Source organism: Diprion similis, chromosome 7 (assembly GCF_021155765.1).
Source record: "Diprion similis isolate iyDipSimi1 chromosome 7, iyDipSimi1.1, whole genome shotgun sequence".
Classification (NCBI taxonomy): Eukaryota; Metazoa; Arthropoda; class Insecta; order Hymenoptera; family Diprionidae; genus Diprion; species Diprion similis.
The window spans coordinates 8,273,907-8,543,969 of NC_060111.1; the positions used below are offsets into that span (position 1 = coordinate 8,273,907).

The 270,063-nt window shown below is 37.6% G+C and overlaps 3 protein-coding genes and 1 long non-coding RNA gene across 4 annotated transcripts; 2 read left to right on the plus strand and 2 right to left on the minus strand.

Annotated features, from left to right (window-relative positions):
• The first annotated feature begins 53,321 nt into the window (after positions 1–53,321).
• LOC124408097 (protein artichoke) lies at positions 53,322–144,991 on the plus strand. The gene is made up of 6 exons (XM_046884781.1): positions 53,322–53,474; positions 88,568–88,656; positions 138,454–138,750; positions 139,228–142,329; positions 142,653–142,996; positions 143,065–144,991. The coding sequence occupies exons 3-6, from the start codon at positions 138,507–138,509 to the stop codon at positions 143,605–143,607; spliced, it is 4,233 nt and encodes a 1,410-aa protein (XP_046740737.1). The 5' UTR covers positions 53,322–53,474; positions 88,568–88,656; positions 138,454–138,506; the 3' UTR covers positions 143,608–144,991.
• A 28,081-nt stretch (positions 144,992–173,072) lies between these two features.
• Positions 173,073–192,067, minus strand: LOC124408029. The gene is made up of 4 exons (XR_006929387.1): positions 192,056–192,067; positions 189,522–189,530; positions 180,356–180,360; positions 173,073–173,228 (listed from the first exon to the last, which is right to left on the minus strand). It is a non-coding gene; the product is annotated as an uncharacterized LOC124408029 (long non-coding RNA).
• Positions 192,068–197,071: 5,004 nt separating this feature from the next.
• LOC124408028 lies at positions 197,072–197,853 on the plus strand. The gene is made up of 3 exons (XM_046884674.1): positions 197,072–197,221; positions 197,300–197,484; positions 197,563–197,853. Exons 1-3 carry the CDS (start codon positions 197,141–197,143, stop codon positions 197,744–197,746), a joined length of 450 nt encoding a protein of 149 aa, XP_046740630.1. The 5' UTR covers positions 197,072–197,140; the 3' UTR covers positions 197,747–197,853.
• A 60,192-nt stretch (positions 197,854–258,045) lies between these two features.
• Positions 258,046–261,300, minus strand: LOC124408192 (ras-related protein Rab-27A). Its single transcript, XM_046884941.1, has 5 exons — positions 260,742–261,300; positions 260,477–260,547; positions 260,067–260,181; positions 258,852–258,964; positions 258,046–258,632 (listed from the first exon to the last, which is right to left on the minus strand). The coding sequence occupies exons 1-5, from the start codon at positions 260,883–260,885 to the stop codon at positions 258,449–258,451; spliced, it is 627 nt and encodes a 208-aa protein (XP_046740897.1). The 5' UTR covers positions 260,886–261,300; the 3' UTR covers positions 258,046–258,448.
• Between the last annotated feature and the right edge of the window lie 8,763 nt (positions 261,301–270,063).

The window sequence follows — 270,063 nt, forward strand, 5'->3', positions numbered from 1 at the left end:
ACGCTTAATTTCGATTGAATTATACATTTTGATTATTTTCCGAGCGAATGGTGAGAGAAAACAAAAAAATTTAATCCCCCCTTTTGACCACTGAAATCATATTTTTGACGGTTACGATCTTATATGCCGTTTTAGACAAGCGACATGTTAAAAAAAAAAAAAAAAAAAAAAAAAAACAAGTAAACATTCAGCCGATGAAATGTAAATGTCATCCTTTGGAATGAAAAAAACGCGAGTAAAAAAAAAACAAAAAAAAAAGAAAAAGAAAAAAAACCCACCGCTACGAAAAGGAAATCACGTCACCGTGAAAATGGAAAAGCTTCATTGTTCTTCCGTCGGCTTGCACGAATTCGGCGACATGTGCATGATATGAAGTTGAATATTTCGGTATCGGACTGCGTAAACAGAGCAGCAACACGGTGAGAAGCGTGAATATTTGTAAAAAAAAAAACGAAAAAAAAAGAATAAATACAAAAAAAAAAAAATTTTTTAAATAAAAAACGTATCGCTCTTCCACGTCCCGATTCCAATACTGCAGTGCAACATGAGCTCAACATACGTGGACATTCTGTTCGTGTTAAATGCAAGCTGCCCGTGTAGGCCAGTTTTGCAATGCGCTAAAACTGCAGTGGCGAAAGCTCTAAATGCGGGAAGAAAAAAGTACCGAACGTTATTACAGTGGAACGACTATTGTTATACAGCTGCGGTATCTATTGCGAAATTTCAACCGGCTCGGCGTTCGTTGCAGGCTGAACAAATACGGGAAACTACAGGAACTGGGAGAGAGTAGAGTGATTATTTCGACAAACAATTCTAGCGTGCAATTTCACCCCAATTATGTTACCTCGGGGCGTTTCAGGTAACGCGACTCTGCAGACTGTACCTACGCAGTTTAATACGGATAAATATCGGGGTGAATTGAAACCGACATTAACTGCTACGGAAATTCTCTTTTCCGCGTTTCGTTGACGGCACAATAAGCCGAAACTCATTTTCTAGAAAATTTTATTCTAAGTGAAAATATTGCGAACTAACGTTCATTCGCAAAATTTGATTTCACGAGGTATTGTTTGGCGAAGTGATGAACAAACGGTCATATTTTGCCGATGGAAAAGAGCTGTTCATACTTCCCTTGAATTTGAGGTACTTGACTGGACGTTTTCTTTTGTGAATTTTGATTCATTATTTTTTGTTTTACCTTGTTTTGTAGCCGTAAGCCATAGAGACAACGGCATCTTTGATGGGATTTATAGATCTTAAATATATCGGAAAATGAGTAATCTCTTATTTTTAGTGAGACCATTTTTATTCGGAACTTTACATCTGCAAACCTTACATTAAATAAGCAAACTTGTTCAGAATGCCGTTCGGATGACTCATAACGTGTTGAAATTAGTTTTCTCATCCAATAGTGTCATAGAAAAGTCTAGTATGAATCGTTTCACATCGTACAGCTGCTGAAAATTAGCATGTAATGCTAATGTTTTTGCAAGCGTAACAATATTTGAAAAAATATATACCTGAAAGGATTTCGTGGGCATTGGTGCTACTATCGGTAAAAAAAATTTGCATCACGATACCAGCAAACCTAGACAAATTGCACTTTCTCTAAATGCAAAAAAGTCAGATTTCGAGGTTGTGCAATTCGTCAATAAAATTCAATCCATCTTATCAGCTCTAGACCAAGGTATATATTTTATACACTACAGTGTATTGGAGAATTGATTCTAGCTTTTTTTGAAATCGTTCAAATTTCACAATTTTTTTTACCAAAAACATTTCATCTCTGGATCTATTAATACAACTCTTTCTAAACTAGTCTAACATCAAGGATTCCAAAAGAGGTGTTCAAATCGTCGTAGAACCAACAGCTGACAAAATGCGAATTAAATATTAAAAAATTCAATTATTCATTCATTTCAATACAGGTTATATGGAATGATAACAATACAATATCATAAATGAAATAAAACCTAAACTGTATTTACTAACTACAACAATGACTATGTGATATAATACTTCTCATAGTCTGCTTAAGTTAATGTATATTGCAGTCCTTTGTCCTGTTATAATATTTGAACTTATTACGTAATGTTCATTCAAACTTTTGCATTCCTTTTTGTCGTTCAGTTTAAACTATTATATAACTTGTTGAACTGATACACACTGACACCCGAACAATTGTACCAGGATAAGGGCACACTGAATAAACAGCTGGAACTTGGTAGCTACATGAATTTGTGATTTTTTTCTCACACCTTTCTGAAAACCCTGTGCAAATTTCATGCATTTTGGCCAGAGCTCCTGATCCATTGATGAAAGGAAATTTTCGTATTAGGAATTGATTCAGATAATTATTGTGGAGATAATTATGACCTTGGAAATGTGAAAAAGACATTTCCTCCTTTTTCGGTTGCCACTCCTCATCCGATACTCACAACGTATTTGGAATGCTCTTGATCGGTTTATCTCGCAGAATGTAGTCGAAATAATGCATGAGTAGGTGGTTTCATACGCTTTCCAAAATAGTTGAATTTTTTCATGAAAATTTCGAAGAAGTTGTCTCTACTTTATTTTGGGTCAAAAATCTTTTGTTCCGGAATCAATTCGTATGACGCATTCCAGACTAATTACACTCCCGGATCGCGAAAGACGCACCAAAAATAGCGTGAAACTAACAGCAGAGAAATAACGGTTGAAATCTTGAGATTTTGAACTGTAACTTCTTTCGCGTTGCTCGCAGCATATTCAGACTGCGTTTATTCAGATTCTCTCGGAGAATTCAGTGGGGATTGTGCCCTCAAAAATTGATTGCTGCACTTTTCAAAGTCGTCGAAATTTTCAACAAAAATGCAAAGGGGTTAGCCTTGGATTTTTTTTGGCCGAAAAATCTTTTGTCCGGGAATCGATTGGTATGACGCTTTTTAGACTAATTCGAAGCCCAGGAACTCAGAAAACACATGAAAAATAGCCTAGGACCAGCAGCAGAGAAATGGCGATGAAAATCTGCAGTTTTTCGGCTGTAACTTTGCAGGTGTTGCTCGCAGCTTATCGGGACTGCGATTAATCGATTCCTTTCGCAAAATCACGTCGGAATTGTACCCTAAAGAATCAATTGCAGCACTTTTCAAAGTCGTCGAAATTTTCAACAAAAATGCAAAGGGGTTAGCCTTGGATTTTTTTTGGCCGAAAAATCTTTTGTCTGAAAATCGATCCGTATGACGCTTTTTAGACTAATTTGATGCCCAGGAACTCAGAAAACACATGAAAAATAGCCTAGAACCAGCAGCAGAGAAATGGCGATAAAAATCTGCAGTTTTTCGGCTGTAACTTTGCAGGTGTTGCTCGCAGCGTATCGGGACTGCGAATGATCGATTTCTCTCGCAAAATCACGTCGGAATAGTACCCTAAAGAATCAATTGCAGCACTTTTCAAAGTCGTCGAAATTTTCGTCAAAAATGCAAAGGGGTTGGCCTTGGATTTTTTTTCGGACGAAAAATCTTTTGTCTGGAAATCGATCCGTATGACGCTTTTTAGACCAATTTGATGCCCAGGAACTCAGAAAACACATGAAAAATAGCCTAGGACCAGCAGCAGAGAAATGGCGATGAAAATCTGCAGTTTTTCGGCTGTAACTTCGCAGGTGTTGCTCGCAGCTTATCGGGACTGCGATTAATCGATCCCTCCCGCAAAATCACGTCGGAATAGTACCCTAAAGAATTAATTGCAGCACTTTTCAAAGTCGTCGAAATTTTCGCCAAAAATGCAAAGGGGTTAGCCTTGGATTTTTATTGGCCGAAAAATCTTTTGTCTGGGAATCGATCCGTATGACGCTTTTTAGACTAATTTGATGCCCAGGAACTCAGAAAACACATGAAAAATAGCCTGGGACCAGCAGCAGAGAAAAGGCGATGAAAATCTGCAGTTTTTCGGCTGTAACTTCGCAGGTGTTGCTCGCAGCTTATCGGGACTGCGATTAATCGATTCCTCTCGCAAAATCACGTCGGAATAGTACCCTAAAGAATTAATTGCAGCACTTTTCAAATCCGTCGAAATTTTCGCCAAAAATGCAGAGGGGTTAGCCTTGGATTTTTTTTCGGACGAATAATCTTTTGTCTGGGAATCGATCCGTATGACTTTTTTTAGACTAATTTGATGCCCAGGAACTCAGAAAACACATGAAAAATAGCCTAGGACCAGCAGCAGAGAAATGGCGATGAAAATCTGCAGTTTTTCGGCTGTAACTTTGCAGGTGTTGCTCGCAGCGTATCGGGACTGCGAATAATCGATTTCTCTCGCAAAATCACGTCGGAATAGTACCCTAAAAAATCAATTGCAGCACTTTTCAAAGTCGTCGAAATTTTCAACAAAAATGCAAAGGGGTTAGCCTTGGATTTTTTTTGGCCGAAAAATCTTTTGTCTGGAAATCGATCCGTATGACGCTTTTTAGACTAATTTGATGCCCAGGAACTCAGAAAACACATGAAAAATAGCCTAGAACCAGCAGCAGAGAAATGGCGATAAAAATCTGCAGTTTTTCGGCTGTAACTTTGCAGGTGTTGCTCGCAGCGTATCGGGACTGCGAATGATCGATTTCTCTCGCAAAATCACGTCGGAATAGTACCCTAAAGAATCAATTGCAGCACTTTTCAAAGTCGTCGAAATTTTCGTCAAAAATGCAAAGGGGTTGGCCTTGGATTTTTTTTCGGACGAAAAATCTTTTGTCTGGAAATCGATCCGTATGACGCTTTTTAGACCAATTTGATGCCCAGGAACTCAGAAAACACATGAAAAATAGCCTAGGACCAGCAGCAGAGAAATGGCGATGAAAATCTGCAGTTTTTCGGCTGTAACTTCGCAGGTGTTGCTCGCAGCTTATCGGGACTGCGATTAATCGATCCCTCCCGCAAAATCACGTCGGAATAGTACCCTAAAGAATTAATTGCAGCACTTTTCAAAGTCGTCGAAATTTTCGCCAAAAATGCAAAGGGGTTAGCCTTGGATTTTTATTGGCCGAAAAATCTTTTGTCTGGGAATCGATCCGTATGACGCTTTTTAGACTAATTTGATGCCCAGGAACTCAGAAAACACATGAAAAATAGCCTGGGACCAGCAGCAGAGAAAAGGCGATGAAAATCTGCAGTTTTTCGGCTGTAACTTCGCAGGTGTTGCTCGCAGCTTATCGGGACGGCGATTAATCGATTCCTCTCGCAAAATCACGTCGGAATAGTACCCTAAAGAATTAATTGCAGCACTTTTCAAATCCGTCGAAATTTTCGCCAAAAATGCAGAGGGGTTAGCCTTGGATTTTTTTTCGGACGAATAATCTTTTGTCTGGGAATCGATCCGTATGACTTTTTTTAGACTAATTTGATGCCCAGGAACTCAGAAAACACATGAAAAATAGCCTAGGACCAGCAGCAGAGAAATGGCGATGAAAATCTGCAGTTTTTCGGCTGTAACTTTGCAGGTGTTGCTCGCAGCGTATCGGGACTGCGAATAATCGATTTCTCTCGCAAAATCACGTCGGAATAGTACCCTAAAAAATCAATTGCAGCACTTTTCAAAGTCGTCGAAATTTTCAACAAAAATGCAAAGGGGTTAGCCTTGGATTTTTTTTGGCCGAAAAATCTTTTGTCTGGAAATCGATCCGTATGACGCTTTTTAGACTAATTTGATGCCCAGGAACTCAGAAAACACATGAAAAATAGCCTAGAACCAGCAGCAGAGAAATGGCGATAAAAATCTGCAGTTTTTCGGCTGTAACTTTGCAGGTGTTGCTCGCAGCGTATCGGGACTGCGAATGATCGATTTCTCTCGCAAAATCACGTCGGAATAGTACCCTAAAGAATCAATTGCAGCACTTTTCAAAGTCGTCGAAATTTTCGTCAAAAATGCAAAGGGGTTGGCCTTGGATTTTTTTTCGGACGAAAAATCTTTTGTCTGGAAATCGATCCGTATGACGCTTTTTAGACCAATTTGATGCCCAGGAACTCAGAAAACACATGAAAAATAGCCTAGGACCAGCAGCAGAGAAATGGCGATGAAAATCTGCAGTTTTTCGGCTGTAACTTCGCAGGTGTTGCTCGCAGCTTATCGGGACTGCGATTAATCGATTCCTCTCGCAAAATCACGTCGGAATAGTACCCTCAAGAATTAATTGCAGCACTTTTCAAAGTCGTCAAAATTTTCGCCGAAAATGCAAAGGGGTTAGCCTTGGATTTTTTTTGGCCGAAAAATCTTTTGTCTGGGAATCGATCCGTATGACGCTTTTTAGACTAATTTGATGCCCAGAAACTCAGAAAACACATGAAAAATAGCCTAGGACCAGCAGCAGAGAAATGGCGATGAAAATCTGCAGTTTTTCGGCTGTAACTTCGCAGGTGTTGCTCGCAGCTTATCGGGACTGCGATTAATCGATTCCTCTCGCAAAATCACGTCGGAATAGTACCCCAAAGAATCAATTGCAGCACTTTTCAAAGTCGTCGAAATTTTCGCCAAAAATGCAAAGGGGTTAGCCTTGGATTTTTTTTCGGACGAAAAATCTTTTGTCTGGGAATCGATCCGTATGACGCTTTTTAGACTAATTTGATGCCCAGGAACTCAGAAAACACATGAAAAATAGCCTAGGACCAGCAGCAGAGAAATGGCGATGAAAATCTGCAGTTTTTCGGCTGTAACTTCGCAGGTGTTGCTCGCAGCTCATCGGGACTGCGATTAATCGATTCCTCTCGCAAAATCACGTCGGAATAGTACCCTAAAGAATTGATTGCAGCACTTTTCAAATCCGTCGAAATTTTCGCCAAAAATGCAAAGGGGTTAGCCTTGGATTTTTTTTCGGACGAAAAATCTTCTGTCTGGGAATCGATCCGTATGACGCTTTTTAGACTAATTTGATGCCCAGGAACTCAGAAAACACATGAAAAATAGCCTAGGACCAGCAGCAGAGAAATGGCGATGAAAATCTGCAGTTTTTCGGCTGTAACTTCGCAGGTGTTGCTCGCAGCTTATCGGGACTGCGATTAATCGATTCCTCTCGCAAAATCACGTCGAAATAGTACCCTCAAGAATTAATTGCAGCACTTTTCGAAGTCGTCGAAATTTTCGCCAAAAATGCAAAGGGGTTAGCCTTGGATTTTTTTTGGCCGAAAAATCTTTTGTCTGGGAATCGATCCGTATGACGCTTTTTAGACTAATTTGATGCCCAGGAACTCAGAAAACACATGAAAAATAGCCTAGGACCAGCAGCAGAGAAATGGCGATGAAAATCTGCAGTTTTTCGGCTGTAACTTTGCAGGTGTTGCTCGCAGCGTATCGGGACTGCGAATAATCGATTTCTCTCGCAAAATCACGTCGGAATAGTACCCTCAAGAATCAATTGCAGCACTTTTCAAAGTCGTCGAAATTTTCGTGAAAAATGCAAAGGGGTTGGCCTTGGATTTTTTTTCGGACGAAAAATCTTTTGTCTGGGAATCGATCCGTATGACGCTTTTTAGACTAATTTGATGCCCAGGAACTCAGAAAACACATGAAAAATAGCCTAGGACCAGCAGCAGAGAAATGGCGATGAAAATCTGCAGTTTTTCGGCTGTAACTTCGCAGGTGTTGCTCGCAGCTCATCGGGACTGCGATTAATCGATTCCTCTCGCAAAATCACGTCGGAATAGTACCCTAAAGAATTGATTGCAGCACTTTTCAAATCCGTCGAAATTTTCGCCAAAAATGCAAAGGGGTTAGCCTTGGATTTTTTTTCGGACGAAAAATCTTTTGTCTGGGAATCGATCCGTATGACGCTATTTAGACTAATTCGATGCCCAGGAACTCAGAAAACACATGAAAAATAGCCTAGGACCAGCAGCAGAGAAATGGCGATAAAAATCTGCAGTTTTTCGGCTGTAACTTCGCAGGTGTTGCTCGCAGCTTATCGGGACTGCGATTAATCGATTCCTCTCGCAAAATCACCTCGGAATAGTACCCTGAAGAATTAATTGCAGCACTTTTCAAATCCGTCGAAATTTTCGCCAAAAATGCAAAGGGGTTAGCCTTGGATTTTTTTTCGAACGAAAAATCTTTCGTCTGGGAATCGATCCGTATGACGCTTTTTAGACTAATTTGATGCCCAGGAACTCAGAAAACACATGAAAAATAGCCTAGGACCAGCAGCAGAGAAATGGCGATGAAAATCTGCAGTTTTTCGGCTGTAACTTCGCAGGTGTTGCTCGCAGCTTATCGGGACTGCGATTAATCGATTCCTCTCGCAAAATCACGTCGGAATAGTACCCTAAAGAATCAATTGCAGCACTTTTCAAAGTCGTCGAAATTTTCGCCAAAAATGCAAAGGGGTTAGCCTTGGATTTTTTTTCGGACGAAAAATCTTTTGTCTGGGAATCGATCCGTATGACGCTTTTTAGACTAATTTGATGCCCAGGAACTCAGAAAACACATGAAAAATAGCCTAGGACCAGCAGCAGAGAAATGGCGATGAAAATCTGCAGTTTTTCGGCTGTAACTTCGCAGGTGTTGCTCGCAGCTTATCGGGACTGCGATTAATCGATTCCTCTCGCAAAATCACGTCGAAATAGTATTCTAAAGAATGAATTGCAGCACTTTTCAAAGTCGTCGAAATTTTCGCCAAAAATGCAAAGGGGTTAGCCTTGGATTTTTTTTGGCCGAAAAATCTTTCGTCTGGGAATCGATTCGTATGACGCTTTTTAGACTCATTTGATGCCCAGGAACTCAGAAAACACATGAAAAATAGCCTAGGACCAGCAGCAGAGAAATGGCGATGAAAATCTGCAGTTTTTCGGCTGTAACTTCGCAGGTGTTGCTCGCAGCTTATCGGGACTGCGATTAATCGATCCCTCCCGCAAAATCACGTCGGAATAGTACCCTAAAGAATTAATTGCAGCACTTTTCAAAGTCGTCGAAATTTTCGCCAAAAATGCAAAGGGGTTAGCCTTGGATTTTTATTGGCCGAAAAATCTTTTGTCTGGGAATCGATCCGTATGACGCTTTTTAGACTAATTTGATGCCCAGGAACTCAGAAAACACATGAAAAATAGCCTGGGACCAGCAGCAGAGAAAAGGCGATGAAAATCTGCAGTTTTTCGGCTGTAACTTCGCAGGTGTTGCTCGCAGCTTATCGGGACTGCGATTAATCGATTCCTCTCGCAAAATCACGTCGGAATAGTACCCTAAAGAATTAATTGCAGCACTTTTCAAATCCGTCGAAATTTTCGCCAAAAATGCAGAGGGGTTAGCCTTGGATTTTTTTTCGGACGAATAATCTTTTGTCTGGGAATCGATCCGTATGACTTTTTTTAGACTAATTTGATGCCCAGGAACTCAGAAAACACATGAAAAATAGCCTAGGACCAGCAGCAGAGAAATGGCGATGAAAATCTGCAGTTTTTCGGCTGTAACTTCGCAGGTGTTGCTCGCAGCTTATCGGGACTGCGATTAATCGATTCCTCTCGCAAAATCACGTCGGAATAGTACCCTAAAGAATCAATTGCAGCACTTTTCAAAGTCGTCGAAATTTTCGCCAAAAATGCAAAGGGGTTAGCCTTGGATTTTTTTTCGGACGAAAAATCTTTTGTCTGGGAATCGATCCGTATGACGCTTTTTAGACTAATTTGATGCCCAGGAACTCAGAAAACACATGAAAAATAGCCTAGGACCAGCAGCAGAGAAATGGCGATGAAAATCTGCAGTTTTTCGGCTGTAACTTCGCAGGTGTTGCTCGCAGCTTATCGGGACTGCGATTAATCGATTCCTCTCGCAAAATCACGTCGGAATAGTACCCTAAAGAATCAATTGCTGCACTTTTCAATGTCGTCGAAATTTTCGCCAAAAATGCAAAGGGGTTAGCCTTGGATTTTTTTTCGGACGAAAAATCTTTTGTCTGGGAATCGATCCGTATGACGCTTTTTAGACTAATTTGATGCCCAGGAACTCAGAAAACACATGAAAAATAGCCTAGGACCAGCAGCAGAGAAATGGCGATGAAAATCTGCAGTTTTTCGGCTGTAACTTTGCAGGTGTTGCTCGCAGCGTATCGGGACTGCGAATAATCGATTTGTCTCGCAAAATCACGTCGGAATAGTACCCTAAAGAATCAATTGCAGCACTTTTCAAAGTCGTCGAAATTTTCGTCAAAAATGCAAAGGGGTTAGCCGTGGATTTTTTTTCGCCGAAAAATCTTTTGTCTGGGAATCGATCCGTATGACGCTTTTTAGACTGATTTGATGCCCAGGAACTCAGAAAACACATGAAAAATAGCCTAGGACCAGCAGCAGTGAAATGGCGATGAAAATCTGCAGTTTTTCGGCTGTAACTTCGCAGGTGTTGCTCGCAGCTTATCGGGACTGCGATTAATCGATTGCTCTCGCAAAATCACGTCGAAATAGTACCCTCAAGAATTAATTGCAGCACTTTTCAAAGTCGTCGAAATTTTCGCCAAAAATGCAAAGGGGTTAGCCTTGGATTTTTTTTGGCCGAAAAATCTTTTGTCTGGGAATCGATCCGTATGACGCTTTTTAGACTAATTTGATGCCCAGGAACTCAAAAAACACATGAAAAATAGCCTAGGACCAGCAGCAGAGAAATGGCGATGAAAATCTGCAGTTTTTCGGCTGTAACTTCGCAGGTGTTGCTCGCAGCTTATCGGGACTGCGATTAATCGATTCCTCTCGCAAAATCACGTCGGAATAGTACCCTAAAGAATCAATTGCAGCACTTTTCAAAGTCGTCGAAATTTTCGCCAAAAATGCAAAGGGGTTAGCCTTGGATTTTTTTTCGGACGAAAAATCTTTTGTCTGGGAATCGATCCGTATGACGCTTTTTAGACTAATTTGATGCCCAGGAACTCAGAAAACACATGAAAAATAGCCTAGGACCAGCAGCAGAGAAATGGCGATGAAAATCTGCAGTTTTTCGGCTGTAACTTCGCAGGTGTTGCTCGCAGCTTATCGGGACTGCGATTAATCGATTCCTCTCGCAAAATCACGTCGGAATAGTACCCTAAAGAATCAATTGCTGCACTTTTCAAAGTCGTCGAAATTTTCGCCAAAAATGCAAAGGGGTTAGCCTTGGATTTTTTTTCGGACGAAAAATCTTTTGTCTGGGAATCGATCCGTATGACGCTTTTTAGACTAATTTGATGCCCAGGAACTCAGAAAACACATGAAAAATAGCCTAGGACCAGCAGCAGAGAAATGGCGATGAAAATCTGCAGTTTTTCGGCTGTAACTTTGCAGGTGTTGCTCGCAGCGTATCGGGACTGCGAATAATCGATTTGTCTCGCAAAATCACGTCGGAATAGTACCCTAAAGAATCAATTGCAGCACTTTTCAAAGTCGTCGAAATTTTCGTCAAAAATGCAAAGGGGTTAGCCGTGGATTTTTTTTCGCCGAAAAATCTTTTGTCTGGGAATCGATCCGTATGACGCTTTTTAGACTGATTTGATGCCCAGGAACTCAGAAAACACATGAAAAATAGCCTAGGACCAGCAGCAGTGAAATGGCGATGAAAATCTGCAGTTTTTCGGCTGTAACTTCGCAGGTGTTGCTCGCAGCTTATCGGGACTGCGATTAATCGATTCCTCTCGCAAAATCACGTCGGAATAGTACCCTAAAGAATTAATTGCAGCACTTTTCAAAGTCGTCGAAATTTTCGCCAAAAATGCAAAGGGGTCAGCCTTGCATGTTTTTTGGCCGAAAAATCTGTTGTCCGGGAATCGATTGGTATGACGCTTTTTAGACTGATTCGACGCCCAGGAACTCAGAAAACACATGAAAAATAGCGTGGGACCAACAGCAGAAAAATGACGATGAAAATCTTCAGTGTTTCGGCTGTTACTTTACAGGTCTTGCTCGCAGCGCATTGGGACTGCGATCAATCGATTTCTCTCGCAAAATTACGTCGGAATAGTGTTCTCAAGAATGAATTGCAGTACTTTTCAAAGTCGTCGAAATTTTCACCAAAAATGCAAAGGGGTTAGCCTTCGATGTTTTTTGGCCGAAAAATCTGTTGTCCGGGAATCGATTGGTATGACGCTTTTTAGACTGATTCGACGCCCAGGAACTCAGAAGACACATAAAAAATAGCGTAGGACCAACAGCAGAGAAATGACGATGAAAATTTGCAGTTTTTCGGCTGTAACGTTACAGGTGTTGCTCGCAGCGCATCGGGACTGCGATCAATCGATTTCTCTCGCAAAATTACGTCGGAATAGTGTTCTAAAGAATGAATTGCAGTACTCTTCAAAGTCGTCGAAATTTTTACCAAAAATGCAAAGGGGTTAGCTGTAATTTTTTTGTCAGAAAAATATTTTGTCCGGGAATTAATTTGTACGACGCTTACTACACTAATTGGATGCCCAGAAACTCAGAAAACACATTCAAAATAGCGTAGGACCAGCAGCAGAGAAATGACGATGAAGGTATTGACTTTTTCGGCCGTAACTCTTTTTCTTTTCCAAGAGTAATCGAACCCTCCGGAACTCAGAAAATACATCAAAAATAATGTCGGTGTAACAGCAGCGAACCTATTACGGAGATAGGTAGATACTGCAAGGGTTTCAAACTACAGAAAAATCAATATGTCGACTATGGATCGTTTCCAAATAATCGACAGACCAAACTGCATTTTCTGCGGAAATCAGCCAAGTCAACCATGTTTTTCTCTACAATTTTGTCATTTGAAAGCATGTTACTACCTCTTCCGCGGTTCCCAATTCAACGAAATCTGCAATATAGCTACGTGTTCCAAATGTTTAATAGGAGCCACATCTTTCTGTTTTTTTTTTAGTCTTGATACTTTTCACGAATTTTGTGCGGCAAACGTGCCAGCAATTGTTCAACATTCATCATCAAACGTACACCACATCACGTGTAGCACATCAATGTTCCGATAATTTACGACATAGGTCTGTCGTGAAATATGCATGCAAACCTGCTGCACAGCTGATACTCCGATCACGTGTTCATTTCCACGGGGTTAACCGCTGCGAAATCGATCTTACATTCGAAGGGCCGTGACCCCAGGGGTCTGGACTACCCGGAGTGAGCCGAAAGAAACCGAGTTCATCTAAACCCGGTACCACTTCGAATTCGGCTAACTCGTTTGTCCCATTTTTCTACCCGAATAAAAGGACCAGAGAAACACGATTACATCGTATGATGGAAATATTGGCTAATGGGTTTATTGTGAGAGAGTTTGGACAAATCAGAGGTTTGTTTTTTCAACTCCAACCAACCGGACTCTTGGGTTTAATTACTGTTGTCGCAGGCTCCTACTACTACGTTCTTCGCGCTCAGTGGAGATTCTTGACATTCGATGCAAATTGTGAAAAGTCATTGGAGATGATTTTCATCACTAGTTTTATTATTCCTCAAATTAAACGTTCTTTGAATCTGTCAATGCCTGTTCAGAATTCAAAAACGCTGAAACAAAAAATCCGACGCTGTGTCCATGTAACCGAACGATTTTCACTACATCAAGACAATCACCTGTAGCAGTACAGAAAATGCAAACCAGATAATTCATGAACACTGACGAACGGACGAACTCTGTTTCAGAGGGCTTGAATCTATGGAAGCAATGTAAGCAACTAGCGTTTCAGTACTGCAAAAGCATGATTCAAAAATTGAATCGCGTTTTTCTAAATTAATGGTTTCTCTAACGGAAGCTTCCTTTTGATCCTCTTGAACTGGAATATTTTCTTGACACTGGTTAACTAAGTTTCATCTGGTAATAAGGAACAACATAAGGTTCTATGTAAACTGTTCACAACCTTAGTACTTGCACAACAACTCTAATGTTCATTCAAGTGAGACAGAAAACGATGGATTCTCTTGGTGTTCATAATCACTTAACTTTTCTGCACTAAACATACCTGACTCCTCAATTCTCAATATATCCAAATCATATTGAAATTCAAACTTTAATCAAATGACATTCAAGCCAGGCCTTACTCCTATCGATTGTATTCACGTCCAGATTTGTTAATAGTTACGAAATTAAAAGCGATCAATTTTCCATCAGGATCGTCAGCTAGGGGTGAATAGCAGATGAGACAGGCGCCTTTCGAGCCGGGCTGCACCTGCGCCAGACCGGTGAACACATCAATTCACACTGTCACCTGTCCGATTCAATGACCGTTCAATTATATCGAGTCCGGTCGCCCCTCCCGGGCATCGCGACCCCTACGCCCATCGCCCTTCACCCTTCCCGGCTGCACCCGTGTTTCGGATCACGTCAAGTTCCATCGGGATCGACGGGAGGGATTAATGATGGGGAAAGTCACTTCAGTGAACCACGTGATTTCTGACACACGCCGGTTTCACGGGTCGCTCCGTAATCCTGACGAGACCGACCCCAATAAATCGAACCCTACGATCCACCTCAGAGTCATGATCGCGATGCGGCGCTGATTAGTGTCGGGATGGAGAAAGATTTTGTAGAGACGTTTGTCGCAGGCTTCGGTACAGAATTCTGAGTAGGAATTTTCATCAGAGTCAGATAAGACCATTATCAGGCTTGCCTTACCCCCGATCAGATACACATCAGGCTACCTGACCAGAAATGTAACGTGCCGTTCTAGAATGGTCTGACCAGGTTGAGTTCAGGTACAGTGTTCAGCACCTGATCAGAACTAGATCAGTTTCTCATCAGGCATTTATCAGGGTAGGTTACGACCTTAAGTCTACCTGCACAAATTAAACGTAACAAATTATTTAGTTTTTTATAGGTGCGAAGGTAAACTTACGCAAAATGAGTAACTCATATCTGTAGATCGATGTTCACAAAAATGATAAACTGCGAAATGGTATTTCATACGACTTGAGGGTAGATGGCCACACTTTGTTACAAGTCATCTGATGCCTTTATAATGATAACGCCAAGGGCTTCAATGAGACCTGGTGGCTGCTCGCGGTACTTGCAATGTATCAGGTCTAGTCAGGGTCGAATCAGGTACACTGTAGTAGAGTTTGCCTGACCTGAACCTGCTCAGGGGCACATCAGGGATGCCCTGTTCAGACATGCCTGATATTAACCTGACCAAGGCCACATCAAGCACATCATACTAAGGAATGTCTGATGACAACCTGACGATGGACCTCAACAGACACGCCTCGGCAAGAAATGCTTACACCGACTTGACTAAGCTCACTTTAGGTGTCATCACCTTATGATAGCCTGCTAGGACATCGGGCTGATGAAATTTCTGCTCGGGATTCCCTCCTCCTTCTGAACAACCGATCCAAGTAACTAAAAGCGATAAGGAAATGCCACGGCCGTTAGTCTTCGGCATGCGGAACGGGTCGCCATACCAAGGTGCGATATCGCTTGGCGGAGAGATCGAATCGGCGATTCAATCGCAAAACAAAGGAGTGTCTTTTGTCGGCACTTGCAAACCGCGACGAAACCCGCAGCCACGTCGCCACGGCGAATTGGCATTCGATCTGTGTAACGGAGGTCCCTCTGCAGCCAACATGCATGCAGTTTTGTTTCTTCTCTCCGCACCGTCTCCTCGAGCTTTCCTGACTCCGCATTCTATCTACCCAGTGGCCACCGGGTTGTCCGGATTGCCCGAAATCGCACCACATAAAGTGCACTGCGTTCTCTCCTTTGCGGGATATACCAACGCCCTTCGGACTCAAGAGACCAACCGTGATATTAAACCAACCCCGCTCGTCTCAGAAGTGGTGCAGGTGTAGCCGTGACGGTACCGAGTCAATACCGAGTCTGGATTTTTCATTTGAATTTAGAAGCAATTCGAACAACTTTACCGAGTCGAGTGTTTGCTCGGAAAGATTTCCAATTCCTTGACTGATATAACATTCCGCTAGTAAATTGATCCCCCCGTTTCCTCACGGTCCAGCGGCTTTAACCCATCAGCAAGTCAAACACCAATTGAGCACTACAATTTTCCTTACATATACTTACGTGAATTTCGTTTTGGGGTATGTATAAGAAATTCAGGATGTCACCTGGCGTCGTAGGAAAGACTTCGTGCTTGTCTAACCACCACTTTTCTACAGCCGCATGTTATATTCACGTTCGATGGTTTGGGCGGTTCTCGGCATTTTCACCACCATACACCCCGGCATGTCTTGAAACTACGGCAAATATTCGATCTTTCCCGAGAGGGTGAACTCGATCTCGCTTCGGGAATTTTCGAACGAGATTAATCACTGTCATTCGCGCGAGGCAAATTGTTGCTAGTCTTCTTAGCCGAGCACCGTCGGATAGAGCTATGCTTGCAATTTGAACACCGCGTAGCTGCCAAAGAGTGCAGCTAGTCTTCGGATATACGAGAACACTGCATTCCCTTCACGAACGGCGCATAAAGCAGAGACGGCTATCTCTCATACTGTCGAATGGTCCCAGTGGCCGTCCATATCGACGGCCACGTCCACATCTCCACATTCACCTCCGACTTCGTTGCTTCTTTTCATTGACTTTCGTATGTGAACAGCATGTGTGTGTGTGTGTGTACACCTCATACGGGAGGAACTCTGGCGCCTCAAACTCCGCGGATCGTAGCCAAGGGATCGCATCTCCGATGCGGTAAAGGAAAAACGAAATTTATTCAAATGAGCAGCCACGCGAATGATCGATTTCCGAGTCGACTCCGTTGACCGTTACAAAGGTGGAGGACCGTTAAGACGATGCTTCCGCTTCCACAAGAGAATACAACGCCATGCTGCTTTCTCAAAATACCAAGAAAAAAAGCGAATGAAAAGGACCAAGTTCTTACAATCTTCAAAAGGAATGCTTGTTCTTTGTCCAACCGCCATTCGGCCATCCTTCAAAGCCATCCGGAGAAATTTTATCCTGTACCTGGATCAACAAATCCTCTTCTTACAATGTCATAGATGAAAGTATTATTTTATACACCAGGATCAACCTTACACCTTACCCTTTTGACAAATTCTCACTCGTGTTAAGGTATAAAATTGTCAATCAGGTAAAATTAAGGCTACATAAATAGGACCAAAGAAGTATCGAAGATATACTCTGAAGGATTCAACATTCATTTGTGATTTGTTCGTTTTTAAGCACAACCGTTCGTAAACAAAATGTTTTGTACGTTGATTGCCATCCCAAGACAATTTTCTGTCGCCGGATTCCGATTGGATTCTGAAAGAAGATTGTACACATTTATACTGTCTTCCGGTAAGTGCGTTAAACGTTTTAAATATCCGGTTTCGAAACGGTTGACGTTCAAACTTTCACAAAATATGTAACTTCCAAATTCTCCGAAATAGTTCGTTGAACATTATAATACAAATTTCTGCTGTTTAAATACTAGTTTAGTGTTTTTCATACAGATTTCAATCATACCATGAGTCACGCATTAGTTTTTTTAAACAGACTTCCGGTTGAGTCATTGAAACAAATTAATTGGATATAATACCAAGGCCATATACCTTGTCCTTCCAATAAGCTTTCCAACCCACTCCCACCTCTGATTATAGAACGATGAATGTTGAATCTAGTCTCATACAGTATCGGTATCTAATTTTTTCGTAGGTAGGATGGCAGACGAATCGCTGAACCGATTTTGTTAAAATTCGAGTGGAAAACTTACGTGTGATTGCAGGGCGCATTGATCTTGTAAAAAATTGTTTAATAGGTCTTCCAACGTTTCCGTAGTATACGTATAACTTCGGAGGTTTTCACACTGTGTAGCTCTCGTCACAGTGCACCGTTCACTCCGTGACTTCAGTAACTGGATATCGGGGAGTTCAGGAGCCAGTGCAAAGAGGTCCCATCCCAGCACGATCTGCCCTGCAAAACTATAGCGGGACATAAACCAACAAACTAGAAGCTACGTGTACCAAGCTTATCCCTTCTCACGCGGGTAGACGAACTATGTACCTACCCAAATATCTGTAACACACCGCAGAAACAAGGGTGAACCCATTATTCCAGTGACCCTACTCCACCAACCACAATCCTGCACAAGACTCCGGAAGTAAATCCGAACGTACTTCCTCAGCTTTGTTACATTGTTTTTAAATTGGACCTAGTGTACAACAACTCGTGTCTCTTCCCCTCGAAACTTCTCTTTCCAAGCGTTGCTCTCCAGTACATTCAATCAGATCAGATGTCTCGTGATTGTTCGATCATCCAGGACATTTCGTGACCTCGATATACACCTTGCCACGTTGAACAGTGACCATTCCAAGAGGATGAAAAAGGAGTCGAGTAGGTGCGCCTGAAATATTTTATCGCACGACTCCATTAGAATGTCTTTACTGTCGATTGCTTTTCGAATTCCCGAGTTCTGAGGAGGGTGGCAAAGAACTGAAGACGAGTTGGAGATAAAGAAAATAAGAAAGATGAAGAAGCGAGGAGTGAAACCAGATCTCAGGACTGGGGATCTATTCCGAAACTACCGCTCGAAAGACTCTCTTCTCGTCTTTATTTTCATCTAACCTCTCCGATTAGATGTTTCTTTATTTCCTTCTTTCCATTTCCCTGACTCACGGAACCCGCAAATGTTTCGTTTAACGTGAAATCGATACCCATATACCCCGTCACTCCTTTCGCTGTGCCCTTGTCACAGTTCGACAGCGCAACGCAACCTAGGTCAGTACTCGGTTTATTCGACTTCACAGCTAACGGCGGTCCTTGCGATGTTAAGGTGCTTGTAAAAACGCGTTGTACACCTCGAAATCGCGGGGATGCGAAACTCCTATACCGCTCAAGCGATCAGAGTGAAACTTGGGCAGTTAATGCCTTATTTTGGCAAAAAGTGGAGCGTCTTTTTACTTTTTCAAAATTTTGTAAAAAATTTTACAGATTGGTCACCACCCACAGAAATTGGCCAAATTTTCACAGTTACACTGAATAGATCGAAGTATCCGGTATGATGCCACTCGGCGGTGTTGAAACATACATTTTGAGTCCAGTCCCATGAGATTTCATGGTAAAATGACGAAATGGCAGCTGTTTTTGTTACCGACAATTGCGTGCATGCCGGTTATGTATGCGTGTAATGTCGGTAAAAAATTACCGACAAATGTCACAAAAATGAGATTTCGGTGTTCTTCGTAATCGAAAACCAGATCAGCTGCCATTTCGTCATTTCACCATCAAATCTCATGGGACTGGGCTCAAAATGTGTGTTTCATCACCACTAACAATAAGTGGCATCGTACCGGATAGTTCCATTCATTCAGTGCAACTGTGAAAATTTGGCCAATTTCTGTAGGTGGTAACCAATCATCAAAATTTTTTTCCAAATTTTGAAAAAGTAAAAAGACGCTCCACTTTTTGCCAAAGCAAGGCATTAATTGCCCAAGTTTCACTCTGATCGCTTGAGCGGTATAGGAGTTTTGCATCCCCGCGTTTTCGAGGTGTACTACGCGTCTTTATAAGCACCTTAAAGCTTCACTGTAACTACGTGATAACGATATGTTTAAATACGGGATGAACTAGGACTTGAAAGCGCCTCAGGATCTCTGCAATCAGAGAAAATATTGAAGCCTGTGACAAGAACTTGTAGTTCAAATAAGGCGGGTAAGTGAGACTAAGACTAATTTAACCAGTAAGTGTACTTAGCCAAAGGTAGATTATTCTCCATTAAACAGTTCAACTCAACAGAATTATGTTTAATCTCTCCTAAAACCTGTTATACATACCATTGAAAGACCATGTCAATTTACAATGGCATCGTTTTTTGTCGTCGTTTGATGTGGCATGTAATTCGTCTAGCTTAAAATAACAATGAAACGATTATTTTTTCAGTTCCAAAATTGAACAATTATTTTTCAATCTTCACAAAATGATTTCACTGTATAGATCTGATTTCGCAATTGCAACAGAATCTATGGAATTGTGGTGCCAAACCTTCTCTCAGACACTGCTAAAACATTTTGTCTCCTGCGCACTATAAACTCAGCTAAACTGTTCAATTGTGTGGAAATAATGTTTGGTTGGATGTACATTAGCCCTGGAATTTCATTGCCAGGGCCGAATTTCGGTTGTCACAGCCAAATTTGTTTGTGAGTGTAAGACGAAATATAATTCCCAATAAAAAGTAGAGGTAAGTGAAATATTTAAGCGACTCTTCCGCGGTCAGTCGAGTGTCAGTAACAGAGATTGCTTTCGCGGTTTTCCTTTATTTTCTCCCGGAGGCATTTTTTCCTCATTATTAGTTTCTCTGAATTGTGATGCTAATCAATTATCACTAACAAATTCCATCTTTTATCCACTTAACTAATAAAGATAACCGATTCAAACTTCTTCTTTATAACCAGTCCATGCTGTAATTACACTTTCTTATCTAGTCTGCGTATTTTTTATGATAATTTTATGAAATTTTATGTGACAATGAATCACACGATACGTTGATCACAGCCACATAAAATTTCCGTAGAAAGAAAGCTTGTTCCAGATTTTATTAAACAAAAAGTGGTCTGCCACTGTGAACCCATTAATGAACATTGAACAACAATATACTATAGAAACGTTTAGCAAATAACCTTGTATTTCAAAATCAGACAAGAGTTGTTGATTTGATTCTTTATCACAATCGATCAGAAAATTGGTTCCGTCAACGAATCCGAATGAAACGCAATCATGCATCCAACCCATCAGAAATTCCGGATAAAGTAGCGATTCACGGTAGAAATTCTTGAGCAAATAGAGACCCTTCGAAGGCAATACTGAGGTATAGGAATCAGTACCTACATTCTCATCACGATCACCACTCGCCATATTTCGGTCAATATTTTCGCAGGAGTGAGAAATCGGAGAACTTGGAACATCGACTGTGCATGAAGAACGTCAGTTCTTGAGATAGTTTCCAGTTACTTGATACCAGAGTTCGAAATGTAAGGAAGAGACGAGTTATGAAATGGATAGTAGATTGCCTCCGAAGTACGGATGCAGGAGGAATATGAGCGCAATGGAGGCCTTCTATCTTTGATCTCACCTTCCCGAGTCCTGAGGGTCCGTCCCTGGCGGTATAAAAGTTCTTAAAAGCTTGGAAAGAAGCCGGGGGTGTGGCTGAGCCCATCGCTGGTGATACGGGTTCCGGGTGATCCTGGCCAACGTGAGGAGGATGCGAGTCTGGCAATTCCAAAGCCGAAGCTCGACGTTTCGTCACGTCGCAGCTCAATCCGTCACCGAATTGTATATTGATATACGCGTGTGACAGGGGGATGAAACATGCCAACTTTTCAATATATGATAGGCGCCTGTGCATGGACACTTGAGCAACGCGATACGTCACCCAACCCCGGTTTTAGTTCACCTTTTTCATGTACCATCAACCCTCTCCTTCCACTTTATGCCCTTGTGCCGATGCCTCGGAGCTGTTTAATATTTCAATAATATTCAAAGCCTCGGATGAAAACTTTTGAAGAAATTTTTTCCACCGCCATTTTCATCCGAAACCACCCCTTCGAGACGAGGCATGGCTCTCTCGGATTCTAGCTGATGGTCTATGGCGTTATATCGGCAGGTTTCGTTGGGGAAATTAAAGCCAATGATTCTTGTGACTCGAGTTGATTCATTGTCAACGGAATGGTGCGTGTTGAAAGTTTTTTTCTACTCGAATGGTGAAGGTACTTGGATTGCATCGACAACTCTTTGAAAACGCACTTTATGATTCACTTATAATTAGCTGATTTAAGAATTCAATTTACTTATATCGTCGCATAAGTTCGTCTCAACGAATTTCACTCTCGATATTGAGAGGGTATTCTGGTCTAGAAGCCTAAATTTTGGGCATTTTTGAAACTAGGATAAAAAAAAATGATAAACATTTTCACCATCCATTTTTTTATATGATTTTTATTGATATTTGAAGAATATAAAAAAAATTGAAAAACAAAAAAAAATCAAAAAATCGTCGAATTACAGGCCGGTGAAGTGGGAGCTATAAAAAAACGGTGCTCCCTGGTTGACATGATTCCTAACCTTGTAGTGATCTAAAACAAACAAATTAAAAAAATTCTTCGTTAGTAAAGATGTCGCTGTCGGATTTACCTTTGCCAAAGAAAAGAAAAAAAATTCACGAAATGGCGTCGACATAAAAAAAAAAACATTTTTTTTACCCCCTTTTTTTTGATCTTCTCGAATTTTTTAAAAATACTTAAAATTAAAATTTTCCAAAATCCAAGGCAGGAGCGATAGAGAGATACATCAAAAAGATTTTCATAAGATTTCAATGGAATCGGTAAGGTAGAACTTGAGATATCATGACAACCACCTTGAAAAAAGTAGTTTTGAGAAAAACGCGTTCGAAGTTTGAGAAACAATTCTAATAGAATAACTCAGATAATAATATTTAATACTCACTTTGGATTAATCGGCAATCCCAGATCCATACATTGGGCCTTCTTCTTTTTCACAAGCAATGTCTTGCGAAGTTCTTTCTGCTAACCGAGCTGTTCTGCCTTCTTTTGAAGTAGCAGAAGCTCGCAGTTCAGAGCGATCAATTCTAACTTCGTTACGTCTGTAAATCCGCTTTATCTCCGAAAATAATTAGAATTTTGAAAAATCCGTTTAAGGGCATATTTTTGAGGGTCTAAACTTTGAAAATATGCACAAAAAAAAACGATTTTTTCAAATGTCTAGAACAGAATACCTCCTTAAGAAAGAAAAACAGTCTTCACAATATTATAACTCATTATTATTTTTCTCTCCGTTCGCAAAATATTGGCACACTTTGATGAAATTTAACGCAAATTAAAAGTATTGTAGACAGATCGGAAATGTGTTCTCAAAAAAACGAGGCATCGTAATTTTCAATGTTAGAAACTGACTGTTCCTCATGACCAGTCTAATCGTTTCTTTGTGTAACTTAGCTGGTAGCGAAGATGAAACTCTGACAATTATGGTAATTTTCTGCAGTAGAGATTCGATTCAAGTATTTACTTCTGTAATTTCTAAACCAGTAATTTATGCGTGAGAAAAATCGAAATTATCGTATGACGAGTAGTCGAACCTCGAATCGGTATATTCGTTCATTTCCATACCTTTTCACGTAGCCTGCACTTCCCTTTCCAATCGACTAAGATTTTTAGCAGATAATTTTCAATTTGATCATCTGACGGTATGAAATTGGCACTTTAGGTTTCAACAAGCCATTTTCTCAATATGAGAAAAATTTGCTACAGAGTACGAAATACTTGTTGCTCCTTGATGAAAAATTCATCACAAGTTAACGGCCAGTTACGTATTTATGAGGTCTTGCTACGGAGAATCTTCAACTGAAGTATTCAACATGTTTATTAGATACGTTACAACTGATTCAATATGTTTTCATTTCATTTTTACACTGTGAATTGGTTTTACATATTGCTTATTCTTAGTGAGACGAAGGTCGTATTAAAGCTGAGGAATTATCAGCAGACAGTTATTCACTTCGTTGTTGACCTAGAACACCAAGAACACTTCACTGCTTCATAAAGGTGAGAAAGATGACGGCCATAGAAATAGAAAATTGAGAATCGCCACCTTTAAATAATAATATTAAGGACTCATATTTTCACAGGGACTTTGTTTCGGGATGGTCTGACGATTTTTCAGTGTTCTTTGAAGAATTAAAAATAGTCGATTCCTGCAAAGACTCTAGTGTCGATCTCTTGGTAACGTTTCGTTCAACGTTTCCAGATAACGTGGTTAAAGGGTCATTATACTTGAACATGTCCTACACCGCCTCTGCAGGCCAGCCCAGTCTCGTAAGCTCCGGATCCTACACTCGACTGCTTTTCAGAGGCGCAAAAAGTACGTTACGTTGACGTAGCAAAAACTCTGAGTGTGACATAGAAACTCCCGGATATGGAACCATAACTCGCACAGCGTTCAGTACGCACCTCGACACACACGTGTGTGTTCACTTGACTGCGTGCGGTTCATTTGATCATGGAAAGAAGAACATGAAATAGATTTTTATATTTTCAATATCATTCACCGTTCTCGAGAAATACTGGAAAAATTGAAATGTATAAATAATTTTTTCCAAGTACAGTAACCACTTCTGTAGACCCTTCAAATTACTAAATTAAACGATTAACAGTTTAAATAATTTTTTTCTTGTTACAAGTTTCCAGAATTATGTTTTGCAATGTTACAATTTTCAACTCACGCATTTGCAGCATATCCAATATAATCGCTCAGTTTGTGGTCTAAACTTTCTTAAACTACCTTCAAATTGAATTTGACCCAACTTATCACGTGATCTAACTCTAATCTGGATCAATATCGATGATAAAAGATTATCTGCAGAAATACTTCAACTTGAGGAAACTCTTTGAGTCGTGAATTATAAAAATTTCGATTCCAAACCTACTTGCTCAGCAATTAAACAAACTCTCGGTATCACCTAAAATACTAATCAACATAGTTAATTTTTTTCTCCTCAGCAGGGAAACGGATACACTTGGGAAATTGAAACGAAGGTTCGAAAAATTGTTTGTTGACCTCCGATTGTCCATAGTATAAATACACGTTATGTCCTTCATAAAATAATTTTCCAACAAAAATGAGAAGCAATTAAATTTAAATTGACTAATAAATGTCGCGGCATTATAGATCGCGATCTGGAGGTGAGCAGAAAAATTTCATTACCTGATGGCCTGAGTGAATATAGGGTACGATGTACACGAGCTTACACCTTGACTGCTCGATATAACTACACGTGCTGCGTAGCGTTAATTATATGAGGGAGCAACAATGTACGGGATGGTATTATATTCAGCCTCGAATTTCAAACTGCGCCGCTTCCAGCCCCAGGCATTAAAAAATTCATCCGTTCGGCTGAAGGGTTAAAAACGCTGGGATCCCGGCCGATATAAACACGCCGGAATTTCCGGAAACGTGTAACCCAGGAGGCAGTTGCTAAAATATAACGGCGCTGAGTTGTACAGGTAACGCGATATTGCGGTACAGCTGGAAGAGGCCATTAGTTGAAGAATGAAACTATATCTGTCGAGAATACTCGCTCACCAAAATATACTTGGTTAATACCTGCCTGCACATTGCGTTTGAGAAATGGCACATTCCAATTTCTCTTGGAAAGGTCGGACTAATGGTTACACGGATGGAGAGGAATTCTTGAAACGACAAAATAGATTTTGTTGGAGTCCATTTGCTTCAATCTAGCATCACTTGTTTGTTCCAAATACGATGACTTTGAGTAAAAATTTTTTATTCAGTTATCAGTTTGTCAAAATGATTCAGTCAAGCGGATATCTCGATTCAACGGAATCATTTCTTGTCGCGATCGAGTGAAGTATTGATTCGAGTGAACCTTTTGATGTGTTTCCGAAATTGAGTCGACTGAGTATCATTTCATTTCAAGCTTCAGAGATAGTTATAAAACAGGGTAGTCGACTAGAAACCTAGATATGGATACCGCAATATAGAATCGTTGTTAGACTTATCGCGCACAAAGAGCCTATAATACCAAGTTTCAAGTCATCGAAATTGATCTTGACTATAAATAAATAAAAACTGTTTGCTGATGTTCAATTTATACTGTTATAACTGCGGTGGAAATTCTGTAGGAATCCAGTGAAAGCTTCGGATTACTTTTTGCAGTCTATCACATGACTTGTTTTATGATATTCCCACGTTTTGTAAATCTGAATCAGTTGTAAGCATATATGTCATGGTAATCATAACATAACTTTCACTAATTTAAATTCAAAGCGTGAGAAATCCACAAAGTTTGATAATTTCAATGAAAATCCAGCCGACTTTTAGTAATTTTTGAAGATTCAAAATTTTTTTATACCGGATATTTCTACGGTATATCCATGGGTTTTTCCAGTTAGTAATTTCAATGGCATTCCAAGAATACTATCTAGGTTTTCCTCCGAGTTTAGTTATTATTTCCATCGCGCATTGGATTGAAAAAAGTTTCCCGTAAATTTTCACGAGGTGCCATGAAATTTCTCCGGAATCTTTGGGGTTTTGGGTTTTCCCGAGGGTTGCTATGGCGACCCCTGAATTCTTTTACGCAGCGATGGTAACAGAGCCGATATATCTTTCTTATGCCAGTATTGTTCCATCATCCTGCTTCCACGTAATCCACGCAAGCGGAGCCGAATGTTGAAAACAAATCCGTGCAGAAAGGACAGGCCTTGAATCATTTGGATTGAAATGACCAGCTGGCAGGGGAGCAGAGGGTCACGGGAGCCCAGCGAAAAGATTGATGGATTCGAAAGGGGTGAGTCGGTGTAAATACGCTGTTTTTAGCGCACCCGTGCTTCTAGTAAATTATATTCTATTTACGGAGTGTTTGCACGCCGCTCCGCTCCCCGCCGCTCTGTCAATCCGTTTGTACTCCCCCAGTTCAGAGTCTCGTTCCAACCTACACCAGGACTTCCTGCATTAATTTGAATCGAAATTTTTTCCTTGTCCACCACGACCACCAGCGCAACCTGGGGCATAGATCACATTTCAAACAATCAGAGAGAAAGGATCGCGCTAAATCAAGATTTTTTATTAAAAAATTTTATAATGCTGTGAAATTCTATTATGCAAATTTTATTTTATTACCTTTTATTCGCCAAAGTGTGGAAAAAAGGTAGTTTTAAATAACGTCCGAAATATTCATTGGTTAGATCATTTTTCAATGACAATTTATTTTCAACTGTCGTGTATTGTTAGTTCTCGGACATGTTTGGAGAAATGATAAAAATTGTGTAGCCTTAATTTTCTTAGTTTTGTAGAATATTAGGTTGTTTTTTTTCTTCTTTTTGTATTAAATTACTCAAACATTCGTTCCTTGGAAACTGTTGAACCTTTTTTATAAGTTACGGTAAGATGAGAATGTGAATCTTTGATTGTTTTTGATTTCGTGGCAAATCAAGAATTGTGAGAATAAAATTTTCAATCAATTTAACTTTTAAACCATTCAAAAATCCTATTTCTTTTTCCGTACTCTCAAAATAAATTGTCAAGGTTGGGCTTTTTTTTTCGTGCTAACCCTTGACTGAAGTTCAAAGAAAAGTCTTTTACGAATTTTAGACTAGTTCAAAAAATGTACAAATGCTTCGTAATTACTGGAAACTTTACTAAAGCTGAAAGAGTTTTTCCGAGTTTCAAGTCGTTTCGTTTTTTTTCATGTTAACCCTTGACTGAAGTTCAAAGAAAAGTCTTTTACGAATTTTAGACTAGTTCAAAAAATGTACACATGCTTCGTAATTTCTGAAAACTTTACTAAAGTTGAAATAGTTTTTACGAGTTTTGGTCGTTTCGGAATATCTGAGGTTGCAATTAATAAAAAAAAAAAAAAAAATCCCGAAAGCCTCGATTGATACTCGATTTTAGTCTAGCTCGTAAAGCAAGTTTTTAAGTGCATCGATTCACAGAATTTCAGCGAACATATTCAGTAGACTTCGAGATTGATTCAATCCATCGAAATAAACCCTTCAGTCTCATTCAATCGCACCTACTTTCACTCTCTGGAGAAAGACAGAGAGAGAGAGATAGAGAGATAGAGAGAGAGTAAAAGAATATTGGATTGGGCCAAAACACTTGACTTTATTCACTAGAATTTTTTGCACGTCCGAAGCGGCTGTTGACTCCTGAGCAGTTAAACCCGGGCGCAATTCCATGGCCAGAAGAGGATCTTGGCACTTGCAAATATGCTTGACGTACGTCTGGCTTAAACCAAATTTCAACGGGCCAAACTTTTTGCTTATCGGTTCAACACATGGGCTGTAGACACCACTCAGCACCTTGCTTCACCATTCTTCAAAGTGGTTTCTTATCAACCCTCGTCGTCGCGTCTTCAAAATGGCACGCCGGATGTGTTGGTGAACATTTTCACACCTTGGCATGCAGCGTGAGTTATAAATCACCTTTCCAGACTTGAATTCGGTCGATTTATCGTTTTGCTTCTTCTCTAGATTCCCCTACGACTAGCAATGTATTGATTACAACTCAAAATTTTATCAGACTAATGGCTAATTTTTAAATTATCATTAGTTGGATCGACAGTTTGGTCAACAAGTGAAATCGATGACTGATATTGACAAAGTATGGCCTTAAAAGTGGAAAAATAAGTCGAAGTCGAAACGAATTATGATTAATAATGATTGTAAGATTGCTGAAATTTTTGATAATTCGGATTTCTGGATTGACTTTCGTGGGTAACACATCAAAGTGATTCGGTTTTGATTAGAGAAATTTAATTTCATTGAGCTTGGTCATAACTTCGAAACTTTGTTTGAAAAATGCATCCGATTTGACGTTATGTAAGAGTTCTGACGGAGACTCATCAACCGAGTGAAGAGTAATGATGACGAAATTACTTCCCCATAGAAAAGAGCCCTTTTTTATATTTCGCTCTCCTTCGAGATTCTTGCACTTTCCCACTAAAAAATAACTCACACAAAAGGGCTGAGCTGAAAAAAAATTTTCACTACTGCCTCAACGACGTTTAAATTTCGAGAAAAGGTTGTTTTCGAGTATTTCAAAATTGAGATATCCTTCAATCCTTCGGTGGTTATGTTTTTTGTGACGAAAAAAAAATTTTGCAACCAAAAGTTTAAAAGCTGATATGCGTGCGATTTTTTTTAGTACTTAAAAATCTATGTTGAAATTCGTAAAAACTAATTTTGTAACTTTCAAATTTTTCACTTTCATTAAAATATTTCACTGCTCTTTATTTTTCTCGTTGCTTTACAGCAAACAAAAGCTCGAGCAAAACTGAAAGAGTGTGAACCAATATGGCGGACTGTCTCATAGAATTATTAAATTTTTCTTTCAAGACTGTAGTTGAAAAAATGATTTATTCTGACTTTGAACACACATTTTTCGGTACTAGAAAATATTTCGGATGCATTATTTAAGAACGTCGCTTTGATATCAAAACGATGAAATGTAGAATATATTTTGCAAGATTCCAAAATTCGTAATTTTCAAAAACAAGACAAAAAGAAAAAGAAAAATTGGCAAGAGCCGTTTTCACATGGGTATTACGCGTCGTATTTTGTTTTAAAAAATTGCGTATTTCATTGACAAGCTATTCCGAAATATAAACGCATCGATTCCAATAAAGAATTTATAACTTACTTATTTTCTTCTACCTTCTTACTAATTTTCCTCGACTTCTTTGATTTTGATAATTATTCATCGTGTGGCCCAAAACGGATTCGTGATAACTGAACTTGTTTAACGTTCGTGAAAAAATCTTTATAAACAAAAATCCCGTGTCACGATGATTTTAATTAAAATTTTGTAAATGAGTATTACTTGGTCCAGCTTTAGAGATGAGACTGCTATTAGTTTATAAGAACGATCGACCCACATCCAAGACAATATCCTAATTTTGCAAAAGAACAAGAAAAAAGGGATCCAACTCGCTCTGTCTCGAATTGCATTAATCAGAGGAAGGAGATTCTTATGGGTCTGATATAAGCCACAGAAGATTTAAAGGTATGAGAAACCCCATTCCGAGACTTCCAACCATCCCTGCACCAGCCAGTAAAGTGAAGTCTCCTGTGGGCAGATTTACGGGAGGGGCAGCAGTAGCAGCAGCAGCAGCAGCAGCAGCAGCAGGAGCAGTGAGAGGGTAGCTAGTACTTATGAAATTTACGGCATATCTATATCAGCGGGTAAAGATCTGGCTGAAAGTTTTGTATAGACGAGTAAGGAAAGGAACGACTACTTTTCACTTAACCGTTACTCGTTTTGCAGGCGCTAACTTCGCCTCTATAGGTTCGAGCAAGTTGCACCCGTCGAGAAGAGATTTTCAAACATCGACAAAACACTTTATGTACATGTATAAAATATTCTCCAACTCGCCATCGGCGATAACTTTTCAATAAATTTATTACCCGTCGCAATATCGTACATCCAAGATGCAGAGGTTCAGCTAGGTAAAAGGAATATCGAGTCTGGATGTCTCAGGAACGCGAATTCGTTGATGACAATCAGAGAAGCCTCTTGGTTTCAGGATCATTTTATTTATGGTGTTTTCCCATGATGATCAAGGTCTCGATAATGTGGTACAACTTTGGTCCACCATCGATTAAAAGTTACAGAAATTCAACACCAGAGCTTGGCTGTTCAAGATCAAGTGCGAAATGACTTCCATGGGAAAAGCAGGAAGCTTGAAACAGGAAAGAAATTTTAACATCAAGATAGCAAAAAGCGGTTGCGCCTGTTACTTTACGAGGGTTGGATGTTAGGTCTGTAGACACACGGTATAATGCATGGAACCACGCGAATATAGCATCTCGCACCCGAGCGAGCGTAGATGGGTATAAGGTGCAGTAAATTTTTATGTAGATTTACTAAGGTTCTCTTCAACGCAGTTTGAAGTAACTCTTCAGAGCGCACTTAAACGCGGTCTGTATACCCCTGTGTAATGCTGTATAACATCGTGTGTGCGCGTGCATAATACAGGACTGTGAATGATTCCTTTAATGGTTACAAGAGGCTTTTTATCCCCCCTGCAGTCAGACTGTGAATTCGTTACGTTACAGAGGTTTTTTCCTACCATCTGAAGCCTCTCGAGACTTCCATCCACGACTAGACATCACTGGTCTTGATATAGCCCAAATATTATGTTCAATGCTTACGATACCGCAGACTCTTCACGTGAGAAGGTACAACCAATGAACGAGTCCCAAAATTGTTTGTAGAACTGACTATAATCTTCCTCGAGTTTGAAAGGCCGTGAGTTACTCTAAGGGGGTATTCTGGTCTAGAAGCCTAAATTTTAGGCATTTTTCAAACAAGGATAAAAAAAAATTAAAAACATTTTCACCATCCATTTTTTTATATGATTTTTATTGATATTTGAAGGATATAAAAAAAAATAAAAAAACAAAAAAAATAAAAAAATCGTCGAATTATAGGCCGGTGAAGTGGGGGCTAAAAAAAAAAACGGTGCTCCTTGGTTGATATGATTCCAACCCTTGTAGTCATCTGAAACAAACAAATTAAAAAAATTCCTCATGGGTAAAGATGTCGCTATTAGATTGACCTTTGCCAAAGGAAAAAAAAAAAATTCACAAAATGGCGTCGACATAAAAAAGACATTTTTGTTACCCCCTTTCTTTGACCTTTTCGAATTTTTTAAAAATACTTAAAATTAAAATATTCCAAAATCCAAGGCAGGAGCGATAGAGAGATATATAGAAAAGATTTTCATCAAATTTTAAAGGAATCGGTAAGGTAGAACTCGAGATATCATGACAACCACCTCGAAAAAAGTAGTTTTGAGAAAAACGCGTTTGAAGTTTGAGAAACAATTCAAGTAAAATGACTCAGATAATAATATTTAATACTCACTTTGGATTAATCGGCGATCCCGGATCCATACATTGGGCCTTCTTCTTCTTCTTCATAAGCAATGTCTCACGAAGTTCTTTCTGCTAACCGAGCTGTTCTGCCTTTTTTTGAAGCAGCAGAAGCTCGCAGTTCAGAGCGATCAATTCTAACTTCGTTACGTCTGTAAATCCGCTGTATCTCTGAAAATAATTCGAATTTTGAAAAATCTGTTTAAGGGAATATTTTTGAGGGTCTAAACTTTAAAAATATGCAAAAAAAAAGTCGATTTTTTCAAATTTCCAGACCAGAATACCCTTTTAAATCCATTACAAACAACAATGCTTGTTCCATTGGTCCTAATAATAGATAACGTAGCTCGTGGATTACGCTCTTCAATGCTCGACTATGCAGGAGTTTGAATTAACAACCTCAAGCAGATGGTATGATTATGGTCGGACATTCTTCAGGGTGTGGTATCTGCCCTGACGGAACTTAGTGTGTCTACATTGAGTCTAGTTCCGGTAGAACTACACGGTAATTTCTGTCTAGTATTTCCCAGGCATGAGGGCGAATTCCACGTTGTTCACTACTAATTGCTCGGATGTGGATAATTCTACTTGTTTGCGAGTCACAGAAAGTTGTACAAACAAAACGAATCATCGGTCTGTGAGATTGGAGAAAGAAGATAAGTAAAATTTTAACCGAAGTTTTAACCATTATAGTTACACGGCGAGTGATAAAAGTCACCAGCCGTGAACTCTTTAATATTTATACTTTTTTTTTTATCCTTATCTCAAAATTATTTCAATTTTCTTCACTTCGCCTAACTTCCAGACAAGAACAACAGTTGGAATGGCACAATTATCCCGGAGAGTCACGCGTTTCGTTGAATGAAAGTCTCAGAAAAACGACGGTACCTTAAAATTCACTCAACCATTACACCAAATTATTTTATTTTTTTTGTTTTTGTTTGCATTTTTGTTTTTGAAAACACCACCACAAATTAACAACACCCGGGAAACTGTAACTGGTATGAATTTATCTAATTGTGTCTAGTAGATTGATTTCATACATTATTTTTAAGAATTGCTTTCCGAGCTACAATCCGATTTATTTTTTATTCAAAATTCAATAATCGATTATCCTTTTGAGTCACGCAATTCAATTTTTTTCACACTGTTCTTGAATGAGATTTATATGAATATTTATTTTCTAGCGGTACGATTTTAGGCCGAGAATAGGTGCGACTTCCAATACCATCTATATGCACCCCTAAGGAGGGTGAGAACTACCCTTACGCATTTAATTTTGTGAATAAAATTGCTATTTTGAGATCTCAGTTTGTCAACTAATGAATTCTAAGCGTTCTCGGTATGCGTTTATTAATTATCAAATTTTCACTGATGGGCAAGGTGGACCCCTTAAGAAAATAATGTCTAAAATCGGAATAAAATGTTTAGTTTTCGTATGAACAATTATGTTAAATTATTATCCAGCTTTCTCGATAAAAAGTAATCATAAATACAAATTCAGAAAATTATTTTACTTTGACAAGTTGAGAATAAAGCACAATTTAAAACGTTTCGCGTTATGAGCTATACAATTACTCGATTAAATGATTTAAGAATAATTCATATTCAATAAAAAGTTCAGGTAGTTAATTTTATCCCTTGTAATTGAAAAATTTTAAGGTGTCCACTTTGCCCCACCCTCCCCTTCATTAACGAAAAGACGTTTTTTTTTTAGCATATGTTTATTTATAACAATTATGGAGTCACAAATAATTCCAAAGTTCGAGTGTTTATCTTACCTTAGAATACAAAAAAAAATTGATAATCTTGCATGGAAAATGAGAAAAAAAAATTGACAAAAAGAAAAAGGAAAAAAAATGATGCCATTATAGTGGCTTCTGTGAAAATTCAAAGTAAAAAAGAATCTTCCAAGATATGATTCTCTCAATCTACCCTTCGCCCATTCATTGTCAGACCCAGCGGCTGAGTGCCTTGATCTGAAAATTTATTCCTGCTAAAAGCGGTTAAGCAGTAAACACTCGTGATTACTGCGTAAGAATCATTCGGTATTTCAATCGTTGACAGTATCAGGGATTCACACCAATTAGGCAATTACGCCCAGCCAATACTCGCTGAACGGGCGTGTTTCGGCTCAGATTTGTTTAACAGTTTGCCAATTCCGCTAATTAGACACGGTGCCTGGCTCACGAGCAGCTACGTGATCAACGATCGTTCGATTCAGTGCTCAAGCAAATAAGTCGCGGCTGATCCTGTCGGTCGGATCATTGCGTTGCAAAATAATCACGCTTTGTTTAAAACGCTTTGTTTTGCGAGGAAATTCTTATTCATTTATTCATTTAAAATAAAATAGAAATATTTTTTCTCGGAGGAGTAATTGTTTTATTGTTTTTTTTTCTGATTAATTATTGCATTAATTACACCCACAGAATGATTCCAACAAATAAACCGAATCAATTTAATTTCTGGAATATGGAACTACTATCACTCAAAAAGTTACAGCTGAATCGGAAATAAAATATTGTCATTTTGCGGAAAAACCGTTTTTTTGAATTTACTGAATCGGTATGATTTGTTTATAAAAATTCATATGAAATTATTCTTATTATTATTATTAAATTATTAAACTCCAATAATTATAGATATAACCAGAATTTCGTCTCCAATTTTCCTTCATTTTGGAAATCTAATCAAAACTCAAGTGCAATATTTTTTTACATGAATTATCGTATGAAATAATTTTTTCTGATTCCATCATGCAAGCTACGATTGCTTAAACAGTTCTACCGTTGACTTTCAGTATTTTTGAAAGAAGGATATAGTTTGCGCCCAAAATTTGTGAATAACTTAGTTTCATTACGTCATCAAGGATTACCAAACTCGAAACGACAATGAGATTACAATAAAATCAGAGGAAATAGGTCTAACGTTATGAATCTTGGGCTTCAGGCATTAATGCGTTTTATTCCCGACTCAACGATAATGTTTACTTTTTTCTTTGGAATACTTTTCTTTCTACTTAATATTATAAACTTTCAATGATATTCTAGTTCTCAGACTAATAAAATGATCACATTTACGCTTTAACAAAAAAATTAGAATGATTTTCAAAATAAAAAATTCTTTGCATTGTATATTTGAAATATTTCATGACTTATAGGTACGTAACATTTGATATCTAATTTTTGTATCAAATAATTATAATTAGATTTATAATTTGTCTTTGTACTCAAATAATTAGGATTTAAACTGATACAATTTCAAGATTTTAAAATAGTCAGCAATTTCAGAAGACGTTGATAAATGAAGTTTAAAAACTACGTTTTTTATTTCAAATTTATTGAACTCTTACAAATTTTATTAAACGAGAACTCATGTATGAAAGGGAATAAAGAACTTACATGAATCTGCAATATTTAATGGCGAATTTTTTTCAACTCACTTGATCTTTAAAAGTATTATTTTTAAATTGCCCCCCCCCCCCCCCCCCCGCGGTTTAATTCCAACCGACTTACATCTATGCACTATTACTATGCGTTTCTTAGATTTTTTTCTTCTTTTTTTTCAAGTCAATAACGTGGATAGTGTAGAGTCGGAAAAAAGTCCTATACTTATGAAACACAGGAATAATCTTCGATTTTACTCCCTTATTGCATAATGTATTATTACTGGGTTATGTTCCGAAAAAAGTACTTCACGAAAGTTCCACGAACTCAGATAATCAAACTTTCCAAGCAAGAGGTGCTGTATAGTGTATTATGTTACTAGTGCACAAAGTAATCAATTCACAATAAGTGTAAAGTTTTCATCGTAAACCGAACACAAGTGTTGCCATCAGAAATACAAACTATTTAATTAGCAACTATGAAGGAAAATTTAATTTGAGAAGCAGACGAACGTGACAAGTTTACTGGAAGTCGAAGGTCTGATCACGTTAAGTAATGTCGCTGGCAATGTGGAGGGTTATGTTAAAACTTCCCTAGTGCGGAAAGTTGTTTGTCCGAAAAGCTTATGTTTCACACTGTCCGGAAATGGCGTACTTTACGCACCTTCCACAGGGTCCGAAGATGAAGATGCTGCAATCACAAACACAACATATTTTCTTCGCAACTGTAAAGGAAAGTTTGATTTGAGAAGCAGACGAACGTGACAAGATCGTTTACTGGAAGTCGAAGGTCTGGTTACGTTGAGTAATGTCACTGGCAATGTGAAGGGTTATGTGAAAACCTCCCTAGTGCGGAAAGTTGCCTGTCCGAAAGGCTTGCTTCACACTGTTCGGAAATGACGCGCTTTACGCACCTTCCACAAAGTTCGAAGATCAAACTTTTAAAGCAGGAGTTGTAAACTGTTTTTTCGAACACCTCGACCAGTCAAGCTCGCAATTCCTGTAATTCACGAGGGCACAAAAGCTTCCCTTCTTTACTCTGACCTTGCAGTACAGCACTCTGACCTTCCGAAAAGAATTTGTGACCTTGTATCTCTGAAATGCTCTGAATGAATTGTGTGCCGCACGTGTAGCTGGAGGTTCAAAGATGGAAATCCCAAAGAGTGCTGGAGCGTTTCTAACGTTATTCAGTCTCCTTTCAAGCTTCGGAATATTCCCTTTAACCCCTGCATTTTTCGTCTTACCTCTTTGCCTCCTCCTCTTTTCTTTCTCCATCCTCACCAACGAGACGCTCTCGATACGCGTCTGGAATTAGGAATCTCTTTATGCCAAAGTCTGAGCTGGTTCTTGACATTCAAAATCTAAATACCAAGGTAACGATATTCGTAAGCATCAAAGGAATTACTCCATTCGTTAGAAACTTTCTCTCGAAAATTGCCAAAGTAAGTATTTTCACTCCAATCCTACGGCTTCAACCAACCCAACAACTTTATTGACGTGGATATACTCGTTTCGCCTGTCATTGATAGTAAATTACACCGGCATGCGGCACATAAAAAAAAAGTTGACAGTACATTTGACTAGACCCACCTAGGGTCATGTATTTCGATGCGCTGAATCTGAATTTGTAGTCCATTTGGTCCATGCATCCCCAAAATTTTGAGTAAATTACAAAAAAAAAACGCTAAAAAGTCTAAAAATCGCGAAAAAATGCAGTTATGTAAACGAAAAAATTTTTTTTGGACTAGATCAAGTATGTTTTTCATGTATTTTGATGCCCTGAATCCAAATCATAAGTTAATTCAGCTCGTAGACTCTCCAAAGTTAGAGTAAATTGCTAATAACCGCTGAAAATCGCTAAAAAATCGTGAAAAGTTTCACGTATACAGACGAAAAAAAATTACATAAACTTGATCAAGTATTTTTCTTATGTACTTTGATGCGCTGAATCCAAATGCAACGTCGGCTTGGCTTGTACACCCTCCAACTTTAAATAAATTGCGGAAAAATGCTAAAAATAGCAAAAAGTCGTAAAAAATAGTCATGAAGTAGTAGATAATATCAAAAAATAGTATTGATCTTACTCATAGTAATAAACTAAACATGATTGCTTTCAAGTTTTACTATAACATCTATAAATTGAAATTAAAATTAAAAAAAAAATAAATAAAATTCCATTTTTTTTCGGTATTTCTCTTTTCAGCGTCCAGTAAAAATCTGCCCTCGTGTTGACATTCCAATTTTATTTTGAGACTACAGTGAAGAACAAGGAGAACAATGACCACTAACTTATACTAGAAGTAATTGTATAATCAAAATGAAATAAGAAGAATCAATTAAGGTTTAGTGGATCGCTTATTTAATTCAGCCCTTAATAATGTAACAAGGATCAAGAAACGCAAGATTAATATTTTCAACTAATTGTTGGAGAAGATATCGTGATTTTTATGAAAATTCGGTGAATTATTTCCGTTTGAAATAATGAAAACTAAGTAATCATCTGCCCTGTATCCTTTTATGAGGAACTACACCTTTCCCCTTTCAAATTAAGCCGTCGAAAAATAATCTGATCTTCTCAATCCCCTTCAATTTCGTCCATATTCTCATTACAGTAAGCGTGATATCGAGATTTTAATCAAACACTTGAAGCAGCATTATTGATGAAGACAAAGTTATCCAAACTCATGAGCTCAAGTATAAATACTCACCAAAAGACTGAAAAACGAAGGTTTGATATAATTTTATCGAAACACAAAAATTGAAAAAGTAACCATCGATCCTCGCTCCTCTTGAAGTAAGCATATCCCGCAGTCAGGTCAGATGTATAGATCGTTGGTGAAAATTAACGATCGCTTAGTTTCCGAGGAGTTTCCTGCTGCTCATAGAGAAGAGGAATCCCGGCCTTGACTTCTTCCTGGGTCTCTGCGACGGTGAGCACGTCCCGGCGATGAAAGCATCTGGTGGACATCAAGCTGGACCATTCTGATCGACAATGACCAGCACCATATGGTATGCAGCTGCAGGGCAGTACTTAACCCGGGACCTCCGCAGGTCGGAGAAATTCGGTGCTGATACCCGAGGCGAAGGGACGTAAAACTTTCCTCTAAAGTTTGAACGGTAATTGGAAAAGAAGTTGGTAAGGAAAAGTAATTCTTGAATATTGTAATGATGACCAGAGTAACTCAGCATAATTCAATTAAGAAATGATGATGCGATACGTGCTTAAGGAGGGGGGGGGGGGGGGGGGGGATGATTTCAAAAGCGAAAAAGAGGCATATTTTCGTGATTTTTTTGCGGAGATATGAGCAATATTATTTAATTAAATTTATCTACATATTGTGGTATAACTTCTGAAGTATGTTAGAAAAAATTTTCAGTAAAAAATGTTGATAAATACGCCTGTGACGACGAATCTCCGGAGGCGTCTTGTAAAAAGAGTTGTTTTACGGTGAACGTTATAACTCGTTACCGGATCATCTGAAATAAAAAAATCGATGTGCACTTCAAAGGTGATATGTTTCCCCAGGCAATCAGGAAGAGTTTTTTCCCCCATTTTTTCTATTTTTTAATAACGAATGAACCGAAATTTTTTTAGCTAAAATCGCGTTTTTCACTTCCAAATGCTGCAAAGAATAGAAAAAAAAACTCCTGATTACCTGGGGAAACATATCACCTTTAAAGTGCATATCGATTTTTTTGTTTCAGATGATCCGGTAACGAGTTGTAATGTTCACCGCAAAGCAACTCCATTTTAAGGTGCCTCCGGAGATTCGCTGTCACAGGCGTATTAATCAACATTTTTTATTGAACATTTTTTCTAACATACTTCAGAAGTTGTACCGCAATATGTAGATAAACTGAATTAAATAATATTGCTTATATCGCCGCAAAAAAATCACGAAAATATACCACTCTTTCGCTTGTAAAATCCAACCCCCCCCTCCCTTGAAGAACTTGATATGATAATGACAAAGAAAAGAGAAAAAAAGAGAAAAGAAAAAGTAGTGATGAAGTAGTACAAAGATCATAATCGTACTCAAAATCATTATTCATTCCTTGAGGACGACACAAATTTTTCAGGCATCTCAATGCGTCATCAATGGTTGGAAAAAAGCATTACAGAATGTCTTCCGAACAAGATGCGTAAATTTAGAGGCAGATAGAGGCACACAGCTTCGGGATGTTTGTAGAAAGGACACTACCTTTGACACGTTTAGAGCCAATTGTTGACCCTTTCATTTTCCAAAAGTACAAATTGTAAATATCTCGATGACTGATACCAATTGCTAGAGAGTTGGAGATTACAAATTAATTTTCTGTTGACTTAAGAACGAAGGATCAGTAATTGGGACAGCGTCAATGACTGGTACACTCACCTCAGGTACGTCTTAATTGCCGCAGAAGAGCGCTGCTCACGAAGCTGCAATTTTCGAGTCTGATTCCTGTAAATACCGTGCAGACAGTAGCTAGTAACAAGTGATGCTTTCAGAATAACGATGCATGATGGTGTGAGTCGGCGGGGTATGGAAGCCCGTAAAATCTTAACACGTTTTCTCGTAATTATTTCCGTGTTATTTCTTGGGTCTGGGCAGAGCATAAGTCAGCTAGCGCTTAAGAAGAGACCGGCACGTAGTTCCAACAGGCCGATGGCCGAGTGTAGGATATCCAAGCTGCATGTGTGAGTCGGCTGCTCTTTGCTCTCAGCTTCCGGCTTCTCTCTCGCTCCCGCTTCTCCAGCCTTCTCCATCCCTCCATCGGTCGTGGGTTCAGTTCGGTAGAAGTGCAGCACTTTATGAAGCATTCGCCGACGTGATCGGCGTACGGCATCCTTGACTCGCCCCTAATTGTTGCTTGCTGCGGAATCACGATGAGACGAAGGTAAGTCTGATCGGCTTACCCTCGCTTTGAGTTGGCCGGTCGTTTCTCTCTCCTTTCAAAACTTTCCTAACGCGATTCCAAACGAACCTAACGACGGCTGCCTGAGGTCGGATCCCACCAGCCACTTTCTCCGCAAATTAGTCATCAGCCCTTCAATTAGTTCAATCTCTGTTGTCCCTGGGTATTCAATATGCGTGGTGAGGAGCATGACCCTTTGAGTACGCGTCATAATCCCCTCGAGGGGATGGAGTTTCGGCCTTTCATTGATCGCCTGAAAAGGGACTCCGTTCTATGAAACCAGTCAGGACTTATGACCGTCCATTTCCTGCTACTTTAATTACAATCACTGTAGTCAGATCCTGGAAGAACTACGTTCAAGTCAACGTGAGGCTAAGTAAGCTAAGGTAAGTGTACCAGTTATTGATCCAGTCCCAATGGTTGATCTTTCTTGGTTGTATCGGTTCGATTCTCAAAAAAATTTTTGTGTCTAACTTGTTGGCAATTGATTTTAATCACCGAGAAATCCGTAGTTTTTTATGTCAATGTATAATTTTCGAAAATAAAAGGATCAGTGATTAGGTCTAAGCGTGTCAGTAACTGGTCCACTTACCTTACTACCCAAGTCACACGGAGAACTTGCGGCTTTGTCCAATCTACACGAACCAATTTCGGTCTGAGTATCAGGTGCACGTGCAGGCAACACAAGTGGTTAATCTTCTTCCTCCTGGTCTTCTCGCCTTTTGACGGTAATTGCGATTACACAACACCAGACCACCATGGTCCTCCTTGATTCTTGCTGCGTGACTGTCTGACTCCTCGAGGTAGTAGTAACCGGGGTTCGAGCTATTAGTGTCTGTGTAGTCTGAATAGGAATCGGTGTATATTCATTGTGAGTCTCGTCAAAGTCGGTCGGTGGGTCTTGAGTTCGCTGTTACTGCTGGCTAGTCCTTTGGGAGTTGTTTTACTCAGAAGCACGAATAGTCGATTGATCTGGTACTAGCGTAGTGATGCAGAAATTTCATTATCGATCCAATTATCCCGTGATGGTCGGTTGAATCAGAAATACTCAAAGTTGGCAACGGCTTATGGATCGCGCTGGAATCGTCTGACGTATGCTACATAACTACCGGTACTTAAGGTGCTTATAAAGACGCGTTGTACACCTCGAAAACGCGGGAATGCAAAACTCCTATACCGCTCAAGCGATCAGAGTGAAACTTGGGCAGTTAATGCCTTATTTTGGCAAAAAGTGGAGCGTCTTCTGATTTTTTCAAAATTTAAAACAAAATTTTACAGATTGGTTACCACCCACAGAAATTGGCCAAATTTTCACAGTTACACTGAATGGATCGAACTATTCGGTATGATGCCACTCGGCGGTGATGAAACACACATTTTGAGCCCAGTTCCATGAGATTTGATGGTGAAATGATGAAATGGCAGCTGATCTGGTTTTCGATTACGAAGAACACCGAAATCTCATTTTGGCGACATTTGTTACCGACATTACGCGCATGCCGGTAATGTATACGTGTAATGTCGGTAAAAAATTATCGGCAGGCGTGAAAGGTCGGTAACAAATGTCGCCAAAATGAGATTTCGGTGTACTTCGTAATCGAAAACCAGATCAGCTGCCATTTCGTCATTTCACCATCAAATCTCATGGGACTGAGCTCAAAATGTGTGTTTCATCACCGCCGAGTGGCATCATACCGGATAGTTCGATCCATTCCGTGCAACTGTGAAAATTTGGTCAATTTCTGTGGGTGGTAACCAATCTGTAAGATTTTTTTCCAAATTTTGAAAAAGTAAAAAGACGCTCCACTTTTTGCCAAAGTAAGACATTAATTTCCCAAGTTTCACTCTGATCGCTTGAGCGGTATAGGAGGTTTGCTTCCCCGCTTTTTCGAGGTGTACGAGGCTTGTTTATAAGCACCTTAAGTATATGTAAGAGTTGATCATTCAAGGTGCGGGACTTGGTAAAATGATTCTGTGTATCTATTACAAATTTCCGTTCCAAATATATCAGAAGCCTGGCACGGTTGTGGTATTTCAATTAACGCTGGGCAATGCGTTGAAAGTTGTTTCGCTTTGCTGAAGCCCGTAGAGAATGATTAATCCCTTGATATGATGCTGATACAGCAACGTGGAAATTTCGAGATCAATTTAGTACCGAAACATCACCTTGTAACTCGGATAATCGCGTTGCATAACACATCAGAACGAGCAACCGGTTTTGATTCCGACAATCCAGCGAGTGGAGTAAGCCCGGGTATTTCCTGCACCGCAACAATGCCGCCGATACCGTGGTGAATACTACGGTATAATGGAGATGGTACTGTGGGAGCGAGTGAATTCATTCCGAATATTGTTCTCATCGTGCATCCATCGTCGGGAAAATATTCGCAAGCCTCTCTCTGTAACAATAGAATTCTAGGATTGATGGAGAGTGAAAATTTGTCTATATATTCAATGAATTATTACTCGATTATCAATTCCGTCCGGCGCAGGACTTATCCATCAAGTCCAGTTTCCGTACGTACCTCCGCGAATCTCCGATTCGTCCGAATTCAGGCCTTCGCGATTTTTAGATACAGCACTGCTACCACCATGGTGGCTGGATAAATCACGATGTTTAAAGCCGTTGAAGATACGCTCACCGAGTCTTAACTCTGCCCAACGTGCCAACCTCCTTCTCCCTTTCCTCGGCGACAATGACGAATTTCCTTGATCCTGAAAACACTCGGTCCCCGCTATCTTAGTCACGGTTTAATTGATTTTTCCGACTGACTGAAACCCGCCTCGCTACAACGATTTAGTTCTATTGGAGGTCTGCGAAAATGTGGGAATTCAAAAACATCCATTAACAAACAACCGGCAGAGTTCTATCGATCATTTTGAATCCATGCATCTTGATGGTCACTCAGTGGAGAATATTGTTTCAACGTTTTTGATGACAGTGGCAGGTGACGGATTAAATCCTGAGTCAAAAGAGTCTCAGCTTGTTTCAGTCACACTTGTAGCTTTCCAAAAGTGCCTAATGAGGTTGAAGGAGTTTTGAACTCCTTCTATCTTGATATGTTCATTATTGGCGTCTGAATGACTTTCTAGCTGCAAGGAAAAAGATGGTCCTTTTTTGGAGCTGAGTGTACCATTTTTGTAAATAATAGAACCAGGTGATATCGGAGAAAAAACAGTGTTTGCTTAAATATACAGTTAAATGGGATCCATCTTGCTGTGCTTCTCTCTTGCTAATATAATATCGGACAAAGGGGATTCCAGTTGGCGGCAAAGAATGCTCAATGCGATTCGTGTCCGTGCATTTTTACATTCGTGAAATCCCCGTTGCAATTGTTAAGGTGTGCAGCTGTGCTCGGCTACCTGTTAAACTGGGGTCACCGACCTTCTGTCATCTATTTTTACGAAGTTAATTTAGGAGAGCAGCTCGCGAGAAGGTTGGCTCAAAATTCCGTACAAAGCATCAGCGCAAAAGCTGGTGCTGCAGACGGCCGACATCCACCGCCAACGCCAGCGCAGGAACGAAAGCGTCGACCCGACGAGCCGTGTAACCGAATTAACTCGGTGCCCACACCTGGTACCTGCCCTCTTACCCAGCATCCGCTTGGAATCGCTGGGGTTTTCTCTTGTTTTACGTATCACGTGTGGAAGCTTGGTTCTCTCGACATCCACCGCAGCCGCTTGGGTATTCCAGTATTGGAAATCAGAAAAGGTCAATACGGATCAAGGCATCCACTGGATAAACAATGTCTATTCACGTCTCCTGTGGACGTCCCAATCGCACTGTCTACAAGCCTGTGACATCATCTCACTGCCGATTGAACAGCGAGACAAAGTCAACTAACAAGACATAACCTGGGGCGTATGAGTATGGGTACAGTTCGAATCCAAAGCGAAGGAACTTGGTGGTGAGGTGAGGTGTATCCGCTGTTTGACGCTGTATTGCACTCTGTCGAATGTAACATCCCCGGCGGGAAGACGATATATTGCACTGAAACTTCTGATTATCCGAGTATTGCTTCATCGACTCAGATTCTCCCATCTTGGATTAAACTCTATCTGCATACTGAGGGGTTAGCCACTTCTGAAGTAGGTTGCACATCTGGCAGGAGTTGTCTTCAAAAGTCTCGATGACTTTACGAAATCGAATGACTTCAAGCCACTGTACATGATTTGAAAAATGATTTGGAGAAATTTCATGACTTCAAATCACTTCACAGGACATTTTTGAAGGTATACACCCAACGTCAGGAGTAGTTATCCTTTGGATGGAGCTAGGGAGGTGGGTTAAACCTTGGAAACTACAGAGTGGTACACATGAGTAGAAAATAAAGCGCAATTCCATTCCCGAATCAATCATTCTTTTTTTCAAACTCTGTTTGTAGACTTTGACCGTAACATTTAGCATAATGATACCTGCTAGTAAGAACAGCTCATTAACATCATAATACTTCATTGGTTATGTTAGAAGCATCTTATTTCCGCAGTTAAGTTGGAAACAGCTTAAGCAGCAATTTTCCAGATTTTGTTATAAGCAAGTTAATATATTTATCGCACTTCCACCACACTCTCTGAAATTCTCAACATCCGGAAATGGTTGTTGATTGAATGAAAGCTGAGAAACCAATTGCGGATCCCAGAAATGCGAGTTCGTTCTGTAATAAAAGAAACTCTATCTCAATGTTCCAGTAAAAGAAGTATCTTCAGTGCTTCGAAGCGTGTTCTGGGTAAACAACTTAATGTTACTTTTTGTGGCGATTTATATTCATGTTCAAGTCAGAGCTTTGTGTTATAATTTCCACATGAAGTAATCGATTTGTGGATCTTCGATAGTAAACGTTAAGTGTATTCTTTATGCATTTCCATTCTGAATAGTTTATTTTCAACGTTATAAATTCAGAGCAGAAAAGATAATAGCTATACGTCTCTAAATACGTAGAAAAAAAATTTCGTATTACTTTACTTTCGTTCATTTGAGACATTACTAATTTGTATACACCAAATTTATAATTTCTTGTGAAAAAGATGAATTATTCATTGTATAAAAGTGATGTAAAAATTAATAGGTACTTATAATCGTAAATATAAAAATTTCCCATCAATATATGCTTCATAACTCTCCAAAGAAAAAAGTTTTGCAGTTTTGCACTAAACACAAGCAAGCATCTCACACGTAGAAAATGCTTTCGCACAATCCGACGAACGTGGATTACATAGTCATTGATCAAATTTTATTTTGGACCCTGTGCAAAACTATTAAAAATTCTGACAAGATTGTGTTAATGTGACAAGATTATTCTAATGAAATCAGCGAGATAAGATGATTCTTCGCAACCGATGAGAAAAGCTGTTTCTATTAGCTGGTATGGATAGTCAGTTACATTTAAACTCGAGCTACTTTAGTTTCATTTGAACAATTTCCCCAAGCAGATAAAAGGTTTTTGACTCAAAAACATTTATTCATTATATCGGTTTAGTTATCGCAAGATAGAATGGCAACTTATGTCCTTGAAACTAAGATTATCTGACTCATTTTACTGCCAAGAATGAGCCTGTCGGTGTTCTTTCGTTTCCAATTTATATTTTCAAGCCTGTGTGAATTCTTGTAAACTACTTTTCACCGACGATTGTGCCTTAAATATTAGTCATCTAGTCTAGGAAGTGAAGTCAACGTGTTCAAATCTCGTTTTTTCTCTACAGACCGCTGAATTTTTCCATGTATTCATAATTTGGCCAAATGAGAATAACCGTTTTTAATTAAGTTACAAGACTGATGATATGCATGCATGGCGTCTAACAAATTACTCTAGCAATTTAATATATTAGCTGTTTCGATAACATATTACGTCGACAACATTTCAAGCGATAGTATGATTATCGAACGTATGCAACACGAAGTGGATCGTAATCACATGGCACAATGTACTGTGGTGGCAGGAAGAAGCCAATCATCAGTCGATTTCAAGCGTAATTCCATCGAGTCATAACCACCGCGGCTACTTCAAAACGTTTTAACAATCTTTCTTGGAACTCAATTGGACATGAGATTCAGCTACATGTCGTTCGCGATAGTTTTAAGCTTCGTATAAGAATAAATTATTTAAAAAAAAAAGAAAATGGGACTGCAACCACGTATTTTGATAAAAGTCTCGTACTTATTCCTCGAATTCTTGACAGTTTGTTTATATTTTGTGTTTTTCATTTTTTAATACCTTCCCTTCATTTTTTCAGACTTGGAGCTCATCCCCTTTACTCAAATTGATACGTTTTATCGAAGATTTTGAAATTGTGCGAGGATCTGAAGAACGAATTGAAATTCGGAATTGATTTTCTATTTGAAAGCGTTCAGAGCAATAAAGTAAATGTAGATCCAACCAAGCTTTTTGAGGAACAGTGAATATGATCACAACCGATAAAATGAAGCAGGCAGGATGCAGATAGTTTTTACATAAAACATCAGGTGATTGAATCCAATTTTAAAATTATTTGCACAAGTAATGTTAGGTTTCTCTTAAGAAAGTTTTTTCAATAATTGATACCTATCTGACTGTAAAAATGCTAAAAATAAGAATCGATGATGTTATTTAAGGGAGGACAAGGGTGTGAGATACCAAAATCAAGCATATTTTTGTGTTGTTTTTTTTTACAGATTACCTTATTTATTAATATTTTTGAACTTATTGTACATTATTAAGCATTATTCCAAGAATATTTTGCTACATTTTTATAAAAAAAATATTGAAAATTCAGCCAGTGGTAGTGGTGAGAACCGAGTCACCTCAAAAAAAGTTTCTGTCCGGTAATCAGGATAACTCATGATTGCTTCGTGTGAAATTAAAAAACCAAAGGGATATCTTTAGTACATAAGTTTATCTTGAATTTGAACGAAGGAATTAACAAAATATTCATTTTTGAATTTGTGATAAAGGTGCAATCAGAATACTCTGATTTAAACTTTGATTTTCTCTTTTCGTTTATTGAAAAATAAGTTGTAACTGGAAAAAAATCCTTCGTTCAGAAACTAGTATTTAGTATTTCAATGAAGTGTGCAAAGTTTAAGCGAAATCGGTCCGAAGTTTTTCGAGAAATTTTGACTACCGCATGGAAACTTTTTTTGAGGTGACTCCGTTCTCACCACTACCACTGGCTGAATTTTCAATATTTTTTTAATGAAAATGTAGCAGAATATTCTTAGAATAATGCTTAATAATGTACAATAAGTTTAAAAATATTAACAAATAAGGTACTTTGTAAAAAAAATCACAAAAATATGCGTTTTTTGGTATCTCAGACCCTTGTCCCCCCTTAAGGATTTATGCAGTAGTCAATGCCTTGAGGTGAATTTCGGTGACATTCATGAGCATAAGTCTACAAATGTCTAAAAATGACTATAAAAAAGTTCACGAGAAACTTGAAGCGACCTTGAAGGTCTTGGTGCGATCGTGAAAAATTTTAAGTGCTTTTGCGCGATTCTCAGACGGCTTTTTCAAGTCGCAGTAATCAACGTCAAAGGACATCTCGTTGAGGCGTATCCTTCACGTTAAGTATCTTAAATTCTCGACTGCAGGGGTTAAAAATTGTCCGATAACGTCCGGAGTGCGTTAGTGACAGTTTTCCGAAATTGGCAATTTACCTGATTACCCAGTTTGTCGAAAAGGGACTCTGCAGGATGCCCTCGTGTAATTTTAACGGGCGAACTTGAACCGAGCAATTAACATCCTCGGCGAATTTTGAGTGGTTGATGGATGGTAGGTAGAGCTGAGGGCGTAATTTTGTATCTCATTAAACCGTCGCGCATCGCCAGCCGGCTAAAAATGCGCTGCGTTATGTTGTGGTGGAAAACGAAATTTCACAATTTCGTCGAGAATTCGTTTCCTCAACCTCTGAAATTATACTATAAGTATATGGGGCGTTCCACGCCAAATCGGACCGTTAGAAAAATTTTGATTTTTGATTTCCTCAACTTTTTTATATTCTTTAGTACCCTTCAAAAGAGCTTTCCTACTAAATTTTGGGATTTTTTAAATTGTTTTTTGAAAAAATATTAAATTTTTAAAATGTAGCTCTTTTTTTGTTTTTTTCTTCATAATTTTCCTAATAATGGTTTAAATTAGAGTTTATTTTTTAAAAAATCTTTGTTTTGAGATGGCCTTTACAGATAAAAATACATCAAAAAACTTCTCACGGTGTTTTTGACTAAGATTTTTCCGTTTGAAACATTAAGTCGTGTTTTGGAAAATGAGTGTGCCTTTCAGTTCTTTTGAATTTCTTTTATTTCAAACGACTATTCTTTGAACAACCTTTAAGACCGGTCTGATCGTGAGCCGTCCATAATTACTATTTATTTTTGATCTTTGAAAATTTGAAAAAAACAATTTTTTCTATAAATCATTACAAGTACCGATTTCTGTCACTGGTGCTCTTTTTTTACTTATTTTGAGTGTTCATAGGTGTTTAAAATCAATAAGTAAACGTTAAGTCTATTTATAAGCAATTATTATAGTATTTATATTATTTGTATTAATTATAATAATTGTAATTGAATAGAAATTTATAAAGATACTGTTATTTGAATAAAAAAAGTACTATGCAACAAAAAATAGCATTTGTTTCATACTTGTCTAGAGTTCGGTTCCAAAGCTAATCGAGATGTGATGAGCGAGTGAGAGGGTGAATAAATAAAGTCCACAAATTCGCGAGAGATAAGAGAGCGCTTGCTTCGGTACAAAAACCCTCACGGTTTAGAGGGAAAAGCCTAAGCAAGTCCTGCATTTATTCAACAAATATCAGTTCTACAGGCTACAAAGTAATAAACTGGTCGGCGCGTTCCTCATCAGACAAATTAATCTAAATTAAATGATCATTTAATAATCTTAATCTACCTGCCAAGTATGTACAACTCATCAACACGCCGCACTTCCGACTGTTATGTGCAAGTGGGGTAACGGGAAACGACCAAAATGGCTCACGGTCGTGCAAACAGCGGTCCCGATTACTCGGGGATCCAACGCTGTTGTGCTCGGGCGACAAGTGCGTCGCCGCGTCGACGCTCACCCTAGGAACAGGCACCTCAGGTCACCAAAAGGTGGACCTCGTTCCCATAACCAACCCTAAAAACGCGATCCTCAAAACTACGTGAAATGGGAAGAACTCGACACCCGACCGAGCGCGGGAAGAACGCAGTAATCGCACGCACGGACAGAATAGGGAGATTTAGCAGTACGTCCTACCTACTCGAGCGCTCGATTCTAAGTGAATCGCGCGCGCGCGTGAAGCCGAGAGCTGCGCGCGCGCCCTCTAGACCCCGTTTTTGCACGGCGCGCCGCCATGCGGCTGGGTACCCTCAACGTCGCGAGGTACCAGTGGGTCCGCGAGGTTCGAGCGCGAACAGCATTGATGGTACAATTTTTAAACAATTTTGAAAAGAATACCAAAATAAATGAAAACGCTTGTTTTAATTGTTTATAAACAGACTTAACGTTCACTTGATGGTTTAAACACCTATTAACAATTAAAAAGTATTTAAATCAATTTAAAACAAGTAAAAAAGGAGTTTAGAGTGAAAAAAATTGCTGTTTATAATGATTTATAGTGAGAACATTTTTTTTCAGATTTTCAAAAACTGAAAATAAATAGTTTATATGGTGGGCCCACGAACGAACCGGTCCTAAGGTTTGTCAAAGGAATAGTAGTTTGGAATGAAAAATTTTCGAAAAAATCAACAGATATCCTCATTTTAAGAAACACCATTCAACACTTGTAATGCAAAAATCCTAATCAAAAACACTGTGAATATATTCGTTGTATTTTTTTCTGTAAAGGCCATCTCAAAACAGAGATTTTTTCAAAAATAAACTCTAATTTGAACTATCATCAAGAAAGTTAAGAGGAAAAAATCCCAAAAAGATCGATTTTTCAGAAAATTTGATATTTTTTTTTAACAAGCAATTTAAAAAATATCAAAATCTTCCAGTAATGCTCGTTTTAGGGGTACTAAATAAAGTCCAAAAATCGAAAAAATCAAAAATCAAAATTTTTAAAAACGTCGGATTTGGCGTAGAACGCCCCATATATTCTGCCGATAACATTGCGCAGCTTCTTCATCAATTATGTTGAGAGCAAGAGGATAAACCGAAGATCCGTCGACGTTAGAACAAATTTCGCACTCGCTTGCGATGATCTAATCGACTTCCAACTCTAGCGGTTGAAATTTGAAGGGGACTCGCTATTGTTGTGAGTCAAAGGTTGGAATATTGAAAGGAATTCCACGCGACTCCGCACCGCCGTCATTTCTTTGTACGATAATGGCTACCTCTTTTCACTGAAATAAGGCAATGATACACCATTGTCTCCGAGTGCTTCACTCCGAGACAAAGAATCCACTCAGATAGAAGAAACAAGTTGAAAAAGAAGCGGAAGTAAATACGAAAGTGAGATAATTACTTCACTCGAAAACTTTCAACTGAAAAATTCAATGTTAAAGTAAAACAAAAATCTAACGATGCTGCCATATTGCCATCCATCTTGGTAGAAGCGTTGACTAGGTATTGCGTTTACTGAAACTTTCCAAATTCGAGATGCGCTTCGCAAGTGCAGTTTGTATCGACTTGAAAGAACCAAATTTCATCAATTTTATTATAAAATTCGTATCAAGAATTGCAAAGAAATAAATTATTGGATTCTAATCGTATTTCACGAGTGAAAAAGTCACGCGTTGATCAAAGTTTTTTCACAACATAACCTCTAGCCGTTGTCAGAAGTTTGAAATAGTCAATAACTCGAAGTACCAACTGTGTATACTTTTTTTTAACTGTTGAAGAAAACTATTTTCAAAAATCTCATGAAATTGACAAACTATTATATCAAAATGACGGAGGATCCTTAGAGGTGAGCAAACCTGATCCATCTTCATCCCTGCATGGAGAACGAATTAATAAAGTAAAGAGAGATCGTCAAAAAGATTGAATAGCCTAGCAACTTTATAACTATGAGGGAGTAGATGCATGGTTACTTATATAAGTTATATAGACACATAAATAAACTGAGATATGATATGATACGAAACGTACTTTATGCCGAAGTGCACTTTGGGTGAAACTCAAATTGCCTGTACAAAAGTCTACAACATAACTACATAACCTAAAGTATATACGATCGTAAAAAATATGCAGCAGAAGCAACGATATGCAAGATAAGTAATAATGCTAATGAAAAAATAATCATTAAGATTAATAGTAATAACAAATCAGAATACTAAATCATCAAATTGCTATAACCTGATACTTGTAAAAATTGGAATAATTTTTGGATATAAGATTACTTAATTCGACATCAATATTAATTAACTTTCATATTGATCTTTAGCTGGCACCTTGTGATGATGGACCAAAGCAATTTGATATTTTGATTTGAATTTTTTTCTTTCTTTTCTTTTCTTTTTTTAGGGCTGCAGGGGGGGGGGCAGGGGGGAGGTATTCACTCAAGTGTCTTTTACAAGACAAAAAAGGTGGCAACAATAATTTTTAATTTCAAGTTAGTGGAGGTTTTTTTCTCAAAGGCAGAAGCTTAGGTCACGGACGATCTCAAGGTGCCAGTAAAAGGTTAGGCATTATAAAATGGATGACATTAAGTGAAAAATCCGATACACTAGTCAATAACACAGCCATTTCATAACGTTATTATCAAACGTTGTAGATAGAGGTAAGGAAGCACTTGATACCGAGCTGGATTTACTTGGCCAAAGATATTACCAAGAAAGAGAAAGAGAGAGAGAGAGAGAGAGAGAGAGAGAGAGAAGAGAAATTTATTAGGTTCTGGAGTGACCTTCCTGAGAACCACAGACAATATTACAAGAAAATACGGGAGAAAAAAAAACGAGAAAAATAAATTAATAAACATAAAACCAAAGTGCTTACGAACTAAATCTATACAAAAGACAGCAAAAAAAAAAAATAAAATAAAATAAAAGACAGCATTTTCTTATCAGAAAATACCACAAGACGTAAATAAAGATATTGAAAATAAGCGAGAAAAGAAAGAAAGAAAGAAAAAAGAAGATATTTGAGAAAGTAACACACAGAATTAAATTGAGTTACAAACTAAAAGAGAGATAGAGAGAGAGAGAGAGAGAGAGAGAGAGAGATGCGTTTTTATTTGATTGCGGAGCAAAGCCCCCTGGCAACCATATATATATATATATATATATATATACAACAAAAAGAAAAGATCATATAAAAATATTTTACAGACAAAGGTGGTCAGTGAACCGTAAACAATACCACATGATTATATGAGCGAGAGAGAGAGAGAGAGAGAGATAGAGAGAAAGAGGAATGAACATTTAAGATAAAATATATGTACAGTAAATTTGAACTAAACATAAATGCTTTCGAACACCAACGAACTTAACGCTATAAAATTCACGCTACTCTGTCAAAATCAAAATTAGAGAGTAAAGAAGAAGAAAAAAAAAAAAAAAAAATCAGAAAACAGATTTCAGAGAGAGAAAGACAGTGAGAGAGAGAGAGAGAGAGAGAGAGAGAGAGAGAGAGAGAGAGAGAGAGAGAGAGAGAGAGAGAGAGAGAGAGAGAGAGAGAGAGAGAGAGAGCGTACTATCAATCGAACCTGACGCCGCCGATGAAAACTCAGCTACGACAGTTTCGTCTAAACAGATCTAGCCTGGGCCCCGCGGGTGTTCGCCTATACAGAGGTAATAGAATATAAGCAGACGACACACAGTAGGTACGTACATTACATCGGCAAGGCAGAAGTTGTGCGCAGACCCAAATGTGTGAGGGGGATGCTGCGCCGAACCTCGCTCTGATCCACGCCGGCGAGCCACCGGTGCCTCTGCTCCCCCCCCCCCCCCCCCCCCCACCTCTGCCTACACCCCACACCCCCCACCCCCGCTCTCTCTCTCTCTCTCTCTGCTTCCGTTCCTCTCATCCTCGAACGGGATGCCGTCTCTCTCTTATTTTGCTCTCTCTGACGGCGCTCCCTCGGCTCTGCACAAGCTCTCGCAGTCTGCCGGCAACTCTTGCGTGGACGCCATCGCGAACTCTGCACCCTGGAGGAAGGCACCCGGTGCCGATTAATCCGGCGTGTTATCGCGCCTAGTTAACGTCGTCCGAGATGTTGTCGTTATCAATTAAAAGTGACGCGTAACGATTGTGAAGACGCCGAGACGGTTGGTCGAATGATACGCGGTAATTACGTCGCGATTTTTTTTTACCCTTAAGAGTGATTGGATGCTTGATGAGGGATTGGCGACTTGAAGGAATTCATATTTCGATCTTAAGTTTTTCAAGAATTTTATGTTGTATAGTGATGCGGGACTGACTGGATTGTTTTACAGTAATTTCTCTTCTGTCTGGTAAAATATTCGAAGTAAATCTATTGGATGAAAAGGAGAAACACTGTGCGAAAAATTCGCGAAATGGAATTTGAAATTATCTAATTTTATGATACTTCGCCTCGAATTTAAATCACTTTTTCAATTGGTTTGGCGAAGAGATACGATCATCTGTTGAAACTGACACGATTAACCAGTTTCGTTGACCTTTGGTATTCAGGCGCTTCAACACCCTTGGGAAAGTGAAAAACTGACAATTACACACCCACGTGGAGGATAATTGAGTTTGTTTTTAATCAATAGTGCTCGACGAATTAATTGATTAGATTACGGTAAATTGAGAGCGTTGATCACTTTGAACTCTCTGTACGTCACCACCTTATTCCTTTGGAGGCGGGAACGTTTAAATCTAGATGGAAACAGTGATGGTTAAACCGTGAACGCAACGCATTCGTGTGCAGTGACGACGTCCACCGGAATAAAGTGATCAGTTAGGATTAAGGTCACGAACATCAGAATGCTCGCCCTTTATCGTCGACTTTGAACGCCGAAGGTGAGTGGATTGAAAAACTACTATCGTTTGGTGGGCTCATGATCTGTGAGACTGCTGTCAAGTTTTTTAATGAAAAAAGAGAAGGGAAAGTTTGACGAGTAATTCGTGTGGAAGAAGCAGGTAAAGAGCTTCGAATCTTTAGGTACTTGAATACTTAGAGATCAAAAGAATTTCAAATTCTTGTCGATGAAAGGAAAAGGGAAGGTCAGATATTCGTGAACGGATTTTTTGGATTCATGAATATCAAAATCGAATTTTTATGTAGCGTTGTTGGGAAACTACTGGCGGGATAGACGCTGAAGTGTTTAAAAAATATCTACGCTCTTTTTTTCAAAGAATATTGAGAAATCGTCGGAGTATGTTTAAACAAAGGCTTTGTTGAAATTGGTGACCTTAATTTTACTATTTGAAGGTAGCGACTCTCAATTTTTTATTTCCATTTGAATAACATGGGAAATTTTTTTTCTCAATTTTCGAGTTTCATTACTCGTAAACGAATCAATGTACAATAATAAGCGGGATGGATTTTTGTTGGAAATTGAACGCTTCATAAAAAAGGTCTGAATGAAGATTTGCGTAAGACGAACCGTTTTGAAGTTATCAAGCCTCGATTATTAAACTGTTCAAAACAATGATGTAATATTATTTCGAAAAGGTCAATGGTTGAAATTTCATAACTTCGAAACGGTTCGCCTTACGCAAATCTTTATTCAAATCTTTTTTACAGAGCGTTTAATTTCCTACGAAAATCTATCCTGCTTATTATTTTACACTGATTCGTTCACGAGTAATAAAATTCCAAAATTCCAAAAAAATGTTTCCCATGTTATTTAAATGGAAATAGAAAATTGAGAATCGCTACGTTTAAATAATAATAATAAGGCCTCTTATTTTCACAGGTTCATTGTTTACGGATACTCTAACGATTTTTTCAATTTCCTATGAAAAAAAAGATATTTGATTTTTTTAAAACATTTTAATAGACACTCTGCAGTTTCTGTATGAAATTACTCTGCCATCGATAAAACAGAATTTACTTAATGGGGAATTAATGGTGCAAACTTCACTTGCGACTCATTTCCTATCTAATGAACGTTACTTTTCTAAGTTCAAGTTAGTGCAACGCAAAATTTTTTACTTTTTCAAAAGATTCGAAGTAGAATCTTTCATGCCGAAACAAATGAATCGTACGATTTGGACGGTCAATTAGTTTCAGCTTCGGAGATGAGCTTCCGATTTGAAACGGGGTCAAAATGAGGAAAATTATTGCAACAATACATGCTAAGCGAATCGGTTATTTTACAGCTCAAGGATAATCTGGAATTCATTAAACCGTGATAAAGCAAAGTTGGCTAATATTTTATGAGGATGAATTTAATGACGTCACAGTAACGACGCATGTTCAGGAATAATCGTTGCTTATCGCACATTCAGGATTATCTGAAATTTGGTAAACCATGATAAATAAAATACATTTATATATTTCGAAAAGCTAAATCCTTCAAAATCATTCAAAAATTGCACAATAATGATTTTTTTGCCCTCAAGTTTCGTTACGTTAACGTTGCTGAATTCAATTTCAACTTCGTGGTTTTTTATTAAAGAAGAATACCTTAGTCAACAAACGAACCCAAGTATGTAGTACATTCTGCTAATATAATAATAAAGAAACTAACAAATGCGAGTAATATATTCGGTCAGCTGATGGTAATTTCAAGCTTCTGTGATTCATGGACTGAAAAGGATGACAAAAAACTAGAAACAGAAAAATCCACTACCGACATTTTTCCTTCTGCTCTGGAGTTTCTTTTTTTTTCCTGTTTCTTTTTTTTTTATCTTTCTTTAGGGATGGGAATAATAATACGAACCCCGCATTAACGGGAGCCAGATAAGGAAGGGAAAGACAATTATTCAAATTCGCTTCGCGTTTTTTGCGCGGGCTTACGACAATATTTTTCAACCTTCCGAGATTTTCAAACCCTTCAGGACCAAACGAGAATTGATATCAAAACAGTCAGTACCAGAGGAGAATTAAGCGATTCTTTGATACATGGTGTCAAGATTGAAGCTACAATTTTTTTAATCCATCTCTAACGAAGTTACAAAACGAATAAATCAAAACAAATTTTTCTATTTTCTATATCATTTTTTTTTACGAAAGTAAAAAATTTGAAACTGTAAATTGATAAATTATTTTTAGATGTTACCTAAGATCACTTTTGTTATTTTATTTTGATAATTAATTTGATTATTTATTTACTAACAATCATCAGTAAATGCCTTTTGATTCGAATATTTTTCCGCGTAAAATAGATCTGGCAACAGCGCATGTGACAGCTGTTTGTTGTTGTTGCCAGTGTTTAGTTGAGTTTTATTTATAAATTTGAAACGACTCAATTTTGACACAAAGGACGAATTTGCAAAGAAAAGAATTATGAAATGGAAAAAAAAAGTTTTCTTTCCGATGTTGCCACACTTTCACGAGTCAGATATGTCATTCATTTTTCAGTTTGGCTGACTGATATTTTTCCGATTTCTCCATCATTTAGATTAGAATATTTACAAAACTACATATCTATTAAAAATACGTTTTTTAAACATTTTTACGTAATCTAAGTGAGTTTCAACCACGATTTTCGTGTATAAAAAGTGATTAGAATGACAAAAAAGAAATTTTTGTTATGTAATTCGAAAGTGGACCCTTTAATTACACAGAAACTACTCGTCAGATCTTTCTAAAGAAATTATTTCATACGTATTCTGAGATTTGCCAAAAGAAAAATATCAGCGAAGGTGTAAATTTGGTAACTGAAACGCTGGGCAGCATGTGATCTATTTGTTCGTTTGTCAGTCGTTTGTTTATTCCTCTTTCTTAAAAGAAAAAAAAAAACTGTTTCTCCCTCTGGTAATTGTACGTTACAGCTGCAACGTATAATTCTGAAGATTTGTAAACAGTCTCGATCTAATTTGTCCAATGTTGGCTCCAATAACATCGAGCTAACGAGATCGAAAGTGAAATGAAAAAAGGAGACCATCGAGGAAGAAATTTCTCACCCACAGCAGCGACTCAAAAGCACGCTGAAGAAGTAATGATTTACTCTGGCATGCCTTACTGATTGCCCCAGTTCTAAGTCTATATTATTGTTAGACACTCTTCTTTATTATTCTTCTCTTCGCAACTGCAGCGTCTTCTCACCTCTAACGAACGCAGTCTCAAAATTCCTGCATCCCTCGGTGGGAATTCATGTTTGCTTGGTCGACGCTCCTCCGATTACATTCTTAGCTGGAGTTAATTGCTTCTAATCCTTTCCGAAGACCAAATGTTAGTCGAAGCTCATCGCCGCTCGTTGAGTCCATGAAGATGCGAGTCACTTTATACGGTTAATTATTCCTCAGCACGAGTTCTTGAATGAAGGGCAAAGCGATAATTAGTGACCCCAAGGAAAACACCATTCCTACCCTCTTTCACTGTCACATTGTCCAATAAGAGGATTGGAAAGACAGGAAACTTCATGAAAAAAGTTATATTAACGATATCAAAAATTTTGGCAACAAATTGAAGATTTTTTCTTCATATTTAACTTAGATTTTCAATGTTTCAATGTGAGAAAGACTAAGATTTTCCGAAAAATCGTGACGATGCGATTTTGAAAAAATTCATAAGTTATTCGTACAACTGAGTTAAAAGATGACGACCATATCGAAAATTGCACATCCCAACGATTAATAACAATAGACAAGTGAAAAAGGGTTGATTTGAAAGGGCGTCAGAGTAGAGAGAGGTTATTTGGATGGGGGAAGAAGAGGATCAGCGACGGTCGTTGGTGGAAGTGCGTTAAGCCCTTGGAGGTAAAATCGTCAAGAAGGAAACAAAGTGGATGTACGTGAAGGTCCCCAGGCGTACATTCGCAGCTAGGAAGAAATTGATGTTCAATGGTGGCCCTTTTCGCTCCTGGTTTTACCCTGCAGCCAGAGAAAGGCAAGTGTGAAGTTAAGCGAAGGGATTGCCCATTGGTTCATTCGTTTCCCACCACCGTGCGAAACGAAGTATCGAAGCCCTATTACACACGTAGGAATGCTACGAGTATTACCTCCTCTTATAACGACACGGTTGAATTTGATCGCAGGACGTGTGGCTCCCTCAGGCAACCGTCGAAATTGAGTCCTGGCACGTGACATCGAATTTGGAGAGCATTTTTGACCCCCTTTATAACTTCGCTACAATGAATATCCGGACCTTTTAGATCCAAGTTTGTTCAGCTTCAGGAAATGCATACGGTTTCCAAATAGTTGGTAATCCGAATAGAACTATCCTATAAACAATTCCATATGTGAACGTGAAGCAAGCACCGTTAAATTGATTTGTAATTTCGTGAAGGGTCAACCATATTGGAAATCATGCTTTTGAATTCCACTGGAATTCTTTTTTACGATTAGAGGGCAGAGCTGAACAGAAATAAAGAATTCTTTTATATTGACCTGATTTTTTCCGTCAATTTTGGTTTTCGAGAATGTAAAATTTACGAATAAAATAACGATTGTATTGGATTAGTGCTGGTTTTTATGTTATCGTAGTATTTTAAGGGGTAGGGCGGGAGGCGGAGGGGGGGGGGCGTTGGTTTTTAATACAATCATAATTTTATTCCTAAATTCTACGTTCTCAAACACCAATATTCTTTCTTTTTTTCTTTTTGAGCTATGTATTTTTCTTTTTGCTCAACTTTACGTATTAAAGGGAAAAAAATTGAATTTTTTCATTTAAATACTGTTTTTTTGAGTCATATATAAAACTGTCGTTAATGTAAGTAATTTGAAGCTCTTAGCAACATTCTTAGAATTTCATCACTGATCTTATTTACAATATTTGAAGAACCTGGTCGAAAAAAAAACCCGGATTTCACCCTTTCACTATTGGTAAACTTTTCTTAAATTCGTCACGTTTCGTTAAGTTCGAAACTTCGTAAGGTCGCGTAGAAAAAGTGACAAGTGAACGAAAAATCTGAGAAATTTTAAATCTGAAGATTGAATTGATCGTCGGAAACCTTTCGGACTCTGTCGAAAAAGTGAATGTTATAAAAGAGGACTGTTTTGACCCGTTCCGACCGTTTCCGGACCCGCCCGAACCTTTCCGAATATCTCCGGACCCACCCGAACCTTTCCGAATTTTTCCCGACCGTTTCCGTATCCACTGGAACCCGTCCGATTTTTTCCTGATTTATTCTGACCGTTTCCGGAATCACCCGAACCTTTCCGAATTTTTCCGGACTCACCCGAACTCGTCCGATTTTTCTCCGAGCCTGTTGACTGCATTTTTAAAATCACACGTGAAGCTGTGCAAATTGGAACAAGAGCTTGATTTATCATAGATAATTTATTTTAACCATTCTCTGATTTCCCTGACAAAAATGTGAGTAATCAGATCGAATAGCTGCGAAAAATGGACGATGATTAAATATTGAAATTCTTCAATTCCGCCATGGTCGAGCTTTTATTTGCTAATCCTTTCAAGCTCACTTTTGCCGTTCGTTCAACTCTGTATAAAACGTTTTACCTATAAACCGCACCGTATGAAGAGAGTATTTGTGATGCATTCAACCGCAATTTAATTACATAAATTGACCACAACTCAGGCACGAATAGTCACATATGTACTATATATTGCAGAATCAACTAGGGAAACTGCCTACCCATTACTGTCCTACCATGATCGAAAAAAGTTTCCATCATAGAGGCGCGCCGCAAATACGTGGTGCAGGTGCATCGTCAGAGTAAACGAATATAAAAATTGAAATACGGATGACGTTTGGATTTCTGCAACATTTTAAGCTATTGTTATAAAAATCACTGAGCGCGTAGAAGCATTTTTCTCTTTTCGAGTCTCGGTCGATTTTAGTAAATACGAGGTATTCCAATTTTTAACTTCGTTTCTCTATCGTCAGAGAAAATGCAAAGTTGAGTTTTCACTAAATCTCGTCACTCTTTTCGATATCTCGAGAACAAATTACCGGATTTCAATGATTTTAGTCTTAATCAACGCAGCTTTTCTAAACTTGACACAGATTGGATTTTGGCTTGATCGGTTCAGTATTTTGGAATTATTTAAGTATCGAAATTCCAGATGATAAAATATAAACGGTGATATCTTGAGAATGGATGAAGGGATTTGAATGTAAATTGGTACCATAAAATTTTTTGGGTCACTGATCACGAATCTAAATCAAATTTGAAGAATTTAAATTAGAAATAGAATAAAGCCGCTTGTTTTCTCTGTTTTCTCTTCATTGTCATCTATAAGAACTTAACCGTTTCTCTCATCGTCGAGAGTTTAGTTTCCAGCGCATGCAAAGGATAAATCAGATCATACATTCAACCATCCGTTTGAGAAAAATTATTGCAAACGGCAGGTTGACGTTTGCAATAATTTTGGCTGACACGTGTGGTCAGATATTATTGTAATATTCATACGAAAAACAATCCCTAATGTGAGGTTATCGGAATAACTGGTGAGTTGAAAAAGAAGAAAAAAATGAATAATTGAAACAAGAATTCTGCTAATAACACATGAGCCAATATTAATGTTTGACTTTTTGTCGTTGAATGTTAAAAATGTTGAAAAAGAAAATAATTACATCGAAGCGTATAAATTTTCAGCTATATTTTTTGATTGTTCATCTAATTCAACGTCATCCACACAATAGAGGCTTTCAAGTTCGTTCAACCTCATTTCACATCTCCATAGTAAAATGAAATTATATTTTCAAACTAAATTGGTCACGGGATTGACGCGTCGTGCTTTAACAACCGGAAACTCCGTCATTACGACCCGTGTGTCATATTTACCGAAATTCAGAGCAGGAAGCGTTTATATCTTCGCACGATTTTCTTTATCCGGTGTCGTATTGTATGCGTATATATATATATATATTAGGGTGGCGCAAAAAAAACGACTATTTTTTTTTTTTCAGTCTCGTGTGACAACATGTTAGTTTTTGATGTTTTAAGAGCCCACTCCAAAGGACAGCTGAGAAAAAAAAATTTTAAGAGGTCGCTCCAAATTTTAAAAAATGTCAAAAATCGTCAAAAAATTAAACTAAAAAAATTACATTTTTAGTATTTTGTTTGATTTTTAATTCATGTCGTAGTGTATTGTTATCGATTCTTTCTTACTAAATTGGAGTAAAAAAATTTATGAAATTTTGATATGAATATTAAAATGTCGCTTAAAAAGATCTAAAGAAATGCACCAAAAACTTGAAAAAAAATTATGAGCTACCTTTCGAAATTCAAATTTTGAACTGAAACTTTCGGAAACTTATTTTTCTTTTGTGTATAAAATTATACCGTAACAAAAAAAAAAATTATATATATATATATATATATATATACGTGTATATACAATTCAGATGAAAGTTGACCCACGAGGTACGATTTTGGTGGAAAAAAACCCCAAAAAAAAACAGAAAAACAACAACAGAACAAGGAGAACTTGATACAGAGGAAATGAAATGGGTTGAAGGAAGGTAGGTAATTGCATTGACCTCCCGATTGGCACCGAGGGTCGAAGCTTAGTCGGAATGATATATTGCCATCCGTTCCCCACGGCGTACCTCAGCTGATTCGTCGAAGTGCTCTCTCAAATACTTGACTAATGAAGGGGGGAAATGGTGTAATTGACGGTATTTCCGAGGCCGCGTTGTTCCTCTTTTCGGTGAAATCGATGTAGATATGTACATACGTGCAACGACGCCTTCTGCTAGGTCGAAGCTGGACGCACTTCGTTGGATGTAATTTTTTACTTGGTTTTTTTTTCAACGAATTTCTTTGGTCCATTGATAAATTTTTAAAATTTTTTTTACTTTTTTCTTCCTCTTTTTATTATTTACTTAGGACTGGTTTGCTTCGGTCTCGTTACGCTGGAAAATATCAGCGAAAACTGCTTTTCCGATTCACTTCTACTTGTAATAATAATAGGACCAAGCATCAATTGTTTGCTATTTTCTATAGAAGTTGTAATGACATATTATTTTTTTTTTTGAAAAACCATAATGGCGTTCATTTTTCGAATCTCAATTATTATATCCGAGCATGCTTTTTTACTGGATAATTATACGCCATTCGATTCATCTCGCTTTTTAAGGGACGTAAATTATACTTATTTCTATAATTAAAGTCTACCTATAGTCTCAATATAAACTATACTTTATTATAGTGCATTAATTTTACAACGCATTTTGTTAAAACTTTATTTATTGTACACGGAGTCGCGGTTATTATAGATAAAAGACAGAAACTCGGCATATTTCTATAAAGTTTTAACTAGAGTTTTAATTTATTAATATTTAAGCGTGAGTTAGCAATCTCAAGGATTTTTTTTTTTTTTAACGTTTATAGAGTTGCGACAGTGATTATACTGTGACTTTGTATTGCGTAGTGTATTCCCCAAGGGATCGATTAAGATGGAAAGTTGAGATTTGTAATTTACCGTGGAATTATTTTGCATAAAAATACTAACCAAAAAATACAGGCCCATTTATTTTTGGAACTTTATCGACAATCTCCATCTCAGATATGATTAGATTTGCTACTTCCAGAGAAATCATTTGCTGAATTCTGATAACAAAAGAATCTAGTAAGATCTGAGAAAATTTTTAAAACCTCGTCGAAAATTGAATTCTCATTACAACAAAGAATATTTCATTTTGAATAATAGCTATAAGTATTCGTAAGAGATAAATACTTTACTATACGCGATTCTTTGATCGTATAGAAATTTCTTCGATTGACAAAAGGCCGAATTTCTAATTCTCTTCTTAGAAATCAGTCGGATTTAAGCAGACTTCAAAATCCGATAAAGAAGAGTCGAGCGCTTTTTTTCCCCTTTCATTCTGACTATGACGTAACACGTCTAGAGAAAACTCCGTTTTGCTTTTCTTTCGAGTACCAGGTACCTACAGTTTTATTGTTACAGCTCGAGTGTTCTTTCGATTCAGATCCACTCTAGCGAAAGCTAATGTCGTTTTCAATATGTTCACTACCTGATGTCGAAATAAAACAAACCAGAAACACTTTTTTTCTTCGACAATTTTCGACAAACTTCAGCGATGATCTCGAAAACTGCCAAGTGATAAAAATCTGAAACCGATAAAAGTTGCCAGTCGAATGAAAAATTTGTGAAAGATAATTGAGGAAAAAATGTATTCCAAAAAACTAGATATTTGATTGAAAAAAAAACAAAAAAAAAAAAACAATTTGATATATAAACATAGAAAAATATAATCTTTTTTTTGTTACAAGTAATAAGGAAGAAGAAGTGAAGGGTTGTCGGTTAAACATTGAGAATCGATTAATTTCCGGTAGAACCGGAAGTTCAAATCAAATATGGGACACGTTAATTTTTCATGCCGATCATTTAATTGTAAGATCCTGTAACAGAGTGTTCAGTTATTTGTGGAAACGTAATTCCCTGAGAATTCTAGGTTTTCCAAACAAGAATTATTATATTCATCCTGGTTAAATTTTTTATGAACCTAAGATAAAAATGAGTATATTCTAGATACGATATCAAATTCCCTGAGAATTCCATAATTTCCATAAATACTGAACACGCTGTATAAGTTTTGAATTTTCTTATCCAACCGTTTCCGAGATCATCGCGAGAGTTTATGGGACAGATCAAAAGAGCGAAATTTTTCTAAAAACTTGTTTTTCGATTTGTACAGGTTCGAAAACGTAAAGATACGTTGGAATTAAAGAAAAAAAAAAGTGATTTTCGACCGGAAACAATACTCTTTTTATATAATTTACTATAAGTGTAACACAGTAGATCATACACTTGAGAAAATTATCTCACGTCTGCACTAAATCAAGAGTCTTTTATTCGCGAGCAGGAAAAAGAAGATCCAGGAATTTGACCCGGTAGAAATGGCGAACTGATGGTACGACTGACTATTCAATTTGACTTGACTGTTCCATTTGCGTCAGCCTCCGAATGAAATACGCCCACGATGTTGGATAAACGAAACTTGTTCTAACACGGGACAATCTTATTTCACGCCGTTATTATATTTTGTATTTACTTTCGTTGCCAGCTTTGGGATAAAGTGCTTCGTTTCAACTTCCTGTGTTGAGTCGAGAATTTGGGGTAATTGAATTTTTATCTCCGTGTCAAGATTGTAAGAGCAAAACATTCTTCTGACAATGAAATTGACCGTTTCGTTTTTCTCTCTGTCTCACTCTTCGTCTGTTTTATCTTCTTTATTTTTTATTTTTTTTATCTTTTTCTCTGTTTGTTTTTTTTATTTTATTTTATTTTTTTTTTTTTTGCACAGAGTGATACGGACAAGGTAGAACTGACATTTAACACTGATACTTTAATCCCGAAGTCGCGGAGAGTTTCACAATCTGACAGACATAATTCACGTGCAAGTATTTAATTAAACACTCGATGTATGGTAAAAAGCGTGCACAGTTTCACGGGGTTGTTTTATTTCCGATTTTTCTTTTTCCTATCGACTAACGCGTACGGTTATCACGTCATAGAATCAGGTGCGAGGTACGTAAATATATTAACTCGGTAAACTTTCCACGGCGAGAGATGAAAAGCTCGAGGTTATTCAATATTCCTAATAATTAGCAGCCTCGTGTCGCTGCGGGTACTTCGTACCTCGTCGATGTTCAATTTGGTGGAAAATGCCTGGATTTTTTACAACACACTTTTTACCTCACTTTCGGAGTATCGACATCATGTACATTCACAGGAGTGAAGTAGATCCTGTTTGGCTATTCCTGCAAATTAGTCTCACTGAACAGACCGTTGTGTAATTTAAAATTATAATGACCCGTTGTACACCTCGAAAACGTGGGGATGCAAAATTCCTATACCGCTCAAGCGATCAGAGTGAGACTTAGGCAGTTAATGCCTTATTTTGGCAAGAAGTGGAGCGTCTTTTTACTTTTTCAAAATTTTGAAAAAAATTTTACAGATTGGTTACCACCTACAGAAATTGGCCAAATTTTCACAGTTGCACTGAATGGATCGAACTATCTGGTATGATGCCACTCGGCGGTGATGAAACACACATTTCGAGCCCAGTACCATGAGATTTGATGGTGAAATGACGAAATGGCAGCTGATCTGGTTTTCAATTACGAAGAACACCGAAATCTCATTTTGGCGAGATTTGTTACCGATATTACGCGCCTGCCAGTAATGTATGCGTGTAATATCGGTAAAAAATTACCGGCATGCATGAAAGGTCGGTAACAAATGTCGCCAAAATGAGATTTCGGTGTACTTCGTAATCGAAAACCAGATCTGCTGCCATTTCGTCATTTCACCATCAAATCTCATGGGACTGGGCTCAAAATGTGTGTTTCATCACCGCCGAGTGGCATCATACCGAATAGTTCGATCCATTCAGTGCAACTGTGAAAATTTGGCCAATTTCTGTAGGTGGTAACCAATCTGTAAATTTTTTTTCCAAATTTTGAAAAAGTAAAAAGACGCTCCACTTTTTGCCAAAATAAGGCATTAACTGCCCAAGTTTCACTCTGATCGCTTGAGCGGTATAGGAGTTTTGCTTTCCCGCGTTTTCGAGGTGTTCAACGCTTCTTTATAAGCACCTTAAGACATCCTGACAATTTTGTTCGGCATTTTTGACACCAAATATTTTTCATGGCTGCAGTATTTTTAGCAGAGTTTGAACTTTTCGCGGGTGAAAAGAAAGCAGCACGAATTGAACAGGATTTGAAGTTCGAAATTCTATAGGAGAAAATTTAGTGAAACTTTATACAATATCAGAAGTTCAACTGAATGCAACTGTAGAGAAGATAACAAGTTTTTCTCTGAAATACCAGTATCGTGTAAAAAGTGTGACGAGATTCATGGAATGAAACAGTTCTTGGCGTGACACTCATTTATCGTTCCGTGTCATGTTTTGGAGGACACGTTTTCTAATCGTAGTCAGCGATGTCGTTTGAATAAAAATTCCACGTCGGCCAAATAATTAATCGCATTCAGAGCGCTCGGAGTCTTTCGCCTCGTTTTATGATTCGTCATTCTTTATTCGGCTTGAGCTTCGGTGTGAATATTATGAGATTTTGTTTGGATTGAAGATGAAACCAGAAATTAAAGCAATTTAACGTGGATCAAGGGCTCGCGGAATTCCATCCACTCCTTTGGCTCTTTAATTATTGCATAATGTGTATAATTAAATAGGAATTAGTAATATCAAAGCACGAAGTCCATTATATTCCAAGTGCCTTGGTTCTGATTTATAGACGTTCAACTGCGTCTGGTATTTTTCTTAACTTTTGACGTTTCAAATTTAGATGTTTTGAAAAAATCAAATTCGTTACGAGGAAGCAAAACACGATAAATGCTGTCGATAACGGACCAACAAGTGTCGCTTGACCCAAAGTGAATGCCTAAAACGTCTGGGATTCTGGCAGGATTGAAAATTTCCTTTGTTCCATCGCTGAGGAAGTAAAGAGATTAAAGCGAAGTAATAGCTTTTTTGGTCCCATAAAGTTCCGACCCCCCTCTTAATCCTCTAGACTGACAAACCAGTCAACGGAGGTCATCTAACCGGGTGCGATATTATTGAAAATCTCGGATTAAGTTAGGTTATATTAGGTTAGGTTAGCGATCCGGATTGTCGGGTGCAATATTATTAAAAATTTCAAGATTAGGTTACGTTAGGTTAGGTCAGCGAAACGATTTGCCAGGTGCGATATTATCAAAAATCTCAAGATTAGGTCAGGTTAGATTAGGTTAGGTTAGCGATCCGGATTGCCGGTACAATATTACTAAAAGTTTCAAGATGAGGTTACGTTAGGTTAGGTCAGCGAACCGGTTTGCCGGGTGCGATATAATTGAAAATCTCAAGAACAAGTTAGGTTAGATTAGGTTAGGTTAGCGATCCGGATTGCCGGGTGCAATATTATTAAAAATTTCAAGATTAGGTTACGTTAGGTTAGGTCAGCGAACCGGTTTGCCAGGTGCGATATTATCAAAAATCTCAAGATTAGGTCAGGTTAGATTAGGTTAGGTTAGCGATCCGGATTGCCGGGTGCAATATTATTAAAAATTTCAAGATTAGGTTGTGTTAGGTTAGGTCAGCGAACCGGTTTGCCGGGTGCGATATAATTGAAAATCTCAAGAACAAGTTAGGTTAGATTAGGTTAGGTTAGCGATCCGGATTGCCGGGTGCAATATTATTAAAAATTTCAAGATTAGGTTACGTTAGGTTAGGTCAGCGAACCGGTTTGCCAGGTGCGATATTATCAAAAATCTCAAGATTAGGTCAGGTTAGATTAGGTTAGGTTAGCGATCCGGATTGCCGGGTGCAATATTATTAAAAATTTCAAGATTAGGTTGTGTTAGGTTAGGTCAGCGAACCGGTTTGCCGGGTGCGATATAATTGAAAATCTCAAGAACAAGTTAGGTTAGATTAGGTTAGGTTAGCGATCCGGATTGCCGGGTGCAATATTATTAAAAATTTCAAGATTAGGTTACGTTAGGTTAGGTCAGCGAACCGGTTTGCCAGGTGCGATATTATCAAAAATCTCAAGATTAGGTCAGGTTAGATTAGGTTAGGTTAGCGATCCGGATTGCCGGGTGCAATATTATTAAAAATTTCAAGATTAGGTTACGTTAGGTTAGGTCAGCGAACCGGTTTGCCAGGTGCGATATTATCAAAAATCTCAAGATTAGGTCAGGTTAGATTAGGTTAGGTTAGCGATCCGGATTGCCGGGTGCAATATTATTAAAAATTTCAAGATTAGGTTGTGTTAGGTTAGGTCAGCGAACCGGTTTGCCGGGTACGATATTATCGAAAATCTCAAGATTAAGTCAGGTTAGATTAGGTTAGGTTAGCGATGCGGATTGCCGGGTGCAATAGTATTAAAAATTCCAAGATTATGTTAGGTTAGCTTAGGTCACCGAACTGGTTTGCTGAGTGCAATATTATTGAAAATTTCAAGATCACGTTAGGTTAGGTTATGTCAGCGAACCGGTTTGCCGAGTGCGATATTATTAAAAATACCGAGATTGGGTTGGGTTAAGTTAGTTTAGTGAACGAAATTGCCGAGTGCGATATTATTGAGAATTACAACATTAGGTTGGGTTACGTTAGGTTAGCGAACCAGATTACATGGTGCGATATTATTGAAAATTTCAAAACTGCAGAGTGCTCTTCACGGCTCGATCGCTAATCGCGAGAGTGACGTGAATATGCAGGTATGTACCCAGGCTCGTGCGCATGTGATATCGAAACGCTGCGCCGCGCTGGGATGAGAATGGGGGTTGCATCAGGAATGCTGGAGGTTCGATCCCAGGAGCCGATGGTGTATGACAATGGTTTCAGACAGCTTCCTATACTCCTCGCCATGCATTACCATAGCTATATGCGTCTCGGCTTCACCATCATGCGTGTATCTGCGTTCGGTACGTGAGTTGGCAGGCAGACTTGGGGCACATACACCGTTTGATTAACAGGTTCAGTGCGGACGCGGTGCGCGTGACGGTATGAGCCTGTCATCAATTACCCTCCTCTCCACACTCCTGGCTTATTTCTCCCCCCGTCATTCCCTGCTATAATTTTGAATATAGACGAGACGTGTGGGCGTAGTCTCTATGCGTCTGTCTGCCTGCCCACTTTAGTATACGTAAACATCGACCGTTCACCACTCTGGAACATCGGGCACATTGATCCGCTCCTGCCTTTATCCGAATTCGTTGAGACCTTTATTCGGCCCAGCCCTCTAGCTTGGGCAACCCCTTTAACCTTCCGTTTTTTTCACTTTTTTTTACACGCATTCATGACGCTGGCTTTGCTCGATGATGAATATTTCCAAATTCCGGCCGCCGGTTATAAATCCTGATCAACTGGAATGCGTGATCGGTTGACTGGTACGAGTTTCTCCAGTTTTTTTGGTAATCACGTACAACCGACCAAATTACACCAAATTCGGTACCCGAGGTTTTTTGGGTCCCTGATTTCGTTTGAGAACTTATTTATTGAATTTCTCTCGCTATGAGGGTGAAAAAAGGGATAAATTGGGGCAACTTCTCAGTTTTATTATGAATTTTTTTGGTATATTCATATTTGGAATTTGGTGTATGTGCATAAGTGACCCCCAAAACGGTTGTGTCAATTTTTCCCCAAATCTATCGAGAAATATCATAGTTATTCATAAATTTTCATGTGCGATCTATTGCTAGTTTGGACACTTTTTTCTGTACATATATGATCCATCACCAGTCAAGCGGTTGATCAAAAAAGTAACCTGATCACAGGGGACCTTATACTTCATAGCCATCCGTTATATACGTACACAGCGGACTTAAATCAAGACGCAGGAATGAAGGATGAATAAAAAATTACACCTTGGACGTCAACATTTGTTCAAAAAGACTTGAAGAATGTTAGGGTCCTGATCCAGAACCATTCTGGCTTTCACAATCGGGCATCTTTGTTACCGCTCTATCAGATTCATGTCAGATTCACGCAGTAACATCTTCTTAAAAAGATCTTGTCACGATTGTTTAACGCAAATGTGGGAATAGAATTGGAAATCGAAAGAAACAAATATAATCTGAAAAACGAAGAACAAAAAGAAATGTGCAAAAAAGTAACATACACGAAAATGTCAATATGAAGGAACCTCTCGATAATGCTGTGATGTAACTTCCAACGTTAGGTACTCTTTACAGATTACATTTGAAGCTAGCACAGAGGGTAAAACCTTGATGATAAATTCTATGCCTTGATCCTTCTTTTCTAATGGCTTATGCAAGTGTTAAAATGTGTGCCAATTATACACATTGCCAATTTCGTCCTGAATTCGTTAGCACTACTATAGAATTCCGGAAACATTCTTGACATATAATTTCCCTGTAAGGGATGAGTGCAGCTATTGAATAAAGTCATCTTCCAATGTCCAAGTCTTATTGTTCCTCATCTGGTATCAAGGATCCTCAGATTTCTAATGACTTATTATTAGCAGAGAACTTCTTGACACTGAAATATTCGTAATATTTTGAAACGTCGTTTCAACATCGACGTCTAGTCGCTTGGATTAGCCAGTTAGGGATCCAAGAGGGACGTTAAGAGTTTCCTGGATTTGACTGCTCCAGGTCTTCCCAGCGGATAGTTCAGCCAGTGTTTCTTGAAACGACAACCTGTTAACCGGACATCTCTATGGGGAATGGGGTAAAAAATAGAGAGGGTAGTAATACACCAGCAGAGGGAGGAAAAATGTAGTATACACGCTATAGAGACCGCGGAGAGCACGTTATGAATATTCATCGGTGTCGATGGAAAACGGTACCGCGTCCTTTGTTCTCCTACTCTACTCCAGCTTATAATACCCGCCCTTTTCATCCTCTGTCCCTATTCTTCGGCCAGCTTCATTTACCACGTTTGCGAATTATCTCGTGTACCTACCTACCCATCTCATTCCTTGGGCATGATTGACGTAAAGTAAATTAAGCGCGTACAGTCTGTTGAAAAACCTGCGAAGATCACGAACTCGTAATTCAATCATGGATTCTAGGTAGCCACTGAAGTTTGGCTGTTGTTTCTCGATTAAATTATTACAACTTGAGAAAATTTCATTCTATTTTTATTAAACTCAGGTCATTTTGTTTTTAAACCAATTTTTACACTCATCTTTTCACGAAGCTAATATTATTCACAAACTTCATCTATTTTTCATCTGAAGAATAGAAGTTCGAAGATCACTTTTCAAAATCAGTTTTATATTTCCGGTAAAGGTTAGTCACATTGTCGTAGCGATTTACGTTTCGAAAGAATCCTTATTTTGCAATTTTATTCTGAAGCCTAGTGAATTGAAACGAGTAAAAATAAATCGATATTTTGAAAACTTAACCTCTTCAAAGTTCCTACAAAACTGCAAAACAATCATTTCTTCCCCAAATCTTTTGTTACGCTAACGTTACTACCTTCCACCTCAGTTTTTCTAGGACTTTCTAGGATTTCGTTAAATCTTTTTCACACGTATATAATTGCATCCTGACAAGGCGACAGCAGCTGGCGTATCTCGATGGTTCTTGCAGCTTTTGATTCGCGGAATCTAATATAGAGTATCCGGAAGGAAGGCACGATTAGGGGTTGAGCAAAGAGTGGTACCTCGATGTTCTTGGGGTAGGTAAAGGACACGGTGCAATTTACATACTACCAAGTAATTACCATGATTGCTCGACGATTCTGTCGTAATTGCGAGTCTAATTGCTGCGTTTTGCAGCCTTGTGTCTTTTTCCCGCAGTCCTATATTACCCAGGTCGGCAGTGACTGCAGGCACTTGTCTTCTGTAATAGACCAAATTTGCGGTTAACTTTGCCGCTTCACGCTTGAGGTACAAAAACTCAATTAACCTTACCATCCTCGTGCTCGAGTGAATTTTGCAACTGGGACATGCGTACACAGCATGGTGGTCCCAGTTTAGGGTGTCGAAGAATTTTTGCCTCCGCATCCCTCAAATCAACTTCAAATAATTAAAAAACAATTACCTAATTTTTTTACATTTTTACCTCAACTCTAAGATAGTCTTCGATTTGTGGTCGAAGTTTCTTATGAAAATTTTTTTCTTTTTCATAATTGATTTAAGAGAAGAAGAAATAACCTTTTAAAAAATTGACAATCAAATTAGATAACACAAAGAAGAGAACATAACTTGTTAAATTCAACAGACCGATAAAACGAAGACTCATCTCAATGATACTGTAACCGGTAATTTGTCCTTCGAATTCAAAGTCGTCTACCGCGGAGTTTACAAGGATAATTGAACAATCGAGTCAACTTGTTTGTATCTACATACCTCATACGTACCACAGCCCAAGTAGACACTCGTTTCAGTCAGTAACCACTGATCCGCACGGTCATGCTAGACGGAATTATGCTCAGATCTGTTTATGATGAAACAACAGTCGCCAAAAATACTTGAGAAGTTAAATTTACGTCCAGTTTGCCCCGCTTGGAAACATTAATTCGTGGGGGGGGGGGGGGGGGGGGGCGAAATGTTGGTACAGCAACGTCTCAGGAAACAAAAATGGCACAGAAAATTAAAGGGTAGTTTTGAAAACTACGAAAAATTTCGATTTAGACGTTACACAAACTATGAGATTTATTTTTTCATTTTTAATATACATTTTCATTTGTATTTATATATATATATATATATATTGTTATTGTAAAAAAAAATTTATTTCGTAATAAGTTTTTAAAATTGTAAATATGTTCATTGGGGTGGCGCAGAAAAACCGACTATTTTTTTTTGAGTCTCGTGTGACAAAATGTTAGTTTTTAATGTTTCAAGAGCCCACTCCAAAGGACAGCTCAAAAAACAAATTTTGAGGCTGCTCCAAATTTTTTTAAATCTCAAAATCCTCAAAAAATTATATTTTCAGTATTTTGTTTGATTTTTAATTCATGTCGTGGTGTATTGTTATTGATTCTTTCTTACTAAATTAAAGCAAAAAAATTTATGAAATCTTAATATGAATATTAAAAGATCGCTCGAAAAGATCTAAAGAAATGCACCAAAACCCTGAAAAAATTATGAGCGACCTTTCAAAATTGAAATCTTGAAATGAAACTTTCGGTACCTTATTTTTTTTATTGTCTATAAAATTATACCGTAACGAGAAAAAAAATTTAAAAAAAAAATCGATTTTTAACGATTTCTGACGTTTTAAAAAATCTGGAGGGACTTTTTAAAATTTTTTTTTGAACTGTCCTTCGGAGTGGGTTCTTAAAACATCAAAAACTAACATTTTGTGAGACGAAACTCAAAAAAAAAAAAAAATAGTCGGTTTTTTTTGAGCCACCCTAATGCTCATGTTTACACACTTTGAAGTTTATAAATGAAAACTATGGGTAAAATAAAAATAGGTAAAATTTGATGGAAAGGTGTATCAACTTTGCGTGATCTTAGCCTGAAGATTTTTAAGTACTTTGACATTTTTTACACCGAAACTGATTTACATTTAAATCGAAAGTAAACGAGAATGAGGTCATCACTTCGCTGGAGGATATCGGTTAGGGTCCTGAAATTTAGGAGCCGGGCTTAGACTGTGGGGGTGGGTATAAGGTACTTTGGTAGATATATATATATATATATATATAGTATATACGTATGCATATATATTCGTGTAACCGACACGCTTACGTAGCCGCTCATTCATCAACTCAAAATTACTCGTCAGCCAATCTGAATCAGAGATTTGCAAGCCCGAAACCACTCTGCTCATCTTACCCCTGTTATATTATACAATAATTTTACCATTCACTGGGTGAATTTGATCATGCGAATTACTCTGACCAATTACACTTTGTTCTATGTTGAGGAAAGTTTTTTTTTCATTTTAAGATAGTTTCTTACGTTGATTGATTACCGAATTTACGCATATTCAGATAAATCAATAAGCAAAAGCTTCCATGATTTATTAATAAACAAACTGAAAAATTCTATTATCTAAGAACAATATGAAAGAAAGTTAAGTACAGTTACAGGGTTGCCAGACACCTGGAAAATCTGGAAAACTTGGAAATATCAGGGAATTTTAAATTTCGTCATGGAAAAAACTGATAATGTCACTTTTTTATCGTGGGAATAAGAAATGATTTTTTTTTTTTTTTTTTGAGGTAACAAGTTTACTTTTTTTCGTTGAAAAAACAAGTTCGCTCAAACTCACTTTTTTTACGTTATAATTTTTCGTCAATTCGAATTGAATTTTAACCGAATATTGAGTTACTAAGCCGAACGATTTAGGTTTCAGTAACTTACTAGAGCTTGAAAAAAATGTCAGGAAAAACTAGGTTTTAGGTCCTGGAAAAAATGGAAATATCGTAAAAATTTTTTCACAAATATTTCTGGCCACCCTTAGTTAGGAGAACCTATAGATATTGTTAAACTTAATTTTCCTCCGTTATGAACGTCTGTATTCAAGTTCACAGGGAAAGTCAAAGAAGAAGAATAAGGAAAAGAACCAGGATATCGAAATACTTTTACACAATTTATATTTATCACGCCTAACGTTTGAGGATGATAAAAACCATTTGATATTCTTATTTTCAGATCATCAATATCTGACTGATTTCCTAGGAATTTTATCGAAAAAACTGGACCAGTTTTTTCCTGCGAACCTCTATTTCATTTTTGCAATCCAACCCAGCTTGAAAAAGGTGGTAAATTTTCCCCTCGACATCGTTAACTGCCGAATATATCGAAGGTCTGATATGCAAGCCATCCGCATATGCCAAGGGATGATAAAAAATAAACGCGGTAGGAAATATCGTAGAAAGTGAGAGGAGGGGGGGGGGAGGAGGAGTGGAGGGACAGGTGAAATCTTGAGATAGTCTGCGGGATTACACCATTACTTCAAAAACGGCTGTCACGTGGGTTTTATTAGGGAGTAAAAAACTACATCCCATGCTGCAGGACGGTCGCACGTATCCTCGTAAAAAGTATGTTTGGCTCTTGAGGTGGGTTCCTGATCTCCTTCACTCACCCTTTGACATCCGCCATTTTTAGGCCTCGAGGTGTTGCGTTTAGTTGATTTACACAAGATTCTAACAAATGTCGAGAGAACACAGGGGAGGGGATGGAGGGGGAGATTTTCTACTGGAACAAGAGAATCCTTTTGCTGCATTCGAATGGCTTTTGCAAGTTCAGCGAAACTGCTCCTCTTAGATTGTCTGAACTCTAGGAAACAAGACTGTTAAATTATGTCAGCAAAATCGTCAGCGAAAATTTCACGATTCTTTCTGGTATTCTACGAAGGAATATGTTTTATTGATAGATTCTGTACGACGGTAGTCCTTGAATCCTCAAAATCCTTTTATTTAGGAGTAGTGGACCACAAACAGTATTCTGAGTCAAAAGATAGGAAAAGAAATGACTTGCGTGAATATCTTCAGTGATTTTAAAATATTTGTTGCACTGTTTGTTACGGATTCTGTTCTTGAAAGCTAAAATTTTACTTCAAATATAGACGAGTGAGTTTATAAAATTCGTTAAATGATTTAGAAAACAAGATTTTTAGTCCTTTTGTTATTTTAGGTGAATGATCGAATGTTTTGAATCATTCGTTCAACGATGAAATTAAAATTTAAGGTGTACATTTTTATTAATAAAAACTAGCGTCTAAATATTCTTGGCTACAAATTTATCTAAATTTCAATTTAACAGTGACAACTTAGCTTGTATCAATGTATAATATAATTATTTCTGGTTCGGTTCGTTCACTGGTTACACAGCTTGATTAATATTCTTACTTTTCGTTGAATTTTATTTATTTTAAATATCTACAGGATTCGTAAATTTGTGTTTGATAATTTTATGTTCATCTCGGACTGTGTAGTTTAAATCTTTTAGTGAGACTATAGAAATTGAATTTATGAAAAGAACTGAGGATTCGAAAAACTTCGGCAAGTTTGGAATAAAAAATCTATCAATTTTAGTGTTCATCGATCCGCAGTTTTCTCACATCTTTGCTTCTCATTGGCACCTAGTGAATGAGCGTTACACAATTTTGAACTAATAGCGCCAAGTTCAAACTTCCTTGTCTCTAGCCTATCTTCTGTTACACTGTTCCTAGATCCACTTGATCCATTTAAAATCCATTTTTATCCACTCTGAAGCTAACGATTAGTGTAAGAAAAAAAAAATTCGAACAGTCTCTGAAAATCTCTATGGTATAAAAAAAAGTAAGCCTAAGAACGTTAAAATCGGATAAGAAACATCAGATTTCAATAATTCTGAATTACTTTCTAATTTTAAAACTGTTTCTGAAATTATTGCTGCCTTACGACTAGCTTCTGTCAATGAAATTTGCTCAGGTACAGTTTTATTATACAACAGAAGTTTCATTGGCGCGAATTACGTTGCTAAAGATTGAATCTAACAGTTTTACCATTTCCTTCCATCTTCGCATTAGATTTAGACTGTACGTCGTATTAATCTTCGTTAGAAATGCCGTTACCGACAGAGTAATCTTTCATCAAATACATAGTCAAAACAGTTAGACATAGATTTGCTGTTGTGATCCATGCCTTGTATCTGCATGTTACAAATGTATAGTCTATGGTTTTCTTCATAATAACGCGGAACAATAATCTACGTAAAAAAAATATGAAAAGTGAGTTTCCGTTCAGCTCCAAACCAAGATGGCGTAGAGGCCAAAATCATTTCTTCGAGGAAGACAAGAGCCACGATTAAGAGATAAATACACGAGCTACGATTCCTCGCGTGTCGACGATCGGGATTAGGGGGTTTAAATTTGAATTAGGGGAAACCGAGAGACAAAGATGGACGCTTGAATGGGACTCGGTGAGCACAGACGTGCTCTGGTTTAGCTTTGAACACTATAGTCAGCAGACACCCGAGTCGCTCTATAAATAAGGAAAACTTTTTGCGACTTCATGGGGTTAAAAATAAACATTGCTTCCTACCTTCACGTCCATGGCGCAGGAGTGCACACGCATGCATTCTGGGAGGTTAGAATCTCTCTCTTCCGCTCCGACATTCTCCCTCCTTTTCTGCTGCAGTCGACAGTCGGCGTTATGGGGAACCACGAATAGCTCGTACGTGTTGGTTCTCCGAAACCCTCAGTTTCTATGAATATCTTCTCCTTCTCCGGAGACTTCGGACCCTCTACCTTTGGAAACCAAGGCGAGAATTAAACCTGTCTCACAATCAGCCCAACGTTCTGCGCCTAATTGTCAGGCCTGATGCAGTCGCGTCGTTAGTTTTTTTCCCCCCCTCTTTTCATCTCGTCTCCTTTTTTCCGGAGAAATTACATCCAAGAAATGCGATCCAATGTCTGCAATCTATGGAATTCAGAGATTTTTTACTTGCCGTTACAGTCTTGCGTTTTGCTCTAATTTCGGGGCTGGGATTTTGTCTCGTTCGAAATTTGAAAATACTTATTTGGTGAGACAAGTACACGGAAAATGGCAGCTATCATAAAAACAAAAAATCAATTCTCAAATGAAAAATATAAATTTTGAAGCCTGTTAAAATATACCATCAAATGATTAATTACAAGATTGTGTAAAAAAAAGTGTTTCTTCATTGGTACTGATTTTCATAGTTATAATCCAGTTCTCACACTGTGTATTGCGATGATATTTATCTTCAGTTAGAGAGGAGGACGATATTTTGAGTAGATTATGGGGATGAAAAATTTAACGTAAGATACGTTGTAAATTCATGTAAATATAAATTTCTGTTTAATAAGAAACGATTTTTTTTTTTCTTTATTTTTAACACGTCAGGAGAAATTATTGAAGACTGGTTAAAAAATTTAAAAAGTTTCCTTAACTTTTTAAAGTCATGATGCTACAGGAGGGAAAAGATATGAAACAAGTTTTACTCAAGCTTGTCGGTTAAATGAGTTGTCGGATTTATCAAAAGTTTAAAATCTTCCAAACCTCTTCGAAAACCACTCGCTGGTTATTTTACCCCCCCCCCCCCCCCCCCCCCACCTCCGCCCCGCGACTACTTTCTTTTTACATTATTTTTCTCAAGACTTATCTTTGAACAATTCGAGTTTGTTGGTGTAACGACGAGGAGCGGAATTTCAATGAGAGTCAGAATTAAAAATGCCAGATAAAACTTGGCGAATGGCCAATTATCGCTGATTAGTTTCTCGATGACGAGTAACTAGATTTTATACTTTTTCCGCAGCTTTTGTGCCAAAACGTTTTCAGCTTCCGGTATGCTTAGGTATACACCGAATCCCAAGTGGTTAACAAATAACTGCGTATCCATCACGATGCTGACATCAAAGTGGGAACGCGATTTAATACAGCTCGTCGAATCAAAGGCGAGAAAGATAAATAAGCGAGAGAGAGAGAGAGAGAGAAAACGAGACGTTTCGTCTACACATCGGCCACCGCAGATCCAGAATTGCACACTTGAACAGAGTGAATTGCTTCACGGTTTGCGAAATTAATATAAACCCTTCATTTATTCTCGTTACTCGCTTTGTACGTCTGTTCGAAGTACGTCACACACACACATACACGCGCAGCGATATCGAAGGCGTTATTACTCAACTGTTTAATTAATTAATTAATTAATTAACTAATTAATTTCAAGAGAAACGTTCACCTCTTCTTTGCAGCTGCTATTTGCTCTGCAGCTGTTTTTTCTGCAAACAGTTAAGCGATCATTTTTCTGCAGAGAAAAAGTCGCGACAGAAGGATCGTCGGCACACGGAATGCAATGCGGAATGAAATTAATCTCTTCAACATAAACGTCCAGGCACTCCGCAAGCCGGGGCTGCAGCTGCTGCATAATTTTTTTTTTTGGGGGGGGATGGGGAGAAATGCAGGGAAAGCCATAAAAACTTTGTATTTTATGATATTAATTTATTAATATATATGGGTTATTACGTTTATTGTACACTTGAAGTATTTTAATTCAACGTCGTTGAGGCAAGTTGAGTTGTTTGCATAAAATTATAAACAAAAATATGTTTTTTTTTAATTAAAGTTAGAATTATTTTTTCTAGAGACATTCTCATCGGTATTTTCAACTCCTTGTAAATATATGTCTCACCATATTCTTTGAAAATCATTCTGAAAAATACTATTTTTCGAAATATTTTATAACTTGGCATTTTTATTCAAACTTTTGAAGAGGTTACATTATTTCGTTTAAGCACAGAGATGACAAAAATTTATTACTGATTTGTATGGTTGTGAATGCGTGAAAAATTATTAAAATTACGTCAATATTACGAACTCTGATAATTTATTTCGAATGTTGCTTACGAGAGTAAAATCATTACGTCAATCTTGATACCTATTCCTAGCAAATAAATAGCAAGACACGTGTCTACGAATTTAAACGTAATTTTTATTCATTCTGCTCATTTTACAGATTTAACTGAATAAATAAATGAATAAAGAAAACAAGACAAAGTGAATGAATAAAATTCGGATAAAAATCGTCGTTTCTTTCAACTAATATCAATCTAAAGAATGGGAGTTTTCAAAACTCTAATCAGAAATATTTTTCCAACATTCTAAGCTTAAAAAAAACTGTGAAGAAAAATAAAATCACGATTCTTCCAACACGCCTCGAGGCTCGAAACTTAAGCCAAGCTGTCGTCTTGACAAGAACAGAACTCGTTCAGCCGCAACCGTTTTATCCGAAAACAAAAATATCAAGTTGCGGGAAATTGCGAGAGGAAAAATACTGCCTACAAATCGTTGGTCAAAACCACCCTTTCATATATTTCTGAGAGTAAAAATGCAGATTAAATGAATTTGACGATTCACGTGACTCGTTGGATGGCGATTTACCGCACTCCAGCGATGATGAGGTCAGATTCAATTCTCAAGTGGGGAAAAGTACTCGAAAATAGCTATTTATGTGTCATGCCCGTAAACTGCCTATTTTTTTTTTTTTGGCAGGGATAAAGATTTCAGGACGAGCTGAAGGCGAGCCGGAAGCGAGTACTGAAATTATCCGAGCCAAAAAACGGTTTACGGGCATGGCACATACAATATTTTTTACGGTATGGGCATTGAAAAGCAAAACGAAGAGTGAGGTTATGTCGCGATCTGTTCGACGAAGCTTCTTTATTCGGCAGTTTGGAATGCGCACTTCGAACTGCGCATCAAAACTGCGGAATAAAGACTTTATTCCGCAACTTTGTTCGCTGCCGTATAAAGCGTCACATTACGGAACGAAAACTGCCACAAAAAGTGAACTTTTCAATGCCCATGCCGTAAAAAAATACTTTTCAAGTGCTTGCAGTGAAGACTAGGCTGCCGGAGAGATTAAGGAAACCCATTGCTGCAGTTGCGCACGAGGTTCTGAGAGATATTTTCCCACAAGGAATAATTGCGGGAGGCCTAAGCAGAGGTTCTAATCGCCCGAGAGGGAGGAGCGAACTGCGAGTGGTAGTTAGAGTTGAAGATTACGCAAAGTTGACGGCATCACGAGTGGCTGGGATACTTAAGCAGCGTAATGAACAAGTCGCACGCTTGCAATCACACCTTTATTGCCTCTCACTGACGCCAGCTTTACGCACCATCCCCAGACAAAGCTCAGCGCGAAATTCAGCCGTGGAAAAAACTAGAGGTTGTAGACTAGGTGTCACGTTTAAAGGGGGGGGGGGGGGGGGGGGGGGGGGTGTTAAAAGCGAAAAAGAGACATATTTTCGTGATTTTTTTGCGCCGATATAAGTAATATTATTTAATTCAATTTATCTACATATTGTGGTACAACTTATGAAGTATGTTAGAAAAAATTTTCAATAAAAAATGTTGATAAATACGCCTGTGACGACGAATCTCCGGAGGCGCCTTGTACAAAGAGTTGTTTTGCGGTGAACGTTATAACTCGTTAGCGGATCATCTGAAACAAAAAAATCGATATGCATTTTAAAGGTGATATGTTTCCCCAGGTAATCAGGAAGTGTTTCTTTTTCTCCCCATTTTTTCTATTTTTTAATAACAAATAAACGGAATTTTTTTTTAGCTAAAATCGCGTTTTTCACTTCCAAATGCTGCAAAAAATAGAAGAGAAAAAAAAAAAAAACTCTTCCTGATTACCTGGGGAAACATATCACCTTTTTAAAATGACCTCTCGAATTTTCTTACATTCAAAGACAATTTTCTACAATTTTTTAAAAGTATTTTATTAATCGACATAATTTAAAAATATGAAAAAATTCTGAAGAATCGGGTGTCAGATATCAAAATTTAAAGCCGAAGTGGGGAGATTTTTTCTTCTTACTGTTTTCAAACTTTTTCCGAAAAAAAAATGTTAACAAAATTAGAAGCGGGAGTCATTGTACCGTGAATGGTTTCTGAAACATTTTCACGTGCGACACCGAATTTTTGGAAATTTTTTTCACAATTTTTTCCGGAGTTTTTCCTTTTTTCTTTATTTTGCTGATAAAGGTTTTTTCAATAACGATCAATTGATAAAAAAAAAAAAACTTCAGTTCTAAACTGGAATTTCATTACATGTACTCAGCAAATTGATTGAAAATTATTTGCAGACAAACAATTCATCAGCAAATTGATTGAAAATTATTCGCAGTAAAACAATTTATCAATGCAGAAGAGTTTAGTGAGAATAAAACAATTTTGAATCATAGATTTAAACGTTACAATTATAAAGGTAAATTTGACGTAAAATCTTCTCTTCGATGGGAAAAATTTATTCAGATACAAGAATCACCTTGAATTAAAATTACCATACTTTTAAGGGTTGAAATATGATTCTGAGAGGATATTTTTGCAAAATTTTTATTGTTAAACATTAAATAAAATCAATATCTGCGTTCAATTCTCTCTCCGCTTTAAGGCGCTTTCATTTGAAAGTTTTTCCGTAATTCGCGTTGTTCAATATCATCGTCACAGATTGAAAAACAAAAAAAGTCTGATAACAATGAACACAATTCACACAAGCGTGCTCATTTTTTGAAAAATCCATGGGTAGATCAAATATATATATACTCTTAATTTTCTCAAAAAAGTAATCGCATATTTCTTTTACTTCAATGCATTTGCAACTTGTTTTTTTCTTTCTCTCTCTCTCTCTCTCTCTTTTTGTCGCAGGATTTTCAACTAACGGGTTTTTTAACCAGTAAAAAATATCCTGAACGAAACCTAGAATTAAAAAAGCTTTATTATCAAAACAGGAAAAATTACTGTTTGAGGTATGTTAAAATTTTTCTGTAAACAAAATTGCATAATAGCGTAGCCAGAATTAGAGAAAATTTAGATTACCAACGGGTTTTCATTTTACGATAATAACAAACGAGGCGAGGGTAATATCAGGATATACCCGGATGCATACTATCGGGATTACAGAGGGAGACGTGTAGAGCAAGACTGGTTATAATAACAATGAAAATAACAGTAAGAATATAAGATAGAGAAACACAAGGAGAAAAAAGAAAAAGAGAAAAAGGAACAGAAGAAACAACGCCGGGTAACGGGTCATAACTGAACAGCAACCCCCTCTGCACCCTCCCTCGTAGAGAGCATGAGCTTTCCAAAGGTAGTAGAGGAAAGAAAATGTAAGAAGAAAGAGAAGAAAAAAGAACTCGGAAAGAAAATGTCCAAAGCGAGTGAAAAAAAAAAGAGGAAAAGCGAGCTTCTTGTTTCTTCAATTTTATTACCATTTCCCCTATCTCTTTTCCTCTATACTGTATTCCGCATCGTTTCACCTTGCTTTTTTCCCTTTCTTTTTACTACCCCTCTCTCTTATTTCAACCCCTTACTTTCTTCCCCCAGTTGTGGGTGGGTGTAGATGCAGCATGCACGTTGGTATGTTCTTGTTAAACCTCAAAACGATCAATCGGTTCGTATCTCGGCCGTTTGTGCAGCGCCTCCATTCTCCTCCCCTGCAAAAGGGGTCAATAAATTGGACGATATTGTCGGGCCGGTATTTGCTCCGGTCTTTGTACGGACGCCTTATAGCCGAATAAAGTCGACGTTTAAACGCACGTGCTACTAAGATATTGCGGGAAGATAGTCAGCAGGATATGATACTCGCGATACTTGGCCCTTGTGGATCTTGGTTTCGGTGAACGGTGAACGAATGGATGGCCAACCGCTGGTTTCGCTTCAATTTACCACCCGTTTTAAACGCTCCCCCCCCCCCCCCCCCCCCGCCCCCCCACCCTTTAAAGCCACCTGCGGTAGTTGAAGATTAGCTATTTATACGACGCAGTTTAATTTTTTAATTTAATTTCACTTCTTTAATTTCACTCAAATTCTTTTCTTTTTAATATTCACCACCCTTTTTACCTCGGGACCTTTTATTTGTTTGGTGAATTTTTTCATGTTTCTATTATTACAACGGCCCGTGACGAGGAGGGGGAGGGGGTTGAACGCGATCCCTTGGCTTCAGGCGACGCGTTTTATTCCGCATTTATTTATCCATCCAACATTTTTGTTCCTTTTCATCCACATCCAATTTATCTTGGATCGATTTTCGCACTTGAATGTCTACGTTGTTTTTTCAAATATGAAGAAAGCTTGATTTTTCACTCTTATTAAAATGAGATTTTTTTTTAGAGCAATTATGATTATAGCTTGTTAACTTAATCGTATAATTATTGCGATCGTAAGCGACCGACCTTTGATTCTGTGTAACAGTTATATTCAACGAAGCGCCAAATAGTCTGGTAGCTCGATCGATGCTCGAAGCAATTCGACGGATAATTGAAATCTGATGTCGATTCACCGAACCCCGTCATTCCATCAATTAAACATCCATGGAATCGATCCGATTTGGTAAAAGTAATTCAACGTGCTGGGGAGGAAACTTTTGTTTTTTTTTCCTCAATTGGTTTACCTTGTGCCAGTTTTTTTGCGTAGTTTAGGTTTGGGAAGAGTGAACTCAAATAGAAATTAAACGTAGTTGTTATAAAAATTTTATTTCTCCCATTTTTTTTTTTTGTTAATGATGTTCCTCATTTTTATCTGCACAGAGATAAAATTGGTATTTTCAAAGTGATAAACTTCGATTATTAGGTATCAAATAAGCCAACGTAGTCCAAACAGCTTTTTATTCATTAGCCAGTAGTGCTGAGAAAAGTCACTCATATTAATGAACTGTCATTCCAACTTCACGTAGTTGGAATTTGAACGAATTTCTCATTTTGGATTGCAATTTATGTTGATAATTACACTTTATTTTGATTGAACCACGAAAATTTGACTCAACTGAAGAGCAATTTGTACAAGTCACAAAGTTACTGTAAACGAGCATGATACTTTAACTTGCAACACAAAACAAGTTTCTGGACACATTTTACAGATACATTTTCTGAGCGACTGTCATTCCTAATATAAATGCAGAGGTATTAGGCACGTTTCTTTAGTAATTTCTGGAATCCGTAACCAGACTTCAACTCTAGGATCAAATAGGCATATCCATTAGTATCTAAAACAACGTTTCAAAATGCGTACAAACAATAAGGTTGTCGTTAAATTCTTAGCCATGTGTGAACTTGTATTAAAGCCTGGCACAAAAATGTTTAGAACAAGTTTTTCCTTGCTTCAAACTCAATTCACTACATTTTATTGTTCAAGATTATTCAGGTCCTGTACTGAACGCTCCGTAATCAACTCGCTTAATCCTAGAATTTCTACTGTAAGAACTCTTTTCTCCGTGAAGCTCTTTGCATTCGACGTACGAAACCATAGGACCATTCACAATTGACGAAACAACGACGAACATGGAATGGAATAGAATAGAATAGATAGAATCATTATTATTATACCAGTGCGAACACCCCAAAGTGTGAAATGAGTAGGATACAAGGTGACAGACTTAGAAAATACCTTAAACTGACCTGAAACTAACGAACAAGAGATCTTTCTTGGTGAGGAGAAAAATTTAAGAGTGTGAGAGGTTGTAGAAATTGTCAAGAATATAAAGGCTAGAAAAACTAGAAATCAAGGTTATGAATATGGGTTATTCTCTATAAATAACCGGCTTAAGAGCTGATCAGTGTCCAAGCATTCAAATGGGATACACCTAACATCTAGCATCGGAATAAGATAAAATGAAAAACGAGATAGAAGATGAGTGAAGACCTAACATAACATAAGTCAAATTCCGCAATACTTTATACCCTAGAATTTCAAACCATACTTCAGTTTCTACTGCAGGATCTCCTTTCCACCGCGAAGCTCTTTGAATTTCACAAAGGACCATTCAACAAAATCGAACCTGATGAAAACAATCAGTTTTCTGACCATGCCTTTCCGTAGAGATAAGCGGATGCCAATAAGCCCTTTGCTTCGACTGTCCACGACCATGGTATCAGTGATACAAGCGCCAGTGCTTGGTCAGCCGAGGAGGGACGCGGCGAGATAATGGTACCAGCCTAATGGGGACACTGGGGACGCTTATGAAACAAAGTGGTAGCGCATTAGCCGCCCCTAATTCCGCGTCAACCTTCGACAGCCCTGCCAGTTGGGCGGCCATTCGACTCCATGATTTTCGTTGAGCCCAGCACAGACCAACAACCACGAACATCGTGTTGTAGTCGCACAAATGCGAGGGCTAACAAGAGTAATAAGTAACCTTACGGAGTGTTTCGCTACGGCCAAGATTTGATGGACTCTGGAGGGTGGCGCGTGGCTAACAAACTAACACGGGAGGCTGGTCACGTTGGGGTGCAGTAAATTTCCGGAAGGGACTCTCTTCCAGGGGTGCAGGTAGGGTGGAACCACGACTGCTTCACCATAACGGCTACTCCGCCCCTTTAATGAGATGTGCTTCGCCCACGAAATAGTAAATTGAGATGAATGTCGTCTCGTTAACGTTCAATTTAAGCTCAAGTTAGTTTGTTGATAATAATCTCTTCAGGTATGGTTATCCTGATTACCAAAGAGACAATTCACTTCGATGGTCTGGTCCCAAGTGAAAAGAATTGGAATATACCAGTGAATGTGAATGGCAGATGTATGTACACCTGCTGCCAAATCGAGTCCCAATCTTTTCAGCCTACATATGTGTACTCTGTTAATAAAAGAGAACCTCCGTCAAATTAATTGGTACTTTGTAGTCCGCGATGTCTCTTCCATCTCAAATCCAATGATCCGGCCTAGCTGTGAAATTTGGAGTGATAATTTTCTTGTTGCGGGGAAGGAACGCGTTGAAATCGAGGTAGACGAGTGCCTGAAGTGGTGAGAGACATCCATCCACGTCACTGTGCCATTGATCGTGGAGAAAGACGTCGTCGGTGGAAGCGTGACTCAAAGACAAGCTTCAGGTTGACGGCACTGGAATAGAGATGAGGAATTGTTTTATAAAATATCACTGTAGCGTCAAAGAGCATGGAAAGAAGTGTTGCCAACGTTTCAGAATACCGGACTGTTTAGGTGTTTTGATCGATATTCTTCAGTGTTTTTAGAATACAATGTGTTTGCAGGATATAATACTTCAGGATTTTAGGGGAGAAAGTCTACTCGATAAAATGGTTTTAGTTTTTAACTTCCTGATTGACGGCCGCGTGTGTATGAAGGTATCTCGGCTGGGCGAGAGGATTAGAAACTCGTTTCAACTTTTTTAATCTGAAGTAGAAAAAGTCAAAGACCCTTCACTGGATTCATCATATCTATATCTAACAACGGTCGATACTGTAGTCACACGCACACATTTGGTGGGTCTTATGCAACCTGATAAACCTACGTCAGTCAAAAAATGCTATCGATATCCTGGAAACATCAGGAATCTGTCGAACGATATAAGACAGAACTGACAATGACAGGGATCATGTTCCTGGATGATCTGGAAGAATTTGAAAACCTTTTCAACGGTTTCAAAATAGAAAAGGAAATGTTAAACATTCGTAGAGATAACCCGATAAAATCAAGAAATTCCAAACATAACCTGAGAAGTTCTAGGAAAAGATAGATAACTTGAGATCTGAAATGACCTGAAAAATGCACGTAATTCAACAAGAAGACCATAAAGATGATTTGGAAGCGAAATGATTTTATATCCCAAATAGCCCAGAAAAATCGCAAGAAGAATTCATTCAAAAATCACTTACAAAATCCGGTTTGCACAGATTTTGTAAATACACTTTACCTCAAAACGGTTATAATGTTCAAACCAATTGACACGTTGCAATGTTTTTTCAAAATTGTGGCATTTTCATCGACTTTTGAGGAAATTCCAAGCTTATGCAGGCTGCAAGTATCTTTTGTTTCGGAATTTTGTTTCATGAATATGTGTTTAAAAGCCCTAAGCTTGTGTGCAAGTTTCATTAGCGGCCAACCTCTTTCAAAGGAGTTACGGATTTTCTAATATCACGAATTTTCGATACCATTCAGCTGCACCTTTTTATACTTTCTACTATAAATTTTTCTCTCCGTGCAGCTACGTTCTCATATCTTGTGCAATAAGACTCTATATTGGTCTCAACAATTCAATACTCTAATAATAAACATGAAAGTATAAAATACATTCAAGAGCATATTGTTAGATATACGTTTTTCGCAAAAGCTTACAGTGTGGTTCTCAGTTTCAATCAAAGCTAACAACAAATTTCATTTAAGATGAAAGGAAATTAGTTTTATGGTTCAATCAACAATTGCGCCGAGTAAAGTTCACAAATCGAATCTTTTTCAACTCACGGGTGTTGGCTTGTTCTTGCATTGATGCTACGGTTCGTTGCTTCATGCGTTGCTCAATGAGCCGTGCCTTCACCGTGGGAACAAGTCAATACCCTTGGGTTAAAGAAGCATCAATTCAAACAGACTCCAATCCGTGCCTTGTTCAATAAACGTAAAAACTAATTTCTCACAACTTCTAATCAAATTTCATATGAACTCTGACAGAAGTTCTGATTAGCAATCAAATCTAGGGGAGACTGGGGCTAGAAATTACAGGGGTAGCTTGTTACAATGGTTATTATTTCTGAACTATGGGGGGTGTTGAGGTATTTAAACCCCTTAATCCGTGGCACCATCTTTCGTAGTTTAGAAATAATAACCGTTCTAAAAACCTACCCCTGTAACTTCTAGCCCCAGTCTCTCTGTAAAAAGTTTATACTTAAGTTCTTGTATGTATTTAGTACAGTCATATCCGTCATTATAACATCAAATTATTACGATCAATACAAAGTCTTATATTCCAATGAATTTTTACTACTTTCTATACTTAATTCGATGTATCATTTACGTCATGAAAGAACGTGACAAGACGAAAAGAGGAATTTGTTAGTTGGAAAAAGCTCTTGGACAATACGAGAATTTGTGATACGAGAAAATTGATAACTATCCTTCTAAAGAGCTTGGCCACTGATGAGCCTTGCGCAAAAGGAGGCGACTTTTTGAAGACTACTGAAAATGAAACTAGCCAGACGCTTTATAAAATGACAAAAATCTTTGTTTCCTGAATATGAATTCATTATTAGTTAACCTCAAAGGACGAAAGACTTTTTTTCATTTCATACTTACAACCGATAGAGTGATGCTGTTATTCAGGTCGTCCTTCACACCTATAATATACTTTTTACGGCATGGGCATTGAAAAGTTCACTTTTTGTGGCAGTTTTCGTTCCGTAAAGTGAATAAAGTCAAATAAAAAAAAATAAAGAATAAAGTCTTTGTTCCGCAGTTTTGACGCGCAGTTCGAACTGCGCATCCCAAACTGGCGAATAAAGTAGCTTCGTCGAACAGATCGCGACATAACCTCATTCTTCCTTTTGCTTTTCAATGCCCATACTGTAAAAAATATTGTATGTGGCATGCCCGTAAACCGTTTTTTGGCTCGGATAATTTCAGTACTCGCTTCCGGCTCGCTTCCGGCTCGCCTTCAGCTCGTCCTGAAATCTTTATCCTTGCCAAAAAACAGGCGGTTTACGGGTATGCCACATAAATAGCTATTTTCTTTACTTTTCAACTCGACCACATAGATTTCAAAGAAATTTGATGAGAATATTCTTTATCTCCTCGCCAAATCCCGTGTAGATTTTTGAATAATTTTGGATCAAGTGATTCAACAACGGGTCTGATAATCAGTTGTATCATGATTCTTGTTAAAAGAGACAACATTTGTGATTTACAGGAGAGAAACGATTATGTCCTGAGAAAAGTAATGCCAGGAATCCCACGATTCGAAGATAATAGAAATGATAACTATGCAAATATTTGATTCTTACATTCATGTAGTCTATTCGACCATTTTGGAATTTGTCAATCCGACTCCGCTTCCGACATTTGATGTAGAATTTTCCGTTCTACACGATGGTCACGTTATTTATTTCTCATCTATCGACAGCAGTTTCTAAGGAAAATGCAAAAAACGTCAATTTTGGTTGTTTTTTCGAAACTCAGATTATACAGCTCTGAAAAGACTTCAGATTTGAATTCCTGAGGGTCGATAATTAACCCCCGTAAACCAAAATGGAGCTAAACATTTTGAATTCAGACCTGTTTGGACTGAACTACACATAACCAGAGTGAAGATCGACGAATAGTTAATCCGACTATCTTTTACAGTTGTGAAAGAATTCAATCTAATCTTAGATGGTTAAAATAGAGTTATTTAAACCTGATATTTTTTTCCAGGGTGACTGTAGCATCGCCTGCACTAAATGGCACTGTGAAACAGCATCGGTAAAGCCTCCCGCACCCAACATCAGAGAGAATATATCGAGGTAAATAATAATGACGGGAAAATTGTTTTCAGCATCGATAGACCGAACGGCACATTAGTCAACGTCAAACTAACAGCCCGCCTCCGCATCTGCAGTACGTATAACCTACATACATCGATGGGCGCAGCCGGCACATAGGCACGATTATGATGAATGGATAAGCAGGATAAGCTCTGCGAAAAGGGTGTTTTATCGGGATCACGGCACGTAGCGATTTAATAACTGACCAAAGTCCGTCCGGGCTGATCATCCGTTTATTCACTGCCCCATGGTGTCCAGTTAAAAAACCGTAACGAATTCAAGGACATTTCCAGAACATATTCAGGTTATTGAACGATATTTAAAATAGAATATTTACAGAGCACAAAAAAAAAAATTCAAAGATAGATTCCGGGACATTTTAAGGACAAGCAAAATTCAATGATATATTCAGGTTATTCCAGGACATTGAAAATAAAATTAAGAAAAAAAAAAAACAGAATAGAAAAATAAATCAAGGATAGTTTCCGTCACATTTTAAGGACATGTAAAATTCAAGGACATTTCCAGAACACGTTCAGGTTATTCAAGGAAAATAAAAATAGAATATTTCCAGGACACAAAAAAATGAAAAGGTAGTTTCCGGGACATTTTAAGGACAAGCGAAATTCAATGATATATTCAGATTATTCCAGGACATTGAAAATAAAATCGAGAAAAAAAAAACAGAATAGAAAAATAAATCAAGGACAGTTTCCGTCACATTTTAAGGACACGTAAAATTCAAGGATATTTCCAAGACCACCGGTCTCATAGCCCGCTGCTCTTCGGTACATATAATCTGCACGTCATTTGTGCGAAGATCAGGTTGCACTTCGAAGAGAGTCTGCACGCACGTACCTCCATCCAGATCGTTTTTACGACGCGTTCCCGAGCGATTTACGAGCCGTTTGCGCTCGTTGACCTCGCTCATATCGCGTAGCTACTGCTGAGAAACGGATAAACCTACTCCATTCACCGTTCTCGTTCATACCGGACTCGCCTCGTCGAAGGCGGCGCTAAAAACGGATCGGCAATCGTAAAGGGCAAACCGGAAGCCCGGTGCGTTAACTTCTTATTGCCTTGCCAGATCCTCCTTCGGTAGAAATCTCAACAGCGGTTTTCTCTTTGCTATATTGCCTTCAGCTACTTGCGAATACTGAGGCTAGCTCTGTGCCTCGATTATCTGATGGGTGTCTCGTTTCGAGGCTCTTGAGTCGACGAGTTCAACCTTTTTTCACTCCGAAAGCCCTGATTGTGAGTGAGTGATTAGATACATTGAGTTTCTCATGCATTCGTGCCTTGGTTACTCTCAATAGAAGGTTCGAGGCCATTTTTTTTCGACATTTCCGTTTTACAGTTGCGAACAATTGTACAATTGATTCTTTTGTAATTGTAACCACATAACTTCGTTATTCTTCGGTAGGAAGTTATAGGGAGTCAACTTCCTGAAGGTTTGTCCTTATTTTCCCGGTTTTAAATTTGGAAACTTAAGAATCTATTGGTCAGTTAGTTTTTTAAATTCATCGTTAATGTGGAATTAATTGTAGCATCAAAGAAATGTTTGAACTTGAAACACGGCTTCATCTATTGAATCCTTGCACAACCTAGATAACAAAGGATGTCTGAGTGTGGTGCTAGATGCTTCATACGGATGTCAGTAGATCAACTCACACCGCCATCTGTTAAAAACTTATGGAACTCAATAGATTAACTCACAACGCCATCTATTAAAACCTTATGAAACTTATAAACGAAAACGAAAACGGACTTACGATGCCTTGTCTGTATGGGGTTTTGCACGTGTATAATTTTCTGTGACAACAGGACCAAAAACGATATCAAATATCGCTGTTGTATTAATTAAATTAGAATTTGATGATCGAATAAACGAGGACAAGGACATTTTGAACGCTATTTGACCTGGCTGGTCACTCGTCCGATTCGCTCATTATGCCATTAATTTTCAAATAGATAACCACGAGCATGATATGAGTCATATGTATATCAGAGCGTAATGATGCGGAATAATGAATGCAAATTGGTTGGACGTGTACAAATGACAGTGATCGCCAGTTGGTGATCAAAACCGTAACGATCTGCATACATATTTACTTACCGAACAGATTATACATCTCGTCAAGAGATCCGCAGCTCAAATTATTCCCAACTTGTCGTGTAAATTTTTTCTTCGTTGACTTTTTAAACTGGTGTACTGATTTTGATTGCAAAAAATATATGTTCGAACAAAGACTGCTGAAAAAAATGTTGTTTTTCAAAATGTTTTTCAAATAGTCAAACATGACTCGTATAAACATGATTGTGCATTATTTTAGATTTTCAAAAAGTTTGATGGTACATAAATACCGATTGAAAAATCAAGAATTTACTCGACACTCGAAGAAAACGTGAAACTGAAGGGTAAAGTGAAAAGAAACTTCGCTGTTTCGTCAGTAGAAAAACTACTGTGGAAACGATCGGCATCTGGAATGTAGGAGGTTTCAATTTTTAAACCGGAATCTATCGGAAGTATCTGAAACTCTTGGCCGATGCACATCTTCACTCGAACTACGATTTCTGAATGTTTTTTTTTTTTGTAATTGCACGCAATTCGCAATTTTTCAATTTCTTTCATACGCTAGAAAAATTATCTTACAGAAATCCATTTGAATTCATCGAAGTTCGAAATTTTTAATTCGCAAAAAGAAAAATCCTCTCTGGCTCTCACTTCTTTATTTTAATTATTTTTTCATTTTAATATCGATTATATATATTTTTTTTACGGTGAAGGACAGAAAGGACCTACGGAGATCTTAAAAACACGTCCTTTTTTGAACCTAATCGTAAAAGAAATAAAAAATGGGGTAATTTTAGGGCCTAGAATAGGATCTCTGCTTAACCCTTTGAAGTATAAATTTTTATATTTGAAATATTTTCATGAAACTTCGTATACAAGGATTTTCAATTTCCGCATCCAAGATCGTGGATTCAATATGGCGGCCTACAATCCGCCATCTTGGATGAGAAATTTCGAAAATGTAATGCCAGATTCGTTATCAACACCTCTAAAAACAATATGGTACTGATTATCAAGAAAAAATTGTAAAAAGTCTCATCAAAAATGAATTTCTCCGAAAAAATCACTTCATGTTTGTAATTGTTTGCTTATAAAACAATAACGATAAACACTTGTACTTGCTGGATATATTTTCTATAATTCATAATATCTCAGCCACCAAAAAAATGCAAAAGACTCGACGGAAGTCCGTTAGTCACAGAATAAATGGCCACGCAGTGATGAAATTTAGGCCGTACCTCTCAAGGACTTCCATGCCGTAAAGGATTAATACAAAATAGTCCTCCGTAGGTCCGATTTATCCTCTACCGAACATAGGAGTCTGCGAAATTATATTAGGGCCAAAATTACAACTCGGGACGCGTTACGGAATTGTTACTGAACAGTTACTGAACAGCTTTAAGCAATCGGTGCTGAAAAGCTTTTTGGACGCTGCTGGGGTGTGTCCTGCAAGCTAAGCCCATTTGATTACCGACCCACGCGCGTTTCTTCACGGCATGGCAGGCGTGAATGTTGGTCGACAAAACATGCGAGAGACTCGTTGAAATTGATTTAAAATCCCGTGTAGTCAGCGAGCAATTCCTCCTCCTCCTTACGGCACGATAACGGAAATGACTTGCTTTCCGTCGTTATAACTTCGTCAATCTAAAGTCGATGTCAAATCTCTTTTCATTATTCAACTGTGCACCAAATTTGCATAGAAGTGTAACTTTATACAGGGGGAAAGCCAGCTCGCGTCTACCGAGGACAAATTATTCCAAGAACGAGGTGCTTTCGTGACGCCAGACTGATTTGGAATGAAAAGAGAATTTTTCAAATCAACATTTTTACATCCAGATATTATTCTGGATGCGGAAGATTTTTTTTTCACGTCATATATCCGAGCCCCGTTAAACCTGAACTACAAAATAATGGACAAAATTCAAGGCACTTTGGAACCTAACAGTGAAAATTCACAAGGGGAAAAGAAAAATTCTACTTCCGGTTTAGCTTTTAACCCTGCCGTATCACCCACGGTATATAATATCCGTTCACCCACGTCGTGCAGGCATCACGTGAAAGGATTCTATTCCCAACGCCCCGTGCCAAAGTAGCCATGACGCCGGTCATTTTTATCGTCTCGTTTCTCGAACCTCGGAGAAAATGGAAAAGCTTCCCTACAGGCGCCACTTTCATTCCAGGCTGAAGCAACGCTGGTGATTTGGACAGGTTCTCGATTATAACATTTTTTATAGAATGATTGGATATACTTTTTTCGAAAAAAAAATAGAAAAAATATTGTGAGCCAGTAAGAGAAGGAATAAAAGGCCTTAATTGTTTTTTTATTAAAAAATGAAGGAACATTTTTTTAAATCATTCGGTCATTCTGAAGAAAATGTTTTAATTGAGTACTTGTCCAAATGTCGAATCTTGTACTAAATGTGTGTAAAAATTCAACCTTTTCGTTCCAATATCTGTGTAAAAGAATTTTGAAAATCGATGTGTTTGTTTGAACGAAATCCTTATATGCTAGTGTCTTAATACAGTACAGTTGAATTGCCTACTTTGTCCGATCGATTGACCGATGAAAATATGTATCAAAAACCTTGACAAAGAAAAAAAATAATTAACCACGATTTTTTGATTTTGTGAATTGATTTAGTTTTATTCGAAAATACTGAAAGAAATTGGTCGTTACGTTTACGAAATATTATATGATTCGATCAGAAATCGAAGAGTTTTACTGATTTGCTGTCAATATAGTCCTAAGTTGAGATAGTTTTTTTTTTTTTTTTTTTTTTTTTTTTTTTTTGTTTTTGGCGTTGAAAGAACAAAATTTTTGCAGTGCGAATTCGCGGAATCGTATCTCTATGTTGCAGAAACGAAAGTTGTTCCGATCAAGACCCACTCAAATCATGTTTGGTTATTACATTTCTCCAGAATTTCACGCCCTTGGCATTTAAGGATGTATAGTACGTTCTGCCGTCAGCTCGTAAATATGTCGAAACAAAAACATGACCGAACAATGGTTCAGAACGTGTAAATAAAACCTCATCAAGTTAGATGTAATTAAAAAATTCCATCTGGACTGGAACCTTAACGTCAATCACTGAGTTTTAATCACTCAAAAATCTGAACAGCTTGTCCAATTTTGATAAACAGTAGCGTAGTTGGCCCATAACTGAATACATTATAAATTATCGGAGATATAATTTGTTCATCAGCTCGTCAGTTTAACAAAAATAAAAAAAAAACAACAATAATGTATAAAATAACAAAAATTTACATAAACAAGCTTGTGATTAAAATATCAACATGTTATAGCTATTGAAAATATCAATCAGACGATCTGCGGAGAATTAGTTCGCGAATTGAACGAGCTGTCGTTAATCAGAATCCAACAAGCTATGTAGATTTTATGGTGAAAATTAATGGAATAACGTTGCTTCTCTACATTTGTTAACACGATGAGGTTTTCCATAAAAAATTTAACGATTCAAAATTTAATCCCATATCACTCGGACTTTTTTATTTGTATGTGAGCACAGATTAGATAAAGCGAGACGTTCCAAGCCTTTGTTTGATCACATCTTTATTTCAAAAAATTTTGAGCCTCCCAAATATCATCAAAAATCTGTAAAATTTTACTCCAGACTCTTACAAAAGACAATATTTGACGATTGACGGATATTGACGATTTCTGACGTTTTAAAAAATGTGGAGCGACCTGTTGAAATTTTTTTTTTTTTGAACTGTCCTTTGGAGTGGGCTCTTAAAACATTAAAAACTAACATTTTGTCACAGAAGAGACTCAAAAAAAAAAAAAAATAGTCGGTTTTTTTGCTCCACCCTAATATGTATAGATACATATATCTAATACTCTCAACACACTGTAAGTTTTTCGTGAGGTTGCTGAACGGTCGAGGATCTCACCGTTCGCTGGATGAAAACGATTTTCTCGTAGTAAATCTTGGCCAAGCTTAAACGCCTGGGCCGTAGAACCTGGAGGGTTTCATCCGCTTTCTGACCTCAAAAATTACGGTTTCGTCGTCCTTCAGGGGCGTCGACGTTACGCCGCCGCGAGCAATAAAAATCGATTTCGAAACTCGGGGCTACACCGAACCGGCAATAACTTGGCTGCCTCTATCACTCTAACACCGGGCGATATCTTGACCTCCTTGACCATCGTCCGGGGTCTAAGTGTGTACCACGCAATCACTGTTAACAACGGTGAACTCTGCCCTGGGATTTCATCCTTGAGTTCGCCTAGATTGGCTCTCCTTTATACCCAGTCACTGCGGTACACGAGATGTACTCGCACCTACGTTCCCAAATTCCCGAATTTTAGGAGCAAAGCACTAATCGACTGGGCCAATCTTCTCGCCGGAAATCCTTACCTTCGCACAAAGAATGATGTTGTTATTGAAGAAACTGGAAGAAGGTTTGAGTACCACAGAATGGAATGAAAAGATCTTTCACAATGCTCTGCTTAAACCGTTGGGGTATCAACTGGACCCTGGTAAGACAAATTCTACGCCTCTACTTCTGAGATTTCATTGGCTAAGGGGTTGACCATAGTTAAGCTCAAGTATGGACTCCCTGTAGACGTACTTGAATTCATTCGGAGTTAGGTGAAATCGCTTGAAGTCACATCAAGTCACCTACGATCATTCAGTTTTTTGGAATCAGTTGGAGCCGTCTAAACTCACTAGCAGGTGGTTATAAAATCTTTTGGAATTATTGAATATACAGAAGACTTACAGATTAGGTACACTTTGGTTCATTCCATGAACGATTATGGGAAAACTTAGCGAACGTTTATAAATTTTGTTTGTTAGACACCTACTACTCGAATCCAACTATGGTGTCCAATAAATGCCGTTTAGTGCTGATTCTCTAGCTGCCAATGGTGACTGAGCTATGTTGAACATAACATGAATAGTGGTGGGTCGTTATGAAACTAAGCACATGTTACGTGCTCAGTTCGTTTTCGCAATCACAACTCATTCTTCGTCCCTCTGATTTAGAACCCACTTCATTTGATTAGACTAAACAACCTCTCGTACATCCTGTGCACACCTTACTATCTCCTCTCATTCCTAGAACCCTGATCACGCTCTCTGCTTTCAAGTCACTTCATCTTCACCTCTCAACCTACGCCCTTCTGACGTACCTTCTAAGCTTTGCACTTAGTCTCCACGTTTTTAAACCAATCAATAAATATCAAACTCACATTCTAATAATCCCACGCATCTATTCAACCCTACCGCTCGACTTCCCGATTCCCTTTAACCTCGAAAGCACGTTGAACCCAGTCGCTTTGGAATAAACTACCCTCGATTCGTTACACACACAGCTTCGTTTCGACAGTGATGATCCTTTTGTATTCATCCGTTTCATATACTATTCTATAAAAGAAAGTTCATTAATTTTGGTATGCAGTAAATATCTGAAGATCCAAGGTCTAAGTATATCTGCTGCACAGTTGCTATAAGCCTAATCCTGCGAGAGTCTGGGGGAGCAGTATAAAGGTGAAGCGTTGAAAATCCCGTGGAAAATCGAGGGACTAAGCGATATATTTTGACGGGAGGAAAGGTTTCAGGGCGATAACTTATTGTCGTATACCGTTCTGTCAGTAAAACGTGAGAGTTAAAATATTACGAGGGCCACTGCAGTCGGGAATGTATTATATATATATATATATATATATATATATATATATATAATATATATGTAGGTATATGTATATAGGTGTGTGTAGTCGAAGGTGGCGTGGCATTGTATATAAGCGTGCAGCCGTTAGAGTTGCCAAAGTTTCTATAAGAGTTTTGGAGATCTTTCAACCACAGGCTTCCCTTTTAAAGTGTTCCCAGAGGTGCCGTTTAACAAGAAGCTAAGAGCCCCCCTCTCGCACGCCATATTGCACCCATAACTCAGTTAAACCAAGTTTACAAGTATACTTTATTGTGCTGCAACCTGGGCTGGCCTAGTGATGCGTGAGGAGCATGAGCAGCAACGACACTTCAGGGCTAATTTTATCTGCCAAAGTTTTGCGGTCCGATTGTTGGACTGAGTGTCACGTAACACGTTACGCTCATTTACCAAAGTTTTGGAATTCTCTACCCCGAAATAATCCCCCATCCAACCCCCCGCAACATTACACTTCCATTCAGCCGAATCCCACCCTATCCGAATGAAAAAATACCTTTCCAAACTGCAGGTGAACCCGTTAATGCTTATAAAAAGTCTTAACTTTCCTCTTACCACGTTGCCTTCTTGATTCAAAAAGTTTACCAACCCAACCCTAGCAACCCAGACCGAAATTAGTTATTCCGCTCGGTTATCTCTCCGCGCTGTTTTTAGCTTCGAGTTTTTGCTTCTTATCCAGTTCTCTTTGTTCACGTAGCTTTAACGCGTGTACCGTGTATCTCAGGTCACGATTTCGGAAAGCCGACGATCTCGCTCGAGTTTTTTTCACCTTCAATGTTGAGATAAAAATTTAATATCCTTTGGCTGCTTGTATGAAAGTTCGTATATACTCTGCGGTGCAAAATCCAACGCCGACTTTAGTCGATTTGGCTTCTAAGGGTTCTCGGCTTCTCTGGTATCAGACTGACGGCTTTGCTTCAACTCAAGGTTCTGCCTTTGGTGATAAAACCTTGAAAACGTGTATTTCTTTATTTTCCAATCTAGTATCCTGGAATCGAAATAACTTTCCTACAAAAGTTGCACGATTTTTTTCTTCATGTCTTCCGTCAACATTTCACGCGTTTTATAAGAAAAACGGCTGTTTTGTTTTTGAGAAATTGAGAAAGTTTAAAATCGAAATCATACGATTTCTGATTGACTACAGAAGCCAGTGTCAATGAACGTCAAATAATGATTATTCAGGTAGAGTGTGAATGACAATGAAATTCTTGAAATATTTTCCCACGTTTCGGAGTCGATTGTATCAGTTTCACGATTATGGTCTGTGGGTCGAACTAATGTAATAGGTAATAAACCAATAACTGCTCTGTGATTATCAGTGAAGCAGTAAAGACGCCATAACTTAATACGTACTCATTTCTACCTCAACCATGTCAATACATTTTTCGTCAACGAACAAATTTCGCCTGAATTTTGGAAAAGAGGAAAGAAAATGAACGTGGAGAGGTGAGGAAAACCGCAAATACTTTTGAAGTGAAACTGGAATCAGCAGGCAGAGCGATCAGTGTCTAGAAACATCTCGCGAGAAGCAGGCCAATAATTCATCTCTCTAGCTGCACGTTCCGAGTGGCAGATATCTGTCTGAACCTAAACTTCAGGAGGAGGGGATAAAACTCCCCGAGAGGCAATTCGCGCTGGTAATTCCATCGGGACTGTCGGCTCAGTCCACAGCGCACGGTGGGGACTGAAACTTTTTCGGGAAATACGGCATAACGATAAAGGTCTCAATTGGTGATTCCGTGCCGGTTGAATACTAACGAACTAGAAATTCACGGAATTGTGCGGGGTTCCATGTATCTTTACCATGGAATTAAAATCTGCTTTGTGCGCGAGCCAAGGCGGCTTCTGCCGGGGTCCAAGTGGCGCCTCTTCGTCGAGCGGGACGTCGCGACGCCGCCGTTGGTCACCCCCCTTACACGCAGGGAAGGGTGAATAGCAATTTACATTAATTTAAATAAAGGGATTCACCGGGGGTTACGGGATACCCGATTATTATTAAACAAATTAAACCTAAGCACTGTGCAGTGCTCGGATTAAGAGAGGAGAAGGCGTCTGATGAGCGCGGTTCGTCAGACCGTTCAACAAAACATCCATTCAGATCATCAGATTACCTTTTTGACCCTTATGAAATTTTGATCTGCATATTCATGTACTTGAAATTTTCCTCAATCATGCATTCTCACTGTACTGGACGTGGATATTCCTTATAAGCAGTATTTTTCTACGTCAGCATTCAACTTTTTTTGCTAAATTCTCCCAGTTTACAACATTTCTGTAAAGTATTGACGAGTTTTCTGTGCTTGTGTTGTTATTTCATGCGACTCATTCCACAACAACAGTTCGCACAATAATTATTGAGAAAGCGATTTTGAAAGAGTAGAAATTTATGTCTTTGATTGAAAAAAGCGCACGAACTTACTAAACAGCACTCCTAACTTTCTAATCACCCATTACCTATTGCCTGCTGATACATATCATCAAGCAAGGACTATTGTACTAGTCAAAAAGCCAGTGCGCGATTGAGGGTTAAAATCCGTACGTCCCTAAGCTCCAAGAACACTGAGCCTAGTGTCAACTTTGTTGTTTTTCTCAGGTATGCTAATTCGAGGTCTTTTCACCCACTGATGCCTTCATTCGCCGGAAGTAAGTCTGACACGTTCGGGTCCATTTGGATAACAATACCTTGTAGTGGATGTCAAAGGCATACTGTACCGTCATTTTGTCCTGCGATATCTTTTTCAGATGCATCTCCAAGATTGCTCTTGGTAATCGAATGTGCTTCGATCTCTGTCTCCAAAGCTCAGAAAACCTGATCCTATAGGAGCCAGAGCTGCCATGTATGTACATGAGTGTTATGTGCAGAGGCTCGAGGTTGAGCGTGATCCTCATCATCAGCATCGGCGTGGTACTCATAAGTCCCAAAAAACCCAGCAGCACCCTTGCCTCCTATTGGTCTAGCTGCCTCTAAGTAGTTATTAACCTTAGCCTCGACCAGACCAACGCCGCATAGACCAGCCTGGGCCTCACAATAGCCATGGATACCTATGAAACCGTTTCTAGCCCACTCCCCACATGGATTCAAAGCCCAAAGTACTCTCCTGTAAGTCCACAAATCCGTGTAGTACCCCCTATATTGTGACTCTAAGTGCCCCTACAGGCTGAGTTAGCTGTTCAGAATGACTGCCAAACACTTGACGGATTTCGAATACCCAAGCTGTTCCCCAAACAGTATCGGACGGTAACCGGCCGTTTCCTAGTACTTCCCGATGGAAACCACGACTTCCGTATTCTCCAGGTTATGTATTGGTGTGACCAGATGGGCAGGCTCATCTGGCTACACCAGGCTTTCGACCCCTCTGAGATCCCGTTGAGTGTGCTCGATCAGAGGTGTCAGGTAGGATCCTTGCTCCAGAGTCCGGATGTCATCAGGATCAATTAGCATGCACTTGATCCACATCACCAGCGACTCCGGAACGCCATGCCTCTCTGCCTCTCAGCAGGCTACCTCGAAGGATTGCAGTTGAATTAATGCCCCTTCGATGCCGATGAAGGTGCCCACTGCGAATACTTGATAAAAATCACCTTGGCTGTTCCCCATACCCTTGATGAATTGCCAAGAGCAGTACTTGCCGTGTATACTATATCTTTACAAGGAGCCTGCGGGTGAGCTCGAGCCCTTCAATCAGGAGCGCCGGAAGAATTTTGTCTGTCCCTATAGATTTGTATAGATCGAAGGTCCACAGCCTTAGCACCACAGCCTCCGTCCTAGCGCAGACGCTGTTTTACTTCATTTTTTCTGAACTTGGTCTTACAAGCCCAGTTGCAAAGTTTGCAAGGCCCAAACGAAGCTCGTGTAGGGTGTGTTTGTTCCACTACGGATCTCCTTCTCCAACCGGTGAGATCCTCTTTGTGCCAGTATTTTTGTAGGAGTGAGGTAGGGCCCCCTGCAGTCAATCCACCGTGAATTCGATCCTCTCCCCGTTACTGTACCTTGTCGGAAACCTGAATTTTTCTCTTATAATCGATCCGAAACGAGTCCCAAGAGGTCTTTCTCGAGTTTCTTTTCCGGACGACGGTGAACCAATCCGCCCAGAGCCGAAAGACAATCTGCTTGTGCTCCGAGAGAGAGGGTTCATGGGATACCCTTGCGCTCACCACTCGGCTAGAAGCTTTCTTCAGGACAGTGTACACGCTGGTTGTTGGTCACTGTGCTCCTCCACACTGTATAATGTAAGTTGGCATCCCAGTTCAGCAGCAGAATCCTGTCACGTATTTAGTGCAGAACTCCACCATCCATCCAACTTCCCTTAGAAACAGGAATTTTCCCGCATCGACGTAGGCTGATGCAACCATTACTTCCCTCTCTTACTGTAACTCTTAATCCTGTCCACGAAACCTCAGCTGAATAGCATCAAGGTTCCTGGGACATAAAATCTGGTCCCAGGCATGCATTCACAGGCTCTTCGTAAGAATAGCTAGATGCACACTGTGCAGATATGCATAGAGGGTGCCGTTTGCCCTGAGTACCGTATCTTCACTTCGTCCACGTGCCTGACTAACACAGCCAAGGTACTTTCACAGCGGTTCAGATTAACCTGGTAAAAGATATCCCTGAAATAACCATTATTCTAGCCTTAGGCACCGATACCCTAGTTTCCCTCCCACGATCCAATCACTTTGACGGAAAGGTTGCTGAACCCCAAATAGAGTCCAAATCCAGAATCTCGAGAACCTGGACGTGCTTCTCCTTCATCTCCGCGGCCAGAGGCCTTCCAACCATTGCATGCTCAGAATCTTTCTCTATTCCAGAATAAACTCACTACCGCTCCGTCTTAAGGCTCAGATCCTGCAGCTGCAGGCGAGTTAGTGTCCTGATCAAATGGCCCATGTTACTCGATGTACTCTTTGGATCAGCTTCAGACCCCGGCCCTTAGACAAGCCCCCTTCGAGAGATTGAACTCGAGAACTCGACACGCCAGCCGTCCCAGAAACTCGGCTCTACCCAACTATTTTTCCGCATTCTTGATAAACGAGTCCTCGAAGCAAAGCACAAACTCCGCTTTCTTCACCTCATTGATCCGCTGAGATGCTGAGGCCCAAAAGGACCCCAGCCTCGGAGCAGTCAGCTGAACGTTGGGGTAACTCTCTTTCACATTAATGTCCGGCATTAGGGTGAAAGTCACCATCTGCGAAAGGTAAGTGCCGCAGGTGCCTTGGCCTCTTTGCAGTCCTTTCTTCCATCGTTGGAGTGATGTTGGAGCCCTTGGTGGTTTGCCGACTGCAGATCCCCTCGCTACCACCGGTGGCGTCCCCTGCGCGCTCGTAATTGAGAAGGCTTCAGGAGTCGGAGGATGTGCCCTATCCAGAGCGGTTTCTCCCGTCTCTTCGGCTTCCCTCACGCGTCGCTTTCGAGCATTGCTGTGGTTGGCCCTCTTCACCGCGATCCCCGGGAGCTGATACGTTGTCTTCACCACGGTTAGAGGAACGATCCCCGCTGAGGCCTGTCCTTCAAGCAGGGCAATAGGGTTTCCCGGTGTTGAGCCCCCTGCTGTCCTTGTCATCCTGTAATTGTTGTGATCGATGCATATCCCATACTGTTGAAATCCTAAGGTACGGAAATATGCGGCCCATGAGAAAGTAGGTTAGATACTTCCAGAGATTGCCTGGCATCCTGAAGGCACCTTTTGAGACACCTCACTTTGGTGTCAGGCAGCCCTGGGCATGGTAGCTCACACTTTGGTTTATAATGGCTATCGCAGGACTGGGTGGCAACCCGACACTCCAGGCAATGGGTGTGCCATGTCCCTTACGTTGGTTATTGCCTGCTAACTTTCCTACATTCTTTACAGCAACTTTTGCGACGTTTATCAAGTCAGCAGACCAAAGTTGGACGGTCGAAATTTAGGTATATACGAATCAGGTGCTGTTTAGCTACTAATAAAGAGCTTCAATTAAAAATAATATGCTCCTCGGATTTGTCCGGGATTTCCGAAAGTCACTATACTACATGCGCAAAAACGAAGGAATAGAAAAGATTATTAACAATCATTTTCATGTAAATAAGTTGATCTGTAGATGCTTATCAAATATTCGAACTGGAAATGAAGTGTTCTCGGTATACGGGAAAAACCAAATTCATTTCGAAATGGATAGTTCAACATGTTTGAAAATCTGAAATAAAAAATATTTGACTTTTGAAAATGCAGTTTCAGCGTGTCTCACATGGAAATTATGGTACTTTTTCCGATCTTTGAAAGGCTTGTACCTCAGTTTTAGAAAACCTCAGTTTTTTGCGAGTTCTGGGATCCTCTCGGGGACTATGAAGTTGTTGATCATTTTCAAAATCAGTTCAATCCAGTAAAGATTTTAAGAATTACCTACCCTCGAAGGATGAGGTGCCAAATCTACATATATATATATATATATATATAGTATCCGATATTTTGACTATAAGAAAAAGGGATAAATAATACGTGCACAGTCCTTCAGAGAACATTAAATTTCAAAGTAAATGTAACGAATAAAACAGAATATGTCTGATGCAAATTTTAGTGATACATCTGAGACCTAAAAAGACCAAAATGTTTTACTGTGCTGAAGTTTAGAAATTGGACGGAAGTTGTTTTTCGAACCTTTATAACCATTCTGTAAACAAGATTTTTGATTTCAGTTCGTTCTCTCTGTGAGATTGACTCTTCCGGTTCAGCGCGTGAAGAGTGTTATTTGCTACGCGACGACCGAACCTGCAGGGCAAACAAATAGGCGTCCCTTAGACATCGATCCCATTGAATTGAGTACCCTGGAATAGCATCGCCGCATTCGCATTCACCCTGCGAGCTGAACTGTTTTCCGTTCTTTCTTGTCTTCCGCTTTCCACCGACCATACAGAAACGCCTGGAATTCAACGTTCACAAAGTCCAACCGTCATCCCTCACAATCACATAATTTCTCACCCCGTTTCAACTGGGTCTCCACTTTGGTCAGTGTTATTAAACCCTGGCCCGTACACGAGGCTGCACATCAATCATACCCTCAGCCCACATTTCAAAAGAGGAAAACACCAACTTTCCCTCTTTGGACTCACGGATATATCCACAGGTTATTTCATTTTATTCAGGACATTGCGATGCTGTCGCAAAAACTCATACAAAGATGAATTTTTGAAACTGATTTTAGCTGGGTTCTGTTTCGGATTTTTTTAATTCTGGGTTAATATTTATCTCAAGTTTCAACGTCTATTTTTTCGGTTTTTCGCTCAACGACGAAACTGGATACGAAAAGAAAAATTTTCTGATAACTCTGAGATAAAATACAATTCGAAACTTTCAAAACATGGGAAAATTTCAGCGAAGTGATTTTGACGAAAACCTCTGACGCGGAGATCGTCAGGGTCATCGTTTGCAAATTCGTCACCGGAATATCAAAATCCAATCTTGGTATAATACGTCGATTTTTGAAATGAATCCTAATTCTACTGGGAATAAAAAAAATTATCATTTTTTGTCCCTCATTCTCGATTATTAGGGTTTTGAATTTCACAGTGGCAATGCCAGATTTTCAATATCACGGAACTCAAAAACCTATGGAAATTATATCCAGTTATAGTTAATATTATAGCACGAACATTTGTCTAGCAATATCAAAATATGATATATTTGAAGTATAAAAATGGCTTTAGATATCAATGTTTAATTTCAAGTCGTTAGGAATCTAGTAAATTCGTGCGGTTTCATTTCACGATGGTCCATTTATTGCAGAATATTATTTTCCATAAATTCACTAAAGCACTTTCCTTTTATTACGTTGGCATTGTGAAATATTTGGTTTTACAAAACTGCATCAAATCACTGACTGAGAACAATAAATAGCAATATTAAAAAAAAAATATCTGGTTCTGTAACCTTGGATAAAACAGTTTCCTGGATAAAATGAGCCATCGCGAAGCGAAAACTCAAGGTAAAAAAGGGAGATTCTCAACTTGGATGTAAATTCGTATCCTTAACTTCTTTCTACGATAATTTAACATTACATATGAGTTTGGGGTACGGATTTCCATCCAATTGTAAAGTTTTTCCGTCAGAATCGGTCAAATGAATCTATGAAATTTTATCTAGTAGATAATTTTTTACTGTTCCAAAATGAAGCATCGATACATTTAAAAATCTCATTCGTGATTCCAATATTTTCAATTCATAGATTCTCAAAGAGATGATCGTATCTTACGAATATGATAATTTGATAAATACTGAATGTGCAACCGTCTCACTCTAAAGTGAAAGCGAAGTCTTGACTTTTGGCAAACCAACCACTTCTAAATGGGACGCTAGGAGTATGTATCTCCCATTTTGATAAGCCAATATCTCGAGATTCAGTGGCAGCAGGTTTGTTTACGGCTTGTGCCAGTATGCACAACGATCTATGATTCACCATGAGATATCACCACCCCTGCATGGACCGTGAGGATCGTAAAGTAAACGCCCCCCGATAACAAACGTTAGGTGGAACACCTAGCTATAGATCATCGCGCGTATTTCTGACAATACCTCGTACCTAATATCAGCAAGCCTAAATGTCCAACAATATAGTCGATCGTCAACGCGATTATTGCGAACATGTTTTTCTCGGTTTAATATATCTTTCGCTTCATGCGCGGCACATTTTTTCCGAAGACTTGAGTCTCCGATCGAGGGATTAATCGATCATCGATTTTGTTGCATTGGGGATTCCAAAGACTTCACGGCATCTCAAAAATTTCGATGATTCCATCAGATTTATAAAAGATTACAAGGAATTTCAAAATACTCCAGAATATTTGGATTTATTAAGTATCAACGATTTCATAGTTTTTTCAGCACGAATCTACGCACATTTTGTGACTAGGATTTGTATCGCAAATTGATTTATTTCACTGGTCATTTCCGATAACCCCCATTTTTATTCATTGGAGGGGTAGGTGAAAAACCCATGAAAATGTTCTACCACATTAGCTTCATTGGGGGTTGATGAGTTGTGCATGACATTCTGATAAGCGTTTCTATGTGTTTTCTGTGATAAGCATTAGTGAAAACCCTTTTCATCCCTTTCAGGAATCGAATTTCAAAAAAGTTTTTAGATATTCAAATGAGTAAGCGTTATAATCCAAAACCAAATCGGTATCTCACTGGGCTGAAGAGATATCAAGAAATCCATTAAAAACAAGTTTCGACCCCTTTTCATCCCCTTGGAAGTGCAATATCAAAAAATCCCTTCTTAGTAGCTGCTAAGAAACGTGAAAGTAAGAAAGATGCTCAGGACTTCTTTTATGTATTCAGATTATTATAGGCTAAGTGATACTAAACAGTGGAAAATCACTACTTGTCAAAAAAGTTTTATTTTGCAGCGATGAGAATGTTATTTAAAAATTTAAGAAAACCTATGCTTTTAATTATTGATAAAAAAAACCAAAACGAATATTTTTTGTACATGCTTTTCATTAGTTTTAATTACAATTATATTGATTCTATTTCAAAATGCAAGAATATCTATGATTTTAATTATTCAGTTGATGAAAAGCACAAATTTTCTTAGTTCGGAAACCTTTAATAATCACGTACACAAATCAGCTCAGTTCTGTATTTTTTCTGTATCGTTAACTACCTCGAAAGTGAAAGTTTTTTAGTTGTTTTTTCATTATTTCGAAAACAGATTTTTGCGTCAGCTGGAATTGACCAACTATTTACATTAGGGTGGCGCAAAAAAATCGACTGTTTCTTTTTTTTTTTTTATTTTTTTTTTTGAGTCTCTGACGATTTTTGATATTTTTTAAAATTTGGAGCGACCTCTTATAATTTTTTTTGTTGAACTGTCCTCTGGAGTGGGCTCTTAAAACATCAAAAACTAAAATTTTGTCACACGAGACTCAAAAAAAAAAAATAGTCTGTTTTTTTACGCCACCCTAATCTACATATAGTACAGACATTTATTTTATGTAGGTATAAACATTTTTTTACACGTGAAATTATGGCGGCAGATAATTTTAATCATTAACATATTTGATTTTTCAACCTAAATTGAAGCTAGGCTTCGGCTTATCGAATAGAATATTTCTACATTCCCAATGCATTACCTACACGCTTAGTTATTCCTGAAATTTGTAAACGTTGAATAACGGGTAGCGTGGCAGGTCGTTATCCGATCTCGGGATTCCATCATGCAAATAACCTGGGGGACTTTTGATTAGTCGGGTCTTGCAATTAATCATGAAACACACAGTGAAGCATCTCTATGTGTGTTGGCGTAACGCAGGTTTGCCTACAACGCTGCGTCAATGCCGCGAATTAAAATCGGTGGACTCAATAAACGCTGAATGTATAAACACCTGTTCAACCAGGTGAATTAACATTGTTATCTTCCAGGCCGGAAGCCGCGTATTTCTTCAGATTTCGCAAAATTGAATCCAGCGAATATGAGAGAGGAGTGGTAACGATCTATCGCTAATATTGCCAGAATGATTTATGCGAATTATGTTGCTATAGCCGATACATTTTTTTATATATAAAAATCCCGTGTCACGATTTTCGTAGTTTCTATCCCGATAAGTGGAGCCTCGATATTTTTTATTGCAAATTTAAGGAGTTTTTATAGGACACAGTGTTCGAATTCGTTTATGAGTTCCATAAGGTTTTCATAGATGGCGTTGTGAGCTAATCTATTGAGTTCCTTAAGTTTTTAACAGATGGCGGTGTGAGTTGATATATGCAGCCGTGTTTTAATTTCAAACGTTTCCATGGCGCTACAATTCATTCCACGTCACAGGTGTTCCATAGATATACGCCATAAACAACCTGCGTGTTTAGTTTTTTGCGTATCATTATTTCGAGCTGAACCACAGCAACATAAATTGTTGCATCGATGACTATTCTAAGATTATAAGTGTTCAAAAGTCTGGACTTTTTTTCTTTTATTGGGACTTTCATTGTAAAATTTTCTGGTATTTTGGTTTATTTTGGGTCTAGATTATCAGGCTTTTGGAGTTTTCTCATCTCTTTAGGTCTAACTATAAATAATATTGCCTATTATCAGCTCGCGAAAGCAGGATAAGGAGAGGAGCGAAGACGTGGAAGAAAAAGGAAAAAAAAGATCGTGCTCTTCGTTTTTGTTACGCAAATCCGAGATATATTTCTTACGCCGCAACGCGCGACGCGCCTTTGATAAATAGAAAATGAAGAAAGCGAGCCCCGAAAAGCTTCCTCCCTGCAGGCTGCTTATATATTCCCTAATTAACACCGAAGTGAAGTAAGCAATCTAGAGACGAATATCCGTCGTCATTTCGTAAGGATCCCTCTCTCAAAAAACCCTCTCATTTTCGTCCTCGACGGTATGCGGGTATCTTCTCTTGTATCCTTAAAGCGACGAGTATTTATGCATCAACATTGAAAATTGGAAGCGTAGAACGTTCCAATCAGGTGATAATTATTTCACTAGAGAATCGCAAGTCTTAGAATTATTGGAAAAAATTTCCTGTTTTTTTTTATCTGTATTGTTTTTTTTTTTTTATTTTTTTTTTTCTTTCAGCGAAATAGAAAACATTCGTTGATTAAACTGTAGAGATAATTTTGCAATTAGTCAAGTTCATTTTCGCACAGTTTTCTTCTGGAACAGCTTCACTTATTTCTATCGCAAAGTTTTGTGAAGTTTGAATTAAAATTAAATTTTCATCCTGATGGAAATTTGATGAAATGAACTGATAAGTATGTTGAAAGTTATCTAATTTTGAGAAAAAGTAATCATACAATTATCTAGGAATTTTCTTCTCCAGCTAATGATCAGTTTGAAATTTTCAGTCACGTTTTTACAAGACATCCTTGAAGACCTTGGCAGGCACGAAGTAGATGAAAGGTATCAGAAGTAGAAGGAAAAAAGTGAATAAACGTAATCGTATTCAGACTTTTTGCAAAGAATAACTTAAATAAATACAACTTTTTAAGAAAATAATCAATACTTATTAAATTGATGGCGAGATAGTCGCGTATTGCGTCCTTATCAATTTGACAAATCCATAAGCTTTAGTAAATTTCCCCGATTGTGCAAAGAGACAAACACTAAAGACATAAACAAGAACTTAGATATTGAGTTTTTGTATTTGCAATCGTTTGGAAATGGTAAAATTTTTTTTTTCAGATGTGATTACTTTTACTCCACGGTTGCAGTTTTTTCTCGTAAATTTCTCACAAATTTCCCGAAACAGATTTGTTCGAAAAATTTCCATTCAATATTGAAAATTAGTTAAATTTCGAACCGATGACAACGGTATGATATGAAAAAGGGATAAATTCTTCTGAAAAATCGGTTGCCGCTATTGATTTTTTAGAACTATTCTCACATTGCGAAAAAACGAAAATTTTGAAAAAGAAACTCAGTTTCTGAAACACGTCCAAAACATCTCAAAACTGAACGAAAAGTGTTTTTTTAATCAAATGAAAGCATTTTGAGTCAATATTTTCATTTTCAAGTGCACGGGGTAAAAAATGATGAAAATGAGACCCTATAAGACCCTGAACGATCCGATGTACCCGAGAGATTGAATTTACAATATTGGGGCGTTTTTTTCATCCCCCGTTACTGGAATAGATAAAAAAAATTAACGTTACCATTCTATGGTTAATTACGCAGTTACCAAATTGTCCGAAAATGAGTTACCCCTAAAAATCCTGCGGCTACGCAATCGATAACGTATCGTCACTTTGACTACTCAACTGTCGGGCAATTAACTTGTTTTTTATTTAACTTAATTTTTATTCTAAAAGGGGAGCCACGTGCCGTTAATTTGGGGCTGGATACTCGTCGGGTTGAGACGTAAATAAATTCCGAGACACGTATAGACGGTGTACCTGCTCGTTGATTCTACGCGACGGTGGCGCCACCCTCGTGACCCTTCGAGTTTCGCCGTGCAAACTCGTTGACTACAAAGTAGTTTGTAAGCAGGCTTCGAAGGGTCGCCATATTTCAACGCTAACTTCACTCCACTCCGACATGCAGCCGTGCGTAAGAAAGAGCCTCGCTATGCAGTCGACGTCGTCGTCGTCGTCGCTCTGCACTTTCTCTAACAATACAGGAATATGTGAACGCTGTACTTCAGGGCGTCTGTTGAGGGTGTGCGAGTGCAGAATTTCTGCCCCTTCGAAAAACAGAGCGTATTTACTTAACACCGTTATAAAAATATTCCTCTTCAATGCAGTTGAGATAACCTTAAAACCGTCTTCGAAAATTATTTTTCTCTTTAAGGGGTTTACCCAACTGACGAGCAGAAAAAAAGATTTTTTCAAGAATTTTTTTTATGTGTTTTACACTCTCGGATTACGTACAAAATTTTTTCATTGATTTTGATCACTTTTGATACACGAAAATCGTAATTGAAAATCAGTCTGGATAAAAGATAGATCTGCGATGTTCATGATTCCTTGGGTTAATCATACGATTTTTGATATTTTCAAAATCGACAAAACTGCGGCCATTTTTCGAAAAAGTTAAAAAAGGCCGCTTTTTTGCCGTTTTTTGCAAAGATAATATAGTTAAAATCAAAATTTAAAAAAACTAACGAACATAACCCTTAAAGGACCGGCGTACAGCATTCGGCGTAAGGTCATTGACCCACCAAAAAACAATTAACTTTATTTTTATCCAATGTTCTGGATTTTTTTACTACCAAATTTACTTACCTTCATACTTTGCAAATGATACAGTAACTTGATAGAAAAGAATCTGAGAAGTACAAAAAAAACAAAAAGCAAATTACGTATCTTACAATATTTACAAGAATTACAATATTTCCAAAGAATTCAATGATATTCCATGAGATATGAAAAAGTTTTGCGAATACTGATTTAGAAGTTGTAAAATTCTACAAGTTTTCACGAAAGTTCTCGTCTCATAAAATATCTTATGATATATACTGTGAATCTTAACGTATCCCTTTGGAATCCTTAAAATCCCAGGATGTCTTACGAATTTCAGTGAAGTCCTGACATCTTTTTTACCAAAATTCGAGTATACTGTGAAATTTCAGCTGAAAAACATTTCGATATCCAATAAAATTCCATGAATTGATTCAATCATTGAGTGAAATAGAATATTACTATAAAATCCCATAAATAACTGTTTTGAAGTCTGTGTGAAATTTTACCAAGTCGTTGAGTCGTATTAAAGTACGATAGATTAACACAAGAAAAATATAATTTAAATTTTGAAAAAGTGACGAACTGAAAATTTATTCGCTTCAGAAATTGACTTGTGCATATTTTTTTCTAACATTCTACTCAATAAAAAAACGTGACCTGAATTTTTGTTCTCCAACATTTTTATTGAACAGTTTATTTTTTATAAATATTTGAAGTCGATTGCGAATGCCTATTTTTAAAAATCTGAAAAAATTCTCAAAAATCCAGTGAATCGCACAAAACATGTCTCGTTGAGAAAAACATGAGCCAAGTTTTTTTTTTTCAATTTTTTTATCACCTTATTCGAAATTTTTTAATTTTTAACCCAAAATTATCTTTACTGATTAGATTAACGCATCATCGAATTGGTCAGACGTAACATATACAAGTAAATTGACCCTTCTCAGACGTTTAAGATTTGATTCTGTGTTAATTTTGAGTTAAAAAATTTATTTCATGGATTACTCCATGAAAATAAGTGCATTCTGTAAAGTAAGTAGATGTACACTGTAGACGTATAACGAGATGCATTGCCTCATGGCAATTTTTCACTGAGATTCGTAGCGTTTTTCTTCACGTACTTTACGACAGACGCAGCATTTATGGCGAGCTGATACCTTATACACAACCTCGCAGGTTCAAACTATAAAAAATCGCCGCACCATGAAGTGTAGCTTGCTCGTAAATAAAAATATTTTGAAATTACTTGCAGTTCGTTCAATGATATATATATATATATGTATATACGTTGGTGCGTATCAAAAAACGCGAACACCGAGCTGCCGGATTATTTTTTCATATCAATTCCCCTCGCCTCGGAAACGAGGGAGCTGGAATTTTCCTCTCAGCTTATACACAGTCGTTCGCTTTATACCCAACGAGTAAATCGATCGGCATAGAAAACCTCCCCGCCATATTCGTCTCTCAATATTTGTTGGAAGAATTTTTTTTTTCATCTCTTTCATCATTTTTTTCTCATTTCTTGTTGTTTCTTGGCTCTTTTTCTCTTTTCATTTATTTATTTTCTTTCCCTTCTAGTCGAGTGTGAGCATCATTCTAGAATAAACAAACACACACGTTAGACACGCTTCTCCGACTTTTAAGTTCAAATTGAAGAATTCACTTAGCCGATCCTACACATCGATTTATGAGTGGATCTGCAAGGCCTACGAAATCTCATCATTTTTATCTGCATCGCAGGTAGCCAAGGTTCGGAAGGTTTCAAAATTTTCAGACAGTTCAACATTTCCGTATATTATTCGGACACAAATGCAAGCTTACGAGCTTTGTTAAAAATACGCAAACAAAATTTCACTTGGAATAAGATAATTTCTACAAACTTATCACGCGAAGATTCGTTTTAATAAGGGGAGACGGAGCGTTGAAAAATCTTTCTATCTATGAATTATTATTTTTTTTTTTTTTTTTTCCCCCGAAAGTGGCATCCTTTCGGCATATATTTTTTGGAGTTTAAATTTTTTTTTTAATTCGAAAAATTGCGAATCTTTCGACCGAAAACCTGAATCATTGCACGCTACGCGAAATCTTTAGAAATTAGAAAAACGATAAAAAGAAGGTCGAATTAGACAATAAATCATAGATCAACAGAAGATGAAGAAGGATGTTGCACTAGAAACTTCATATTACAGCTCAGGAAACTTTTAATCGTCGTTACGAAGAAGCATCAAAACTTTGCGAGCCTTTTTTTCCCATTTTATTTTTTTAGTATTCTTGCATGATTTTTCGAAACCGTCTGCATCTGGTCAACTTGAAATGTGCATCATTTTCAAACCATGCTCGGAAGTTGACGGGTAAACTTGAATTTTTTAATTATTGATCAACAAAAAATGATAGAATTTTATTCATTTTTTTTTTTCTTTTTTCAAATTTCTTTTTTTTTTACCGAACGTGGCCCGAAAATGGCATGTCCTAAAGCATTCTAGTCAAATTTGACTAAAATCGGTCGAGCAGAACTCAAAATATTGCTGCAAAATGAAGTATATGTAAAAAAAATTACCCCCACCTTTGACCCCACGTTCCATCAAGATTATCAAGCTTATGTGATCGAAAAAATTTGTTTTATGCTATTCAAATCATTAGTAAACACTGTGTAAAAGGAAATTTTTTAAGTGCTATCCATTTGTTCATATTTAATTCCTTTATAAAAACTTTAATATATTGCGTACATGGAACTGAATTGAGTGGAAAAATTATTGACGGTTTTTGTAGCGAAACGTTTGCAATTTGATGTACGTAAAGTGATCGGAAACCTCTTGGAAGTTTGCAGTAAATCTGAAAGTTTAATGTAAAAATGTATTTTCTGCAGTCTTCGATAATAATTTGAGGAATCGTTTTTTTTTTTAAATGGCCGATAAGGTTTTTTTTTTTTTTTTGGATTAAAAAATGACGAAGCTAGTGGAAAGCGGTTCAGGTTATTCTGCGAGAAGGAATCCGAGGATTTGCATGAAAAGAAGCCCAGGGATTGCTTGTAGACTTCGATGCGGAATAATTCTGGATCCGGGATGTTTTCTTTTCGCAATTCATATTTATCCAAGGGCTGTGCGTCCTGAGGGAGAGAATAATATCGGGATCGAGCCGAGGAAATACGTAGGCATTCTTTTTAGGGGTGCTGCTCGAAAATATCGCCATGCTATTGGCAACACGTGTTTTTCCCGTGACAACTTTATCGCCTAGCTTCTCTCTTCCGATGGGTGATTGAATATCGGGAGACTGAAGACATTCCTCGCCCTACTAGAAATCCGACAGACTCTTCACGCTTCTTGAATACACAATATATTCACGAAATATTTTCACCCTGCGAGCAACATTCACGGATTACTGGATATTCATGATTATAAAGGGGGGGAGGCTTTCGAGTGACCCACTTGCATTACATCCACTTTCCATACTTCACTCAAGGCATTACGCAACTTTAAGGGAGGACATCCGACTAGGTGGCTAGAAAAGTAGGCGAATTTCGAGAATTTTTATCTAAAAAACTATTGATGGAATCGATTATATTTCGCTTCGTAGGTTTTCTTTTCTGTTTTTTTTTTTTTTTTTTTTTTTTTTTTTTTTTTTTTTTTTTTAATTAACGAAACGGCGAAAGTTTCGACTTTTGCGTTCGTTTTCGGGACTAAATTTAACACCTTTTTACAGACATAAAAAAATGAATAATTGAATTTAAAAAAAAAGCATACGCAGCGAACTGGAGAAAATGTACAAAAATGTTGTGTTCAAATTTGGTAAAAATTAATCGTGTCTTCTTTATTCTTACTGAAGAATTTCTCATTTACAATTATAATCAGACTAATTATATGCTTGAGTGTGTAGAATTTTTTTTTTTTTTGTCATTCTATAAACATATTTTCAACGTTATCTTAACGATACTCATTTCCCGATAATTTTCTACAATAATTATCCATATTTGATTCCGAAAATTTGTCTCTTATACAACAAGTAAAGCGGAAAATTTTCTTTTGAAACTGTCAAAATCTTTAAAAGAATCTAGACGCTGAGATAAAACGCTTCTGTGTATAAATACACGTGAAAGTCATTGCGATAAGTCAACGAAGCTAGAAACCATATTGAAGTATGATAAACGAGACGATTATCTTACTTGAAGTTGAATTTTCTCCGACCGTTGTCAAGAAAATTCGGAACGATTCTGAGACATTAATTTTGAACACGCCATTCCCTTTTTTTTCTCTTTGTTTTTGGAAAATATTCACCGTCTCTAAAGATATTTTTCTTACCCGACGAGACAAAATTTCGAAGGAAAAAACTGTTTCCAGGATGTTGAATGAGACAGTAAATTTTGCAGTTCAGAAAAATCTGACATTCATTGACTCTTTGAGAAAAAAAGATGCCAGACTGTTCTACGAACTTGAATATTGGATCCTGAGAATTTAGCGCATTCTTTTTTGTGTTATCCGTTTTATCCACTTTATTTATTATATCATCTGTTTCTCTTTTCCTCATTTTATACTTGTATTCATCTACGAGCAGAAATGATTTCTATGTATGGTCCATGCATGAGATAATCTAATAAAACGATTTTGGAGCCTTATCAGAGGAATTTCTGGAAAATGCTGAATCTCACATCCGAACAATAATGTATAAAAGAAAACAATTTCAACAATCAATATGAACGTTTCGGGATGAGATGAATCCAAGAAAGAAACATAGAATGGTGACAAATTGAAAACAAAAGGTCACGAATCTAATTGAAAAGAAATAAAATTTTTACAAATTTCTTTGAAGCTGTGTTAAAAAAAAAAAGATGAAATCAATTTCAATCAAACAGTTTATTTCCTCTGCAAATTTCAATTCAATCGGCATAGCAGTTTTTTTTTTTTTTTAATTCGAAATATACATAACCGGAAGTATTGCGAAGGCTATATATAGAGCGATCGAGCTTTAAAAGCTTTAACAGGACGTCTCTACTGAACACTTGATGTGTAGTCACAGTTTATTGCATCACATCCATCTGGATAGTTGAAATTTTTTTTTTTTTTTTATCGCCTGATCTCGGAAGTAGGTATCGTCGGATAATAAGAAGCTGAAACTGCAGCGTACCGAGTAAGTAGGTAATGCGGTGAAAAGATATCGTACCGCGTTACCAAATCCTCTCTAACCATCCGTTAAGATCGATCCTTGCAGGGAGGATTGCAATTTCGAAGCGCGCAGGAAAGGTTGGATCATATAAAAACATACCAAAGTAAGACGGGTGTGTCTGTGTATGCGATATTTTCACTCCCAGAACCCAAAGAGAGAGAGAGAGAGAGAAATTTGGAGGAAGAAAAGGAAGGAGAGAGAAGCGTGGAGACGAATCCACGGTATCCGCAAGCTCAGCGGCAGTTGGCTTGTGGATTTTCCGGTGAGTTTCTCCTCCCTCGATCCGTTCTCGGTGAGCGGAAGGACTGGCGAATGGAGAGAAACCTAATCGAAAAACTAATACGATGGTAATCGAGCCAAGCCTAGAACGTAGTCTGTGGGATTCCGTAAACTGTATGGGAAAGCCTTGGGAGTTGGACTTGCAGCTCGGCAATACCCACCTATCTCACTTGCAGCCGTTCGAAATTTATCCCACATCCAAACCGATCGGTAACTTCCAGCGAAGCTTAGAGACTCCGGAGAAATCTAGTCGAAGCTATTCCTACAGCAAATTCAATATCGCACTTATCTAGGGATTTTTCGACCCGCCAATGGATATAATATAGCGGTTCTGGATTTAGTTCCAACTTCCGCCGCCAGAGGGCGTGACAAAAAGTTTTCCTAAAATGACAAAAATTTAGAGACTCCGGAGAAAACTAGTCGAAGCCATTCCTGCAGCAAATTCAATATCGCACTTATCTAGGGATTTTTCGACCTGCCAGTGGATATAACATAGCGGTTCTGGACTTAGTTCCGATTTCTGCCACTGAGGGCGTGACAAAAAGTTTGCCAAAAATAAAATTCCCATTTGATTAGTACGAAACAAAAGTTTTTCGACATTTTTTTTCCATTTTGGTGGAGAAAATTGGAAGTAAGCCAGAACCGCTACATTATATCTAACCCCGCCAATGTCGTTTGGTTCTATCACCGATTGAAGTATCTACGACAAAAATTAGAAAAATTTAACACAAAAGTTTGATAATATTTCGTGATAATGTGTGACGAGAAAATTTTTCCCCTTGAAAAACTGATATGTTATACCTACGATCGAAGTTTTTGAATTATAAGTTTTTTTTACACTGAATTTTTTTTCAACCTGACTTAATCAAATCCGTTGAAAACTTTTCGCGCGAGAATCTCCAATGGTATTTCAATTTCGTAAGGAATTCAGTTATTAATCCGACCAACTTTTTTCACTATTTTAATCAGTCTTCCAGTATCGAGCTTTAAAGCTTTGAAACACAAAAGAACTTCGGAAACATAGTGAAAACGCGTTGCGAAAGCGACTGAAAATCAGCAGGTAATATTATTACTTACAGGACATTATATAGAGTACATGTCACGATCATTTCGGAAATTTTTTGACGCACTCTTCCAAAAACTCAAGGCGAAGCTGGGTAAATAATTCTTTTTTTGCGCTCTGAGCTTTATCATAATGAAAAAATTTTAACGATAAATTTTATCAAGTACGTACCACAAATAGTAGAATTCGAAAGGCTCGGTACAATTAGGAAATTCAGCTTATTGATTTCTCTGTCTATAACTAAAAAAAAAAAAAAAGTTTCATTTAAAAACGGAAATCTCTGTACACATGAGGAATACCACACAAGAAAAGAAAACGAAAATGGATGGCGGAAACGAACATGAACCTGAAAACTAATTGAAGTGGCTAGTCGTGAATAACGAACTAGAGTTTCTTCAATCTACATCTTCAAATGTGCTTCTGGTTCAGAACGAAAATATTTAAAACAGTATGAGGTATTCAATATTTCAATCTGAAGTGTCGTTAATTTCACTTCGCATTTATACGAAGCCTAGACCTTTGAAGTTTAATACAATAACAGTATATATTTCATGCGATGAGTTCTACTTTACATCATTTTCAAGAATGATTCAAAGAGCGCGCCTGATGAGCGCCACCTATAATGCCCTGTCGGTAAGATAGATTACGATTCAACGACATTACCTTAGGTGAAAAGAATTCGTTCATCTTTTTTTTCTTTCCCTCGTGCCCTGGATTCACGATATTACAGCCAAAGAGTAGTAAATAATCCTGCATTATCCCCGAGAGCATGTCGAATGGCCATAAAATACCGCGACGACGGTTTCTCTTAAGGTACCTCGGTTCGTTTTTACACAGCTGCCAACTGTCGCGTTGTTTGTGCATTAAATTGCAGCCGGAAGTCGTAAGGTACTTCCATACAATATAACGCGGGGCAGATACCTGTATCCAGAAATTCGACCCATGGGTACAATTTCTATCGTTACATACAACATCAGCGTCGTAAACCGCGACACGCGGTTACGGAGTTGCACTGAGTTACGGCGATTAGTTATCACCCTCGTCGAGTCTTCCTCTCTAGCTGCGCATCTTACTGTTGAATGTCTTCCGTTCCACCCCGAATGTATACTTTTCTCTTCTTTTCTCCCGCCCTCCCTTCCACCCTTCGTACATCTGCCTTCAGAGCGTCAACGTTGTCCCGTAACAGGAATTTACGTTTCAGCTGGGTGTACATACGTGCATCTGTCTGTCCGTCTACTCTCCCTCAGCCTCCAGGCCTCAAAATTATCCCGACGGGTTGGCGTAATTATCGTTTCCGCCACCGCTTTGTTGTCTACCAGTTCCCAAGTCTCTGGGTACAACTCCGCATCCAGAAGGGCTGCTGCTACTTCGTCAGCTTGACAATTTCAGCTGGCTTCGGGGCACCTGCATAAAAAAAAAAGAACAAGAAAAAAGATTTTCTCTACCGGAAAATAACAGGCTGCAATTTTGGCACCGTGTTTTGTTTAAGGGGTTATATACAGGAGAGGGTCAGGAGATCTAAAAAAATCGTTTTTTCAAAAAATTTTCTTGAGAAGACACCTTTTGATTTATTAAAGCAAGAATTTGTATACATATTATCGTAACTTTTAACTGTATTATAACATTTTTTATTTGTGAAAATAATTGTTTCAGATGCTGCTATAGCTGATCTCCTGATATAATGTAAAATGAAAAGAAACAAAAATATTTCGTTAATATAACGTATTATCTTGTTATTGATCGAAGGAATAAGGAAAATAATTATTCTGCAGTACAGTTTTCGATCTCATTGTCGAAAATTTATTTGATTTCAATTTTCTGACAGAAAAACAATAGATTACTTTTTGACGTACCCTTTATGTTTAGAATCATCTATTAACTGTCTCACCTTATGGGTCGAAAAAAAATTCAGAATCAATGAACAATAAGTTGTATTTGATTAAATCAAGCATAACTCTAAGAGTGAGATTTCAACGCGATTTGACTTTCTGCACTATTATTTATCAAACATAAGCTAAAGTTCATCCTGAATTCTCATTGAGTCAACTTTGTCACCAGACTTCATACCGTAGCATGTGGTAAACGATGACGTTGTTGCATATTCACCAAAATTGGGGAACTTCCGTTACCGTTTCTATAATTATGCTTCAGATCGGGTATATCTGTTCCTATATACATTCGTGAAATTTCACTCCAATCCTGCAGGTAGGCAATTATAGAGTACAGCACGTACCTTTGATTCACCGAATACCTGTTTAATACATCCATGATGGTAACGCTACGCGAGTTCAAAAAGGTATTCGAAAAAATGTTGCTCGCTATTACACGTGAAGTTCGAACCAAAGAGGTTAAAGATTTCTGAAACTGACTTCCATGGCCTCGTTTGTTTCATCCGTTTTATTTCTAGAGAGAAAAAAAAACGAAGAAAAAGAAAGCGTATACTGATTTTGAAAGCTTCCCTTTATACCTTAGATTTTATGCCTCTTCCTTAACGATCAGCATGCACCGGGTAATTACTCGCAATATCATTGCAGTTGGTAGAACTGCACGTTGAAAAGTTTATACCGTATGCCGATTCGAGCGTTAAGGGAATAACGACTAAATTGTTTATGAACGAATTTTAATACCCATAGTTAAAGGTGTTTCAGCTGTGTGCAGAAAACTCTGATCGAGGTTGTTTCAAACTGTTTATAGATCGGTATATGCGACGAAAGTCGAGCTCGTTTAAACGAAATTAATCCTTACACCTAGTTTATTCTAACAAGCTTTTTAGAGTCTGTATTTGTGTATTCATTTTTATTGCGGCACTTTAGTTGAGAGGTTCGAATGGTCGAGCAGGAAAAATAAACGATCAATGAGTGAAATATTTTTTCTCTCTCTATTCGCTATTTTAATTCTGGGGATCTCGTGAATCAATCGTTCTGAAAGTCGTGCGAATTGTAACTAAATGCTTAATACGAGTGGTTAATCACTATACAAATGACGTACACTGATTACAATTACAAATATCAGAAATTTATTACAATGATTCCAAAATTTATTAAAACAATTGCAAGAGATTAAAAACGATTACAGATATTGCAATGATTGTAGAAGATTACAAAAATTGCAATAATTACAAGATTACAGGGGTTGTAAGGGATTACAAACGATTACAGAGATTGCAATACTTACAAAAAATAACAAAAGTTACAATAATTACAAGATTACCGGGGTTGTAAGGGATTACAAACGATTACAAAAAAATTACAATGATTATAGGGATTACAAAATATTACAAAAATTGCAATAATCACAAGATTACAGTGGTAATAGGAGATTACAAACGATTACAGAGATTGCAATGATTACAAAAAATAACAAAAGTTACAATAATTACAAGATTACAGGGGTTGTAAGGGATTACAAACGATTACAGAGATTGTGATGATTACAATAGATTACAAACGAAATTACAAAAAATTACAATGATTACATGATTATAGGGATTAGAAAAGATTACAAAAATTGCAAGGATTACAAAAGTTTACAGGGATTACAGAAAGCATAGAGAGATTACAAAGATCACAAACATTATTGGAGATTACAAAGATTACTGGAAATTACCTGAGATTACTAGAGATTGCAAAATGATAACAGACAATACACAAGATTACAAATAATACAAAAGAATACGTGACATGACAGTAACCTATGTATACCAAATTACAACAGTGACCAACCACTTTGCCGAATACACTGAAAAATTAGGGAAATTTGCGCATTGTTTCAAATATTATTTATTCACAATTGATTAAAATATAGAAACTTAGAATTTATTTTGAATTTGAGTTTTTTTTTTACTTCTTTTCCATAAACAGCGCTTCCTATGCAGATTCATGTTTAAAAAAAAATTCATTCTTCAGATACACTACGAAATCGTAGTAGAATGAATGTCGCTATAATAACGGTTTACACTTCGATATTTTTGGAATCACAAGGAAATGTACATATTACAAGATTAAATCTATTCGTTCAATTTTCTACATTTCTCAGTTCAATAAGGCTTTGAAGTCAATTCATTTTTGTTACAGTTACACGAAAATATAGCACCAATGAACAGATTGTTATTAAACATTTATCAAATTTCATCGTATATTCACAAAACTCAATTTTATTTCATACCCAAAACAACATTCTTCGGTTACGGTAAAAACTGAAAATATTTAAGAATTGTAGGCAGAAAACGCGACTTGAAATTTCTCTCGGTGTAAATTTTTTTCCTCTCAACGTTTCATTATCGTGTACATAACCTCACTTTTTAGTTACATCTAACTAGATTAGCTTCATCGTTAGTTTTAAATCTATGTTCCATCACATTTTGGTTCCAACTTTTTTGTCTCCTCACTTTACGTCTCATACATTATAATCCTTGAGTTGGTTAGTCCTTGTAACAGCCTCTGAGACATTTCACGGAAGCCAGGGGGGTCAAGTTACAAATTCGGAGTAGATATTTGGGCTACGTTTCCTCGGTTTCTTCTTCTTATTCTTCTTCTTCTTCTCCTCTGATTGATAAATAAAATAGCCTCGTGGGGGGCGAGATTCGATTCTGAGATCGATGTATCACTCAGAGTTTCGAGACTGGCGTGCCACCCAAGTCTAGGCGTAAACAGGTTCTGCTTGCACGCGGAAGGGACGAGAATCAGCAGCACGTTGGGGTCGACCTATATCACTTCGACCCTCGCCTCGCCCGAAGGTGTTTACTAGACTTAATCCAGCGCGCCGAGTGTTTTGTTGACTCTGGATAACCTCAGCGAAGGCACTTATCCACCCTGTCCGACCACCCCGTGTGTATTCCAAAATAGATCGCCTCTGACGGAGCTCGAATGGGATCCTCGAGATCAAATTAATAATAAACAATGCCTTTCCGAGAGAATCAACATCCACTTTACTACCCCGACGCGACGCTTCAAATTATTTTCAAGAAATACCCGAGGGTTGTAACGTATTATGCGATGTTCCGATGCAAGAAGAGTTTGAAAAATATTTTTGCGCTTGGAAATGTCGCTAATTGGTGAATTAGATACCCGAATACAATCTTATTTCATTTTTCATCTCATTTGGAACGAGTGAAAAAAATTATGACTAAGTACGTTTTTGAATCTATGCATAAAAAATTGCAGAAATTCGTTGAAAGATATTTTGATTTTTCGAAATTCAGTTCGACTAAACACAAGAGAAATTTAGTTTTATTTTTCCAATTTTATACAACGCATAAGAAACCAAAATAATCTTAATAGTTTGAGTTCGAATGCTCACGAAATTTAATCAAAGCAAGAAATTATAAATAAAAGACATTTCTATAAAATACTTTGCTTAATATATAATATACAGGAACAAAGAAACTAAAAAACGATGAAACAGTACCAAGTATAATATTTCTCCTAAGTATCATAATTGAATACGTTTAACTTCTAATTTTGACCATTACTTCTGACACCGACAATAATTATACTATTTATTTAGTACTAAGTACTTCTTCAAAATCTTCATAAATCGTTTACATCAAGGATTTCCTTCACAACTAGGTAGAGACGAGGAACGTTTGGTCGTAGGAAAAACATTGAAAAGTGTGAACAATTTTTAGGTAAAATTCTACTTGACGAATTGGAAATGAAAAAATTCCACGTCTAATCGAATTGTGAATAAAAAATTATGATGTGCAAACTCGTCAAATCGTCGTCGTCAAAATTATTCTTTCGAAGATAGAAATTTCCATTTGGCAGGTCGTACAAAACAAAGTTTACATTCACTTTGCCGCGATATGTTTGTGGTGGGAATCGTCAAGCCAGCTTCGGGAAGTTTATCTTATATTGATTTGAAGTAGTTAGTTGTTGATTTATAATCCATCAGAAGCTACGCCTACGCTGTAAGTGGAGGCCTGATGTAAGTGGAGTCACGACACCCACCACTTGAGAAATCCTAAGTGCCCTTAGAGCCTGGCACTCGGAAATGGCGCGAACCATAACTCTCGTCGATTAACCACTTGGAACATAATAAGAAGTTATTAAAAACGTCAACTTAAAGTCGCCACGACGCGCCTTCGAACTATTATTATACACTCGCTTGTAGTGTCTTTTTTGCTGCATAATTTTGGCAACCAAATTTATACAAATTCGACTATAAAACTTCTCCGTTGTTTTCTAAATCGAATTTTGAATGAGATTAGATTCACTGCGTTTTCAATTTTGTTTCAAACTCTGTGTCTGAAAAACAAAGCAAGACGTTATTGTTGATAAAAGACTCATTTGATCCTATTTTACCGTGATTGAATTAGTCGTGCTAATTTTTCCGAACAGATTTCCAGAAAATCATCATCTTAATTCTCTTACATGAAAGAATTTTTGACGCCTCAAAGAGAATATTTTACCTCTTCAAACAACTATTTTATCCCTGACTCGACCATGATGTCAAATTTTTTGACCCCAAAAGCGGGACGGAAGTAACATATTATTCTATTAACTGATTTGCGAGAAATACGAGGTGATAATGACTTTAATCCCTTCTTACATAATGTATTATAGTAAATTCTAGATAAGTAATATTTTTTTTTTTGCGGTAATCCTGACTATCATTATTTAGTAAATTTCACTATATTTTATCCACTGAAAATATTTAGTAAGCCATGTAAAACAATTTTCTTCAATCCACTATAATCTGTTTCATTGTTTTAGTAAAATCGGGAAAAAATTAGTGTTATTTTAGAGGATTTATCAAACCACAATCAATACTTCGTATCAATAAGTATATTCTATTGAATCGATACATTTTTTTTTTTTTTTTGTTCAATTTCGAAGCCATTTTTTGTCTCATTGATAAAATTTGCTAGAAAATCATTCTAAAAATCGATTTCATTAGAAAATTGCAAGTTTGTCGCTAAGCTGTGGAATCTGGAAGGACGAAAGGTTGTGAAAAATATTGTTTTAATCACCTGCAACCACTCACAAGGTGCCTGTTCGTGTTCGTTGGGTGAAAGGAGTCGCTAGTCGCGGTTGTAGGTACGTGCGAATGAATAGATGCCTTTCGTTCACTCTCCGCACTAATTGTAAGCGCACGTAACTGCTCGGTTCTCTTACGATTTCAAACGAAGAGAGGTGAGAGGCTCTACCGGAAACGTAGCTGCTGCGCGGGTAATGAGGTTATTGCGACTTTTCTAATTATTCAAAGTTAAGCTCGTTAACTCGGCGACTTTACTTCGACCCAGCGATACACCTCCGAGGGTATATCGTACATAGTAGTCACCTCGTTTCAAATACAAAACTAACATTTCAAACAAGTTTTCCTCCGGAGGGACGGAAATATACTCATACACACACACACACACACACACACCATGCAGTCGGCATTCCAACCAAACACGACCAACCTCTGACCCTTATTCCTATTTTATTTCATTTATTATACTATAATTTTTTACAGCCGGTACTCTAATGGCAAATATTTATTTTAACCAGAATAAAACAAAAACGTGAAGTTTAAAACTACCCAAATACTTTCAAAAGAAAAACACTTCAAATTATAAGGACAGGTTTTCTCTTTTAGAAATAACTTTAAAAACACTATTCTTTTATCGTATCAAATAAAGAAGTGTTGACTGTATTTTATTTTTGTAGCTTTTTTTTTTTCTTAGTTGTAAGCATAAAAACAGCGTATAAAATTGTATCGGTAAAAAAAAAAAAAAATCATTCATCCTGATTTTCCTACCTATAATTTATCAATTGTTTCTAAAAGTTTATAACGTTCAAATTGTAAGGTGTAAATTGTCTTTCCTGTCGTTTTTTTTTTTTTTTTTTTTAACATTGAAGAAAAAGTTCTTTCAATTTTCCCAACCAAAATTGATTGTTTAATTATTGTAAAACTTCGGCAAAGTTAAATAAAATGCTAAAAATGTCAAAAAAAAAGTACACTTTAAGGTTGTAAATTTGAATTATCACTTCATTGATTAAAACTAATTGAAACTGGACTGATTGTGGAAAACGAGAAAATAATATCAGGCAAACTATTTACAATAAGAATGTGAAAAAATACTGACGGTTGTAAATTCGATCCCTGCGAAAAAAACTATATCAAAGAGCCAACGAAAAAATGAAAAGTCACTTGGATTATAAGTTGATTGATTTGACAACGAGGACTCGATGTTGTACATACAAACACGCAACGGATTCCACCGAAAGCAAATTATTTTTCAGGGTAATCATTCTCCCCGCGCGTTTTCTTTGAGAAGTTTTTTGCCCGTTGAAATCTCATGAAAATATGAGCCCGAGAAAATGCTTGGGGCGATTACCATCATAACAACATCGTCCGAGTAATCTGTATAATACATTATCATCTGAAAAAATATGAGGTGATGCGATAAAGAAGAATTTACCAAGCGAAAAAGAAAAGCGAATGAATCTTTCCACCGATTATCGAACCAGCCAGTCGCTCCATGAATTATATTTCACGCTGGAAGACGTTAGTAAATTGGCTTTTCAGGATCAGCGGGAGCCAAATTTGTCATCTGAAAATTATGCCTATTATTTGTGACTATCGCCACGCGCCAAGTAGGCCCAATGCCTGCGTAAGAAATGGATTCGACATTACAATTTCCTGGCCTTGATCGTATTACGCATGATTGGTTATTGGTTGAAAATCGTGCTCTCGTGTTTACTTTAACAGACTTTGAAAGATCCTTGTATTCTCTAACAATGCTCTCACTGTTCGTTGCTTCAATCAACAAAGTCGATTCGGTAGAAGGAAATCAAGTTCTCTGTCACTTGTCGATTTTACAACTGTTTCTTTCAATAATATCAGTGTAAACTTTTTCAGATTTGTAAAAATGGCATTTTCGGAATTGGTTTTTCAATACTTTTGAAATTTCACCGACCTTTTTTCATCGGTATGAACAACATACTAAAAAATGATCAAATCGAAGGAGATGAGGTACATGGACTACTAATTTGACGTGGAATGCCCCATATACAAGCACGTGATGGGTACACGCGCGGCGATGCAAAATCCGGTTAAAAATGCTAAATTGAGCCAACACAGAGAAATATCTTTTGCTTCATTGTGCGAGTCGAGATTCTTGGCAGAATCCTCCGAGATTTTGAATTCCTCTCTGGAGCAGGAGGCTCGGAGTCCACTCCGAGTGGAACGGTTAAAATTGATCGCGTCATATTTCTGGATAAATGAGAGACGTTCATCGTAAACGAGCCAGTAACTCGCGATTGATGTATTTTAAACCACACTATTTCGGCGGGGAAAAAGGAGGAACGAAGTCGATAAGACCCTCGGCAGAAGTATGAGGTACATTACTCAATGACATTGTCTGGGGGGTCCTAATTCCGTCGAAATATCGAATGTCGATTGATCTTCACACCTTCCTAAAATTCTGCGGAAACCATACAAGAAAAAACCGACAAATCTCTTGGTAATTATAGAGGCCACGCATTAAACGAGTATCATAACCTAAAAATATTGTTCTGGGTACGAAATGAAACCAAGGAATTTCGTATGGGGTTCTATTCTTTTTGGTTATGGTCTGTAGTGTGGCAAAGACTATTATGGCGCAGGTTTTTTTATTTCATGGTATACTTTAACCTTTATAATGTATTTATTACGATATAACAGTACTTCATACAATTAGCATGGCGTCTATTTTAGCATCGCCGATAGCGTCTATAACAAGAAATGTATCAAGTAAATTGCTTCGACTAAGAAGACCATAGAATAACAAAAGTCCAGAGGGTCAACTCACAATCAGTCTATTTCTTAAGTCTATCTTTATAGTTAGCCTATATTCTCGTGGAACTATTACCATGAATTGACTCTAGTGAAAAAATAAATTCGTGTTAAGGTGGTACCCTAAGTGAGAATATTTTAATTTTTACAGTATACGATGTGAGATTGACATTCGCGCGTACGTATAATTTGAGAGCGTTAGAAAAGTGGTCGAAAGCATGAATCGAGTGGAAATATTCATATTCAAATACATTCATGATCGTGATTTTCAAGCAAAATAGACTCCTTTGAGATCATTTCTAGTTCTATAGATTACATGTAAATTATGCATTAATATCATCGAGTTATAAACATCACACAACGTCAGTTTTTTCAAGTGAAATTCTTTTAGCATTCTCATCAAACTTTTCAGATTTTTTGATTATCTTTACGAATTTTTGCAACGGGATTCGTTGAATTATGTATCATCGTAATCTGTGAAATTGTGGATAACACTGTCCTTTTGAAATGGGAACTTTTCCTTTACTCTCTAGTTTTCACACGAATATCTCCATTTGAATTCAGAATTATGATGAAAAGTTTACTTCCGAGAATGATTCAAATTTATTCAGATATATATAGTTTATTAAATACGTGTATTATTCAAAATTTCTTTGCACAATTTGACAATAAAATTTCTAACTCATGGTAATTATAATCCATTTTAAAGATCTTACTTGCACAGTTTTTACAATTTTTCAAACAGTTCCTGTAGAGGGGCTTTCTTTGCATGATAAGATATTGTGAAGCTATTGATAATTGTCATTTCCCGATAATCGAAAAGACGAAAAGTGCATTATCACCGCTGAAAATGCAAAGAGCGACGTGATTGAAGCGAAAAAACAATTCCCCGTGCGATGTATAGTTGCATCGAGGAAACAACGACGTCTGGATTTTACCGTAGAGAGGATCTTTTGCAAACAAGGTTTGTTTTCGCGCTGATTGAGTGCGTTTTTTGTCCACCGTAACTAATTCAACTCGGTTAATTGAATCCTGGGTCTAATCCAAGTGAGTAACTGCAGATCCTTAACCGGATTTCATTTCCCGGCGGCGAGAATTTTTCCTAGATTTTTCGAATTCGAAACGTACTTCTATAGCAGTTATTATATATAATCCAAAGAATTCATTGGCTCGTTATGATTAAAAAAATTACAGGAGCTGGTTAGTTCGGCCGTGGACCCCGAAAAAAAGGAGACGTCGTCGCAAAAACGCTGCACAGCTGCCATTTTGAAATAAATCGCTTCAAAAAAATGATTGTAAGCAGTCACTGATATGAATAATAAAATCACGTTTCTGTTATCTTGATTTATTTTGTAGTATTTCTGAAAAAAAATCCCCAAAAAGCCTATTTTTTCGGCCTGTAGAGTGGCCGAAGGCCTTAAGAGAAGGAATATGAGCCAGAAGGGTACCAGATGGACGGTAACAGCTGTGTGTCGTGCCAATTTCGTCCAAATCTATTCGACGACGAATTGGATTACTGAATTATGTATGTCGATGTCTAAATGCGATGTTGACGAAATCCTGCAGACAGGCGTTGCCCTGCGCCAGCTGAACTCCATCCGCGATGTTTATCTTGGATCAGGTTCCTCCCCAAGATGCGAGTGATTCTCCATTTTCACGGGGCTTCGAACTCGGGCAGCAACACCCGCTGCTTCCAGTCTCGGTGCCAATATTCGAGAAACCCGCACGGTCATTTCCTGCTTGGCAGTGGAAATGAAACTCCTAGATCCAACCAGTGCTTACGGTGATTGAAAACCTCGATGCACTGCTCGATTCCAATGCGCCCGCATTTATTTCTCGGAACGGCCAATTGGCTTCGAGATGTGATCACAGAGGTGCATCTTCACCTTGACTTCGAACGTCTGTCCTCAGCCGATTCAAGATCTAATCCAACGTCTAGTCCAAAATGCTGCAGAGATTTGAAAAACTTCTTGTCTTACTTTTCGTTTCTAACTGAATTTCAATAGCGAACATTGTTTCTACCCGAATCTTGACTATGGCGAGAAGTGGATGCTGCCAAGATGTTATCGAAACTTTAAGACGCGTTTTCAGTTTCACGCAAAGCCAGCAGACGTTAGACTTAACGAAAACGAGCCAGTTAGTTCTGCTGAGATCGCACTCCTGTCAGCGTTAAAATTATCACGTGATCATTCAGCATACAGCTGAAAGACGTTAAGTTTGTTGGAGGAGGTAAATGGGTACCATTGGTGTTAATTAATTAAATTTCCCCGAGGCAGGCAGACTTTCACCGAGCAACGAACACTTGCAAGGCTGTTGCGACCCTCTAAGTTGAAATACGTATGTACATACATACATACATCTCTACACCACCCGCGATGTATCCGACCAAAGTGAAACGAGAGAAAATCCGCTTGAAAAAGTTTCAAGTCGAGATACCACCGCATAAGCCTCGCCTTACGCCTCGTTTTTGATCCAAGGGACTAAGCCTCGAGACCTGAGCTTATTGCACAAGTACTTGTCATCATTAGACATTTCAATGTCTTCATTTGAAGATACGAATTTCAATCAGTTAAGTGACCTATAACAACCCTTACAAAAATTTCTATACAGAGCTTTAGTCTCGGTAGAGATTTAAGGATTTCATTTGGGTATTTAATGTGATGCACGTTGTCAAAACAGTCATAAAATTGTGAAGTATTGTCAATTGATATTTGTAACAACCATGGGATTACACATGAAGGTATGAATATCCAGTAATCAAGTCATTAATTGATCGTATTTATGAAGTCTGTGAATTTTGGCAGTTCAAATCTACCAGATATTGTCCATAAGTTCATGCCATTCAATCCATGCCTTGACGATTCAAATTCAATTGTTGATTCAATCTGACTGATTAATCCACGGCACTCTGTTTTCCATTCGATTCAACCATTGCCAAATAGGGTTTGACGTTATTGCAATGGTTTTAAATGGACATCCACTTTGTAAGGCATGATGAACCAATCTCAATTGAAACTCACCTTACATCAAAGCTTATGGACGCTGGTTAACAGATCAATGGAAATGAAGGTGACTTTACCTACCCATACCCCTCAGCCGAACACCCCATTGATAAAAATTCCGTAGAGGTACGGTCTACATCTGCCGTGGGTAAGACGTCGAGCCGAAATGTCTTGGAAAAGTATTCTGTTATCCAGGGTGAAAATTATGTGAAGCTCAGTGGCACGTCGCGTCACGTCGTGGAGGGAACTTCTTGAGCTCAATAAAGCGATACAAAATGCCGTGAGGATCGGTAATCCTCCCTGCGGCGTCTTCCTCCCACCCACCAAGAATTCGTCCTGGGTTGTTCCATCAAGTATTTCGGTCACGCGCGGTTCATCCAAACACATAGGATTTGTCCGCGTTGTCCTGAATTAGGACCAGCATAGGGAAAATTTATACCGAAGGTGGGGTCGCCTGACTATGACCGACACATGGCGCCCAGTTATCGCAGCTTCGAAACTTGTCCCTACGAGTTTGGTTCAGCCTCCATCTGCCACTCGCACATATTCCGATCTCCTAATAATCCAAGCATAGATTTTGGAAAGGTAATCATTTCTCGTTTCCGGGTCTGGTTCTGGAGACCCGGAAAGATGCATGGCCTTCCTTCTTTTCGTTTCTCTTCTCTTCGCGCGCTCGCTATCCTCTCTTTTCAGTCCCCTCGGGAGTCGCCCAGTTGTTGAAAGATTCAAAAACTCCTCGTCAGCGAAATGCGAAATTCATGCAGCGTGCGACACACATGTATGTATACATCAGGACGGGAAAGAAAGTGAGTAAAGGGGAGAGAAAGAAAGAGAGAAAGAATACAGTGCGTTCGACGCAAAGTGCCAATATATTTTCTACGCGTATGAAATTCTCACCGGTATACCCTTCTCGGAATATTCAACGCGTTACGAACTAAGGGGAGGATGCAAGGGCCAGAAGCACTTCTATCCCTTCAGATATACCTACCGATCGCTTTTTCCACTGTTACGTAAGCAGCCGATCGGGCAAGCCTCAATGGCCTCTCGCAAAACACTGGAAACAAAGTTTCGGATGGGATTATAAAGGTTCACCGGTCAGGTTGCGCACGTACACCGAGTGGAATAACTTCCTACTGTCGGAACTCCCATATTTCAACTATAAAATGTTGCAGCTAAAAGGATTAACTACTTTATACAAGTACTGCATAACCGTTCGTGACGCGGCTACAGTGACCTTTTGCAGTCTAGACCACAGCTCCGAAAGGTACTTGAAGAAAGTTTGCTCCACAATGGTAGGTACGTATGGAACGAGAGGATCGAACATGAAAAGTTTTCTGATATTCGATTCCGAGCTGAACTTCCTTTCGCGAAAAAATCTACTCTTTCAAACGAGAAACTCGATAGCCTTTAATTAAGCTTCGTAATTATCACGTGATTACACATCTTTCAGGTCCCTCATCAATGTCATTTTTCGTATTGAATTCGACCAGTTGCCAATATTGGACAAAACCCAGAACTAGAAACACGATCTTCTTGTCTAACGTCGTGTTATACTGCAGCGAGGTAAGAGTAATCTTATAAGATTATAAGCGCTGTAGCGGCGGGTGAAAGCTTTACGACGCTCGTGACTTGCCTGACGATTTTCCTCAAAACGGAATGAAGAAGTTCCAGAGGAAACTTGAGGGGAAAATTCTGAGGGAGTGTGCGGTGACCTGCGAATCGCGATCACACGTTACTTGCAATGGCTTATTCGTCGCTTTCTCACTTCGCAGAGTAGACAAGTCAAAATCTTAGTCCAGACCAAGCGTTACTCCAGGATATTGAATGGTCACACTTATACGGTAAGAGTGGCGCTATAACTTTCTCGCTAAAAGCAGCAAGGAAAGAAAAATTGGGCTTTTGATTTTATACTGGATCGAAAAAGCGAGGAGAAGTTCTTATCACATTTTAATTGCAAGTTATGGACAGTACAGGCTGCAAAAGAACTACATTATTGTAGTCCGAGGGTCTTCAAACCATTCTAGGAAATAGGTGAAAATTGTATATTATTCATTCTTAATCTATGTAACAAGCAAAGAAATATCTCTCAATGGTTTTTAATATTTTGCTTTGTAACAGGAAAACATTGAACGCAGAGAGTAATTCTCCTGTAACCAGAGATTCAAGTCATTAAAACGAGAAATTTGTCCGTTCCGAGAAAAACATGAAATTTTCTTTGATCTTCTAGTAATTTTTCATCAGACCCCGCGGTAAGTATCTAAAGTAAATGAAACTCATGAATAAATCCAAGCCAAAGGTGACTTTGCTTCGTTCCGAGAATTTGAATCATTCCGGAGAGATACAACTAAATAAGTAGGTGAAAGAACTTTGCAGTAGCATACGACATGAATAAACAAATGAACCATCTGTTTCATGCCACCTTACATAGCATGTCAGCTCGTCCCAAGTAAGTCTAAATATTTTTTCTGCTTTAATCGTTCAGTTCTCGAAGAGAGATATTTTTTATGACTGGTCCCAACGCTATCACTGATGGGTTCATGTGACGTCAAGGGTTTAAGAGATGGTTATTGTTACTTTTCTCGTTCAGGATACAGCCAGACATCGATTTTTAATCACAATTATACACGATATCAAATTTTTCGTTACAAAATCATGCAATCACGTGTACATTGAATGGATATTCAGTCCTGAGGGAATAGAGGGAAGAAGTTTCACAGTTTCTTATTCGCGACAGAGATGGGAGGTTTCGTAACCGATGCAGACTTCCTTCCTGTCCTCCGTTGCTGTATCTTCTACCTTACCTGTTCTCGGAAATCCGGGGTCTCTGTGCTCCCTTAATTGGTCCAGGCGGTGTCTTGTGTAAGGACTGGAATTACTATCCGCAAGGGGCCGGAAAAGCCGAAGATACCCTTGTCAGTGATCGCAATGCGCACACTTAGCTCCCGTCGGATGAGATTTCAAGTCTCCTCGCGTCGCTTCGACTTCGATACAGTTTAGCGGATCGGCTCAAGGAAAAGGATCGCCTTGAGCCAAAGCCAATCGCTCGATTTGTACCCGATCCTTGTAGGGAATTCTTGATAGTTAGCAAATCAAGTTTCGGAAGGGCGAATGTCCAGGAAATCTATAAATTTTTATACTTGGATGACGCGATTCTGAAAACGAAAATAAATTACAAGACCAATTCGCGTATTACGCTCTCCATACCTCGAGGTCGTCGTTTTTTCTCGTTATAAGAAATTAATGTAACCTCAATTTTAGGGGCAAGAGACGAGGCGGACGTAGGCAGAATTTTTAATATCCATAGATGACTTTTACGGGACTTAATTTTACTCGAAAAGAGAATTTATATCGAAGATGGACGTTAAAGAGGTTGAATTCTCATTTATTCGTCCAAGAACAAGCGCAGCACTTGCTGTTCATATTCACGTCTCACCAGCATTCGCCGTCCTGTCGAAATACTCATATTTTTTAATTCGGGTACATTTCACGGCGGAAACAGGCTAATCAATGAGAATGAACGCCTGCAAAGTACCGCGCGTAATTAATCTGTGTAATTAGGTTTGATATTGGAATTTACTGTAGGTAGATTGGTAGGGGACTTCTGCCACCCTCGAAAATGACCCGGATTTAAATATATTCAACGTTCCTGTCACGTAAAGTCACCCTGAACAAAAAAAAATCACGTTTTCGCACGAGACAATTTGCTTTTAAATAAAATGGCGATTATTTTCAAATAAATAAGATTCAAAACATTAAAGAGAAAATCCTTATCATTTGAAAAATGTTCCGAATAAAAATATTCTTCCAAAGGCTTTCGACAGACTTATGGTGTTCGTTTTATTTCTGAAATACGAAGAACAAATTCAAATGACTAAGCAGTAAAAAGTGAGCAACAATGAAAAATTGCAATACGGAAAAATACTGCGACCCAAAGTAAAAGCCTCGAGCGTTTCCAGGCGAAGCGTTCCTTAATAATACTGTTATGCAAATTTAATTTCAGAATTTGAAGATAACAAAGAAGGAGGAAAAATAAGAAAAGACACACTGACAATTTAACAATATTACCCTGATAAAAAAAAAACGGAAAAAACAAGAAACTCCAAGTAAGCGGAATACACGACTGACCTGATTAAAAAATTTTTTCCCCGAAACTGAACGATGTGCAGCGTCACTTGAAAGAGAGGGATCTCGGCTCGAGGGGTTGGACGGTGAGGAGGTCGAGGGGAAGGTAGGGATCAGCCCATTCCTCGATAAAAAAGACAAGCCGGCATAAACGGGGACTTTACCGATGCAGATCCCCAACAGATATACCCTTCGGGGATAAACCGCGTGTTGTTGTATTCTGAAAAGCAGCCAGGAGGGGTGGGTGGCAGGATACATATCGTTACTCTTGCATAACGTTCCAATATAGGTTTTGCCGATAGAGTTGGAGAGAAGGATACCGGAGGCCGTGAAAAGGCCCGAAGCCAGGAAGATGGATGCGTGCTTTGGGGACACATTCATCTTTATACACGAAGAGCCAAGGGAGGCTAGCCGCGTTATCTGCTAGGAGCACTCCAGGTGTGAACGCGTGCAGTACTTGCACTACCGCAGGTTGCATTCGGCTACACTACCGGAGCCCGATACGCGAATAACCCTCGACAAGACGAAGAGGCGTCCCTATCGGTCGTCTAAGGACGAAGCACAGGCTCAGAAATGGGGTTATTAATGACCAGTGTAACGCATTTATGACCGTCCTTATAAAGACCCTTTAGCCCGGGGATGAAGAAGACACGGAAAGGGAAGAGGAGGGAACGTCACTTATACGGTAGACAACTGGAGGACTAGGACCTACGAACAAGCTGCATACGCATCGTTTCGGAATAGAAATTTGGATTAAAAGTATCCACGGAATGCGACATGGAGGAAAATATGTGTCCTCAAAATGCTGGGAAGAATCTGTGAGACAGAACCTCATATGTAGCTTTTGGTAGGCCTTGAGGGTTTTTATGGTCCAATTTTATTAGGACTATGTAACTATAGGAGAGTTCAATACAGCTAGAACTGTAACTATAATCATGTCATAAGTTTACAATGGAATTTACTATAATTGTGACATTGTTAAAACCAAAACATCATGACTTTCGCATGTCAGACATAATATTTGTTTCCGCTGTTATATTCTGTCAGCTGTGGTATGGTGACAATATATTACATCGCTATACAGAAGTTAGGGAAACGTGATAAGTGAAAACTTTATTCCGATGAAATTATTCACATTTGTGCGATTTTCTCTCGCCACGGAATTCCCGATTTTAAAGAGGAAACGAAAATGGTAAAGTAGCCGAAGAAACGGACCGAGAGACTTTTTGCAAGAGAAATTCTTTTATTTCTTCTCGGTCTTTTTCTTCGGCCAATAATCTATTTAACGCCAAGGTCACTATCTCTAATGGCACCCAAGATAGCGGGGCCAGCGGTTGTTCAATGACCGGGCAGTAAAAACGGAAAGACCTCAGCCACGCCCTTTCCAGATTACGACCCTCTCTGATCCGCTTTAAAGCCCACGACTATGGCTCGAAGAAAATGGCATCTTGAAACATTTTTTTTTTTTTTCGTTTCTCCTATGAAGGATGCAATACAATATCATTTTATGTGATTAAAATATCAATTATTATCATTGTCTTACTTACTAAATACCTATTTGAAGTAATAATTAGTGAAAGGTAAATGAATATTTTCACTTGAAATTAAAAAAATATTTTGAACAAAACTGCAAATTATAAAAAAACTTTTCTGTTATTAAGACTGCACACTGAAATTTACCAAATTTCGGTTTCTTATAGACCGTTTCTAAAAAAAAAAATACGAAATAATCGATGAATCAATTAATTTTTATCGAAGTGATTATGACTCGGTCGGTAGGTCTGTTTTACCGATATTTTCACCCCTCAGTGGTAGGCAACCTACACACTACGGCGTTTACTCAGAAGCACGCTTTATAGTGAATAAATGGTGAAGCGAGAATCGATCGAAGTTCAGAACCAGACTGACGGCCGTAGGTATCGTGTACATTTTACGCGTGCGTTCGTTAGACGGTTTGATGTATTCCGAAATGGGATACGTTACGATCAAGTCTAGGAATTGAAGGAAATTGGAGGTAATAGTCGAACGACATGTATCAACGAATGTCGGCCGAGATTGAAATTGACGATGAAATAAAGCCGGCAGACGGAAATCCGCAGATGCGAGATCGGAATTATCGGATAAGAGAGAGACGAGAATGTCTCGGCCCTAGATTGCTACCCTGCCTACTAACCCTTCTCCGCATCCATGTACCATGCCTTCGTAAACGAATCTAATCACTCGATACTGATCGAAAGGCTGCAGGGAATCTCTCAATGAATTGATAGATTCTCAAAAAAATTTCTAGCGCCTTGTTTTTAGCTTCAATCATTTTGAGATCTTACATTTAAATTGATAAAATTATTCAACTGTAGAATACACGTGTCGAAATTTAGGATATAGAAAAATGAATTCTGTCATTGTTTTTCGTGGTATTACTGAAAATCTTTGATTCGTATCGATTTTCAGTTGTTTACCATGAAGTGGGAAAATGTTTGGGACCTATTCAAACTTTTTAAAACGCTTGAATAATATTTTTTGTTGTTTAAAATGTTTAATTGTGGTAAGGAATTGAATGGAAAATTAGGATAGAACTTGTTCTATAAGAATGGTCGGATCAAAAACAAGGATTTCCGTTGATTTTAATATTCTAGATCAAAGTCCGAAACTTATGTGACGATTCGAAGTTAATTTTATTTCTTGATTTCTTAGAATTCTTAGAAATAATAACTGTTCACGAGGTCATTGATGAGTAAAAACGGATGCGATTCACATTATCTTCCAATTTCCTGTCTTCCGGTGCAGAGAAGAAAAAAACGTACATTTGCAAACAGTATTTGCAAATATCGTCACAAGTCTACACACACTTTAAAATGGAAACTAGACTTCCCTAGTGATCTATGATTGCGAGTAAATTGCGCACATATTGTCCACACCGGAATTGTAGTTGATCGATTCGCTTCCGTTTTAGAATAGATAGAGCTTTCACGAGTTTCCCGGGATCGCGATAGGAAGACAAAAATTTTCGCCTATTACGAGGTAGGGGATAAAAAAAAATGTTCAAAACCAAAGCCAAAAAAGAAGAAAAATATTGGACTTTCCCCCCCCCCCCCCCCCCCCACCATCCTTTCGACGAATACAAAAAAGCCCCTCAAAGTGAACGGTATGCGGTTTAGAGGTTTTAGCGGTCAGGGAGATTAATCTTCTCCATTATACTCCCTCCGCGAAATGCAGAAGCGACGCGAGAGGGGAAGAATATCACCCCTTTCCGACTTACGTGGTGCCTACCGACGGTTTTATCACATCCGAACGAGGGCAGGCCGGCGGAGTCTCTTATCGTTAAACACGAACGATCGTAGTGTTACTATCGCCAGGTTGTCACGTCTTCGGAAGGGAACAACCCCGTGACTCCAAGCGGCAAACGAAATGCTGGATTTAACGCGACCCAAACCATTTTAAAAAGCGTCATGAAGGATATAAATCGTTGGCCTCTTTCCGCCGCCTGCAAAGAAGAAGAAGAAGAAGAAGAAGAAGAAAGCTGGAGGAGGATATCCATCAAAACTTGGCCAAAACATCGCTCATAAATTTATCTGAAAGATTTTCGATTCGTCACGACAATTTACGAGCGGGAACAGTAGCGACCCTATACAGGATGAAAATCCCGATCATCCCCTCGCATCCCGGATGTTTTAGAACCACTTGAGACCACGTGTAGGTAGATAACTTATACGGGATAATTTATAGTCTGCGGTAGGTGAAAGCGTGGAAATTATTTTCCATTCGCGAAGGGAAAGTAGTGTGGGCGGAAAAAATCTGCCACGATTTACCCGTTTCCTGCGTTATCGGAACCGGACGTTGGACAGACGGCAGCAGGGAACCTGTTAACGGCAACAATTGGCTTCGTACCATGCGCAACGGTTGATGGTCGGTTCAATATTGAGTTACCGTTTTGCCCGCCAGCGATATCACCGTCAGATTAATCAATGGATTCCGCTCGGGGTGCAGCTGCGGCATAGCTGCAATCGAAATACTCGACAGTCCGGTGAAACGGGGATTTCTCCTCTAATAGTCGGAAATTAGATCTCTTTATTGTTTCGTACAATTTTTCACCACGCTTTTGAAATCCAGGTTATTTCTACATATTTCAATTGGCAAACAGGCGCTGCTGCTGCTGAAAATTGAATTGAGCTTTCAGGGAACTTCGGATAGCGATGATCCAGGCAATAACTTTCTCCGCACAGTAAACACCTGTGGCTGTTAACACAACAAATTGACGCGGAAAAGCAATCCGGAAGTTCGACATCGTTCTACTCCTTGATAGTAATTAATTTCTCGTTGACAATGAGTGAGCAACAGAGAAGGATCTTCGATCATTTCCCGTTCCACAGGTACACGATGCTCGAGCGATCTATTTAGATAAACAAAAATTAATTGGATCTGGCGAAGTTGGATCTTCTGAATTTACCGCGATCCTCATGGTCACGGACTTCTTTTTTCCGCCGTCAGTGAAGCCAGTGTGAAGAATTTAAGCTGGAATTTATTCAGCGACAAGATAAAACTGGAATCCAACCATTTGACGTCTGAATCATAATTTCATTTCCCCGACAGAAAGTACTGAATTTTAAAATAGTTACACAACTATTTCATACTCCTTTTTGTATTCATGCAAGCGTTCAGAAACAATTTCAAACAATTATTTTCCCACTTGTGTGTTAAACATTGTTTCGTTTCACATGGATCCTCGGTGTTACAGGAGTAACCAATACACGTTATGGTTGGAATTCAAACGTGGTTAATACGTCAAGTGGAAGAGAGTAAAATTTGCAGCCGATAATATAAATATTAAAATATATACTAAAAGTAATAAATAATGATAAATATTACTTGCAATACGAGACTCGCTCACAAAAGGTTTTTCTGAAGGTTTTCAGGAGTAAACGCACTATCTTAAGTGAATTTCGATATTAAATCTCGTTCTATTTGATTACATTTCAGATCACCATCAACTGACATATCGGTCCTCATTGAGAACCAGAAGTGATGTTACGATGATGCAAAGCTTTCATCCGTGGAGGTGCAGTTGGTTGAACTCGGCTAGGCGTGGTCACTGCTTGGCGCTGGTCGCCCTGGCAATAGTCCTAGAGATTCAGGCTCAAGCCGCGGAATGCCCGCCAACGGAGACGATCCCCGGATGCCCGTGCTACAATTTCGAGGATGGTTTGTTCCTGGAGTGCGCTGGTGCTACCGAAGAGATGCTGAGTTCCACGCTACAAGGTGTCCTCAGCGCCGGAGGTAAGCTCCAAACATATTCACTAACGTTACTAACTCTAGAAGCACTGCAAGTATCTTAAGAGCCCTCCTCGTTCTTACCCTTCCATGCTAGAAAACGTTTTCTCGCAGCAACCCGAAATCAATGTTTCTCAGTCTCCTTACTGAGTGGATTCTTGATTTAATTAAGGTCATGCTAAAAATGTAGATGCACCTCCATTTTCATTAGACTTTACCACAAAGACTCAAATCTGCATTGAACGAGAAACTTCAGTGCATGCGTACAGCCACTGTATCGTCATATTCTCACTTAAGAAGGTACGATAACGATCAGCTGGGAATCAAACTCCAGTTCTATACATCTTTTAGAGTTTAAAGTTATATCATTGCAGCCTGGAAAATAAAAACCAAGTCTTGCGCAATTGAATTGATTATCAATCTTTGACAAGATTTATCTTTAATTTGATCCACTGTGTAATGGCAGGGGTGAACTCTTTCTAGGAACAGATACGCTGGTGCAGTCGCTGAGCGTCTACGAGCTTGACAGGACGATCGAGGAGCTGAAGGAAGTAGCGTTTCCGCCAGGTTCGCAAATCCGATATTTACAGATATCCCACTCAGCGATACGAGAGGTGAGCGAAACAGCTTTCAAAAATCTGAGACAGAGCCTGGAATCTCTGGCTTTGGTGTCCGGGCGACTACCGCAAGTCCCCCAGAAAGCTTTGACTGATCTCCATAAGCTAGCGGCACTGGATCTCGAGGCAAACCTGATACAGGACCTGCCCTCGTTTTGCTTCTACGGTCTAAAGTTGATGAAACTCAGTGTGAAGGGTAACCAAATATCAAAGATATCCGAGTACGCTTTTGCGGGTTTGGAAGAAAACCTGAGCAACCTTGACTTGGCGGAAAACAAACTCAAGATTTTTCCCATGGCACCGCTAAGGAGACTCGAGAATCTTGCCTCCCTTAGATTGGCGTGGAACGAAATATCCGAACTCCCTAACGACGGGTATTCAACCCTCGGTTCCCTGCTCATGCTGGATCTGAGCAGTAACAATTTTGACAAGCTTACCGAGGACTGCTTTCGGCCGTGCCCAATACTCCACACGCTTTCCCTGTACTATAATTCCATCGAGACGATACACAAGGATGCCTTTGTCTCTCTAAAGGACTTGGAGTCCATCGACCTCAGCCACAACAAAATCGTCTTCCTTGACGTAGCTACCTTCAGAGCAAACGACCGCCTCCGCACCATAGAGCTGAGCCACAACCATGTTCACTACATCGGTGGAGTATTTGCCAATCTCCCAGAACTGCGGGAGTTGTATCTGGCAGAAAATAACATTCTGGATATACCAAGCGATGCATTTGCAGGAAGTGTCAGCCTAGCTGTTGTTTACTTGCAGCAGAATGCAATTCGGAGGATAGACGCTAGAGGCCTAGTGACATTGAGCGAGCTCGCCCAACTGCATCTGAGTAATAATTACATCGAGAAAGTTCCCAAAGAATTTTTAGAACACTCAGAAAACTTGTCCTCCTTGTCGTTGGACGGTAATAAAATCCGCGAGTTGGATGTTGGCACTTTTTCAAAGCTGCGACAACTGCGTGAACTCCGGCTCCAAGATAACCAAATAAAAGAGGTTAAGAGGGGGGTGTTTTCACCACTTCCGGTACTTCTTGAACTACACTTGCAAAGCAATGCCATAACGAATATGGAAACTGGTGCTCTTCGGACTTTGCACAGTCTTCAACACGTCAATTTGCAAGGGAATCTCCTTACCGTTCTCGGTGATGTCTTCCAGCTTTCCTCCGGAGATTCCAACACCAATGGAGCCGGCGGAAGTTCCTTGGTATCTATCCAGCTGGACAGCAATGGTCTGGGTGTTTTGCACAACGATTCGCTGCGCGGACAAGCCTCGGTTCGCATCATGTGGCTTGGACATAATAAATTAACCCACCTTCAGGCACCTCTCTTTCGAGACCTTCTTCTCGTCGAACGTCTGTACCTGACCAACAATTCCATATCTCGCATCGAAGACGCAGCCTTTCAGCCAATGCAGGCTCTCAAATTTCTCGAACTGAGCATGAACCGCCTAAGCCACGTGACAGCAAGAACGTTTTCGGAACTCCACGAGCTCGAAGAGTTGTACCTACGAGACAACGGCCTCAGACGACTTGATCCTTACGCTCTGACGGCTCTGAAGAAGCTAAGCATTCTCGATCTGTCCGACAACCACTTGTCGATCCTTCACGACGCGATTTTTCAGGAAGGACTTCCAATCAAGATTCTGAACCTGAAAAATTGCTCGATTGTCAACGTGGAACACGGCGCGTTTAGGGGTCTGGGCAACCTAACCGATCTCAACATGGAGAACAACGCCTTGACGGCAACGGCTCTTCGTCGACTCGACATTCCTGGCCTTCGCATACTCGCCGTCTCTGGGAACAACTTCAGCGAGCTTACTGAGCACAGTTTCAACGGCCTACCCGCCCTTCAGACTCTACTTATGGACGATACGCACCTGGGCCAATTGCCAGAGAACATTTTTGCGATAAATCGAAACCTGGCGAAGCTACACGCTTGCAAAAATTTGCTGAGGCTACTACCGCCGGGAATTTTCGACGGACTTTTGTCGCTCAGGGAGATAAGACTCGACGATAATCGATTCCTCGAAATCCCATACTCCGCACTCTCCAGCGCTCTGAATCTCGAAATACTTTCACTGTCACAGAACCTCCTGGTGACTGTTGACGTGGCAAGTTTCGCCGGGCTAAAATATCTCAGAGAATTGAATTTGAGCAAAAATCGCATCGTAACGATGTCTGGATTCGCGACTGCGAATCTATCCCGACTTTTGTCGGTAGATCTGAGCCACAACCACCTGAATGCTCTTCCGGCAAACTTTTTCGTTCACTCGTTGATGCTGCGACGGGTCGATCTTGCTGAAAACAAGTTCCGGCAAATTCCAGCGGTCGCGCTGTCTGGTCAGAATCTGCCCAGTCTGGTTTGGTTGAATCTGACCAGGAATCCACTCAACAGAATTCACGATTTACCCTCGGAGGCGATGTACCCGCTTCTTCAAGAGATCCACATATCGGGGACTAATTTAAGCATAGTCACGTCCCAGGATTTTGAAGCCTTTCCCGCTCTTTTGCATCTTTATCTAAGTCAAAATTGTATATCGAGAATTTCACCGGGAGCCTTCCGAAGCCTACCAAATTTGCTCACACTGCACATGGGGATGAATAGCATGGAAATCGTACCTCAAGAAAGACTACAGGGCCTCGAGCATCTCCGGATACTGAATCTAACGCACAACAGACTCAAAGAACTAGAGGAATTTCCATCCGATCTCAAGTCGCTCCAGGTGCTCGATCTGTCTTACAATCAGATTGGAAACGTCGGAAAAGTGACATTCAAGAATTTAATCAGCCTTGTAGAGTTACACTTGTACGGAAACTGGATAAACGCAATCGCCAGCGAGGCGTTCAGACCTTTGAAGAAGCTTCGGTTGCTGGACTTGAGTAGAAATTACTTGGAAAATTTGCCGTTGAACGCCTTCAGGCCCCTAGAGACGCAGATACGGAGCCTAAGAGCCGAAGGCAAGTAGATTTTCTACCCCATAATATTTGCTCTCCCTGTCAGACTCGCAATCCCAAATCCCCTGCCTCGCTCACGAGAATCGGGTTCAATCTCCGCTCTCCTTAACCCCAAGATCCATTTGACCCTCCCTTTCCCATTCCATGCCAGGTCAAGCTTGACCGCGTGCAAACTTCCTCGACAATTTCCCACGTTATCGACATGCATCAACATTTTGATTCTTAGCAGTTTTTATCACTCATTTTATTTCTCTTTACGCGATTTCGTACTTTAAGAAAAGTATTTGTAAAAAATTTCTTCACTCGAACGACTTTCGGTTTTGCAGAAAACCCTCTTCACTGTGGCTGCGAGTCCCAGGAGTTGTGGGAGTGGTTGCGGGATCATCAGAAGCTGGTTGGTGGTGTGGGTCGAGGGCGAGGCCGAGGTAGGGGTGGAGTAGGAGTCGGTGACGTCGAAGGAGGATTATTGCGATGCGAGCAGCCCCCAGAGCTCCGTGGTTTGGTATTCCTCGACCTTGACCCGCACGCCTTCTGCTCAGCGCCTTTGGTGTTAAAGCTGGCGATCCAGGACATCCAACCTTTTTCGGTCCTCGTCTCCTGGCAGAGCCGTAACCACTCGGGTCTCCACGGATACCAAGTGGCTTATCACGCCCTGGACAACGTCGACGAGGTAACACAGCCAGCGACCGCTCTGTTCGATCGGAGTCGAATTAACCAGAATGAACTCTTCCTCCACAGGTACGAGGCAAGCTACTCGATCCCAAGGCACGTTCGGTGAAACTGTCGAAACTCGCCTCGGACACCAGGTACCTCATCTGCGTCCTTGGTCTTGGAAGCTGGGGGAGCCCGATACCGGAAGGAATTTCATCCTGGCAGTTGAACGCCTCCCACGACGACGTCATCGAGGGTTCTGCGCTTCCGGTTATGGTCGACTCTCCCATGAGCCGTTGCACCGAGGTAAGGACCCTGGATGCTCCGGACTCGATCGTCGGAGATGGGGCAGTCGGGGACCGTGGAGGACTGGCCAGCATCCTGACCCGGAGACTGGGCCTGATAGTCGGCAGCTGCATGGGCTTCGTTGTATTTGTCGTGCTGGTTTCGGTTCTGGGTTACATGAAGATGAAAAAACAGAGAGCTGCCATAAAGCGAGAGCAGCCTCTCCCAACCAATCCGCCGGAGTATATGTCTTATCGGCACTTCTCTCTCCAAGGTGCTGATCGCGGAGAAAGTTCCTGTCCAAGTTTCATCAGCAATATTGGAACCACATCCCTGAACTCGTAGCCAAAGGCCTCCAAGTCTCACCGAAGCCCAAGTGAGCACGAGATAGAGATGAGCAACATCTCTAATTGTAGTCAGATATTTCGTTGACTGATGTCTGAAAGGAATTGGGTGAATAATCGTGCTTGCGTAGGTAATACAACCTTGGTGAATAATCTGTGAGATTGGAGGCTCCTTTTCAAAATACTTACTACTCTATAATCATCAAATTTTAACGTGAACTGTGATGATATTGCAAAAACGTTTTCGTGCTTTAAGTATCCACCCCTGGATCACAAAGTCGTGACGTAGTTTGGTGAGAACCTAAAAGTTCTGAGGCTGTTTAAATATACGTCGATATTACGACGGTAACGTGAAGTGACAATTGTGTTTTAAATTGAGAACAGCCAAGAACAATGAATGTAAAGTAGGTTGAATTACGTATTCAACTACAGGAATCGTCAGATATAAACATGTTTTAAAATATAAGTGCAAAATGTTAAAAAGAAAAGTGTAATCATCGAGGACCTTAAAAATCTAAAATTGATTTACGAAAGACAAATTTAACGTAAAAAAAGTACATCAACCGTTTAAATTAATACATTATGAATAGCTAATGAATTGCGGGTAAAGAAGGAAACAAACTTAAAATTATGATCAATTTGAACAAGTGTTGTGAGTATGCCAAAAAGGGAAAAAATGAATTTAGCAAATGCCATGATCATATTGGTTTGGAGTGTATTTATGACGTTGAAATTATACATGCGTAATGATGGTATATAAAAAGACAATTTAATTTTTGACTTTCGTACGAAGACTGATGAAAATTTTTTTTTTTTTTTTTTCTACACACAGTTGAAGCTGACGTATCGGTGTGTAATAGGGAACGTTTGTACATAAATTATAGCATAAAGACAAGCAACAACTTGTCAGATTTCACGCAGAATACCCAGTTCAAACATACTAACACATCTAAAGTGCTGTAGCCAGAGAAATGGAAAAAAACAACAATCGTAAATACGTATTACGTTATACAAGACGAAATAAATATAATATAAGTATATGGATATATGTATATTTAAATATATGTATTATACATACGTAACATTTAGAAGTCCAGTAACAAAGTATACCTACACCTAGTTTTGTCCTCCGTTTGCGACGCTTAAGGTTCAACCATTAAACCATAACTTGACCAATACTCAACAAAGCAAAAACAATCTTGTCACAAAACTAATGTGGCCGCCACCATCTCACTTGAAGTTTTATTTCGGTCACAGAATCGTTTCCAACTTTCATTATTTCTTTATCGGTACATCAGGTGATGTGAAATTGTGGCAAGAATACGGTTTGATAGTGATTTTTCGTTCGGCTAGCTCGTCCGAAACTCAACAACGCGAAAACCACCAAACTAGTGTGGCCGCCGCCATCTATCTCACTTGAAGTTTTATTTCGGTCATAGAATCGTTTCCAACTTTCATTAGTTCTTTATCGGTGCATCAGGTGATGTGAAATTGTGGCAAGAATACGGTTTGATAATGATTTTTCGTTCGGCTAGCTCAACCGAAACTCAACAAAGCGAAAACCATCAAACGAATGTGACCGCCGCCGTCTATCTCACTTGAAGTTTTATTTTTGTCACAGAATCGTTTCCAACATTCACTAGTTGTTTATCGGTGCTTCAGGTGATATGAAATTGTGGCAAGAATACAGTTTGGTAATGATTTTATGTTCTACTAGAGCTTGAAAACCGAGACCTCAACCGAAATCTAACCTTGAAACCTCTGTGTGGCTAACCCTTTCAGCAAGACTATCAGGTTACCCGGAATTCTCAAGGCGTACAGAAATCGGGATTCCGGCAGTTGGGAAACTTGCTTACATTTCCGACATTGAGGTAGTTACGGATAATAGAGTCCAGCAAAGACGCTCGGCCAAGAAGGAGGTCGTGATCGGCCATCACTGGCTCCGTAGGCCGACTAATTCCATCCCGGACTTATAACAGTCTCGGAACGAGACCAATCCAAAGCGATTCCTCCCCTCGGCGGTAAATTACTGTAGGTACAACGACAATGGTTTCGGTAAACGCACCCCTCAACGACCCCTAATCCCAAGATAATTACCGGCAGCCCAGAACCCTGGGGTGTCCTTGATCTGATGAGAGCTCGCGGACGGAGGACACGACAAAACAAATCGCTGACTCGTGATTTATAAAATTAAGGATTTACGAAGAATAAAACAATTAAATTAAAAAAAAAAAAAACCACGTGTGATTCCTGCCAAACTGTAAAACTTCGAATTGCCAAGCGTAATATTGTAACAGATATTATTAATATTATTTTAAAAATAGATTTGAAGTGCAGAAAATTTGAATTAACGAAAAACAACAAACAAATTATTAATTATGTATATAGATAGGTGATACTTAATAGCGTTCTATATCACAGTATAGGTTTTCGGATAATAAAATCTATTGTGAAATGACAGTCTTTTTCTCATTTCCCACGATTTTCACCCACTTTCTCCAGCCAGTGAAATTCCTCATGATCTGACGGTACAACGATTGATGGTATTACGATGTCAGGGCAGAATTTAAGTCTTCCGCTGGAAAAGAGTTCATTTTGGCATTAAGAAAAGCTGATTTAATTAACTTAGCAATAGATTTAAGGTACAAGTCAATGTGCCGCAAGTCAAATTATAACTTAACCGTCGACAAAATCTCGATGATACAACTCCGTGACGTAAAAATATTTGCTATCACCTGAATTCTATGAATTGATGAAAAATCTTTTGAATTTCAATGAAATCTAGAAAGCCATATTTCAAAATATTTCATATCGTTAATCAATCGGGTGAAATCCTTGGAAGTTCTCTAACCCGCAACAACTTCCTCGCCAATCCTTCAAACTCTTGAATATCCAGACCGATAGGGGAATCTGAATTGAGCAAAAGTCTACATCGTGGATTTTCATGGATCACGTAAAGGTAAGAGCTGACTTTTGAGTGTAAATTTATATTGAAAAATAAATTGTTTTTCTAGCTGAATAAAGCAAGTGTTGCAAATCTCTGGAAAGACGGTGCTCGTCATTATGACGTATGCGAAAACAATAAATACGATGTAATTTGTTAACAATTCAATGGAATCTCGAAACCCCCTTCGGGTTAGATTAAAACGGATATTCCACAGCTGTGAATCACGACAGTCCGATATGAGGGTGTTACCGATTGTGAAGGAGTTTTCGTTGCACTATATCCGTAGTGATTGACGTCCTTAGCTCGACTTTAGCGACCCTTGACTAATTACATAACCACCGTCATCCACGAAGCCCGCTTTAAGCTGGCAAAGCCGCCCGCCCTTCGTGGCTCCCGTTATAATTAATTAATTAGTTAAACTTGCCCCCCGAACGGATGTGGCGTGCATGCGCTCCGCGCGTTGTTGAACTTTCGAAAACTCTTGCCCACAGTTCCTGCTTCTGTCTATATCACTAATTCTTACATGAAAAAATTAATTTCATTTTTACACATGCGAATTTTATTGAATATTAAACCGGACTCGAGGATATTTTGATCTTGTAATTAGTCGAAAGCATCATTTCATACTTCTGTGAAAAGACGATCGATTTCAGATAGTTCAGACGTAAACTTCGTGTACCGTCCAATTTTTTCTTCATTTATTGAGTAACTTTAGAAAGTTTTTTATCAAATTTTTCATGAGTGTTCGAATGTTTTTTCCAAGACTTTCATCAGCAATAACAATTTTTTATACAAACGTAGTTTTCCCAAACGAGGTGAATTTCAAAGGCATCTATCGGTGTCGGTACACATTTTCAAAAACGCAGTCAACAATTCGATAATCGAAACTAAATGGTATCTCAAAATAATAATTTCTTGTGTTAGGTAAGGATCGAAAATAATTGACTAAACTCTATTTTGAATCGATTGAAAATTTCTTTAATTTATTACACAAAATCCCAACAGCAAGTGAATAAAAAAAGGTCTTTTAATAGTTTATAGATAACAGTTCGTTTGAATTAACCAAACTGTTAAAAAATTTTCTCAGCATAATTCGGAGCGAAGGCATCCGAAAACCGAAATTGTTTAAAGCCTGGAAGTGTCAAGGGACATTTCGTATAAGTAGTTAGGGAAATGTGAGGAAAGTTAGTTTGAATTTAGGTACACCTGACGCAAATTAGCAGAACATGAATAAAAGTACAGCCATCTACATGATAACTCTTCAGTAGTGTGTAAAATTAACGTTAATTTTATGAAGCACGTTTAGAGCTACGAAAAAAGAAACTAACCAATAATTTCGAAAAGTAAAATTCTCAATCTGAACCTGACGTAAACATGTTGATAATTTTTTTCCTCAAATGGTGAGTAAAAAAATTTGGTTTTCAAAAACAAAAAAAAAAAAACTCGCCAATTCCAGATCTCATTAACTGCGGACTTGATGAACGCTGAATAACTCGCTTGAACAAAAAAACCCGTTTAGCAACATTTCAACAAGTATTTTTCTTAACTTTAATCCACATACATATAGCAACATTGTTAACTTTTCATTAACGAACAAAACTCAGGTGTAAAATGTACAGTAAACAACGTTTCACGGTGACGTTTTTGTTCACTCTCCTCCGGTCTGAGTTGTTGGTTGTGAGATATTCAATTCGGTTCTTAACCGCTAACTTTAATTAACAAAGTCAACTGTTTAATTACTAAATAACAGAGCACTCCAAGGCCTCGGTATTGCTCCGCGGAAGCTGCACCAAAGGCATGGGGGGGGGGGGGGTGATGGGTGGGAGACGCGAGACGCTGTGTAGAGTTCTCGATTCTGGTATCCCTCCCTCCTCACCTCACCCTCCATGGAAATTCTCTAATTAGTAACACGAATTCCACGAATTAATTACGACTTATAATTGTTTTAAAATTACGCCCCAAGTTTTCTTGTCTGTAGACAGGGTTTAATTACTTTGCAAATTGTCGCGCGTGGTTGTTCCTATGTCTTACACCAAGGCCCTCCGACATACAGTATGTCGCGTATGTCAGCATGACCTAACTTCAACGTCATTCCCATGGATGACAGTAAAAAATAAACAGCCAGCTACATACGTTCCATGCTTTAAATTGAAACCGTAAACTCGCTCGAGGTGTTTACCTGTTTTACCCTTTTATTGTGAGCCTGAATTGCTCCGGGGTTCACGCTTTTAATATTTTATGGACTGTCCGTTAGGAACTCGTTAAACTTCTACCCCTCGCTTTAATTTTCTTCGTTTTCTTTTTACTTTATTTCCGGTTTGTTGGTTTCCTTTTTTTTTTTTTTTTTTACTTCTTTCTCTCTGTTTTTATCTGGTACCCCGTTTAGGAATTCAGCAGGGAAAGCCTCGCCACAGATCGGGCCTTGAATTATATTTCAGGAATTAGTTACTGTCTGTATTTTTCAAGTTCTGTGCAGAGTTCTTGTCTTACAACCTCAATATTGCATTAGAACAGTCTCACGATGGTTCATTTCACTCCTGACTCTTTTCGAAATTGCGCAAAATATCTGAATTATTATGCCCGTTTTCGCTCCTGAAATGAGGAAAATTTGGAAATTGTAAGATGTGTCGAAAAACTACACAATTTTTAACGATTTTCAGGACATTAGTGAAAAGCAATACATCGTCAAATGTTGAACCATTCGTTTGTTTATATTGTATAAGAAGAAAAAGAGTGAATTTGCTCGGTCGGTAAAGGTAGCAGTACTTTATACCCTTAAGGTGTCGTTACGGCCCAGTTACAATTCCCCAATTTTGCGCATTCTGTTGATTTTTCAGCGGCTCATGGTAGCGTAATATTTGCACAATGTTGAACTAAAAAAACAAAATCAGCGAAAAACGTATTCCAATTCTCGTACAAATTTGGTCAAGTTTTGATGGATCGGAAAGCCCAACTGTGGACTCGGAACAAGTCTCTGAGAAGCGTTTGGCACGTTCCCTGACTTACAGGATTTACACGAAATTGTGATTTCAAAAGAGGTTAGCCTTAATATTTTTGAGATTTTCAAAACCCGGATTCTCATTGTCTTAAAATTTATTCCTTTTCACAGTACATAAGACCCCAGGGCCTCAAGGAACATAATCAGATCTGTTACGAACCAATTGAAATTGAGCATATTAAAAACAAAAAAAGAGTTGAATTACATGGAAGGTATGTAAAAGTAACGGATCCTGTATTGTCGGTCAAAAGCTTCTTGGAATGGCCACCGGAGCGCTACAATCGGGCAGAAACATGGCGCGCTGGGTTTCAGATTTGTCAGTCGAGCTGTAGACATGGTGACGTCCAGAAGTACTCGAGCCAGTTAAGTAGATTTCGGTTTCTAAGCAAAGCGGCACTAAGGGTTAGGGTCGGCAATTTGAAGTTGAATACGAATAGGCGTAAACAGACACTAGAAGCGTCGGGTTGCCTTCGTCGTAAACACTGAGGTTTTCATGTGACCGAGTCGTGATCTCGGCGTCTGATTTTGAGCGAATTGCATACATGAGAGGCACCTGGTTCTCGGTGGCGTGGACACCGAGGTGTTCATGTGACCGCGTAGGGATCCCGGCGTCTGATTATGAGCAGATTGCACATATCGAATCGACCATTGTTGCGGATTGTTGTTATCGTTGAAAGAAAGCCTTAACCGCTCCCGTGGCTGATTATAGATAAGTTTTTGGGTTCCAGGCGGGTGTACACGTGCATGCCGGAGCCCCTAACGCTACGATTGACAAGTTAATGGCGGCAGCGTGGACTTAAAAATGTTCTTGTAACCGCGTTGGGACTCCAGCGTGAGGCGCACAATGGACATGCGCTACATTTCGAATTTGTACATCCTTGATCACGAATCAAGGCACTTCGATACATTGCGGTGTATTATTACAATCGTGTGTGACACGTGTGTACGCCAGATTGTAGAGAATTATGATCTTCAGAATAAAAGAGTATTTGATCAAGAATGAAAGATCTCTCAATATAACCATCGCTCTTCATACTATGACGCCGTTGGGTCGGTGACCTAAGAGGTCCTTAGTGACCTAACTCCGGAACAGGAGACATCATCGGCTGTCGTGTCCCGGTAGTGTCCGGGACAAGATCATCGTTAAGACTAATCAATGAACAAATGCCAGAAGATTTTTCGACCGGTTGTCTAAGTCTTTTGATACGCTGATGGCACTAGTTAGTCTAGAATTCCCTGTAACTTTTCTCAGATTTTCAGAGCGTTTAAAAAAATCTGAAACAACAGATTGAGTCCTAACGGTAGGAAACAATTCGTAACATCGAAGTCAACAACGATGCCACTCTCTGCGAGATCAGAAAAGTTTTGTAATTTCTTTGAGCAAATTTTTGCAATTTTGTTCAAATCCCTAAAATTGGCCGATGACTTCGAAGTTCGACAATTTCTACAAACTTCTGAACGGTGAATGCATGTCCAGAAAGAGAGACATAGAGGTGGTTGTATGTTTCAGAGTACCATCGCGTACTGAGCTTGCAATAAAGTTAGAAATGGTGACCATCAGATGCTACAAGGTGAAACCCCATGGAACCCCATGGAACCCCCTGTATACACTTGAATACGTTTTCGTGCATTATACGATCTGCCCGAAAGCCATTGTATTTCCTGCGGTCTGACTGCAAGTATCTGTGGGATTCCAACATGGTTTGATTACAGTCCCTGAGGGTCAGTATCATACGTCTACATTGTCTGTGGTATCGCGAGTTTCCTAGATTATTATAAGCTTGTCGCGGTTATACCGACCAATGCTATTTCCAAAACCGAAAGGTACGCTCCCCTTGAATTCTGGAACAAATATACATGCGTTACGCACAAACATATATTTAAACTGTAGTAACCACACTTCTGTTAAGGCCGTAGGCCACTCTAGAGGCCCAAAAAAATAGGCTTTTTGGGGATTTTTTTTCAGAAATACTACAAAATGAATCGAGATAATAGAAACGTGATTTTATTATTCATATCAGTGACTGCTTACAATAATTTTTTTGAAGCGATTTATTTCAAAATGGCGGCTGTGCAACGTTTTTGCGACGACGTCTCCTTTCTTCGGGGTCCACGGCCGGACTAACAACTCCTGTAATTTTTGTAATCATAATGATCCAATGAATATTTTTGATTGTTTATAATAACTGCTATAGAAGTACGTAGGATTTTTGTGATATATTGAGTTTTGGCCAAATGGCGCACTTCTAAAGTGAAAAGTGAAAAGTGAAGAAGTTGCCTAAAAAATTGTCAGATAATCGTTAATAACAAATGAACTACGCAATATAAAAAAAAATCCCACGTACTTCTATAGCAGTTATTATATATAATCCAAAGAATTCATTGGCTCGTTATGATTAAAAAAATTACAGGAGCTGTTAGTCCAGCCGTGGACCCCGAAAAAAGGATACGTCGTCGCAAAAACGCTGCACAGCCACCATTTTGAAATAAATCGCTTCAAAAAAATGATTGTAAGCAGTCACTGATATGAATAATAAAATCACGTTTCTGTTATCTCGATTTATTTTGTAGTATTTCTGAAAAAAAAAACCAAAAAGCCTATTTTTTTGGCCTCTAGAGTGGCCTAAGGCCTTAAGCGTCCATACCAACCGCACTAGTGCGATTCGAAATTTTGCATTTTCAAAGTACCATAACTCTACCATATTCCTGACCATTGATTCTTGAGATGAAATTTGCCCGGAATCTAATGGTTGTAATATCGAATGCGACAAATAATACGATAATAGTCAAAATGCGCCAAAATCGCAACAAAGATATTGAAAAAATCACCAATTTTTCTATTCAATGGGAAAAAAAAATATTTTGTATTCAAGTTGAAATGTTGTACTTACATGAAAAAAATATTTCATAAATACTTCATAAATACCCATTTCCCCAGTTAACAAAGATTTTACACTTCGCGTAAGCGGAATTAGATACACGATATTTAAAAAAAATATTATTTCGATTACAATCGTACATTATTTTATCCTTTGAATGAGTTAAATCGGTTATAAGTATAACTTGACCGAAAATTATTAGGTACAAACAGTAGAATTTCCTGCAGGTCGTTTATAATTTTTCCTCCATTTTCGGAACCGTGAGAAGGGTAGCCCTAGAAAAGGGTTTCAGATAACCTTGTCAAGGGTTCCCATTCATCATCGAAGCTCGTCCGGGTGATGAGGCAATTTTTTCGTACCATAATTCACTTTTTGTCTTCTCCTGAATACCGTCTATAAATAAATCTTTAATCTTTTCAAATCTTATTTAACAGTTTACAAAAAAATTGATGAGAATTTTTTTTACACCAAGGCTGCATCACTCATGCATATAGACGAAAAATCCCACGTCAATTTATACGATTAGTGAAAAGATTTAATCATTTGCGGCTAAAATTTTGCACCCCACATTTTGCTGGTAGCAACTTTGTTCCATAATCGAGATTTAAAATACTGTGAAATTCTCGCTTATGTCTCCAAAATCATTGGGTTCAGAGGCCAGTGAGCCCACAGATTCTTAAAAATTTTCATGGTCGGTGAATGGTTTAGGTGTCTATTCATCAAGTTTTCGATTTCGTCGATTTAAGAAATTCCAACATCGATTTATGACGCTGCGGGAAATGGTGTTTGAGGAATTTTTCCAAAGTTTTTGTACTTCTATTCTGTCGAATAGAGAATCCGAACCAAACCATAACGAACATGCAAATGCAACCGTAAAAATAGAAAAATCATTTTCTTGATGTCCAAAATTCGTGCTGATAATCACAAGAATATACCATATATCCTCACCCTTTGTTACCGGCATCGTGTAGTACGGTTTTGATTACTGAGTCCGGGTAATACACTTAGCAACTCTAAGCCTGAGAAAGATATATGGCTTGAAACGGATATAGGCTGAAGGTAGAGCTAGTCTATCGATCGTGTACCCATCTAATTAATTCTTAAATCATGAACAACAATTAACCGCAGAAACTGAAATCATTCGTAAAATTCCTTTCATTTCAAAAAGCATGCAGTTATTGTAATTTTGGAGAAACGATTCGTAAGAAAAAATTATTATACCGATATACTGTTTCTTAATTTTTTTTTTTTTTTTCTCTTCAAGTAAATTGTGCTACTTTAACCTGGTGAAAATGATTTCCAAAATTTTCTACTAATTTTCAGAGAAATTGTAACATTTCGTAAAGTTTTTTTTTTTTTTTTTTTTTTTTTTTTTACAAATATTGTTTTTCTTTCGTAAAAATTTACATTTTCTTAATAAAAACTCTGCAAGGCATTATAATTTTTAATGAAAATTAACGATTCTTCATGGAAAATTATTCATATTTACAATTCTGGACGAAGTAATACGAAAGTTTTCAATTTCTGTAAAAATTCGTAGTAGTTGAAATTTTTGTTAACACGTTTTTTGATTTCTTTCGGCTTGTTTCGTACTTTTATTCTCTTTTCAAATTGCTAAGTTCACGTCACGCCGAAATGTAATGTGCGAACATGGCAGCTGTTTAAACAAACAAACACGTAAGTTGGCAAGCGTTGTGTGTCCCACGAAGCTTAGGAATCGACTCGCATTACTTGTGGAATTTAACGAGAGGACGCGAGGTTACGATCTACTCTTCTCATGTTTTCGCGCCACACATTTTATCGAGCGTTTAGAAATCCGAGAACCAGAGAGCCGTGGAATAATTACACCTGCTAACGACGGGACCAGCAGTTGGTACCTTTTCATACATTTTCCAAATTTAGTCTACGCTTAAAAGCACTCTGTCAAATTATACGAAATTCATTTTGACCTGCATAAAAAAACTGTCCAGAAAGAGTTGTACAATTTTCGTTAAAGATATAAATGACGTCGAAAAACGAGAAAAAAATTCTGTCCAAACGCGATTATGTATTCGAGATATGAATAGTTTTATCGCACAGTCTGTCGGGTACAAAGTGGAAGTGAAATTAGATGAAAAAAGCTCAAAATTAATCTGTGGACCGTTTCAATTTTGATTTTTAAAACAAAATCAAACTGTCGCAAGATTATTATTTTACACAGTATTTTGCCGTACTTTTATTTTTGGTCATGATATAAAAGTAAAACTAAAAAGCATTGTTTTTAATTTGGCAGTTTCTGTAGTGAAATGCAAACCGCTTCAATACCGTCTTGACCAAAAAGGTTTAGAAAAAATTGATTCTATCACTCGGTATTCTCAAGTAACACTGAGAGTAAGATTTTTATTTTAAATTAATTAAGAACAACATTTTTCAGCCATTGTAAAGCGAATTAGGGTAAGATAACCAACATCGAAAAATTCCTCTGGATTCTGAAACTCATAAAATCTCCTGATAAATATTTGATCTTACGATTCATTGGTTTTCTCAATAAAACTTTTGTGCCGAATAAAGTTGAAAAAAAGAAGAAGTTTCACTACAACATCTTTCTCGGTATAAATTCTGTCTCGGACGTGTTTTTTTTTCTCTTCATTTCGATTACTTTAGTACAAAGAAAAGAAATATAAATAATAATATAATATAAGACAAGACGGAAGTTGAAAAATTTATGCACAACCAAAATAATTGTTTAATTCCAGGGTAATTTAATTTTATATTAATGATTAAGAATTCGGAAGCCTTGCAATCCAATTTTCCCAAAATAATGAAGCAGCAGCTTCATTTCAAATAAGCAATAAATAAATTAAAAAAAAAACATCAACATCTATTTTCTGGGATACCAGAAACTCTGTAAGAATAAAACCACGATTTCGCCGAGAGTTAAAACGCGGGATAAAATAACGGGGTGGTTCTACTCTCGTGGGATGTTCGACCAGGTCTGTTAAAATGGTTCGAAGAAGTCTGGGAGTCCCATCCCTGTAAGAGGCGAGACATTGCATCCTGGAGGCCATTTCCTGGATGCTCCCTGGTCACCGTCTCTTACTTCCTCCTCAGGGACCGTCGTGTGAGATGCCTCGAACGAATATATACTATACACGGATAATTTTCTGCTTTGGCGAAGCAATGAAGGGGAGGCAGAGAGAGAGAGAAAGAGAGAGAGGATCGAAATGGAGGGAGGAATAAACGCTGTTGCGGCGGATGCGGTTTTCCAGTGCAGTTTGTCTAATGGAAGGACGGCTTGGGCACCGGAAGAAAGGTTAGTTTTGGCCTCCGGTTCACTTCGGATAATCAGTCAGAAACTTTTCACCTAGTCGTCAGTGCGGACACGCCTTGACGGCAGTGATATCTAGATGCCGGAGGACATTTTGTCCTTTGTGCGTAGTTCTTTACAGAATAAGGATTCTCACTTTTTTCCCCCAAGTGTGTTTTGTCCGCCTTGGATTTCCGACGGATCTTTTTCACATCCTACTTTTTTTTATGTTCAAGTCTTAAATCCTCTCGTAGGTATAAAGAGTTAATTTCTAACGACTGCATAATCCGTCGTCTGCTAAAGTTTAATGCGCAGATAACGCGAGAACAGCTCTTTGTCAGGGCTATCAATTGTCGTCAAGATAAACTCAAAAAATTTTGACACTTATGGCTGAAGGCAGTTGTCCTCACTTGGCAACTGTCCAAATGTTTGAGGTTAGAGACAGTTGGTCACTCGGGGAAATTGCTGATTCTAGCGTGTGCGCGTTGAATTTTATCAGACGGACGTTGGGAATTTAATCTATACATAAAATATGTGTTGACAAATAGTTACTAGACACTATTAACAATAAGTTGCTTATAAAGAAGCGTCGTACACCTCGAAAACGCGGGGAAGCAAAACTCCTATACCGCTCAAGCGATCAGAGTGAAACTCGGGCAATTAATGCCTTATTTTGGCAAAAAGTGAAGCGTCTTTTTACTTTTTCAAAATTTGGAAGAAAAATTTACAGGTTGGTTACCACCCACAGAAATTGGCCAAATTTTCACAGTTACACTGAATGGATCGAACTATCCGGTATGATACCACTTGGCAGTGATGAAACACACATTTTGAGCCCAGTTCCATGAGATTTGATGGTGAAGTGACGAAATGGCAGCTGATCTGGTTTTCGATTACAAAGTACACCGACTGCAACTGTGAAAATTTGGCCAATTTCTGTGAGTGGTAACCAATCTGTAAAATTTTTTTCCAAATTTTGAAAAAGTAAAAAGACGCTCCACTTTTTGCCAAAATAAGGCATTAACTGCCCATGTTTCACTCTGATCGCTTGAGCGGTATAGAAGTTTTGCATCCCCACGTTTTCGAGGTGTACAACGCGTCTTTATAAGCACCCTAAAGGTTCACACCCATTATTGTGAATCCAATCCGATGTGAGCCGATTCGATCCGATTCAATCCGATCCGATCCGAAGCGATCCGATTCGCTCGAATCCCTCGCGGCTACGCACTTTTAGTGTACCGCAGTAATAAGACCATTAGGCGCAAAACGATACAATTCAATCCGCAACAATTCTTACTTGTACGGGACCAATGATTTCTTGGGATCAATACTCGCAGTTGATCGAAATAATCGAAGATGAATCGTTGAATCTTTTAATTTCTGAAGTTTTCCTTTTGAAATTAATAAAAAGTATTTAAATCAAGCCAAGTTGAATTTCTTTCGATTTCTGTCAAACTAAAATGTTCAAGCCCGGGATTCACCGACAGGTTTCAAAAATCCGGTGTGGCATATGAAAATGTTCCAGCAACCATCCATAGCACAATGACTCCAGCTTCTGGTTTTATGTTGTTTTTTTTTTTCATAAGAAGCTTGAAAACAGTCAGAAGGAAATATCTTTCTACTTCGGCTGTAGGCTTAAGAATTCTGATATCTGACATCTAATTTTTCGGAATTTTTCTAGACTTAAATAGTGTCGATCACTAAAATCACTTTAAAAAATTGTAGAGAATTCAAACGGTGTCAGAAAAATCTAAAAAAATAAATTAGCGCCCTTTAATGTGAAAACAATCGTAGAAAAAATCACGAGCCAAATCCGAGAGTTCAAGGATCGGATGCAGGTCAAAATGGGATGGACTACCCCAAATAGACAAGGATGAGTATATCTGAGATACTATATGCAGGTAAAAGACGTATACAGAGGCGTGTATGTACGTATGTAGGTTAGTCACATGCTAATTCGTGTTCGGAAAAACAGCCTGATGAAAAAGCTTACGACCGGAGAGAAAGAAGGCGCGAGAAAGAAAGTAAAAGAGTGAGAGCAAGAGAGAGCGAGAGACAGATTGTACCGTGAACAATGTGCACGGGCAGAAAAAATGTGTTTAAAAAGAAGAAAGCCGGAGGAAATAAATTGAGAGAGGGGAAATATAAAAAAAACGTGGAAAATGTAAAATGGTTTGAAAGAGGAAAAAGTAATTTGGCCATTCGCGTTATCCAATTTGGGAAAGAAATTATGAGAGTATAAACATTTTTCTTTTCATTCGACTTATCGACTTGTTTAAAACTCAGAAGTACAATAATCGTATTTCTCTTATTTTCATAGTATTCACAGAAATTTGTTAGAAAAAATTAATATAAATTTAACAAAGTTGTACAAGGCAAGCTTTATACAGCAGTAAATTCTACAGCATACGTGAAGAGTATTGTCCCTGGAATTACATTTTGACACGATTTCAATGACGAATAGAAACGTCTAGGCCTTCCTCGTATACATTATTTGTCTTACACTCTTCATGATAAAATTTTTTATTGTTTACGTAGATTTTCCGTGGCAAAGACACTTTTAAATTTTGTTACGAATTTACTCTGAATAATTATACAATAGATTTCAACATACGATTGACTGAGACTATTATGCTAAATTTGATAAATGTATTCCAAACTATGGATAGATCGATTTGATGACTTGTATATTGTTATTGCACAACCGGACAAATTTAGTTTACAAAGCAGAATGTCTAGATACTTTGTATCTTGAATTTTACTTTATGCGATGAAAAACCGTTCGGCATCAATACATTAATAAACTGAATTAGAAGTATTTAACTTCACTGAATTGAACATTCAAATTTGTCGAAGCTAAAATGTGACTCGAGCCATTATTTGGTGGATCCTGTAGATCAATGATGTACGCGAATATTTCTTGCCCGTTATTCCCATCGCAGAAAATATACTATAAAGCAATGCAAAAAGTGACACGTTCGTATCACGAACGGAAGCGAATTGGCGATGAAAGAACCGATAACAATCATAATAATAATAATAACAGTGCTGGATCAATGTCCTGCACATCGTGAACTCTGACGTAGTGAAACGCAAGTGCAACAACTACAGTGCACGATTGTTCGTTACGCTTGAAAATTTTTCAAAAATTTCCCGGAAAAAAGGATATCAAACTTTTGTATCCTTACAATCAAAAAAAAATTTGGTCATTATGATTTAATTTTGGTGATTATACTAGACTGACGCCTTATTCAGTTGAATTTGTCAGAGGGTCTTCAATATTTTAATAATACCACGAAAAAAGTAATATTTTAGTAAGTTACTATAAATTAAAATCAAGATTTTCAATTTGAACTGGATTCTTTTGCGATTTTAAATAATTATTTCATTAATTTTCGTATTTACAACAGAATATTGGTCTACGAAATGCGTCTACGATTTTTCTTTTTTTTTTATCTTCTTGAAGTAAATATTTTTCTTCGAGTCCACATTGATATTCTCTAATGATTTTCTTGAACTGCTGAAAAACTGTAGTCACATTTTCATTAATTCTTAGAAGTCGATTTTATAATGAATTTTTTGACCTTCAGGTTTTCAGACTGTATCATTAAAGATTTTTGCTATAAATTTGCGGTACGTGTACAGTAGGGTGGCGCAAAAAAAACCGACTTTTTTTTTTCTGAGTCTCGTGTGACAAAATGTTGGTTTTTGACGTTTTAAGAGCCCACTCCAAAGGACAGCTCAAAAAAAAATTTTAAAAGGTCGTTCCAAATTTTAAAAATTTCAAAAATCGCCAAAAAATTAAATTGAAAAAATCATATTTTCAGTATTTTGTTTGATTTTTAATTCATGTCGCGGTGTATTGTTATTGATTCTTTATTACTAAATTGAAGAAAAAAAATTGATGATATTTTAATATGCATATTAAAACGTCGCTCAAAAAGATCGACAGAAATGCACTAAAAAATTGAACAAAAATTATGAGCGACCTTTCGAAATTCAAATTTTGAACTGAAACTTTCAGAAACTTGTTTTTTTTTTTTTTGTCTATAAAATTATAACGTAACGAGAAAAAAAATTTGAAAAAAACCGATTTTTGACGATTTCTGACGTTTTGAAAAATGTGGAGCGGCCTCTTAAAATTTTTTTTCTTGAACTGTCCTTTGGAGTGAGCTTTTAAAACATCAAGAACTAAGATTTTGTCACACGAGGCTCGATAAAAAAAAAAAATATTCGGTTTTTTTGCGCCACCCTAGTGTAGAGCTTTTCGGATCGAATTAATCTTGTTCTTTCTTTTGAAATTTTTCATCCGCGTAATTGTTACTTCTGATTTTCAGTTTGATCTCATTCCGTCAATGATGGAAGGACTTGCATTTGTTTGGTCACTGATTTATTAAAAAAAAAAAAAAAAAAATGCAGTCGTTTCAATTTTGTGTTTATTTGTATCGTTAAAATTACCGCAGTTGCAAATATAGTTTTCCTCCCTATAATTAGAAAAAAATAAATAAAAAATCCCACCACATTAACTCGAACATGCCTGTAATAACTGGAGTTAAATTAATCGTCATTCATTCATGAATCTCGGACAAAAGCAGCTGAGACAGCAGCTTAGGGTTAATGAGTAAAAAGCAAGAAGCTGCGGAGTATTATAATGTACATATCGCATGAGATGGTCTGGAATACTTAGAGGTCACTTGAATGCCCTTCATGAATTTCCCAAGGTTCTATATGAATTAAAATTTATACACGTATATATATATATATATATATATATATATATATACACCTGCACACTGCGCATGGGTATGTATAGGTGGACGAGAGACCCATGGCGGCACTAATAAAGCATTCGCCTGAGGATAGGTATATGCTTGACAATTAAACTTACTTCGAAATTTGACTTGGAAATTTAATCTTTGCATAATCGTGTTTCTCGCGGCTCTGCGCATTGCCGGATTCGTTAGCGAACGAGGGCAAAAAAAGGTTCGCGTTTTGTTTCGCGTCTTTTTTTTTTCATCATTCCCTCCTGCGAAGAGTCTCCGGTTCGAAATTTGATTTCTTATTTTTTACAACTCGTTTTTTTTTTTTTTGTCTCGTACGACGTTTTGCGAGTTGATTCGAAGCCAAATATGTCTTTTGGGAAATTAGAATTTGATTTGAAATTTCATACATAGGCACGATAGCGATAGGAATTTTTTCATTGCGATATGGAATTTAGAACGTTAAATTCACCACGTTTACACCGCACAATCAACAATCGACTCTGTATCCCCCGAGGGGCTTGTTTGCACGTGCGAAACACTCTGGGCTGCATTGACAAACCTGCAGAACACGGTACATACATCGTTCATCACACTGCGCAGCTTGTGTATGCACGCATTCAAAAGTGGCAGGTGAACAAATGCATGAGACGCTGGGGTGAAGTTCCGAATTTCAAAAGTTCCGAGAGCGCCTAATTCCGAATTATTTGGTGGCAGAAGTTGAAGTGAAACTTTTACGGAACATCAAAGTTTTGAATTGCCGGAAACCCGACGGCTCAAGCTTCCGAAATGTGGAATCCGATGGAGCGAGGTTCCGAAAATGGAAATCTACTCGCACAAAAGCAAAAAAAAAAAAAAAAAAAAAAAAAAACCGAAAAGCAGAATGACCAGGATTCCGAAATGTAAAGATATCGAGAATCCAAAACAAAGAAAGTGGTCAAGGTGGTGAAATTTTTCCAAATCGGAAATTCACGGAACTGAAAATCTTGGATCGATCAGAATTTTGATGTTTCAGATTTTCAATTTTTCTCATATTCGCACTGTTGGAACTTTGACTTGTCGAGTTTCGGACCGTTATAAACTTCGATGTTTCGTCAAAGCTTGATTTCTTTACTTTAAGTTTCGCGACCAAAAAATTTTCGATTTGCCGCTTTCGGAACTCTCAAATTCGGAATTTCGTATTTTTTTTGTTCAGATGCGTTGTAATTTTTTTCATTCCATATTGCTGCTCAACTAGTTCAACTCATTCAAGTACCCTGAGCAGATAATGAGGCTGCAACTTTCTCTTTAAACTAATGCAATATCCCCATTCCTATGAGTTTACATGTTGCATTTGACATACATGGAGAAGATAAGAGACTTTTTTTTTAGAAAGTATCACATTTTTTTGGAGAAACTAATTTTGTCGGGGAAGATACGGAATTCAAATCAACTTGCAACACAGGAACCAAAAGGATTCACTCATTATCAACGAGTCGTAAAAACCAGTAAATGTTTTTGAAGATTTCGAGTGAATTCACATGATTTCACGTCATGGGGGTTAAATGGGCCTTACTGTCTGACATCAAAGTTCGTAAAACTGAAAGAACCGTTAAAAAATTTTTAGCAATTATTATTTACGCCAATGATTAACCGAAGACAACTTAAGCAATATCCCTGATATTTGAAATAGAAACGAATCTGATTAAATTTGACTAACACAAGCTAAAATATGAACAGTTTGAAAGAAAATTTTACAACTATAATATCCAAAATGATCAAACTCTGGTGTTCTTGATCAGATTTTGTTAGTTAAATAAAACTGGATCCCTCTTCTGGGCTACAAAAAAAATTCAAAAAAAAAAAAAAAGAAAAACTTCATCCGGATTACTTTCACATAACCGGAAGCGTGAAGAAGCTGCAACACGAAACAATTTCACCCTGTAAAACAGCCAGGATAAAATATCTCTGGTCCCATTTATCCCCTTGCTCAGCTTCTCCAACTCAGTGCTCCTGCTGCTCATCCTGACAGAAACTCGGAAACGTGAACGATATAAGCCTGCAGGATTATTCCTGGTACGGTTCTGGCTGGCGATCACATCACTGGTCGCGGTAGGTATTTAGGTAGATATAGTTATAATATTCGATTTACCTCTAACTTGTGATAAATTAATTTTAATCTCTAAGTTCGTACAACAGAATTACCAAAATTTATATAAAATCGTTGATTGCTCTCATCGAGTTTTGCAGGGAAAGTAAACTCGGAAAACTTTTTGGCGGTGTGATGTGCTATATATACAGCTTCGCGACGAGCGAGTTAATTGAATACCCAAATAAATTGGTTTCTCTGAACTCGTTTTTATTACTAATTTCACTTAGAGTTTAGCAATAAGACTCGTAAATGAACGGACTAAGAACGTATACTTGAAAACTTAATATTGAAAATAGAAATTTGAAAAACATCTCAGCTCGAATTACCTCGGTATGATCTGAATGTTTTTGATCAATTGATGAATAGAGAATAATTATTCTCGGGTACCTATTCGAAAAGCGTAATTCAGTCGAGTATTTTTCAATTTCAGAACGCAGACGCGTTTGCCGAGATTAGAAAAAGGAGGGGAATGGTATTTGGAAAGTACAGTGGTGCTTCCAGCTATGCCCGAGGGTTAGATAATCCCTTGATTTTCATTCGCCCGAAGTGGTGGGGTTTCAATTAATTCTCTGAGCTATACGCGAAACTCTGCTCTACAAAGACACACAAAGGTCCTCTTCATCGCCGACAGCAACCAACTCGGTCTAATTATTCCTCGGCGGAAACAGAATCTCTTCAACAGCGTGGCTGTATGGCTGCAACATTGCCGCAGAATGATGAGTAGACGCTAGATACGAGCTAGTGTGTCACGATACTATAAGTGTTCTGGAAAATGAATTTTTAAAAACTGGAATTCTACACGAAGTTCTGAAAACGATGTAACGAGTCCTCAGGGTTCAAGTGTTGGAACTATTCATGTTTGATGGTACAATCAACCACGCTGTTGGTTCTGGAAAAGGCTCAACTTTTAACATTTAGTGAGAACAGTATGTTTGTGCATCGGTACTTTTAGTATACTAAGTAGTTCTACATAGTCAACGAACAAAATCATCACAGAATTGAATGGAGAGCTTTTTCCGAGTTACGGTCCAGTGAACGAGGCAGTTTCTTACAGTGTTTTTCCAAACTTGACCAGACATCGCAACTAATTGGCAGTAAACATCCATGAGACAGTCCATTTCTTCCAAATCATTGTCACTGACAGTTACGGACCGTTTCGTATTTCGATATTGGAACAAGTGGTAGTGCAACATTAGAAGTACGACTAGAAAACGCTCGTCCATCTTATCGATTTAGTTCCTGCAGTTTAAATTTCACCGGACGTGACGATGTGGCGGCACGTTAGAGGTGAGGTGGCAGAGAGAGAAATCGAAAAAACAGGAGCTGTAAACCACAGGCTTCCGATCGATGGTGGAAACATGTCACAACCAACGCAGTCGGCGAACAATGGACCATGATTACCGAGTGTGAACCTTGCGGGTGATCAGCGGTCGCCATTCTGCGACTGAAACCAGCTCGCAGTAATGTTTGAGACCTTCCGAAATTGCTTTTTATTGACCAATCCTGTCTCTCGCATTTTCGGTGGAATAATATTTCAAGAATTGCAAGTTCTCTCAAGATCATGATTAGGATAACCCCTTTGCATTTTTGGTGAAAATTTCGACGATTTGAGAAAGTGCTGCACTTGATTCTGAAGGGCACTATGCGAGAGAAAAATTGAATAAATGCAAAACACTTGTAATGATTCAAATATTACCGCTAATGAATCAAAATAAAACTCAGTAAGTGAATCACGTGGTATTGGCAGCGGCAACCCTCACTGCAGCCATTGCATCGTCGTTTTAAAATTTATTTCTATTTGAACACTACATTTCTACATTACGATAGTGCCGTTCAATTGGACGAAATTCATCCTCAACTCGCTACGCCGCGACCCACAAAGCCGGCCGGCTAATATCCTTGTATCCTTGCTGCATCAAAGGATTGCATCGTCAATTTGCTTACTAGAAATCGCGTACGCCTGCGTTCATACATCGTTATTGGCAGCCTTCGGGCATCCACCTATCGGCGATTAGTCAACCGTAAGTGAACAGTCAACCGCGTACACGTTTCGCGTTCCGAATCAAACTGATTAGAACATTTCACCTGCAGTCTGACTCATGTGTGTGTATTTGCCTCGTGGGTATTAGGCGAAAAAGCATTGAGACTAGAATTTATGGAAATTTTATCGAATTTAAAGTAATTCTATCAGACAAGTCAACAGCTTGAAACACGTGTCATCCAATTCGCTTGAAATCAAATGAGATTATTACATCTTACAGAAAAACCCGATAGTTTTAAATACCGCGTCGAAGTTCTTTTCTGATCCAAAAAACAGAATTCCTGAATTGCGGTTCCTTTTTTTTTCTTTTTCGTTTCTTTCTCAGTTAATCAGACAACATTTGTGACGGCAAGTTATTGAGGGTAGTCTGAATTGTGAATTATTTATGCACTTGAATGGAAACCACGTCGATGTTGTTAAACAAATTCATTGACGAGAATCCATTTAGAAAGAAAATTAGCGCTAGTACATCGAAATCTGGTAAATAAAATGTTTCTGATACTACCAGCATGCAACGGTAATACGATTATAGCGAACTTTTCTCGTGTCCGGAATTCTGCTCGCTCGATAATAATCGAAGAGTGTAATTCCGTTTATTAGTAGTACATGAATGGTGTGAACAAGATATGGTGACAATAGCTGGTAGGATGAACTTAGTCGGACGCAGTTTGTCGGAGAAACAACAATGAAACACATCACTCGAATTCGTGTTCTGCATTAATAATTTTCCAATAATGTAATCTACAGTCGTTGAAAACGGAACTCTTCTATTATTCCTACTTAAAGTTGTGATTTATGACTTGTTTCCCTTATCAGAATCGAGAGATGCTTTCAATTAAATCGATCTCAATTAACTTGCCGGATTACCGTTTCCAGTCTGGACTTTATCTATGAACAAATGCATTTTGAAACCCGACGGAATCATTCTAGAAAAAATAGTTCAAAAGCCAGGTGAACCGTTTCCAAATCTGCCCGAAGTATACGACGTTGTAGAAATAAAGTGTTTTTTTCTTCACTGGAATAAGCTCGATTTTTAGATGTCAAACTAAAGAATATGCGAAAAGCTAGTGTTTGATTGATGAGAAAACCAGAGCGTCATTTTTACTTCAAATTATCTACCTTGAACCAAGTTCTATGAGAGAAATTTACAAATTCACAAGAATGACAACTCCAACTGATAAATGGAATCGTAGAAAATTCATGATAACTTGATAACCATTTTTGTTGACTAATCCTAAGTCTACAATGTCAGCAGTTGTCAATGTCTGGAATAGAATTTTGACTCAAAAATAAAGTTTAAAGAACTAAACAAGCGACGAATCAAAAACTTGACCAGTTCTAAGCTAATAAGCGGAATTTCATGGATTGAGATGAAAGTGACGAAAATTTGGCACACAAAAATTGGTCACACACCCATACGTCGCTATGAAAATAGTCATAGATGATTTTCTGTACCTCAAATCGATTCTTCTCGATCATGAGTCCATGGTTCATATAACTATACAAAGATAAATTCTTTAACCGAGAGTTAGACTGAGTTCGTTTCTAGGTTAGGTCATCAAATTTAGACGCGGGCGAAGCGGCGACGGCGATTTAGTAACTTCTATGTCTCCGAATGGTACAAAGTCTAAGTGGAAAGCTAAGAAATCCCAAATTAAGTATCTCTTCAATAAAACACCGCAATCTGAGGAATCTTAAAAAGAAACAAAAAAAAAAAAAAAATCAGCCACGCCTGCAGCAGGGTAATTAACTCACGAATCCAAAGGTACGTGGCTTCTGTGTACGGATAGACGACATTCAGGTTCTAGTTTCTATAAGTAGTTCTTGGGGACAGTTAGTTAACGGCTGAGAAGTTGGTTAGTTAGCGAGTTGGTTCTGAGGCCAACTATCTCCACCGAAGCACAGTTGTTTTCCCATCCAGGATAGGTGTAGGTATACATATGTATAAAGTATATCTACGAGGCTGGGGGATCAGCACTTCCTAGTTCCTACTTCCAACCGATTACGACCGTGTGTACGTACCGACACATAAATGCTCACGTATGTCGTAAGTGCGCGCTAGTATTCACGCATACTTTGCAGAATGCAGCGCACGGTTATCCCAAACATCGTAGGACATATTCAATTTGCATGCTATGCCAAGTGTCGCTTCGCAACGCGGCTTAACTTGGTTTAACGCTTCGCTTATTACGGGCAGACATCGTTTACCTGCTGTCAGATGGCAAACTAAGACAGAAATAAAGACAGAGAGGAAATATACTTGGGCAAAAAAACTTCCAAATTTGGCATCTAGGCATGCGATAATGTTTCGAAATTGTAAAAGCTATGATATATGTAGCCTGGATGGAATTATGAGCGTAATTTAAGATCGTTTTTTCATCATTTTTGCAACAACAGTGAAAGGACGTGAAGGACTGTGAGAAAGCCTGCTCAAAGTATCAAAAACACTGATTATGGCTAAAACCGTTCTGAAAAATTATCGAAATTCAAACGATTTACATTATTTTTATCAACGAATTTCCAGCAAATTTTTATACACTCTCAGATTTTCACCTGAAATTGTAAAAAATAATTCTATTCACTTTTTAGAATTTGTTTGAAAATATTTGGATACTTTTCTTAAATGCCTCAACACCAGGAATTTTTAGTTATATTCAAGAAATATTCTGATCAAGATTTTTTTGATAATTTTTCATTCTTCTTCCCTATAAAATTCTCAAACTTCTATGATCTTGAGAAAAAAAAATTGCTTGTGAAATTTTCTAAAAAATTTCTAGATATCTAGAATCATAAGTCGTTCGAATTTAAAAAATCATATGATGAACACTTTCACGGATAATCTATAATGTGCTATTTTTGCAATAAATAACTGAATATATATTCATATTTTATATTTTTCTTTACGCTCAAAAATATTTCAGGGATCATATGGGACCAAAAAACTCGAAAATTGTTTACAAAAAAGTAGTTTAATGAATAAAAATCTGCAAAAAAAAATTGGGACGTTGAGCATCCAAGCGTGAATTAAACCATTAAAGGTATGGATTATATTTCGTGACTGAAGTGCCTGCATCATATCGTTAGGAGACGATGGGTGGCATAATTGGAAGTAATTTCCAAATTGAAAATAAAAGCTCGAGGGTATATGGGCCACGCTTCGAACCCTTGAATTTGTTTTAGTTGGGCTTAGGCCGTAAAATGTAACACGAGGGATTAGTTCGGTTCTGAACCGAAGCCGTCCAACAATTTTGGGGGATTCGAGTTCGCGTGCTAAACCGCTTTAAAGTACTTCCAAGCGATATTTCGGGCTTTGTTAATTCTAAAAGGACTTGCAGGCCTAAATTGGATGCGGAGAGCGCCAAGGCTTGATTGGTAAAAGTTTTCGGTTTGCGGGATCAGCTTGATTATCTTAGACGTTAGAACAAACTCGGATAAGCATTCATCAGGCGCACTAGACGGCAACGGCGTAAACACTCTGAAAAAATGTGCAAAAGATAATATAATTTTCATTCAAAATGCGAAATTATGTGAATTTGGATTCTTTGTCAGCATTTTTAATTTCTCATTCGTTTTAACTGACGGAAATAACATAGTTGTTGCCTGATTTTTAAAAGAAAAAACATGCCTTATAGAAAATGAATCCTTTTTTATGAATGTAAAAAAATAAACCTTTCTTACTTAGAAGAATTAGAAACTTAAAATAATGAAATTCGCGATTAGTGGATTTGCACGGAAACATTCCGACACATTCCTACTTGCATAGCAAGATAAAGTGAAAATTTTCATAAATAACATTAGCAGCGAGTTCTTGATCCGCATTAAAAAAAATTTCAATTATAACCAGAGACAATGAATAGAATTTGATGTCATATTCATTCAGCAAAGTTCTCCATTCAACGTATAATGAAATGCCTAGAAACAAAGAGCAAGAAAATAATAATAAACAAATTGGATTAAAAAGAATGACCGCCAGTATAACGATTGTGCAGATTTATCCACATTATAATATCAATGGAATATTCCACACGAGAAACTTTCCGTTCGCCTCTGAAAATTCAATTTTCCTCTAAAACTGAGCAAATTTTTTACGAATTACCGCATATGGTACACAAATTTGATACAATCATATTTGTAAAAATAAATTGTAATCCGATGAACCTAACAGTAATTACGTATTCAATTGACTTTGATAAACTCGAGTATTCTTTGTCGAGAAATAATTTGCGTAGGGTCAATACTAACAGAGTTTCGATATACGTACGTGAAAAACAAAAATTTTGTGAATGACTCGTGAAAATTCTGTGAATTAGATAAACCGTTCACTGAAAGAAAATTCTAACTAACTCGATTTATTTTTCGATGCTGATTGCACAGGAATCACCCATTAAACGCAAAATATCTATGAAAATATTGAAATTTTGAGGTACTCTCGACGGTTGATGGAACGACAATCTTCTACGGTATGCAGTCATTATCATCGCAAAACAAGCCGTTGAACGAAATAAACAAAATATCTGGCGATATTTTGCAATTAAGCTAACACGTGCAACCGACCGCTGCCTGCAGGCAGATCTGGTTATTATTGACGGCAATGCGAAAACGAAATTTCATTACGAAACTCGGTGGGCCAAAATTTAGAGCCAAGATTGCACTATAACGCCGCTTAATAATTCATACGAATCGATAACGACTGCATGGTACGTAAACCAGAATTGTGGAGAACTGAACGGAGTGCAATATTATTCATATGCAATGTCCACGTGTTTGCTCGATTTGCATTCGTTCTCTTCATTCACCTGTAAAACATTTTTTCATCGATAAATAAGCACGTGAATAGGTACACGAAGTGAAAGATTTAACGCGTGAATATCTGTTTGATAATAATCTGAAAAGTGATATACAAATATATATTAGGGTGGCGCAGAAAAACCGACTATTTATTTTATTTTTTTTCTGAGTCTCGTGTGACAAAATGTTAGTTTTTGATGTTTTAAGAGCCCACTCGAAAGGACAGCTTAAAAAAAAATTTTAAGAGGTCGGTTTTTTTGCACCACCCTAATATATGTATATATTAACATTCGCGAAAAACGTTTTGGCAACAAAACGAATATATAATATTCGCAGAGAGAGAGAGAGTCGGAACGGATTTGTCGCCGCAGGGAAGCTCCGGAATATCTTTTAAAACCGCGAATGGAGTTTCTCGGTTGCCATGCGGATCTATAAAAATTGGCGAGGCATCTGCGGAATGGAAAAACGTCTAATAAACGGAAGTTTGCGATATCGCCGCGCGTCCTCGTTGGCTTAATCTGCACCCGCGCATCTAACGCTTCTTTACATGAAACCCGGGAATCTCGGGCTTCGAGCCAGAATTCAAGAAAAATCGAGAGACCCGGAGATCCTATTTGGACACTGCATCTCTCCTCGGCCATCGCGCTTTTTCTCGCCGCCTAAACGCATCGTCAGATTAAACAGGTTTATGTACCTTGAAATGCAATTTGTGATGACTCGATTTCATTGCGGTTCACTTTGTAGAAAGTTCTAGCGGATTTTCCAACAGTTAAAGTGAGATCGATTCTCCTCGTGAATCAGTATCAAGTGCTGTTCAAATTCTGAAAGATTTGTTAGGCGTGTTAATTCATTCATCTTGAGACACAACTTTCAGGTAATCGAATGTAGAAATAAGCAAATTACAACCTTGAAATTTCAATGAAAAGGTATAATTTTCTAAGGAAAATACAGATCCGAGGATGAAAACTCAAGTGGCATGGATTGGTTTGATTTGGTACACTGTTCGGCAATGAAATCCTTCTTCAAACAAAAATATGTTGGGAATAAAGATATTGAACTGCCGAATCTAGATCAGCTTTCCATTTCAAGCCATCACGTATATATTACGTGAGATGATTTTTTTTATTGTTCAAAACTTAGAATTTGTCATTTTTAGGTGATATTTTTTTAAAGAAAATGAAATCGCTTAAAGCAATTCGAGTTCGCGGACTTTACTATTAATAGTTTCAGAAACATTTTCAAAAATTTTCATTGAAATTAATGATAAAATGGCGGCATGACGCATAATACAAGTAGCAAACGATGTGTACCAAGTCGTCATTTTGTTACTAATTTCGATGACAAAAAAATTCTAAAATGTTCCTGAAACTTTAATAAATAATGAATCCGTCGAACAAAAATTTTTCCAAATGTTTTCATTTTCTGAAAAAAAAAAAAAACTCGTTAAAACAGGTATGTTTTAGACCGTCCATGCTGCCCTTACCCTTAAAAAATCATTACATGAAAATAATACGTGATAAACACAATACTAAGAAGGAGAAGAAAAAAGTTTTTTTTTTTTTTTTTGCAGAACAGTCTTATTGAATACCAGAACTGATTTCACTTTACACACGTGTGAGAACTGCAGCATCCTTAGCGGTAGAATAACGCCAGGGAAGATCCATTTCATGGTGTACAAGCGTCAGCACAATATACGATCCATGAGAACGTTTGTACAGGAATATCGCTGTGGTCACGGTTGAAGGATCTATTGTGTACACAGAGTCCCTAAATGGAGCAACGTATTTATAACCCCTTCGGTCATCTCTGTATGGGATGCCTCATACAAGGATGGGAATCCTGGCGAGTGTCTTGAGCTGATTACGCGCCGAAGGGACGCCCAGTGTAAACGTTTACAAGCGGGTCTTGAGTTTGAAAACGTTCAACTTGAGATAACGAATAACGCGATGGGTGGCAGACAATTTAGGCTGATTCATAAAGCGACTTAGGAATGGCAAAGAACACGGAGCCGCTGGTTGAACGATACCGTGAAACATGTTTTTTACGGCATGGGCATTGAAAAGTCCACTTTTTGTGGCAGTTTTCGTTCCGTAAAGTAAAGCTTTATACGGCAGCGAACATAGTTGCGGAATAAAGTCTTTATTCCGCAGTTTTGATGCGCAGTTCGAAGTGCGCATCCCAAACTGCCGAATAAAGTAGCTTCGTCGAACAGATCGCGACATAACCTCACTCTTCGTTCTGCTTTTCCATGCCCATATCGTAAGAAATATTGTATGTGGCATTCCCGTGAACCGTTTTTTGGCTCGGATAATTTCAGTACTTGCTTCCGGCTCGCCTTCAGCTCGTCCTGAAATCTTTATCCTTGCCAAAAAAAAAGGTGGTTTACGGGCATGCCACATAAATAGCTATTAGCACTCCAAGAGCACCTCTAGTGTAATAACCTTGCACCAAGTACATTGAAGTGCAAAGTACCAATGAAAATTGAGACTGCGACTCAGGAACCAACGAGATGACAATGTACATTCAAATAAGTACCAACAACAATACGCTTGACACAAAAAAACAAAAGTGAAATCAAAATCCTCACTTCCAAGAACATAACTTCTTTGCACAAATAAAAAATCAACGCTAAAAGTATAGAATTATGAACAAAATGAAGAATTCATAATTAGTTATACTTATTGGCGGGCCTTTTTAGAAAAATATCTTAAATCAACTTGTATTATTGTCTTTTCATATATGCAACATGCCTTGAAACAGGCACACAATCATTCGGCATTGTTGCAGTTACTTCGTTTTTTACTGCTACTTAATCATCATTTGTAGTTAGATAAGTCGACGGTCAGTTTGACCCCAGTGTGGCAGGAGTGTGATTACAGAGAGATGTGGCATCTAAGGGTTGTGTTTCAATCAAATTTTTTATTGTCAACTAACTGACATGTACTTGGCAGTATAAGTAGTACGTGATTTGAATCTTTTTTTTATAAAGTAATTATACGCATACATTTTTGATCAAAAAAGATATTTTTCTAGGTAATGACCACATTTTGAAAGTATTTGGCAAAAGGTTTTTGCACTGGGGGTGCTTTTTGGTGGTATATCACTACTTTTTGTACAAATTAATTTGTTATTCAAAATTTTTAGTGAACAAAATAAAATAATGATGGAGCAAGTATTCTATTTGAAATGGCATACTCTCTGTTACAAATTACTTTTTTGTAATTTGTAAATTGTAATCGGTCACTTACCACTTACACATTACCTCTTTTATTAGTAATGAAGAACTTATCTCGTACACATTGTTCAAAGTAATAAATAGTGCATTACTTTTACATTATTATTACAGTCAAAAGTTTCTTGGATTGGCCACCGGAGCGCTACAATCGGGCAGAAACATGGCACGCTGGGTTTCAGATTTGTCAGTCGAGCTGTAGACATGGTGACGTCCAGAAGTACTCGAGCCAGTTAAGTAGATTTCGGTTTCTAAGCAAAGCGGCACTAAGGGTTAGGGTCGGCAATTTGAAGTTGAATACGAATAGGCGTAAACAGACACTAGAAGCGTCGGGTTGCCTTCGTTGTAAACACTGAGGTGTTCATATGACCGAGTCGTGATTTCGGCGTCTGATTTTGAGCGGATTGCATACATGAGAGGCACCAGGTTCTCTGCGGCGTGGACACCGAGGTGTTCATGTGACCGCGTAGGGATCCCGGCGTCTGATTATGAGCAGATTGCACATATCGAATCGACCATTGTTCCGGATTGTTGTTATCGTTGTAAGAAAGCTTTAACCGCTCCCGTGGCTGATTATAGATAAGTTTTTGGGTTCCAGGCGGGTGTACACGTGCATGCCGGAGCCCCTGACGCCACGATTGACAAGTTAGTGGCTGCGGCGTGGATTTAAAGATGTCCATGTGACCGCGTTGGGACTCCAGCGTGAGGCACAGAATGGACATGCGCTACATTTCGATTTTGTACCTCCTTGATCACGAATCAAGGCACTTCGATACATTGCGGTGTATTATAACAATCGTGTGTGACACGTGCGTATGCCAGATTGTAAAGAATTATGAACTTCATAATAAAAGAGTATTAGTAGCGTCAAAAAGCCAAGGAAACCTCCCGTCACGGTACTCATCAGGCCAAAGCTGATCCAGTCATGATATTCACTGTTCCATCTGCCATAAAACAGGATCTTGATTGTCTACAAACTCACGGTTTATCAAAGGGCTGCAACGTGAAAACAAGCCCAGGATCGAAGTGGTGAACCACTTCGGACTGGTGGACTCAGGATGGGAACCCAACGTTTGAATCATCGTCTCCAGGAAGACTCTGTGCAATACTAGCACTGAAGCAAGTTAGAGTCAAATCCATCCCATTTTTTTCAATGATATCGATACCGCCATTCTGTGAGTAAAATCATTATTATTTTCCAAAACTATCGTCCTTGTTCCTAGAAGGATCTTCTCGCAGGTATCGATACCGCAATACCGTGAGGGGGAGACCTTCTCTTCACATTATATGTCGACGATGGAGGAGAAGACGATCGGAGATGGACTACCGCCCGTCTATACCTCTTGACCTGTCCCACGTGACCGGCTGGCCCAATTAGCGATCGCTAGAAACGAGAAAAAGATCACGTGACAGCAGCACGCCGGAAGTCGGCCGGAATCGGCAAGATCGTCGCTGAAACTCGGCACATTTTGCGTACAGTGAATATGGAACACGGACGTGTTTTCGTTCCGCTCCGAATCTATCGTTCCGCTGTTTTATTACCAGTTATCAATTAATAAGATTTCACTTGACTTCAACTCTGTGCATCTCTCTACTTTCCCTGCTTCATCTGCCTGCTTGATCTCCTCCTTCTGCTATCTTCGTAAGTGAAATTTTTCTTTTCTATTTTGTGAAGCCACGAATTTACTTGCGTAATATCTTTTCTCGTAGCTTGCTCTGCGTGAGCCACGTGGGCTCATATCTTATTCCCTTCTTGTCTTATATCTTGTTCTCTCTTATTACACAGGTCGACAAAAAAACTTTTTTTTTCTGGGTTTCTGTTTTAATGCATAAATTCTGACGCTAGGCATCGAAAAACACCAGAATATCCATTCTTAGCTTTTAAAGATTGCTTTTGTCTGTTTTACGTCAATAAGTAAGTTTTTATTATTTTTAATTGGTTTTACGAGCAGCAGGTGGTAGCACTTAGATCAAAACGGTAGCAAATTGCATATTACTCGTGTAAGGCACAGTAGTTAGTATTTACTTGCCTATAAAAGCCGTAACAACCGTTCTTGTGTATTATTGAGTTAGAAAATGGCGTCAATAAGATAGTGTAAACAAGATTTTGATTCATTCTGTTTTATTTGCGATGAATTCATTAAAGAAGAAGCAAAAAAATTTTTTTTGCCAACAAATTTAAACCTATGCGAAGCTTATGCGAATGTGAAATCAAGATAAAAAATGGATACCTTACTTAGCCTATGTTAATTTAAAATTATATCACAAATTAAAATTTAAAAAGGTTTTGAACGTATTCATATTTTTGTTATTTAAATACTTAATAACTGTTATTATACAAAAAATAATCAGAATTGACCCCAATTGATCTCAATTCTCATACGAAATTATGATGGAATATTACACTTCGGGTTTAATACGAGAAAGTCCATACAAACACAAGAAAATCACTAAAAATATTAATTTTTGAACTTGATTTTTTTATTATTTTAAATTTGTATGCTATAAATAATCATTATTCTTGAATTAAAAAGATTCCGATGTTCAGCAAAAGTTTTTCTGATTGTAATTTAAAATAAAATTATGAAAAATTCCGTTATTTTTCTTAAAATTGTTAAAACTGCTCTGGTTTCTACAAAAGCAAACTTTGATGAAAAAAATAATTATTTTTTCCTTTATTAGTAACGTAGAAGAAACGAAAATTTTATACTCATAAGTCAGACCCAAAAATCGTGTCGACCGGTGTTATTTTCGCGACAGGTCAGCTTACTTATTTAATTTATGGTCACCATTGCTTCTTTCTTTGATTTTATCTTATTCGAAAATTTTTCTTATGTACCGCTAAACAGCAGTGCTTTATTATGTCTTCACTTATGCTTGAGTAGAATTTCTTTAATTACTTTGCTTTACTTGAATTGCTCACATATTGTTCTCCGTAGTGATTGATAAATTAAGGGGGATAACAGGAAAGCAATAATCAGAATTTTTTTAAACTTGGAGGATATTTTATTCATGTTTTGAAGTATACTTTGTAATTTTTTCAAGTCAGTTTTGCCGGAATTAGTGGAGCTAGAGATTAGACGATCGCCATCCGAGTGGATTTTTTTGCTGGTGAGCATTCCTGACGTCACAATTTTTATCTGTAATCATCACAATATTTTTATTTTTTTTTTTTTTTTTCTTTCGTCAACAACATATTTCCCAAGAATATGAACCCAACTCTGGTATAATATTATTATTAAAAATATTTTTTCTTATGCAAAAATAGGTACAAAAGCATGGTATGAAAACATGATATTGTGTTCAAACACCTCAAAAGCACACAATATTCAACTTTTCTCATCACACTTAGGTTCATATTCTTAGGAAATATGTTATCAACAAAGAAAAAAAAAAAAAAGAAAAATTGTAATGAATACAGATAAAAATTGTAACTTCAGGAAAGCCGACCAGCAAAAAACTAGCATGGCGATCGTCCAATCTCTAGCTCCACTATTTCCGGCAGAAATGACTTGAAAAAATTACAAAATGTACTTCAAAACATGAATAAAATATCCTCCAAGTTTCAACTAATTCTGATTATTTCTTCCCAGTTAAAAAAATGTACGAAAAACACCAATTTTTCAGCCTCCTAAACTGGTTACCCCCCTCAATTAGCTTATAAATTCTCTCATTTTGTCTTATATTCTGCTTCTTGTTATATGATCTCTAATTTATTTTTATCTTGTCTAATTTTTCAATATCTTTTATCTCATTTCTTAATAACACTTCTGATTTGATTATAACGTATTTCTTTAAATTCTATTATAATAACCGTTGCATATTTTTCATAGTCATAACTTCGCAAAAATACTACTCACTCGGAGAAAATTACAGAAAGATTCGGATCGCGTGTAAACACCATGAGTTATACCGCCATCGTGCCTGTGGGACGTGCTATAGGGGAAAATCCGAAATCAGGACAGAATTTAAAATGCGGACCATCAGCTTCGAATTCTAACCTCAACGGGGCTGTTCAGATTTTTGCCACCATCCAGGCGCTGCCGTCGACTTCAACCGTTCACATAAAATATCATACCGATCAAGTGACTTTCTATGTCATTTTTATACTCATTCAAATCGCTTGTACCACGGGTCAATCATACAAGATGGACAACCACATTTGTCACTTATATGTCGTATGTCTAGGTCTTGAGATCTCAAAGTCGACGAAAATTCTCGATCGAATGGTGTGATGAAAACGATGTTGGAAATGTTAAATGAAAGCTTTTGAGATCCAGAAACATACCTCCAAGGCTTGTCAAATGTCGAATGTCATCTTGAAAGAGGAAAATATGTAATAAAATATCGCCGGGTTGGTTAGGAGGCATCTCTTCGCGGTAAAAGATGGCGCGTCGGCTTGCGTTCGTTCATGTTTTTAATGAAGTTCACGGGATCGGCAAGCGTCGATCTTGGTATTGGATGAAACGATATCGTCGCTCATTGTCAGACGTTTTGAACTATCGCAGACACTTGCAATAATTAATGAAACTCCGTGAGTTCACGAGATCATCGTAAAATTCAACGCTATGCACCTTCTGTCACTGCTTCAAAGAGCTCCAAAGCGAGTTCTTGTACCGTCACATCTTCAAAGAATTTGCATCTTGAGAGCGTCTTTAAACTGTGGAAGTATTATCGTATACAGCGTTGAAAGATTCATGATGCACCCACAACGAAGCATCGCATCGGATGTCTCGAAGAGTTTCTGCATTTTGCGTTGTTCAGGAATTTAGTCAAAGTGTTCAAAGTAAGAACGTCGCGTCGTTTCTTGAGTGTAAAAGTATAGAATAAGGCGGTGCAGGACGAGTCGTGAATTTCTTCATCCGTAAAGCAACGCTCCGAAGGTTTGAACTGACTAATTAGTCCTGGGCAGGATTCTCGGAGTTCCCAACGCGACGATATTCTATGGAATAAGTGAAAAGGATTTTTGAGGAGGTCTTAATAAATACGTTGCCAAAATTTCAATCGACATTGCTGTTGCCTACATGGTTTTAACGTCAAGAATTCAATTTTCAATCTTTGTGATACTTGAGTAATTTGTATATCTTAATAAAATTTGACCCAATTATCATTACTGGTGATAATGGATCAGGTGACATGTGATTTCAACCGATAGCAAGGGGTTTTAAACGATTTCAAAGTCACTGCTTTCCAAAGTGATTTCCGATTTTATGCGATTTCACGCGATTTCAAGGTATTTCAAGGGATTTCAACTAATTTCTAGTGATTCTATACGATTTTAAAGTAACTTTTTTTCAAAGTGGTTTGCGATTTCAAGAGATTTCAACGAATTTCTAGTGATGTCATGCGATTTCACGCGATTTTAAGGGATTCCAACGATTTGTAGTGATTGCATGCGATTTTAAAGTAACTGCTTTCCAAAGTGGTTTGCAATTTCAACACGTGAATAAATGTGCGATTTCATGCGATTTTACGCGCTTTCAAGTGACTCTAAGTGATTATTAGTGATTTCAAGCGTTTTTAAAGTAACTACTTTCCAAAGTGGTTTGCAATTTCATACAATTTCCCGCGATTTCAAAGGATTTCAATTTATTTTAAGTAATTTCAACGATTTGTAGTGATTTCAAACGATTTTAAAGTGACTGCTTTCCAAAGTGATTTGCAATTTAAATAAGTGAATAAACGTGCGATTTCATATGATTTCACGAAATTTCAAGTGATTTTAAATGATTTCAACTAATTTTCAGAGATTTCAAGCGATTTTAAAATGACTGCTTTCCAAAGTGATTTGCAATTCAAATAAGTGAATGAACGTGCGATTTCATATGATTTCAAGTGATTTCAAATGATTTTAACCGATTTTCAGAGATTTTAAGCGATTTTAAAGTGACTGCTTTCCAAAATGATTTGCAATTTCAATAACTGAATATACATGCGATTTCATATGATTTCACGCGATTTCAAATGATTTTAAATGATTTCAACTGATTTTTAGAGATTTCAAGCGATTTTAAAGTGACTGCTTTCCGAAGTGATTAGCGATTTCAACAAGTGAATACCTCTTACGGATACCCAATTATTTCTATTTTTCGTTCGCCATAAGATATTCGCCTGTTTTCCAAAAACAAGTCTTCATCTCACTAGATTGCAATTCATCAAATTAAAAGAGTAAGCATAATTATGAGAGGTTGAATTCCAGTAAACTAGAATGGCAGTCGTCATGAGATTTCTTGGTAATGCCAATTAAGGCATAGTTATAGAGAGAGTGGCAAGCAGCAAACGCGATAGTCTAACGAAGCGTATTATTCAAATATCTGGAATTCAACAGAGCGATAAATAGCGCCGCCCGCACGATTGTAGTTGCGATAAATGGAATGATTTACAGCTGAATGGACCAAATCGCTATAAGTATCGGTTTCATTGGATACGGCATGTCGATCAATTTCAGAGCGCAAACGCTTCCGCCTGCACAATGTATTAATTGAGCCCCTTTCTTCGGAGAATCGACTTGTTACACAGTAGTTAAACAAAACGTATTTTGTCTACATGTGAATAAAACGCCTTCAGACAAAACTGACGTATTTTGAATTTCGAAAAGAATATCTATAATTAAAAATAAAAATAATAAAATATTTGTCGGAGGTAAATATAAATCAAATTCTTTACAAAATGTGCGTAAAAAAATTTCTGATATCTACTCCCTCTCATCATTTCGCTGACGAGTATTTTAATACTTTTCAAACATTCACTCTAAATGAAAGTATTACAACTTGATGAAATAATTTCACCATAGATTGATTTTCGTGGGCATAAAAATGCAGTTAATTCAATAGTAGAAAAAAATATTGACAATCTGTTTTTAAAATTATTTTCAAAATCTTTATTTGAACAGTTGTGAGTATCCGAACGTAATAAATACTTATAAATAATATATCAGTTCCATTTTTATTAATTCGAGAGAAACCGGAATCCTAATATCTAGCTAAATCTACAAAGAAAACATTTCTAATGTCGAAGAGGAAAAATTAGAAAATAAATGTCATAAATCTACCTGTAATTATATTCAATAATTGATTATTTTTATGAACTCGAAAAAAACAAAAAAACAAAATTAGAATGCAGTGTAAAACTTTGAATATCATTGCACTGATCCATAATTCGGAAAAGAATTTTCAAACCGTTAACAAAAGTAGTACAACGATTACCCAAATGAATGTAAAAAAGAGAGAAAAAAAAAAAAACGAAACCCCCATCCCATCGAATCCCATACGCCGGAGACGGAAACGTTCCGAATACTAATTCGCTACAGCACAACGATTTTCCCTGAGTGAAAATTCTCCGACGAATTCTTCTTTCTGTGTATTTTTTTTTTTTTTTTTCTTATTTCTCTCTCTCTATCTCTTTCTTTATTTCATATCCTGCGCTGTTTTTTACGTCCCTGATAACACGCGTACGCCTCCATTTTCGTAAAATAAAAGAAAGAAGAGGGAAGAAAGAGGAAGAAATCTGCTACTCCCTAGCTTATACGTTCGGAAGCACCGGACTACCCCATTTTCTAGACCCATACTACAAATGTTGCCAAATATTTTCCTTTTTCTATTAGCCATTGACGGTTATTACCTTCGTTCTCCCTCCTCACTTTTCTACCAGCACCCCTCAACCCTCGCAACTCTCGCCAAGGCTTCACTCTCTCTCTCTCTCTCTCTCTCTCTCTCTCTCTCTCTCTCTCTCTTTTTCTTATTTTTCTACCGCTGTCTTCCCTTCCCTCGTTCCCTTACCTTATCTTGGCCGGTTCGTTCTTTTTATCAACGACTTCCCACGAACAAGGAATTTCTCCTTGTTCTCGGGACTGAGGATAATTAATTGAACTAACCGAAAGAAATCACATAAACGACCCGCACTCTTTTGTATACGTACAACTGCAATGCAGCCTTTTCATCATCGATTATACGGCTTCCAAGTTCTCGTGATCATCTCTTTCTCCGAAAACAAATTAGTCTTCCACTTTCCATGCTTTGTCGTAATCAATGCAATTAGACTATTTCAAATCTTGATATAGTAAACTGTATTTGAAAATTGAATAATTTTCATCGAAGATTTTAATTTCATATCAATTACTGCGATATCGAATAAATCTTTTCAAGTTTTCGTTAGGCAATAAAACACAGGCGAGTTTAAAAACGTGACTGGATCTGAATATTCCTACTTTTTGAGCTCACGTAATACGTTGAAAAACAATGATAACGAGTAAAAAAAAAACTTTGACCGTTCCACACGGCGTGCCTACCAAAAAGTATGTATGGGGCATTCCAGGTCAATTCGACAAGGGTCTGACCCTTACCCTCTCGAATCTGAGTCCTAATGACCGGAGGTGTTTCGTTAGCCTAAAATAACATCTTCAAATTTTTCTCAGATTTTTACCAAGCCTCCTGACCCCTTAAGATGATATTTTCGAAAACGGTCAATCGGACATTTTTGAAAATTATGAAAAAAATCACATAAATTCTGTAGGCAAAAAGAAAAATATCCCAACCAAAATCGAAGTGGGCAGGCAAAACGGTAATTTTTATCAATTTTTTTATTGAATAATTTTTTTTTTTGTCAGTAATTTCGATTTTTTTCGCATTTTTCAGGATTCAATATATTTTCCTATATAATCTATATAATCAATAAAATATATTGAATCCTGAAAAATGCGAAAAAAATCGAAATTACTGGGAAAAAAAAAATTATTCAATAAAAAAATTGATAAAAAATTACCGTTTTGCCTGCCCACTTCGATTTTGGTTGGGATATTTTTCTTTTTGCCTACAGAATTTATGTGATTTTTTTCATAATTTTCAAAAATGTCCGATTGACCGTTTTCGAAAATATCATCTTAAGGGGTCAGAGGGCTTGGTAAAAATCTGAGAAAAATTTTGAGTAGTTATTTTAGGCTAACGAAACACCTCCGGTCATTAAGACTCAGATTCGAGAGGGTGAGGGTAGACACTCGTCGAATTGACCTAGAATGCCCCATATATATATATACAATTCCCTGGGGGGGGGGGGGTGAAAACGGATCGAAATTCATCCCGTTGTTCGGGTGAAATCGGTATGCGTTGAAGGTAGGCGCCATTATCCGCGGGGGGATGATTTCACGTCTTAACGAAACGGCGAAGGGACAACGGACTTGGTGTATACATATATATACGTATGTAGTATGTATATCTGTATATGTGCATAGCTATACAGCTTATACGGGTCGTTAAACGACAGAACCAGATTACTTTTCTTCTCCGCACGGTATAGTGGAAAATATTGTCTTTGGTTGACATGAGGGCTGGCTCAATATTAGAAACGAGGAGACGGGAGCCACTGCGAATGGCATAACTCTCGAGCGAATCGGCGATAAAACGCAGGGATGGTAAGGACAGAGTCCTTCAAACGCTTTCTGTCCCTCCAATCCCTTTCAGGAGTTTGCTTGTATCGCTCCGATGGATGGAAGGATGAATATCCGGTCAGTTGACTGTCGAACGGGCTGCAGCTTTTTCGAAGACTACAAATTTTTATTCGTCTGCGATTTAGTAATATGTTGCACGCTCTGTCAGACTAGGAATTATAAATTATCAAGCTTAAGGGGTCTACCCAACTGACGATAAGAAAGGATTTTTTCAAGAATTTTTTTAACGAGTTTTAACTGTAAATATTGATATATGCTTTGTTAGTCTTAATAAATGTTAACACTGTCGAGTTACATTAAAATGAATTTTTTTTTTTATTTTAATCACTTTTTGGACACGAAAATCGTAGTTGAAAATCAGTCCAAAAAAAAATTAGGTCTGTGGTGTTGATGATTTCTCGAAGATGGTTAACCTGAAACCAAAAAATCTAACGGTCTTAGATCCAGCATGTTAACGAACTCGGAATGAATCATACGGTTTTTTAAATTTTGATTGTTTTTCCAAAAAAAGGCAAAAACGCGGTCTCTTTCAACTTTTTCGAAAAATGGCCGCCATTTTGTTGATATTGCAAATCCATCGTACTGGATTCAAGATTTTGGATTTTGCACATCTGAACTTAGATTCGTGATCAGCAATGCAAAAAACCTTACGGTACCAATTTTCATTCGAATCCATTCACTCATTCTCAAGGTATCATTATTCTTCTTTTTTTCTTTGGGGAGAGGGGATTATGTCGTTCAAATAATGCCAAAAAGCTAATGAACCAATCAAAGCCAATATCTAATCTGTTCTAAGTTTGGAAAAACCGCGTTGATTGAGATCAAATTCATTTAAATCCAGTAACTTGTTCTCGAGATATACTCGGACAAAAAACTGATCACACATGCACGTCAATTTGAAAACGATTGAAGGTGATTCTCTAAACGTAAAACGTGGAGATTTAGTGAAAACTGAACATTTCATTTTCGGAAAACAAAAACACGAGAAGTTAAAAAGGTTGGTTTCAAATTGACTAAAATTGACCGGTGCAGACTATCGTAGAAAAATCTATGTGGTGAATTCGGAAATTCCGCATCGGATCAAAGTGTAAGATTACGACCAAATTACAATCTTTATAAAACGTGGGCACCGCATATTTCATAATATATTATATCACGTTACTAATGCCAGAAAGGTGTATCAAAAAAAAAAAATTTTGGCAAAATGGATGAAAAACAAAAAAAAAATTTCCACATAATTATACATTATGTACATTTTTAAGTTGATTGGAGATAAAAAAAATATTTTGCAGAGCCAAAAAGGCGTATATTTTGAAATCCGCTTTTTCGGCATTAGTAACGCGATATATCTGTTTTCAACTTCTATCCAATTACCGACTCAATTTCCCGGTCCTGTCCAACCTCGAACTTGTAACACCACCTCCGATTGTACAAAAATTTTTGACAATTTATAAGTTGCTTCGGCGTTCACCGCGAGACGCAGAACTCGTGAAAAGCTCGTGGAAGGATCGTTATAGTCCAGGTGATGGTGCCTCAAGGGCTGGGGGATTAACAATATAAACCCCCCCCTAAAATGAAGTTTTAAAAGTTGTAGAAGTGGACTGGGACGCGGACGGCGCCAACGAACGAGAGGAAACCGGACGCGACTGGTCAGAGCGAGCGACTCCCTTATCTGAAGGATCCTCGGGAAAATTGAGTAGTCTGTGGGTCGTCGAGCGAATCGAATGAACCTCAAGCAACGCGTTTGTTTCCGATTTCTGTTTACCGAGATTGCCACAGCCAGATGAGAAGAGACACTTCCGCTATCGCCGATCGGAAACTTCGAGAGCTGTTTTCGTTTGCACTAAAGTTACATCCAATTCGGGCCGATTTGGATCCACAGCTCGTTCACAGCGGTATAAACTGACCCACATCCCTCTATCTGTTAGTAATTTTATTAGCTTCCGGTATTGGGTAAGTGCTAAGCGAGACCAAAATTGTTGAGTTATGTAAATGAAACAACTCGGTAAATGGTGGAAAGTTAAATGAAAGGCGTTTATTTTAGTCGTTACAAAGAAGGTGTATACATATATCTCATAGAGACTAGAGTACAGGAGTCAAATCTTCTACTTTTGATCCAGCATCAAAAAATCCGTACAAAAAGGCTGACGTTGAACGATGCTGATATCGCAGAGACCCAACGAGTGGTGGGGAGACTAGACAAAGACAGATATACGCATTTTAAATATTATTCGCCAATATTTATAACACGTTTGTGAGGTTATGTCGATCCCCAATGTTTACTGATTTGAAAAAAAAAAAAAATTCTATAAAGATACACGTATAACAAGTTTGTGAGGTTATGTCGATCCCCAATGTCTACGTATTTAAAAAAAAAAAAAAAAATCTATAAAGATACACATTCAAGAGGCATTATATTTTTACTCTCTTTTCTATGTGATATGCGATCGATTTAATTTCCTCCCTCAATATAATGACCATAATTAACATTTTCAGCCACAATAATCAACCCGAAGACGCGTGCTTAACGATGTTTCCTTTCAGGTGAAAAGCAATTTCATTTCGGTCGTGATCGGTGTTTATACATATATGTATAGTTCATTCTTCCTCCACTCTAGTCTCCGTGTTATATCGACATATTCTTTGACGTCACACAGCAGCCATATTAATTTGGTAGATCGATACCGAGATCTAATCGAGCAGAATCGTATATCAAACGTATCGATATGCGATCCGTGCGCCATTTACGGGTATTAGGAAAGTAAATTTCCGGACCCGCGTAGTTTAAAAGCAAATCTTAAGGCAGCGTCTAATTTTACTCCTTGAAATTTAACAAAAACATAATGTGCACTTTTTTTATTTAGCTGCACTTAACTTGTGGGTGGCTCCAAGGGCTGCTACTTCATTCCACGCCCACTTGCTTCTACCGGGACGATCAAGCAGGCCCCAAATATTCAGGAATAATTACTGTTCATTTGCTCTACGGGTAACCGCGTGTAATTAAGGTACAAGTGGCGTGTAGTTTGCAGTGTTACATTCTCCCTGAGCGACTCCAGTTTACTGCACTATGTATCGTGGTGTTAGTATACGTGGTGTGCCTTCTTTTTCTAAAAAGGTTTCTCTCTCGCACTGAACTGGACGTAAGTAAGATGTGTTCCAACGGCGCCAAAATACCCTAGATCGGTGGTGATTAATTGTTATGACGTTGAATCTGCGTGGGGAAAAGATGTGCGGTTCTTTTAAATGCATCCCAATTGTAGCAATAATTTTATGGGATTCGTGTACTGGAGAATATACTTATTTTTTCAAACATTGAATCATTCGAATGTCTGTGCGAGGTACAAAAATTAAATTCTGGAAATTAAGTGCCAAAAATGTGCACAATTATTTCCGCAACATTTCACAATACACGAATGCGCCATTTCTACTTTAAACTTTGTATTCATCTGGGACAAATATTTGAAATAATCTATTTTCGATTGACATCACTCTACACAATAGCGTTACCGAGCAGGGTAGCGTTCGCCAGATAAATAATTCCCTAAGAATATGGGGATTTTTTTACACAGTTGGTACAAAATTATTTAAGGGCTTTGATTGCGATGAAATGTACGTGAAGTCGGAGTTCTAAGGTCACAATGTATAATCACACCACAATATGTATACTAGTTACGGTCCTGCTTTAGTACAGAGTAAGCCATTTAAGTATTGTTATGTTTTTTCGCCGACTAATTACCAGGAAACGAACTTACGTGACATGTTTTGTTTTCAGCAACGGACATAGTAATTGTCACCCGCTAATTGAAAATAAGCATATTAAAAATCGGAAACAGAATACAAATAAATTTATGTTCACGTTCATGTTGAAATACAGAGGAAAAAATGTTTAGTCAAAATTAGAAAGTAAAAATATTTTTGATGCAGTACCTATAGATAAAGATTTGAGTTTAATTATGTGGGAGGTGAGTCAAAGTGACGGACCCTGTATTGTCAGTCAAAAGTTTCTTGGATTGGCCACCGGAGCGCTACAATAGGGCAGAAACATGGCGCGCTGGGTTTCAGATTTGTCAGTCGAGCTGTAGACATGGTGACGACCGGAAGTACTCGAGCCAGTTAAGTAGATTTCGATTTCTAAGCATAGCGGCACTAGGGGGCAGGGCCGTCAATTTGAAGTTGAATACGAATAGGCGTAAACAGACACTAGAGGCGTCGGGCTCCCTTCGTCGTAAACAATGAGGTGTTCATGTGACCGAGTCATGATCTCGGCGTCTGATTTTGAGCGGATTGCATACATGAGAGGCACCAGGTTCTCTGCCGTGGACACCGAGGTGTTCATGTGACCGCGTAGGGATTCCGGCATGTGATTATGAGCAGATTACACATATCGAATCGACCATTATTCCGGATTGTTGTCATCGTTGAAAGAAGGCCTTAACCGCTCCCGTGGCTAATTATAGTAAGTTTTTGGTTTCCAGGCGGGTGTACACGTGCATGCCGGAGCCTCTGACGTCACGATTGATAAGTTAGTGTCAGAGGCGTGGATTTAAAGATGTCCTCTTATTCGGTAAATGAATGGATCTCAAATATTTGCATACTAGTAAAAATACAATCGTCAGGTCCCACCTTAATTTGAGCATCACAAATGAGTCACAAGAACCCAAGTAAATTCAAGACTTCGTCATCAAGTATCAACTCTAGGTCTAACTAATTAGTTAGCAACAAAGAAGCCGCCATGATGCAGGTCAGCTACCTCGGTTTACCCCGGATCACACAATGACTCCCGCTGCGCAGACATGCCATTAAACGGTACTTACACATGACACACGCGAATTACTGCAGTCTACAGAGCGAAAAGTCGGAAGAATTCGCTTGTTCAAAATTCAAGGCACGGTTGCCATAAACGCGGCTCGTTTCAGTCATTAATAAGGTCTCCGCAGGTCAGCTCTTATGTACCAACCCACGCTGAACGCAGACTAACACACACCGTGTGTCTAATGGTACAAGGACTGGTAGGTACGCGCCAATATACGATCTTTCAACACGTACAAGGAATTATGAAAGGGGGAAAAATTTCTCTCCCTTCTTTTTCCACACACGTGAAACGTATGAAATCACGTTCGAAAAAGTTCAAATTGAGAAGCTGAGACCAATTGAGATGTTTTGAGCTTGGTGTCACGTGATCGATTCAAGAGTACCTACTTCAAAAAAACCGGGATAATTTTTTATTTTAAATTTCAATCGATTCGAAAATTTTCCTAAAAGAATCATGCTATTGTCAGGCAGTGCGTTTTGCTCAGCTAGGTCCTAATAAATATCGTACAGATTTTACATCAATTTATTTCGCTGCGAGATGAGCTTTGAGGTTATGTTCTGCACATTATTCTATTATGGATCCGTGTGATAATTTATCGGTTCTGGCTAACCATAGCTTACTTTCTAACATCGAAATGATAATATCACAAAAAAGAATAATAATAAAAATCGATGTTTTCCAAAAAAAAAAAAAAAAATTTGGAATGAAATATATATTTTTTTTTTATTTATCAAAAAAATTGCATTGACCAATGCGACTTTTAGCATGTATGAAAAATGAAACTTTTTTCTTCTAGTTTTCGTATTTACGCTAAAAACATATGACGTATCTCGTTATCAAGTACATTTCAAGCTGCCCGTAATAACGGGGAATCCAATGGCGGTGATTGATCGGATTCTGTACTGATGATCGTTCCGTCTCCTTCTCCTTCTTCTTCTGCTTCTGCTTCTCCTGATCCGCCTTCGCATTTGCTCCGGAGGTCCATGCGGCGCATGCAGCCCCTTTCATCCGCAGTGCAGTTCCTCCTGCGGCCGCGTCACAGATTACAAAGACAAATCGTTCCCTGGCGATGTCCGCTGGGCAAAACATGCAGGACCTTATCCTCGAGGACCACCTCTTCACGTTCGTTCACCCTTCCTCCTTCTCCCCCTCCTCTAGCCTGCATCTAGATACTCAGCTGAGAATTCTTGGCTCACGAGTTGTCGCCGACCCTTTCTAACGCGAAAAGAAAAACCTTCCGCTTCGCGGAGAAAAGTTCTATCCGTCGAATCATGGATTGGATGACCCTTTATTGAACCCATGAGATTCTAGTAATAGTTTTCGTATTCAATAAAATTACACTCTGTTATTCATTTAACCTTAGACGCGCATTTGCTCACTAAGTTCTTAACAACTTTCGTGTCGAACCGTTTTCTTCCTTCAGCTTAACCCCAACTTCAGAAATGACGAAGCTGTGAAAATAAACTTTGTTTGGATTCTAAAAAAGTTGGGAAAAGTGATTGATTACTTTGCCGGGTTTTCATTTTTTTTTTTTTTTTTATTATTCTTACGTTTCTCTGTAAACACCTGGAAAAATAAGCGTGAAAAATTGTATCTGATTGTTTAAGGCCTTCGTGAAATATTTTTCTTACCGATATAAGTAATATTATATAATGACACGCTGTGGTAATACTGATTAAATTTTGGATATTATGATTTTTCGATTTTGGATATTACTTGGAATTTGAAAAAAGAGTAGCTGCACGAAAGTTTTTAATCAACATGCAATTTTCTTAACAACAATTTCTAACAACTGTCGTAATACGCATTTCAACTTTTCTTTAAAAATTATTCCACAAGCTAATATAAGATGCTTTTATCGTATTTAACAGATTGAAATTAAATTTTAGCGGATGCATTTGCGATAAAATGATTAATTATTTTTTTTAAGCATTATGCACAAGTTTCGATCGAAAATTTCACTAGACTTCAAGATAAAGTGTATAACGAAAAGTAACATAATTATTTATCCCCATGTTTGATCGAATGAAGAATTGAATCGACTTGCCTTAAAATTGTCCTGATAATTACACGAAATTTCGAGAGTTACCAAAATGCAGCTTTGACAAAAACTTACGTTTTTTGCACACGTGCAAATTACTCGTCTGCGAAAACTTTGAAATCATTTAGAATTACCGTCATTCCGGGTTAGAAACAGTCTCATTTCCCTGGAGTTTGATACGTCGTTGAAAAAAAATGTATATATATATATAATATATATTAAGGTGGCGCAAAAAAACGGACTATTTTTTTTTTTGAGTCTCGTGTGACAAAATGTTAGTTTTTGATGTTTTAAGAGCCCACTCCAAAGGACAGCTCAAAAAAAAAAATTTTAAGAGGTCTCTCCAAATTTTTTTAAATGTCAAAAAAATTATATTAAAAAAATTATATTTTCAGTATTTTGTTTGATTTTTAATTCATGTCGTGGTGTATTGTTATCGATTCTTTCTTACTAAATTGAAGAAAAAAAATTTATCAAATTTTAATATGAATATTAAAAGGTCGCTCGAAAAGATCTAAAGAAATGCACCAAAAAATTGAAAAAAAATTATGCGCGACCTTTCAAAACTCAAATTTCGAACTGAAATTTTCGGAAACTTGTTTTTTTCTTGTCTATAAAATTATACCGTCACGAGAAATTTTTTTTTTTCTTTAAATCGATTTTGACGATTTCTGACGTTTTAAAAAATCTGGAGTGACCTCTGAAAATTTTCTTTTTGAACTGACCTTTGGAGTGGGCTCTTAAAACATCAAAAACTAACATTTTGTCACACAAGACTCAAAAAAAAACAAATAGTCAGTTTTTTTGCGCCACCCTAATATATATATATATATATAAGTAATGTTCACTTTGCTCTATTCCACGCGTTTCACTGATGCAATAAATCCTCAATCGAATTCCAAGTATAGGAAAAGGCGAGAGAAAAGGGTGCCTTTTGAAAATTTCACTCCCCTTTCTCTAAAATTATCAAACAACTACGAATCCTCTCGCTTTTCACTTCGCTCCGTCGACCCCTCGGTCTCTCCACACATACATGCACACACATGTGCTTTCATGACGTATACACATATGTACGTACACTCGTCACCGCCTGAAGAAACTGGCTATAAAAGTGAACAGTTTTTATTGAATTCTCTGCAGGTTTTTTATGGCCACCCACCAGTTTGGCCTTGTATTCATTCGCGCAGCTTTTTACTCGTAAAGCGCCAAGGAAGACCTCGAAGAAGTGTAAAAGCACAGCTTTCACGGTATCTAAAACCGCATACGATTTTGCTTCTTGCTCAGACATTTTCTTTTCACACAAATTCGGATTTACGACCCGTTAAAATCCGCCCATAAGCTTACAAGTATATTATCATTAATAACGGTATAACAATGTTTGCAAAATATTCCCAATTGCAGAAATCAAGCAATACTAGTCGAGATAAGCTTAAAGGGAACGGCGCAGCGATCTAGAAAAAATTAACGTATTTCGAGATGAATTTATATTTTAATAAATGTTCAATTTCATACAACCATTCAAATTTTTGTGAAATTTTTTTTTATTATTTTTTCGCAGAGTGGATCCTGGTCCAATTCGTTTTTTCGCCATCTCTTCTGTTTCCTCACCTTTTAATGGAGGAATCTGGATACAAAAAACTGGGTGAGTAGTTGTGAACATGTTTTAAAATTTTTGATTTACAAAAAAATCATCGAATTGCAAATTTCTTTGAATGATTCTTTTTTTTTTTTAATTCTTTGTATCGACATGACGAGGATTATTATTCCGAAGACGATGATCCATAAACAAGTTAAATCAGACTGTTGGTGTTTTCATTTTTTTTTTTTCAAAAAATTTGCAATGACTAAGATATCGCAAAATTTACTCTTTATGTATTACTTTAAATGGCCAAGGGTGAGAGAATCAACCAAATTCACCCTTGATTTTACAAGAAATATAATTGTCTCGTCTGCTGCACCCTGCACTTCCGGTTCTCAGAACTATAATCTTGTGTTCTGGCTCCTGCCTTCGTTGGCAGCCTGTATTCCACATCCAGCTCGATACTTCTCCTTTAACTTTAGAACAGAATATCTCCTTTCAGTAAAGTGTTACGGCAAATTTTCAAAGAAATAAAGACATTTCGTAGTTTTTCCGTAAGAATTTTCGATATAATTCTACTAGTAATTACTTATCCAGTTTTTTAATCGCAGATTTTTTCAACTGTTTGTAGTAATTCGAGATTCTCCAGGTCAAAAAGTCGGTGACACTGCGATTTTTAGTGCAATATGACCTTTCGTGAAAATTATGTGATTAAAAAAATATTTCTTATCATTGTTTCTAATCGTTGTCTAATTTCACGTCAGAAAGAGAATAACTTCTGGTTCAAACACTTTTATGGACTGCACCGGTAACGAGATAACTAAATTACAGTTTGACGAAGTTGGAGTTTGTAGGGTGAAAGTAATAAACTCTACTCCTTCAAAGCACACCTAAAATTGCAAGGTAATGGCTTTGATAGTTACGATATTTCGTTACATGAATGTTACTCGCTTCAACTTCGTACATTTTGTATACTAATTATTTAAACTGGTGTAAAGTGGCTGCTGTAACGAGCTTTAAATATCCAATTAGTTGATCTGAAGGAAGAGACTCTAAATACAATTTAATAATCAAAAAAACTTACCCAGAGAAATTTTCATTCAAAAAAAAAAAAAAAAAGAAAACTGTCAAAAAGTCAAACAAGCTCCAACTTTATTATCTTGATATGATAGTAGGTATAGTGATTCGTTTCTTTTCCCTTCAACTTCCGCAATACTTGAACTGAATTTCGAATTCGTATTTTTTTTGATAATGACCGGTTATCGACACTTACAAGAGAGTTCCACTGTCGGAACTTAAAGTAAAGAAATCAAACTTCGACGAAACATCAGAGTTTCGAATCGTCCGAAACCCAACGCTCAAAGTTCCGAAAGGGAAAAATGAGAAACTTTAAACATCGAAAACATCAAAATTCTGAACGATCAAAGAGTTTTAGTTCTGTTTTCTGACTTATCACACCCAACCGTTGATCAACTACGCTGTACAAATATATTTCAATTTCCAGAATTTCACTTTACACCAGAACTTGAATTTTCAGAATCTTGTATTTCGGGACTTTAAACTTTAAAGTTTTGTCAAAGTTTCGCAAGAAATTAATCCGGAATTAGGTGCTTTCGGAACCTTATCTAATTCGGAACTTCAACCTCCCCCCTCCCCCACTCTCCTCACTTTCAAAATCAAAATGAAGAACCGACGATGTATACCTACAACAGAGCAGACGTACACAAGGATAAATAAAGCGCGAAAAGGGATACGCAGGTGATAAGGTAAGGCCCTCGTCCATGGGCGAGAAGGTAGGCGCCAAGCTCTCCTATAGGTGAGATTGGCTCGAGGAGTTCGGCCCTCGAATCGCACCAGCTTCTGGCCACCCGCGTTATTGATGCTGTGTGACCCTCAGTGGAACGTGACCCTCCTCCCTTTTCCTTTTCCTTTTCCTGTTCCTTTTTCTCCCTCGTCGATCCGCCGCCTCATCCCACTGACCACTCTCCTGGTTTCCATCCACTTCCACTTCCACTTCCACTTCCACTTCTACTTCCACCAGCCCTTCCCATCCCTTCACTTAGCTTCTCTTCTCTTCTCTTCTCTTCCCTTCGCGCCTGGCTCACCTTCAAATTGGACTCGGGCCAGATGGTTCACTTGCATATTTATTCCAACTCCTGGAGGATACCTAACCACCTCCACCAGCGGTCCCAGAAATGTATTCGCGAGGGTGGAACCAGTATTCGATAACGAGGTTCAACGACTGGATCTGATTTTTCGACCGTGAGATAAGTTCAAACGAGTGGCGGGGGTTTTCAACAATTTCACTCTCACTTCCTGCAGATTCCATCCTCAATCTTTTTCTTGCCGACCATTTTTTCGATACACACCTCGCCGTAGACGACTCAGACCCTACATTTGACGAACGTAATCAATCGATAGGCGATTCAATTTCGATGCGCATTTTCTACTCGCGCATGAACCAAACTCAACGCTTATTATTGCAATGTCTGCTGACCGAACCCCGTTCAATAAATTAGTGAACATTTATATTGGATCTCGTTGAATGTTACTCTGTCTACTTACCAACAATGAGCCTCATAATATGTTGATCGTTGGTTAGAACAAAACCGTCATGAGAGCCTGTAAATTGTCTCGAAAAATTTTAGAAGCTTACAAAATTGTTGAAAACACTGCGGTGCAAAGTTCTTTTCGTTCGTATCAATTAAAGCAACTTGAAAATTTTTCAACTGAACATTTTTTCTCCCGTAGAGTTCACCGTCCATTCATTATGGACCAAAAGACGAGAAGTGCTGGTTTTGATTCACCTTTTAGGCGGATTTTTCTTTCCTTTTCGGTGCCTGACCTTTCCTTCTCTCTCTCTCTCTCTCTTTGCTTTTCTTTTCTTCTTCGTGGCAGTTAAGACAATTACCCACGCTGAGCTCGGAAATTCTTGGTGTTTATATGGCTCCTGGAAGACAGAGTAACGTCGTTAGTTCACTAAGTGCGACGTCGGCACTTGCGTAAATTTATCGAAGCACAAAGATCGTTATGAAGAACCATGTAAGTAGATGTGTACGAAAACTTGTTAACTAATTGTGCTTGTATTGATAGTATTTTCTATTGTTGTATTTCCATTAGATCTTCGACCATCTTGTAATAAAATTGATAAAAAGTACCAATTTCTAGTCAACTGACCTTCAAAAATCTGAAAAGTAATCACAATTACTGCATTCATACAGGAAAAAATAATTTGCAATTTCGACGGTTTCTCACTACGAAAAGTTTGTTTGGGTTCAAAGAAAGCTTCTTTCAAAAGGTGAGCGTTCACGATACGTCTAAGATGGCGCTCATTCAGTTCTTCACTTTTTTCAGATTTTTTTTTCTTCAAATCATGCCGGGATCCCGTCTCAATTTATATTTATATAAATTTGGTTTAATTGTTATTTAGAATAAATGTTCAAGAGAATAGGTAATTTTTTTTTAAATCTGATATTTCGTTCTGTCTTCTACAAAAAATAAACTTTATCTAATAAAACTGTTTTTTTTTTTTTTTTTTCAAGAAATCAAAATTTGACATCTAGAACCCATACCAAAAAAATCGTATTAATCGGTGTTACTTATATCAACGTAAAAAAGACAAAAGCAAACTTTATATGTAATTAATGAAGAATCAAAATTTATTTATTTAAGAATAAATGCAAAAAATGAAAGTAATAATTTTTTTTGTTGACCTGTGTTATCTTCAAATATTATCTTCTGGTTGGTCAATGTTTCTGGACGAGGTAGTCACAACGTATTATACAAGTGCGGGCGGAGTAAACCATAACCATCATCCCTTATAGCAGGTCGCTACACGGAACATAAGCACCCTCACGTTACAGTACATATTGAAACGGAAACCTGGCGTAAAATGAAAAATATGCGAAAAAAGAGAAAAATTGAATGAGCGCCGTCGTAGGCGTAACGTACAAGGCTCATTTTTTTAGAGAATCTTTTTTTAAACCCTAAGAAACTTTTCAGAGGGTGCCGTGGTGGATATTGGCAAATTATTTTTTCCTGAAATACCCTTATAGGTATACATATTGCATTGCATGTAACGTACGTTTGTAAAACATAAAATACGAGCGCAATATTTACTCGATGATACGTTATGTATATGCTGCAGCCTAAGCCTACGTGAATATATGATGGACCGGATGTATAGGATTTATTTATCCCAATTCACATGGGACGTCGCTTTGTTTTATGCGAAAACAACCGTATTTTTTTCTCCATATTCACCCAAATCCGCTGGTCATTTTTTCACTTGTAATCCATCGTAGCACAAAACTATGTTAAGGTGCTTATAAAGACCCGTTGTACACCTCGAAAACGCGGGGATGCAAAACTCCTATACCGCTCAAGCGATCAGAGTGAAATTTGGGCAGTTAATGCCTTATTTTGGCAAAAAGTGGAGCATCTTCTTACTTTTTCAAAATTTGGAAAAAAATTTTACAGATTGATTACCACCCACAGAAATTAGCCAAATTTTCACAGTTGCACTGAATGGATCGACCTATCCGGTATGATGCCACTCGGCGGTGATGAACCACACATTTTGAGCCCAGTTCCATGAGATTTGATGGTGAAATGACGAAATGGCAGCTGATCTGGTTTTCGATTACGAAGTACACCGAAATCTCATTTTGGCGACATTTGTTACCGACATTACGCGCATGCCGGTAATGTATGCGTGTAATGTCGGTAAAAAATTACCGACACGCGTGAAAGCTATGCTAAAAAAAACAACAATTTTTAGATACAGAACTGAATCATGCTGCAACCAAGTTTCATAAACTTCTCAATGAAACGAAGGGAACGTAATAAGCAAAAAAAGAAATTCTAAAAGTCCGAAGTAAATGAATATTTTCCAGAAAATTTCTAATCGTAAGATTGATTTTACACGGCGTTATCTGATAACTTCTTTAAAAGTCCGGTAATTCAGACATTTCCCCATTTTCATTAAACCAGAAATTTTTCGCTACAATGATTTTGTACATCATTGGTTACCAAAATTCTTGCACTACGCGTGATGCAGTTAAATTTTGTTGACGAAAACATATCGTAGAGTAGTTACATGAGAGTCAGCCCGTTCGAAATTACTCTCGAAATTTATCCCAAGTTTCTCAAAGATTCACGCCGACGACGCAATTTAGCCAAGGCTTATGGGGAATGGGAAATGGGAATGGGGAAATACGCAGGGAAACCCATTAACTCGTTAGCGTTTGCGTTGGAGGAGCGAACGCCTCCCCCTCCGAATGCTTCGTCTCCCTCCATCGTCGATGTATTCGTTTGATCCTCGTACCTTCAAAGGAAATTTTTGATGGGACCGATTCTGGCTGAGCATGGGGGTCGGGGACAATTGTGCATTGAAATACTGAATCGGAAAAAATACCTTCAGCGATATTTTTGCTCCTCGTTTTTTCTCTTCTCACCTTAACTTCTTCCATGGCGAGAAAGTCAAACGACGATAACAGATCGATTTATCTGATAATGATGTGTAATTGTTTTTGACCAGTGATTGACAATTTTTGGTTTGTCTCATTCGACCACGGAATAAGTGATGGGTTTCACTATAGTTCGAATAATTTCCGATCCGTAGAGGACAGGGTGAATTGATCTCCTATAATTACAGAGCTTACTGTTGCTAGTTTTGGATGTATCCAGCGGTAAAGCTCCAATCGATCTTGGAACGTCTTCTCTCTATAAGTTTGTAGCCATTTAGCGATGGTCAAAAGTCTCAGAAGACCATATCCCCTTAAACCAGACTAATCCCCTTGCCTGTCCTAACTTTGAGAGATGTGGTGGGATGGGAATTAATTTCGAGGGTTCATTTCCCGACTGCTCCGATCGGTAATGCAGTCAGAAAGAATAATTGGAAAAAATTGAAGAACGTTCTTACGGTGAAAAGTTCATCTGTACCGACAGGTGTTCGAAGTATTCAATCATACCAAGGAAAGTTTAACGGAAAAACAATTCATTTGATTAATCGAGAAAATTGCACCCACTCAAAATCCTGCTCCTCAGTTACAAAGACACCAGCAGTCAGAATATTCGTCTAATTTCACCTAGAGTCTGACGGAAAGTTTATACTCATAACTGGTGGAGATAATGGCCAGGTGCTTGTCTAGTATTAGTTCATTCAAACTGGGCTTGAAGTTGACCGTGAACTGACTTTCTAATACCATGGCTATGATAATAGTGTAAAGTCGAACCACCGGGAGTTTCTATCTCCACGTTATACTCGTACATCTTAAAAGCCTTTCTAATCCTAACAGCTCTTGAACTACTTTGTTTTGACTGACTACTTTAGTGTAAAGAGGAATAGATAATTGGACACAGTTTGTATTGAGAATGACTTGTGACTGCTGGCCTAATGATGGTAGTGTAACTGATGTGGTATTCTATTGATATGATAGTGAACGAGGATAAGATAGCGCGAAGTGTGTTGTATGTGTATACACATAAATATGTATCTATATGTTTAGGTTTTCATAGTTGTACGACTTTATCGGTGATGATTTAGAAATAGATTGAATTAGGCTGCAGGCTTCGAGACTTGTATAGTCGGTGACGATGTCTCGTCATGCAGAATACCTCAAGTTGATAGCGGAATATATAAATAAGACAAAAAAATTCGAGCGTAACCTGAAAATGGTGAGTTATTTATTATAAGATGTATTATGAAGTAAATATTGATGATTCGTCAAGAATAAGGTGTGTCTGGTCGTCTAGCTGAACTATCTTTCTTTGGACAACGGACAAGCCAAAGTCGAGTTTACTGTCAGTCAAGATCACATCAACACTGACGGACACTTACATCCAGGGCTGACGACAACGATAATCGACGTTTTGTCCAGCCACGCACTGTTGGTGCATGGAGATGGATTTTCTGGGGTGTCGACGAACATTCACGTCTCGTAAATTACGTTCCATTGAAATTTAAAATATAGTAAACAGGTTATGTTAGATGAATTGAAGGTTTTCTCGTTTTGCAGACATTTTCAACGTGCTTCCGTCGGCGATTTGATACTCGTTAACGCTAAGATGTCCAAGCTTGTGGAACCATTGGCATTCGTTGAAGTAGAATTATCGAGAAAAAATGGAGTGGCTGAGGACCTCGTTGCGCGTGGTGAACATACTTTGTTCGTAAGGCCTGGACTTCATTACGCCAGAAGTTGATAATAATAACAATTTATTGAGATACAAGTACGTCAGATGTTGATTATCGAACAGAATTTATAAGTATTTTGATTGCGGTTTTTGCTTTATCATTATACACACTTACCATTAAAATGTGATCAACGATTATTAATAGACAGTTATTTTCACGCATGCCGATAATTTTTTATCGACATTGCACGCATGCATTACCGGCATGCGCGTAATGTCGGTAACAAATGTCGCCAAAATGAGATTTCGGTGTACTTCGTAATCGAAAACCAGATCAGCTGCCATTTCGTCATTTCACCATCAAATCTCATGGAATTGGGCTCAAAATGTGTGTTTCATCACCGCCGAGTGGCATCATACCGGATAGTTCGATCCATTCAGTGCAACTGTGAAAATTTGGCCAATTTCTGTGGGTGGTAACCAATCTGTAAAATTTTTGACCAAATTTTGAAAAAGTAAAAAGACGCTCCATTTTTTGCCAAAATAAGGCATTAACTGCCCAGGTTTCAATCTGATCGCTTGAGTGGTATAGGAATTTTGCATCCCCGCGTTTTTGAGGTGTACAACGTTTCTTTATAAGCACCTTAAGGTCAAAACTTCAATTCGCATTTAGTTTCTTCTTCTTTGTGACCTGATGAGATTTTGAAAAATTTCTATATACGTTTTACAAGATCGAGAAAAATCCCTTAAAAAAAGTATAATAATAATAATAATAGTAGAAGAAAAAGGAACCCGTCGCCTCATCGATGAGACTACGTTACCCGTCGCGTGAAACAGAAATGAAATGAGGCTGCGAAAGATCGATTTCTCATTTGCAGACTTAATTATCTGGGAAACTCAGCGGCGTAAATCCGAATGAAAGTCGTTCGCTCATTATTTTAATTCGGATTATTCGGTACCCATCTACCACCCTTATTATACACGTCCTCAATAGATTCGCAACCTGACGACCCTTAGAGAACGAGATGAGCTGGTTCTCCCGATCATGAGGTGCCAAATGACGGCTAACGAAGATTTCTCGTGGGAGATACTGTTCCCTCAGATTCCGCTGATTTCGTTGATTACGAATCTGAAATCAAATTTCAAAAAACCAAGATGGCGGGTTCAATATGACGGGCGAAAATTTGAAATTTAATCAAATTTGATCAAAAAACGCCTATGCAGTAGTTTTCGGGGTCACTGATTCCAATCTGAAATCTACATTTCAAAAAATCAACATGGCGGATCCAATATGGTAGACTCAATATGGCGGACCTAAATTTGAAATTTAATCAAATCCGGTCAAAAATCTCTGTACAAGGGTTTTTTGGGGTCGCTGATTACGAATTCGAAGTCAGATTTTGAAAATTCAAGATGGTGGATCCAATATATTGACCGAAAATTTCAAATTTGATCGAATATAGTCAAGAAAACTCTATGCAGGGATTTTCGGGTTCGCTGATTGAATCTGCTATGCTGAATTTTGGAAATCTCATCTCAGATTCATGATCGGCGACCCAAAAATTGCTGGACAGAGTTCTTTCTTTATTTTCTATTCTATTCTTTTCGCGAAGAAAAAAAGTTTAAAAAATTCTCCAAATGTACACGATGAAAAAAAAAAAAAAAAATGGACATAAAATAGGTGGTAAGAATTATACTTACCACTATGACTCAAGAGGTTAACCATTCCATTGACCTTAAATTTTTACACTTCCTGAAGAGTGCATCGAGCAGACACACTGATTGCAGGACACGCGTGTACCTGCAGCAGCGATGCCAAAACGAATAAAAAAAATAAAAAAAACTAGAGAAGAGTGACTGAAAATCCGGATTCGATTTGGGTCGAGTTTAATTGCGCGAAACGTTGTTGCGTCATTTGCACCACTGCCAGAGCGTAACGTATATACGTTTACTGTAATTCACAGATTATTCACCTAGAGTAGTTAATAGTTCCACTGCAGTTCATACGAAGGATTGCACATGCGTAGTGAGAGTTCTGATTCGTTCTTAATTCATTGTCGGAATAGATTCCTACCGCAGATTTTTTTTTTTACTATATTTGAATTTTCTACAATTTCTCAAATCCATCTTAAATTGATCAACGTAATTTAAAAATCTGAAAAAATTCTAAAAAAAATTCTGCGTCTGATATCAAAATTTTCAAGCTTGGACCCGGAGTGGGCCAATTTTTCTTTCTTGTTGTTCGCAAGCTTTTTCCAAAAAAAAAAACGTTAAAAAAATTAGATGCGAAAGTCATTTTATTACGGATGGTTGCTGAAACATTTTCATATGTCACGTTGGATTCTTGATATTTTTAACAGATTTTTTTCCTCTTGATTTTGCTGGTAAAAAAATTACAAATGGTAAAATGGTTCCGAAAAATCTGGGAAAATTTCCAAAAATCTAATGTGACGTATAAAAATGTTTCAGCAACTATCCATAGTAAAATAACTTCCGCTTCCTAATATTTTTAACGTTTTCTGTCGAAAAGAGCTTGATAAAGGTAAGAAGATAAAATTGGTCCACTCCGGCTCCAAGCTTAAAAATTTTTTCAAATTTTCAGTTTTGCTCGGTCGATAAAATCGTTTCTAAAAATTGCAGAAAATTCAAATTCTTAAAAAAAAAAATCGTGTGCCAAATCTGAGAAGTCAAAGGTAAAACCCAGGTTGAATTGGCGTGGAATTCCCGATATATATATCTGTGATGATCCTGAGTCTCGTGAGGATAGCATCCCACTTCCATCTCTGTTACTTCCAATCAATTTTTTCTTATTATTCATCTTTTTGGAAGGTACGTTAAAATTCAACAAAGCTGAAGCAAAATAAGCGAATTTTCATGCTTCTACATCTTGCGAATCCCCTCCTTCACTTGAAGGGTTTTTAAATTTAAATTGTGGCAACTGCCTTCTCCTCAAAGCACGTTTTTACCATTTCGTGTAATACGGTTAAATATCATCTGCACAGTGTATACACCAAACCACGAGATGGAGATTACGCTAATTTGTAAATTACCGTTTTTTTACGAGGAACCAGAGTGACGAGTGCGTTTTTACAGGCTTCATAATCCCGTGAAATAAAATTTCATAAAAACTGATCGGAGTACAGGGAAATTTAAAAATAGATAAGATCATCGATCCCTCTTTTTCTCTTAGCCTCTCAATTAGTCCGTTGAGTACCGATGGAGAATCAGACTTCACCGGAAACAACCGGTAACAACCCCTTCTTCAGCTTGAGGGGTGCGATGAAGCGACACAACAATACCCAAAATATACCCAACAATTTTCAAGGATGCAGATAATCCCCTCGTTCACCGGCGTGTCTATAAACCTTAAGGGTAAAATCGATCTTTAGCAGAGAACGTAAAATAACTCGAGCGATTCTCAGGGGTGAAAGTATCTCGAGTCTAGATATTTTTGGAAGTGATGATGAACCGAAGAAATTGGAATACCGTGGACAGAAAGGACTGTAACGGTTATTGTTGATTTAAAGAGATTTCTCGTTAACGAAAGAAAACAAACGCACAAAATAAAATTGATGAAAAGTTATTATATTAATTAAAGACACAAGATACAAACTGTAAAGAAAATTGTTTAAACCTGTATTCTTGGGTATAAAATTAATCAGTTTTGTTTTGTTATACAAATTTTGAGTGAATTATTCTCTGTTTTTTAAACTGTACGTTAAACTGGGCCAAAAAATCTGGCTGGGATGATGAAAAAAAATTATTGTGAGAATTTGAGCCCTTAATGTTGATATTCAGAGGATTATCATCGCAATTTTTTATTTTTTGTTTTTTACTGAGCGAGTTTTCGTCTCATAACTCTCAAATCATCGAAGTAAACGAAATTGACCGAAATATATTTCTTAAAGGAAATTGAATGCTGTACAAAAATGGTTTGACTAAAATTTTTCGTCGGATGAACGGTTTCCTTATAATCAGGTCTTGGACGTAGGTATGATTTTACAATTTGATTTTTCAACTTTGGAATTTAATCATTCATGTAAGAATCAGAATCCGGAAAAAGTCGATAGATATTCTTGAAGAAAATGAAATGCTCTAAAAAAATAGTTTTTTTTTTGATTTTTTTGACTAAATTTACTCTTAAAGTTGAAGTCATTAGGAAATTTAATCTTGAATAAATACTAATATGAAGGGCTCAAAGTCTAACAATAATTTTTTTTTTTGTCATTCCAATTAATGTATCAAATATACTAAAAAAAAAAAAGTCGTCTACCTTTTTAGTCTGGTCTACTGTACACACGTTCTTGTTTATTTAACAAATGAGTAAATCTGGGCTGCCTAAATATTGTACAAGTAAAATTGTAAATACTGGTTTTATTTTTAATCAATCATTCGTTCATCCATTTACTCGAAAGATTAATATACGCCTTTTATGAACATAATGTTCATTGTAAAATGATTTTTTGTGATAAAATTCTTCTGTGTCTAGTCTTTTCATAAAACAATATCACAGTTTTTGTATTCTTGTTTTACTCAGCTTTTACTCTTCTCTATTGTTGACTTCGTTACACTTTTCATTGTTATAAACTCGTTAAACTCGTTATATTTTGACTGATAATTTTCGAAGAAAATCTGACGAGACTTTTTTTTCATCAGTAAAAGAGAAATGTATTTTGTAAAATTGAATAGACCGACAGGTTGTTTAATACGAGGTATTTATTCTAATTTTTATTTATTCCAACAATTTTTATTTGTTCTAATATTTATTCTACTTCTAACATCTACAAATAATGGTACACGAATACTTTTTTTATTTTAACTTACGTTGTGGGCGCGCTATTTGAACCGTTACAGGACCTTTCAAAATAAATAGTCGATCCTTAGACTACGTAAGCGAACTTTGTCTTCCAATTACCTCGGCAATAAAATTCCGCCCCAAACCTTCAAAGCCTTAACGCAAAGCCCTTCGTTTCCCTCGAGAGCTTGCGTATCTGTGTATAAAGAGTGCAAGGGTGTAATTCTTTTTTCTTTTCTTTTTTTTTCTTTTTTTTTTTTGCACTCCTTTTCTTCTTTCACCTCTTCTTCTTCACCCTCTACGCTCATAACTCTACACCAATTCTTTCGGTCTACTTTGCACGCTTTCAGCTACTACTTCTGGTAGACAAAGGCATTCGAGAGAAGCGCGCGGTTCGCGGCTCTCGCTAAGAGCTGCTTCTAGGAACGGATAGAAACGAGCATCGAAACCGAACAAATATCTGTTTTATATACTGTGGGAATATGTTTTTCCCGCTTAACTCGGTTGGACGAAATTTTTTCAATACTTCTATAAAAATGTGCGGGTGATTTTCACGGCATAAATTCTCAATTCTCAACATTTTATATCCAACGAATTTCGAAAGCCAATGCAAAACTTGAATTAAGTTACAATTGCGGCTGATATCGGCCATGTTGATTTTTCGCCAAAGTTCGAATTCGTTTTAGGTACGAATATTGCGAATAACATTATTTTTATCCTGGTATCAATAACAAGTAAATTTACGAACGTTATTTCACGCAAAAACATTTTTCTCGAAGAAATATTTTTTATACTAATTATTCGTTAAATTATAACTTTTCACCGTTGAATCACTTTGACCAAACTGAATTGAAAATTACTGAAACAATTTACATTGAAAGTAAAAAAACGAAAAAACAAACAAATTTGCTAATAATTAGAAAACATCGATTGAAAATTGCGATTAAACATCCGCCCATCATTGACCCGACGAAAGTGGCCATAAATTTTAACCGTCACATTAAATTATAACAATATATTATCCTGTTATGGAAATGTGAGACACTTTTTTTTTTTCTTTTTTTTTATCATCTCGCCATCGTTGAACATTTTAATCTTACAAAACTGCGCCGATACCGATTATCATCACTGAATGACAATATCAAATTAACTTCAGCTGAAAATTTTACGAAAGATAGTCTTCTGACCGAAACGATCAATCGTAGAATAAAATCGAACGAATCTATTTAGATTTTTCAACTGTTTTAAAACGATTCTAAACGAAGCATCGATATCTAAATTGTATACAACATGTTCATTGATGATTTCGGTTTTTGCTATTTTTTTAATTACATCATCGCAGCTTGCGAGTATAATAATTCAAAAAATACTCAACCCTAAAATAATAACGGGATAGAGGATGAAAAAACAGTCAAAATTCTCATACTTCGTTTACTCATATTTGACCGCGTCCTCCTTACTTTTGCAAAAAGCTTTTTCACTAACGTGGTTCTTTCTTAAAAAAACGAAGAAAATGAGATCCTACACTACCGTTAACGATACGATGTACCCGAGAGACGAAATTACCAATATTGTGCTATTTTTTCATCCCCCGTTACCAGAGTGACTAAAAAAAATAAAAAAAAAAACTGAAAATGAAATTTAAAAAAACGAAGAAAAAAAAAATGCAAAAAATCGAGCAAAACGAAGAAGAAAAAAAAAAAAAAAAAAACCAGCAACAACAACTCGAGAGATATATTCCTATTTCAAGAATCGTTCATCACTGCACTGCTCGCAGCCCTCACTACCCTTAGACTTCGTGTTAACGATGCTATTGTACCGTCTAGCTAGCGAATCTTATGTACGAAACTCGGCTGCAGTTGGCGCTCGCCTCGGTTGGGTGGTATGTACATACATATATATGTACATTTATCTATGTGTCTGGGTTATACATGCCTACCCCAGCGTTGCAAGAAAGTCCACCCCCCCCCCCTTCCCCGCCCCTCCCCCCTGGGGTGCAGGGCGCTTCATAGAAAATCTTTTGCACTTCGCACGCTCTGTGCGTTTCTTCGTATCGAGATGGGGTGAAAAATTCAGAGACGTGCCTCAGGCGCCAAGGGATGTGTGTGTATCTGTATACACGAATATATGTATATATGGATGGATTTTACACGAATGCACATCCGCGTCATGCGGATAGAAAAATCAACAGTCCTGGATGGATTCACCGATCAAAGAATAAAAATCACGGAATTCTAGGTTACATATGGTGTGAAAGAATTTAAAGAACATTGAAAAATCTTTTAAAGTATACCTGAACAAAAGTTCTGTTATGAACCCTTGATGCTATTTTGGAATGGTCGCGATTCTCAATTTTCTATTTCCAGTTAAATAGAATGGAAAAGTTTTTTTTTTCTCAACTTTGGAAATTTATTACTCGTAAACGAATCAGTGTATAATAGTAAGCAGGATAGATTTTTGTTGGAAATTTTACGCTTTGTAAAAAAGGTTTGAATGAAGATTTGCGTTAGGCCAGCAATTTCGAAGTTATTAAGACTCAAACATTGAACTGTTCAAAGTAAAAAACATATACTTTGTTCTCCTTACTTTTTCTAAATAAAAGATTATGTTTTTCTCAGTTTATATAGTTATTTTCAAAAAAATGTGTAAATTTTTTTTTTGCAAGACTTCCTTTTTCTAAATAAAAGATTAATGTTTTCCTCAGTTCATATATTTATTTTCAAAAAAATGTGTAAATTTTTTGTTTTCAAGACATTTTTTCCAACTGTTATCAGTTTCAAATTTATCACTCGGTCGTATTCGAGATCATCGCAGAACTTTGTCGGACAGACCGATAAACACTTCATTTTTCATAGTAATGAAAAGTAAGGCGAATAAACTGTTTTTCCAGCGTGTTTCTGTATTCCACGATCCTTTTTATGCATTAATAATATGCCTCTGATGAATGCAGATTAATACACATAGGAATTATAAGTGTAAACAATTCTCGAAATTATTAAAACCTTACTTTATAGCTATACTGAGTTTTTTAATCAGAAAGAAGACTCTGGTTGGGTGAAATTATTATCACCATTATAAAAAATGTTATGCAAATTACGTTTCACATAAACGTAGTTTTTTTTTTTACAATATCATATCCGATCGATTTATTTAACAACTCCATATTTAAATATAATCTTTAACGTAGTAACAAAAACTATCTTACCTTAAAATTCTATAAGAAAGTACTCAGAATCAAAACTAATATTGCTGACAAACAATTTGCTATAATATTATTAAAAATTTATTTCCATTCATTGTATTTTGACCAACATGCCTTTTTTTATTCCAAAATTTTTTTTCCAAATACGTAAATCATTAAAAAACTGATTTGCATTAAATCTCGCTGCTGTTCAATTCAATTCATCGTCACAAATGAATCGTCGCCAAGATTTCTATCGCTCGTATCTGACTTGTTCATATTTTCAAGATCCTAGATAAATCCTAGATCCTATATAAATAAAAAAATTTGATACATTTTTAAGAGAGAAGAAAGGTTTCGCAGCACAAGTAAAGGTAAAAGTCGAAAAATATTTAATCTGTAGTTATATCACATAAAAAAAGTAATTAAGTTTGTACAAAACCGTCAGGACGCGAGTCCCACTCGTACTTTTTCGTTTTTTTTTTTTTTTTTAATTTTCATCAGTTATGATATGTGAAAAACAACGGTTTTGGTCAAAAATGATTTTTTTTTTTCAAATCCAATGAATCTGGTGGATCAAACCTCAAATAGTGAGCATAAATAATCGTCATATCCGTTCTTCTTTTTCTTGTATTAAAGTAAATTGAATTAAATTAAAGTAAATTCATAAGACGTTTAAAGAAAACTTTATACAAATTCCTAATCCTAAGAGGAAGAAAGATACGCAATAAAATAAACTTTAATGGGAAAATAGATGAGCCATTTTATTGTGCAAAAAAAAAAAAAAAATTGAGTCCTCAACGACAAAAGATTTTTTATCAATATACTTGATAGTATTTACATTAATTGAACTAGTTTGTGTTACGGTGAAAAGGAAGGTGAAAAATATTGTTTTGAACGCCGGTCTTCCGCAATATTATGCGCAAACCCATGCAACGATCGTAACAGCGCTTTTCAATAATAGCGAATCGTGATATCTGATAAATTTTACTCAATTTTCATTTCCATCTCGTCCTCCCTCTCTCTCGCTCGCTTTATCTCTCTTGCTTTATCTCTCACACATTCTCTTTGCCACTCGTTCAAGATATTTTTATGGCTATTTTCACTCGTCGCCAAGCGAAACCAAATCACCCGATACTCGTGTCTATTGTATGCACACAGGGTGTGAAGGATTAAAAATTCTCTAGATAATCGCCACACTGAGAGAATTTTTTTTGTTTATTAATATTACCAGTAAAATTTTAATTAAACGGATATATCGTTGCAAAAACGGGTCAAATATCGTTGAAATTATTGTGCAAAAAAACAAAAAAAGAGAAAAAAGCACAAAATTTTATCCTGCAACTATTTAGTGAACGTATATTTGTCAATTCTGTATTTCCTGGTTGTAGAAATGTTAAATCCGTTTGTTTAATTCATGACATTTTGTCAGTTGAATAAGGACTTAACATTAATTTATTCCAATAGTTACAAGAAAATATATAGTACAAAGTTTTTTGTTCACAGCTAGAAAACTGATTTTGACTTTGTACTGAAAAATAATAAATCCGTTTAATAGTGAGAATTGCAAATAGTTGAAAAATTCTACAGTAGGTATCTATCCAAAGAGGTAAAAATTTTTTTTTATGCAATGCGCTTTGTGAAAATCGTATCGCTTTATCGTGCCTATTATGGAAAAAAAAAATCTAGATCTGCTTGTGTGAAAAAAAGTGCAGCTTGATTAAAAATCAAAATACAAAAAAGGTTTTTAGGTACATAATTAATTTTAGTTATACAATTACATACCTGCGAATTAGCAGAGAGGAAGTGAGAACGAGAGAGAGAAGAGAAGAACAAAAGATTCTGAGTCGACGTCACATCTTCGTTTAATCTACTTGTCAACTACAACATCGCAAAGAAACTTGGACGTAGTTTTACGAGTATATTTTTCTCCTTCTTCGATAAAGCGGTCGGTAAGTTGAAACACTTTTGCAAAGTTGATCGTTACTTTCCAACTACGGGTTAGTATAAGTATCTTAACTCAAGGTATTAATTCGCGCTTTTCTCCTTTCGATTTTGACAATTTTCGAAACTGCCAGAGGCATCGAACTACGAAAAAAGGGACGAAAAACGCGTGAGAGTAAAAAAAAATTTCTCTTTCTAAAAACCAGTCTAATCTTCTCTCCAAATATATTTCTAATTCTTACAATCCGTTCCACACGCAGAATTGTTTTGTTTGAAAGACGTGTCTCCGAATTTCATAGCAAAACATAATACTTCAATTTTTTATTCAACATCGTCGTTCAAATTAAAATTCAGATTATAAATTTGAAAATTTGAAAAAAAAAAATCAAAGAACATAAATACTAGCTCAAAAATGAAACCAAAAAACAAAACTATCTGTCCCAATAAAAATAACGAACAATAATTCGATCCACGCGGGATTGCTGAGCTGTTAGTTTTGCGAAAAAAAAATCCCAGGCAACGAGGACACGTGGGACACCCTGTACGTGCATCCCGAAGGAGGGGGAAACGGGGCGAATGTCCGTACAATGGTTCCATTCTGGGAAGCTCATCTACCACATCGACCCCCGACACAGATACTCGCCACCTCCTGCAGCTACGGGGCGGGTATCGTTCCAACGGCGGGTGCAGCAGCAGGTTCGATTTATCCTATATCAACTGGCGTATATTTAGCTCCGGTGTATCTGCGACTGACGCCTGTAACCGATCACCCTCGGTTTCCGGATATCCAGAAAGGGCTTTGATATTTGCTAAATAAGCGTTAATAAAATAACACGAACGAATTGTTAAGAATATAGGGCGAAGGGGGGGGGGGGGGGGGGGGGGGTGAAGTTCCGAATTTGAAAATTTTCCAAAGCGCTTAATTAATTGCGAATTATTTGGCGGGAGGGGGGGAGAGGGCTTGAAGTAAAGAAATGAAAATTTTACTAAACAATAAAGTAACGAATATTTCAAATTCAACAATAGAGGAAAATTCCGTCAGTCAAAGTTTGATTTTTTTTCACTGGAAGTTTCATCCTTAAATAATTCGCAATTCGGCGATTTTGGAACTTTTCAAATCCGGAATGTCAACCCCGCTCCGGATATTTTAAGCAGTTATTTGATATTTGTTTGTATCACGTATATTGCTATCTTCTTTTTGTTTCGTACCTACTTTTACTGTTTCAATGTGTACCTTAGGGTGGCGCAAAAAAACCGACTATTTTTTATTTTTTTTTTTTCTAGTCTCGTGTGACAAAATGTTAGTTTTTGATGTTTTAAGAGCACATTCCAAAGGAGAGCTCAAAAAAATTTTTTTAAGAAGTCGCTCCACATTTTTTAAAACGTCAAAGATCGAATTTTTGTTTTTTCTCAATTTTTTTTTCTCGTCACGGTGTAATTTTTTAGAGCAAAAAAAAAAAAATAAGTTTCCGAAAGTTTCAGTTCAAAATTTGAATTTTAAAAGGTCGCTCATAATTTTTTTTTAATTTGTTGGTGCAATTCTTTAGATTTTTTCGAGCGACCTTTTAATATTCATATTAAAATTTTATCCATTTTTTTTATTTTATTCAGTAAGAAAAAACGATAAAAATACACCACGACATGAATTAAAAATCAAACAAAATACTGAAAATGTAATTTTTTTTAATTTGATTTTTTGACGATTTTTGAAATTTCAAAAACTTTAGGGCGACCTCTTGAATTTTTTTTTTCTTTGAGCTGTCTTCTGGAGTGGGCTCTTAAAACATCAAAAACTAACATTTTCTCACACGAGACTCAAAAAAAAAAAGTTTTTTTTTTTTATGCTATCCTAGTCTACCTATTATTATTCTAAAACATTCATATTGAATTAATAATATTTAATTTGTAGCTGCTCGATGGGATTTAACTAGAACTCACTGCTTCAGATTCAATAACATTTCAAACCAAGATTTTTGGGGTCACCAAAAGGTGTCATTTAATACTTCAGTTTGTAAAACGGCAGACATTTTATAACGACTTCACTGCACATTGCAAAATATTTAAATCATTACAGTTATATAGGCGGTATCAAGTGATTTCTCACATTTACGCAGGATTTTCAAATACTTCAATGTGAAAGCTTTCCCGTAATTCTACGTCATAAAATTTTTCAAGTTTTCAAAAATTTTCCGATCAAATATTATATAATCTTACATTATCAAACCTCATTGATGTACAAATCTATTTACACGCATTCTTGAGATAACTATTTGGAAAAATTTTCGGATGATTTCTGGACATCTGTATGGTAAAAAAAAAAATTGTTCCAAAAATACTACAATCTGGTGAAAAACCTCAAAGTTTAAGGAGTCCGAACTTTTTAATCCCGCAAACTTTTATCAAGTTTTTTTACATCTATGAAGCTGTTGTCATTCGATTTTTTCAGGATAATTTTTATTACACATACTACAGATTCCGTTTTATTTAACAATACATTTTCCCCTATGTGTAAGACTTGTGCACACGACCTTTGCGTTTCATCGTGTAGAATGGATTTTTCTCTTTCGACAGGACAGCGCCAAGTGACAAATTATATCGCTAATCGAATACCGTCCGGTAAACAGAAATAGGGGGAATAATTAGTACCTTGAAAAAAGTAATATAAAAATCGGCGGCTGTGCATGGGGCGGACGGGGAAGGCGAAGGGGCGTCGAGAACACCGACGGGGATTCATCCATCAAGTTCACGTCACCTTTATGCTAGCGTACACCTCGGGTTAGCGATTCTGAGTCCGCCAAGTTTTTGGAACAGTCGGTTACGTTGGTAACGCAGAACTAGCCTAGTCGATATAGACCAAAAAAATGGCTGACCCGAAAAAAATTATAAGTAGCGATTTTCCTTCGGAAATCGTTCGGGGGGGGGGGGGGGGGGGGGACACTGACAGTTTAATTTCAGTTTTTGGGATTCACACCCGATTGCTTCAGCCAACAACTTAGATTTACTGAATAATTCGTTTATTTTCAATTTCAAACGAAAAGTTGGGATTACCAAAGTTTTTTAGAATTAAATTTCCTACAATTTTGGTCCTTATAAATTTTTCTCTAGGGTCGATATTTTTTGATTGAGACCCGAAAATAGGGGGTGAACTTTTTTTTCCAAATGAATTTTTTTTTATTCCAAACTACTTCGGTAATAACCGTTTTTCTTTTGAAATGGAAAATAAACGTGTTAAAGCAACAGTGCGATAAAGCCTCAATCCAAAAATATCGATCCTAGAGAAAAATTGATGTAAATCGAAATTGTAAGAAATTCAATTCCAAACAACTTTGGTGATCACCATTTACCGTGTGAAATTGAAAATAAACGAATTATTCAGTAAATTCAAAATGGCGGCTGAAGCAATGGAACCGAAATTAGAGTGCGAGTGACCCTTTCCAACAATTTCCGAAAGAAAATCGATACTTTCAAATTTTTCCGGGTCAAATCCTAATTCGACTGGGCTAAACCAGTCCGCAGCACGAAGCGGTTCAATCTTTTCAAACACAACATGACTCATGACCATCGTATTTCATATTTTTGGATTAGATTCAATTGTCACATATCATTTTATGCTTACCAAAATTCACGTTGAGTCAGTTTCACGATTTTAGTATTTTTAGGTTAGAGTTTTGACGGTCATGCGCTTACGTCTACAAAGATTGATTCTGTTTCGCGAATTTAGTGTTTTCGGGTCATATTCAACGGTCATGGATTACGTGATGTTTACCAAGATGGAGTCTGTTTCGCGGTCGGCCGGTGGTGGCGCTGCAGAATAATTCTCTACTGCCAACCTAACCAATTTTTCAAAGAAGTAAACCCTCTCAGAATCACTGACCTCAAGTGTACGTCCTACCAACGCCACGTTGCATCGTATGCATAAGAGGCGTTTGAAAAGGCGGTAGTTACTCAACGCAGGAAAATAGGACGCAGTAACGAAGCCCCGGCTGAAATGAGGAAACTATAGTCGTTGTCAGCAGGGAACCCTTTGTTTTATTTTTCCATTCAAGCTGCACCCCGCGGTTATTCACGTGTGTCCAGCTTACACGGTTTACAGGGATTACAGATACGTAATAGAAACGTGGGGCACGATGGACCCCATAAGAATGGATTATGGATTATTATGAAATATAGATTGATCATTACTCTGCCATAAATTTAAAAAAAAAAAACACTTTTTTTCTAAATATCTAAGTTCTTTGTAAATATTTTATCTGAAGTATCGTTTTTTTTCAAATTTTAAGAATTTTTTTAATTCAACACGTATTTAACAAACCTTCAATAACATCTCGATATTGGATTGAAAAAAAAAAAAACAAAAAAAGAATTTCAATTTTTTTTGGAAGCTTCATCGTGCATCACGTTCTCCGATATCGTGGAGACAGATTACACGATATCGCGTGTTTAATAGTGTAAGATCGTGACTCACAAAAAGCGAACTTTCCGCTAGAATATTGTGTATTCACTTGATTTAAGTCATTTCTCTGTACAAATAAAACTAATGCATGCCGGTATAATCGTCACCGAAATCAATAGTCCGATTTTAGAGAAGATAAGCTTTATCATCTCTCCAAGATTTATCGATTTGAGTGTATTGTTCAACGGTATGATTTATGGGAAGAATTTAGTTGATGTGGGTATTCGATGAAAAAAAAAAGTACAATCTTTTGTGACGTTTAATCTGTCTCTTTGGAGGATTAAAACCAACGATGAAGTACAAAACTCACTATTCCAGAATTTGTTGCATAAAAATACTTATCGCAAAACAAAAACTTCGAATTTTCCGAATTGAATTTTTGTTGTCATAGAAATCTCAATCTTCTACTGTAGTTCAAAACTTTGGTTCTACTGTCGCAGATTTTCCTGAAATTTTTTTCCAGATTTCAGAAAACTGGTGCTTCTGAAATGCCAAATCTAATCTTTCCTTAGATATAAGATTCGTGACAATTTCTTTTTAAATTAAAGTAATTTGACACAAAACCGGAAACGCGAGCTCGTGAAATGCACGATATAAATGTAAATCAACAAGCCTTGGAAAATGACCCCCGAAAATCCCTACATATACTATATATAACAAAAACCGTGTATTCATATATAATAGAAAGTCCGAGGTTTGGAGTTTTCGCTATTTTCCAAGGTATTTTCCAATCATGAGAGAGCCGGAATTCCATTTCCCCGGAAGGCGGTCAAAGGTGAAAATATACAAGGTTCGACTACCGCACGAATATACCTCTACAGACCTACATAATGCCCCACCTACAATGTGTTCAGAAATACAGCAACACCTCGCGTTTATACTTACGGGTGCAGTGCGGCCGCTTCGAACGCGCATAAATATGGCTTGTACGGGGGTTATTTGCGAGGGGATGGTATGTTCGACTCTAAATGCTAATCCGGGCTTCGCAACCAAAGGTGGAAGTAGTTGGCCCCGCGAATGACGCTATCAGAAGAATGCCGGCCACCCTCTCTACAGAAAAAAAACTGTGCAAATTTTTCACCTTTTGATTGTGAGAAGGAGCAAAAACCAGGTGGTAAACACGATTAATAATGTTTTTTTGGTTAATCAATTGATCGAAATTTTTATTTTATTTTTATTTTTTCTTATCAATTAGCAAGTCATTCCTTGACTGAAACAAATAATTCTTTTTTCATTACGTTCCAGATCGTTCAAAGTACACTTTAGTTAGCATAACGTTTAACCTGTAATAATTTTTCGATTCTCTAGTTTACCGACGAAGTCTGATCGTCGCACTTTACGCTCCGTCGATAACACAGACCAGCTACTAATTTAAATGGGGCGATCAATTAAAGACGTCTACGCGGTTAATCCGCAAGCGGTTAAACGGACGGCGTGAATTGTCCCACTGCAGTTTGCAGCGGTTGAAACACGCATTTATTTGAACATTAAGTTACAATTATAGTTCGCGTATCCACTATAGCACTCGAAAATGCTTAATCCGTTTATTTACCGGGTGAGGGAAAAGATTTTTTACGTCACAAGTGGGATAGGCTTTCATAATTTCTATAATACTTCCAAAACTTGTATTTGCCCTGATAAGCATTGCCAATTATTCGCAAAAATTTTATAACCTATGCCTCTTGGATTTTAGTAATTTGCGATCTAAACAGAGCAGGAATGATTTAGAGATTTTTATTCAAAATAATTCAATTGATTTCAATTTAAGAATGAGATTTTAGTTCTCACAAATTCTGAGTACTTTCTACCAAATTGTCTAAACTCCTTTTTAACCTACCTGAGTTTTAAGGATATGTCCTTCACAACATCCTTAGCTTTCTTATTCAGACGAGCTTATGCAAAGCGGACCGAGTAGTAAGTGCATAGTATGTACAAGATAGACCAGGGTTGGAAATAAAAAATGCATCCTCTCTTGGATGCAAGAGTTTGTTTATTCGTACTTCAGTATCTCCGGGGAAAAGAAAGGGGGTTTCGAGTCTAAGTCCGTTTTCCGCAAAACCCTCCGAAAGAATAATTTTCAAACCATAAGTTAAAGAGATGTTTCCACGTATAAACTAGAGCCGATTGCTCTTCTTAATGGAACCAATAATATGTGGTTTCATTTTACTCTGAATAAGGGAAGGTTCGTTACTAGGGGAGGTAAGCTTATTTGCAATTCGTTCTGTGAATGTAGTTTTCTTCATTAGTATTACTTTTTCATAATTCTATTTATAGTTAATACCTCAAAAAACTGCTTTGTTCGTTAGATAATTGATTCACAGTTTTCTTATCCAAGATTTACCGATCAAAACTGGAAAATCCTCAGTCGATAATATTGTTTCTACGTTATCTTACTTATCAAAAACTGTATATTCGGGTTCCAAAGAACGTGCTAAAGAGTGTATAATTGACATATTCGATGACGAATTTATTGGATAAAAATTCTTCTTCGTAGTTATTTTGAAAAGTAGTTACCTAGTTAAAGCGCCTACAAATTTTATCACCAATCGTTCAAGCAAGTAAACTTAAAAAAAAAAAAGATCTCGTGAGGACTTTCTGATTGAATCACTTGGAATGATTCCTCATCGATAAGTTACTCGACATTTTCTAGTCCAATATTTTCTTGGATAAACTATTCGTGAAACGAAGTCAATAAATTTGCAAACTCTCTAGACGGCGAAACCATCCACCAATCATTAAAAATTCAGACCGTGAGAACCGGCTGGAGAAGAAAAATTGCGAAGGATATGAAAACACGATGTGTAGGAGGGAGAGATATACCTTCTTTCTATACACAGCTATGTGAAAATGAAAATTGAGGATGAGGAATAAGAAAAAGAGAAACAATAAATCGAAAGCGACAGGTTCACTTACTCCTAAATAAGATGAAGCTTGAACTGATTCAGGGAAAATTTTCGTTAGATACATTGATTGACGATTCAGTCGAAAACATTTAGAACATTATGATTATTCGGTACTTAAGGGGTCTTTCCAAATTTTCCAAATTTTTTAAATATAATTGAAGTTGAAACTTATTAAAAAAGTTCTTGAAAAAAACCTTTTTCTTTACTCGTCAGTTGGATAGACCCCTTAAGCATGCAGTTTACAGTAATGAGAGAAGAGAAAAAGACCCAGAAAAGATCAGCATGGAATGTTATCAACATAAAGTGGGTTTCAAGTTTGTACAAATCATTCACGCGGGGTTCGTCAGGCGTGAAATTTTCCCAGACATGTCGGGGGACGGCTAGTTGATTCGATATAAAAACTGGAAGAGCAACGCCGAGTCCTTGAGGGAAGTTTACCCCTGGCTCCGGGTTGTTTACCGGAAGTGCCTATTTAGGCTGTAGGGAACGCCGAGGACTTGTTTTTGTTGACTCGACTCCGACGTGTCCAGGAATCACGAAGAGCCCTGGTAAGAAATAACAATCCAAGTCGAAAACCATAGCCAAAATCTCCAATCTGCGTATAAAACCTTCGTGGAAATTGGTTGCCGAAAATTCGATGCTGATTATTAATTTTATTATAAAATAGTCATACATTGCGTGTTTGTCAAATTATTGTAATCCCAAGCTACGAAGATCTCTGTGAAAATACACATTATTTTAAATAAAAGCTGGAATACCGCTGCATTATTTGAAACCGCTTCGAAATGCTTAACAATTTAGAAGATTGGTTTGGTCATAGAAGCGTGTTGAATATTTTTTAAAGAAAACATAGGAATACATAGAAGGACTTAGAATGTTATAGAGGGCCGAAGAAGCTAAATGAATTGATTATTCTGATAATTATGAATATATAGTGTATAAAACAATATCTGTCTCTGTTCAAATAATAGTAGCAAAAAAAAAAAAAAAAAAAACAAGCTGAAATTATCCATAATCAAAATTTTTTTATCAAATGTACGCAGCATATGATCAAATTTTCTTGGATTGCAAATACTAATTCTTGAAGAATCCCTGAATTCGAGACGAATTCAAATCAGTAAAATGATGAAAAAGAAATCTGAGCCTAACACACATTGTAATTAATCGCTTCTGAAGATTGTGGCTTTAGACTGTAACAGGAAAGTAGAATCGTATACGTTAACTCAAAGTCAGCGTAAAAATTCTTACTTATAAGATCGATTATCGTTAAATTATACTGTCCAAGTCACTCAGATTTGTTTAAATATTTCGCGCCGTCACGCCATATTAACTTTGGGCGAATAGGATACAAGCGTTCTAATTTAGGGTAGTGCGCATGCGTCGGATTGTCGAGCGGATTATCGAGCGGATTATCGACTGAGCCACGCGAAGCAAGAGCCGGCACGATCATTCTTACGGCAAATTTTGTGAATTGAACATCGTATTGACCCTGGTGTCAAATTTTGTACATTGAACATCCTCTTTGACTCTCGTGTTAGCCTTTCTGAAAGCACATTGTCATAAATCGTCAACGAGTTCGTTTCTTGCGACAACTCTTTTCTGGTGAAGCGTTTTTTTCAGCTCTTTTCTAATTCCCTGGTGAAAATTTCTTCGAATTACTCTACGAATTTTTACAGAAATTGGAACATTTCGTATTATTTCGTAGAAAATTTTACATACTTATACAGTATTTCGTAAAGAATTGTTAATTTACTTTGAAAATATTACTAGATTGTTGATTTGTTACTAAAAAAATTAAATTTTTATGAAAATCTACAATTTTTCATTAATATTAACAATTTTGGGCGAAAACAATTGTTTTTGTATCGAATTTTACGAAATGTCCCAATTTCTCTAAAAATTCGTTATAAATCATGGAAATTATTTTCGATGGGATTAGAACATCGTATCGACTCTTGCATCGAATCCTCGTTCAGTTTTCATTGTTAATATATTAATTCGTCAAATTTATATTTCAACCGTAATAAAACGACTCTTGTGTGAATTTCGTGATCGCATTACGCGTAATTTTGTCAATTGTATAATCTTATTGGTCATTGCCAAAAAGAAAGTGTGAGAGAAGAAATAAGTGACTCATGCGTGATGACAAAGAGTCGGATTTCGACAACAATTTGTAAGTAAATAAACTTGTATGTTCTATCCAAATCTCTCTTTCTATACTTTTATAAATTTAAATTCTCCCTTCCTAGGGGCCCCAAATAAACTCCCCTGTGAATAGGGTCTAGTAATTATTTATTTATTATTATTTATTTGCCGACTGAGCTGAGTCGTAAGTATTTCTTTTTCGTTAATTAACTGATAATCAACTGTCGCCCAACTTATCAAGGAGGGAGTGAGCTCACAGCTAACTGTGGGCTCCTAGGGACATTTTGTGACAGTCGCGATTGGTGTTGCGTCCGCTGCTCAATCAGACGGTAACTGTCGGCCAATAAAACTCGACCGACCTTACGCACGCGTATAAGGCGGGTACTTTCCTTATCGACGCACGGTATAAATACGATGAATCATTTTTGATGGTAAATTTTTTTGAGCTAGCAATTTTCTTGATTGGACTAGCCAAAAAATCAACCGCCGAAATTGGCTGCGTACATTTCAGGCCAAATTGCTATTTGTTATTTGAACGACTTCCATATCTTCCTCGGCACGGATCATATTATAATTTATTCAATTCTCTCCTACTTTATTACGTCTTGTAGGTAAAGCAGTTCGACGATTTTTACACAAGTTTAAAGGCTGATGAATGTGTTTTTGTATTTTATAACTACACATCTATTTCCCTTTTCAAATTGCTGAATCTTGGTTTTACGATACCTTATGTTCATTCATCTGTTGTGAAGTTGCGTTACGTAAGAACGAAACGGTCAAAAAGTATCTGAATTTGGTTAAGATGATGAGCAAAGTGAAATGAGTAAAAATGGCGGTACTACACCTTGAATTCTTCGGAAACAAGCACCTTGCACATCCTACGCATTCAATTCTTACAAGTTCTTAAATCTTTTGCAATGTAACAATTCGAGCCCGTTTCATTTCGTATTTTAAGAATATATGAACTGTACAGGCGAGTCAACAAGGATCAAAATAAAATAAAGAAGAAAGACCGGCTTAAAAGTAATAAATGAATTATATATTTATACAATGAGTTCTCATGAGTTCTATTAGATACCTATTTTGCCTGCACAAAAAGAGATTAAAAAGCCTCAGTTTGGATCGAAACAATTCAAATCCGTATTTTTGGTCCGAATTCATCAAATAATATAACAGTTTTGATATACTGCGACAAATCGAAGAAGTAAAAACATCGGTGAGGTACACTAGCCCGGCTTTTCAGCTTGAAAGAAGTTGTCTGTCTGTATACCTAACTGATTGTGAACTCTTTCCTTACAAATCCGTTTTTTTCTCAATAAAATTTTCAAACTTCATTAGCCACATTTTACATTTGCTTCATCTTGATTCGGTAATTCTTCTGTTTAAACGTTGCTCCGACTGGAGGGTACGCATGCGCTAAAATTCTAGAGCAGAAGCAGTTGTTTTGTCAGGTTGACCAACCGTCACGAGTTCAAATGACGGCTCGGCCGCGATGTACGTAACCTCAAAAATGTTGATCATCCTGACGGAACAACCACTTTTGCTAGGGAATTTTAGCGCATGCGCATTAGACCTTTCGAGTGGGCTCGTTAGCTACTCACTCTGCGTAGGATCCTCAGCAGATTCGAAGCATCTTTGCACAGATTCATCAGATATGTAGTGTTTGTTAGTCTTACACAGTAGGCAAGGCAACAAAACTCGATCAGAATTGGATTTGAGTTGGTGATAAATTGAAGAGAAACGGGATAGGGAACACCTCCACCTCTACACCGGCGATATTTCATGGATCTCCATCGTTATCGGCGAGACACCTGGAGCAGTGCAATTTCACTCCCTCTGTTTCCCGAAAGTGGTGTTGGTTGGTAGGTGGATGGTTGGTTGGTTGGTTGGTTGGTTGGTTGGTTGGCTTCGTGGGGCGGCGGAGGAGGGTGCGGGTAGCGTCAGAAGATGGGTATGGTGTTGGGGGTAATTTAACAGTGGGCAGATGAGATAAGATATCTTTGCGGTTAGCGGGTTGTGGTTTTGCGGTTCTGTATTTCAAGACACTGTGAAATTCTGTGGGAATTTAGACACTCGCCAGCCACCCACCAAACAGCCAGCTTTGCAACTGGCGGGAGAAAATTTTCACTAGAAAAATTCTTATCAACATTTTATTGAAATTTGTTTATATCGTTGGAGATTTTGACCAACATGAGTTGTTGTAGTTACGAAGTAAGTATCGACTCGCCCAAAAAACCACGAGGCATGAGGCAAATTTCACAAAAAAAAAAACGACATAAGCAAACGCGCTTGAAACATTATCGAAAAATTCAGCCCTCTTTTCGCCACATTTGCTAAACGGAATACCTTATGAATTTGTCACTCCGACAAGCGTCGCGGCGAATAAAAATTCTCTTTTTCAACTTCAGCTGGAAAACGGTTGTACATTATTCTTCTCGCTTTTTCGATACATATTTCAGATGTCTGTAGGGAATCGACTTCTTTCTCCGCTAGCGCAAATGTACAGTTTATTATTTACAGTAAATCATTGTAATAATGATACATATATTTACATAGTACTTGCTTTTTTCAGTGAATACTGGCCATTAATAATTCGACAAGATGTTTGATTTGTTTTTATGAATTAACTGAAATGAAAAAGTTGTACCGTATGTACAATTTCTACGAACCATAGTTCATTTTGTTGGTAATTGAATTATCCTGACTTTCAATTCTTACTCAGCTCTTTGATAGACGAAACACAATTCATACAAAATCAATACAATTTGTATATAATGAAGTGATGCTTCATTTCAAAATACATTAATCTCATCTAAAAGCCCTGTCAGGTAATTTATGTATAATTAATTCACAAACCAAAGGAGCCATTATTCATTTAAATTGGACCAGCTATACAAATTTGGCATTAACAAAAGGTGAACTATATATACATATCGTATCATTGATACCTAAATTATTTCGATGGAATTCACGGTTCTCAATTTCTTTTCATACCGAAAGCATAGTTTTGGGGTGAAATTCTTTTCAGCACTTAGTTCGGTTGATGATTTTGAATCCTTGCTTCTTAATGGTTCTGTTTGATAAACGCTTTATCGACTTGACTTTACTACTGGAACATCCTTAATCGAAGACGTTTTCTCAACCGTTCCGCAAATACTAATTCAAAATACATCCAGGGATTCTTTGGCTTTTATATTTCCTCCAGATCACAAGATGATGGGATTCGGTATGAGCTAACCATCAATTGCGCACGACCAGAAACCAATATTTGCAATCGGTGAAAGGGATACCAGACCTTCTCTTACATTCTTTCTTTTTCTGATTGCTTTCACCGTTGGCATTCATCTTATACTTCAGGAATTGAAACTCGTCATCAATTCATCGGCATGCGTTCGAAAATAAAACAATTCGTGTTTCCATTTCTAAGTTACGTTTTTTAATCTCATTAAACTGACACTGAAAATTTCTTTGAAATATTTAAATACTTACTTAAAAAAATACTCGAAAAAATTGACATTAATTTTCTATAGTTGAAGCTTTTCGCCAATGGCAAGAATTACGCGTGAATTTTTTACTTCTGATATTTTTTTTTTTTTTTTTTTTGCTACAAAATTCTCAACACTTTTTTCGTCTCTTACGATTGTGACCTAAAATGCTTGAAATTAAAAGAAATAAGAGTTTTTGTAATCAGATACATCTACGCCGTTTCCCACGAAAACGAAAAATTCTTTGAGGCTGAGCAATTTCGTATTGTGTTTTATTTTCATATTTCGCTTCTACAGGATTATCTTTTCCTGGGATTTGTCATTCATTTGACGTCCGCTATCACGTATCCTTTTCAACTGAAGGATACGATCCCAGCCGCGATTAGGGGAAATGCCAAGAGAAAAAGGTTAAGTTATTTAGGTTGTTAAAGTCACGATGCCCGCGGAAAACGAGCCGAGGTTCGACTAACTTTTAACGTACATTTACTTGGGAAAACTTTTAGGACAGTAAATATAATTCGACTTGTGTTCGTTTGGAGGCGAATCTTGGAGGCTTGCAAACACAATGAATTTATCCTGGCTCTGAAGTCGCACGGAAAAAAAAAGGAAATAAAAGCAACCGGATGCTAAAGTATTGGAACAAATAACTCGCTTCCCTGTTACACTGTTCAATCTCTCCCTATAATCGTTGGTAAAGGAAACTTTTCTGCACCCTTCCATTCATCCGTTGCACAATAATGCTGATTGTGTAATAACTGACTTTATTGGAACAACACACTTCTGTTGGTATTTCATCAGGTGAATAAACTCCCGGTATTTGTTCTCAAATCCCTTTTTACACTGATGGCGATGAGCAAATTATATACTTTTTCACGATTGATAAGAAAAAAAAAATTTCATTACATTAGAATCGGGGCTTTAGAAAATTAAAACTAATATGGGGGAATTTTAAACCAATTTTCAGACGCGAGGTTTCTTTTATTAACGTCGCTACGTTGCGTGGAAATACACACTAAATTGTAAAAACGTGGTAATTAACAAAATTTTTAATGTCCAAGTTCTTAGATGATTTCATATTCGGATTAAAATCTACTCAATTCGAGTGAGCAGTGAGTAAGAAATCTCACGAAAATTTGTTTTTACGGCATGGGCATTGAAAAGTCCACTTTTTGTGGCAGTTTTCGTTCCGTAAAGTGACGCTTTATACGGCAGCGAACAAAGTTGCGGAATAAAGTCTTTATTCCTCAGTTTTGATGCGCAGTTCGAAGTGCGCATCCCAAACTGCCGAATAAAGTAGCTTCGTCGAACAAATCGCGACATAACCTCACTCTTCGTTTTGCTTTTCAATGCCCATACCGTAAAAAATATTGTATGTGGCATGCCCGTAAACCGTTTTTTGGCTCGAATAATTTCAGTACTCGCTTCCGGCTCGCCTTCAGTTCGTCCTGAAATCTTTATCCTTGCAAAAAAAAAAAAAAAACAGGCGCTTTACGGGCATGCCACATAAATAGCTATTTTTATGAGGCCTTGTGTATGGTGATATAATATTCTAGTAGCTCCATTTCTTTACAGAAATTATTTGAGGTAAGAAATGAAATTCGGTAAAATTTGAGATCCGTACTACTAATTTGTTGATTTTATTTATAGAGACTAAAAATAAAAGTAAATTTGGCTTAATATACGTAGAATACTCTAAAACTTTCTGCACATATTCTACAATCATGTAATTCAGCCACAAAACAATAACATTCAGACTATCCAATTTTTAAAAACCTGATTTGATTATCTCCAGTCAAATATCCAAATTTGAAACAGAAAAATGTTTTTCTTTCATTAAATCAAATAGAAATCGTACTGTATTTAAAAATTTTATTATTATGAGAATCTCACACCCCAAAAGTGCTCTCAATTATACTTTTTAATTTCTGTTCAGTTTTATCTTCAAATACAAGTAATTTTCCAAAAGAATTAAGTTGAGTCAATAAGATATTGCATGATAACAATTTGAATCTTACTAATTGTCAAATTGTTTTAAACAATTGGTGCAATCGATATATCCTATACTTATATTATATAATAATAATAATCACGGAAAACCGATGCCTGAAATCTGCAGTATCTTTAAGACCCCCTTAAAAATCAACAAATCCTTTAGAGTTTGGACAATGAACAATAGCTCTTAGCCTCTTTGTTTCTTGGCTAATAGCTCAGCTTATGGTTGGCGGATAGGTATACGGTACAAGCCATAAGGTAGATGAATAGCCATAACATATATGCATACTATGCGAATTACTAACTACGATAAAGCTATTAGTTTATAGGTATGTGTCTATGCATGGATTAAATACTCGAGGCGAGGAATGCACGAGAGTACGTAACTGAACTGATAAGTGAAACAGGAGATGGTTTGTTATGCAAGCAGATTACGTTTCGCTATAGGCACCTCTGCATTGCAATTTCTGTTGAACCAGCATTGCAGTGATTGAGGAGAAAACATATTAGGAACATTTTTACTTTTCCACAAATGAGGTGTCTTAAAATAATCAAAAATTTACGGTATTCTCATTTTTTGCATTTCGATTCAATATTCAGCGACAAATTGTATTGGGGGGGGGGGGGGGGGGGGGTAGGGTTTCAAAAGCGGAAAAGAGGCATATTTTCGTGATTTTTTCTCGGCGATATAAGCAATATTATTAAATTCAATTTATCTACATATTGTGGTACAACTTCTGAAGTATGTTAGAAAAAAATTTTCAATAAAAAAATGTTGATAAATGCGCCTGTGACGGCGAATCTTCGGAGGCGCCTTGTAAAAAGAGTTGTTTTGCGGTGAACATTATAACTCGTTACCGGATCATCTGAAACAAAAAAATCGATATTCATTTTAAAGGTGATATGTTTCCCCAGGTAACCAGGAAGAGTTTTTTTCCCCATTTTTTGCTAGTTTTTAATAACGAATGAACCGAAATTTTTTTAGCTAAAATCGCGTTTTTCACTTCCAAATGCTGCAAAAAATAGAAAAAAAAATTCATGTGCGGGCATGAAGTTGTTCGAATTTTCGGAAAGGTCAAGTCAACGGAAAAATATTTTCACAAATATTCAGATTATAGATAAGAAAAATTAATTTCTTGCGCGTTTTTTTTTTTTTAATAGATTTTCGTCGATCGTCGTGGTTTTGAATTTCAAGATGACTGAAGATACGTACAGTTTTATATTATAAAATGAAATGCTATGAAGTTTGCAGACAGGAACAAGAGTTTTTTCTCTCAATCTTGTCCACTGTAAGACACTTATTTCCACACTTTCCCGCATCCTATTCAGAATAAAAAAGCCACTATATATTATGAATGTAGAACTAATGATAATATTATTCTCAGATTGTTGAACTTAGGGAACTTTTACCTCATCAACGCGTAAGTTCCAAACTGAACCAACGATTATTTTCTCATTCGTCTCACACGTTATGGATATGTTAATGTCGTAGATACGTTGCCATTGCAATTAAGGTCGGAAACACTCTCCACGCCGTTTATAATCATTATTTCCAACACTAGTGCGGTTAATTGTTATCAAACTGAGTTCAGCCCCCTCAAAGTGCAGTTTCCGACTGGGATGTATAACGACACTTGTAAGTTGTTCAGACCGCGAATTGCTTCGATATTAGCCTCGCCAAGTTTTACCCTAAATCGGTCTCCACTCTCTACATAATCGTGTACAACCACACCTGCGGAACTTCTCTGATGATAAACGGTTCAAAGAAAAGGGATAAATGGAAAGAAAAGTTTATTTTTACGGTATAGACATGAAAAAGTACCTTTTTACGGCATGGGCATTGAAAAGTTCACTTTTTGTGGCAGTTTTCGTTCCGTAAAGTGACGCTTTATACGGCCACGAACAAAGTTGCGGAATAAAGTCTTTATTCTGCAGTTTTGATGCGCAGTTCGAAGTGCGCATCCCAAACTGCCGAATAAAGTAGCTTCGCCGAACAGATCGCGACATAACCTCACTCTTCGTTTTGCTTTTCAATGCCCATACCGTAAAAAATATTATATGTGGCATGCCCGTAAACCGTTTTTTTGGCTTGGATAATTTCAGTACTCGCTTCCGGCTCGCCTTCAGCTCGTCCTGAAATCTTTATCCTTGCCAAAAAAACAGGCGGTTTACGGGCATGCCACATAAATAGCTATTTTGGTGGCTGGTTTCGTTCCGTAAAGCGCAGTTCGAAGTGCGCATCAAAACTAACCTATAAAGATCCAGGTGCGCATGCGCGCAGTCAGCTTGCCATAACCTCAATCACCTGATATCGTATTTGGCGAGTTTTTCATGCCTGTACCATAAGAAAGGCTCAATGGGATGTGCCCGTAAACTGTTTTTGGATCAAGTTATGATTTCAGTACCCGCTTTTGGTTCGTTTTTAACTCATACTGAAACGATTAACTATCCTCGCTGAAAAACAACTACTTAACGAGCATGCAGCATAAATTGTTGTAATATAGCATAATGGGCCGCATCGTGTCATTGGAATTGTGCCCCAGCTTTTCCCCCACGTTTCGAAAGTGCCGAAATTGGTTAGAGCGACGAGTGGCCGTTCGACTCGTCGACGTTTATCCGAGCTCAAGACGCCGGAAATGTCGGTTTTCCCGGTCTTTTCTCCTGTGTTTTTTCATCCTGTTTCCAGCAGCCTCTCCTCGGTGTATCAGATCCCAAGGGACAAAAGGATTTCCTTTAACGCCGAATGCCCCGCTCATGTGACATCAGCCAATAAACCAACCAGCAGAGGATCGCGCTGCAGCAGCACTGAGAGAAAGTAGAGGGTGGTAAAGAAGGGAGAGAGCCCAAGGAAATAAGAAATTGAGAAATGGGAGGGTGCGGAAGGGACGCCGGAAGCCGCGGAAGCCCTGACGGCCACCGAGAAACAGTCCGGATCTATTCGACAAATTGATCTCCGCGACCTGTGGGACTCGTCCTATCACCCGGTCGACTTCTTCCGTCCCGATCCTGCGTCTCCTCCGCGCGACACCAACACCACGAATACGATGTTTCTTGCGAAACTTTGACAAGTTTGATTAATAGTTAATGCTCGCGTTGTTTGACCGCCTGTAACAAACGGTCAAGCTGCACCCTAAGAAAAAAAGCGAAAGGAAAAGAGAAAAAAAACTATATCCGATACTTTGAATACCGGGAGACAGTGAACAGGTGCAAAACCATGTTATGAGTGATTTATTATGCGTAGGTATCAGGTGAGAATGGTGAAAGTTAGCAGACTGATTGACCGACTGCAGCTAAATTACTGTTTTTGTCACGAATTAATTAATCATCCTGTAGAGTGTGCGCATGCGCTAAATAATTGGATTCTATTGGTGGATCAAGTCGTGCAACAGCAACATTTCAGTCTTCAATCCAGGAGAGCCAACTTTTTCAAACGAAGCGTGAGATGTCAAACTCTCTGCGTCAAGTAAGAAATTGAAATTACATTGAAATGGTGATTCGTATTAGTTATTGCAGTCATTGGTTAGTCAATAGTAAAAGCTTTACCGAATCACAACATCAAGTATTTCGGACCTGCTCAACCTATAAAAATTTGTACCACCTACATAACCTTTATAAGCCACGATCGACTAGCTAATGCCTGAGGTGGCCAACCTGCATGAAAAAAAACAAGCAAAAGCCTGCGCAAGCGCAGGTGAACGTTGAATCTGCTAAGTTTCACTGTTTTTTCTCGATATAAGAGACTTCAAGGGTAGTTAGTCATTTATTTATTTTACGGAGGACGCTAGTTGATGGAATTTAAAAAAATTGAACGAAAAGCTGATTATATAGAACTTAAAAAAATGTTAACGTGACACGTCAGTGAAACTCTAAACTTTTTCGATTTGCGTGAAACTTGAACTCATAATAAAGCTCCATAAAACAAATGGTTTTCACTCGGTTCCAATCAGTTACGTTCCACATGTGTCCAGTTATTATTTAAAATAACGTCAAAAAGTGGTGTTTTCGAAAAGCTCCTTGCTTCACAATTCTTATGGTAAAAATCTGAAAAAATTCCACAGCCATTAGAGGAGCGAACAGAAGAAAAGTTACCGTCGAAATTGCAATTCGACAAGTTAACACATAATCGACAATTTTCATAAAACTTCACAAAAATTGTCAATGACCAATTATTGGGACAATAATTAGATGTTAGAGTTGCGTTAGAACTTTTATTTCAACACGTTTGTAACCTGACTCTACACCCTATACATCCCTCAACTCAATTTAAAAGAAGCTGACCTAATATTCAATTCAAGTCGTAAATTGTCAAACTGTCATAAATTTGGAGTATTTTTAATCTAAGAGCGAATTTCATGTGAGCATGTAACTGTAATCTATTCTGGATCGAATTTAATAAAATTAACGAAATTTACAACGTTCACTTGTACTTACAGGCTGCAAACAAGCCCGTGGTAGGATATAAAACAGTTTACTATTGCCAAATAAATTCTATCCAAAGTATATTATGATGACTATACGGCTTCTAGTTCTTTCGATGTTCCTTGACCATGCAGATGAATCACTAAGAAGAAGATAAAAATTTGTCATACTCTATAATGTGTCCATTAGGGTATTTCAATAAAAGCCGAATTTTTTTTTTCTCTTATGGTGTCCAAAAATTGATAGTATACCTAAAACCAAAAATTTTGGCGCCAATATGAGCTCTTAATATCAATAGTAAGGTTTGCCTCTATCCATTTCTTTATTTTCTATTTAAATAACACGGGAATTTTATTTTTTTTATTTTTGAATTTTTATTACTTTGGAACGGTTCATCGTAACAACGATCTGAAGAAAGACATTTGTAGGAAATTTGACGTTCTACAAAAAACGTCAAAAGATCAAAGTTCCTCAGATCAACCGCTTCAAAGATATCAGCGATCAAAAATAAGACTAATCAAAAATTTCAAATATTTTCCAATAAAACTACAAAAAAATATCATGCGCCATATTTATATTATTATTATATTGGTTTACAGTCTCAGGTTAACAGAATTAAAGTAATTTTACATAAAAAATCATATAAATATGGCACATGATATTTTTTTGTAGTTTTATTGGAAAGTATTTGAAATTTTTTATTAGTGTTATTTTTGATCGCTAATATCTTTGAAACGGTTGTTCTGAGGAACTTTGATCTTCAGACGTGTTTTGTAGAACGTGAAATTTCCTACAAATCTCTTTCTTCAGATCGTTGTTACGATGAACCGTTCCAAAGTAATAAAAATACAAAAATAAAAAAAAAAATTTCCCGTGTTATTTAAATAGAAAATAAAGAAATGGATAGAGGCAAACCTGACTATTCATATTAAGAGCTCATATTGGCGCCAAAATTTTTGGCTTTAGGTATACTATCAATTTTTGGACACCATAAGAAAAAAAAAATCGTCTTTTTTTGAAACACCCTAGTGTCCATAAGCAGAAGAGAAAACGTGTAGAGCCCAGTTTGACTGATCGATTCAGGTACAAGCATGGAAGAAATTGGAATAAGATGCAGACTCGAGGATCGATAACCGAGAGAAAAATTTCGTTGAAATAATTTCAATTTCATTTCTATCCTAATGGATTCTCGCTCTCTGCCCCTCTTCTTTTCTCTCTTCAGATATCGCGTAATTCCTCGCGTTCCTTCTATCGTTTGCCAATCCGCCATCTGGCATTTATCGCTCGACACCCTGCAGACTTTACACCCCGATATTTTACATCGCAATTACCGTCATAAAGAAGGCTGCATAATTTTCTACAATTTACTTACTTCCAACTGCACCGCCGGTGCAGAGATAAAGAACACGTCTCCCCAGGTGTTGATTTAATACAGATGGCTTCGGGCGTTTCGACTCGCTTCGCATTTTATGCCACAGTTTCGCAGATTGGTTTTTTATACATATATACGTGAATGTGGACTGTGTGCCGAAATTAATAATACCGGAAATACAAAATGGAGGGTATTCTCATCTCGTTGAACCTGCACAGGGTACAATGACCATCAAGTCTAATCCACATATTTTTTCATCGCAAACTCGGGTATTGATTAGTGGCATGGAGACGAGGTTTGGATACCTACGGCTGGGTCATTCCCAATTAGGTTTTCACCGGACCCGTGATCCGAATCCTGTTCGTCCTGATTTTAATCCAATTTCAGAACTTTGGGACTTGGCAATCAGGTGACAGCTTAATTGAATATCAAAGAAAGGCTTACAGATCGCCCAGAAACTCGACACTGTTCAACGACATCCCGTCTGATACTCGGTGCTTTATTAATTCAGTAAGATTCGAACAGCGGGATCGCTTTGTTGTTAATTAACTTAAATTAGCGCTACACTGCAGTCAATAAAAATCAAGCTCTCGTTGTGTCTTCTTAGCTTTTCAGTTATGGTTATCGTTTTTAAAGACCATCTTTCATTTTGAGTTATCTATGCAAGCTGAAGCGTGGCACAAAAACGATCGGTCCTTCACAAAAGTAAGAATAGCTATTTATGTGGCATGCCCGTAAACCGCCTGTTTTTTTGCCAAGGATAAAGATTTCAGGACGAGCCGAAGGCGAGCCGGAAGCGAGTACTGAAATTATCCGAGCCAAAAAACGGTTTACGAGCATGCCACATACAATATTTTTTACAGTATGGGCATTGAAAAGCAAAACGAAGAGTGAGGTTATGTTGCGATCTGTTCGACGAAGCTACTTTATCCGGCAGTTTGGGATGCGCACTTCGAGCTGCGCATCAAAACTGCGGAATAAAGACTTTATTCCGCAACTTTGTTCGCTGCCGTATAAAGCGTCATTTTACAGAACGAAAACTGCCACAAAAAGTGGACTTTTCAATGTCCACACCGTAAAAAATTATTTTCCTCCATTTCCTTTATCAACAAGCACGCACCGCTCGCCAAGGGAAGCTTCGCGGAACAAGAGGATCGTGTTGCAGCGTAGATCTACGGTTCTGGGTACAAGTCGGTTGGAGTGAGTCATCGTCGAGCCTGTATAAACAGGGAAACCAGTAGCTATAACACACGTTACCGTTCCGTCGCAGGATTCTCTGACGGGGTTGTTGGACCCTTTGTCACAAGGCTACCCCAAAAACGCGAGGGATGATCTTTGTCGTGAGACCCTATATGCCTCACCCAGAAGTAGACATTTCCCGCTGAAACATTTGTCTCAAGGTCTGCCTACGTCTGAAACAAGGACCCCTCATCAACCCTACGAATCCTTGTTAAGGGCGCACGTCCATTTTAATCGTTCAAAGAACGCGATTATTTCTTCCTTACCTCTGTGGCAAAATATTCAACGATAAATACGCTCGTTTTCTTGTGAGATGAAAAATAACTTCAACGAATTTCAACGAATAAAATCGTATTCTAAAACAAGATTTTAATCACATCAGATACTTTACAGAATTCTCAAACAATTTCAGTCTACAAGACATCTCAAAATCCTGTTCTCAAAATTTCTGGTTCCTGCAAAGTGCTTCACAGCCCCAACGAGAGGGAAGTTAGACAGAGCGTAGCGTATTTGGATAATTTCCGGAAATTTCCGCAAGTGTTCCGACCGGGGAATCGTACCTACTGTCCTGGGGCAGAGGAGGGGATCGTATAAGGAGACAAAAGATCGTCCGAAGTCGTTCGAATTGATGGCACCCGTAATACCAGGGTAGGTATCTGTAGTCCTGGGACACATGGTCCGAAAGGAGAAACGCCTATATCGAAGATGGCTACAATATTCGAGCGTTTACAATTTCGCTGTAAAATTTATGCCCTTGAGCGTCTCGAAGGAATAGTGGAAATATTTTACGAGAATCCATATAGAGGAGGCTCGGAATATCTGCGAGGAGCGGGTCCCGTGGGGTTGAGCATATTTTTTACGGGATTTAGCGTATTTCCACTGAAATTTGTTTTCCACCTTAAACATTTTGGCCACTGTGATATTTCATTGTCGACTTTCCCCCCTGCATCCCTGAGGATCGCGACCCGCCCCAACTCCATGCAACGATCCCGGCTTGTCGAGAACGGTGCGGTCTTATCTTGATAAATCATTCGTCTCTTCTTCTGCTTATCGAGTGAGAGATCCCCGCCTGCCTTATCCCTCCGCCGAACGAACGAGTGACAAAGACCTAATGAAATACTGCCGTCCACCACCCCAAATTTTATCCTGAAATCTCGCCAGCTTTGCGACTATTTTCGGTTACTGCAATCACCATTTTCACTTCAGGGATATAAAAAGTTGCACGCTTGGAACAATTTTTCAGATTTACAGAATCGCTTACTTATGTATGTATATAGATAGACCCTTCGGAAATTCTAAATATTGGGGACAACTTCAGTGACAGTTTAGGAATATTTTTTAAGATTATCAGGGATTAGGTAGGATTCTTAAGGATTACAAAAAGATGTTCAGCTGGGTTTAAAAGATTTCGGGGGATTTGAAAAGATTTCACTGACACTCGGGGACTTGGAAAGATTTCAACGAATTGCAAAAATTTTTCACGAGTTTTCAAGATATTTCATATTTGTTTCAGATTTCACTGGATTTTATTTAACATGAGGAGAAAAAACTGATTTTCAATACTGTGGAAACTGACGACAATATTATTCGACAGAAACGGTGCTCAATAGCAAGAAACAGGGAAATATTGAAATAAATAAAAACAGTAAGTAAACAATCGATGAATTCTTGCTTAAAACTTAACTGACGGATTTTTTACTTGCATAGTATAGAGGCAAAGTGTAGTTACGAGTACCATGCACATGAATTTCTTTTATGGAGACAAAAGCGGCGAGTATCCAAGTAAAGATATCGGAGAACGGTTAGCCGCGAAGGCTCTTCGAATCTTACGATCTGTTGAACGGGGATCTCGTAGAAAAGACGACACTAAACGCTGCTAGAAAAAAATATCGATCTACGACTGGAGATGCATTTCATTTCGCTATTCTTCCCGCTTCTGCTGATAAAATTTCTCTCGCAGGGAGTCGAAATTTTTAAAAAAATAAAGAAAGAACGAGAGCAGCGTAATGAAGGGGAATAAAATAATATCTATGCAGCTGGTGCTTGTAACAACTTTTCCGCTGAAGAGAATTTTTCCTTCTTTATATTATCACATGGAGACTCGGTAGAATCGTGACTATCTACTGCAGTGAAGCAACGAGATTGAGCCAACTGCAATGCCATGGGCTGTAACGAAGGTTACACTCTATACCTATACCTGGATTCCAATTTGCAACGATGAATTAAGATCACTATTATAACGAACCGTCTTGGAGGTAGTCGGACCATCCGTTTACCTGCTTCTTCTTCAGCAGATTAAAGCATTCGTTTCGCAAAAAATTTGATCAGCCCACGGCTGTTCATTAGCCGTTTCTTTCCTCTTGAGGATGCATGTCCAATGTACAGTGCAGTCGAAAATTTGGATAAAACGAGGGCTTCGAAGGTTTGACGGCAAGTGAGCGATTTCAAGAAAAAGTATCTAAAATTACGAATTTTAACTATAATTTCACAGTAGTAACGATATAAGAAAAGTTCTAATCCAGATTCCTACTACCGACACTTACCGACATCTTACCCAGACTCAAATCCTTCTCTGCGGTGACGTCATAAATTGACGTCTAGACGGACTAGAACTCTCCTTATACTGTTAATATTGTGAAACTATAGTTAAAATTAGTAATCTTAGATACTTTTCTTGAATTCGATTACTTTCCATCGTATTTTTCCCTCGATGACGTCATCGCGGAGAAGGGTTTGAATCTGGGTGAGATGTCGGTTGTAGGAATCTGCACTCAGAACTCTTCTGGTATCGCTACTTACAATTTGTAATTTACAGGTAGATGACTGTAAATATATCGCTTTAAAGAAGCATTTCTCAAGCTAGAAAAGAGTATTGTTTGAAGATTTTGATCATAAACTAGCTGTGGATGAATTTTGTCCAGACATTAATGATCGTACAGAATTTGCAATATCAAATATATGATTTTATCAAATGAAGCCTGATTACTAAAGTCTTTATATACACATAAGCACAGAAAAAAATATTCACTGCTGTGAAATAAGAAAAAATCTTTTTTACTCGACTGCGCATTTGATAGATTCCGGAAATTCATCCGCCAAATTAGGTGATGATCTAGGCAGTTGCAGCATCCGGCAATGTCGCTCTCATCCCTCTTAGCCAGCATACGGAAACCGTTAGAAAGAATGGCGCGATTAATGAATCCAGGAAATAGCCTGTTCACCACCCCCCGGGTGTCCCGGATGTCCGAAGCCCCTTTGGATGGTTGGAATACGGGAAGAACGAATATATCAATGTATTATCTTCGTGCGAAGAGAACATAGACATAGTCGCGATGCCCAGACATGTGATGTTGATTGCAAGATGGAGAGAGAAGGAAGAAGGAAGAGCAGTCAGAAGGAAAGATCGCAATCCATTTCAGCCGATCCATCAATGATTTGTATATAGTGTAGGTTCACTGAAAAATGAGAATTTTTGTTTTTCGGACCTTGGACATTACCATTCACTCGAAATACGTCAATCGATTTTATAACGTTTTCGAATTAAACTTTTGCATTTCCTGATCTCAGAAAAGAAATATATTCTTACATATTGTTTACGTGAAAAAAACTGATCTTCCTTAATATGAAATTCAGTTTCAGGTATATTATCGTAAAGTGCCAAAAAATGCATTCTCTTGACATTTTCAGTCCTGTATATGATTGATTGATCTCTAATTTCATGAAACACTTTAGTCCCTCATCGATTCGGTTCTTTTTTCATTTTTGCGGAAACAGTACAATCTAATAAATTTTCTGCAACGCAAGCATAATTTACGTTTTTTTTGAGCTTGTTTTTCGGTACGTAAAGTAACTGTTTTAGCGATAGCGAAAGTTAGTCACAACTGCGCATGCGCAGAGTACGATAAACAGCGTTTTTAAATGCTGGACCTTAAAGCGGTCTTTTCTGTACTACGCGCATGCGCAGTTGTAAACAAATCTTACATTAAGCTACCCTAACCTCTATTTCGTGCAAAAACGCGTAACATACTCTTGTTATATAAAAAATCGTGTATAATAATGAGGCAGCGATCTTTTCGACGGAGTGAGACAAGACAATAAAATTATTGCATATTCGATCATTAAATATTTATACAATATACGAGATTATTGCGTTGTGGTGTATTAATTCTGCGTACCCAAAGTAAAAATTTGCGAGTTTTAATAAATCTTATGAAAAAATAAATTGAATGAAAAATGAATCCCACTCCGTCTTTCGTTTAATAATATACTTTCGTAAGACTCGAGAGAGTTTCATTTTATATTGTACTTAACCGCATTTGAGAGACAGTTTCACTATACCTACAAGTGTAGAGTAACAATGAAATTCCACCCTGCTTTCATAAATCCGCGGCACGTTATTTCGCACGTGCTAAAACTTGAATTGTTTGTCTCCTTCGGTGCAGACATTTTTCTGGTAACCCGATAAACCCAGGAGGTGGAGAAAATCCCTCTTGTAGAATATCGAGTGGTGAAAATATTCTGTCTCCTATATCGCGTACATACCCATGAGGAGAAAGGATATTGCTAAAAAAAAACTTAGGTCAAATATTTTTTGAGAGGAACAAGACGATCTTTTTTAATTGCAACATTTTTATTCAATCTCAATTTTTTTCTATTTCCTGTTTGTCTTCAAACTAATACAGCAAATGAGAAAAAAAAAAAAAAAAAAAATTAAATGAAGCAAGAAGAACGCCGACGAGGATCAAGATTGACAAAAATTTGCCCCAAGGGATCGCTGTGGAATGAATCTGGAAAAATTCAATGCAAGGCGTTTTTGGTTTACGAGTATTCGCACCCTTCGTCGAAGGCTTGTGTTTCACGGACTTCGTCAATCCAAGGTGAAGTTTTACGGAAATCGTAAACGCAGGCCTGACGCGTTCCTTGTGTGGAAAGGAAAGAGAAAAACCTTTCTGATCGTTTTCTGCGAGGGAAATACGGCTGCAAGACGCTTGGATTCGGGGCACCGTCACTTTTGGTGTTTGCAGAGTTGATTCGAAGATGTCCTCCAACTTTCTCTCTCTCTCTCTCTCCATCTTTTTTTCTCTCTCACTCTCTGCATGGGGCGTTATACGTGACTGAAAAATTTGAGGAAAAAAATTTCACCTCCAATGTTTGCCTCTTTTTCTCAATCTTTGCTTTCTTCTCACCTTTCTTTTTGGAAATCTTTTTTATTCTATATATCTCTTCTTCAAGAAATCCTGTAATGCCACGCAGGAAGCACCATAACAGATAAAACCTAACGTCGGATTCGATGTCCAAAGTCTATTCAAATATAATTTATTCAACAAACATACCTACTTGCGAGCTAATTGGCGAAAATAAGGATTTACACATTTTTTTTCGTTTTCAATTTGATCAATTTTAAACTTTACCCTGTGACAAATGATGACGTCAATATTTTGATAAAGCCTTCTTTCATTTCCACTAAACCTGCATAGAATATCCAAGTCTGAGCACAAAATTGCGAGACCAAAATAAGAATGATAAAATAAGTGTTCGAATCAACTTAATCAAATTAAATTCAATGAAAACGGTAACTTTTATTGTAGGGAATAAATTTAAGTTCTCAATTTTCAACTAAAAAATAATTAAGTATTCACATTTGATATTTTGCAACTTATTTTTTTTTTTACATTTATAATCTGTAATCCTCAATCTGTAATATTGACGGTTGAATTGTTTTATACGAATTGTGTGAGACAAGTTTATTTTCCACGTCTTAGTCGATAAACGAAAAGAAAAACGAAAAAACAGTGAATGATGAATTTATTCTTCGTTAAAGAACAAATTGAGAATTATATAACAGACAACTTGAAGAGTATCCATGTAGAGCCAGAATGGAGCGTAATTCGCAAAAATTGGGCAAACTAAATGAAATACTGTGAATAGCAAAAATTAAACAATAATGTTAACCTTTCAAAGATATTGCAAGAGCTGAATTCTTTTCATTTGAATTCGTAGCGCTAGAGTCATTATTTTCATAAAACCCAACTCCGTCAATTTCAGTTTCACTTTCAATCGAGTTATGATTTCATCTCCGTTTTTTAATAATTTTTTTGTACATCCTTGAGAGTGAGTTTCATTACGAATATCATCAAAAGAATTACATTGCAAAATATCGTGAAATTTAAAAAGAAAAAAAAAAAAACTGAAAAAACTTTCCCGACGAGTTTATCTCGTTTGTCTCGAAACTGTGATAATTCCTGAAATTTTCAACCTGAAATCGAGGAGAAAGCACTCACTCATAATACACCAAAGAATAACGTAGCTGTGAATAAATAATAAGATAATACATTTCTATCGTGAGGATTTACAAAGCTTGGAATAATCTGCTGAAAAAAATATACCTCCTATATAATATGGTTGACATGGAAATGGATGTCTCGATTCTCAAAGCTGCTGGGAACAGCCTTTAAAACATATTTGAAAGCTTGTCTACGGTAAATCACGACATTCCAGCAGACATGGGGTAAAACGATAATATGGATCGCACAGAGCACCCTGCAGCACTAAAAACAGATGAAGAACATTCTACTTAGCATACGGGTTCCGCCCTGATTTACGCGCGTGGTTTAACCGTATTTATCTAAGAATCCAAGGTACAGATTTCTCCTGGGATGAACCCCTGTCGATCCCCGTTCCTGCCGTCTTGCCTCTCTTTCTCCCTCTCTCTCTCTTTCTCTTTCTCTCTCACTCTCTTTTCGCTTCTCGAATGTACTTTACGTAAGAATTCCACGCGGAATTCACCTAGTGTCGAATAAGCAGCATTTCAATATTCCCACAACTTCGATGTGTGGTAGTAATTTGGAATAAAACCACACCCTGGTTGGTTTTTTTTTTTTTCTTTTTGTTTTTACCCGATATCGTTCACCGTTTCAAAGTTACCAACTACTTTCAAAAGACCAAGAAAATTTCAAAACATTCTACGACATATTATAAAAAGTTTAAGATATTGCCGATGTTATTGATTATTCACGACTCAAGAAAAACAGTTTTTTTTTTTTGTTTTTTTTTTTTTAGATTCTATGTCTCGCGATTTATGGTTGCAGATTTTTTGAATTGCTTGTAAAAAATTCTAAAAATAAACATAAGATTTTAGGCAAAATCGCAATCGTTTTCAATGGTGAAGGACAATTTTTCTTTTGATCCGATAATCTAGATTTCTAGAATCTTCTTTTGTTTTGTCTTCAAAAATTTTTCACACGTTTTTTCCTACGACTTTAGTTGACGAGTGATTTTGAGCGATTTTATATGTATACAGTATCATCCGATGTTTGTGTTATTTCAAGCGATTTTCAATTTCGAAACAGACTATACAGCTGAGTAAATCTAGCGTCGAAAAATTTAAAGCACTGAATCGAATCATGACGGTGATAAATAATTCATAACTTTTGAGCCAACAAAAATGTCACTTTCTGCAGGGCCTTAAAAGTTTTTCAATTTTTTTTACTGTTTTCAAGTTGGCCGGAAAATTTGTAGTTTAATAGCTTCTAACTTTGAAGCGATAAGTAATCACAACAAAAATGAAGGTGTGCTTGACCGTTCGACGCTGGGTGAAACCGCATGGTATTTCCCATAAGTTTCCCGTATCAAACTCGGAATGAGATAAAATTATCGTTTGAATTCGGAATGTGTCACATGGAAGGATAACAATTATTAACCTCCAAATATTCGCCTGGTCTTTCGTGGCCGTATCCTTAAATCCGAATTCAGACGTTCGCATCAGTCCTACAAACATGCAAACCGCAAATGGAGAGCTCTCTTTCGAAAAAAATAAAGTCAACTTCTGTGATTTTCAAAAGAAAATATTTTAACATTCTGCAATTTCGGATAAATGCGTCTTTGGGTTTTTGGCACACTTGCGTGCCAAAAGCGTTTAATTGGACAGGAGGAAACGGATTTTCAAATTTTTATTCAAGACAATTCTCAATCTATGATCAAAAAAAGAACAGGAATAGAGTTAGAAATAAGATCTAGAATCAGGACTTTTTCGGTTTGGATTTGTTTCCGGTTTGTTATTTTTATATAACACATCGATATGTAGAAAGCTAAGAATTTCGAAAACGGTGGTATCTGCACTAAAAGTTTATGAAATTTATCATAAATTATTTTTCGAATAAGAGTTATGCCGTCAAACTATTTTTACTGTGTAAATATTCGAATACAAGTTGAAACAGTGAAATTGAAAAACTAGCATAATAACTAAACGTTGATAAACTTTACAATAACTCATCCATGATTTCAATCAAGCTCCATACATATTTCGAAGAATTTAAAAAAATGCCCAGCCCTAAATTTTCCTCAACGAAAATACTTCACCCAACAAGTAAGACACTTTTATGATTTATTTTGAAGGCGTGAATAATGATTGGGTTATACGCGCGTGCGTGTAGAGTTGCAAGGCTTAGAAATCGATGGAAATATCTTTTGATCAAGCGTGACCGCGAGCGTCTGCTTGGGAGATTTTCTACAGTATAATAACACGAACCGAACGGTCAGCACTGGGGCTCTTTTTGCGATGTAAAGCTGGGCTGCCGTGGTTCCGTTTTTTGTACAAAGTAAACAAGGGCATCGCGACGCTTAGCTGTTATTGATGACCGTGGCCCCACCGTCCAAGCGTGACCCACATACCTATAACATATACTCTGCCCATATAATATTCGTATATAATATACACAGCCAGCTACACACAGCAATGCCCAGCATCCCTCGAGTCTCGGAGAGAGAGAGAGAGAGAGAAAGAGAGAGAGAGAGAATTCATCCAATGAACTACGCCCATCCCCTAATTTCTCCGTTCCACCTCCCCATGAAGGATTGTAACTTTGGAAGGAGAGGATTAAAATATGCAATTCATAACGAAGGAATATTCATTCGATTCTTTAATATCTCATGCATGAAATACGAGGGGTCAATCACTGTGTAAAAACGGTGTACATCGATTACGATTGTGGATATTACAGTTTATTACAGGGGTTACAGAGGCTGAAAATATGGTAGATAAATTACACAGATTACAAAGATCACACGTGATGGCAGAGGTTACAGAGGTTGTAAGCATGGCAGGGAAATTAAAGCGATTACAAGATGATTACAAATATTACACAGATTTACAAAGATCACAAGTAATAACAGATGTTAAAGCGATTACATGAAGTATGCAGGGATTACAACAGGATCATACAAATTACGAAAGTACAAAGATTACAAGAGATTACACAAATTACAAGGATCGCGAAAAGAATGCAGAGATTACAAGTGATTATTAAAATTATGAATGGTTATTACCAGATTCTTTCTGTCTCATACATAAAATACAAGGGATCAATCACTGTGTAAAAACTGTGTACATCTATTACGCTTGTGGAGATTACAGTTTATTACAGAAGTTACAGAGGCTGCCAACATGGCAGATAAATTACACAAATTACAAAGATCACACGTGATGGCAGAGGTTACAGAGGTTGTAAGCATGGCAGGAAAATTAAACCAATTACAAGATGATTAAAAATATCACACAGATTACAAAGATCACAAGTAATACCAGATGTTAAAGAGATTACATGAAGTATGCCGAGATTACAATAAGATCATACAAATTACGAAAGTACAAAGATTACAAGAGATTACACAAATTACAAGGATTACAAAAAGAATGCAGAGATTACAAGTGATTATTAAAATTACGAATGATTATTACCAGATTCTTTCTGTCTCATACATAAAATACAAGAGATCAATCGCTGCGTAAAAACTGTGTACATCTATTACGCTTGTGGAGATTACAGTTTATTACAGAAGTTACAGAGGCTGCAAACATGGCAGATAAATTACACAGATTACAAAGATCACACGTGATGGCAGAGGTTACAGAGGTTGTAAGCATGGCAGGGAAATTAAACCAATTACAAGATGATTAAAAATATCACACAGATTACAAAGATCACAAGTAATACCAGATGTTAAAGAGATTACATGAAGTATGCCGAGATTACAATAAGATCATACAAATTACGAAAGTACAAAGATTACAAGAGATTACACAAATTACAAGGATTACAAAAAGAATGCAGAGATTACAAGTGATTATTAAAATTACGAATGATTATTACCAGATTCTTTCTGTCTCATACATAAAATACAAGAGATCAATCGCTGCGTAAAAACTGTGTACATCTATTACGCTTGTGGAGATTACAGTTTATTACAGAAGTTACAGAGGCTGCAAACATGGCAGATAAATTACACAGATTACAAAGATCACACGTGATGGCAGAGGTTACAGAGGTTGTAAGCATGGCAGGGAAATTAAACCAATTACAAGATGATTACAAAGATCACAAGTAATAACAGATGTTAAAGAGATTACAATAAGATCATATACAAGTGATTATTACAATTACGAATGATTAATACCAAGGTTTTCAGAATTACAAAGATACGATGTGAAATACAAAGAGATGCGAAATTATTACAAGTGACTACAAAGGTTGGAACTATTACCGGGATTTCAATGATTACAAACGGAACGTGAAAAATACATACAAACTGATTGCGGAAGATTAAAATCACTAGAGGTAACTGAGATAATATAATATTGGTTAACCAATATTTCTTTTTCCCTATTTCACGTGAATCCTTTTACATCGCTTCACGGTATTGCTGTAAAATGGCGGGTGGATTTATATTGAACTGACTAGTTTCGATGGCGTCAACTTTCGGATTGGATTTCATCTCGACTGCAGCGCACGCTATCCTCTGAGCCAGCTCATTTCTCGTATTGACCTTTGACTCCGGTTCGTAGTGTTCCGGTTACCCTGCACCCAGGAATATGGGAACTAAAATCGAACCCCTGAGATCTACCGGTCGACAGAATTACCCAGATATATCCCTTATACCGTTCTTTCGTTTGTTCGATCTAGCAGTTTCCCGACTTCTCCGCTAAAAGAAGAAGCTAACATACCTATAGCTATAAACTAAAGCGCAAAGTTCAACTTCGGATTGAATATTTTTGTCAAACTTTTTTGCCAAAAGATGCACCCCAGTTAATAGAATACCGACGCTACGCACGAGTTCCGAAACTTTTACGCTAGATAAACTGCACCTGCTGGTAGAAAAGAAGATTTTCACATAACCGTAAAATTTTTCAGGATATCAAGATTTATTGTCGTTTTCATTCGCCCATTTTCGAAATTGCCGTAAACAGAATGAAAGTCGTAGGTTTCACACGTGATTAAATCATTATGACTGAAAAAAATCAATCCGCAAAGAATGTGAATTATTATATTACGCATTCATTTTTTTATATTACAAATGTCTTCAAAGGAGTAGCGCAAAATGAAAGTGTTCAAACTAACGTAACCCAAAATCTTAATTAAGGGGGGAAGACCATTGTGATTACCGAAAAAACGACCAATCTTTAAGAATTTTTTTCGACAGAAATTCCTAATTAACAAAAGGATCGGATCATTGGCATTTACTTGAGTGCATAATAAATTTGCTTTGTATAAATTTTAAACAAAAAAAATTTCCCCTCCAGTGTGGCATTGATAATTCGGTGAAGGATTAACCGAAAAAAGAAAAAACAAAAATTTGTCAATATCCTTACAAATGTAGCTATCATTATACGTGGCCGTATTATTATTATTGTTGTTGTAATTATTGTCATTATTATTATTATTTACAAAATAGCGACGGAGTGAGTTTTTTTTTATTTCAAGGCCCTTTTTATAAAGGCATTTTTCGACTACGCATAATGATGACTGAATTTGTATAGATGTTGATAAACTTTTATTTTTTTAATTTCACATAACCGTTTACCGAGATATCAATGCCATAATGAAAGGATAATTTTTTTTATTAAACTTTAGCCTCATATCTTTGCTGATTCAAAAATTGTCTTTAATAAAAATTTATATAAATCGAAGTTTACTTTGCACTTGAGAAAATAATAACAATCTCTTCATTAATTAGTTATCCCTGTAACAAAAAATTCTTAATCAGTTATTTTTTTGGACGTCACAGTGGTCCTTCCCCTTTACGAAACATTACGGCAGATTGAAATTTCGGTTCAAAAGTTATACACACCCACCTAATTCAGGATATTAAAATGCATAGAACCACCGAGATCTTGCTGACGTGAATATAAAGGGTTAAGAGTTGACAAAAAAGTTAAGGCAGATTCTGATTTATTACAGCCTACAGACGTTGTACGGAAGCCTTGGACGTTCTGCAGAGCTTGCGTTCTTCGTTAACTTTCTCTGACCTTATTTCAAAATTTCATTTAATACCGTCCCTTAAATTCTGGCTCCAAGGATAGTAGATAAAGCTGAGCTAAAAATTTAGCAGTGTTTTTTTTTTTTTTTTTTTTTTTTTTTTAACCACGATATTTTCAATAATAATATTTGCGGAGAAGCGTAGGAAAAATTGTGCTCATAAGAAATAAGTATTAAATTCTTTGGTAAATTTTTATCTTATTATAAGAATATAGGTCATTTAGAACACTGCAAATACCGTTTGATTTTTTAATTTACATATATAGCTGTGTATGGGGCATTCCATGCCAACTCAATCTGCTACGTAAACTAACATTTTTTAATTCGCTGAAACTTTGCTATCTTTTTGCATTCTCTGGGAAAATGCTTTTTGAAAGATTAAACTCAAAAAAGTATCAAGATTTTTAAGTAAAGTTCTTTCATCTTAAGATTAAAATCTTCTTTTTAAACTTGAGAGTATAGATTAATTATTATTTTTCTAAATTTTCAGAAATTTTATTGTTTATTCCACGAATTTTTTAGTTCTAAACGATTCTTTGTACTTGTTTTTTTAATTTTAAAAATTGGAGAAATGTATTCTTTTATTTAGAACTTCAAGCATTACTTTTAATGTCTTATAAAACATCTCATTAAACATATGAATAACAAAAAACTTCAACTTAGGGTAATCGAACGTTGTCAAAATAATTTATCAATATTTTCTACGATATTTTTTATTCTTAAATTTTTATTTTTATTCTCGTCATCGTTTAAATATTTTACAGAAATGATTTGATGATGAATTAATCAAGTTATTAGAAAATATGGTTCTAACTGCTCGGTGTAATTGTAGTTATAAATATAATAACATTTTCAGGTTACTGGCTATTACAACATCAAATCTCTGTGTTTAGTTTACCAAATTTTTTGACCCAACTAAGAGCTTAACATCAATTTATTGTTGCACCGATACCAAATTACTGCAATAGTTAGATAACAATTACAGCATGATTGACCACAATAAAAATAATAATATCACGTAGTAAATTTTTTTTATACTTGAAAAAAACTAAAATTCATTTCAATTTTATAGCTGTTGTTGCTGTAATATTCACGTGTGCAATGATTGTGATAAAAAACGAAATCAGTTAGGTACTACGTAGTAACCGGAAGTAGAAACTTATCTCGGTGAGAATATATTAATATTGGAGAATTACTTCTCTGTCGAAACCGATGGATGCACCTAATTCGCAATCACGGTTTTCTCAATTTTCGTCTTATATGTATAACGGAGGACGCAAAAAAGAAACGAAGGTCTGCAGAGTGCATTCCCAGCCACCTTAGATATTTTCGCGCAGTTTTATTGGACGTCAGGGAGAATCCTACTCACCTACGACCCCCCTACACCCCCTCCTCGCCCCTTCACCCTTCCTCTCTTACTACGCTATCAGCCAACTGTACACCCAAGGGACAGTGCGAATGCACTCAATTGTTTTACTCGAGATTGTGAAACACGGAAAAGTGGCTTATACGGGAATGAGAGAAAGGGGAAGAGAGAGAGAGAAAGAAAGAAAGAGGGATGATTTCTCGCTGACTTGGGAGCTGGATACAAAGCAGAGCGGAAGCTTGAATTCGCTAAAATCCACTTAATGTTAGGTCAAACGGAATTTGACCAATGGAATTAATCAAGCCACCATCGAATTTATTCAACTAATGTAATATGTGTTCAACATTGCACAGCCTTCAGCCATGGCATTCCTTCATTCCGTTTTTATAATGGAATACAGTTTCACTGAACCCGATAATAAACGTCAGTTTATTCTTTTCATCATTCCAACTTAAATCGACTTATAGATTGCATAGATATAGCCAAAGTTTGAAAATGGGAAGATTCGTTTCGGATTAAAAACGCTTCCGATATTTACTTGCAAGATTCGTTTCGTGAAATGTCGAAAACTGTGTAAATATGCTGAGGAGATTTCTGATAGAGGAGTGAAAGTTTTCAAACCACGTGACAATCTGAGTATCGAGTTAGTAAAATTCTGGAGTATGAAAATCGAGTGTTACGGCTGGTTTCTGTGACTCTGAAATAGAAATGTTCAGCATTTTCCAGCACTGTGCAGCATTGCGCAGGACGAGACGAGCGCGAGGCAGGAAGTGTGAAATTACGGAAATATTCTCGGAGATATCTTCGTTCGGTGAGAAGAAGCTTGCAGCTTGCAGAGCGACGTGTGGCAGTACACCAACGTCCTGGAATTGCGCAAATGTGTGTTGCAGCTACTCGCAGGATTACGTGTGGAACTGCGAGAAGAGACACGTCAAACAAAGCAGGTTTCGAGGCGAAGTTAAATTACGCTAGAGAATGGGTGCTCGGCTGATGGAAAATAATTCTACTTTACCGGTCAACGGATAGGGATTTATTCCTGGGGCTTCTATGGAACTTTTACCCTTTTCTACTTCAGTGTTTTCGTTATAATTTCGAGAGATGGATACACTTTGTTATGGAGCTTTCGAAAATTGACGAAATTCCGGAAAGCTTAGGAGAAATTCGCGGAAATCTTTATTGAAAAAACGAGTTGTTTGTTCAAATAATTATCAAAATTGTATCTCAGACGGTTCGTATAATTCTCATCTGATTTAGTTTGGATAAAACAGAAACCTATGTAACCATTAAACATAAACTATTTCGACTGTGTCCGAGTACTGTGAGTAAAATTTTTTTATTGGTAGACATTTTTTCCTGTGGGATGAAAACGAGGGAGTAAAAACCTCGTTCCAAGAATTGTGAATGATGCAGTATCTGCGATTGGTGCGGAATAAATTTAAGACCGCAGAAACATTTCTTTCGAATAAATAGGCGAGACGGGTTCCTGAGGGTTTTCACTCGTTGGAATAACGGATGAATCCGCGGTTACGTGCATAATACATGCACCCGGGTTAGTTGCATATATATCTATATATACCTCTAGGTCTATATGTATATATGTATATATTCTCAGGCCACAGAATTAGCTATAAACACGTTACCCGCCGAAACTCGTCATTTATTACCGATGTTATCCGGGGACCAACCGCCTCTGCTAAATGTGTTATTCATCCAATAACTCGATCGGTAATATGGCACGATGCAGACAACACAGCGCACACGGATATTCATATACCATTCAAATTATCCAATCAAACGGTACAAAAGTGCGATTCCCAATTATTGGATTATCGTAGTCGTTTCGGGTTGTGTCGATGAGCTGTCAACGCACAAAGAGCAATGAATTTCATCCAATGCGTACTGCCGTTTTCACCTTTCAAACTTACGATAATCAGAAGAGCAAACTACCGTTTGGAATGCAGCTGCAGCACAATGTCGCTTTAGCTGTGTACACGCGAAGAGAATTTAGTGAATTAATTGCCAAATGCATAATTTACTTTACGAATTTGTTTGCCACGAATGTTTTTCAGTTCGATCAAATTAACGGCGATTTTAATTTACAGTACGAATTACTGTATAGATCATTGTTTTCTTTAAGTAAGCATAGTTTTTCTGTACAACCCTAAGCCCATCTAACTACGAAGAATTTTACTAATTGAAACTGATTTCTAACAAAATTTTTGTTACAAAAACTAGTATTACATCCAGTACTTATTTTGATGCATATTTTAATCAAGCGAATGAATGAAAAAATTGGAGATCACCAATTGAATGACATTTTAGTCAATCAAGTTCTTCTGAAATAAGGGTCCTTATGGCTTTCTACTATTAAAAGGTTCTGAAGTAAGACACATACCGCATTAAATTTACAAATAAAAGTGAGGAACTAGATAATGAAAAAAAGCTTTTCACCGTTTTTTCCAAAACGATGTTTTTGAAGAATTTGAAACAACACTTAAACGATCAACAGAAAAGTGACAGATTGACACGAGCATCCTCATGCTGCATGACATCGAATACAAAATTGATATCATCGGCTCTTGAAATCTTGATACAGGATTTTGAGAATGTAAGTAAAAATGAGAGTCCACGTGATAAAAAAAATGGATTCACCTTATTCAGAGACTACGGACCTTTTTAATTATCTCAAGCAACTATCCTCAGTCATTATTATCGATTCAAATTTAAAGACGAATCGGGCAAACCGTCCGAACCAAAAGTTGCGATCGGCTAAAATACAGTCCCAAAACTGTTCAATATCATTCGAACGAATAACACTGCCGGAAAATTAAACGGTTCTTTCCCTCCAGCTAAATTTCGATTCAGACTGTCCGGCCGATTCGTCCTTAACGAAGCTGCTTACATGCGCTCAGTCTGATGTCGATAATAAAATTGAGACGTTGGAACTCTCTCGAGTTCTAGTGAGTCTCCGGAAGAAGATCTTCAACCGTCGACAGATTTACATACCTATCCTATCCTATCTCCAGCCCGGATAGATATCCTCCTCATCTAAGCCCCCTGCATATTCTTTGGTCCCTAATTCTTTTCTCTCTCTGCTATATTCTCTTTTCTCTTATACCTCTTCAAGAAGCGTGAGCGCTGGAAAGAGAGTCTTTCAACTGTGGCCGTAGTCTCGAGGCGTTCCGCGTTTTATGCAGGTATTATAACCTATTTCACTTTGAAATGGGACGAACGGAATTTGCGCCTTCATTATTCCATCTCAACTCGGTCACCCTCCTTTTCCAGGAACCGACGCACTTTATTCCTCAGCTTTCTTTGGCCGACGGAATCATACCGTTTTTCTACGTTTCAACGCGGCATGCGTAAACGGAAATTGACCAAACCGGATGACGGTGCAAAAAAGATCACGAGAATTCGCGATTTGGTTAAGTTTTAATTAATCTCTAAACCTAAAATGCTATTTTTCTGATTGGCAAACAACAGTCGATGGTATCGCACTGAAAATGATGATATGTTAAACTATAAAATAGTTCGAAATCATAATTTCGGATTAAACACATAATTTTGATAACCGATTATTACTTCCTTGTTAGAGATTTAGTTCAACCCTTGCACTGTATTCTCCTCATATATTTTACACATTAAATCTTCGGATTATATTGGGTGTTTCTTAGCAAACACCCCACTATGTCGAGTTGCCTACCACTAAAGGGAACAAACATCGGTAAAACAGACCTACCGACCGGAGTCATAATTACTTTTAGTCAAGTCAAGTCATGTAATCACTTTAACGTCATTCCCCCATATACCATTGGCGGTTCCTCGTGGCGTACAGTATTCTGATCAACCAATATTCAGTGCAAACCGATGTTACATTATTGTTAACCGCTTTGCAGCATGTTATACGCAAGGCGTGAGATACACTACTCAAGTTAGATCAATTTCTGCTTTATTACTGGCAATTATTTTATGATTGCAAAACTGACTGCATGTTGGAAAGTAAAATCAGCTAATATGCACACAACTCGTGATATCCTGCAAGAAAATTTCGTTCAATTTGCAAAAATTTTGTTATGTGGACCGGAATGTAATCACTAAATGCTTCAGCATGTGTTATAAACAACAAAACAACTGTTTGGGCAAATCCACACAACTTGGCAACATGGGCAGTTCCAACTCACTTGTGAGGACTTTAAACGCGCTACCTACCGAGTAACCTACCGATAACTCGGTAGGTCTGTCTTGCCGATATTTGTGCTCCTCAGTGATAGGCAACCAAACATACTGCGGTGTTTACTCGGAAGCGCCCTGTATGACTCTATGCTTTTGAACAAAATTTGAAAGCTCTTCTACCTTAGGCTGTATACACATAATACTGATACACTACATTCGTATATGTGCGTGGTAGGGGGATCGGGACGTCAAAGAGAGAACGCAAACTGATTTATCTAACCGCATACCGCAAGTTCCTCGCTACTCGATCTCAATGGTTTGCAGGTGCAAAAGAACGGCAGACGAGGACAGAATGGTGATATTTCCGGCTTATCTTGAAGGATTTTCATCGCGCTTTAGTCGCTCCCTCTCTATATCTCCATTTGCGCGCGATAAATATTGGACAAATCTACGTGCGAATTTATATGCATGTACAGAGTAACAACGGGACACGATACGACGATATGAAGCTTTCAGTTTTATTTTCTCTTCATTTCTTATACTTTTGTTGCTTCGGATGAGAGGAAAACAGACAATACTACGTGCATTTTCCAATATTCTGCGATTTTAGCTCCTGGAAAAATGTGTTTTCAATTTTGTAAACAGCATGTAAAATTGTGTGATCTATTGATGAAATCGGGGATGAAATTTAACGTAGAAGCCACGTGATAAACACGTCTTTGTGAATGCTAAACAAAATACCTGGTGCGATATCGTATTTGTATATACAAAATTTCTGCGTTATAAAACAAAATGGATTATCATGGAAACTGGTTAAATATTTTTCTTAACTTTACTGAAGTGCCGGTTTATTTATAATTTCAACCTCACTGACTTCTTTCTGCAGGTGCAGCCTCTGAGCCGTCGTTTTACCTCTTTCACTGCGCACCTGATTCATCCGTATAATCCAAACGCAAGCAATGCAGGTATTGATTAGTTGGATGTAAGAAGAAATAAAACTCGACAATGAGGTCAAAAAGTTCTGGACACTCAGTGGATATCTATACGTAAGTAGTCGACTATTGCTGCTGTAAAAATTTGCGAGGGTGATGCGAAACCTTGTGATATGCATATATTCAAGTGAATTTAGCATAGCCGTAAGAAACCTTGTTATAATTCAACAACGGGCTGCCAAATGGTTCAAATATATTCTCCTGCTGCCTAAATCACAAATTTATACGGTATTTTCAACGCAATTTGTGAGCACTTTAATTTTCAAGGTTCACGTTAAAGCTTTCTGCAGTCTGTGGTCTTACTTTGGCTGTGTTTTCATTCCTTTCTTATGCTTGTTTTCTTCAGCTTTCTTGTATTTGAAACTAATGGGTGGCTAAGAAATTAGCGTCTAGCCCTTTAGAGACAGGACTGTGTTTTAACTACAATTAATCGATTAGCTTATATTACTGTGTACAGCACGACATGAAAATCCTCCAATCAATTGTTGATTACGAGAACACTTAGGTCCATGTCACGTGGCCTGCATTGTTTTTAAAGTAGTAATAAGAAGGGTTTACTCGTTCGACGCTCATCACATGATGCATCACCAATTACATACGTAGTAGATCTTAATCGAAAGTTTCGATTGATCGATTAATCGAAACTGCCTCATATTAATTCTGCAGCTCAATCGGTATATAAGTCGCACCTCATTTCATCCTAGAATTAGAGAATCTGTATACGTCGGTAAGAGACGAGTATAGTTCGAACATGGTAAATGAGACGAGCCTCATATACCGACTGAGCTGCAGAACTATTATGAGGCAATTTCGATTAATCGATGAATCGGAAAACGACAAATCAAAGCTGCCGATTAATCGATTAATCGCACAGCGATTATATTTTATATTTGATTTGTCGGCCACTACTGTCTGTACGATATATCAAACATCATCATAGTTGGAATATAACTATTTTCACTAGACAAGTATCTCGGTATGGTTGTCGAAACCTTGAGGCTAGTGCAGAAATCATATGAGAAATGAACGTTGTACAGGTCTGCAAAACGTTATTCGGTGTAGGCCCTGGTACAGCTGAAGCAGCTTACAGGTACCAGAGAATCGGGCACTTTGCCGAGCCGGGAACTGTGCGTTAATTTCCTCGTATACATACATACATACATACGTACACCTATATTGGTTATATACTGCAGCGCGATGTTCTACACCTACTCTCAAAGCGTCCATGGATGTACCTTGTCGAGGATGGTGTACGTAAACGTTGTTTATGTAGCTGTACATAGTCTGCACGTTTGAGCACCAACACAAAACCCGAAAGCAAGTCTGCTCGAGGCTAAAGTTTAGGCCAGCCAGCCGAAGTTATAACTTCGACTTTGTGCCAACTTGATCCAAACCAACTCAACTCCACGCCGTTTCAGCCCAAATCGTTGTACATACATAATACCGGATATACCCAGGTGCGCCTGTTCCGCATCAGGCCATCATCGCGTCTCTGCAGAATACATTTACCCGGTATTCGCGTGCAAGCCAACTCGAAAATCAGACCGTGGTTCGATTAACGCAACGGTCTTTAATGAGGCACGTTATATCTATAAAAGCGGCTAATTGCAGAGATGGAATGGTCGATTATTATCTGCGGATCGATTCCACTCGGATATATAGGGGAGGGGCGGGCAAAATGGGTTACCCTTAAAATTTTATTAAAAAAGTTAGTCAAAAATTACTTCCATAAACGTTATTGAGCATTGTTTTTAATTTACAAAAATTAAAAAAAAAAAATTTTCTTCTACCCTGACATTTGAAAATCATTTTTATTTACTTTGGTTACAATTAAGAAAAAATAAATAATAAAACATTTAGTGTATTTGAGTCCTCGAAAACTTAACTATTTAGTTTTTGTGTTTTCAGATGATTTTGTATTCATATAACTTTCGCGATAATCTTTTTCTTTTTAAGTATTGCTGGAAAATTCTTTAAACTATTAACCAAAGATGACTTTTTGCTATCAAATATCAAAATAATACTTTTAAAATTTGTTTACAATCGTTGACAGATGAGTTTTTTTTCTACAGGTAAGTATTGTCTGTCTAATATTAACTGATTGTGAACGAGAATTTTGAATTATGTGATAAATTATACAGGATAATCATGGCATTATGACTCATGTAGAATTTGAATGAAGTGATATACTTCTTTTTAGTACACTTCTACATGCATACCTATAAGTATATACATACACTTTAAAGTAGAATCACTGTTCCTGTAGCCAGGTTTCACGTATTATTTGTCTTGACACGAAAAGTTTTCCTTTAACCTGTAATTTGTCTTAAGGTTGAAATTTATTTTTGAAAATAATTCTTTTCAGATGAATTGATTCCTCGATTTTCCAACAGACATCCCAACAATAAAAGAGCCAACAGTATACGAGATATACTAGGCTGTTACCTATACATACATATACGAACCCGTTAGCGATTCGTTTGATGTTCTTTACAGCAAAGTGCTTGGAAACTTTTCACCTTTTCACTGGCTTCAACAAAACTTGCATATACCCTGCTCTCCATAGATGGATATAGACGTGCACGATAGGAATATAACGTTACCTATACTGCAGCTATATGCCCCTATTGATCGCCGGTATACGGATAGAACGAAATAAATATCAGATAGCGTCGAGCGTAGCCAGCAACTTTTAAAATTATTGTTTACTCTGAACTGAAAACGTATACAGGAATATCGATAGAGGACGCTGTTTCATACGTGCCTTCTCTACACAAATACTATATTCAAACGAAATAATTAAACCGTCAGACCTCAAACGAATCTGACAAAAAAAAAAGTGAAATGAATAATAATAAAATTAGAATAACCGTTCGCTTCGATGTGAAATAAATTCTAGCTGTATCGAACCTGAAGCCATCTGTTACCGGATATCCCGTTATATTTTTGTAACATGAAATGAAAGATAATTATCATTCAGGTTGAAACGAATGAGATTACATTGCCAATTATAAATTATTGCTATATCAGAATTAATTAAGCCGATCCCAAGACATTCAAGTCACAGCTGCCGTGAAGTCGCGGTTCATTAACCGCTCAATTAGCAGGGTACGTCTGTTCGAAATCGGGCTCCTGGAACGAGGGAAGGGCTCATAATCGTTATCTCGTACGAGTCTGCGATCAAAGATTACCCCAGGATACATTATATTACGCAGCTCAGAGTCTTGCACGCGAATCCAAACTTGTACGAAAAGTAAGTCGAGCGCCAAAACGCGGTGTAGCAGACTAGACTGTGCTTACTCGAGGAACATAATGGAGCAATAGATACGTAACGATAACAAACCTCTGTAATTGGAGTGAGATAAAACTTTTTGCAAATTGTCTCAGGGACGAGACTACGTCTAAAATTTGGTTTCACTCAGACCAGGCGTCGATTTTCGAATTAAGCTTCCTGGTCGTAGGTATTTAGATAAAAATGGAAATATGTAAGTCATATTTACTCAAGTATGAATGGCATGATACGTGTTTTATCCTTCGTTGCTTTCCATTCTAATATCGGATTCAGTCTTGGCTATTGGTTTAAATATTTTTAAAATCAGTTGTCGGGTAACTGCCATGCACAGAGGAAGAGAAAGTCTTGAAGTAACAAAATAGATTTTATTGGAGTCCATTTGCTTCGATCTAGCATCTCTTGTTTGTTCTAAATAATCATGCAATTTTCAAACATATTTATTTGACAAGTTGATAGTCCTAGATATTAAAAATAAAAACATATTATGTAAGTAAAAGTTCCTGATATCTTTATGCTTACAATTCAAATTGTAGAATACATATTTCTAGAACAATTGTCCTGTTATAAAGCAAAATAATAACATATATTGTGTATTTCTGTATTTATTGAGTTTCAATACCGTCAAACATCGCTCATGAAAATGAGAAATATGAAGAATTATTGAGCTGCCATTTAAATATTAAATCTAAAGAATTGTTTTGTCGCCATTTAAAGAAACTCTTGACTTAACAAAACAGAATTAAAACAAACTCAATTTGTTTTGACACAAGAATGACATATTTTTTAAATCAAACGATTGAATTGCGTTCAATGAAATTTTTAGTCATTTCAATCACATATTTTCTTGATACAAAATTCACCGCCACTTCAAATGTCAATCTCATGAAATGACAGAAAAAGAGAAAACGTCAGGAATAAAAAAAATGTAAAAATCCAAGTAAGGCGGTAAAAAAATGGTTAAGGTCTCGTTAACTTCCCTCTAAGTAAAAAAATTATACCCACACGTGACCAAGAGCCAGACAGGAATTCTTGTAGCTCGTAAATTCGTGAAAATGTAAAGGCTGGCTACTTTCGCTGTTCAAGAGATTGGTGGAGTTAGATTAGCAGCGCCTAATCTTTGTATTGAATTCTCTTGGAGTCGCCTCAGATTAGGATCCTCGAAGCGAGAAATCCTGAATAAGAGTGGCTAATGCAGCTATTCAGGATTAACTCCGTCCGACAGGCGAGTCTCTTCTATACCCGTGTAACGCATCTTCTTTGACGATACGAAACACGGATGTAGAGAGCCTATATATTGGCTGTCTTATATCCTTGCGATAAAAGGATCTGTCCTCGAACATCCTGTAATGGTTGTCTGAAAGAATTTTTCTCATCAACGCAGGACTTGCGTCGAGTTTTTTCCAAGTAACATTATATTATTATTATTCCTGTTTCGAAAACGTCCTACAAATTAAAAAAATCTAGTAGATTAGTTTGATTTCAGAAAATTATTTTTACGATAATCGCTGACAATGAGATGAATTTTTTTTCGTTGTATATTAGCAACTTAATAAACATAATCAGTATCGATGCAATGTTTCGAAATTGCAGAAATTCAACTTTGCCAACATGATGAAAAGAAGTGTTTCAGTGAATTCTTAGAAAATGGTATTTTGAATAAAATTTGTCCTTATGGAGTGAAATCGAATAAATCTGTACTATAGATATAACCAATTTGAAGCAATTTCAGATAAAGCTTCGATATCTAATCTTTTTTTATGTTTTTCCAGGGTTTTCGACTTCTCTTCATTTTTACACAGATCTTCGCAGCTTATGAATTTAATAATTTGATAAATAATCAACGTGTACGACTACCTTGGAATAGAATAATAAGAAATATCGATTCTTAGTCAACCATCTCTCTTAAAGGCCCACATATACTCAACTGTACTGAACCTTCTTTTTCTTTGTTTTATCTTTTTCCTGTTCAATTTGTTTTCGTAATCGCATTATCCTTACTTTTCTACCTTCAATACCGCTCACCTTGTTTGTTAATATACCTCACATGCAAACAGTTTTGTTAGCATAGCCGCAAACCGCATGTGCGGTGTATAAATAAGTTAAGAGTTTTCCCCTGTATATATATATACATATACGAGTAGAATAATGTTTGAGTTTATTAAATTAATTTCAAAGTACCGGACTCATATCGTGATGAACTAGAACGTATATGACAAATTGTTTACCGTCATCCCATAATTACGCATAGATATAAGGGTACACAAAGACCGCAGCCTCGCCACAGTTTCGAACTTCATTGCATGCGTATGTTTGCTAAGCTTTGCCTCATTAGTGTATTATATCATATGTTGTATAATTCAAATGAGAGAAAATCGTGGATATATTTCTGAAAAATGTGTGACAAAGTATTATATCCTTTTTCCGAGTTTCAAAAATAAATTTCATCTGTTTAAGAAATTGTCAGATATTTTTCATAGAATTGGAAACGATTGTAGAATAACGCCATGATCATTTTAATGCAATGAGTGGTTGAAACTTTGTCCCATATTTTTTTTTTTTTTTTTAAGAATGTGATAATCTTTGTTATAAATATGAAAGCGAAGTTAGTAACGTTAACGTAATGAAAAATCTCACTATTATACGGCATTTTATAATGAAATTATAGTGTTTGAGTTGGCGAAATGTGATAAAGTTTTTCTTCATATCGGTTTGCCAAATTTTAGACAATCTTCAAAATTTGGTCGTTATGAATTTTTCTAAAAATATATCGTAACGTCAACGTTCATAAGAACGCCAGCTTCAAACAGGCAGTTAGGTTTCTGTAAATATTCCAATGATTTTAACTTTTCATGGGAAAACGTAAGAACTCACACGTGGGTTCAAAGAATTTCGAAATCGATCTAAATGGATATTTTCATGCACTAATTTTGCAAAACTTCAGAAACAAAAAGAATCTGAAAAAGTTTTAAAATTCTATTGGAAGCTTGAAAAAGAGATGAGAAATTTTTAAGTAACTTTTTCCGAAAATATTTTCCACTGGACAAGTATAACCGTTGGAAAAAGTTTATCTCGGTAGAATGACAGTTTCCTCCTGCAAAGCTGTTCGCAGTTTAAAATATGTTCGAAGTATCTCATATAGTTCCAGAGTACGGAAGGCACGGCAATTGATAAAACGAATTCTAAAGCGGACTTCTCGATATAAACGTAACCTATAACATTTCTGCGCAGGAAGAAAGGTTAGAGGTCGTAGGATATTCGTTCTCTCAATCTGCTCTCTGAGCGGAAATTGTATACTGATAATGTAAATAAAACTTTAATTCCAATATCTTTCTACCCCCTTCTGCTCGTCTTCTTCGCCTCTCTTTGCAGTAAAGAGCGCAAGTTATATTACATATAAGTTATACCTACGATAAAAGTCACGAAATTGTTTCGAGAAAATAAGTAGAAACTGTAGAAGACGACTGTGGAAAGTTTCATACGGCGAAGGACCTTATTTAACTTTGGAATATTTTCTCGTTTCTTTCTATGTAAACATTACAGGGTATATCGATTCCGCAACTTTACTGAAAATCATTTTATTCCGGAATAAATATTGACAGGTCTTGGTTTTCGGAGGAAGAAGGAAGCGTCACATTTTTTGATGTGCCTAGAGTCCTACGACACGCCTGTTTCTTTGAGGTCAAAACCTTTAAGTTAGATGTGTACCAACTGTCGAAAGAAATCCCTATATTGCTAGGGAATTAATTTTCTGGCGAACGCTACCCTGTAAGGTAATGTCATCATGTAAAGTTCTGGTGTGAGTAATTTAAAGTCCCGCTCATTTTTTCCCCACGCAGATTCAACGTCACAACAGTTAATCTGCACCACCGATCTAGGGTATTTTCTCGCTGTTGGTACACATCTCACTTAAGTCCAGCGTGAGAAAGAAACTTTTTTTGAGAAAGAAGCTGCACTCCTAGGCACACCGTGTATACTCACACCACGCCCGAAACTTTTCCAAGCCTCTTTTTCTATTTCAAGAATTTCAAGTTAATTACTTCTAATTATCACGCCTATCCTTTCGTAAATAATTTTCAATTTTTATTAGGTTAAAACAAAATTTCCTCATAACTCTATCCGTAGTTGATTTGAATTGGGACGTCTACTGTAATTTCGCGTTGATTGATGAAAAGTTAAAGTCCCGATGAGAATATTTTCATCTGTCAAAGCGCATGGAAGAGTTATTCAGATATCATGGGAAGAGTTTTACTTTGTCAAATAATTCAGCAGCGTGTAGAGTTTATTGAAAATCGAATAATTTAATTACGGTAATAAATCATTTCTGCAGGGCTAGGTATTCATTGGAATAAATTTTAATAAATCATGATGGAATTGCCGAGTATACGGTGAACGAAAATTATCCACAAACAACCAACGAAACTCTGAATGATACAGTTTATAGGTACTTTATTTTATATTATATCTCATAATATACATGCATACATTTGTATAATATTTTATATGCATGTATTCATTGGAAGCAATTCGTGACAATTTTAATTGTTACACGGTTACGTACAAATATTAATATATTTATATAACATTATATACGCGCATAGATAATGATACGTTATTTATAATTATTAACGATCAAAAAATACATCACATTTTTACAATCCAACTTATGCATCATTTATTCACTGAAGCATAATACTAATAACCGCATTATTTTTGTACCGATATACCCATGAATACATAATTATTGAATTTTTTCATTCATCAAAATTACGGTACGAAGTCTGATGCAAATATTTACTTTCTCATTACACCTACATAACAATATGTAAAATATGACTAACTTTGCTATAGTTACAACTATGAAAAATACTGGGGAAAAACTTTCCAAATTGAAATTCATTATTTCCGATAATGTTCGAGAATCCCAACGTTCATATAAATATAAATTTTTTATTACTTATATTTACTTGAATATGGACACTAATCGTATACTCAACGTATCTATACATACTTAATTATTTTCATTGTGACACAAGCATTACAGTTTAATTAAATAATCAACAGTAAGTTGGTTCACATTGACAATATGATAGTGAACGACGTGTCAACAAAGAAGTCAGAACAGACGAACATTAATAAGCACTTTTCAGCCTCTGGTTTTTTTAAATGTTTTTCTGTGACTTTGGAAATATGAATTTTTTCAGATTCATCAATTATTATACTTCCTGTAATAAAATCTAGATTTGAAACAGAAATAAATATTTTCCGGTCGTATTTCCGGTGCATGCGCTATTAATTTATGTTTCTTTATTTTTTTATTTAAGTAGGTATTTGTGAGAAAATTTTCCTGACACGTGTCTCATTACCTCATTTTGTTGGAACATAAATGAAATAAAATGAAACGACTGAAGAAAATATCAGTGAGCATACAAATTGACATTAGAATGAAATTTCAAGATAGAAATCTTGAGTTTTCTTGAATATCTCTTTTCTAACAATGTTATAACATTGGCTCGAGATTGAATTCTCGAAATTTTCAATCTTATAATTAGACTAGATACATCAGATTCTTGGGGTAAAAGGTTGCAAATGGTGATTTAAAATATTTTTAAACACACTAACAGTTTCATTGTGTACTCTGTAAAGTGTATAAATGTAATGAAAATATGAAAATACATATTGAAGTATGTAATAAAAGTTAGTCAAATATTAAAAAATATTGTATATGGTGAAGCAATTGGAGACACAACATATAACTTATAAATATAGGAAAAGAATCCGTTACATCATGTTTCTATCAAGAGATTCAGCAATTTAATTGAATTTGGTTGAATTTACGCACATTGACTAGTTAGGTTCAACACGATATCGCCTATATATAAATATATATATGAATATTGTTTTCTAATAAAGTCGCTATAATATTGAAAATATCTCGAAATAGTACGAACTGGTCTAGCATAATATCGATAATATTATCATTATGCATAAAAATATTTGTTCTAAGACAAAACGAACAATCGTCAGTTTGTATTGTCTTTGAAAGTCCACTGTGATAAGTTATAAGTATAATTGTTTGCCTTTTTCAAAATTTTAGTTTTTGGTATATTTTCTGCTATCAGAAGACTAGAAACATTAAAGATAAGCCGTTAGCTTATAGATATTCTAATTGACTAAATATTACAGTCGGCGATCAGATGGAAGAAATTGGTATGAAATTTTTGTTGCAGCTATACTGTGACGTAATTATTCACAGTATTATCATCTGTTATCCATGACATGTTTAGACCCTGCATCATTAGTTTTTACAATTTTAAATATTCCTCAAAATTCTTACATTTATCTTGGACGTATAGTATCAATTAGAAAATTTTTTAAACTGACAATAATCAATCGGCGTTCAAAATTATCTCAACATTGTATCAGTACATTAGAAGTTTTTACTATAAAATTTGGTATGTAAGTAGAACGACTGATTTTTTGTGCCCAGATTCTAGACCCTCTTGGTTCGAAGCATATTTTCTTACAAGCAATATCTTGAAATTCAAGAAGACTTGAATAAGGATAACAAGAATAAATGAGAATCCGAGACCTCTTGATATTTGTGAAAAATATTGGTATCGGAATTTGTGAAATTCATAAAAATATGGGTAAAACATATAGATGAACACAGCAAGAAAAATACTCTGGCAAGAATCATAAGCAGCCGTTATCAACAGTAACAAGAAGAAGTTGGTGGCGGAATATCTGTGTCGTGACAGCGGAGACCTCGTTGATGCGGCAGTACAGACTTGTCTACCGTAGCTTCCATTCTTCGCATAACACGGTCAAGCAGCACTTCTATTGCTCGAGCAACATTCTGCCCCGTAGCTGCACTAGTCTCCAAGTAGCCTAGGCTGTGGATCATTATTACAGATGATTAGCTATTTTTTTATTTTTGGGCAGAAAAACTTATGGCATTCACAAGATAGCATAAGACGTGGATTGAAAAATTGACTTTTCAGAATATGAAGTGTAAATAAAATTGATAAACGGAGCTGTGAATTTTAGTCTGTCAGAACGACTGTTATTTTCTCTCTTCTTAAATCAATATAACAAAGTTTGTCAAAACTTACCCATACTTTTCTGCAAGTTCCCGTGCTTTATATTCACTGATTACACGACGGTCTTCAAGGTCAGACTTGTTTCCACAAAGAATTATATCAGGGTCTTCGCAGTACGCATGCGTCTGTAAAAAAAATAAACAAATCAAGGTACAACAGAGTAAAAAGTTTGTTGATAGAAAAAATGAAAATGATACTAAATACAAATTATAAATTTAAGTACTATCATAAATTATTAACGTTCTTATTTATAATTCATCAACCACCTTCCAGGAAATTTTTAAGTCACGATAATTGTTGTAAATAAATTGTGCTGACAATGTACAACTGTATATCAGCAACGAATGGTTCTAATATTTATTTGGATAAAGTAGTAAAGTCCGAAAATCAAAATTTTTGTAATACCTCGAACCCCCAATACTTTTATAAAATTATAAGGATAAAACCAAACTGCATATTTCTATTTCCAAAAAGTTTAACACGTTTGGCTGCTTCATCAGAAAATTGTATATAAATATTCTACTACTGGTATGAGTATCATCAAATACAGGTCATGTGTGTAAGCGATATGTGTCAGTTGTAAACACATGAGTATTTCAAAAGATATCTGCTTGTAACTTCCTGTGCAGCAGAGCATATCAAGCCAAGTAATTAAGATTGTTCAACAAGGTAGCCAATTGAAAGTAGGTCAAGAATAAAACTGAATAACTTTCAGCTTAAAGATAAATTTTAACCCTGCTAACAATTTTCGTGTACAAATTTTTACTATTTGTCTGGTTATAAAAATTCCATAGAGAATTTTACAGAGGATTTTTCGAATTTCGTAGAGAAATATCGAATTATTTAGCTAGGTTTTAGTGATTTTTATCTGAAATATTTTTCTGTCGAAGTCTCCCATTTCTCTGGAATGATGCAAGCCATACTTTATGTATTACTACCAGGTTTTGAAGAGACATAATGAAGAAGATAGAATTTATAGAAATATTTTCACTACCAAAATTTAGAATTGTCTGAAACTCAGTGAGCCATAATAAAGCAATACATATTAATATTTTGCAAACCCAATTTCTTCAAAATCTCTGTCTGAAGCTTCAGAATAGTGATTTATTATTCATGTTTCATTATGTTAATACCTATTGTTAGACATGAACTAGTGAGATATCATCTAAATTACAATAGTTTTAAATTATTACACCTATATTAAAATGATTTAACTGTTTATTATACCCTCAGCTGATCCAGCCAGTTTCTGACCTCCAGAAAGGACTGTTCGTTTGTCAAGTCAAACAACAACAGGAATCCCATTGAATCTCGGTAGAAAGCTGTAGTCAGACTTCTGAACCTAGGAAAGTGATTTTAAAAAAGCAGCACAATTAATAAATGATCAAAAGCACAGAATTGGCTACACTGACTAGCGTTGCAAGAAACTTAGATATTACTATGAATAGATAACTACTTCAAGATAGCTATAACTTTTAAGGATACTGTGATATAGTCAAATGAATTCTTTGTTTCCTTTCAATGCAACGACAATAATGTTGTTATTACGATATTGGATTCGAATCGGTACTTAAATTACTAATGAGTGTTCATCGCTATGTCTGCAAACTTGCGAACAGCGTTGAGGCTATAATTACCTTTCTTGCCCAGCTGTGTCCCAGAGTTGTAAATGAATTCTCTGGCTTCTGCCGTTCATTGTTTGGTACACCTGCAGAAACAATTGCAAGGAATACATTAATCGCAATCTTTTTGCTGCTGATTAAGATGCCAGCTCTCAAGATTAGTATATTCATCGATAAAGCGTCATCGAAATGAAAAAAAATTTAAACATCGTGGAAAATGTGAAATCCACTTCTGTTCAATAGATTAATACGGTAAGAACAATTGTAATTAAATTCTTACCAATTTTTTTTCTCTGAAATCAATCCCAACAGTCGATATAAATCTTGAATTAAATACACCGTCTGTGTATTGATAAAGGAAGCTTGTTTTTCCAACGCCAGAATCACCAAGTGCCAAGAATTTAATCAAATAGTCATAATCCATTTTTTGGACAGATGAATCAAGAAAGCTAATTGCCGGCTTGGATTAGAAACTGATGAGTGAAGATATAAAATTTGAAATGTATTCAAAAGGCAAGCAAGCACAGCGGACACATGATTAGTGGAATTAGGTAACTATTTTCGTCAGTAAACAGTCTTTGGATGTGTACACGAGAAACTACTTGGAGCTTTTTGCTTTTGACACCTGTTGCCGACGCTAAGAACGGATTACTTTGGCTAAATACAGCGAAATATCATGCGAATGCGGTGCAGAGAAATGAATAAATTTTGCTAAACTATCCAGTGATAGACTGGATTATAATTAGAAGAACTATAAACTACACTACGGTAAAATACAAATAAAACCGTGTCACTAACTCATCGCACCTCACAGTTGATTGCCAACCGTCAACCAGCTGTTAACTGGTCTGTTAGTGTTTCACTGTCTGGCTCTGGACTTGGTGCGCACGATGCAAACGTGGCGAGTTTCCATTGCGCGAAGCGCAGTCAAGCGGTAGCCAATAAAAATGCACCAAATCTAGTGAACACTATGTTTAAGGCATTTTGATTGGTTATCGCTCGACGGCGCTTCGCACCGCCGCGCCTAGTAAAATATAGTGTCCACTAGATTTCGTTGATTTTGATTGGTTACTGACCGATCGCGTTCCACGCCGCCGTGCGAATGTAAATCTACCCTAAGGTTAAATTTTCACGGGTGTCGAGTTGAAGGGAGGGTAAAAATTGACGATTTTCGGCCTAAAAAAAAGTAAGGCTGAACACTTTGGATTTTTAGCGAAAATCTCGACGATTTAAAAAAGTGCTGCAAACAATTCCTTCTTGCACTATTCCGAGGTAGTTTTGTGAGAGAAATCGATTGAACGCAGTCCCAATACGCTGCGAGCAGCAGCTACTGAGGTACGGGCGAAAAAAAAAAAATTTTCCTCGTTATTTCTCTGTTGTTGGTGTACGCTCTTTTTGATATTTTTTCTAAGATCGGGTAGATCTAATTGGTATAGTAGGTGTCATACAAATCAATTTGGAGACAAAGGATTTTTCGACTTATGTAAACCTAAGGCTGACTTAGATTTTCTTTGGCCGGAGGATCTTTTGTCTGGAAATCAATTCAGATTACGCTTTTTATACTGATTCGACGGCCAGCAACTCAGGAAACACATCAGGAATTGCGTGGGACCAGAAGCAGAGAAGAAACGATGATAATCACGCGTTTTTCGGCTGTAACATCTATTGCGTTGCCTAGGACCAGCAGCAAAGAAATGGCGAAAAAAATCTGCAGTTTTTCGGCTGTAACTTTGCAGGTGTAGCTCGTAGCGTATCAGGACTGTGATTAATCGATTCCTCTGGCAAAATCACGTCGGAATAGTACCCTGAAGAATCAATTGCTGCACATTTCAGAGTCGTCAAAATTTTCGTCAAAAATGCAAAGGGGTTAGCCTAGGATTTTTTTTGTCCGAAAAATCTTTCGTCTGGGAATCGATCCATATGACGCTTTTTAGACTAATCCGCTGCCCAGGAACTCAGAAAACAAATGAAAAATAGCCTAGGACCAGCAGCAGAGAAATGACGATGAAAATCTGCAGTTTTTCGGCTGCAACTTTGCATGTGTTGCTCGCGGCTTGTCGGGACTGCGATTCATCGATTCCTCTCGCAAAATCACGTCGGAATAGTACCCTAAAGAATCAATTGCAGCACTTTTCAAAGTCGTCGAAATTTTCGTCAAAAATGCAAAGGGAATAAGCCTTGGATTTTTTTTGGCCGAAAAATCTTTTGTCTGGAAATCGATCCGCATGACGCTTTCTAGACTAATTCGACGCCCAGGAACTCAGAAAACACATGAAAAATGGCGTAGGACCAGCAGCAGAGAAATGGCGATGAAAATCTGCAGTTTTCCGGCTGTAACTTTGCAGGTGTTGCTCGCAGCGTATCGGGACTGCGATTGATCGATTCCTCTCGCAAAATCACGTCGGAATAGTACCCCGAAGAATCAATTGTAGCACTTTTCACAGTCGTCGAAATTTTCGTCAGAAATGCAAAGGGGTTAGCCTTGGAGTTTTTTTGGCCGAAAATTCTTTTGTCTGGAAATCGATTCGCATGACGCTTTTCCGACTAATTCGACGCCCAGGAACTCAGAAAACACATGAAATATAGCCTAGGACCAGCAGCAGAGAAATGGCGATGAAAATCTGCAGTTTTCCGGCTGTAACTTTGCAGGTGTTGCTCGCAGCGTATCGGAACTGCGATTAATTGATTTCTCTCGCAAAATCACGTCGGAATAGTACCCCGAAGAATCCATTGTAGCACTTTTCAAAGTCGTCGAAATTTTCGTCAGAAATGCAAAGGGGTTAGCCTTGGAGTTTTTTTGGCTGAAAATTCTTTTGTCTGAAAATCGATTCGCATGACGCTTTCTAGACTAATTCGACGCCCAGGAACTCAGAAAACACATGAAAAATAGCCTTGGACCAGCAGCAGAGAAATGGCGATGAAAATCTGCAGTTTTTTGGCTGTAACTTTGCAGGTGTTGCTCGCAGCCTATCGAGACTAAGAATAATCGATTCCTCTCGCAAAATCACGTCGGAATAGTACCCTAAAGAATCAATTGCAGCACTTTTCAAAGTCGTCGAAATTTTCGTCAAAAATGCAAACGGGTTAGCCTTGGATTTTTTTTGGCCGAAAAATCTTTTGTCTGGAAATCGATCCGCATGACGCTTTCTAGACTAATTCGACGCCCAGGAACTCAGAAAACACATGAAAAATGGCGTAGGACCAGCAGCAGAGAAATGGCGATGAAAATCTGCAGTTTTCCGGCTGTAACTTTGCAGGTGTTGCTCGCAGCGTATCGGGACTGCGATTAATCGATTCCTTTCGCAAAATCACGTCGGAATAGTACCCTGAAGAATCAATTGCAGCACTTTTCAAAGTGGTCGAAATTTTCGTCAGAAATGCAAAGGGGTTAGCCTTGGAGTTTTTTTGGCCGAAAATTCTTTTGTCTGGAAATCGATTCGCATGACGCTTTTCCGACTAATTCGACGCCCAGGAACTCAGAAAACACATGAAATATAGCCTAGGACCAGCAGCAGAGAAATGGCGATGAAAATCTGCAGTTTTCCGGCTGTAACTTTGCAGGTGTTGCTCGCAGCGTATCGGAACTGCGATTAATTGATTTCTCTCGCAAAATCACGTCGGAATAGTACCCCGAAGAATCAATTGTAGCACTTTTCAAAGTCGTCGAAATTTTCGTCAGAAATGCAAAGGGGTTAGCCTTGGAGTTTTTTTGGCTGAAAATTCTTTTGTCTGAAAATCGATTCGCATGACGCTTTCTAGACTAATTCGACGCCCAGGAACTCAGAAAACACATGAAAAATAGCCTTGGACCAGCAGCAGAGAAATGGCGATGAAAATCTGCAGTTTTTTGGCTGTAACTTTGCAGGTGTTGCTCGCAGCCTATCGAGACTAAGAATAATCGATTCCTCTCGCAAAATCACGTCGGAATAGTACCCTAAAGAATCAATTGCAGCACTTTTCAAAGTCGTCGAAATTTTCGTCAAAAATGCAAACGGGTTAGCCTTGGATTTTTTTTGGCCGAAAAATCTTTTGTCTGGAAATCGATCCGCATGACGCTTTCTAGACTAATTCGACGCCCAGGAACTCAGAAAACACATGAAAAATGGCGTAGGACCAGCAGCAGAGAAATGGCGATGAAAATCTGCAGTTTTCCGGCTGTAACTTTGCAGGTGTTGCTCGCAGCGTATCGGGACTGCGATTAATCGATTCCTTTCGCAAAATCACGTCGGGATAGTACCCTGAAGAATCAATTGCAGCACTTTTCAAAGTCGTCGAAATTTTCGTCAAAAATGCAAAGGGGTTAGCCTTGGATTTTTTTTGGCCGAAAATTCTTTTGTCTGGAAATCGATTCGCATGACGCTCTTCCGACTAATTCGACGCCAAGGAACTCAGAAAACACATGAAAAATAGCGTAGGACCAGCAGCAGAGAAATGGCGATGAAAATCTGCAGTTTTCCGGCTGTAACTTTGCAGGTGTTGCTCGCAGCGTATCGGAACTGCGATTAAATGATTTCTCTCGCAAAATCACGTCGGAATAGTACCCCGAAGAATCAATTGTAGCACTTTTCACAGTCGTCGAAATTTTCGTCAGAAATGCAAAGGGGTTAGCCTTGGAGTTTTTTTGCCCGAAAATTCTTTGGTCTGGAAATCGATCCGCATGACGCTTTTCCGACTAATTCGACGCCCAGGAACTCAGAAAACACATGAAAAATGGCGTAGGACCAGCAGCAGAGAAATGGCGATGAAAATCTGCAGTTTTCCGGCTGTAACTTTGCAGGTGTTGCTCGCAGCGTATCGGGACTGCGATTGATCGATTCCTCTCGCAAAATCACGTCGGAATAGTACCCTAAAGAATCAATTGCAGCACTTTTCAAAGTCGTCGAAATTTTCGTCAAAAATGCAAAGGGAATAAGCCTTGGATTTTTTTTGGCCGAAAAATCTTTTGTCTGGAAATCGATCCGCATGACGCTTTCTAGACTAATTCGACGCCCAGGAACTCAGAAAACACATGAAAAATGGCGTAGGACCAGCAGCAGAGAAATGGCGATGAAAATCTGCAGTTTTCCGGCTGTAACTTTGCAGGTGTTGCTCGCAGCGTATCGGGACTGCGATTGATCGATTCCTCTCGCAAAATCACGTCGGAATAGTACCTTAAAGAATCAATTGCAGCACTTTTCAAAGTCGTCTAAATTTTCGTCAAAAATGCAAAGGGGTTAGCCTTGGATTTTTTTTGGCCGAAAATTCTTTTGTCTGGAAATCGATTCGCATGACGCTTTTCCGACTAATTCGACGCCCAGGAACTCAGAAAACACATGAAATATAGCCTAGGACCAGCAGCAGAGAAATGGCGATGAAAATCTGCAGTTTTCCGGCTGTAACTTTGCAGGTGTTGCTCGCAGCGTATCGGAACTGCGATTGAATGATTTCTCTCGCAAAATCACATCGGAATAGTACCCCGAAGAATCAATTGTAGCACTTTTCACAGTCGTCGAAATTTTCGTCAAAAATGCAAAGGGGTTAGCCTTGGAGTTTTTTTGCCCGAAAATTCTTTGGTCTGGAAATCGATTCGCATGACGCTTTTCCGACTAATTCGACGCCCAGGAACTCAGAAAACACATGAAATATAGCCTAGGACCAGCAGCAGAGAAATAGCGATGAAAATCTGCAGTTTTTTGGCTGTATTTTTGCAGGTATTGCTCGCAGCGTATCGAGACTGCGATTAATCGATTCCTTTCGCAAAATCACGTCGGAATAGTACCCTAAAGAATCAATTGCAGCACTTTTCAAAGTCGTCGAAATTTTCGTCAAAAATGCAAAGGGGTTAGCCATGGATTTTTTTCGGCCGAAAATTCTTTTGTCTGGAAATCGATTCGCATGACGCTTTTCCGACTAATTCGACGCCCAGGAACTCAGAAAACACATGAAATATAGCCTAGGACCAGCAGCAGAGAAATGGCGATGAAAATCTGCAGTTTTCCGGCTGTAACTTTGCAGGTGTTGCTCGCAGCGTATCGGGACTGCGATTAATCGATTCCTTTCGCAAAATCACGTCGGAATAGTACCCTGAAGAATCAATTGCAGCACTTTTCAAAGTCGTCGAAATTTTCGTCAAAAATGCAAAGGGGTTAGCCTTGGATTTTTTTTGGCCGAAAATTCTTTTGTCTGGAAATCGATTCGCATGACGCTTTTCCGACTAATTCGACGCCAAGGAACTCAGAAAACACATGAAAAATAGCGTAGGACCAGCAGCAGAGAAATGGCGATGAAAATCTGCAGTTTTCCGGCTGTAACTTTGCAGGTGTTGCTCGCAGCGTATCGGAACTGCGATTGAATGATTTCTCTCGCAAAATCACATCGGAATAGTACCCCGAAGAATCAATTGTAGCACTTTTCACAGTCGTCGAAATTTTCGTCAAAAATGCAAAGGGGTTAGCCTTGGAGTTTTTTTGCCCGAAAATTCTTTGGTCTGGAAATCGATTCGCATGACGCTTTTCCGACTAATTCGACGCCCAGGAACTCAGAAAACACATGAAATATAGCCTAGGACCAGCAGCAGAGAAATGGCGATGAAAATCTGCAGTTTTTTGGCTGTATTTTTGCAGGTGTTGCTCGCAGCGTATCGAGACTGCGATTAATCGATTCCTTTCGCAAAATCACGTCGGAATAGTACCCTAAAGAATCAATTGCAGCACTTTTCAAAGTCGTCGAAATTTTCGTCAAAAATGCAAAGGGGTTAGCCTTGGATTTTTTTTGGCCGAAAATTCTTTCGTCTGGAAATCGATCCGCATGACGCTTTTCCGACTAATTCGACGCCCAGGAACTCAGAAAACACATGAAATATAGCCTAGGACCAGCAGCAGAGAAATGGCGATGAAAATCTGCAGTTTTTCGGCTGTAACTTTGCAGGAGTTGCTCGCAGCGTATCGGAACTGCGATTAATCGATTTCTTTCGCAAAATCACGTCGGAATAGTACCCTAAAGAATCAATTGCAGCACTTTTCAAAGTCGTCGAAATTTTCGTCAAAAATGCAAAGGGGTTAGCCTTGGATTTTTTTTGGCCGAAAATTCTTTTGTCTGGAAATCGATTCGCATGACGCTTTTCCGACTAATTCGACGCCCAGGAACTCAGAAAACACATGAAAAATAGCGTAGGACCAGCAGCAGAGAAATGGCGATGAAAATCTGCAGTTTTTTGGCTGTAACTTTGCAGGTGTTGCTCGCAGCGTATCAAGACTAGGATTAATCGATTCCTCTCGCAAAATCACGTCGGAATAGTACCCTGAAGAATCAATTGCAGCACTTTTGGAAGTCGTCGAAATTTTCGTCAAAAATGCAAAGGGGTTAGCCTTGGATTTTTTTTGGCCGAAAATTCTTTTGTCTGGAAATCGATTCGCATGACGCTTTTCCGACTAATTCGGCGCCCAGGAACTCAGAAAACACATGAAATATAGCCTAGGACCAGCAGCAGAGAAATGGCGATGAAAATCTGCAGTTTTCCGGCTGTAACTTTGCAGGTGTTGCTCGCAGCGTATCGAGACTAGGATTAATCGATTCCTCTCGCAAAATCACGTCGGAATAGTACCCTAAAGAATCAATTGCAGCACTTTTCAAAGTCGTCGAAATTTTCGTCAAAAATGCAAAGGGGTTAGCCTTGGATTTTTTTTGGCCGAAAATTCTTTTGTCTGGAAATCGATTCGCATGACGCTTTTTCGACTAATTCGACGCCCAGGAACTCAGAAAACACATGAAATATAGCCTAGGACCAGCAGCAGAGAAATGGCGATGAAAATCTGCAGTTTTCCGGCGGTAACTTTGCAGGTGTTGCTCGCAGCGTATCGGAACTGCGATTAATTGATTTCTCTCGCAAAATCACGTCGGAATAGTACCCCGAAGAATCAATTGTAGCACTTTTCAAAGTCGTCGAAATTTTCGTCAGAAATGCAAAGGGGTTAGCCTTGGAGTTTTTTTGGCTGAAAATTCTTTTGTCTGGAAATTGATTCGCATGACGCTTTCTAGACTAATTCGACGCCCAGGAACTCAGAAAACACATGAAAAATAGCCTTGGACCAGCAGCAGAGAAATGGCGATGAAAATCTGCAGTTTTTTGGCTGTAACTCTGCAGGTGTTGCTCGCAGCCTATCGAGACTAAGAATAATCGATTCCTCTCGCAAAATCACGTCGGAATAGTACCCTAAAGAATTAATTGCAGCACTTTTCAAAGTCGTCGAAATTTTCGTCAAAAATGCAAAGGGGTTAGCCTTGGATTTTTTTTGGCCGAAAAATTTTTTGTCTGGAAATCGATCCGCATGACGCTTTTTAGACTAATTCGACGCCCAGGAACTCAGAAAACACATGAAAAATAGCGTAGGACCAGCAGCAGAGAAATGGCGATGAAAATCTGCAGTTTTTCGGCTGTAACTTTGCAGGTGTTGCTCGCAGCGTATCGGGACTGCGATTGATCGATTCCTCTCGCAAAATCACGTCGGAATAGTACCCCGAAGAATCAATTGTAGCACTTTTCAAAGTCGTCGAAATTTTCGTCAAAAATGCAAAGGGGTTAGCCTTGGATTTTTTTTGGCCGAAAATTCTTTTGTCTGGAAATCGATTCGCATGACGCTTTTTCGACTAATTCGACGCCCAGGAACTCAGAAAACACATGAAATATAGCCTAGGACCAGCAGCAGAGAAATGGCGATGAAAATCTGCAGTTTTCCGGCGGTAACTTTGCAGGTGTTGCTCGCAGCGTATCGGAACTGCGATTAATTGATTTCTCTCGCAAAATCACGTCGGAATAGTACCCCGAAGAATCAATTGTAGCACTTTTCAAAGTCGTCGAAATTTTCGTCAGAAATGCAAAGGGGTTAGCCTTGGAGTTTTTTTGGCTGAAAATTCTTTTGTCTGGAAATTGATTCGCATGACGCTTTCTAGACTAATTCGACGCCCAGGAACTCAGAAAACACATGAAAAATAGCGTAGGACCAGCAGCAGAGAAATGGCGATGAAAATCTGCAGTTTTCCGGCTGTAACTTTGCAGGTGTTGCTCGCAGCGTATCGGGACTGCGATTAATCGATTCCTCTCGCAAAATCACGTCGGAATAGTACCCTGAAGAATCAATTGCAGCACTTTTCAAAGTCGTCGAAATTTTCGTCAAAAATGCAAAGGGGTTAGCCTTGGATTTTTTTTGGCCGAAAATTCTTTTGTCTGGAAATCGATTCGCATGACGCTTTTCCGACTAATTCGACGCCAAGGAACTCAGAAAACACATGAAAAATAGCGTAGGACCAGCAGCAGAGAAATGGCGATGAAAATCTGCAGTTTTCCGGCTGTAACTTTGCAGGTGTTGCTCGCAGCGTATCGGAACTGCGATTAAATGATTTCTCTCGCAAAATCACGTCGGAATAGTACCCCGAAGAATCAATTGTAGCACTTTTCACAGTCGTCGAAATTTTCGTCAGAAATGCAAAGGGGTTAGCCTTGGAGTTTTTTTGCCCGAAAATTCTTTGGTCTGGAAATCGATCCGCATGACGCTTTTCCGACTTAGTCGACGCCCAGGAACTCAGAAAACACATGAAATATAGCCTAGGACCAGCAGCAGAGAAAT

Bases quoted from the DNA above. Each gene is read 5' to 3' on its own strand.
- LOC124408097 (XM_046884781.1), top strand. From the start codon at position 138,507: ATGATGCAAAGCTTTCATCCGTGGAGGTGCAGTTGGTTGAACTCGGCT. The intron at 138,751-139,227 runs GTAAGCTCCAAA...AACTCTTTCTAG, and splicing joins AGGTGTCCTCAGCGCCGGAG to GAACAGATACGCTGGTGCAG. The intron at 142,997-143,064 runs GTAACACAGCCA...CTTCCTCCACAG, and splicing joins CCCTGGACAACGTCGACGAG to GTACGAGGCAAGCTACTCGA.
- LOC124408028 (XM_046884674.1), top strand. From the start codon at position 197,141: ATGTCTCGTCATGCAGAATACCTCAAGTTGATAGCGGAATATATAAAT. The intron at 197,222-197,299 runs GTGAGTTATTTA...CTGGTCGTCTAG, and splicing joins TCGAGCGTAACCTGAAAATG to CTGAACTATCTTTCTTTGGA. The intron at 197,485-197,562 runs GTAAATTACGTT...CTCGTTTTGCAG, and splicing joins TCGACGAACATTCACGTCTC to ACATTTTCAACGTGCTTCCG.
- LOC124408192 (XM_046884941.1), bottom strand. From the start codon at position 260,885: ATGGATTATGACTATTTGATTAAATTCTTGGCACTTGGTGATTCTGGC. The intron at 258,965-260,066 runs GTATAATAAACA...TTTTTTTTACAG, and splicing joins ACTGGCTGGATCAGCTGAGG to ACGCATGCGTACTGCGAAGA. The intron at 258,633-258,851 runs GTAAGTTTTGAC...AATGATCCACAG, and splicing joins GAACTTGCAGAAAAGTATGG to CCTAGGCTACTTGGAGACTA.